Source organism: Gopherus evgoodei, chromosome 15 (assembly GCF_007399415.2).
Source record: "Gopherus evgoodei ecotype Sinaloan lineage chromosome 15, rGopEvg1_v1.p, whole genome shotgun sequence".
In the NCBI taxonomy this organism is placed as follows: domain Eukaryota; kingdom Metazoa; phylum Chordata; order Testudines; family Testudinidae; genus Gopherus; species Gopherus evgoodei.
Window position 1 is genome coordinate 27794261 of NC_044336.1, and position 279194 is coordinate 28073454.

At 51.8% G+C, this 279194-nt stretch overlaps 10 protein-coding genes and 1 long non-coding RNA gene across 32 annotated transcripts; 4 read left to right on the forward strand and 7 right to left on the reverse strand.

The window, feature by feature from the left end:
* Positions 1-345: 345 nt before the first annotated feature.
* Positions 346-15794, reverse strand: SLC26A11 (solute carrier family 26 member 11). 3 transcript variants are annotated; one of them, XM_030534410.1, is made up of 17 exons: positions 15728-15794; positions 14016-14382; positions 12588-12780; positions 12312-12397; positions 11023-11102; positions 9417-9559; positions 8613-8788; positions 8137-8209; positions 7501-7551; positions 7160-7220; positions 6581-6636; positions 6234-6374; positions 5162-5289; positions 4745-4844; positions 4013-4146; positions 3374-3446; positions 346-2966 (listed from the first exon to the last, which is right to left on the reverse strand). In XM_030534410.1, exons 2-17 carry the CDS (start codon positions 14211-14213, stop codon positions 2872-2874), a joined length of 1788 nt encoding a protein of 595 aa, XP_030390270.1. In that variant the 5' UTR covers positions 14214-14382; positions 15728-15794; the 3' UTR covers positions 346-2871. The 3 variants fall into 3 exon arrangements, with proteins under 3 accessions (XP_030390270.1, XP_030390271.1, XP_030390272.1); XM_030534411.1 differs by lacking the exon at positions 12588-12780; XM_030534412.1 differs by lacking the exons at positions 12588-12780; positions 14016-14382; positions 15728-15794 and having other exon boundaries at positions 11023-11598.
* A 90-nt stretch (positions 15795-15884) lies between these two features.
* On the forward strand, positions 15885-22861 carry SGSH (N-sulfoglucosamine sulfohydrolase). The gene is made up of 8 exons (XM_030533897.1): positions 15885-15970; positions 17942-18102; positions 18486-18591; positions 19462-19612; positions 20082-20238; positions 20557-20638; positions 20829-21032; positions 21853-22861. The coding sequence occupies exons 1-8, from the start codon at positions 15892-15894 to the stop codon at positions 22410-22412; spliced, it is 1500 nt and encodes a 499-aa protein (XP_030389757.1). The 5' UTR covers positions 15885-15891; the 3' UTR covers positions 22413-22861.
* Positions 22714-47541, reverse strand: CARD14 (caspase recruitment domain family member 14). 7 transcript variants are annotated; one of them, XM_030533888.1, is made up of 21 exons: positions 46554-47541; positions 39464-39682; positions 38555-38692; positions 37417-37742; positions 35116-35286; positions 34820-34939; positions 34280-34405; positions 33518-33676; positions 32706-32831; positions 32313-32449; positions 31873-31967; positions 31287-31398; positions 30406-30595; positions 28252-28378; positions 27685-27922; positions 26945-27008; positions 26418-26529; positions 25905-26078; positions 25395-25510; positions 24706-24821; positions 22714-23983 (listed from the first exon to the last, which is right to left on the reverse strand). In XM_030533888.1, exons 1-21 carry the CDS (start codon positions 46648-46650, stop codon positions 23776-23778), a joined length of 3171 nt encoding a protein of 1056 aa, XP_030389748.1. In that variant the 5' UTR covers positions 46651-47541; the 3' UTR covers positions 22714-23775. The 7 variants fall into 7 exon arrangements, with proteins under 7 accessions (XP_030389748.1, XP_030389747.1, XP_030389752.1 ...); XM_030533887.1 differs by lacking the exon at positions 46554-47541 and adding an exon at positions 40582-42454 and having other exon boundaries at positions 34820-34933; XM_030533892.1 differs by lacking the exon at positions 46554-47541 and adding an exon at positions 41153-42453.
* A 146-nt stretch (positions 47542-47687) lies between these two features.
* GAA (glucosidase alpha, acid) lies at positions 47688-68860 on the reverse strand. 3 transcript variants are annotated; one of them, XM_030533895.1, is made up of 20 exons: positions 68758-68860; positions 67602-68246; positions 67189-67334; positions 66224-66389; positions 65255-65351; positions 64813-64932; positions 64212-64330; positions 63837-63968; positions 62956-63066; positions 62359-62472; positions 62096-62180; positions 61343-61460; positions 60044-60177; positions 58276-58427; positions 55020-55168; positions 54625-54766; positions 54176-54274; positions 52332-52496; positions 49748-49755; positions 47688-48448 (listed from the first exon to the last, which is right to left on the reverse strand). In XM_030533895.1, exons 2-20 carry the CDS (start codon positions 68187-68189, stop codon positions 48442-48444), a joined length of 2652 nt encoding a protein of 883 aa, XP_030389755.1. In that variant the 5' UTR covers positions 68190-68246; positions 68758-68860; the 3' UTR covers positions 47688-48441. The 3 variants fall into 3 exon arrangements, with proteins under 3 accessions (XP_030389755.1, XP_030389753.1, XP_030389756.1); XM_030533893.1 differs by having other exon boundaries at positions 49748-49900; XM_030533896.1 differs by lacking the exons at positions 47688-48448; positions 49748-49755; positions 54625-54766 and having other exon boundaries at positions 52365-52496.
* Positions 68861-69916: 1056 nt separating this feature from the next.
* Positions 69917-96321, reverse strand: CCDC40 (coiled-coil domain containing 40). 5 transcript variants are annotated; one of them, XM_030534023.1, is made up of 22 exons: positions 95354-96318; positions 92813-92879; positions 91607-91735; positions 89261-89521; positions 89141-89188; positions 88524-88695; positions 87763-87950; positions 87123-87206; positions 86817-87036; positions 85659-85816; positions 83839-83961; positions 81407-81528; positions 78800-79043; positions 78478-78660; positions 76657-76902; positions 75682-75895; positions 73965-74134; positions 73517-73608; positions 72606-72726; positions 71722-71910; positions 70770-70928; positions 69917-70242 (listed from the first exon to the last, which is right to left on the reverse strand). In XM_030534023.1, the coding sequence occupies exons 1-22, from the start codon at positions 95407-95409 to the stop codon at positions 69994-69996; spliced, it is 3495 nt and encodes a 1164-aa protein (XP_030389883.1). In that variant the 5' UTR covers positions 95410-96318; the 3' UTR covers positions 69917-69993. The 5 variants fall into 5 exon arrangements, with proteins under 5 accessions (XP_030389883.1, XP_030389882.1, XP_030389881.1 ...); XM_030534022.1 differs by having other exon boundaries at positions 87763-87914; positions 89141-89521; XM_030534021.1 differs by having other exon boundaries at positions 89141-89521.
* Positions 96322-96384: 63 nt separating this feature from the next.
* Positions 96385-145209, forward strand: TBC1D16 (TBC1 domain family member 16). Of its 8 annotated transcripts, none has more exons than XM_030534031.1 (12): positions 96392-96504; positions 107922-108161; positions 110320-110950; positions 135647-135844; positions 136685-136832; positions 138060-138224; positions 138885-139033; positions 139453-139587; positions 140709-140895; positions 142019-142198; positions 143428-143574; positions 144439-145209. In XM_030534031.1, the coding sequence occupies exons 2-12, from the start codon at positions 107984-107986 to the stop codon at positions 144682-144684; spliced, it is 2364 nt and encodes a 787-aa protein (XP_030389891.1). In that variant the 5' UTR covers positions 96392-96504; positions 107922-107983; the 3' UTR covers positions 144685-145209. The 8 variants fall into 8 exon arrangements, with proteins under 8 accessions (XP_030389892.1, XP_030389893.1, XP_030389891.1 ...); XM_030534026.1 differs by having other exon boundaries at positions 96393-96504; positions 138057-138224; XM_030534027.1 differs by lacking the exon at positions 96392-96504 and adding an exon at positions 96786-96888 and having other exon boundaries at positions 138057-138224.
* Positions 145210-194375: 49166 nt separating this feature from the next.
* Positions 194376-200695, forward strand: CBX4 (chromobox 4). The gene is made up of 5 exons (XM_030534274.1): positions 194376-194535; positions 194645-194688; positions 195529-195594; positions 197369-197435; positions 198421-200695. Exons 1-5 carry the CDS (start codon positions 194467-194469, stop codon positions 199747-199749), a joined length of 1575 nt encoding a protein of 524 aa, XP_030390134.1. The 5' UTR covers positions 194376-194466; the 3' UTR covers positions 199750-200695.
* A 30893-nt stretch (positions 200696-231588) lies between these two features.
* On the forward strand, positions 231589-236235 carry CBX8 (chromobox 8). Its single transcript, XM_030534275.1, has 5 exons — positions 231589-231711; positions 232153-232196; positions 232379-232444; positions 232549-232615; positions 232842-236235. The coding sequence occupies exons 1-5, from the start codon at positions 231643-231645 to the stop codon at positions 233673-233675; spliced, it is 1080 nt and encodes a 359-aa protein (XP_030390135.1). The 5' UTR covers positions 231589-231642; the 3' UTR covers positions 233676-236235.
* Positions 236236-238315: 2080 nt separating this feature from the next.
* On the reverse strand, positions 238316-239262 carry LOC115635561. The gene is made up of 2 exons (XR_003996631.1): positions 239054-239262; positions 238316-238728 (listed from the first exon to the last, which is right to left on the reverse strand). It is a non-coding gene; the product is annotated as an uncharacterized LOC115635561 (long non-coding RNA).
* Positions 239263-241417: 2155 nt separating this feature from the next.
* CBX2 (chromobox 2) lies at positions 241418-250878 on the reverse strand. The gene is made up of 5 exons (XM_030534958.1): positions 250781-250878; positions 250646-250689; positions 249339-249404; positions 247832-247901; positions 241418-247288 (listed from the first exon to the last, which is right to left on the reverse strand). The coding sequence occupies exons 1-5, from the start codon at positions 250850-250852 to the stop codon at positions 245921-245923; spliced, it is 1620 nt and encodes a 539-aa protein (XP_030390818.1). The 5' UTR covers positions 250853-250878; the 3' UTR covers positions 241418-245920.
* Positions 250879-267463: 16585 nt separating this feature from the next.
* Positions 267464-277674, reverse strand: ENPP7 (ectonucleotide pyrophosphatase/phosphodiesterase 7). The gene is made up of 6 exons (XM_030535002.1): positions 277413-277674; positions 275235-275380; positions 272366-272986; positions 271105-271342; positions 268076-268165; positions 267464-267531 (listed from the first exon to the last, which is right to left on the reverse strand). The coding sequence occupies exons 1-5, from the start codon at positions 277651-277653 to the stop codon at positions 268077-268079; spliced, it is 1335 nt and encodes a 444-aa protein (XP_030390862.1). The 5' UTR covers positions 277654-277674; the 3' UTR covers positions 267464-267531; position 268076.
* Between the last annotated feature and the right edge of the window lie 1520 nt (positions 277675-279194).

Here is a 279194-nt window from a genome sequence, read left to right on the forward strand (position 1 = left end):
ACAAATCAAAAGGAGAAGCGATTTCTCAAAGCAGGGGCAGCTCTATGCTTTTTGGCGCCCCAAGCATGGCAGTCAGGCAGCCTTCGGTGGCGTTTCTGCTGGCGGTCCACTGGTCACGTGGATTCAGCGGCGTTTCTGTGGGTGATCTGCCGGTCCCGTGCCTTCGGCGTACCCACCGCCGAATTGCCACCAAAGCCATGGGACCAGCAGACCTCCCGCAGGCATGTCGCCGAAGGCAGCCTGACTGCTGCCCTCTCAGTGACCGGGAGGCCACCCCCCATGGCTTGCTGTGCTGGTGCCTGGACCTGCCCCTGTCTCAAAGGAATGAAAGAGCCACAGACTGAGTCATTGGTAATCACAGTTTTACTGTTCATGGTACAGAGCGTTCCCCTTGGAAACACAGAGCAGAGCTGATGCTAGTTCAGAAAGGTTTCATCCTCTGTAAGCAGTGGGCCTGACTCCCCACTGCTGAGTGTTGTAATTTACACCTGATCCATGGCACAGCACATGCAACACCTGGTTTGAGCGGAGAATTCTGATTCAGCGGCATCACACACCTGCTTTGCACAAGTGCCAATGACAGCACCGGTTGCCAGGTAAGGGGGAATCAGGTGAATGTCCAGAGAAGGGTCAGTATATAACAAAAGCTTTGAATTGCACAGCAGCAAAATAGTCCAGCTGCCCCCTCTCTGGCCACACTCTACGGTAGCCAGAGGCCGAGAGGCCAGTGCCCCTGAGACCGGCACAGGACTAGATCTGCCCATAGCTGGTACAGACCTCCTTGATGGAGACTGGAGTAGAGCACTAGACTTACCCCTGGCTTAATGACTTTTCTTTTGAAATGGGGAGGAGGGGGCATGGCGGGGACGGGGGAGTTCAGCTGAGAGGGAAGGAGGATTGTACCCCCAGCCAGGGTATAACTGTTTTCATTGCATAATGTGTATTTCATGGGTGCAGCTGCACCCAGTCAGGACCTGAGGCAGGAGGAAGCAAGTTCAGCTCTGCAAAACTAAAGCCATCCCATCTCTCCCCTCCCCCATAGCTCCGTTGTCCTTCAGACCTGAGTCAGCAGCACTTGGGCTGGCTGCAGGCTGAGAAAGGGAGGGAAAGCTGCACCCAAATAATAAGCTGCACCCACGTGAGTGGCCAGAACGAGACAGCATGCACAGCAGATTGTGTGAACATTTAAAATGTCAGCTGGGCTCCTCCGGCTTGTACGTGCCCAGAGGCTCCTTGGGCTCAGCTCATTCTGGACTGGGGAAGAACAATAAGAAGTGGCTGACTCTCCCCAATGCACCACAATTCACCCCCAGAGCATTGTGTAGAGCAGCGCCCCTCCACCTCCTTCCTTCCACGGGGACTGGCATAGCTAACAATGGTGACATTTCAATTATCCTCACTGGCCCTCCCAGCTGAGCAGAGCAGTTCCCCTCTCAGAGCTAGTGTTTCAGGCTCTTTGCACTAATTTCACATTTGTGAGGTTTTCCCCCAACCATAGCAGCTAGAGGCTTGCTTCTTTTCAAAGGAAATCAGATTCTGACGCATTAGAGAGCAGCTTCAAAGCCGTGCTAGTGCAGCATACCAGCGTCCCAGCTCAGCCCCAATGCTGGTGGGCGAGACATGTCCTTGGTCACAGAGGACAGCTACTGTATCCTTGAAACGCTGCATTAAGAGGGAAAGGCTAGAAGTCAAAGGTGCGTTGGACATTTATGTGAATAACAAGATGCAGGGTTGTAATAATAAATACTAAAAGCAGAGTCTGGGAAGAGAACCTCCACCAGCCAACCTCCATCAGGAGTCAGGAGATTTTCAAAGGGGGGCAGATTATCCCGTATCTTCCTCCTGCAGGATTTCTCACACCTGCCTCTGAAGCATCTGGTACTGGCCACTGCTGGAGACGGGATGCTCGTCTGGATGGACCTTGGGGCGATCCAGTGTGCAATGCCTGTGGACTCAGGAATGTGTGGAGTTGTGTCTGGAACCAGGGTGGTGTGGGCGTGTGATATCCGGCAGGTGGGGTGAGGAGCACTGCAGAGGGTGCAGTGCATGGGGGTGGGGAGGAGGCAGTTTGTTTCCTATTGCTGGTGACAGCTAACAGCTACCTTTAAACTGAGGCATCTGAGTCCTGGTGCAACCGCCCCAAGCACCTCCTCCAAAGCCCAGATCTCCCACCCCGATGCTGCTGCGCTCTCTCCACCCCTCTGCAGACCACGTCGCCCCCATAATTCCCTTTCTGGACTATCATTCCCTTGTCCATAATGTCACTTAAGTGCTAGAGCCCTCACTAGGCTCCCGAGCTCAGCTCTGGCCAGAGAGCCCAGCCGGACTCGACAGGTCTCAGTCTGGCCCAGCATCCGTAATGCCCGTACTCCCCAGGCAGCCTGCACAGACCAGCGGGGGCTTGGCTGGATTATCCACTGCCCGTCCCTGCTCTGATTGTCCCCTTACGTTCAGACACCCTCCACCCAATCCCGCTGCCACCACCACCTTCCCAAGGCCAGGGCGATTTAGTGGAAACAAACCAAGTGGAGTACAAGGGGCCCTGGAAGGCAATGTCCCCTCCCCCTGCGGGGGCAGTGCTATCCCCAGGAAACACTACGCTTCCCACCACCAGCTAGCAACCGGCTCCCACAATGTCAGATGGCTCAGTGCTCCCCGGGACACAGCAATGGAGAAACAAGCCCAAAGGGGCGAGACCAGGTTTTGTCGCCTCACCAGATAGCATTGCCATGGCTGTATTGCCTTAAAGTGCACTAGGCAGGGGTGAGGGGGTGGCACGTGTCCATTCTCCAGAGCATCCAGGAGGTGCCAGTCTCAGGCAAGGAGACCCTCCGGCACCTGGGCGGGCAAAAGGGCAGAGGCTGCCCACCCTCACTGGATGAGCCCTGACGCTGGCAGCATGTTCTCGCTGGTGCTGTGAAGCAGGACTCGGCGCCTGCCATCCAGCTCTGCTCCATGGCCCTTCTCTGCAGGAGATGCAGGGGTGGGGAAGGAGAGAGGAAGGCAAAACAGGGACATTTAAAGCAAAGGCCTAGGCTCCACTGAGATGCCCTGACAGACTCAGGGATATTTAACTTTCCAGAGGCTGAATTCCTGCTCTGAAGAAATAGAAGGAGTCTCTCTTAGGGCAGCCAGTGCGAGCGCACACACACACACTTCTGGGGGTCTCTAGATCTATCTAACCCCATAAGCGCTTCCTCTGATAACCAGCAGAGGGATTCAATTCAACAGTCTCCCCAGAGCCCCAGTCAGCAGCTCCTAGTCTGAACGCTTGGGGCATTTCTCTGGAGGTTACAGCGTGTTACTGGTCCCATGCCAGAGGCAGATTAGCCTTTCCCAGCCCTACAGAGCGCAGGGCCCTGGCCTCACTTACCCGCCTCCTCCATGCTGGGGAAATGTTGGAATCCCTCCAGATCTGCAGACAGCAAGACTTGGAGAACGTGGTTCTGAGAGAGGAGAGGACAAGGGGACAGGATGAATGTGGCTGTGACATTCCAGCTTCCATTGCTCACAGCATCAGCAAAGACTTCCAGACGTGTCCTGGGAGACTCAGGAAGGGAGGCTGGGCTGAGTCAACCCCTAGGTAGGAGCAGCACAGATGACAGCTGCAGCCCCTCCCCACCACTTGATCCATGTGAGGGAACCCCCGATTCTGCAGCCACTGTAGCAGCAGCCTCCCTCCTCTTGAGTGGCCAGGTGCAGCCCACGAGGACAGCAGGTCTCAACATGCCATGCTCCATCTTGACCTGAGCAGCCAGGCTGCAATGCATGCTGGGCCATGCTTTTGCATTTGAGATTATGGGCACTGACACCAGCTGCATTAGTGGCAAGTTAGGTGCAGGCTTCAGGTTCTTGGCAAATTGCAAGTGTAGCCCCAAGTTATAGTCTGGGGAAGGAAATTTGGTGGAGCTAATCTGGTGACCAGTCCATTGGTTTTGGAAGCAGCTGCAGTGCCCATGTCCCTGGTCCAATGACAGCCAGAGCCTCCCCCACTCCCCCTTTCCAGACACACCTGCAAGCCAGAGAAGGTCAGGGTGACGCCCCTTTTCTGGAACTCCTGCAGCAGGTCTGCCAACCCCATCACCATGGTATAATCCATGCTGCTGACGTGGGTGCAGTCCAGGATGACACAGCGTGGCGGAGACACTGAGGGCGAGAACACCATGTGGTCACCTCACTGGCATTTCCAGCAGAACATTCACCGGCCACCTGGGCAGGAAACTTAAAGCAGAAATCGATCTTTCTGGGCCTGGCAGTTTGAGTGTTGGCATGAGTTTGGCACAAGCTCAGCGAAGCCTCTGTCGGTCCTGCCCCAGCCAGCCAGCCTGCCCTTTACACTGCGAGCATGCTGAAGGCCAGACAAGCCTGAGAGCGAGTGAAGGATAAAGCCTTGATAGCTTCATCAACAGGTCCTGCCCAGGCAGGGTGAATCCCAGTCCAATTCCAACTAAGGCTTTCCCCAAAATCTCTTCCCTACAAGCCGCAGGGAGAGATCTCTCAGGGGCCAGCTGGCTGATCACAGGAGGTTCAGGATCAGCTTCACGGGCATTTGCCTGAGAAGCTGATCTGAATTTGGGGTTGTATTTATCCAGGAGTGCCGAGGCTGACAAAGGTCCCAATGCGGAGCAGCCGTTCTGGCCCCATTTATATTCAAAGGCTGCAGCAGTGAGGCCAGCGCTGTCCACAAGCTACAGCATTGAAACAAGGGTGTGTTTGGCTTGTAACAGGCTAGACTGCAACGTACCTGCCAGAGCCCATCTGTGCATGGCATCTCGGAGGGACTCAACAGCGGGGAAATGCAGACCACTCACAGGCTGCATGAGAAGCACCCCATGCTCTGAAAGCTGCAGAAGAACCAAGAGGGGAAGGATGAGAGGTGGCTGCCCTGGGTAACGTCACATGCTCCAATTCTCAGCCCAGAGCCAGTGTCCCCATCACAGTGGAGGCAGGTGGGTGGGTAACGCAGCCAGCCATTGTCCCTCACACCGAAGGGGCCTTTACCCCGTCTCTCACCACACACGCATGACTCCCCCCTAATCCAACACAGACAGGCGCGCACGTGTGCGTGCTTGTGTGGATGCCTATGGCAATAGTGACATCCTCCCACATCTCCGGGAACCCCACTGAAGCTGAATCCCATGCAAGGAGGTCTGAGCCGCACCTTGATCCGGGGCCTGGCAATGGTGTAGAGCAGGAGAACGCCGGAGACCAGAATGCCGGCCACGATGCCATACTGAACCTCCCAGAAGCAGAGCAGGAACGTCACACACAGCGGCAGAAGGTCCAGCCCTAAGAGTGAGATCCCAGTTATTGCCTCTTCCCATCCGTTCACCCTCCCACTCAGCAGCTGTTCTGCGAAGCCCCTGGAGTCAGCCAGCAGCCCATGGAGCCAGGGGAAGGGGTATGGATGAGGGAAGAGAAGTCCATTCGCATCTGTAGCGGGGGAGCGGAGATGCTTTTGCGCATGGCCCATCACAGGCCGCAGGCTGCTGGTGGTGGGAGAGGGTTCAGATTGGGGGGCAGGAAGCCAGGGTTTGGTGCTAACACAACATCCGGACATCTAGGGGCTGCCTGTGTGCTTCAATCCCAACATCTGGGCAAGCACCACACGAGGGCTACCAGAGATGGAGAAAGGGGAGAGGAGGGGAGGGGATACTCAAAGTCCTCATCTCAGGAAGGGTAGAGTCTGGAGCTGGGTCAGTGAGTGGGACAACACCCGGCCAGAATCCCCAGGCTGGGACACATGGATGTGTTACAGCAGCCTGGAAACGTGAAGTGCTACCTCGGTGCTGAATATTATCATGTAAATTGTCCCCTCTTGGTCCAGGGCACCCCTAGGTGTTGCCTTTCTGTGCACCAGGGCACAGAGCGTTTGGGGAGGGAGGGAACTACGTCACATCCAGGTGTGGTGCACACACAATCAAATGGCACTCTCAGATCCCTGCGTAACTGGCATGATTCCGGCAGAGGAAGCGCCTGTCCGGAGAAGAAGAGCTCCGTGTTGCTCGGAAGCTTGTCTCTCCCCCACAGAAGTTGGTCCAATGACTGATATTACCTCACAGATATTTTAACCAGCTGGAGGTTATACCAAATCCCACCCTTTTCAGAGTATCGCCAATAACGGCCTGCAGGTGGTGCCGGATCCCTTCGAACGTCCCCCTATGCTGAAACCATGCAAAGAGCAGGAATTCGGACCCGGGCAGGTGTGCAAAGCAGGTTGCTGGTGCCCATACGTTTAACCCGCCACAGCGTTCTGAAGATCCTGGCGTCAAACATAGGGGCCACGGCACAAATGATGACAGCAGCCAGAGCTGCTTTGGGAATGTAATAGAAGAGCGAGGTCAGGTAGGCCAGAGAGAGCAGGACCAGGGTCCCTGCGGAGACACAAAGCAGATGGTGAAACACGGCCACCCGACCCCAGCACAGCAGAGTCACCCCAGCCTCCCTCCCACACACTCAGCCCAGCCTCACACTGGTGAGAACAGGATGTAAAACCCTGGGGCGGGCCGGGCGCACAGGTGGCCCTTGGAATGGCAGGGGAAGCACCAATGGAGTCCCTGGGTGAGAGCGGGGCACCTACCTGTTATCAGCCCCCCTGCCGGGGTGCACACGCCTGTCTGAGCATTCACCGCTGTCCTGGAACACAAACCAAATGCACCGTTACAGGCCGTGCGAAGGCTCCAGGCAGAAGGCACGAAGGCCAGCTCCTTCCATGCCCTGAATGTAGAGTTCAATGAGGAGAGCAGAATGGGGGGGAGGGGTCAGTGCTGGCTCCCCAGTGCGATGGGGGAGCTGCTGGATGGATTCGGAGTCCTACGAGGGGACTGGGGACAGGCCCCGCTCTGAGCTGCTGTCTGTCCAGAGACTAGCCCCTCCCCAAGGCATGCAGTACACCGGGGAAGGCCCATCCTCCCCCGCCACTTTATACATCACCCGAATAGGAACAAAAGCAAACCCTGAGGGTCCAGGGGCCACAGGGGACAGGAGGGAAAAGCTACTGCACACATGGCCCACCGACATGGGGCAGAGGGAAAAGGGCCGCTCTCTACTGGCTGGGCTCTGAACCCAGGCTCTGACTGGGCTCACCCAGCCCATTACCAAGGACCCCCCATGCCCTGAAAAGGCAGGCCTGCCAACCAGCCTCCGTGGTGCTACTCACCGCCCAAAGCTGCCGGTGACAGGGTAGGAGGAGACGAAGGAGCCCAGGAGGTTGGTGAGGCCTGTTGGGGGTGAGGGAGAGAGAAGGGATGTTGTGAACAGTGCAGTCATGAGGAGAGTCAAGATGCTGCCTGGGGTGGGGGGCAGAGCGGGCCCTCCGTCCCATCAGCTCAGTGAGGGGCAGCCACTACCACGGCCCCTTGCAATCAGCAGACGAGGGTCCACAGCAGATTCAGTCCCCAGGCTGAACTCCCAACCCCACTCCAGTCGGCTGGAGAGAGGCTCCCCACAACACGTACCCCATGTCCTGGCAATCCCCCATCCCCCTGGCTGAGCTCTTACCCATCGCCAGCAGCTCCTGATTGAGGTCGATTCTGTAATTGTTCTGTGAGGCTGAAAGAAGACGGAGGTGACTGCGCAGAACTCCCCACTCCTTTATCCCAGAGCTTCCTGCGAACCCTGTGCCAGCACCCAGTGGGCGCTGGGGCAGCAGGGCGCATGGAGGGGCGAGTCAGACTTTGTGGGGGAATGACCTGAGTCACAGGCCCACGGGACGCCTGGGGAGTGGCTCATTTCACCACCTTCGCCCTGCAGGTTACGCTCCCCGTACCTGGAGAGCAGTAACAGGCCTTACCAACACTGAGCTCCCGCCTTGGCCATGGGGAACCTCCCTAACCCATTCCCCATTCCCCAGGGGCTGCCTCACCAGGGCAATAAACTACAGGGGGAAATGCCCACTTGTGGGGGAATGTTCCATGTGATCTCCCCGCCCTTGACCCCACTGACCTCGCACTCCAGGGGACAGTCCCCAGGCACTTCCTTCCTGCATCCCCTGTGCTATTCTTTGACATGTGGAAGGTCCCACCCCAGGGTCCTTCCCCACCACCATCCGGTGGCAGCTGACTCGAGACCCTTTCCCATGTGAGGGGCGAAGGCTCTGGGAGCCTGGAATGCAGCACAGCAGACCCAACACCATACCAAAGGCCTTGGCAATAGCGACGGTCTCCAGAAGACCCATGAGCGGCACCACAGCCAGTCCAGCTCCCAGGTCCTGGGGAGAGGATGGAAGAGGCCAGCATGTATATCACGGCACAGAGCGCTGCAGACGCAAGAGATGGTGCCCTCTGCACTGTCCCCCCAACTCTGAGGGCAGCAGGAAGCACGAGTCTCAAGAGGAAATCTCCCATGATGCAGCTCACCCAGGCGAGGGGACAGGACCCCTCGCTCCACTAGCCCTGTGCACATACATGCTGAAGAGCAGATCACCCCAAGGCTCCATGCATTCAGCCCTGACTGCTCCCCAACTGGAGGGAAATGAGCAAAGGGGAGAACCTCCAATTCCCATCGGAATCCCACCTCTCTCGAGCCTGCTCAGCCATTTAAAGGTGCAGTACAGAATTAGAGCACCACCCTGGGAAGCACCCATCTGCTTCCACCACCCCAGCACCACTCACCTGCACCATCTCGCTGAAGGGCACAGTGCTGTTGGCTTCAACCTTGGAGAAAGGCGGCAGCTGGAAGGGAGGGAGCCCTTGGGGCGTCTCCCCAGTGAGGGTGAACGGCTGGGAGCCCATCAACTGGAAGGAGTAGGCGACCAGGCCCGCAAACAGGACCACGAGTGCATTGCGAGCTACATCAGAGAGGAAATTACTGCGGTGAAGGCATTGCTCCGAGTCCACTGGGGATGGGCACAGGGGAGAGACATGCACTGGGGACTCTTTCCAGCCAAGGTGGACGCCTGCTGTCCAGGAGAGCATGGGCAGCAGCAGAACAAACCTCCCACCAGCGGGCCTCAGCCCTGCCCTGGAGAGACCTACCGTACAAGGGGTGTTCAGTCTCCACAGTCTACTCAGTCCTGGCCCTTTCTGTGGGGGGGGGGGCCCAAAAGGGGCCAGGCACTGCCAGTCAGGACAGTGGTTCAGACCGCTGCTCCTCCAGGGACAGACCCATCTCACACAAGGGCCCCCAAGCAGCCATCCTATCAGAATAATTTGTGGGCCCTGCCAACATAGGCCAGATTCTGGCCTAGTGGTGAATGGCCCCACGGCCCAGAACATCCCCCAAGAGCCAGCCTGGGTCAGAGCACTCTCCAAGCAGACATTTGCTGCAGGCACCCAACCCTCCCACTGTTTCTTCCTCTTTGCAGGGTCCTCATTTCTCCTCATCACCCTCTGACCATGGGCTAACTCTGGGACCTTAACGGGTGCTGCCAGGAGGAAGCTGACATCAGTCAGAGCTGGGCAGGGCAGTTAACTAACCTGTTGCTGTGGCCCAGAGGATAAGACGACTGATCCTGACGGACAACAGCTCCACCCGATGGATCCTGGGGATGTGGCCTTTCATCACCCTGAGCCCCACAAGCACTGCCAGGCAGACCAGCCCCAAGAGAGCATCCCCAGCCCTGCAAACAGACCAAATCTGGGACGTGTCGCAACACACAGCAATCACTGCTGCAAAGGTCTTCTGTCGTGGGGCGGGCCCAGCCCAGCCAAGGCTCCAGTTCTGAGCGAGGAGACTCGTCTCTGCCGCAATCAGACCAATTCTCAGGGAACAGGGAGAAGGACCCAGGTCAGAAACCCGACAGGAATCAGTGGAGCAGGATCCACTTCCAACCGGAACCGGCCAGGGCAACCATTCCCTCCCCTCGTTTCAGCCCCTCACTGCACTGCTGCAGAGGGTATGTACTCTGGCCTCCGTGCCCAAAACATATTAGACAGGGCTGTGCCAGGGTGTGGAGTCACAGGGCAAACCCTGTGTGACGGGGCATTCACCTCACATGAGCCCTGGAAGGTTAACAGAAGCAAGAGAGGCCAATTAGTCACTGGCTGCTCCTGGAGAGAAGCTAGGACCCAAGGAGGCTTAATTGCAGCTGACGCTCACACGGGCCACAGAGGCGGGGGCTGCAGCGAGGAAGCCTGCAGCCCTGCTCCCTGATACTGGGGGGAGGAAGCAGCCCAGAAAGGGGCAGTGAGGGCTGAGAGAACAGACCTGAGCTGCTAGGTCGAGGGCCCCCGGATTGGAACCCGGTGCAGAGGGGAGGCCTGGGTTCCCGTACAAAGCACTGTGGGAGCGGTGCAGTCAGCACAATGGATAGGGAGAGGCCCTGGTGAACCCCGGAAGGTGGGCTTGGCTGGAGGACTAAGCCATAAAGGAGAGGCACTGCGGCTCCTGACCAGCAAGATGGGGACCGCAGAGCGAGTGAATGTGTCAAGGTGCTGAGCGACTGCAGGATGGGGTGCAGAGTGGTGAGCTTATTCCCCAGATGAGCCATGAGGAGGCGCTGCTGAGCAGTGGGTAGCATGGGCCCATTACACTCAGTAATTTCCTCACCACGGTGGCAGCTATCAGAGGCAGGGCAGGGCAAGGTGAGGCACAGAGACAACCGGGCTCACAAGCTTGGGCTGCCCGGGATCAGGGAGGCAGCGTGAGGCACAGATGTTCCCAGGACTGGCTTGAACTGGGAGCCATGCAAGGAACTGCTTCATGCTCAGCAATTCCGGACTGGCAGCTCGCTGATGGGCCCAATGCCCTGCTCTAGCGGTGGGACTGGGGAGGGAGAGAAGTCACAGCTCCATCTCCGCTTTCCGGCAACTAGGGAGGCCACGAAGAGTCAGACTGACCCCATATGTCTCCACGCCCCAAAGCAATCCAACATGACAGAGGGCATGGAGTATAGCTTCGTGTTGGCACAGGCCACTGGGCAGTCTGCTTGTGCTTGGTGTATCTGACGGACGATGCAGCAGGCAGCTGCCCCTTATAGTCACATGCCTCTCCCAGCCCTGCCTTCCCCCGACCTCCACACCAGCCACGCCAGGACATTGGTGGAAGGAATGACCTAGGAAGAGCACAGAGATGTCTGCTGACCTGGTCTCCCCGATTCTTTGGAAGGTGTGATACACCTGCAGGAAAAACTGTCGTGGAATGTTGTGCAGCCCCAGGATGTTCTGTGCAAACAAACAAAGGCCTCGTGAAAGCCCAGCACAGCCCCAACTCCCAAATGCACCTGACAGGAACCCCAATGCCAGACCAAACAGCATGGCATTGGCCCCTCCTCTTCCCCATGGCACTGGCCTATGCAGTGTCTTTTGCATCTGCTACCTGGAAGCTTTCATCAGGGACCAGACCACGTAGCTGTGTGCAAACCTCTGGCCAAGGAATTTTCTCCAGATCCTTCCCCCAGCCCTAGGAAATTTTGGAGGCTCAGTGGGGAAGACAGTTCCCATTCTCCCAGATGCCTGGTGCTGTGGCAGCTCCAGCCCCATGGAGACAGAGTCCTGCTTCCCATGCAAGCAGACAGGCTCTCCCAATATGGTATTCAAACTGGGGTGTTTTCCTTGACCCACGACTGTCCAGCTGCCGCCTCTCGAGTTCTCACATGTCACCAGAGGCTGACGGTGAATGTTGCTAAAAGAGCTCAGAGGTTCCTCCCAGAAAGAGCACCTGATGAAACCATAAGAGATTAGCTGATGTTTTCTGTTGTCTGGTGCCTTGCAAAGCATATGCTGACCCACATCCCTCTCTGATTACGGTCAACCACAAAGGAAATGTTGCAATACCTAAAATCACCACAAGGAATGAAGAGGATTGGCCAAGCCATGGACTAGTCAAACCTCACAGCCAATCCCAGCCCCTCCCACCTCCCAGAAGAGAGAAATCACCCAGCACAGCAGTCAGATGGTACAGATTGTCCCCGCAGCACCCCCATAACCCCCGTCGGCAGCAGAGAGAAGGACAGTGTATTTACAAGGGAAGCATACAGCTTGGTTTAGCTTTGTCGACAAAGCATAATTACCAGGAAGCCCAGCCAACGGGCAGAACATCACCTCCACTTGGCCCGCATTGGGCATGCTCTCAGCTCTGGGAGGGAGGGAGCGAGGAACCCATCATGGGTCACCAGCATGGCAGTGCAGGACAATCATACCAACCCTGCAAAATCCTTCCAGTGCATCATCTGAGGCAACACTTTGTTTGCTTGTTTGTCTGAGGAGCAAGCGAAGTATCCTTCATGTTTCCACTGATATCACTGTGCTGAGCTAAGCAGACCGTGCACCTGGGCCGGTGAATTTTTATGACAACTTTGCAAGGCTGCATTAGGCCACTGTGCAAGTTAAACCAAAGAAATGGAAAAGGCCAGATGCAGGAGAAGGTCCTACCTTGACCTGGTTGAAGCTAATGGTGACCGAAGCGGCCGAGGTAAACCCTTTAATGACGGGGCAGGAAACGAAGTCCAGTAGGAAACCTGCAAAGGATGGAAATTGCTATAAGGAAGCTGCTCTCCTAGGTACAGACTGCAGCATGCACACACATGCAGAGTACAAGGTTTTACAAGTCAGAGCTGGACAACAGCAGAGACATTTCTTGCAGGGACAAGTTGCTAGAATGAGAAGCGTCATACAAAGACAAGGCACAACACGGCCGCAGCATCTCACCGAGGTGCAGGAGACCCATGGCTAGCTGGATACAGCCTGACAGGAAGGTCAGCAGAATGGCATAGGCAGGGTCATGGAACACATAGGAAGAGACCAGCAGCGACATAATGGCCGTTGGACCCAGCGTCACATCTTTTGAGGTCCCCAGCAGGCAGTAGACAAAGCAGCCCATGAAGGAGGAATAGAGACCGTACTGCACAGGAACAAACAGAGCCTTCAGCACCAGAATCACAGTAACTTGGGAACCAGCTCTGATCACGCCAGGAACTGGGCATTCAGAAAGGATGGCTGGGATTGGTTAACAAAGGGTCTGGCCATAGAAGTATCCCAGGGGAAAGTATTGGGTAATCTTCAGAAGAAATGTCTGTAGCACATTCGTCACCCTGATATCTGTCCCACACACTTTCTGAAAGAGGAACATGGACGGTCCCAGGAAGCTGCCTGCCTTCAGTCCCCCAATGTGCCCTGTAGGGTGACCAGATGCCCCCATTTTATAGGGACAGTCCTGATATTTGGGACTTTTTCTTATATAGGCACCTATTACCCCCTACCCTGTCCCGATTTTTCACACTTGCTGTCTGGTCACCCTAGTGCCCTGCCACAACCACTCACCTTGCCATGTGGTACTGCCTCTCTAACACCCACCCACTCCCCAACAGTTACAAGCTTCAGCCTTCTGCCAGGATAAGCCTCCCCCCACTGTAATCACCCCCACTGTGAACAGTGCCCCCTTTATAATGCTCAGAACTCTGCATTTTTGCAGTGGCTACCATCAAAAACTTGAGGTTTACTGTGTGGCAGTATTTACAATATCCTCCGGGCTGTGACTGGGAAACTCCTTCAATGCCACAGTACATTCAGCTACTGCAGCTGGGGAACGTCCAGGCTGTAGTGGCATTGGGGGTAAGTGCTATAAGAGGGCACTATGGATTTCTCACTCATGGAAAGAGTGAGCTCTAAGCTTGGGCGTATGTGAGGCCAGGTGAGGGGCCTGCATTGATCAGACCAGCACATGCCTGTGCAAGGGATGTACTTCTCAATGTCCCCAGGACTGAGGCATTGGGGTCCCTGTATGAACAGAGGAGGCTGGGCTGGCTCCAGGCACCAGCCCAGCCAGCAGCTGCTTGGGCCAGCCAATGGAAAGGGGCGGCACGTCTGGGTCTTCAGCAGCAATTCAGCAGCAGGTCCCTCGGTCCCTCTCTTCCTCTATGAGCTGCTGCCGAAGTGCCGCCGATCAGCTTCATCTTTTTTTTTTATTTTATTTTTTTTGCTTTGCCGCTTGGAGCGGCAAAAAAGCTCGAGCCGGCCCTGAGAGGAGGGGAAACAATACTTACTGGTTGCCTCCAGGTGATTCTGCAAAGGAACTCGCAACAGCTGCCTCCACCCACCCCTAGCACAACCCTCCATGGCTAGAATCAAGCAACCCACCTGAACTGGCAGGCCGGCCACCTCGGCATAGGCCAGTGCTTGCGGCACGACAGTCAGGCCCACGGTCACGCCAGCGATGAGATCGAGCTGCAGCCACCCCAGAGAATACTGGGGCAGCCACCTGAGGACAGGGAGCCTCCTCTGCACTGTGTGGTAGGAGCAGCATCTCTGGGGAGCCTCTCGGTCCCGCTCTGCCATAGCAGCTTTCTTGGGGATTCAGGCCAGTGTGTAACACGCTCCAGGCTTAGCTGGGTCTGTCAGGACACCGCTAGAATCCCCTGCAGCGGTCTCAGGGGACATGGTGACCGGAGGAAGACAGTGTCCTCAGCAGCTCTGTTCAGTGGAGTTCTCTGGTTCTCCAACATACCTGTGTGGGAAGAAGGTTCAGAGACTCGGCCTAGGCCAGGGAGGGATGCATGGGGCACTGTCTGCACGAACTGACGGACTCCTCTCCTTCTGGTCTTCTATGAAGGCCCAGACTGAGGGATGCCTCCACCTCCTCCGTTCACCTGGTGAGGTCTCCTAAGGCAGAGCCTTGGCCCCGGGGGCAAGTGCAGAGAACTTGCTGGGTGGAATTTTTCTGCCCCCTAGAACGGGCTCTGGCTCCCTCTCCTGGAACAGTATCCCAGAGGGTCACTGGCCAGCAGCACTCCAGGGCAGGGAGTGGGTCCCAAGGGACTGGCATGGGCAGAGTGCTGTTCAACTAATTTCTCTCTCTCTCTCTCTTGTTAGCAAAGAGACAGAAATAGAGAGTTTTTACACGGGGCTGCAAAGAAAGAAGTTCCCCCCCGGCCATTCCCAGAAATGCCCAGCACATCGATCTGGGCAGTAAGTGGCACAGCAGGGGCTAGTTTGCTCTGATTATATTCCCAAGCCAAGGGCTGAGAACAGAGGAACAACAGTCAGTGCTAACCGGATCCACGGCAGGGACAGGCGGCACACACCTCAATGCAGGGCCAAGGTGACAAAGACCCACGATAAGGAACACAACAAACCTCATTGCACACAGGAACATCAACAAAGTTACATTAGAACCAGAACAGGTACAGAGAAGGGCAACAAAAATGATATGGGGTCTGGAAGAGCACCCACAGGAGGAGCGATCAAAAGGACTAGGGCTGGACAGCTGAGAAAAGAGGTGACTAAGGGGGGATACGATAGAGATCTATAAACTCCTGAACGTTGTGATGGAGAAAGTCAATAGTGAAGTGTTATTTATCCCTTCACATAACACAAGAACCAGGGGTCACCAGATGAAATGAATGGGCAGCAGGTTTAAAACAAAAGGAAATGCTGCTGCTTCACACCACACACCCTCAACCCTGGAACTCTTTGCCAGGGGACGTTGTGAAGGCCAAAAGGTGCTGAGAGCATTGAACTACAAGGTAAAACCCTGCCTAGGATGGAAACCACTTCAAGCCAGGGGAGGGGGGAGCAGCAGCACCCCTAGTTCCAGCACCTGTAGCTGGGAGCCCAGGGCTGCCCAGATGATTCAGGGGCAAAGCAATTGCATAAAAGAGAGTCCCAATACTATATTCTCGTGGGGGCCCCACAGCCCTGCCAGGGGCAGGGGCTCCTCTGCGGGACACAACTGCCTGGGCGGGGCGGTGTGGGGGTCGGGGGCAGGAGAGGCCCTGGAGAGCTCTGGCTGCCGCTGCCCTGCTTGTCCCCCACTCGCTACCCGGCCAAGGGACCCCCGGCCCCGCACTCACCCGCCCCAGCCGCCGCCCCTGGGCGCCCGGACTCCGGCCCGGCTGGTGTGACGCGCCCGGGGCGGAGCCGACGAGGGGGCGGTATCCCCGGCTGGCGGGCGGGGCGGAGCCGACGAGGGGGCGGTATCCCCGGCTGGCGGGCGGGGCCCGGGCTGCAGGTCGCCATGGGCCTGCGCTGGGCGCTGCTGCTGCTGCTGGCGCTGGGCCGGGCCGGCCGAGCCCGCAACGTGCTGCTCCTCGTGGGTGAGTGCGGCCCGGGGGACTGCAGGAGCGGGGTCCGCCCCTGGACCGGGCACCTGGGGAGCGGGGCCAGCTCCCGGACCGGGCACCTGGGGAGCGGGGTCCGCCCCTGGACCGGGCACCTGGGGAGCGGGGCCAGCTCCCGACCGGGCACCTGGGAAACGGGGCCAGCTCCCGGTCCGGGCACCCGGGCACCTGGGGAGCGGGGTCCGCCCCCGACCGGGCACCTGGGGAACAGGGCCAGCTCCCGGTCCGGGCACCCGGGCACCTGGGGAGCGGGGTCCGCCCCCGACCGGGCACCTGGGGAGCGGGGCCAGCTCCCGGACCGGGCACCCTGGCACCTGGGGAGCGGGGTCCGCCCCCGGACCGGGCACCTGGGGAGCGGGGTCCGCCCCCGGACCGGGCACCTGGGGAGCGGGGCCAGCTCCCGGACCGGGCACCCTGGCACCTGGGGAATGGGGTCCGCCCCCAGACCGGGCACCTGGGGAGCGGGGTCCGCCCCCGACCGGGCACCTGGGGAACAGGGCCAGCTCCCGGTCCGGACACCCTGGCACCTGGGGAGCGGGGTCCGCCCCCGACCGGGAACCTGGGGAGCGGGGCCAGCTCCCGGACCGGGCACCCGGGCACCTGGGGAGCGGGGTCCGCCCCCGACCGGGCACCTGGGGAGCGGGGCCAGCTCCCGGACCGGGCACCCGGGCACCTGGGGAGCGGGGTCCGCCCCCGACCGGGCACCTGGGGAGCGGGGACAGCTCCCGGACCGGGCACCCGGGCACCTGGGGAGCGGGGTCCGCCCCCGACCGGGCACCTGGGGAGCGGGGACAGCTCCCGGACCGGGCACCTGGGGAGTGGGGTCCGCTCCCGGTCCGGGCACCCTGGCACCTGGGAAACGGGGTCCGCCTCGGGACCGGGCATCTGGGGAGCGGGGTGTGCTCCCAGTCCGGGCACCCAGGCACCTGGGGAGCAGGGCCAGCTCCCGGTCCGGGCACCCTGGCACCTGCGAAACGGGGTCCGCCTCCGGACCGGGCACCTGGGGAGCAGGGCCAGCTCCCGGACCGGGCACCCTGGCACCTGGGAAACGGGGTCCGCCTCTGGACCGGGCACCTGGGGAGCGGGGTGCGCTCCCAGTCCGGGCACCCAGGCACCTGGGGAGCAGGGCCAGCTCCCGGTCCGGGCACCCTGGCACCTGCAAAACGGGGTCCGCCTCCGGACCGGGCACCTGGGGAGCAGGGCCAGCTCCTGGTCCGGGTACCCTGGCACCTGGGCAGCGGGGCCAGCTCCCGGACCGGGCACCTGGGCCAGCTCCCGGACCGGGCACCTGGGGAGCGGGGCCAGCTCCCGGACCGGGCACCCTGGCACCTGGGAAGCGGGGCCCACCACCAGAGCAGGCACACTGGCACCAGGGATGGCCCCTGGGCTGGGCACAGGGATCTCGCACCCAAAGCTAGACTCTCCTGGTACCCAGACCCTGGGAACAGCAAGCAGCCCCTAGATCAGACTCCTCCAGACCCCTAGAGAAGCTCCTAGTGGCCACGAACTCATTCGCGGTGACTCATCCCCATGGGAGCAGCTGCAGGAAGGGGATCCCAGAGTCACTGCTCTGACTAACTGCGCGTCCCGCTGCAGCCAGCCCCTGGGACAGGAACTGCCTGAGCAGTGCGGGCTCTGCCGCCTGGGTCACCACAACTCCTGCGCTGCTGGGCCTGGGGTGCGTGTAACCAGCACTGCGGGGCCCATGGCAGGGCCTGAGCTCAGGCTTGCAGAACAGATGCATGAGCATCGCCTGTGAGCTAGAGGAGAGTCTCCCCGCTGGCACCTGTAGCAGACTCCTTAATCTCTCCTGTGGACCAGCCTGTGGGGACAAATACCCCCCCCCCCTTCTAGTGCCAGTTACAGGTCCCCACGGAGCCCCTGTAGTTTAGCCTCCCCCCAGGGGCCCTGAGCTCACAATCTGCCCTGCTTCTCCCTGCTGCACAGCGGACGATGGTGGCTTTGAGAGCGGCGTGTACAACAACTCCGCCATCAACACCCCCAACCTGGACGCCTTGGCCGGGCGCAGCCTCGTCTTCCGGAACGCCTTCACCTCCGTCAGCAGCTGCTCCCCCAGCAGGGCCAGCATCCTGACCGGCTTACCCCAGGTAGAGCCGTCCCGAGCCACGCGCTGGGCAGGGGAGTAGGTGTGGTTCTGCTGCCTCAGGTGCTTGCTGGGCCCATCGATAGCACCTGGCTGTCGGTATTTGTAAGGCATCCAGCCCTATAGCTCAGCTAGTCCTTCCCTAGGCCCATCAAGGCTCGTTCCCTACACTCCCTGTTCTGGGGCTTTGTCCATGACTCAAGCGATGGGTCTTCCTCCACTTTCCCTTGATGGCCTGTTGCCCAGTCCCAGTGTCTGGTGCCTCAGTGGTAGCACACGCTCTGCCCGTGGCACCTGAAGACAGCCGTGGTTTGGCTCTGCAGGGCAGCCGGGGCAGGGACGTGCTTTTCTGGCCAATTTGTCTCAGTGTTGGTCTCTGTTTTGCAGCACCAAAATGGGATGTATGGGCTGCACCAGGACGTGCATCATTTCAACTCCTTTGACAAGGTGCAGAGTCTTCCCCTGCTGCTCAGCCAGGCACATATCCGGACAGGTAAACAGCCAGGGTGCTGGGAAGAGAGGGGAGTGGGAGAGTGTGCAAAGCCCTTCCACATCTCACTGAACCCCATCCGCGCTTGTGAGAGGTGGGCAGCTAAACGTGTGCCTAAGATACCGCCCCACTAGACAAGTTTCATTAAGTTCTACACATACACACACACACACACACACACACACACACACACACACACAAAATCAAAGTGATTGATGTCACCGATTTAGACATGATTTAAATCAGCAAGCAGGAAACCTTGATTTAAATCGCAATTTTAACCTTGCTTTGCATTTGTCCTCCTCTCATTTTCCTAAAGAAAGGTTGATTCTCATTGGTTGGTAACCATTCAAACCTGTTGATTTGCAGCTAAATATGCAGCCTTTATACTACATTTGGTGCTTCGTTTTGCTAACCAGAAGGATGCAAACATATATTGCTAAATACTACTTTTTAAACTTAATTTAAATTATTTTAATAGACAGTAAGTTTTGGTCTTAACATAGGTTGTCAATATCAAATTTAATTTTAAATAGGTCTTTTTCAGGATTTAATTTAAATTTTAAAAATCCAATTTTTAATTTAAAAAATTCTTTTTTTTTTATTCGTCAATTTTTTATTGATCCTGCTCCTACCCCCTAGTTGGGGTCTTGACTGCATTTCTGCCTGGACCTGTCACTTTCATTTCTGTATCTAGAGACACCAGTGGCATCTATAGGCCTAATGTGGTTGAGCAAGCCAGTATTTCCCTGCTGCCCCAAGCAACTCCTAACCCCGCCCCAGGGGAGCATGGAAAGACCGAAGCAGCATCCTCTGCTCTAATTACCTGCTCACATGCTTGCTCCTGACGTGCCAGGACTCGTTCCCCTGCAGGGATAATTGGGAAGAAGCATGTTGGGCCGGAGACAGTGTATCCCTTTGATTTCGCGTACACTGAGGAGAACAGCTCTGTGCTGCAGGTGGGCAGAAACATCACCCGGATCAAACTGCTCGTCCGCAAATTTCTGCAGAGCCAGGACGAGAGGTGAGGCCCTGCACACCCTGCTGTAGGATTCTCTCTGGGACTGAGCAACCTTGCCTCCTAGCACCCTGGTCCTGATGCACAGGGTACCCCTGTGCCTGAGTTACAGGGAGATGCAGTGGTCAGCACCTTCCATCAGGTTACCCCTGGCTCCACAGCCCATCTTGGGGACCCTCGGGGGCTCTATGGGAACCAGCTTTGCAGCTCTGAGGGCTTGTCTTCAAGTCCCAATTCATCACAGGTGAAACGAGCTGATGTTTCTCTGTGCAGGTAGCTCCAGGCTTTGGTTGGAGCCAGTTGGTGGCCATAAGCTAGCGTTCTCACTGGGTCTGGATGGTGGCCCAGAGCTAGGGTTAGGATTGGGGTCCGTGGGAGGCCTCGGGCCATGCTTGAGCAGCCCTTTCCTGCTCGACCCGTGCTGTCAGCCTCTCCCGAGCGCTGCAGTCACAAACTCGCCTCTTGGGATTTCCAGGCCGTTCTTCTTGTACGTCGCCTTCCACGATCCCCATCGCTGCGGCCATTCCCAGCCCCAGTACGGGGCCTTCTGTGAGAAGTTCGGCAATGGCGAGAGCGGCATGGGCTGGATCCCCGACTGGAAGCCCCAGCTGTACAGCCCAGAGCACGTGCAGGTAGGACAGGGCCGCTAGGAACCAGCTCCCCACGCTCCAGGCCAGAGCTGGGCGGCAGAGTGGGGAAAGAGGCTCCTGCAGGCAAAGCTGTGGAGTGACTTGGGGTGACCCTGGTCCTTCACACCCCCACCCCCACCTCCAAGGAGTTATGGGGGGATGTGTGGAGTTAGGAGGGGAGCAGCCCTGAGCATGGAGATGGAGCCACAGTCACTGGCAGGGGGTCTGTCCTCAGTTCAGCTCTGCCACCTCCTGTGTCCCCTCCCCACAGCTCTTGGAACCTCCAGCGCTTAGTAGCTGCTGCGTTTCCTCCCCCCACAGCTCCCGTACTTCGTTCCAGACACTCCAGCCGCTCGCGCTGACCTGGCTGCTCAGTACACAACAATCGGGCGCATGGACCAAGGCAAGTACTAGCTGTGGTCGGGCAGCAGGATGTGGGGGCCTGAGCCCCCAGTGTAGGGCCTTGCTGGGTGAGAGGAGAAAATCCACCCTCCACTGGGGTGGGGAGCTAGGATGGAGGCAGCCTTCCTGCTGGGTGAAAGTTCAGGTGCCCCCCAGCAGCCACACAGCTCTGCTCTTCTCTCTGCACGCAGGGATCGGGCTGGTCCTGGAGGAGCTGCGCAGCGCCGGCTTGCACAACACCACGCTGGTGATTTACACCTCCGACAACGGCATCCCATTCCCCAGCGGCAGGACCAACCTGTACTGGTCGGGCACTGCTGAGCCCCTGCTGGTCTCCTCCCCCAAACACACCGAGCGCTGGGGGCAGGTCAGCCAGGCCTATGCCAGCCTGTTGGGTAAGCGCAGTCACGTCTTCTCTGTGGCCTAGGCAGGGGCTGGGGTCATTAGGGGAGTTGGGTGGGGGGGCTTCCATACAGTGCTGTGTAGAGCAATGCCAAATCATGTGTCATCTGCCCCGCCCATGCTCTGACCTCACGGGCATGGCTGAGGTGAAGTCCTGGCTCCACAGCCCAAAAGGCGACTCTCTCCCCGCTGGATGGATTTGCTTGTCTTTCCGAAAGAGAGTGAGCCGTGCAATCCCCAATGCCACGGGAACCAGTCTGGTGCTGGAAGGAGGAGGATGGACTCTGAGAGCATGAAGGTGCCCCGCCCCCGGGGAGAGGGGATTGTGGGATAGGTGGGCAACCCCTGGATGTACAGGGCTGGCCCCAGCTCCAGAGGGCTCACAAACCAACGGGGGACAATGGCTCAGGGCTGCAGCAAGGTGGGCGGATCAGTGTGGGAGGGATGCCTGGAGGAAGTGGGTGTGAAGGAGAAAAGGGCATCGGGGCAGGAAGCAGGAGGCTGTTCCCTGCACAAGGGGAGCCCAGCAAAGGGGTGAGGCTGGAAAGAGAGGAAAGAGGCCGTGAGGAGAGAGGCCCAGGAGCCCTGTCCTCCAGCGGCTCATGCCGGTGACTGACTCTCCCTGGAGGTCCCACGGGAATGGCGGGGAGCACCCATCACTTCCACAGGGCCCAGCTAAGTTCCTGGGACGACCTCCACCCTCCCGCTGGGTTCTGCCCCCTTCTCTCTCAGGAACCGAGTCTCTCTTCAGGGGCTGTTCTGCCCCACTCCTCTTGTCAGTTGCAACCATTGCGCTCTTTTTCCCCTCTCCAGATCTCACGCCCACCATCTTGGACTGGTTTGCCATCCCCTATCCCAGCTACAGCATCTTTGGCACCAAAACAGTGCAGCTCACCGGGAAATCGCTCCTGCCAGCCCTGGTGTCAGAGCAGCCTTGGATCACCGTCTTCAGCAGCCAGAGCCACCACGAGGTCACCATGTACTACCCCATGCGGGCTATCCAGCACCAGCAGTTCCACCTGATCCACAATCTCAACTTCAGAACACCTTTCCCTATTGACCAGGACTTCTACGTCTCGCCAACCTTCCAGGACCTGCTCAACCGGACTAGAGCCAGGCAGCCGACCCATTGGAACAGGACCCTGCACCAGTACTACTACAGGGACCGCTGGGAGCTGTTCGACCGGAGCAGCGATCCCACTGAGAGCCGGAACCTGGCCTCCGACTCCCAGTACGCTGAGGTATTGGAGCTGCTCAAAGCCCACCTGTTGAAGTGGCAGTGGGACACTAATGACCCTTGGGTGTGTGCCCCAGACGGCGTCTTAGAGGAAAAACTGAGCCCCCAGTGCCAGCCACTTTACAATGAACTGTGAGTCACCACCTCACCTTGCTGGAGTCCTGCCTGCATTCCTTACATCAGCCCAGCCCCAGGTCCTGCTTGGCCCTCGGCTCCTCCCCAGATCCTGATACAGCCCCAGAACCCTCACGGGAACAGCTAGCTCGTCTGCCAAATGAGACATCAAGTACCTAAACATGCAGCCTCTGGGGTCCACAGATCGACCCCACAGCCACTCCAGAGCTCCAGCCACCCTCCGTCTAGCACGAGGTGGGGAAGCAACCAGAGATGGGCTGGTCCCACTCCCGCATTCACACAGCTGGCGTGTGCTTTGTGTGTCAAAACAGCATCTGCCCCTGAAGCTCAAAACGGGACATTTTCCTCCTCAGTGGGATGTCATCGCACCCAGCAACAGGCAGCGCTGGACTGCAGCCAACCAGAAAGCTGTCAAATACATGACCTCAGTAAAGTCGCTGGGAGAACGTCCTCGGCTTACTCACAACCTAACCTCTGCGCCGATCTCCTGCTGAAGCCACTTTTCACTGCAGCTCTTCCTGCAGTGGCTCCAACAGCACCTCCTGCAGCTGGAGGTTGGGACTGGTGCTGCTGGGAGCTCCCCACATCGGGGCTTCTGCCCCATTTGCCAGGGAGTCTCCAGCTAGCCATGGAGGAGCTGAGAGCCCCCTCTCCATAGGGCCAGTACATTGGATTTGGTGTCACCACCTCAGGGCGGGCCAGGAGGGGTCTGAACACACAGTAACGACAAGGTTTAATTTAGCAAACTACAGAATTTACAGTCCCTGGAACGAGCACACCTTGTTCAGTCCTGGTTCCCTGCTATCCCCAGGGCTCTGGGAGCAGGGTGCGCAGAGATCCAGGGGAAGCTGGGATACCCAGTACAACGAGGCAGACCCGTGGGGGCAGCTAGGCAGGGGACATGGCAAGGCCTGCGGGAGTTGCTGTTCCCTCCCTGTGCAGGTGGGCTGGTGACTGCACTTCCCAGCAGCTAGAGCCAGGCTAGGAGAACAGGTGGAGGGGCCCAAGCACCAGGCAGGGTGCCCTGCCCAGCCCGGGGACCCGCTCTGGCACCAGGGACACCGTTCAGAGGCAGCCCGGCTCACCCCAGCCAGCTGCCCTTTCACACCATGACAGGGATGGCATTAAAACCGGCCTCTTTCTCTCTGAACTAGAGTTACTGTGTTTCTCTGCTGACGGGGCAGAGGCCAGCTGGGCAGGCAGGGGGCTCACCCAGCGCTGCGAAGTCCATTAACCCTTTAGGTAAGAGGGTCTTTCAAACCTCCCCCTCCCCACACCCCAAACCAAACTCTTGGTTTAAATAGGTGACATTTGCAGAGTTGCCAAGGTGACGGTTCCCCCCCACCCCCCTGTGTCCAGGGAGATCAGTGAAGATCTTGCTCTAGCCACACAATCTTCTTCTGCTCATTGGCGACGGCTGCTCGCACGGCACCGACAAGTGTGTCCAGGTCGCTCCAGGTGTCGGGGGCGACGGTGCCGTACAGGCAGGGCACTTTCTCCAGCTGGGCCTCCTCTCTCCGCACACAGTCCAGAAGCTGCTCCTCTGTCGCTCCGAGGCGCTGCAGTGCCTTCCTGAAACAAAGCCCGCGGGAGACTCCGTGAGGGACGCCCTGAGCCGTGTGACCAGCACAAAGCCAGCTAGGGCGGCAAGAGGAAGTGGTTGAAAAACTCTTGTTGACGTTAGAGCCAGGATTTCACTGTTTGTCCAGGGGCTAGAGAAGGGGATGGAGTCAGGACTCCTGGGTTCCAGGCCTGCCTCTTGCTGGGAAGCGTGGCTTAGTGACTGTCAATACACCTAGTGGGCAGCTGGGAGCCTGGACTCCTGGGTTCCAGTCCCAGCTCTGGCTCTGACGAACCACCTGAGCATGAGCATTTTACCTGCCGTGCACAGGTTGGATGATACCTGCCCTGGGGAAATGCCTTGAGTCCCCCCAAAACACGGGGCTGTAGAGCCCACAGGGTTATTGTTCGAGGCCCCTGGTATGGGCGCGAACATTCCCTCAGCCATGCACTGGGGAAGGGCTCACCCCGGCCAGGCTGCTGGGTGCTATTGGACTGTATTTACATCAATCACTAGTGTAGCCAACCTCGGGGGCACCCTGTGGCTCATTCGCATCCCCTCCACTGGGTACACACAGGCATTCAGCTGCTGCAGCCATGGCACGAGGCACCCAGGGGAGGGCAGGCCCAGGCCCCCATTCCCCAGAGCTCCAGCAGTCTCCGGTGAGCAGGAGACATTTGCCCTGGGCGGGGCCCGGAGCCCGTCTCCGCCCAGAGTAATACGTGGTGCATACTTGAGCTTCTTGGCACTCTTCTCGCTGATGGAAACGAGGAGGAGGATGGGATAGATCCCCGCGGCGTGCAGGGCTCGCACGCACTCCAGTCCCATGTCCAGCAGGCTGTGCACGTCCTAGAGGGAGCCGGGGAGAGAACGAGGGGCTGACACCAAGTGGGTTCACCATGGGAAGGGACAGGCGCAGGCCAGGGCTGGTGCTGCTGGTGACCCAATAGGCCCTGGCAAGAGCCAAAGAGTCTGTGGCCAGGGAGCATCACAGAGCCCATTGCTGTGCTCTGGATACAGATTCACCCTCTGCTCCCCAGCGTGGGAGCTGCAGGCACTGGGCTTAACGGACGCAGATGCACAGTGGGGTAGTGGGGAGGTTTGGCAGGTCTCAATGCAGTGTCTGTAGGTGCCTCTGTCCCATCTGCTCCTAACCCAGGCATGGCAGGTGCCCCTCCTACCTGTGGGCCCTGCAGCTCTCTCTGGGCAGCCTTTGAGGGGATGCAGGTAACAAACATCAACTGACCTGCTGCAGGTTTGAGACCAGAAACCCTTCACTCTTCTCCCATCCTTCCCAACTCCACGCTGCCAGCTGCTGGCTTCCCAGTCAGGGAAGGCTCCAATATCAGAGCCCAAAGCACCCATCTCAGTCCCTCCTGCTGGCCCAGTGTCCCAGCCTGCCTCCAGCCCCACACCTGTTACCTTCTCCAGCAGCAGCTGAAGCACTTGGCGTGTGACACAGCAGTGACTGTCCAGCTCCCTCTTTCCCCGGACCAAAGTTCCTTTCTGGGTTGTGCATTCGGCCTCACACAAGAGTCCTGGGTGAAGGGAAAGTGGGGAAGGTGCCAAGTGAAATAACCTAGTCTGATTCACGGGAGTGGCCTCATGGGGTCTCCCCCCACATCATGCCACCTCAGGCAGCATGGGCCTCTGGGGAGAGACTCACCCAGCAAAGCAGCGTTGGCTCCTGTGACAGTGTGAGGGCACCGGGGATGTGAACTCACAGCACTGACATGCTCTACCCAGATGTGGGGAGATCAGGGGGCTTCAGTGGCAGGGCATAAGGGAGCGGGGTAGCAGGGAGCAAGCCCTGACTGCTGCCAGCCCTGGCACCTGGATCCATGCCCCTGCGTGAGCACAAGGGATGGGAGCCTGCGCGCAGCATGGCCCCGGCAGGATGTCCAACAGTGAGAGGATGCAGCAAGGACGTACCTGACGGGCATTTTTCAAAGCCCTTGGAGAGGCACAGCTTGTCGCTCAGGATCTTCCCCAGCAGCGTGGGCACAAAGAGAACAGGGCACAGCTGGGCCAGCTTGTGGGGTCTCACCAGCGTGTACGGCATCAGCGTGAAGCAGCTCCCTGCCTGCAGGCAGATCTGGGGGCAGGCTGGGCAGGCACAAAGGGACAACAGGATGGGCAGGTGAACCCAGAGCACTAGAACCTCTGTTGCTGCCAGGCAGCTACAGGGCTGGGGTTACGCTGAGGAGGCGGATTCATGGCAGCTGGCAGGGGGCTGGCATCAGCAAAGGGAACGCAGCGGACAGCACTGTGGAGCCCTGATCCCAGCTGAGTGTGACAGCAAGAACAATCTAGCCTGTGCCCTTGTTCATCAGATGCCTGGTGGCTCTAGGCTGGATTTCTAGGGGGGCTAGTGCTGGGATTCACCTGGCCAGCCCCAAGAGGCAGGCTCTGGGCTCTACGACAGCTCTAGCTAACTGAACGCACCGTCCGCCTGGTTGGGATCGTAGACGTTACAGTCGATGGACGACCACAGAGGGTTGATCTTGCTCTTGTCTGTGCTGATGATCCGCACCAGCTTTGGCTGCCCCCCTGAAACCTGCAGGTGAGAGAGGAGAGGCCTTGAGTTAGACCCCAGGGATGCAGGGCAGCCCCCTCCCACCACCGGTGAGATGCCAGCCCTGACACCAGCTCAGCCAACGTTCAGCAACTGTCTGACTTTCTGTAAACTGGTCTGATGGATGCACCAAATGGTTGTTCACCGTATGCCAAGTGGCGGCCCCCTGGATACCACCTAGCCCACCGTGCAGAATTAACCTCCACCCCTGGGCTGCCCCAAGTCCATGACATGGCATTCACTGCTCAGACGACTGTTCCATTCCTCTCTCCCCCATGGCTGCAGCGCCTCTGCAGGGCCCTGCTCAGAGGCCAGGGCACAGAAAGTGAATATTTCCCCAGGGATTCTGGACACACAGGCCTCCAGGCCAGGTCCCCTGAGCCGAAAGTTCTGTTACCTTACGAGCAGATGTGGTCTGCTGGGCCATGTCCTGGATAAGGCCGATGAGCCGTCGCTGAGCCCTAGAGAGCAGGAGAAGCAGAGCATGGTTTGTTAGAGATGGGATTAGCTAGCCCCAGGCAAGGGGGCAGGTATCTCAGCCAGTGAACCCTCCCCATGCAGGCCGGGCTGCTGCAGCCACATGCTCAAGGCCATAAAAGGGCCACTGACTTGGAGCCAAAGAAAAGCATCAAAGAGTCCAGGACACAAGCAGAAAGCTGGCTGGGCTGGAAAGGAGCCTGGCAGAAGATGGGCCTGTCTGTGCCATGCCAGAAAGGGGCACTAAATACCCTGAGGCAGCTGCAAAAGCAGCAGGAATATTAATCTGGGGGACAAGACTGCAGGCATCTTGGAGGTTTCGATGGACTGCAGTCCCCCCCAGTGCTGGGACACGTCTGTCTGATGAGCCCAGGATGCCCCTGCTCTTGGTGGGTGGAGGCTGAGGGGCCGGGGGCAGTATCTGGGGCTGTGCCACACCTTGCAATGCCCAAGAGGAGCTGTGCCCAGCCTTGCCTGAGCTATCAAAAGCTGTGCTAGGCTGGTACCACAGGGGCACATCTGTCACGGTCAGCAGCTGTGCCAGGCCAGGGAAATTCTCTTTGCTGCATGGGACCATGCCACTCCCTGGCAGGACTGTGCTGCATGAAGGGGATTGTGCAGGCAGCAGCTCCCCCCGGCACAGCTGCACAGGCCACTCACTGGTAGTGGTTGGGGACGATGCCTGCATCCATGTCCTTCATGCTGTAGGGATTCACCTGGCAGGCACTCCACTGGCTCTTGCCCTGGAACACGGTGTCTGTGACGTGGAGGATGTCACTGCACTGCACCGGCAGCTCCCCCGCTGCCTTCCCTTCCAGGGCCAGGTTAGCCCGGATGTAGAACGAATCACCCGAGGTCACCACCTTGTTCTCTAGGTCAGTCACCAGCCTCTTGTAACCTGAAGAGCAAGAGAGGAGGGCAGCAGGGCGTGGGAGAGACGAGTATGCAGCAGGGCATGGGCAGGGGAGTGTGCAGCGAGGAGGGGATGCATTGAGTCTGGGAGGCCGTGCGGATACAGCAGGAGAGACTGGGGCAGACTGGAAGGGATTACAGGGTGGACCGTGCAGGGAACTGAAGCAGGGAGATGGGAGAGGGATGTGCCAATGAGCAGCAATTGCCTCCAGGGGTTCCTTGGCAGAAGGCTGCAGCCCTTCCCCACTGCACATGGCTGGAGGAGCCAGCGACGGTGGATAGATGCAGTCTGAGGAGGGCACGAGAGGGACTTACCCTCCACGTTCATTCTGACAGACAGGCAGCAGAAGCCATTCACCCTCTTCAGGACCCAAAGTGCCTCCTCCAGGGTTGCATCTTCCAGGATGGCCTTGAATGCTGGGTCTGTGACTTCATAATCCACCTGCAGAGGGCAGCAGGTGCAGAGAGACAAGGTGGGCTTAGCAAAGAGAACGCTCACCTGGGGGCCCGCAGCCCCGTCCGGGAGAGACGCACATTCGGGGAGAATGAACTATGCCCATCTGCTCCCCAGCTCCCCGAAGGGATGGGGCTGGGACGCAGGGTCACGAGGGGTGGAAGCAGAGACCTGGCTATTCAGGAGTGAATTGGAAGGACAGAATGGGCCAGCAGGACACTTGCATGCAGACGGTGCCATTAGGCACAAAGCAGCCCAGCTGCAAGGCAGGCAGCAGATATACTGGGGCCAATCAGTCTGTTAGCTGGGGTCTGGACACCAGCGCCTCAGGTGCAGGTGAACAGGCGCTTGCGAGCTTCTGGCAACTCACACTCGCTTCCCCCCACCAAAATGCAGCCACCCAAGGAGGCAGGGGCGGCTCTAGGTATTTTGCCGCCCCAAGCACGGCAGGCAGGCGGCCTTCGGCGGCTTGCCTGCGGGAGGTCCCCGGTTCCATGGATTTGGCAGCATGCCTGCAGGAGGTCCGTCAAAGCTGCGGGACCAGTGCACCCTCCGCAGGCATGTCGCCGAAGGCAACCTGCCTGCCACCCCCGCAGTGACCGGCAGAGCACCCCCCGTGGCTTGCCGCCCCAGGCACGCGCTTGGCGTGCTGGGGCCTGGAGCCGCCCTGCCACGAGGGGAACTTGGCGGTTGCCCAGAAGCACGACCCAGCTCCTTAGGGCAAGAGTGGAAAGCCATCTCCTTGCTGCATCGGAACCGATGGGCACATGAGAGAGGACAAATGGGGAGACCTCGGCTGGAGTGCTGGGTCCAGCTCTGGACATCTCGCTTTAAGAAGCATGGACAAACTGGAGAGAGCCCAGAGGAGAGCAACAAAAATGACCAAAGGTTTTGAAAACCTGACCTATGAGGAAAGGTGAAAACCCTGGGCTTGTTTAGTCCTGAGAAAAGAAGCCGGGGGATGGGGGACCTGATACCAGTCTGCAGCTGTGTTAAGGGCTGTGTGGCAGAGAAAGGGATCGATTGCTCTCCTTGGCCACTGAAAGTAGGACACTGAGTAATTCGCTTAATCTGCAGCAAGGGAGAGTTAGGTTAGCTATTGGGAAAGACTCTCCAGCTCTAAGGCCAGCTCAGCACTGGCACCGGCTTCCAAGGGAGGCTGTGGAACTCCTGTCATTGGAGGTTTGTAAGAACAGGTTAGACAGACCCCTGCAGAGATGGGTGAGGTGACCCTGGCCCAGCCTCAGGGCAGGGGGATGAACTACATGGCCTCCTGAGGGTTCTTCCAGCCTTACGTCTTTATGATTCTGTGAACGTAGCCGTCTGAGCTGGAATTCAGCCAGGACACCAGGCACCCGCCGTGGTCTAACGAGATCCCATCAGTCAGGACCTTGGCTGGGCTGCTCATCTCAAGAGCAGCGCTTACAACAACTCAGCACCGGGGAGATGCCAGGCTTGGGCATTTGTTCTGGGCCTTCTTAGTTCAGAGCAATGTGGCTGCTGACAAGTGTGAGGGACTAACGAGAGACAGGCTGAGAGGGAGAGATATGGGGTGGGCGGGTAGGCAGGCGGGCACAGACAGGCTGAGAGGGAGAGATACGGGGTGGGCGGGCACAGGCTGAGAGGGAGAGATATCGGGCAGGAGGGCGGGCACAGACACAGGCTGAGAGGGAGAGATACGGGGTGGCTGGGTGGGCACAGACACAGGCTGAGAGGGAGAGATACAGGGTGGGTGGGCAGGCACAGACAGTCTGAGAGGGAGAGATAAGGGGTGGGCAGGCGGGCACAGACAGGCTGAGAGGGAGAGATATGGGGCAGGCAGGTAGGCACAGACACAGTCTGAGAGAGAGAGATATGGGGCAGGTGGGCACAAACACAGGCTGAGAGGGAGAGATACGGGGCGGGCGAGAAGGCACAGACAGGCTGAGAGGGAGAGATACAGGGTGGGTGGGCAGGCACAGACACAGGCTGAGAGGGAGAGATACGGGGCAGAGAGGCAACATCAAGCCCCTTACCACCATGATCTGACTGCCTGGGGACAGAGACATCTCGTCGGCAACTGAGCCAGGAGTGACCCCGTGAATGAAGATGCCCGTCTGGTTGCCCCCGATGATGCTGATCTGCTCCAGCAGGGCATTGCCATGGAAGGCAATGGTGGTGATGCGGCTCAAGATCCGCCGTGCAGGCCGCCGGCGAATGGGCGTGCTGAGGAGACACTTCATGTGAGGCAGCGGAAACAAAGCCAGTTCCATGCAACCCCTCCTCCACCCTGCACCACCCCACTTCCCCCACGGTTACTACCTTGTAGGGGGTTCACACTAAGGGCCCGGAAGCGAAGCTTCCCCCTGTCTGTGCTAAACACAGGACAAGGTGTAGCAAGGAACCAGCGATAGCTAGAGGCAAAGCTTCATAGGTGCCGAGGTTTGCCGGGGGTCAGCCCCCACCCCTCCTCTGTCAGTGGTGTGTAGCCCCGTGCACACGTGTGGAGGAGAGGTGGGTGTGGCCCGTGGGCTGTGGCCAAGTGACTATGGGATTCCTGCCTTCGACAGTCCTCGCTCAGGAACAATGGGACTGCAGCAAGCTTGGGTGTGAATCTCCCCGCATTAGCCTGCGTGCTTGGTCTGGATGCTCGTGTGCACCCGGCTGACGTGCACTTACAGTTTGTCAGAGCCCCGCGATCTAGTCTGCTTTGAACTGGATGAAAGGCAGCAGCAGACCCTCTGCTGAACAGAGGGAGAGCAGCACTCCTTGAATTTCTACCCCAGAGCTGCTGCATGAGAGCTCAGCGCATAGAGAGCGAATGCGAGAAAACAAAGAGCTCTGCCCAGGGACAGCTGCGTCCTCGGAGCTGGAGGCCTAGGAGTTCTCACCAAGATCCCAGAGATGAGGCTCTTACCCTGCTTTATTCCAGGCTCCGGGAGGGCACTGAGCCCTCCCTAATGGGGGGCAGAAATCCGCGGGCAGCGTGACGTACCTCTCATCTAAGGCGAGCGGCCGGGCATTGCCCTCTGAAATGAAGGACAGTTTGAACCAGTGGAGGCAAAGGGACAAGCAATGGAGGATGAAGAGGCCCCTTCCCTCAGTAGCCCTCCCTCCCCCCGCACCCCTCTGTGGCAGCCTGGGCAGGAGGCAGGGTCCATTGCTAGCACCACACACATTTGGCTGGTGAGCCCAGAGATCAGCTGTCACCCAGTACAGATATGGCCCCCGGAGCCACCTGCATCCATCTGCTGGACTCCTTGTGGTGATGGTACCTGGGCTGGGAGGGCCTGCTTTGCAGCAGAGGATCCCAGACTTCGGGTCATGGTGGCCTATTAGTGCATCAGTGGGGGGGAAGGGCTGGAGTGACAGACAGGGTGAAGTCACGAGACCCTCAGCTGCCCATGGAAACAAGGCTCTTGGGTCATGCCCCTGGGTGATGCAAAGAGACAACAGAGTCTGCTCTCAGCGGCTTGTTGCCAGTAGGGAAAGGAAACACCCACCATCCTTCTCCACCTTCTCATACTCCAAGTCAGATGACTCTGCCCTCTCCCCTGCAATGTGATTGAAATCCACCTCCAGGAACTCCTGGGAGCTGCTGCAGGGGACAGGAGAGAGGGGACGAGGCAGGTCAGCTTGTGCAGAAGAGAGGAACGTGCTCCTCCCACAGCATCCCGCTACCCAGGTGCACAGCTGGAGAGAAGACGGGGAGCCACACGGCCCAAGCAGGCTGGGTTTCAAACAGCCCTGGCTAGTGGTTAACGGAACATATAGTCTGGCACTTGGGGGTAATGCCAAGCAGAAGGCCCTGCAGCATGAGCAACCCTGTGCCCCACACCCCACCCAGCAAGCGATGTGCTGCTAGGAACAGTGCAAACCAGGGCTGCAGCATGTACCAGGCGATCGTGCTGCCCTGCAGAGGCTGGAAGAGATGGGGAAGTACCTCGTGGAGAGGGAGCTCTCTAGGCACTCCTGTGTGGCTCTCCTCTGCAGGGAGAGCTTACAGGGCGGGATGGGGCTGCACGACCGGAAGCTCTCTGGCAGCTCGTGGCTCGTCCTCACGCTGAAATCTGAGCACAGCTGCAAGGGAGGGAGCCATTAGCGTGACTGGCCATTGCTAACCTCGCTGTTCATTCCCATGCCCGGGCCCCGCGTGCCAGGCTCATGCCCACGGAGCTGTGGCCAGAACAAGACGGGTCCTGCCCTCCCCTCAGCAGTAGGGCTTGATGGTCCCTGGCTGTCATCATGCCACGAGGGGAACACCCAGGGGGAAAGGAGCCTCCCCAGGGCTGCGTGGGAAGACACAGGGCTGGGGACGGCAAGAAGGGTCCCGCACCTCGGACACACTGAGGCTGCCCTGGCTCTTGTCCCCGGGGCAGAGGGTGTGCATGCGCACCAGCCGCTGTTTCCTCTTTGGCCACTGCTCCTCAGGCTCCAGGCAAGCGAGACCTTCCCCCTTCACCTGCCGAGCAAGCAAAGAGCACAGAGAAGGGGGTCATAAAGGGCGGCCATGGGCGACTGGTATAATAGGCTTGGGAAGGCTGTGCCTCCCCAAACAGCCCCACATGGCCAAGCCCACGCTCTGCCCCAAGGCCCCCTCCTGCTGCCCAGGCAGGCTGCTCCTCCTCTGGGAAGGGAAGCCTGTGGGGGCTGGAGATAGGGCAGCTGGGACGGGGCTGCCCAGTGCTGGGGGGACCCCCTGTGCTGGGGCCACACAATTGAGTGCTCCCAGGCTGAGGGGGAGGCCACATGCCATCCGCTGGGTGCTCTGGGGCAGAGCTACGTACCGCCTGCCCACCAGTCCAGTGCTCTGGGGCTGGAGGCACCCGGGTGACCCATAGCAGGGGGGGTGCTTGGGGATGGAAGTGGGGCAGGAGGGGGTGAAGCCTCAGGTGGAAGGGGTGAGCCAGGCCAGGGGCTAGCCTCCCCAAGCCTGTTGTTCACCCACCGCCCATGAGGGCCGCTTCCCACGCAGGAAGAGGGTGTAGGACAGGTGTTACCAGACGGGCTGACACGGGGATCCCAGCTTGTGCCCATCTCCTGGGGGGGGGTCTTGGCTGGTGGCCAAAAAGCTGTGATCTGGCCTCTGAGCTGGGCACAGGAGCAGCTGGATTTCACAGGAGCTGTGCCAAGGCCCCAGCCTCTCACCCCGTGCACCCTGCTGCCGAGCTCTGCCTGCTGCTGACTGGCCTGCTTCCTCAGCTCACAGATCTGGTCCGTCAGCTCAAACACTTTCCTGCGGAGGGAATCCTTCTCCAGCAGGTTCTGGGAGATCTCCAGTTGGGCCGTGTCCCTCGCGCCGTATGCCTGGGGGGACAAACACATCAGGGACGGGAGGTTTGGAGCAAAGTGCCGGTGATCCCTGGGCGAGGAACAGCCGGGTGCGGGAGGCAGACACTGATGGTGTAGCCAGGGCAGAGAGCGCAAGAGACCGGCTCAGGGCTGCATGACTTCATGGAGAGATGGGGGAAGGGGAAGGAGGCCATAGCTACAAACAACGAGCACCCCAGCTAGCCAGCTGAAGCACAGCCCCACGGCACATGGTCACTGGGCTCTGAACACAGCCACAAGCCCAGCGAGCGGAAGAATCTCCATTCACTGTGGATCGATCGATCCCAAGGCCAGCAGAGACCACTGGGACCATGTGGTCTGACCCCCTGCATGACACTGGCCAAAGAGCACCCCCAAAATCAGCCTGTGCGCATGCAGCCACTTTGTTCAGCACCAGGGTCTGAACCAGGGACCTGCAGCACCAGCCACAACAACTTGAGCTACGGAGCCCAGCTGTGTAGTGGGCAGGCCCAGAGGGAGACCCCGCCCCCAGCAGGGGCTATACATGCAATCAGCCACGCCCATAACGAGAAAGGCCTCCAACCGCACCCAGCCAGGCAGGCAGGGACCCCTGGGTACCTGATCTCGCTCCTTCTGCAGCTCGGCCACTTGCCCTTGCAAGGCACTGATTTTCTCCTTGTAGATCTCACAATCCACCTTCATTTTGTGACACTCAATCAGAGTGTGCTCCTTCTCCTCCCAATACTGAAGGGAGACACAGAGAGTCAGGTGGGCAGCAGGGAGTCAGCAAAGGGGACAGGTGAAAGCCCCCAAGAACAGTTGTCCCGCCCTGAGGGAGACGGATCCTGGATCTGGTCTTCCAAGGTTACCTGCAGTCCCCAAAGAATCCCTCCTGCATAGGGAAACTTGGCCAGATTTCCATGCTGTGTGGTGAGGCAGGGCTTTCACCCATGTGGCTAGTGGGGCCAGGCATTAAGCTAGGAAGGCCAGCCAGAAGACGACACCCCATGGTATGGGGAAGGAGGTTGTGAGAAGCTACTCTGCTCCATAAACCTCAGGTTTGTCTTTGATCCACTCCTCGTTTTAGGGGTGATTCCTCCCCGCTCCAGCACCTGTTACCAACAAGTAACCCAGTTCCTCAGGCCTGGTAGCTCTGACCTTCTTGCGCTGATTCTCAGCGATCACTGCCTGCTCCCTCAGTGAGTGGATTCGATCAAGGAGCTCCTGTTTGCCCTCCAGAGCCTCATCCAGGTTCTGCTCCAGGATATCCTTCTGCACCTGGCCAAGCAACACCAACTGGTTAGCAGGGCTCCCCCAAGGTCAGGAACGAGGATGCCTTTATGCATCTCAGCTAGAACTAGGGGATCTGCCTCCCCAGCAAACCCTGTTCCCACCAGGCACCCCGTGTTTCCCGGACTGTCCACAGGAGGGAGTTTGGAAGGGGGAGGCTTTACCAGGCTGAAAGTCTCCAGCACCACCAGTGACTGGAGCTTCTCATTTTCCTCCCTCAGTTGCAGCAGCTCATCCGCCTGTGGCTGCAGATCACTGGGCATGCGCAGGGACCTCTCCCTCTCACAGTAGGACTCCACCCTGGCTCGCTGCAGTTCCTGCTTCATCAGATACAGCTGCCAAAGGACAAGGAGAGCACAGGTCCCTAACGTTACACTCAGCTGCGTCATGCCAGCTACACTACGCCCAGGGTTTACTCTAGAACCCAGCATCTACAGTGGGAACGGCTGCCTTGTTGTGTGCACAAAATGTTGCATTTTTGGGAACACAACTGTGGGCCATGTTCTAGAACCCCAACTTGAGTGTTTACACCAAGCTGAGAAGACCACGTTAACTGCTGAAAGGACGAGATTGGTCTGTTTTGCTCTAGAACAGAACCCCCCTGACCATGACTTTGGAACGTGGGACTGTGTTCTAGAATGTGGCACACGGCTTGCTCTAGAACCCAGGATTCTACATTAGCTCTGTAACAGAGATTAGATCATTCACTTTAGAACCAGGGGCGGCTCCAGGCCCCAACACGCCAAGCGCGTGCTTGGGGCGGCAATTCAGTGGGGTGCCCTGCGGGCACCATGAGGGCAGCAGGCAGGCTGCCTTCGGCGGCTTGCCTGCGGAGGGTCTGCTGGTCCTGTGGCTTCGGAGGACTTCCCGCAGGCTTGCTGCGAAAGGTAGCCTGCCTGCCGTGCTTGGGGCGGCAAAATTCCTAGAGCCGCCCCTGTCAAGAACACAGCCCTACCCCACTTCATTTTAGAGCATGTACCCCACTCTTTGTTCTAGACAGCTGTCTTCTCTCTTGGACATGAGACATGTTTATAAAGTGCTGATGCAGGGAGGAAAAACGATTCTCAACTCTGAGCCAGAAATGTCAACATGACTCCTTGGGGGGTTGTCAGCACTTCTGTTACTAAGGTGATTTCAGATTCGATGAGCAAAACAGTGGGGGGATCCCACCTCTCCAGACTGTTTGAAGGGCCCTTGGCACCAGTCTGGGGGAGGTTTGCCAGTTTTGGTTGGATGTGTTCCTGGAGGTTTCATCACATGATACAGTCAGGGCCGGCGCTTCCATTTAGGCGACCGCCACCAGGATTTGGGAGGGCAGCCGGCTGCTCCGGTGGACCTCCCGCAGGCATGCCTGCGGAAGGTCCGCTGGTCCCGCGGCTCCGGTGGAGCATCTGCAGGGACGCCTGCGGCAGGTCCACTGGAGCTGCGGGACCAGCGGACCCTCCGCAGGAACGCCTGCGGGAGGTCCACCGGAGCCGCAGGACCGGCAAGCGGCAGAGCGTCCCCCGCAGCGTGCCACCATGCTTGGGGCGGCGAAATGGCTAGAGCCGGCCCTGTGCCTAGGGTGCCAAAAATCCTGGCATCGCTCCTGGATACAGTCTCTAATTAAAGGTTGTTCTTTAATTCCTGGAGGCTCCAAGACAATCCTGGAGGGTTGTGAACCCTAGTGGGAGAGCGAAAGCCCAGCCTTTTTGCTTTGTTCAATTTTGTATTAATTTCCCAAGGATCAAAGGTGTAACTCATGTGAAAGGTCCAACACGTCCAAGAGCCACCTGTGGAACGCCAGTAAGGAACACACTCCACTCAACCCCCTGGGAGCCAGAGCAGAGTGACCGAACCCCACACTGCAGCCGGGCAAAGAGAAAAGGGAATCCCAGTTCACACCGTCCAGGGGCCTGGGTGGGCAAGTCAGTGTCACCCTCGTATGGTGCGTCCACTGCCCCCAGGCCTTCCTCATACACCACAGAGGTGGGGTAGGGTGCGCATGGCCCCGGGTGCTGGCCCAGCCATCCGCTCTCTCTCAGGCAGCACTCGACAGGCTGGGGGTGGAGATCTAGGATCCCGCCAGCCCTGCCTGCTAGGTGCCTGGGAGACAATGAAGCATACACTGTGCTGTCATGAATGGCTTGGCAGGGGCTCTGGTATGAAGGGGACGAGTTAACAAGGAAGAGCCCTACAGGCCCCAGGGGGTACCCTACCCCAGTGCCCCGGCCCACCAGTCCCACCCCCTTAGGGAAGCCAGCTATTGACTTGCAGGACTGTTGGGGGCAGTCGATGTGCCAGCCCTAGGGGAGGAGGGGCACTGAGGGCCGGATATCAGCAAGGGCTGTAGGGTGAAAAGCAAACCCAGCCAGCGGGGCCAGATGTCCCTGGTGGGACGTCCATGGCAGGCAGCGCTGCCCTGGGCACTGGTGCTGTGACGAGGTCCCCGAGGCCACCTCTGAGCAGCCTGGGGTTGTGCTCACCTCCTCTTGCAGGCCCTGGCTCCGCGTGATGGCCAGGTCTTTCTCCTGCAGGGCGTTGGTGTAGTGCATGGACAGGTTGTACATTTCATCCTTCAGCTTCAGCACCTCGTGGAAATGGGAGCTGACCTCCCTCTTCATGCGGTTATGCTCGGCCTCGATGCCCCGCAGACACTTGTTCTGGGCCTCCAGCTGGGACACGTGGTCTTTCAGCTGGCGGCAGTGGTGCAGCAGAGACACCTTCTGGTGCTTCTCCTGGGTCAGCTCCTCCTGCAAACTGTTCACGGCCTTCGCCAGGCACTCGGTCAGCTTGGACGTCTCGATCAGGCCTGCGGTGAGGGGAGATCAGCTCTGGCCTGCATGAATCAGCCAAGAGACCTCCCTAGCCCATGCTCTATCGTCCTGCATGCCAAGCGCTTCTGAGCAGGCTCTGAGCCCCAGACCCCTGCTCACCCCGGATCAGCAGCAGGGACGGGGCCCCGGCTCACTAGTCGCCGTACACATTTCACAGGAGCTCCCACTTCCTAGAGGCAGCCCAATGCCCTCCCAGGACTTTGCCTGTCCCCTCCCCGGTGCTCCCCAGGGCAGGGAGAGTGGAGGGACGTCCCTTCCCTAGCAGATAAGACGGGTGATTTATGATGGCTGTAGAACACTGTCGTTGATGATTTTTGCTGTGGTAGAGCCTACAGACCTCAGTCAAGGCTTGGTGCCCTGTCGTGCTGGGTGCTGTCTGTGCGTGTAATGAACTGACGGTGCCTGTCTCAGAGACGCCCATAGCTCACCCCTCGGCTCTGCCCTGGTCCGTGGGCTGGGGCCAGTTTGCTCTGCCAGTACCATTGCAATAGTAGCCAAGGCATTTTATGGACACAGGTTACGGTTCCTCCCCTGTATTCCACCTCATGCCCTCCACATGGCAAGATTGTGGCCTGTGTCCAAGCAATGTCGTAATTACGACCGCCATGCGCTGGTGGAACGACCCAGCTCCAGTCCCCGGACCCAGGCAGAACAATAGCGACTAGTGAGTTAAGAAGCAGTCTCCAGCTGTCCTCCCGTGCTGTCCTGCAGTGAGGACTCGCGGCTGGGGGTTCCCCTCACAGCTGGCCTGGCTCAGAGACAGCTCCGGCAGCAGGGGCCGACTTACCACTGAAGTTGCTGAGATCAATGGAGGGTTCCAGGCCAGTTATCAGGGTGTAGGTGTCGGGGTTGTGAAGTTTCAGGCTTTCCAGGAAGGCCAGGGCTCCATTCTTCCCCCGGGTTTTCAGAAGATCCAACATGTGACCTAGAGATGGGTTAGAAAAACACAGGCCCGCTGACCACAGCCTAGCAGGACCAAGAGTGCCCCTGGAGCCAGATGTGGCTCCCCGCAAAGGCCCTGTTTTCGGCTCCGGCTGGTGCCTGGCTGAGCCGATGGCCCTGCAGCTCTCTCCAGGCCTGTATCAAACCCACTCTGTGAGGCCCACATTAATTAGTCACCTGACACTGTGTAAAGAGAAACAGAAGTAAAAGATTGAGGCCAGGTGCACATGGGTGGAGCTGGGAGGGGGGATTCTCATCCCAGGTCTGCCCACAGGCACCAGCTGGGCACGTCTCCATAGCAAGATACAGCAGAGCAAGCTGTGAGCACCCCAGAAACAGTGAATGCATGTAAACATGGACCAAGCCGAGAGCCTTGTCCCCAGCGCTGCCTGCCGGGGCGAGAGGTAACACCCCGGGGCGCCACACCGGGAGCTGCTGGCAACATGTGAGGGCAGCAGGTGCCGTTGTGCACCCAGGCAGACTCTCAGCAAGCCCCGTGCTGCAGGAAGTGCACTGCCAGGCAGCAGCCCCAGGTCCCAGGGCTGGCCCCAGCCTCTTGCTCCCTATGGGAAGATGAAAGAGGCGGCGCATGCAGGAACGGCTGGTCTGAGCTGCGGGCTAAGGGTCAGTGCTTAGCAGCTCTGGAGGGGATCCCAGCCAGCCCTTGTCCATGAGCAGCAGCTCCAGGATGGGGCCCTCAGGCCGCGGCAGTGACAGGGGCCCTCAGGGAAGAACCCTTGTCCCGGACACTCACCCACTCTCATGGCGCTGTTGGTGAACTGGGGGCCATGCAGAACCTCCTCCTCATCCAGCTGGTCCAGGACCTTGGCCTGGCGCAGGTAGGGGGTAAGCCGGTTTGGGCAGGTGCTGCGCACAATCCGGTAGCGATGGCTCTCCAGAATCTCCCAGAGCTGCTCCTCATCCAGGTCCCGGAGCTCCGTGTCTGCCTGGCAAGAGACTGCCATAGCAGGGCCTACCAGGGGCAGAGGAGGGATGGAGGTGAGAGAAAAGCAGGAGGAAGAGAAGAGTGATGCTGGTGAAAGACCAGGCCCAGCCCTGGAGGGCACATTACGGGTTACCTATCAGCGGTCGCTGGGAAGACAAGATTCTTCATGGTGGTTTGGGACAATGTGGAATAACTATAGAACTGGAGAATCAGGGTTAGCGTAAATCTCTGTGTTGCACATGGCAGGAAGCCTTGACGATGGCGAGATCTAAGGCCAGAAGGAATGATGGAGGGAGGACGTCTGGTTCAAAGACTGACTAAAGAGAGAAGGGGAAGGTTCTAAAAGGAAGGCCTCTGGCTGGCAGGGGGGACCACAGATGATTTTAAACAAGACAGAAAGAATCTGTCTTAAAATGAGCCAGAATGGCCCTTCCTCCCCCCCCCGCCACCAGCCTTATCTGACCCGTAAAGCCCATGTTAACCAGGTGTGGTGGAAAGCTGTTGGTCGGCAAGAAGGAGGTGTACAGATAAGGAGCAACGGTCTTGAAAGAAGAAGGATGTAAATCTGGACAGATATTGGAACTGGAGCTGGTTGTTAGCTAATGTGGCAATCGGCTGTGGCAGCATTTGTTAGCTGAAGGGTATAAAAAGCGTTGGGAATCTGAGGGTATTTTGTGCTGGAGCATGCCAGGATGGGACAGTTTTCCCTAGGTCGGCCTGTTTGTCAGCATACTGATCACACGCTTGTGCACATTGTTACTGGGGTTGGGTGTAGGGACTGCTGCTTTTTAGGCTTGTGGGCAGGGTTAGAGCAATTGTATAAAATATCATTTGGCCTTTGAACTTAAAGGCATTTGTGGTTAAATTAGTGTCTGGTGGGTTCCCATGTTAATATTAATCATTTTTAACATTACTAATAATTCCACCTGACAGGAAGTGATGCACTGCTGCTCTGCAGTGTCTAGCAGCTACCATGTTCCACCCCAGAGGCAGCTGCCTGCCAGCAGCAGGTGAAGTGATTCTGACATGCACAGGCTGCACAGCTCTGGATATCCTCCTTGCTATGATCAGAGCCAACTGCATGCTCATCCCTATATATACAAACCAGGGAGGAGGGCACGGTCCCAGTCCCAGCCCCATGGCACCTCCATTCTTAGTCCTGTCAAGATGGGAGGTACCAGATAACCATAAAATACCCAGCAATCCTCATCTGCCCAGGGTTCTGGCTCCTGGTTCACATCTTTCCAACAGTTCTGGCCCAGTTATTTTCAGCAGGGAAAGAACAGTGAAGCAAGAGGAAAGTGAGGCTATTTAAAGGGAGAAAAGCAGCATCCCCAAAGCGCCAGGAAGAGGGGCCCTAAGCCCGTCACCAGAACCCTGCATTCCTGTCCTCACGCCCCATGACCCCATACCCCTGAGCCCTTTCCCAGGGTCCCGACCCACTGGGGCTCTCGTCTCAGATCCTGCAGCAACAACAGTATAAGAACCTGACCTGACCTGTTTCTTCTCTGTCTGGGGGGACCTGGCGTCACAGCCCAGGCCGTGGGTACTTTGCTCTCCCGGGGAAAGGGTCCCTGCCCACCCCTGGGACACAGGAGATGGAACGAACCCACCAGTCTGGTTTCCCTCTTCCCCTCCTGCAGCCAGCAGTGCTGGGCTGGGATTGTGCGGAGCAGGAACACGGCTCTGCAGTGCTAGAGAAGCTGCTGCTCTGGTGTGCGGGTCCCTCGCCCAGGGCATGGCTGGGTCCCAGCTGGTGATTTTCCCCTGGGCTCAGAGGGGCACAAAGTCCAGGGGGAAGGGAAACGCCTCTGCTCAGGAGCAGGGACATGAAAAACTTTAATCACATGAGCCTTGCTGGTATCTGTAGCAGGACAGACAAGGAGCCCTGGGGGCCGGTGCCAGCCAGGGGGATGATAAGCACAGCCCTGCCTTGGCTGCTGGTGCAGAGGCACTTGCCCTGGGCCAGCCTGGGCCCCACTCAAAGGTCTCGGGGGCTGCGTCACATGATGATGGATAGGGTGGAGGAAGCAGAACCTGCTCACCTCCCTCTGAAGCCTGGGAACTGCCCCCTGTGCAGAGCTGGCTCCCTGCCCTGACTGGGAGAGCTGAACCAAGGAGGGGCAGGGGAAGAGACCCAATCAGGGCCTCCTTGGCCCCATGCGGGAGCAGTGCAGGGAAAGCAGCAGGCCTGGGAGAGCAGGCCAAGGGTGGGGTTGTGCCCGGACTGTGAGGGTGCAGGTGGAGCCATAGTGGGGTGGAGCAGGGGCCAGGAGAAGTTAGACCTCACGTCCTGCCTCCCTCCATGGCTCTAGCCAATAGGCCATTTCTCTTCCTGTCCAAAGCTGCTGGGAGCTGGTGAGGGCAGCCACGCTCCGCCGGGCATTTGAGTGAGGAGTTTTTGTAGGCAGGCCCCTGTGTGAAGCACTTGGAGGTAAAGGTGTTACTGGCAGTTGTGCGCATGACTGTGCCTTCGCACCGATACCAGAACTGTCACTGCACGCGCTGGTGACGCCACCTCACCCTCAGTGCCCCAGGAGCATGAGGCTGAAAAGAGACCCCCCCTCCCCGCCTCGCCTCTCCATAACAGCGAGAGCTCACAATACTCATCTCCTGCGGCTCCCAAACAGTCCTCCAGCAGAGCCAGGGCAGGCCAGCCCCGACCTTCCCGCTAGCTCGCCGGGACACACACCCGGCCTTCCCCCTAGCCTGTGCGGGCACCTTTCAAGCTAGCAACGCCCACGCAGGCTGAGCACCAGCACAGTGGTAAGGAGGCAGCCTCCCCTGCTTTCACCCAGGCCTTTAGCTCTTTAAACTCACACTTGGCCTTGGGAGACACCCGTAGGGCAGCAGCAGGGCTCCAAACTTGGCCTCCTCCTGGTTCCTCATTCCAGGAATAACTGCGGGAGTCTCTGCTAGCTCCTGGCAGCAGCTGCCTTGGAGGCTGGGTTCCAGGGCCCAGCAGCTGTTAGGAGGAGTGCCAAGAGGCCCTGGCGTAATCCTTTGTTTTGCTCAGCAACCAGCAGTCTTCAGGCTGGGGGTGTCACGGGGAAAGGAGTACATCAAATGATCTGCGGCTGAGTGTCTCCTTACATTTGGACATGCCGGTACCCGGGCACCTGCCCACACGCTCAGGAGGACGGGGATTGCACACAGGCTTACTGAGCACTTTACAGACATCAATCAACCCCCACCCCTCCCAAGCCAGACCCCTTTAAACATGTTTAGTCAATGACCCGTGTTTCCCAATGACACATTGCAGGAGTCAAATGCTGAAGCTCTGCATGGCAGGAAAGACTCAGCGTCTCCTCAAGGCAACCAGGAAATCAGCGGGCTCCAACTCTCAAACTTGTGAAGGGACCTTTGAGATCATCTAGGCTGACCCCCAGTACAGCGCAGGCCACAGAACCTCAGCCAGCCCTCCGGCAGTAGACCCTAGCCTCTGGCTGAGTTACTGTCGTCCTCAGATCAGAGTTTAAAGACTTCAAGCTCAAGCTCTCCAAGGCAAGATGGGCTTGGAGGTGCTCGAGTTAGAACAGAAGCTGCGGGGAGGGCTGAGAGTCAAAGGAATCGTGGCTCAGCCTGGGTGCTACAGGGATGACACTGGTGCCAAGGGATTCTCCCCTGCGAGCCCTGGGATCTCAGCTCAGTGAGACACCAAGCCGGAGCGGCTAGGTAAGGAGGTTAGTTCCCTGAACACTGGAACACACGAGAACGCCAGGACTGGGAGCCAGGACAGCGAAGCTGTTCTCAGCTCTGCCCCTGAATCACTGACTGATCTTGGGCAAATCAGCCTCTCCGGGGCTTCATTTCACCCCACACCCCCTACAATGGGAGAGCGATGCCCAGTTCCCAGGTCACTGCCAGGGTAAAGTGCTGTGGGGCTGAAGGGGAAGGGGCTCTTCTCCCAGGTGGGATGCTCTGGCCCCAGTGAGGGAGCGTCCCTCAGCTCCTGGATCCATTCCAGCCACTGCAAGCCCTGTGACCTTTGCCCCCAGCCTCCTCTCTCAGAGCAAACTGGCCCTGTTAACCAGCTGCCTTCCCACCTTAGCTCCAAGAGCGCAGACGCAGAAGCCAAGGTGCTGGCAGCCCTACCTGTCCCCCGCTGGGTGTCCGCGCTGAGCCCTGGGTGTTCAGGCTCTGGGGCCGTGGCAGCAAGTGATACTGGAGGAACAATCGGCTGCAAAGCAGGTTTGTCAAGAGGGCTGGGTCCTCCAAGGGAGATGAGACATTTGCCCATTCAGAGGCAGCCAGCAAGCAGAGCCTGTTTCCTCCCAGACAAGCTGACAGAGGTTGGATAAGGAACTAACAGCAGGGATAAACAGTCCCTGTCCAGCATGGCAGAGAGCTAACGGGGGGGTCCCTCCCCCCAAGACTGCTGCTGTTTAATTTATCAGCGAGGGGCAGGGGTGAAATGAGCAGAGGACTTGACTACTTTGGTCAATCAAGAGCAGAGAAGGAACTTGTGCTGGACCTCCCAGCGCTAAGAGAATAGGCAGCACAAGAGGCGTCAGGTGGGGATGATGCACCATGGTGGGAAGACTGGAGCCATTCATATGCCGAGATCCAGCAGCTCAGGCAGAAGGTGTAGCTAAGAGCCGGGGAAACTCTCTCAGTCCCTGTCCCCGTCCTCGCCTGCCAACCAGCTACACATCACAAAGTGAGGAGAGGTGGGGAAGAATATAACCCTTTGAACACCAAGCCTCTGGCTGTTAGCGTGGAAGAGGCAGCACTCCCAGGGTTAAGGACAGGAGCACAGGCTTTGCTGCACCTGTTAGAGATGGCAGGTTTTCTCCCCAGGGATTACAGCAGGCAGATGATGCTGGAGCAGCAGCAAGGCCTGGGCTAGCTGGGATTTTAAAACAGGAAGTTCAGCCAGGTTCCACAATTGTCTTCACCTATCACTGCAGTTCATCTAGCCCCAGCCCCGCAGGCACTGGGCCAGCAGCCACGTACAGGACTCCCAGGGCTACGTTCAGGGTCACAGCTCAACGGAGTTTCAGTTGGGTCCCCACTTCTCCTGTTCTGCTACAGTGCATGTCACACATACTTATGGGCCTGTTCGCCAGCTCAGACTCATTCCTATGGGAAAGGCTTCCCCACCCTCCCCATCCCCCACTTATCCAGCAAGCTCTGAACTTGGCCCGTTCCTCTCTGGCCTTACTGGGACACAGTCAGAAACATCTCATCACACAGCTTTGGGGATGGGACTCTCCCCGTGGCTTTTGTGTTTTTTTTAATTGACTACTTGCAAAAAATTCCTATTTTGGGGCAGAGCTCCCTTGCCGTATGGTCCTAGCATGTCAGCTGTTACCAGCCCCTTCCCCTCCCCACTGCCACGTACAATGCCGGAGAGACCACCACCCAACCTGCTGGCTGGTGCTGATCTGTGCACACCCAGCTCAGCTCTGCCGCTGCCGGAGGTAAACAGCCCAGGTAAGAGCCTGCCCGTGGTGTCGTGCTGCCATGGCATGAGACAGGAAGTGCATCCGACCAGCGACACCACAGTGAAACTGACTGCACCAAGCGCTGCCCAACGCACAGGAAGCAAATAGTTTCCCTCACTCCTGTGCCGTAGGGAATGGGTTTAACCAAAGCAGCCCCCCGAGAAGAACAAGTGAGGGTGAGGACAGCCCATTCCAACTAGACGTGCCACGACACCAAGAATGCCAGGCAGGTGGGGAAATCCCACTTGGCATCATCTGGAACTGCCGAGAGTTGCTCCTCCTCCGTGGCGTGGAAGGGCAGGTCAAGTTATTTACTGGAAATCCAGGGTTGCGACAGACAAAAGAAGAGATGGCACTATGCCAGGGTGGAATCTGTGCCAGCGACCCGAGAATAACTCAGGCACCTAGAGTTGCCTATTGAAACCTGCCAGAAGGGATCCAGAGCAATTGGTTTCTTAGAGGGATCTTCCCATCAAAACAGACCAGAATAGTCCTGCCTGTCCCCATGCTCTGGCAGAGTCATTCAGGATAGGCTGTTACCTGGTGAGCATGGGCTCCCAGGCAGGGTCCTGGGGAATTGCTTCTGGGGAGCAAGGTCTCTTTGCAGCGGATTTTACTCCGGGCCAATAAAAGGTTCACAGGGCTTCACTCCAGCCTCCCTCCCCAGCCTAGTACAGCATTTCCGACAGCTTGGCTGGAGCCATCTTTGCCCTCGCCCTATCGGAGGGATGAAGGTAATAGGGGCATTCTCCTCTCTCCGACCGGGTATGAGAGTACTATGACCCCATCTCTAGGGATTTTGAGTGAAAGAACAGAACTCTGCAGCAGGAATATAATCTCTGAAAATCTAGGGCAGGGAGCCAAGAAGCCCCAGAGAAAGGTGGTCAGTTTTCTTTACATTCTTTAGTGCTTCTGCACAAGGGCAAATGGCAGGAAGTTGACTGGCTGCACAGGAAGGATTTTGGGAACAGACAACACAGGTGGCTGCTGTGGGTTCAGTGACCTCATGTGTATCACCTAGCTACGAAGCATGATGCAAATTCACCTCCGTTATTACACATGCACCTCCAGCACTGTACCTTCACCCTCCCAGCGAAGAACCCCACATCCCAGCAACGTCCATCCTCTGCCACCCAGGGTGTTTGTCTTGTAGACACGAAGGCCCTTGGGGTAGGGCCTGGTTTTTCTCTCCGTCGCACCGTGCTGAGCACAATGTCTCCTCTGACAAATGAGCAGAACCACTGTATGGCTCCCACAGCGCAGGGGACAGCTTAAGGGAACATTTAGCCAAACATTAGGAGCTTAGAGCCTGATCCACATTTGGCTTTGAAATATCAATGCATGGTGCTGCCAGCTGCAACACGAAGTTCAGAGCAGACTCTGGGTGGATGTGGCTCAGGAATGCAGCAAGCTGGGGGGATTTACGTGAGTGATGAATTCCAGCTCCTCACCGTCAGAGCGAAGCATCCTCTGGGCTTTGGATCCTAATATCCCTCTGTGTGTCAGCTCTCTGGACTGGACAAGCGCTGCAGAAACAGCCCATTCCATGAGAAACACTTTACCAGGCAGGAAAGGAACCTGTTAACAAGCCTGGACTACAGATGGCATTTATGTTTATCTTTTACCTGTAATCTTCCGGTGCCAAGCCCTCACACTTGCTTTTATTTAAATCTTTATCCCAAGCTTTGTGAAATGCACTTCTATCTGGCTTTAGCATAACCCCGTCTAAGTGCCTGGTGCGAAGGAGAGTGCTGAACTGAGGCGAAAACAGAAAGCTAAGCTGCACTGCTTCCATGGAGGCAGCACACCAGCGCACACTGTGGGTGTCCCGGAAGATAGGAGCCGGGGCCCGCGAGTGTAACAATGTGGGGTGTGTAACTTGGTACTCTGCAGGGGGAAAGAGCCAGCTCGCGGAGCCCGGAGTGGAAGCCTGTGCTGCCAGCTGCCGGGGGCTGGGAAGCGGTTCTCCTCGTGGGCAGACAGGGCTCTCTCCCGCTGTGAGCATGGGACAGTGATTCACAATAGGCACCTTGGATAGACTGAAAAAAATGTCATATGTAGGGCCAGCTACGAGAGGACAGCCCTGGGGAGAAGCCAAGAGCTTGCCACCAGGGAGCCTGGGGACCAAGTCACCTCCTGGCACCAACCAAACATCTTACGCCACACTCCACGTCCGCATGAGCCAAGGTCAAAAGAACATTCACAGTGATCTTTATTAGCAATAAATCCCCCCAGAAGAGCAGGAAGCTCCACTGCACAGTGACGGGACCACCCACAGCCCATCCCTCTGCGCTTTTCTAGGCCAGGCAGACAACGCCCCACATCCAAGGCATGCCCAACACACAGACAAAACAGGGGAAGGCAAGCCCCTCCCACACCCCAATTCACCCCAGCAGCAGTTCTCAACCTGCAGCCCACTGGGCACACAGCTGCGGCCCACGTGACAGCCTCAGGGCCATACAGGTAGTACTGGATGCAGCCCACAATGGTTAATAGGTTGAGAACCACTGCACCCCAGCAAGCATCCTCACAAGCACATTCTGGGGCAGGCCCTGCAGCTCTCAAGCCTTAAACCAAGGTGTCTCCTTTGCTTTCAGACCAGGAGACAGACTCTCTGCCTGCTCCCAGCAAGCCACAAGCTGCACACCCATTTGGCACAGTGCAAGTCCTGTATTAACAAGGGTCCCAGCTCTGCTATCACCATAGGGGACACAGTCACTGCCAAATGCAGCTGGAGCCTCTGCCTTGCTCCCACAACATGCTCGAGCCTCGGGAAGGTTAATGGCTTTAGACACTGCAACGGATTGTCTTTGTGGACGCTGAGCACTCCGCTTCCTTCCCCTAGTGCCTGTGCCGCCCACTTGGGAAGTGATCTGAAGTTTGGTTCCCCTTCCCCTCTAGGGCCCAGCCCTGCTCCATTGAAATGAATGGGAGTTCGACCGTTGGCTTACACAGTAGCTTGATCAGGTCCCCGGTGCAGAAGCAGCCAATACACCCGTGTGGCACTACTGGGGATGGCTGTGGCATGGAGCTCTTGGCTAGTTCAGCAGATCCACAGCCTTCACCTAAGCACCCAAGAACCACCAACTCTCAACCCCAGAACACCTGAGTTAAGCTAGAAAAACAGCTCGTTCCCCTGACCTCATCCCTCCACCCCCACAGGTCACAGGACACAATCTGCTCCCACAGGGAAGGCAGCATGGAGCAATTGCATTGCATTTACTGACAACTTGTTTCTTTCACCAGAGTGCAGAGGAGCAGAAACAGGCAGGCGTCCCATCGTGGCTCAGGACCAGGTGACCATGAACTGCTCCCCCATTGGGAGAGAGAGCGGGATAATCAGGATCTGAGGAGACAAAGGGCAGCTCAGTGTCAGCGACAACAAACATCACAGCCTCCGGGGACGGGGTGGCTGGAACAGCTCCTTTGGGGACCTGCTCTCCATCCGCAACAATTGCATCAGGGCAATGTGAATACCCTCTGCCCCCATGAGGGCACACCCCAAACACTGCCTTGTGGGAGAATGCTGGAGATGCTCTATCTATGGGATGCAAGGGGTGTAATGGTCCTATAGAGTTCTAGAGAACTCTCCCTGTGGCGCACGTCCAGCCCCGTTAAACGGACACCCTAGAGAAGGCATCCCGTTCGCTGCTGAGATCTTCAAAGTGATTCCCAGAGAACCCTTGATCTCATCCCCACTCAGCTCTCCAGGCCCCCTGTGATGAAGTGGGAATGTTCTTAATGTGTTCTCTGAGTATTGACCTGGGCAGGTTGCAGGGGAGTTTTGCTGGGACTGGCTGCATTGGGGGATGGGAGACTTTCCTTGAGGGAGGACACCTGAGCATGTAACATGAGACCCCAAGAGGGGGGGCTGGAGGCCAGGTTACACCTCTGCCCGGGAAGCTGGGAAAAAGGCAGGGGGAGGAACTGGGGGAAGGCTGAGTGAGAAGGCTGGAGGGAGTTTCAGTTTGGAGCTGGCTGGGAAAATGGAGGGGAGCCCAGAAGGGCTCCCTCCCCCCCACAAGATGGACCTAACTAAAGGGGGTCCTGTTGTCTGTGCCTGCAAGACCTGTCCTGGACTGTGTTCCTGTCGTCTAAATAAACCTTCTGTTTTACTGGCTGGCTGAGAGTCACGGTGAATCGCAGGAAGCCGGGGGTATACCTTGTCTCCCCCGACACTCCTTGACAACCCCCCATGAGGATCCCCACAGCCCACCACTCCCACAGCAAACAGCAGCAGCAAGGGGAGACTCCCAGTAATGACACAGTATCAAGGCCCATTTTGACACATGCTCCCTGGGGTCTCCACATCTCCTCCACCCTTTCCAGGCCCCTTCGCTCCCCCAGAGATTCCAGGAATTCAGAGCTGAAGGGGCCCTGGATTGGTCTATTCTCCAGGTCACTTTTAAACGACTCTCCTCCACTGCACCCTCAGAATCCAGGCTGACTTCTCTCCTTGTCCCTCTCCCCCAGCAGCAGCTTCAGCGCCAGCTGCCCAGGCAGGATGGTCCTCTGTGACTGTTCTCCCTGAGGTCCCTGCCAGAAGAGGCAGCCTCCCCTTTCCAAGGATAGGAATGAGACGTCTATTTTGCAGCCCTCAGAATAAGCATAAAAGCAATGAGGCAGGAAGTGCAGGTGTCTTTACCTTGGTATCTGCGTTGTAGGAGAAATCGGAGACAGGGATGCCATTAGCTAGAACCCTCTGGGGCGGGCTGGGGACACCCAGCACTGTCACCTCCTGCAGCAACAGCCCGTCCACCTGGCTGTTCACCCGCACCAACTCACTCAGCAGCACACCCTGCAACAGTTCCCCCAGGTAAGGTCTCCAAGCCAGCTGACATTCCCCCTCCAGCCAGGCTGGCTTGTACTGGGACTCCCTCCTCAGCCCACCTGCTCCTCCCCTCTGACACTATAGCAAAGTCCTGAGGTGGAGCTGGTGGGTCTCCAGCCCAGGTGACAGCGTGACATCAAACCCAGGCCATTTTCCCTGGAGAGTCAGGCAGGAGGAGCTGATCATGCCCTGATCCGTGCAGGCTCCACTATCTCCTGGGCACAGACCCTCCTGGGGGAGGGAGGCAGGCCCACACCCAGCCCGAGACGGAGGGACAGTCTCAGCAGCTACACCATATGAGATCTCGCACTGGGGTAATGTTGCTCTGTTCCCCTCGTCACACAGTTTGCGGCCAGACATCTCGTACACAAGCAGGGCCGGCTTTAGGCCGATTCAGCCCATTCCTGGGAATTGGGCCCCGCGCCTTAGGCGCCTTAAAAATTTTTTTTTTACTTACACTGGCTGAGGTCTACTCCGGGGTCTTCCAAGGCCCCGCGGCCCTGGCTGGAGCTCTGGACCCTTTAAATAGCCCCCAGAGCCCTGGGATAGTGGGGGGCTCCAGGACTATTTAAAGGGTCGGGGCTCCAGCTGCCTCTGCCACCCCGTCCTTTAAACAGCCGCTGGAGCCCCACTGCCTCCCATGCATTCCCCAGGGCTCCTGCGGCTATTTAAAAGGTCCGGGGCGGGGTAGAAACAGGGGAGCCCTGGACTCTTTAAATAGCCCCCAGAGCCCTGGGATAGTGGGAGGCTTGGGGGCTATTTAAAGGGCCGGGACTCCAGCTGCCTCTGCTGCACCCCTGCTCTGCCTGCACCAGCCCCGCACCCCCCTGCCAGCAGCCAGCTCTGCACCCCGTGCCCACAGCCAGCCCCGGCCAAACCCCCTGCCCTGTCTCTAGCCAATCCCTGCCACACACCTCTGTGGCCCTGCCCAAAGCCAGACAGCCCCCCCCCACACCCCTGCCCGCACCAGCCCTGCACACCCTGCCCTGCCCACACCCAGCCCCGCACCCCCTACCGTCTCCAGCCAACCCCTGCTGCACCCCTCTGCCTGAAGCCAGCCAGTCCCACACTCCTCTGTCTCTAGCCCTCCCAACCCCTGCTGCATCCCCCTGCAGCCCTGCCTGAAGCCAGCCTGCCCCACACCCCCGTCTCCAGCCAGCCCCACACCCCTTGCCCTACCTGCAGCCAGACCCTACCTCCAGTCAGCCCCTGCCCTGACTCCAACCAGCCTCATGTCCACTGCTGCCCTGCAGTTCCCAGGGCAGTAACCCTGCACACCTGCTTCAATGAGGGGGGCAGGGAGCAGCTGGGACCCACAGATGTGCACACCCGCAGGGAGTGGCAGAGACCCACACATGTGAAATGGCGGTCATTAATAACCAATTAACAGCAAATATGATGCAATGTACATAATATATAATTGTATTATTTATATAGTTATGGAAAGTAAATAATACATGGAAGAAATGAAAGGCTTTTTTTTTTTAACACTTTTTTTTTTTTTAAGTCATCCCTGCCAGGACCCTGCTGAAAACATTCAAATTGGGCCCTGCACTTCCTAAAGCCGGCGCTGTACACAAGATACCCTATTTATACAGCTTGCTGAAGGGGGTCTCGTTCTCCAGGACGGGGACATCCCAGGGCACAGGGACAAGCCCAGCAGAAGGAAGCTCTATCACCAGGTATTTTCCAGGCGTCTCACTAACCTATGGTGCTGGCCAGAAACGGAAGCCAAGGTCTAAAGTAGCCATGTCCACAGAGCCTGCCTCCGGCTGTGGGAAAATCCCAGACCTGAGTCCAGCCTCAGCGGCTTCCTTTGATTTTTCTAGCCTCGGGGCACAGACAGCACCACCGGGCACAGACTGTTCTGGGCTCTGCAGCCATTAGGGAGTGGCAGAGTCCTTCATCAGAGTGAGGAGACAGGCAGTGCCAGCGGCCCTGCTGTGCCATTCAGCAGCCACATTGCCAGGACAGCCAGTGAGGCTCAGTACCCGGGTTGGGGAGAGGGGACCAGCAACGGCACTCGCTCTCCAGGAAAACTTGAGAGAAACCACCTTCTGCTTCGCTGTGCTGAGTGCTTCGGATGAGACAGCCCCTGCTGGGAACAGCCCCCTCCCCCACACTCTTTCCAGGTACAGCTGGGAGATTCCAACTGTCCAATCTTGTTTGCCCAGGAGACTAGACTGCAGAAACCCATGTGCAGAAAGCACAGCTACCAGCAGGCAATCCAAGGCTCCGGATCCAGCACTTCAGTCTGGATCCTGCACATCTGCAGTACACCTTAGGAGGCCCTGGAAAACTCCCTGGTTCTCGCTAGCGGCAGGGCACCATCCACACCCTCCAGCACAGGGCAGATGTCACTCTTAGCATCCCTCCCCATCTCCCCCACCAGACTCACGTTCGTGGCCAGGAAGAGAATTTGAGTGTAGTCGCCCTTCTCAAACGTCAGCAGGCTCTCACCATCGTCCCAGAACAGGTCGCCTCTGGCAAGCCCAGCCACTGTCAGGGCCACTACCAGGGTCATGCCCTTCTTCCGGCTCTCTGTGGTGGTGAAGCCAGCCTCCTAGGGAGATGCAGCCAGCAGTTAGAGGGGTTCTATGCAAAATAGTTCCCGGGGGTGGCCTCAGGCAGCTGCCGGCCAGGGCCCTGATGTAAACGTACGTCTCCTGCCAGTCATCTGCTGGGTGCGAGGTCCCTCACTGCCTGACCCCAACACACCTGACTCTCCAGACGGGGCCAGTGTAGCAACAGCCCCAGTTTATAACAGCTAACCCTCTTCCCCTGTACATCACAGCCACTTTGGGACTCTCAGCCTATGAAAGCAGGGCAGGTCCTGAAGATCAGGGCCAATGTGCTTAGCAATCTGGTAGGCAGGAGGTCCTTGGGGCATGACCCAAACTGCATCCCCTCCTACAGAACCCATGGCATTTCCCCTCTGGAGGAGTTCAGAGCTTCAGCCCCAGAAAGGCAGAAACGCTATGGAGGGGGGTGCTGCTCACCAGCAGGATGGGCACCCAGTCCTGAAACCATGACACACTGGCCAGGATGGGTGTCACTCAGAAGCTGAATCCCACAGCGAGGCTGACAGCCCGCAGGTTTGCTCTCGGGCAGACACACCCTGCCCCAGGCAGCAGGCACAGCCCATGCAGCAAGAACCTATCGAATCGCATTCCCGGCCCATTTAGCAACTCACGCTTGTGCAGGTAACTCAAGATCTATGTTTGCGCAGCTTATTCTGCAACCTGCAGCTTGTCACATGGATGACATGAAGCAGCATCTCTACCATAAGCTGGCGCCAGGCTAAGCAGCTAACATGCCCTTTCCTCAGGGTACATTTTAGAAGCTGGCACCGTCATATTGCCAAGTGTGCCAGGTGCCCTGAATAACTCCGATTTCCCCCCCTCTGGTACCAACAAGCAGCGTGATAGCGAATGGACACGAACAGCATTCCCAGGCCAGAGCCCACGGTCCCATCAATTAAAAAAAAAAAAGCCCTGGGGACACTCTGTCCCCACTCTGCAATCTCCTGCAGATGCCCAGCCTTTTGTCATCCATCTTCCATCCCTTCTCTCTTAGCCCCCATTACGCTCAGGCCTCATGCACTCTGCCACCATGGATTCAGCACCAGAACCTAAGCTTTCAATTCAGAGTTAGGTGTTTCTTGCCCTTGTGGTTGCAAAGTGTTTTGGAAATAAGAAACAGAAAGCCTTACTGAAGACTGATTGAAACAACAGCTGAGAGTTGTTAGCTGCCCCATAAAGCTCAACAGGGTGTTGACTCTGAAACCTAAGGATGAATGCCATGCAAAAGCTTAACTATTTCATTACGGTTCATTTTAACACGGAAGCCTTGGCTATCTTCTCCTCACGGCCCTTCATGATACTAAATAATTCCTCCCTTTTCTCCTTTCCATTTCCTGCATGTTGTGATGTATAGCAGGACGCCTCAGATTTAACTCTTAACCTTCTCATAAGAATCCCTCCACCTGTAAGGCCCTTTCTCTGACAACATTCTGCTCCCTCATCTTCTGCAAACATCCCCAGCCCTGCAGTTCATAAGCTGATTGACGCTCAAAGCTGCATGCACCTTCGCCAGAAAACCTCAGGCACGAGGTGCAACCGTGTGATGGAAGTCACGCCACCTGTGACTGTTGCCTCAGCAAAGGGATTGGGGGAACCGGGATTACACTGGAGGGGGAAATGGTTACTTGTGCCACATGGCAATGGTTCAGAAGAGACTCACTTGCAGAGGTAGAATGTGTCCTGCCCGCACATGGACGTTAATGGTGTCCAGTGGAGCTGGTAAGAGGACCCACTGGCCCTTGCTGTGAATGACGGAGCCCTGAAGAGCAACAGATAGAGAGAGGAAGTTATTACACCCCATGGCACAGCTCTTTAGCTAAGCCCAATCAAGCCAAACATCAGAGGCCTTGCAAACGCTATGAACAGGGAGGAACCTGGCATTCATGTGAGGATGGAGGTTCCCGGGAAGCCAGCAGCATGCAGGGAAAGCCAGGCCAACCAGAAACTGCATTAACAGACACCTGCTGGGATGTGACGGGGGAGCTGCGCATTTAGGAATGGAGGGGAGATGAGACCAGACCAGAGTTAGCTTACAGCAACGGCTGTTTGCTGGTGGAAGGCCAAGAACCCACGTTATTCCAAAGAGCACCGGCTGTACCGTGTACTTACTGCCATCAGGTTATACCAAGTCTCTATGGGGAAGTAGCTGCTGACTTTGGTCTTCCCTGCCTCTAGCACTGGCGTGATGAGGAGCCCTGCTCCCCACATGAACTGGCGGTCAACACTCAGGGTGTTCGGGTCCGCGGGAAACCTGCAGAATGGATCCGGGTGAAGCCTGTATTCTAACACCGAGTACACTGCCCCTTCAGAGCCCCTGCACTGCCAGGCACCTCCTGCTTGGGTGGAGACGGGACGCACGACTGTAACAGTGGCAGCTGTGCTACGCCAACCCATGCACTGGACTGAATGCTGGCAGGTGCCAATCCCCGTGCCATGCCCCCAGCCCCCAATCAGACACCCAGACCAACCCATCCTCCCTGCTGCGGGCCTGGTAGGATGCTCACTCCAGGAAGAGGGGTCGTGCTACCGTCTCCCCTGCAGAGTGGGCCTTGTGGAAGAGGGTGTAGAGATACGGCAGCAGCGAGTATCGCAGGAAGAGGGCCTTCCTCATGGCCTCCTGGGCTGCAGGGCTGAAGGCGTACGGTTCCTGGGGCTACGAGAGAGGAGGAGTCTGGCTGAGAAACTAGGAGGGTGCAGGCAGATCCCACTGTAAGGATCAGACCTTTTCCTGTAGCCATATTGTAAAGCCCAAGGCCTTTGTCTGCAGCCATCTTAGGAGAGCAGCAGCCATGAGCTGAGAAGCAGGAAGTCACAACCTCACATCCCACCTAAATTACATTAAAACAATGGAATATCAGGCTGCTAGGAAGGAAATCCTGACCTACCAGCACCCACTATCACCAGATACAGAAACAGATCTTAAGGTGGTTAAAGGAAAAACAGTCTGACAGCATCCTGTCCGGCAAGAAATCACTTCTCAATAGCTGTGGTTGTGAAATCCTCATTTCTTTATTGTTTTGTCCCCACTGTCTATGGTTTGCTTGTATAGTCTGTCTGCTTCTTTGTTTGTTTGTTTGTTACATAATTAATTTTGCTAGGTGTAAATTAATTAAGGTGCTGGGGTAGGACTGTTAGATAATTTTGTTAGGATTGGTTAGTAAAATTGTAGTAAAACGATTGGTTAAGGTACAGCTAAGCCGGACTCAAGTTTCACTATATAAACTGGGGTCCAAAAAGAAGTTATTGGGAACTTCCAAGATCAGGACACAGCCCAGGATCAGAGCTGCCAGACCTCAACACCCTGCTAGCACCACGCAGAAGCTGGAGGCCGCGGACGACGTGATCCTGACGGGCCAGCAGGGCAAAGTTCATCTGCCTTATTGGGAGTGGTGAACATTGTGCAGGTAGCGTGTGCAGCCTGCTTTGGTAATGGTAATAAAGAGAGGGTACATAGAACAACACCGTGTAAGGCTCTTTCACTGGTAAAAGACTTTGCAAACCCACAGAGTGTAAGGTGACACCCTGAGCCCCAGGACCAGGGTGTATGGGGGGGGGGTTCCCTAGAGTGTAAGGTGACACCCTGAGCCCCAGGACCAGGGTGTATGGGGGGGGGGTTCCCTAGAGTGTAAGGTGACACCCTGAGCCCCAGGACCAGGGTATATGGGGGGGGTTCCCTAGAGTGTAAGGTGACACCCTGAGCCCCAGGACCAGGGTGTATGTGTGGGGGTTCCCTAGAGTGTAAGGTGACACCCTGAGCCCCAAGACCAGGGTGTATGTGGGGGGGGTTCCCTAGAGTGTAAGGTGACACCGAGCCCTAGGACCAGGGTGTGTGTTTGTGTGTGGGGGTCCCTAGAGTGTAAGGTGACACCCTGAGCCCTAGGACCAGGGTGTATTGGGGGGGTTCCCTTGAGTGTAAGGTGACACCCTGAGCCCTAGGACCAGGGTGTATTGGGGGGGGTTCCCTAGAGTGTAAGGTGACACCCTGAGCCCTAGGACCAGGGTGTATTGGGGGGGGTTCCCTAGAGTGTAAGGTGACACCCTGAGCCCTAGGACCAGGGTGTATTGGGGGGGGTTTCCCTAGAGTGTAAGGTGACACCCTGAGCCCCAGGACCAGGGTGTATTGGGGGGGGTTTCCCTAGAGTGTAAGGTGACACCCTGAGCCCCAGGACCAGGGTGTATTGGGGGGGGGGTTCCCTAGAGTGTAAGGTGACACCCTGAGCCCTAGGACCAGGGTGTATTGGGGGGGTGGTTTCCTAGAGTGTAAGGTGACATCCTGAGCCCTAGGACCAGGGTATATGTGGGGGGGTGCTCTAGAGTGTAAGGTGACACCCTGAGCCCCAGGACCAGGGTGTATGTGGCGGGCGGTTCCCTAGAGTGTAAGGTGACACCCTGAGCCCCAGGACCAGGGTGTATGTGGGGGGGGTTCCCTAGAGTGTAAGGTGACACCCTGAGCCCCAGGACCAGGGTGTATGGGGGGGGGGTACCCTAGAGTGTAAGGTGACACCCTGAGCCCTAGGACCAGGGTGTATGTGGGGGGGTGCCCTAGAGTGTAAGGTGACACGCTGAGCCCTAGGACCAGGGTGTATGTGGGGGGGTGCCCTAGAGTGTAAGGTGACACCCTGAGCCCTAGGAGCAGGGTGTATGTGGGGGGTGCCCTAGAGTGTAAGGTGACACCCTGAGCCCTAGGACCAGGGTGTATGTGGGGGGGGGTGCCCTAGAGTGTAAGGTGACACCCTGAGCCCCAGGACCAGGGTGTATGGAGGGCGGGTTCCCTAGAGTGTAAGGTGACACCCTGAGCCCTAGGACCAGGGTGTATGTGGGGGGGTGCCCTAGAGTGTAAGGTGACACCCTGAGCCCCAGGACCAGGGTGTATGTGGCGGGCGGTTCCCTAGAGTGTAAGGTGACACCCTGAGCCCCAGGACCAGGCTGTACTGGGGGGGGTTCCCTAGAGTGTAAGGTGACACCCTGAGCCCCAGGACCAGGCTGTACTGGGGGGGGTTCCCTAGAGTGTAAGGTGACACCCTGAGCCCTAGGACCAGGCTGTACTGGGGGGGGGTGCCCTAGAGTGTAAGGTGACACCCTGAGCCCCAGGACCAGGGTGTATGTGGGGGGGGGTTCCCTAGAGTGTAAGGTGACACCCTGAGCCCTAGGACCAGGGTGTATGTGGGGGGGTGCCCTAGAGTGTAAGGTGACACCGAGCCCTAGGAGCAGGGTAAAGGTGGGCACTGCTAGACAGCGCGAGGAACAGAATTGTGTGCAGGTAACGAGGGGTAGAGGCCCGTGCTGCCCTATGGTCCCAGTGCGGAATCAAGGCCCAGGAGAGTGGCAGGGCCTCAAAGGTCACAGCATGTTAGTGACCAGGCCAGCAGCGGGACCCAGATCTCCTGAGTCCCAGTCCTGAGATCAGCATCAGTCCCCATCGGCTTCCCAGCACTTAACATGAGACTAGCATGGAAACACTCCGTGGAGGAGCCCTTCGGGCCCCTTCATCCAGCAAAGCAGCCATGCAGGGCACAGACCTGTGCCCTGTCCCTCCAGGTCTTTAGGCCACACACACCTTGCCAGGACTCTGTTCTGGCCTCCTCCCTGGTCACAACCCTCCAGCTCCCCCCCCCCCCCCCCACACACACACTCCTCCAGCTCCCTGGAATCACCACTGGCTGAGAAGGAAGAACTGGGCTTTGCCAGAGGCGTCCAGCTTGGCCATGAGATTCCCTCCAGCGCTCCCCGCACAGGCACCAGGCTCCTGCCTGCCCTCACCTTGTTGCCATGGTCGTTGTGGTTCCGCATGAAGGGATAGAAGGCGCCCAGCTGAGTCCAGCGTACACACAGCTCCTCAGAGGTGTCACCCAGAAAGCCGCAGACGTCCGCCCCCACCAGTGGCACCCCGTAGAGGTTGAAGAGCAGCACCTCTGGGAAAGGGGGGAACACAGTCTCTGAAGCATGGAAAACACTGTGACCCCGGGCACGCTGGAGAGGACTAGGGCAAATGCCCATCTCTCCCCCTTCCCACAGGGGGACTGGTGCTGACTCGTGCCCGGGGGATAGACCCAGAGACGACACCTGTGGTCGTGGCACATCAGCTATGGGAAGTGGCTGCTCTCAGCCACCATGCAGCTCTCCCAGCTGCCAGTCTATTAACCCAAGGAAGATCAAGAGTGGGAACTGCCCATCTGGCTGGTCTGACGATGGGGCTGCTGGGGAGAGACCTGCAGTCCTAGGAAGGGGCCAGGGGAAGACAGAGGAGGAGATGGAGAAGCTGCAGGCAGGGCCCCAGGCTCACTAGCAGGAGACAACATGCTGGGTCTCCGGGCTGGCTGCCTCTGGCATGAGACACATCATGGGGCAGAGGGAGAGATGAGGATTATTGGGGGGCCCAGAGTAAGGAGAGGAACTGGCAATACCAAATAGTTATTCTCCTCCCTGCAGCCTTAGAGGAAAAACCTTTCATCAGGCAAATTCCCTGCAGCTGGGTTCTCGGCATACAGCCCCAGTTCACCATGCCCAGGGCAAATATCAGGCCCCATGGTAGCCATTATACAAATCCTCTCACTAACCCAGCTCTGGGACACACAGCTCCTTCCACATCCTCCTTCCCTGAACAAGATAGAAGGGATCTGCCATGCTGCAGCGACTCTCCAAAGGGACACATCATGGCCTCGGAGAAGCTGGGATGGCCAGGGCCCCTTTAACCCCATCTCCTCCCTGGCTCTGGGAACACATCCTTCTTGTGAGAGTCCTCAGTGGGCTCCACCATTGCTAGGTTAGTACCAAACCCACAGGGCATGTCCCAGCTGCACCGCGATGTGTCACTGGGGCAGGCTGCCCAGTTCAATGGGAGCAGAATGAATGGAGCAGGGACACCACCTCGGACCGGGGGTGCCAGGGGAAGGAGTAAAGACAGCACATGACCCAATGAAGCAGATCCCGGAGAGGAAGGTTCTCAGGCTCACATCAGTGCTAGGAAATCCTAGTGACCAGTGCAGATTTATGAACCCAGGCAGCCTGGACCCTGTATTCTAGGAGACAGGCTTCCCCTGGGACTTTCCTGTCACAGCAGAGCTAAATTGCAGAGGTGATTTCACCACACTCCCATCCCTGCCTAAACGGAAGGGAGCTGCTCGAAAGATGCCCTCAGCAAGAGGCCTCAGCTTGGCCTCACTGATTCTCTTGGCCTGACACAGCCCCGTCTGCCGAGCCCCAGGGCATGTCACAAGTATCCTCCATTTCGCCCAGCCTTCCTGGAGCAGGCAGGCTGATTGCAGGGGGTGACGCAGGGGGTGGTGAGCCCTGCGGAGGTTTACTGGGCATGGATGACTGCACCTGAAATGCAGCAGGAAGGCACCTAGAGATTGGTGCCAGGCAACATCAAGTTATTAAATTACTGCAGAGCTCACTGCACAGGGCAGGAGGAGCAGGGGCTCCCAGACGCTGTCCAAGGGGGTTAGCTGACATGACGGGGAAGGGAAGGGGCCTAGAGGGATCAGGTCAGGGCTGTGGCACAGGACACGAACAGTGACGGGGATACCTGGGATAGAGTAATACAGCTGCTCCCAGCTGCTCCTGACATCCCCAGTCCAGTGGCCGGCGAAGCGGCCGTGACCAGCAAAGGTTGACCGCGAGATCACGAAAGGGCGCTTCCCTCGCACCCTCACCAGCGCACTTGGGGAAAGGAAACAGATGAGTCAGGCCAGTAGCAGGAGTCTCCCCAGCTCAGCACATGCATCCGTCTCCTCCCAGCACCCAGCGCGGCTCAGCCGGCGGGGGACAGGGATTCAGCCACCTACAGCACAAGCCCCTGCCAATGAAGCAAACTTGAGACACACTGAGGCAGACGCCCTGCATAGGGTGTGCAATGGAATCACCTCTTCTGGGTTCCACGGTCCGTGGGCAGGTTTAGGAGTCTTGCCAACAGCTCTCAGCCTAAGACACTGGAGCCAGCCTTACGCAGGGGCAGGGGATGCTGCCCAGGTGGACCCTGCTCAAGCTGGCCCCTTCTCACTCCCTTCTGTCCATCCCAGGAATTCAGCTGACAGCTCCCCAGCCCTGAGCGCAGAATCACAGCCCTGAAGGAGGGCGCAGCCTGAGCCCGCTGGCTCCAGTAGACACACGTCAGCTCAGAGTCAGCCAACACTCTTCTCCACGGCCCCCAGCTCTGGGACTCAGGAGATCGAGTTGCACAGCACCCAAGAGGCTTGAAGCAGTTAACATGCCCCCCTAGTGTTGGCAACTCAGACTGCACAGTACATTTCTGGGCCTGTCATGCCAGGGGGAGCGGAGGGGTTTGGGCATATCTCAGGGCAGGGCAGGCTGCAGGGGAAGCAGATCAGCAGAAAACCTGCACAGTTAAAATGAGAACTTCAGACACTGGGGGAAACTCTCCCAATAAACAGACCAGGACGCCAGAGGGCTGGGAACAGCTCCTGCCATATCTCTGCCCATCCAGCCTCCTGCCACACAAGGCCAGAGCAATGGGCTACAGTCTGCTTCTGCATCCAGGAGTGGCCGGCAGCTGGCACTGCCATGGAATGGGGAACCACTCATAATGCATCTGGCCACTTGCACAAAGCTGCAGTGAAGCATCTCTCCTGGGCCAGCTGATGGCATATCACGGCTGGCTGCCACAGCCTCCCATCAGCGAAAGGCCACAGCTCGAACCAGTTGCACCTGCAGTCAGCCCTGCAGCAGCAGCCCCTGGAGCCCGCCTCCCCGAGGTTTCTCAAGGGCTGGCCCCCAGCATTGAGCAGATTCCTAGGAGCCAGCCGCCCACCCGCCCGCTTGTTGCGTTGTCCCCTCTTCAGGAGCCTGTGGTCAGTGCCGGACGTACTCGTGGGAAGCGATGGCCTCCGTCAGCCCATACAGACTGTGGAGATTGTAGTGCGAGGACAGGTACTGCTGGCTGGAGGCACAGATGGTCCCAGCCCGCAGGCTGCCCCCCAGGACACCTGCAAGGAAAGAGGAAATGGGTGAGTCCCAGGGCTCCATGCAGCCTGGATGGAGCAGTCCTGTACCTGCAGGGAACACACCCTGGCAGGCTGAGCATGAGTCCTCAGCCCCCATGCCACTTCAGGGGTGCCAGTACTGTACGGCCTCAGGCCCAGGGGGCTCCTGGCAACTCCTGAGGGCAGCTGAAGTTTTCTCTGGCACCCCGTTCTCCTGGAGACGGGCACGTCGCCACTGGGGAAAGGGGAATTGACAATCAGCATACCTAGGGCTACAGCGGGAGCAGAAGCAGGTCTCTGGACTCAGCCTCCAGCTGCCTGAGCAGAGAGAACAGGAACCAGCCTGGACTCCGCAAGTCTCCCAGCTCAGCCTCCCTGAGACCCGAACCAGGTTTGCTTCATCATGCAGCCTCCAGCTGCTTCCCTGCTCTTCTGCAACAGCCGCCCGTGTCTCCTTCACACACAGGCTTGGTGCAGCACCGGAGAGTGGTGGGATGCATGCCTGGATGCCTCCAGGACAGTCATTGGATAGCAAGGCCAGCCGCTGCTGGGGTGCAGGGACTCAGGGCCCTCTTGCCTCACTGGTTCTCTTGCCCCCGCATTTGCTAGCAGAAGGCTCTTTGCCCACAGTTCCTTACCTGGCACATAGGGTGGGTTTTCCAGTTTGTTGTTTGGGCAGCCGTCCAAGGAGCCCGCCACAAAGTTGGATGGCTCATTCATGTCCTGGCAAGAGAAGGGACTTTCGTTTCTGGACCAGGATGCTGGCAGATGTGTAGGGAATCAGAAGTATTGTGGATTCAGCACCACACCCCCCACCCTCCCCCAGGGCTCCAGTTCCAAATCCCCATCCTGCTCCAGGTGCCCTGGGTCCCAGCAGGGCAGAGAGAGGGAAGCCACTCACAATCCACATGCCGTCGAAGGGCACCTGGTCATGGAACTCCTTCACCATGTCGTGCCACCACCGGTGAGTCTCTGGGTTAGTGAAGTCTGGGAAGACGGTCGGGCCAGGCCATACCTGGGAGGCAAAGGAAGAAGCAATTGAGGGGGCTAAATTACTCACCCCCCCCACCTCTATCTCACACCATGTTCCTGGACTCGGACACCACTGGAGCCACACTTGTCAGCATGACTCTGGCCATCTAAACAGTCTCCAGCCCTCTCCCTCTCTGCTCGATGGCTGCTGGCTCCAGTGACCCATGCACATGCTAAGGAGAGTGGAACGGGCGGTGGGGCAGGGTCAAGGGCCTCTGGTGATGGCAGGAGACACTTCCTATGAGTTCGGAGAGAGGGAGACTCCTCCTCCCTGGGGAAAAAGGTCTCTGCTTTGGCTGGGGACACTGGGAGGTGACCAGAGCTCCACTCAACCCAGAACACAGACTGGGAGGTTTGACACCAGTGGGACATGGGCTCTGGGCTTTAACATCTTCATCCACCCCTGGAGACCCCCTGGTTTCAGCTCCGACACTGACTCATCTCCTGCTCCAGGCCCAGGACTCACTTTCCCAACCAGCGGCTTCCCTGTTGCATTCCGGATGAACACCCCTCGCTTCAGCCCATCGTCGTAGGGTTTGTAGCTGCCGGGGGGCCCCAAGCTGCTGATTGCTGGATCCTGATAGGGAAGAAATGTGAGCAACTCACTGATCGGTGAGAAGGAGAAGGAGAGAAACGTCATGCTCTCGGACAGAGACGAATGCGATTCCCCAGAGCCTGTGTGTAGGTCCTCGGGCGGAACCCAACCCTTGGCTACTGCACAGCACCGCCAAAGGGCGAGACAGACACTGGTGACCAGAAGGCCAGGATGGAGCCCGAGGATGTGGTGCAAACTGAACTCAAGGAACTGCTGAGCAGCAGGTTTCAGGGAGGTTACCAAGTTCTTTGCTTTACCAGGGTCACTGCGTGACTCACATGCCGCATTGGCAACTCCTCCGCAAGCGAAGCACAACCCACGTTCCCCCAGTCGGCTTTCCTTGCCTCGGCCTGGTCTTCAGAAACAGGATCAGACCAACAACCAAAGCTAACTCCTGCCAGCTACAGCCAACCCTCCCCGCAGCCAGGGAAACTGACTCTCAACAGGGCATGGGGAGACAAAGGGGTATTTCCAAGCTGGTTTACTCCACGTTCTCAGGTTCCACTGGTCCCCTCTCCAGGGGCATTCAACCATCACCAAAAATCGTTTGGGTTGGTGATGCGCCAGCCTGAGCCCTGGCAGCCAAACCCAAGTCACCACTCGGGCTGCGGCACGTTTGATTCCCAAATTCCCAACACTGAAGGGGAAGGTGGCAAAGGGAGGACACGGGATGACGAGGCAAAATGCAGAGTCCTGGGGCCAACCATCCAGAGGTAAGAGAACAGGAGGCTGGCGTTCAGGGCTTCACTTACCACGATCATGACGTACCTCCGGCCGCTTTGGTGAAACTCCCGCACCATGTCCGGATAGTCCTTGAAGTTGTTCTTGTTGAAGGTGAAGTCTCTCTTGGCATCTGTATAATCTAGGTCGTTCCATTGCACATCCTGCAAAGGCCGAGACCCCAGTGTCAGAGAGGGACTGGGACAACCCCCAGCCACATACAGCCTGGCGACCCACCCACCATGGCCACTCGGCACCGTCACCCTACTCCCCACCCCCTTGCTGTCTGGCTCAGCACCTGCGTTGGTTGCCTTGAGCTGGCTCAGGGTTGGCTCATTTCATGGCTCCATAGCAAGAGGTGCTGCTGCCAGGGGACGCAGCCTGTCCTAAGAGAGAACCAGACCTACCAAGGGGAACTGTGCTGCTGTCATGTTCTTCACAGCCTGCCGGGTCGCAGCGGTGGAGGAGTAGCCCCAGCGGCACAAGTGGAATCCCAGGCCCCAGTAGGGGGGCATGAACGGGTACCCTGGAAGTTAGGAGGAAGCAGATGAGAGAGTAGCCTAGAGATGTGGAAACGGATTAAACCCAATTCACTCGGCAGCCTCCTCTCCGGCTACCCTGAGAGCAGGGTCCTGACTGACGGCCACCCACTGGCACCTGCCTCCACCAACAGCAGGCAGCAGAAGGGACATAGAGATCTTCAGAGCCAACGATGTGGCCCCTTGCTCTCCCCAGCGTGCTCTGGAGAACAGATGTCAGGACCGAGCTGGACTTTGCTTTAGATGCCGAGGCCCCAGCACGGACAGTCCTGATGCACTGGGCAAAGGAGGAAGCAAACTGTTCACCAGCTGTGAAGCCGCTCATGCCCTGTCAAGACTGCCCAGCCCAGCCCAGCCAGGAGACTCACAGCTCTACTGTTTGCTCCCAACAAAAGCCGCATCAGGGCAAGGCCCAGCCTCTCTCCCAGAGGCTAGCGGAGCAGGAAGGCAGCTCCGCCGAACACCCTACCGATGACATCCAGGTACTGCCGGACCACACTCTTGGGGTCAGGGCCCAGGAAGACATAGAAATCCAGAATGCCACCTGTTGTTCTCCAAGTCAGGGCTGGGCTCGGCTGCAGCACCACATCTGCAAGGCAAACAGGAGCAAGCTGGCTGAGAACAGAGCCCGGGAGCATCGCTCTGGCCACGTCCAACAACATGTGCCTTCCCCCTACAACCACAAAGCTACCGAGACCGGCAGCCAACCACACGTGGAGCCACTTCCACAAGTCTCTGCTCATCCGCACTAGCCATGGGCAGGTGTAATGACACCGCCTGTGACACAGGAGGAAATGCAGTCCCTGAATCCAAGCCGCTGACCTCAAACACCTCTGAGGGCTTGTCAGCCGGCCGGCTTCCCCCGAGCCGTTCACAATAAAGGCAGGAGTGGCTGGTAGCAAGGCACGTACCCATCGCGTTGCTGTTCAGCAGGAAGACTCCATGGGCCAAGCCGCCATCCTCCACCACCAGGTAGAACGGGTGAGAGCCATAGAGATTGACGTAAGGCTAAAGTACAGCAGAGCGTGTATTGTCAGTGACACTCGGGCAAGGCACAGTCAACAGGAAGCAATGCAGCAACCAGCCCTCCGGCACATGGCTGGGTACACAGCTGGGTAGCTTCTCATCCCCGATTTTCAGGGCTCACCTGCTGGGCATTCACACAGTCAGGGCACCAGTGCTGGGAGCTCCCATGGCGCCAGCCACACATCCTGCCTCGGATTCTTGCTGCTCTTTAGTAGCAGGCAGCAATGGGGATTTATAGAAACATAAGCAAGCTCTGTGGTGACGTGGCTTGTTCTCCTACAGCCCCAAACTATCCCTGCTGGCTGTAAAACACGCTCTTAGCGCTGGCAGCAGGGTGAGACTCAGGGAGCTTGTGACACGCGGGACAGTCCCCTGGGTCCCTACTGTACACACCTGGGTTGCTGGTAGGTGGCACAGAGAAATGAGCTTGCCCAGGGAGAGATCTCCCAAGGGACTGGAACCAGGGGCCCCCAACCAGCTGTGAGAAGCATTAGGCTGACGGGGCCAAGCTCACCTGCATTTGCAGGAGAAGAGACACTCCTGAGTGTCCGAGAGCTGAACCCAGGTACCCTAAACCCTAACTATGGGAACAAGAGCACCAGCATCCCACTGCCAGGCTGGGTGCCAAGCTCTATCCTAGAGAGCTCGTGAGAGCTCAGGCTTGAGAGAAACCTCAAAAAAAGGTAACGTTCATTTGAGAGCAAGAGCCCTGGAACTGGGGTCAAGAGAAACACATGGAGCTGACAGCCCATATTAACATCGTAGGGACACTCACAATGGGCCTCCGTCCTTCCTGCCAGGCCCTGCATGCAAAGCTGAGTAATTACTAAGCAGGACTTTGTGCTATCCCTTACCGTGGGCGCCATGTCCCGATTCCAAAGGGTGACTTTGGTCCAATTGACATTGAGGGCAAGTGAGGTCAGGTGCTCCCCCAAGCCAGAGATGAAATGGGATGGCAGGGAGGTGGAGATCTGGAGGAACTGGTCAGCAAAGAAGAGGGGAGCAACTGTGGTGTTCAATCTGCCAACGAGAAATGGAGACTCCCTGAAGGCAGACAACAAATTCCACAGGGAGCTAAGCTAGGAAAGCTTGCTTAGAAGCAGCTCTTCCACCCAGACAGACCTTCAAGCCGTCACATGCTAGATACCAGGCAGAGGAAGGAGCCTCTAAGCCAGGGAAATGGCAGCTACTCAGGAAAGGAGAAAACGAAAGCTTCCAGCTGGAATCGTGTGTGATCACAGAAAGTGCAGTCTTTTCCCCAGCTGTGAATTGCACAGGGGGCAGGGCGAGCAGCAAGGGAGTGGGGAGCCAGGGCCCCAAACCCCAGCTGAGGCCTAGAATCACTGCTTCACCCCGAGCAAGGCACTGAGTCACCTGGTGGCTTGGTCAACACAAGCTATGGATTCAGGTACGATGAAAACAGGAAACTCACAGACAGCAACATGCTGCCTCTGCTTCCATCACTTCACACTGGCACCTGGTTCACAAAACCCAGATAACTGCCCTGTGGGCCTGGCCAGTTCCTGATGCCAGTGGAACCACTTCTTCCCAGGGCACCTGTGGCATAAGAGGCAGGTACAGCTGCAGCTGCCTTTCTGTCTCTTGAGGGAGAGTAAGTCAAGTGAGGTAGCGACAACAAAAAACCAAGGATCAGGCGTCCTGAGAGGGGTGCAACGAGAGGTTACTCTGATTATAGCTGGGCAGTAATGGCACTTCCCACTTGTAGCCCATCCCCACCTTTGGCAGTGGCTGGGCCCAGGCTCCGGAAGGGGGTGAGTCAGAAGGGAATATTTTGTTTCAGGAGGATGGAAGCACTTACAGAACCTGCCCGCTGGATTCCCTGAATACCATCAGGCCAAAGGGGTCAGCTGAGAACTGCACACTGTATAGTTTAGAGGTGATTTGGCCTCTTGCTTTTGGAGTTTCAAGTGGCACTTCATAGCGTTTGTTTGCTGGATCCCTGAGCTGTGGGAGAGACCGAGAGAGCTTTACAGGCTGAAGCAAGTGACATTTCGTTACAGTAAACTATGAGGCTGACCCAACGCCTTGTAGGCGACCAGTCACCCTGAAGGGCAGAAAACCCCCCAGCTCCGAGAACTGCTCAGCAAGGGAAGTAATGCCTAAGGGCTGTAGGCAGAAACTCATTGTTCTGCGCACACCCCTCACCCAGCACCACAGCTAGTGACTCCTGCAGCCCAAGCCTCATTGTGGCTGGCTAAAGCACCTACTGACCGTGAAGTGGAGCCTGCCATCCGTCTCAAACACCACATCCAGCCGCAGAACCATTATGTCTTCTGGGAAGAAGGTGGGAACAGTGCGGGTCAGGCTGGCAGTATAACCTGTCTCTGTGGCACTCAGGTTCTCCACCTTGTAACTGGGGTAGCTGGCTGGGAAGAAACACCAGGGCTGCCCAGTCGCAGGGCCCCTAGGGGAAACCGGAACATAGCAGCAGCCGCGAGCCTCACACTCTGCTCTGGAGAGAAGTTTTTCAGGTGCACAGTCAAATCGGCCATCTGGAGAGATGTCACACTGCAAGGGCCCTGATGCAGCAGCGCCTGGGGTCTCCAGTTGCCCTGTCCACCTCCGATACCACGTCCGTCCTTCTCCATTAGCACTACCAGATCTGTGGGTTGTTTCTGGCCCTGGGGGGTCTCGGAGGCTCGCAGCAGCCACAATGACTTCATGGACATTGAATATGGTGTGTAGGGCAACTGTTGCGAGCAGGGCAGCAATACTGATGACAGACAACTGCAGCACGGTGCAGGAAACCTTGTGGCAGATGGGGAAATTCTCTGCCTCCTTCAGTCTCACTGGGGGCATTGCGGGGCTGGTGAGCAAGTGCCCCTACAGCACAGGAGAGCCTGCCCAGGCAGCCAGCTAGACGGGGACAGAGAGAAGCCCGCAGTCAGTTTTCACACATGAAGGTCTAGTGGGGTCCTCGAGTGAACTGATCAAGCCCCACCACATCTTCACACAGCCCACAACCTGTGGAACTCCTTGCCTGAGGAGGTTGTGAAGGCTAGGACTAGAACAGGGTTTAAAAGAGAACTGGATAAATTCATGGAGGACAGGTCCATGAATGGCTATTAGCCGGGATGGTGTCCCTACCCTCTGTTTGCCAGAAGCTGGGAATGGATCACTTGGTGATTCCCTGCTCTGTTCATTCCCTCTGGGGCACCTGGCACTGGCCACTGTCGGCAGGCAGGGCACTGGGCTGGATGGCTCTTTGGCCTGACCCGCTGTGGCCGTTCTCACGATGCCAGGGGCCCCCGCTCCCAGTGCACCAGGGAGGCAACATGGGCACCGCATGCCCGGCAGGACAGGGAAGAGCAGCGGAGGCCCCCGCCCCATCCCCGGCGGGGGGAGGAGACGCCCCCCAACCTCGTACCTGGCTCCGCTCCCAGCTGCAGCGGCGGGATCGGGGCCGGGGCACCCCTGCGATCACGTGAGCAGCCAGTCAGCTGGGCCCCGGCCACGAGTCACGTGAGGGGGTGCCCCCCCCACCCGCCAATGGGGCGGGCTGGCTCCGCCCCGCCGGCCCGGGCGGTCTCACGGCGGGGCGAGGCCGGGGCGTCGCGCTGATTGCACGCAAGTCACTTACACCCGTGACCTCACTGGCGCGGGTAGCCGTTCCCACGCGCGGAGCTCAAAAGGCGGTGGGCATGATCCACGGGGTGCAGTGGGGAAACTGGGGCCCAGAGCGGTAGCGATTTCTCCACAGCCGAGCAGTAAGTCAATAAAACAAACACAACACAGAAGAGATGCCAAGCAACCCACTGAAATGAAATGAAAAGGAAATCTGAAATTGATGAAGATGCAGGGCTCATTTCCTCTTTTTCCTACACAGGATTGTGAAATAAACAGCTGTTAAACACAAGTCCAGGCTGCTTAGAAAAATGTGCATTTCCCCTCTGATGTCCCTCTGCTTATTCTGATCGGCAGAGGCCATACCTCAGGGTTTCACCTTGTATAAGCTTCCTAAGTTAGGGGCACTACCACTAAGCAAAGCCAGGTGGATTTGTTTTTGCAATTGGAGCTCTTAAGTGAGGTGCTCACACTGATGGGAAAGACTTGGCAATTCACTAAAGAACAGTATTCTGTAGAGAAGAGAAGTATGAACAAGATTAGAGGATTTTCCATTTCATTCATGCCCTGTCTGCACACATCTTGCCATTCCAGAGGCATCCATATTCCATCTTCAACTTCGATGCAGCTCAAATCTGCTGAGCTCCCCAGATTTGGCAGAAAGTGCTCTAGGACCTGTCCCTCTGTCCATGGAGAAGACTGTGCGACTTAATCCCTAAAGGTGGACTTGCACCTCCTTCCCATGTTCTAACACAATACACAATTATGAGTGGTTAGAGCTAAACCAGCCTGTTGCTGTTTGAAGCCAGAGATTGAAGCCTCTGTCTGTTGGAGCAGACAGAAAAGCCAGAGATTGGAGCAGGGCACGCATGGCTGGAACCCAACATCTCAGAAGCAGATTCCAACTGCTACTCATTTTTCTGTTATTCAGCCTCCAACATCCAGGAGAGTGACAAGAGCAGTAAAAGCTTATACTGTATTTATTTGTGAAAATATTTGTCATAAGATACTTTATTCAGATCTGGCTCTGTGCTTCTGTCTATTCTGCTTCCTGTGACCCAAGCCTGGAGTCCAGGGCTTGGCTGAGCCAGCACAGCACCCTCTGGTACTGAGGATACTCCTGCTGAATCTGATGGATGATGACATTAATGGTGTGCAGCCGGTCCTGCTGTTTCTGCTGCTCCTTCTGCAGGGCTTGCTGAGTGCGGCAGAGTGGGGTATACTTCCCGTCCTTCACTGCCTGCAGATGCTTCTGACGATTCTGATAGGCCACGATTTCTGAAAGGTTCTTAGAAGAGCAACAATGAAAACTGCATTAAAGACATCTGACAATGAAAGGGAGCTAGGAGAGTAAGGAGGACTTAATTAAATGGGGGAGGAAAAGTGACTATCACATCTTGAAACGAGATTATTAAGAGGGACAGCTCAGTGAAGTCCTGTTGTAACTACTCAAATGGGCATCCCCAATGTTGAGTGTTATATATATAAATGATCACAACATAGTTTAGGGAACCTCCAAATCAGGCACATGCATAGAAGGGAAATCTTGCAAAGACAGAGCAATTCTATGAATTTTAAAAGACAAGGGAGGTCAGTCGAGTCACACAACTCCCAGAGAAAGTTCTGTCTCCCACACAGATGAACTTTGTTCTTATTGTTGAGACTTCCAGTTCTAGAGTGGAACTTGAACATGATGGTGCTCAAATACCCAGCCTGAGCTGGGTACATGTGATTTGGGATGAGGTAGGAAGGCTGTGTGGGCTGGCAGCACAGGACAATAATACATGCAGTGCCTATGTATTAAAGACACCCTACCCAACGTTTCTTGTCCTGAAGCTGCTCTATGTCTGCATCAAGGACATCTGCCTCAGCCTGCAAACTGGAGAGCTGCTGCTGCTTTTCCAGAAGGCTGATGCTGAGAGATTTCTGGGTGTTCTCCAGCTCTGTGATGGTTCTGTTGCAGTCTTGAGCGTTCTAATGAAAGGAAGGGAAGGAACCTTGAGATTCTGCCTCTGCATGCTAACTCCATTGCCAAATTATCACCTGAGAGGTTCCCCCTTTCTTGGACATTTCAAGGCTGTACTTCCTTTAGTAAGTATACTTTGTGGCCTGAAGGCTCAGGCACTCATGCTATTAGATGCCCATTAGGCACACTGGGCGTTCTAATGTTGGGCCAGGAAAGGTGACAGTCCATTGGTGTTTCATTGCATTGCTATGCAGTGAGTGTGTCTCCATGCCTGGGGCACAGTACTGCACTTTTCTTTACACTACCATGAAGAGAGGCAGATGGCACAGAATATGCACCAAGCACTTTCCTTCCAAGCACTTTGTATCCCAATCCCAAGCGATTAAAGAAAATAGGATAACTGGGGAATGAGGAGCAGTGTTGAGGGGTTTGAATAAAAGTCCCCTCAAGTTCTTCTAAGACAGAAAGTTAGTGGGTCTGGCACGTGATCCCCCTTCAGGCAATAGCAAAAAGCAGATGATCATGAGAGCTACATGAGGAAAACCATAGAATCCTGGAGACCAACATGAGTTTCACCATGGCCTATCCCCAGTGTCCTCTTCCCCACTGACACATGTCCACAGCCCTCTCCTTCTCATCTGGGAGAAAGGTTGGCTCAGTGAACCTTGCATGACATCCTCTTTGCATAGTCTGGTAGTAGGTCATAAAGCAAAGCTGATGTCAAGCAGTATCTGACATGTTTCTAATTACAAAGCGAGTGCAGAACAAATCAGTTCTTATGGCCCCTCTCTACCTGCTCACCTTTTGGGTTTCCTTGATCTTCTTCCGCAGCTCCTGTGTCTTGTGGTGGAAGTCGCTCTTGGTGAAATGTTTCTTATCCATCTTGCTCTGACCCTCCCCCCGAATCATGATGGTCTCTCTGCGGGAGACAGCAGCCTCCATATCTCGAATCATCTTCTCCTGCTGCTTTGTCAGCTGGCTGTAGCGGACCTGCCATGTGTGAGGAGAGAGAAACTCTGAAGATCCCCAGCGGGCACTAATTATATCTGATAGAAGACTTTCAGTGTGACAAATTCCAGCTGCCCAGACAGGACACATTTGACACACTGGCCTTGACAGCCCAAATCTTTCAACAAAATCATGAGCCAGGTTTGCACAGCATGGATCTGGGGGGCATCAGACTAATAACTGACTCCCTGTCCGCTTGCCCAACACAATCTTCTAAAGATTCAATGCAATCAATCTAAACGCAATAATAAGGGAAGGAGGGTAGAAGTATCCTGTGGGTGGGAGAGGAGCTTGCCTTCACAGAGAGAGAAACACTTCTCTGAATCAGTGCATTGGTGGATGTAGTATTCCATAAGTGCTGCTTTGGTTACGTACTGGGCCACCATGTAGTAAGATAAACACTATCCTGCAAGTTTCCTTCCCAGTCAGGTCTATCTTTTGCTGAGCTCCCCATTGCTAGGCTAACACAAGGAACCTGTAAAGAGGTGTAACAGCATGCTGAGCTAGTTCAATTGCTGGACAGGTCACAGGAAGACACCTATCCCTGACACTGCCAGGAATCTTAGAGACAATCCTTCCCCACCTTATCTCCTATCTACTGTTTGATGTTTCAGCATCTCCTGCAAGGCTGGGTAATCTCCTTGTGAATCTCCTCTTCCCCTCCCACCTTGGCTCACCTGCATCCTATGGATCTCTGTTCTCATGGCTCGGATCTCGCCTTGCCCTGTCTCTGAGTCCACTGCAGCACGCATCTCCTTGGCCAGCTGGATCTTTTTCTCCCATAGCATGATCTGATGCCTTCAAGGACAGAATGGGAGGGGATGCCTTTGTATGAAAAAGAAGGGGTCACCTGCCACTTGATTCCCTTGTATATATGATGTCACACTATGGACCCCCATTCTGAGTCCAAAGCTCAACAGTCCAGCAGGAAACTAAGAGTTCACTGTATGGAACATGACCCATTGGTGCTCTCAATGTGACAGTCTGTCAGGATTCCACAGGTCAGAAGTGCCATGATAATGGTAGAAGTCGGGGCTGGGATTGCAGCATAGAGGATTAATGCCAACATTTGTTAACTCAGCAGCTCTGAAAAATCAGGCCCTTTATTTAGGGGCCTACTGTGAAGTCCCAAGTTTGAGAATTTTGGATTATGTAGCTACCTTCCTCTGGACAGCCACTGGGCTTACATCACACCACTGCATACTGGGTTTTCCCCTCTCCCCCACACACTCAACACTGGCAGCCTTCTGCTGACTAGAGGCCAAACACTAAGTGAGAGTGGAGACCACATTGCTTCTCATTCATCTACGGAAACAGGCTGCTGGTGCAGCAGGATGGAGCAGTTACCGTGACTGTACCTGGCCTGCAGAAAATAAATGATTGACCCTTAACCTTCTGAGTTACAAAAAGTTACAGAACTCGTCCCACCTTCCCATCCAAGGTAAAGGGGAGCCAGGAAAGGAGCATGTCAATCTGACAGGATAGGACGGAATGCATTTTCCCCTACAGCATTAGGGCAGGAAGGATAATGCAGTTGCATGACAAGAGAGTTCAAACACTGGCAGAAAACAAGGGGTCTGGGTCTCACTCTGCTTCCACCAGGCTGTTTAGGAGTCTCTCTTTCTCCTCATGCAGTCGGTCCAGCTTCTCCTGCATCTCAATTGACTCTCTCTCTGCTGCCTAGAGTCAGGAAGCAGAAATCAACATCACTGTGTCAAACTGAGAGGCGCTGGCAGGCTCACTGCTTGCCTCTGATCTTCCTGCCCCTTTTGGCTGACAACCGTCCCCACAACACGGGTAGAATTTCTAACCCTCCTTGGCTATGTAAAGGGAATCATTGTCTCTGCACAGAAACATAATTGGGACAGCCTTTCTGTGCATAGCTGTACATTGCCATCTGGTTACAGTGTTTTGTGCCATAGGGGCAGCAGTTAGCAATCTCTGACCGTCTCCTGCAACGCAGTGCCAGTGGGAGCTCAGCAAGATTGCTGTGTGTCAGGCTGTGTCTTGGAGACGAGGAGCAACGCCTTCCCTACCTTGAGTGAGCGGACAAACTCATTCTCCATGATGGTGTTGCCATGCTGCAACTCCTCCGAGTTGTGGCTGTTCTTGTTGATTAACATGTTGAGTTTCATCAAGTCATTTGCCATGTTCCTCATGTGGCGTTCAATGTCTTTTTGCTCGTTCTTCTCCTGCTGGATTTCATCTTTCCAGGAAAGAGATGGAAAAGATTTTTAAAAGTGAAAGCAGAGAGTACTCACCAGGGCACTGGGGGGTGGGGGAGTTCTGACAGTGTAGACAAAGCTGCACTTGTTGCTACCCACTCTGAAAGTCTCCATGGACACTGACAAAGCCACAAGCCTTTCCATAAAGCCCAAATCAAATCCTTGTTTTGAAAATGGTTATGATGAAAGGACTGGGATGCTAGAATTGCTATAATCTCAGGGTTGAGCAAGTACCAGCCATCTGTTAGACAAAAGGTAACAAACATGCTGAAGGTCTAACTGATCACCATATGTGGAGTCAGGAAGTAATTTCCCCAGGTCAGATTGGCAGTGATCTTGCAGGTTTTTTGCCTTCCTCTGCAGTGTTTAGATGTGGGTCACTTGCCAGGATTATCTAGCTATATATTGTGACACCCCGACTCCCCAATATTCACCACTATCATGTAATTAGGATATGTTTCGTACAAATTATGTCTTGTGAGGTATCACTCTAAAAGTCTTCATCTTCTAGATAGTAACATCTCACTGGATTGTATGTGCTATTCTTGTGTGTGAAGTTAGGAAATTTGGCTATGTATGTGTTACTGAAACACGTCCTGAGGCTGAAAACACCCCCAAGCAGCCTTTCAGGTACAACAGTGAAAAGGCCAATGTTACTGGCTCACTGAGGAAATGCATACAAGCGCAGGGATTACCCCAGGAACTGTGTGCAATAGAAACCTCTCCGAGATAGCACTGCACAAGGGGAACTGTCTGACCCAGGTCACAGCAAAGGAGCTTTCCACCAAGTGGGGTGATGATATAAAAGGAGGAAAAATGACATAATGGGGGGACCTCACTCTCCCTGCAACAACACACCTGGAAACACCTGAGGGGCCAGGACTCAGCTGTGGGAAATGATGGACCAGGCAGGCTCAGTGGCACCCCAGTACATCAGGTGGCACCCCAGAGTGGGGGTAACCTGTCACATATCTCACTTCTTTGATGTTGTTGGGGCCTAGGGCACTGGTGCACCTCGGTCCCTCCTGTTCTCTGCCTGTGGCACATAATAGTTTAGTCTCCTGGAAGCCACAATACTTTGTTCTAATTCGGTTGCTGGGTCTAGTGTGCAGGTGCTGGGTGGTGCTGGTGGCCTGTGATACATCAGAAGTCAGACTAGATGATCTGGTAGTCCCTTCTGGCCTTTACCTTTATGACTATTTCCTAAGAACAGTAACATATCAAGATGGTCACTTGGGGTGTGATCCTGCAACCCTTCCTCTTACATAAGCAAGAGCTGCAAGATCTGGCCCTTAGCAGGGATACCAGACTGCATGAGTGGCAGAAGGTGCCTGGTTTGTAGCCCCAGAGTGCACCCAGGGATACACTGTATTGCTCATATGTGGCACTATGCTTGCAGATACTGGAAATGTTCTCTGTTGAGGGGTTCTAATATTACAAGTTATTGAACCTTCTCTCCCTTTGTTCTCTGGCAGTGCGTGCCTGCTAGTTGATTAACATTGCCAGGAGGATTGAGGGAAACACTTACTTTCACTGCGCACTTTCTTTTGTTGCATGATGGTGATCCGTTTCTTCAACATATCCAGGGAGGCCAGCTGCTCTTCCCGCTCCTGGGTCAGTTTGACCAGCTCTTTCTGCAGCCTAAGCCAGTACTTCTGCAGTGTCATCACCTCTGAGTTGTATTCATCTATTTGCTTGGTCAGCCTGTTGATCTCAACTTCCAAGGGTCCCAGTTCTTGGCCCTATAAAGGGAAGAAGTTTGGGATTAGTCAGACAGAGAGGCTACGTACAGTGGCATTCCTAGATCTTCTGGAGCTCAGCACAGGGGTGCCTGAAATGCTCATTTTGCATGTTGGTATCCAAACGCTTTTCCAGCTCATGGCTGCATCAGCAGTGCTGCTATTTGAGTTCTGGGATCATGTGAGCAGGTTTGGGTGTTGCTTCTGGTTGTACAGAACTCGTTTCTGTCATGCATAGGCAGAGAGAACTGTGTATGGCTTTCCTCTTCACCCTCCTCCACTCTCTTTCTTGTGTTTAGATTGTATGTGCACACGCTGAATGGAAGTACCTAAATGCACCAAGAAAAATCCTCATCCCATAGATTTGCTCTTAATCAATTGTTGGATTATTTCTTAAAATGACACATCGTGAATCTGGGATTTAATTTTTGCATTAAAACTAGTCATGAGCCTAAACTGGGACTTGCTCACATCATCGGCAGAATTCACCAGCCAGAACTGGAGTTATCTCCATTTACATTTAGTCTGGCCTCCCAGGAGAGGTATTGGCCAGGGCTGCTTCTTTGATAGTTTTTTAGGGATACAGACAGTAATACAAAAATCAGCATGACAGGCATTCTGAGTGCCTTGTACAGGATAGACACCTCCTCTCATTACCTCACCCATGTCTATTACCTCTACTATGCAGTTACCTTTATGAACCAAACTTGTAATCTCATCAAAGAATGAAATCAGGTTTGGGGGATTAAACTTAAGGGACGTACCCCCAACTGGGAAATCATCATCTCCATTTTCTTGTTGAACAGGTTGACGACCCCCTGCTTGCGCTCGATAAGGAGATTGCGCTTGGCGATCTCATTCTCACTGCGGTTGATCAGGTCATTGATATTTTTCATTTCCTTGTCCAGCTCAGAGAATGTCTTTTGGAGCATAGCGAGCCTGCAGTTGGTGTGAGTTGTGTCCAGAATGACCTGGGCTGTGTCATTCTCAACTTTGGAAAAATGCAGCTCCTAATAACATCATCAACAAGAAAAGCATTGTCATTCAGCAGTAATCCACAGGTCTGCAATCCTGGCAACGAAACATGGCTAAGAGAGGAGCATCTCTAGTATGTAAATAGGTCTGGGAGTCAGGAGACCTGAAGTCTATTTCCCGCTCTGTCAAATGTGCTATGGGGCTTTGGACTAGTTACTTAACCTCTCTGCGCCTCTCTTGCTCCATCAGTACAATGGGAATAATGATATTTACCTACTTTCTAGGGATGATGGGAGGCAGTAATCCTGAAGTCCTTTTTGAGGGAAGATGCTAGAGAAGGCAAAGTTTTATCATCACCATCATCACCCCTGAAGTTATTTTCCCAACCTATATGCCTCAGTTACATCTGGCCAGACAGATACAGAGATGCAAATAACTATAGAAGATCCATCTCGGAGTTGCCTGCATGTTTCACAATCAAAGGCTGCATTAACAGCTTGCCAGGAGCCCAAGGATTGCAACCGATTTATAGAAAATGGAGTAGAGTGAAGTCGCCTTAATACTGAACAGAGAAACAGGACCCATAGAAACACAAGTCTGAGCACTTGCTGCTACATTTTTGATGTGACCACTAGGTCACTCAACTCAGGATGGCAGAATTATTGCTGGAACTTTAGTCTCTGTGAGCTGCACCTCTGTATGCTGATAAAGGCAGCCAGATCGTAAAATTTCATGCTCTGTGCTTTGGTCGCCTCTGGTTCACTTCATTTAGAGAGTAGGTCTGCTGTATTCCTGTCCACATATAAGAGCATGCAGCCCTGAGTCTAAACATGCCCAGGATGCATCACTCTGTGCCACTCCCTAAGCCGAACATGAAGCCAGTACCTGCTATACAAGATGGCAGTAATATTTCTTTGGCTAAATTATATTCAGAAACCCTGCAACATGATCCTCAAAAGGCAGCTGGGGAGGGAAGAGCTCTCAGACACATCTGCACCTGGAAGGGAATTCAGAGAAGCTGCATTTTGCTTGGCAGGCCCTTCTACTTTTATGCTTAATAGGAATGTCCCCTGCCCTTTCCACAAGTCCTGAAAACTTGATTAAAGTAACAGAGATATCTCATATTTCTATAGCACCTCTCATCCTGAAGAGTCCTAAAGTATTTTACAAACTCAGCCTACAGTTTACAAGGGAGTTACTTCACTCGCCACTGAAATACAGCCACTTGTAGGGTGAAACAGCAATTTAACAGCACATGGCAACATAATGCAACAGCTTAGGAATGTAAGTAAAGAAGAATCCCAGCCATTTGAAACTGTACGAGAAATTTAATAAGGCAAAGGGAATGACCCAAGATAGAATATGGCTAGAATGCTACAGTCAGGGACAAAGCCGTGTCCTCCTGGCAGTAGCTGGAGCACTAGGAACACAGGGAATGTGATGGAGCTTGCTTTAGATGGGGGTTCCTTTTTTTTTGGCAAGGAAGGCTATCTACTGGTGGCAATGGCCTTTGGGCCATGCTTGTAGTATCCTGGAGGGAATAAACACAGAATGTGTCTCTCTCTCCTGAATGTCAGCTACGATCAGTCACACAGAAGCAGATGCCATACCAGATCCAGCTTTCTCTTATGAAGTTTAGCAGCCAGTTGCGAAAAATATTTTGCTGCTTTGCTGGACATCTGCTGATCCTGAAGCTTTGCCACGATCTGATTCTCCAACTCCTGTCTGGCTTCAGTCTCTTTCTCTATTTCTTTACTGATGGCCTGCAGCTCATTCATCCGAGCAGCTCGGCCCTGAGAGGAAAGACACGGAAACAGGGCTGTTCAAAAGCACGGGCTGTTGGGATTTGGGGAAAGTGGATTGAAATCTACAGGTGACAAAATATCAATGTCTGATTAAAAAAGCCTCTTGTCCATGGGTATCTGGTCTCACCGAGTTGGCCCTGCTGAGGGCTTGCTCTGTCTCATGCAGCGTGCGGGTGTAGGTGCTGTATTCAACTTTCAGGGCATCCTGTTTAGCCGTGCACTGGGCAATCAGCTTCTTGCTCATGTTGCCATCATTCTCCGAGCGGTTCAAGATGCTGGCAAGCAGCTCATTTCTCTCTTCCTCCTTCATGACTGACTTCTTGTAGACTTGGATCTCTGTCTCTAAGGACTTGAGCTGGTGCTTGGACTGCCTGCAAGGGCAAGGAGAAGACAGGAGAGTATCATGGGGATTGATTTATGCACTGGATAGTCAACTCCAAACTCCTGCTTTCAAACAGGCTGCTGCAGATATGGGTAAGTGAAGAGCAAGAAATCAGACAAGTTCATTCAGCACTGGGACTATCCGTGTTCATTAAAATCACCCTACTGGAAATAAAACTAATGCACCTAATTTTTTGGATAATTTTGAATAGCTGCTTGTGCTCTAGATCTCCCAGTCCTGTTATAATGCAGTTCAGGAGATGAGTCCTCAGGGCTTGATCTCAGCCCAAAACTCCCAGGGCCAGTTCAGATGGGAACACACAACTACTGGGGCCTCAGCTCTAGGAGTGAGAGGATAGAGGCTCCCTGCATGGCTCTCTAGCACCATGCTCCAATTGGCCCAGAAGGGACACTGAGGTGAGGAACTGCCTTCAGTCCTGCCTGACCAAAAGGACAGGCATAACCTAGATTCTGTTGGGGAAGGGGTCCTTTCAGGTCCTCAGGTACCCGTTTGTATTGGAACAGGTATGCTCTTTTTCATAGTATTTCACCCCTTCTTTCCGCCAAGCCCATGCTTTGATGACCCAACTGTTATTGGTGGCATCATGTCATTTCTTTGCCAATAGGCTACATTCTAGAGGATGTCCTTATGAGAAGGGTGAAGGAGACCACAGCCTGGATACACTGGGAATGGATGGGTCACCATGCTGGAAAGTTACACTTAGGAGAGAGAAAGCAAAGAAGATGCCAGTATATGCAGAGAAGCAGGCAGCTCTCTCACTTATGGGGAGTTGGAGGAGGTGGGAATCACAGATTGCAGCAGCTGAGAAGCGAGTATTCTTCTTCTCTGCTTAGAGTGAACTACTTCAGCAAAGCTGTATTCTCAGTGTGTGATTGTGAGAAAGACATCATACACATTTACAACAGACGGTACCTAGCTGACTGCATGAAAACTAACCAATTTTGTCACAGTTTAAACATATTTTGTATATCATCAGGAGTATTTTAATATACATTTAGTACATTTTATGAAATACTTTACCACATACTGTGTGAAAAATATATTCTGTTTCTGGGCGGATTCTATCCAGCTGATGAGTGCCTGGAAGTAATTAACTCAGTGACAGTATTTCTCTCATCTGTCCTGATCTTCTGTTGAATTCCTCACTAATTTCTCCCTCCACAGTCATATGGATGCAAGTCATGCATCTCTGCAGTTAAAACAAACTGCTTGCAATCCCAATAGTCACCCACAGGCTTGTGATAAATAAAATAATATTTCACAAAGTTCCTCTCTACCTTCACCTAGCTGCTGAGCACTTAGCTGCTGGATGAACAGCTGGGTTACAGCTGGCTGACCTTTCAATCTTAATGGGATCCAAATACTCAGCAACAAATTCCATTTTATTTCCACTTCCATTCCATGTTTTAACACCGCCTCCTCACGATGGTATCTGAGTACCCTGAGTTGGGGATATAACGTATTCCATTTCAGAAGCCCTCTCTGCTTCCCAAGTTCAGCCAGCCATCACCTGTCCACTGCCATACAATGTCTTCCCACAGGCACATTTCATTACACAGGTACCAAGCTACTGAAACTAGCGGAATAACCAACATCATAGTCATGATGGAGCCTTACAAGTGGCTGGCAGAGGTGGGTGTTTGACAATGGAAACACGTCTCCCAACCCTGATGTAGAGATTGAGGGAAAGCAGACAGTGTCTCCCTTCCTGCAGTGTGAATGTGACAACACAGAGCTCTTGGCAGATGGATGGAGAAACCAAAAGTCAAAAGGAAATGTGTCTATAGAAAATGAATTTATTTCAGTTCTTCTCCCTATTCTCCTCAGGAAATCAGAGTAGAAAAATATTTTGCTGATTCATGCTCCATTGGGCAAGTTTTAGGGCTAAAGAAAGAATGCACATTCCCTTCAGCACCAAAGGTCGAGATTTCCTGAGGAATGGATTCTTGCCGAATGTCACCAAATCATGACTGCAAATTATCTAGGTAAATCTTTCCTGATGCCTCTTCTTTTGTCCTGGGAAGTCCTGCAAGGGATAGAGTGAAATGCAAACCAGAGAACTCTGCCTAGTTATCTATTTCATACCTCTGAAGGAAGATCATACTGTGAAGGGAGAAAACACTAACAAAAAATGATGCTCCTGACCATAATGACCCTTTGCCTTTCTAAGCTCTTCAGAAGAACAGATTTATTCTTCACTGTACATACTGTACATACTGTACATACAATGCTATATTAACAATAACCTTGATAGCACTCTTTTCTCTCTTAGAACAACTCCCATCCAAAGTGTAGCTATTCTTTTTGTTGGCCCACTTTCAGATGCTATACCTTAGTGCCTCCTGCATGGCAGAGTAGGCTTCATCTCGTCGCTTCATCCCAGTCAAACTGCTATCCCACTGATGCATCAGTTGCTTCTTCTCCATATTAATAGTTTGTATCTCCATACAAGCCTGCAGAGAGACACCACTCTGATACTGAATCATCACTGGGCTGGGGTCTTACACCTGCATTCCATCCTCATTGCTCACTTCATTTCACAATACAGCTGGGAAGAAACAGCTCAAAATATTCATGCTTTGTCTTCTTTTGTTTTCCTACATCCCCTGCCCTTTCTTTGGCTCTTTGTACTTTTACCCTTTTAGAGCAAGTGAATTAAACACATTGGCTTACATCATTGGTCCCCAACCTTTTTGTCTGGCGGGCGCCAGACGAAGGACTGTGGCGGCGGTGGAGCATCCGCCGAAATGCCGCTGAATTTCTGCAGCGTTTCGGCGGCGACGCCTTTCAATGATGTCACTTGTCGGCAGCAAGTGGCGTCATCGAGAGGCGTTGCTGCCAAATTTCTGTGGCATTTTGGCAGCGACGCCTCTCAATGACGTCACTTGTCAGCGGCAAGCGGTGTCATCGAGAGGCGTCACTACCGAATTTCTGCAGTGTTTTGGCGGCGACACCTCTCAATGACATCAATTGTCGGCGGCAAATGGCATCATCGAGAGGCGTTGCCACCGAAACACTGCAGAAATTCGGTGGCATTTCGGTGGATTCTTGACCGCCGGCCAGGATGTGGGCACATTTAGATGCCCCCACAGGCGCTATGGCGCCCGCGGGCACCGCATTGGGGACCCCGGCTTATGTCTTGTTTTCAGCAAAAAGAACGAGGAGTACTTGTGTCACCTTAGAGAAAAACAAATTTATTTCAGCATAAGCTTTCATGGGCTAAAACCCACTTCATTAGATGCATGCAGTGGAAAATACAGTAGGAAGATATATATATATATCTATATCTATATCTATATCTATAGATATAGATATAGATATATAGATATACACACAGACACAGAGAACATGAAAAAATGGGGGTTGCCATACCAACTCTAATGAGACTAATCAATTAAGGTGAGCTATTATCAGCAGGAGAAAAAAAACTTTTGTAGTGATAATCAGGATGGCCCGTTTCAAACAGCTGACGAGAAGGTGTGAGTAGCAGTAGGGGAAAAATTAGCATGGGGAAATAGTTTTTAGTTTGTATAATGACCCATCCACTCCCGGTCTTTAATCAAGCCTAATTTAATGGTGTCCAGCCATTACACAAACTAAAAACTATTTCTCCATGCTAATTTTTCGCCTACTGTTACTCACACCTTCTTGTCAGCTGTTTGAAACGGGCCATCCTGATTATCACTACAACAGTTTTTTTTCTCCTGCTGATAACAGCCCACCTTAATTGATTAGTCTTGTTAGAGTTGGTATGGCAACCCCCATTTTTTCATGTTCTCTGTATTTATATATCTTCCGAATGTATTTTCCACTGCATGCATCCAATTAAGTGGGTTTTAGCCCACAAAAGCTTATGCCCAAATAAATTTGTTAGTCTCTAAGGTGCCACAAGTACTCCTGTTCTTTTTGCTGATACAGACTAACATGGCTACCACTCTGAATCTTGTTTCAGTTACTCTAACGACTTCACTGTAACCAAAAGTGCAATTTATATCATTATGTACATGAACATTTTTTGCAACATTAAGGTCACAGACAAAACTTGCAGAAATGAAAGGAAATGCAAAAGTCAAGGCCCCAACAGCAACATTAACTCAGCCTTGTCTCACATCCTGTGTGTCTTATGGGATACAATTTACAATGTACTGTAAATGGTAATATATTAAGCTACAGATTTAACATGAAAATCCAGACTAGAAAAGGTGTATTGTGCTAGCAGAGTTGGATCAGTGCATCTGTGCAGCGTATTGTGATGGTAGCACTATACAGCTATTATTTACACTGCGGTAACACCTAGGTGTAAAGTTAAATATAATTACTATGTAATACTTGGATATTGTGCTACTCTGATGTACTGGAGAAAGACATGTAATTAATATGTAGGAAAATGGATGTCAGAGATTGGACCTGGCATGGAGTTACTCTGCTGAAGACTCATCCTATCAGTCACACCCGATGGGTCTGATTAGCTCCAGTCCAGGAGCACAGAAGGGATGTGTGTCTCTCTCCAAGGTAAAGGAACTAAGGGGGTGAGACAGGAGGTCTTGCATGGGGGAAACCCTATGAACAGCCAACTCAGGATAAGCTTTATTTGTTGTTGTTCTTAAGAACACAGGAAACCCTTTATTCACACAAAGGGCAGGGGTGTGAGATTTTGGACTCAAACCCAGGGTGTGTGTACTGTGTTATGTGCAGGTTGGAGGACGCTGCCCCAACACAAAATGTAATATTAACCACACATGAAAAATATTGTCATCACTTACCTCACTCACTGCTTTTCGTGTTATTTTTGTGTCTTCAGCCTGGGCAATAAATTGAGCTTCATACAGACCGATCTGTTCCTGCAGTTCATTGAACTTCCTTGTTAAGCGGTCTACAAGCAGATCCTACAGAAATCAGACTACAACAGATCAGCATAAATACTGCAAACAATCCCAACCCTGACAACATGAATTCACCCAGAATCCCATGGGGGAAGCAGGGTCAAGTGAGGGTGTTGCGTTAGATGTGATGGCTATCAGATCTTCACCATCCTCACTAGTGGGTGCAGTGCCATGGGACGACAGTCATCTCCCTCTCTGCTGAGAGGTTAAGATTGCTCAGTACATTGCACCACTCTGCAGAGGATTCATTTTCATTTAGTCTATTTATATTAGTCAGTCTCATATCAAGGAAGAGCGTCAGGTCCAAAATGTCACCTAACTTCTATCTATCTAGGTTATTATACTGTGCCCGTCACCATGGCATCTGACTATCTTAAAAGGTAATAATTTAGAAGAAAATGCCCTCTAAATAGCTATCAAAAATCCACACTCCATTGCCACTGTTCACATACTCCTACAATATTTATTCTGCTGCAAGAGGCAGCCATCTAACCAGCAGAGGAAGCATGAGTTAAAATGAACGGGTCAGCTATATTTTGTGTTGCAAAATCACTTTCAGAATAATCCCCCTGGGGCTTGAAAATAAGGTTTCTCCTCACTAAACCTCACCTTCCTTCTTTGCATGTCTGGATACTAGGTTGTTACTATAGAGTTGCTCAAAGAAGTTGTGCTGTGTTTTGTGATTTTTTTTTTGCTGTCAGGAAGGTTTCTGGGATTTTTTTTTTTTAAATTTAGACGGAAAAATAGGCGAACAGAATGTTGGGAATCATTAGGAAAGGGATAGATAATAATAGAGAAAATATCATACTGCCTCTATGTAAATCCATGGTACGCCCACACCTTGAATACTGTGTGCAGATGTGGTCGCCCCATCTCAAAAAAGATATATTGGAATTGAAAAAGGTTCAGAAAAGGGCAAAAAAAATGATTGGGGTATGGAACAGCTGCCATATGAGGAAAGATTAATGAAACTGGGACTTTTCAGCTTGGAAAAGAGACGATTAAGTGAGGGAATATGATAGAGGTCTATACAATCATGACTGGTGTGGAGAAAGTAAATAAGGAAGTGTTATTTACTCCTTCTTATAACACAATAACTAGGGGTCACCACATGAAATTAATAGGCAGCAGGTTTAAAACAAACAAAAGGATGCATTTTTTCACACAGTGCACAGTCAACCTGTGGAACTCCTTGCCAGAGGATGCTGTGAAGGCTAAGGCTATAACAGGGGTCAAAAAAGAACTAGATAAGTTCCTGGAGGATAGGTCTATGAGTGGCTATTAGCCAGGATGGGTAGGGATGGTTTCCCTAGCCTCTGTTTGTCAGAAGCTGGGAATGGGCAACAGGAATGGATCACTTGATGATTCCCTGTTAACTTTATTCCCTCTGGGGCACCTGGCATTGGTCACTGTAGGAAGACAGGATACTGGGCTAGATGGACCTTTGGTCTGACCCAGTGTGGCCATTCTCATGTTCTTATGAATGATTTGATTTAGAAAACACACATCTAAGGAACTACCTGGTATTTGCAAACAAATACCATCTAAGAATGGAAGAGGGCAGACCACATTTTGTACCAATCTTCCTAGAATATGTTCTTTTAGCATTCTGTATGACAAGACAACATTTCCCCAAGGGACTCTGAACTCCAATGACATAATTCACAGCCTCTTTGTCAGACTCGATATTTGCCTTTTACCTGTTTTTTCTTCTCCACTTCAGCCTGGTTCCTGTCTGCCTCAGCCTTCTTCACTGCCCGTTTCATCACAGAGATGTCGTCACGCACATCCTGGTCCATGTTCTGCATATAGAACAGACGCAGGGCCAGGTTTTCCACCTCGGTCTGCATTACAGAAACTGGGGAGATAGGTGGAAAGGTTAGTTACAGAAGAGGATTTCTGCAGCATGTACCATACCAGAGCTAAAAGAGAAAGAAATTAGGATGTGGACAGAGCAAAACCCCTAAAAAATCCACCCAAGTCATATGACCCTCTCTAAGGTGGGCATGGACATCAGTTCCTGGAGCAGAATTCCTGGGGAGAAATTGCCCAAGAGACCTGGTAAGTGCCCTCAATTCCCAGTATATCCTGTATCTCCACAATACTGAAATAGCCCAGCTAAATTCATTTCCTTGACTGTAAGGGGCTGCCATGCAGAAGACCGTCATCTGATGCACCAGGCTGTCTAATCGACTAAGGATCTGCAATCTCCACCAAAGCCACAACAGTCCCAGGCAGAGGCCTCAGACCAGTACAAATAGCCAAATGGTGGGAAATGAGTTGTGTTGAATATTGGAAAGCCATTGGAACAACTTACCAAATGTCCTGATGAATTCTCCCTCACTGGCAATTTTTAAATCAAGAATGGATGTTTTTCTGGGAATAGGAATGATGGAATGGATCACTTGATCAAGTATGGATCACCTGATGATTACCTTTTCTGTTCACTCCCTCTGGGGCACCTGGCATTGGCCACTGTCGAAAGACAGGATACTGGGCAAGATGGATGTGTGGCCGTTCTTATGTTCCAAGAGATCTGCTCTAGGAATTCTTTTGGGGAAGTTCTCTGGCCTGTGCTATACAGGAGATCAGGTTACATGATCACAATGTGGCCTTAGAATCTATGAAAACCTATTTGCTAGGAATGGCCTTTGTTCAAAGGAACCCCTTAAAGGGACAGAAAAGCATTTTTCTTATGACAAAGATGGAGGGTATGCTTGGGTTGATCTTTTCAGTCAGCGAGCTATTCCTGAATGCTTGGGCTGATGTTCTTCAAACCATTGTTTGATTTACGCTCAACCTCGTTCGTCCTTACGTGACTAAAATAAGGAAAGACTATGCAAGAGCACCTCAGTCACCTTTCTTGCGTTCATCCTCAGTGCTCTGACATGTTTTCTTGTACAAATGTCTGATGTCCTGCAGCTCCTCCTCGAGCTGCCGACGCACCATGGCTATCTGAGAATATCGGTCCTGGTTCTTCTCCAGTTCCATCTGTAGCCGGGCCAGCTGCTGCTGGACCCCATAAAGGACCATTCCCAGCTCCTCCCTCTGCACCTTACCCTGTTTTGTGGCCACCGTCTGCAGACACAAGAGGAGATGGGTCAATTCACACCAATTTGGACAGGGCTGGAATGCGGTGGGAAATCGACGGAAGACTACTATACCAGCTCCCGAAGCTCCATGGTCACTTTTAACATCTGTTTACTAAGGTAATTCTTTAGGGCAGCTTGGAATCTTCTCATCAGGGGCTAGAGAGGGAAGGAAGATGATGATAGCATCCTTATAACACCTGCATGAATAAGTTATCAAGGAACATGTGTCAGGTATGTATAACACGACATTTTCACCTCTGGAGACTTGGGTTCCTGTCCTGAGCAGGCTGCAAGTGAAATAGGTTATGCAGACTCAGCCTTGAGCCTAGTGGACATTTGTTCATATCATAAAACTACCACCTAGTTTGGCATCACTAGTCGTTTCTGTTTAGGAGAGGCCCAGAGTCTTTGGAGCTCACAAGTAAAATGAATGACAAAGCTGTGCGAAGGGAAGCTTGCACAGCACTTGCCCACCAGCTATAGGTCCTTCATTTTCATGAGAACTGAAGTTCACCAGATTTTGTCATTGCTCTAACTTGCGACTCTAACTTACTACAGAGGGAGCAGATACCATACAGGAGTCAGAACTTTTGTAAAAAGGATGTATAACATATTTAACCTAGAATGCAGCTAAACCATGGCCCAATTTGCCTCCCAGTTTTCATGGAACTCTCAATACCAGTGACAAGTCTTGAATTTGGACTTTTCTTACATGTTCCGGGTCCAAGACAATGAGCTGTATTTCCTCCTCTGTTTCCTCACTGCCCTCTATTTCAGCTTGCTCATCTGCATAATGTCGACTTTCATTCTCTTCCTCACTGCCAAGCCTGCTGAGGTGCCGGTTAAACTGCTGAAACGCAGAGTCTGAATACGGAGAGGAGATGGCTACTCCAATGTCACCTGAGAATTCAGTGCATTTTAAGGCATTTTAAGATTAGCAGATGTCCTGATGGGGGAAAAAGTACCTAACAGAGCCAGCTTTCTTTGGAATTTTAGATTGCCTCACACTATCACTAGCACACAGAAAATAAATCATAATGAAAATATACAGTAATTCTAACAGTGAGGAGGAAAGTTATTATGGAAAAGATTTAAGAACAGGCTTAGTAGTAGCATCATACAGAGGCTAAACATAAGAATTAAGGCTTGTCTAAATGGAGACACGCAAAAAAATTAATCTGAATTAAAGGTGTGAATTTAAAGTGTGAATTAAAATAAACCAAATTAAGGCCACTTTAATTCTGAATAAGAGTGTCCACATGAGGGCTTAATGTTATTTAATTAATACACTTTAAATTCACACCTTTAGTTAATTCAAATTAATTTTTCTGAGTTCCCTGTGTAGACAAGCCTTTAGATTCGATAGTGTATGTCCAAATAGATTCACATTTATTGGGAGAGGAGAAAAAACTGGATATTGTATTTGAAAGCTGGCTGCAAGGATAGTATGATTAGTAAGACACTGACTGATACCTGACTCAGCATGAATCTCCATGTGCACTGATAATGCAGACCTCTGGGTGCTAGCTTCTGAGGACGTGCGGGACTTGGTCCAGCTGTCTATCACTGGCTGCTCCATGTCAGGCAGTTTGGGAGGAAGATTATCCACTTCCACTTGGTCTGAGGAAACCTCTTCGAATTTTTCCTGGAACATAAAGGCCATCATATAAAATCAGGGCTGTAAAAGGAGCTTCATTTTAACAGTTTGCTACTAAAATTCTGCTTATCTTTGTCATCACAAGAGAGAAACAATGTAGAAAAATAGTTAGCTATAAAAACAGTCTTGCTGCTTCCTGAGGAAGCTGGAAAGCAATTAAAAGGCTCTAAAGCTTTCCGACTGATATACCAGCAAGGCTGTATCACTCATGGTGATGGGCACTTTAGAAATGCATGCAATAATAAACTTGAATTTTGTAAACAGTTTTTTATCCACCATAGCTGGTTACCAATTGTCTCCTTTCCAATTAGTCTCTCTCATGCATGGTGTGTGTTTACAGTATTAGATTTGCTTCGACAATTTGGGAATGTAATGTCACAATGTAGGTTTCGTGAATGAGATGCTCCCCTGGTTTAAATTCATAACTAATCACCTTTCCAAAGGTTACCTCAGAGACCACCTGCTCCATGGCCCCTGCAACCTCCTTCTCCGTGGCCCCTGTGACCTCCTGCTCCATGGCCCCCGAGACCTCCTTCTCTGTGGTTTCTGAGACCTCCTTCTCTGTGGCTCCCGAGACCTCCTGCTCCATGGCCCCTGCAACCTCCTTCTCCATGGCCCCCGCAATCTCCTGCTCCATGGCTCCTGAGACCTCCTGCTCCGTGGCCCCCATGACCTCCTGCTCCATGGCCCCTGAGATCTCCTGCTCCATGGCCCCTGAGACCTCTTGCTCTTTAGGGATGAGTCTCTCTCCTGGGTCCTCTGTAAGCACAGCCTCTCCCTCTTCCTTGTCATCACTGTTCTCTGGCTGCATTCCCTAGCACAGATCAAAACCAGAAAGTAGAACACAACAAAACAATATTATAATGGTCCATGTTCTTTACTAAGGACTATTACTACAGTGCTTTACAGCTGCTTTGCAGTGTCAGTGCACAGGAAATGACTCTAATCTGACCACATTTAGTATAACAGCAGCTCCTGCTAGGACTACAGTGGCTAAGGCCCTGTCAAAATTTCCATGAGAAATTTTTAATTTCCCATAGTTGTAACGCAGAAGTGAAGAATCTCTCTTTAGATTTTACCGAAGAAGGTAGTTGTCAAAGTCACATATACCCGAACAAATCGCTTCGTTTTCTGTCTGTCTCTTTTCAGACTGTTCCTTTTAACTAATGCTGTAAGTCACTAGGTTCTAATATCTTAGGATTCTATTAATGTAATTAGATATTACCATTATGTCTCAGATTGTTGCCCAGGCCTTTGTTATCACAAAACGAGACGATTACAGTGTGCTATATCCGAGGATACACCTTAGAGCCATCCTAGACTGGAGCTGGTGCAGAACACAGTGGCTCACTTACCAAGTGGGGCATCTTACTGGAAGCAAGTGAAGCTCCAGGATTTGCACTGGCTGCCTGTTGATCTCCGAGTGGAATTTCAGGTGTGGATTATGACTTATAAAGCCCTAAATAGCTTGGGACCAGTCTGTCTGAGGGATCGCCTCTTTCCCTGGGCCAAACTTCCACAGCAGCTGTGATCAGCAAGGTGCCCAAGCTGGGTCCCTCTGGTTATGAAGAGGTGGCAGCTGGCAGGGCATTTTCTTTTGAGTGTTCAGGACTATGGAACTTGCTCTCCCCTTGGTCCAAAATAGCCCAAACATGGTGACCATCTGGGCCCACCGAAAAAGACACCTGTCTGACAGGTTGTTTCGGAGAGGACATTCTTCCCAGAACTATGAAGGATTGTTTTGTAGGTGGCTGGCTAGCTGAGTTCCGGTTTGAATGATTATTTTAGCACTGCTGGGATTTTGTTGTACTATTAATTATGTATTAGGGTACTTAGAGCCTTGGATAGATGCAACCTAATTACTCTTACAAATAGATAATCTACTTAAACAGTTAGGGCCTGATTGTCATAACTGCTTAGTGCCTGCAGTTTACATTGACTTTCACTGGCCTCAAAGATACTCAGTACTTCTGAAAATCAGGTCCTTGAAGTGGTTTTGAAAATAAGAGAAAACAAATAGGAGGATTCTTATGTGGACTGAGACAGCCCAGTAAAATGTCTAGGGTGAAATATCGTTTAGTCCAGAACATAAATATGAATAATCTGTACATTCTATCTCCCCCAATAAAATCATATTTAAATTTATTTTGCTGCAGTCAATTTATTATGTATATTTGTAACATTGTAAACTATATATTTGCAATGAGCCTGTTGTACTTCAAATAATCAGTGTCTCCTATTTTGAACATGGATTGTGGACGTAAATTCTTTAATCACTGTATCACAGTAATGAGCACTCAGATTTCCATAATACCAGAATACGACTCTTAGGGCCAAGTCCTGCAAATTCCCAAGCACCAAGATGCTTGAGGTCATCACTTTAATAAGGTTAGCGGCTGCTCAGCACCTCACAGGATGAGGCCCTTACTAAATAAGAAAGCTCCATGCAGAGATTTATCTTTATTTACAATGAGAACTTTGACAATGAAAAAGCAAAACCTATATTCAGTGGGAAACTCAACTTTCACCCAATAGACACAAGCTTCTCTCCAACATCCACTGATCAGACAGGATCAGAGCACGTGAACCAGTTTCCCCATTGATAAATTGGGGATAATGATGTTTATCTTTCCTTTAAAAGTGCTCCAAGATCTACAGATGAAAAGTGCTGTGTCAGAGATGAGTAAGAGCTAAGTTTTACAAGACTCTCCAGGAAACTGGAATGTAGCCAAATTAAGCTTCCCATGACCCCCCTTTTATGTCCCCAATAAGATGGCAATAATTTTCTCAATTTTTTGCTACACTGGAATTGCTTTGTTAATGATCTGTGATGTCAAAGCATTGGACTGATTGTTCTGTAGATACCACGCTTTCCTAGGAAGAATTCATAAACATCCACCTCTACAGTCGGAGGCTTTGGGGACTCAGGTGCATTGTGCTCTGCTGGGCTGAGTTCCATTCCTGGCTCCTTTGCTGAAACACCGTCTGCCTCTTCCTTTCTGTTATGGCTGCTCTCTGGGTGCACCACCTAGCATACAGCAGAAAACAACATTGTAACAACTGACTGTCTCCAATCAAAGTTCCCCATTATGTACTGTATACTACTACACAGCACTTTACATCTAGTGTAAGGAAATGCTCTTAATATTGAAGCATCTGCTAGTGCTGCAGATGTTAGAGATGTGGTAGTAAACCCTTAAATTCCTCCCAGACTCTACAGAGATTTTTAAAAATGGCTTGGTTGTTTTAAAATGTAGCACAAAAAGAAAAACCCTAACCCAAAAGCAACTTGAAATGATTATAAAAATTCAACATCAAAGTCCATAACTCAAACTCCGTGAAGTCCTATTCTGTGTTTTGTCTTGCTTAAGATTATGAATTGACTTGTTTGCAGACACAATATTTCCCAATAAATGTTAGAATTTTCTTTAGGAGAAGACCACTCTGACTATTAAACATATTATACCAATAGATGATCACAATTTCTCAGATGGAGGAAGTTTCTGTATTCACAATTTTTGAAAATTTGGAGGATATTTTTAGTGTCTTTAACTATTTTAATGTTTTTCTGGCTCCAAAGTAAATGTGTTCCCACACATCTTTTGTACATCCTATTAGTAAAGTGATAGGTACAAAAAAAAATCCCAAAAGAATCACAGAAATGTAAGGCTGGAAGGGACTTTAAAAGGTCATCAGTTTAACCCTTGCCCTGCGGCAGGACCTAGACTATCCCTGACAGTTGTTTGTCTAACCTGTTCTTAAAATCCTCCAATGGGGATTCTCCCTCAGTAACGTATTCCGGTACTAAACTATCCTTATAGTTAGAAATTTTTCCAAAATCTGATCTGAATATTCTAGTTAATCCTTTTCAGGACAAAGGCACTCTGATCTCTAACATTTCTTGGGGAAATGTTTCTCTCCGTGTCTTGAAGTTTTTGTTTTTTGAATGTTTTGTTTCAACATTTCTTGGGAAATCCAATATTTCAATATTAGTTGCAGTTCTAGTGAACCCACCCACATAATATCTGGGCACCAAAATATGCACTAATTCCCATGTGATTCTAATTCCAAAGGTGCATAAAGTCCTTCATATTTGCAACTTTACCGCATTGCCTTCTGGATGCAGCTCCTCCTCCTCCTCTTCTGAAATTTGTCCAACATCTGATTCAGGGCTTAATTAAATTGAACAAAATTATTGAACAATTTTAAGCAGAATAACAATGTAGAAAGATGAAAAGCTTGGCTTTAGGTCAAATATTATATTACTGCTACCTCCTGGAGCATTAACAGGGATCAGAACCAAATGCAGGAGTTTGTAAACATACAGAACCTAACGCCATCAGGAACACTTGCATGGTCTGTTTCAGTGTGAATGAAGACAGTTTATTACTTGGATTTGCTGTGTTTGCAACACAGTAACTGCAGGGTTGTGCAAGTGCCTGAGAACCAGAAACGGACATGGACTGAATACAGATGGAATGCTGGTGCAGCTGGAGAAGACAGAGTCTGGAAGAGAGCTAGGATTTGGGGGCTGGGGCTGGGGCTGGTCTGGAAAGGGAAGGGAAGGATCCTCCTTCCTTGTCCCTTTCCCTCACTGGCTCTTTTCCCCATCGGGGGGGAGGATGATGAGGGGCTGGAGGAAGGAGGGAGGAGGATAATGAGGGTTGGGAGGAAGAAGGGGGAGGATGATGAGGGGCTGGAGGGAGCAGGGAGGGAGGAGGGGGAGGGTGATGAGGGTTGGGAGGAAGGGGGGAGGATGATGAGGGGCTGGAGGGGACAGGGAGGAAGGAGGGGGAGGATGATGAGGGTTGGGAGGAAGACGGGGGAGGATGATGAGGGGCTGGAGGGAGCAGGGAGAGAGGAGGAGGGAGGATAATGAGTGTTGGGAGGAAGGGGGGAGGATGATGAGAGTTGGGAGGATGATGTGGGGCTGGAGAAAGGAGGGGGACGAATGATGAGGGTTGGGAGGAAGAAGGGGGAGGATGATGAGGGGCTGGAGGGAGCAGGGAGGGAGGAGGAGGGAGGATAATGAGTGTTGGGAGGAAGGGGGGAGGATGATGAGAGTTGGGAGGATGATGTGGGGCTGGAGAAAGGAGGGGGACGAATGATGAGGGTTGGGAGGAAGAAGGGGGAGGATGATGAGGGGCTGGAGGGAGAAGGGAGGGAGGAGGAGGGAGGATAATGAGTGTTGGGAGGAAGAGGGGAGGATGAGGAAGGGACAGGGAGGAAGGAGGGGGGAGGATGATGAGGGTTGGGAGGAAGGAGGGGGGAGGATGATGAGGGTTGGGAGGAAGGAAGGGGTAGATGATGAGGGGCTGGAGGGGACAGGGAGGAAGGAGGGGGGAGGATGATGAGGAGCTGGAGGCAGGAGTGGTGCCAGGGTTTTTGGCGCCCTAGGCGGGGGTCCTTCCACCCTCCTGGTCTTCAGGGCACTTCGGTGGCGAGTCCCGGAGCGAGTGAAGGACCCGCCGCAGAATTGCTGCCGAAGACCCGAAGCGCGGAAGGACCCCCCCGCCACCGAATTGCCGCCGAGGTTGGCAAAATGCCGCCCCCACAAATCCTGGTGCCCTAGGCGACCGCCTAGGCCGCCTAAATGGAAGCGCCAGCCCTGACTGGAGGAAAGGGGGGAGGATGATGAGGGGCTGGAGGGGGAGGGAGGAAGGAGGAGGGAGGATAATGAGGGTTGGGAGGAAGGGGGGAGGATGATGAGGGGCTGGAGGGAGGAGGGAGGGAGGAGGGGGGAGGATGATGAGGGTTGGGAGGAAGGAGGAAGGACATGGGAGGATGATGAGGGGCTGGAGGGGGAGGGAGGAAGGAGGGGGAGGATGATGAGGGGCTGGAGGAAGGAGGGGGAGGATGATGAGGGTTGGGAGGAAGGAGGGGCGGATGATGAGGGGCTGGAGGGGGAGGGAGGAAGGAGGAGGAGGATGAGGGTTGGGAGGAAGGAGGGGGGAGGATGATGAGGGTTGGGAGGAAGGGGGGAGGATGATGAGGGGCTGGAGGGGGAGGGAGGAAGGAGGGGGGAGGAGGATGATGATGAGGGGCTGGAGGGGGAGGGAGGAAGGAGGAGGAGGATGAGGGTTGGGAGGAAGGAGGGGGGAGGAGGAGGAGGATGAGGGGCTGGAGGGGGAGGGAGGAAGGAGGGGAAGGATGATGAGGGGCTGGAGGAAGGAGGGGGAGGGGGAGGATGATGAGGGTTGGGAGGAAGGAGGATGATGAGGGGCTGGAGGGAGGGGGGAGGGGGAGGATGATGAGGGTTGGGAGGAAGGAGGAAGGAGGGGGAGGATGATGAGGGGCTGGAGGGGGAGGGAGGAAGGAGGGGGAGGATGATGAGGGGCTGGAGGGGGAGGGAGGAAGGAGGGGGGAGGGGGAAGATGATGAGGGGCTGGAGGAAGGAGGGGGGAGGAGGAGGATGAGGGGCTGGAGGGGGGACGGAGAGGATGATGAGGGGCTGGAGGGGGAGGGAGGAAGGAGGGGGGAGGGGGAGGATGATGAGGGTTGGGAGGAAGGACATGGGAGGATGATGAGGGGCTGGAGGGGGAGGGAGGAAGGAGGGGGAGGATGAGGGGCTGGGGAGAGGATCGGGGGCGGGGCCGGCACAGGTCCTCCCGCGCGGGGCCATTTGGGGCTCGTCCCTGTCGCTCACCCGCTGCCCGGCTCCACCGGCTCCATCTTCTCGTTGCCAGGCGACACCATCAACATCCGGGATCCGGGAGGTACCACGGGGGAGGGGGAAGCTGGACTGAACCATCTGTTCCCAGGCGGGAGTCAGTTGCCGCAGAGCAGCGGGGCGGGTCTCCTCCTCCCCCCCACCCCCGCCGTGGCTCCTGCTGGGGAGGGGAGGGCAGAGCCCCGCGGTGCGCGGGCGATGATGGGGGAATTCAATTTGTTACAATTTTAGGGCAAAGTCATCAATGGGCGCAAAGTGCGCCCAGCAGAGCCAGCCCGCTCCCGCTGCCGCTGCCACACCGTCAACATGTGACCCAGCCACCCCGGCGTACACCAGGGGCAGCCGGGCCACGTGCCTTGCGGCCTGGGTCTCTGCTCCTGTACAATGGAGCTCAGGGGAGTCAGCTCAGCCGGTAACTTGGCTCTTCACGGCACCAGCTTCCGCCCGCTGTAGACGAGAGCGGGGACTCCCCGGTCAAGGAGACGCAGGGTCCCTGCAGGAGGAGATGGGGGAAGAGTGCGCACGGTAACGGAGTCTGTGCTGGGTGGGAGCGGACCAGAATCCCCCCCGCACCCGAAATATCGGGCTTGACATCAGTGAAACAGAGTGACCTGTGCCGAAAGAGGCCCGCTCATTCATAGCTGCAGGAACTAGGGGCGCCCCTGCAGCCCCCCCCCCCGCTTGCAGTGCTCTGCGCTGTACTCAGGGTTTGCAGTTTGGGTCAGTGGCTCTCAGCCTCCACGACACACACACTAGCACGTGCTCTGGCACCTCTGCCTGCCTGAGCCGCTGATGGGCAGGGGAAAGCGGGGTCCCTCTTGCCGCGGAAGTGGAACAGACGCCGGAAGTAGGAGGCGTGGCGCGTGTGCTCCAGGTCCCCGGCTCTCGCTGAGCCCTGCGGGACGAAGCCCGGTGACCCCCGAGCGGAGCACGCCCCCTTCCCTCGCGCCGGTCCGGGAGGGGGCGGGGCTGCGTGACTGGGGGCGGGGCTTCCCGTGCCCACGCCCCCGATGTCCCGCCCCCGCCCGGCCTCACATTGCTGAACGCGGCGGCGGAGGCAGCAGGAGCCGCTGGTCCCGGCCCTTGTGCCTAGGGCCGGGGCGGGTCTCCAGCAACCCAGGGCGGGGGTGAGGATGCCCCCCGGGCGCGCATCCTGGAGCGGGGGCTTACGCTGGGGGTGGCTGTGTCTCGGAGGAGGGGGTCGCACTGTGGGGGGGGGGCTGCAAGAGGAGCTGCATCCTGGATGGGGTGGGGGGGCTGCAGCGGGTGGGGCTATATCTTGGAGGTGGGAGGGCTGCGAGAGGAGCTGTATCCTGGATGGGGCGGGGGGGCTGCAGCGGGTGGGGCTGTATCCTGGAGGTGGGAGGGCTGCAAGAGTGGCTGCATCCTGGATCGGGGGTGGGGATGTATCCTGGACGGAGGGCTGCAGGAGGAGGGGGAGCTGGAGAGGGCTGAAGTTTGCACTTTGGGGAATACTGGTGTCTGCACAAAGGGAGTAGTCCTGTCCATAGGTATGCCTGATCCAGATGATCTCAGCTTTTGTCTTTTGCCATTAACGAGCCCAAGGAATGTGTGTTTAACGGGTGCTTAGGCTCTGGGGCTAATGTTCTAATATATGTGTCTTGGGTTTGTCATGTGGTTGCTTCTTAAATCCAACTGAGATTCTTCTTGTGGTTCTTTTAATCCTACTATGTTCCTACCCTAACTTAGTGTGGTCTCTGCCCTGGTTTCTGAACACTTGCTTGTCCTTCTGTCCCATTTTCAGGTGCACATTGTATACTGTACTTATGATTATTTCCTTGTCTGCTTCTCTTTTTGCTATGTATGGATTTTGGCTTTTGTCCCCTTCAGAGTAAGCAATTAAGATTCCTAGAAACAATCTTTGGTACGTACTAGGTACCAAGCAATTTGTAAAATTCCATTTTTTACAAGGTCAGATAATGAGTTAATAATTAAAACAGTTCTATTTGAAAATTAAAAAAAAACTTTGTTCCATCTCTGAGTGGTTAAATGGGAGATTTTGTGCTCCTAAATTAGCTGGCAATATATAGCAGGTGCCTGGGCCTGGAGAGCCAATTTTTCTGAGGATACAATTCTGTTAATTAATTTCTAGTTATTTCTGTGTGTATGAATTTCTCACACATTCTTTTTAAAACTTGTCCTTATTATGTCTACACTAACATGACATGACTGCTGTGAAAGGTTTGATTCTATCAGTAGATGTAAATGATACATTGTAGCTAATAAATTAGCACTTTTTTCTGCCCACTTGTTTTTTTAATATAGCAATGCCATCAGTGCTGAAGGAGGGGATGATGATGATTATTTTATTATTGTAATTTGTATGTGATGAATAATGAATGTTAGCTCCAGAGTCTCTAAAACATTAATCTTGTAACTGTAACATGTAGTGTCAGCATTTTGAGAGCCTTTAAATGTACATTTAGGTCCCTGGGCTCAGAAACCAGATGTTAAAATGCATATTAATTACATGGTTTTTGTTCTCATACCCCCATTTGTTCTTAGTGGAAAAGGCGATGGGAAGGGACAAGAAGTGAGCACTGTGTTCCACCTGGGACCTTGAATGTCCATTTTTATCCTGTTCTTTCTCCTTCCTCTCCCCACTCTGTCCCCTACGCTTCACATTTGCTGTTCTCCCAGTGGCTAGCTGATACATTCCGCTGTGAATCCATCAACACTATTCTGGAGTCAGCCCGAGGGTCTCAGGATAACTTAGCAAGATGCCTTCCTGTCCCTTTTGCTGCCCTCAAAAGATGTGAATGTTACTCCTGGGGGCATTCTGTGCCAAAAATTTAAAAATTCTGTACACAATATTTTAAAATTCTGCAAGTTTTATTTGTCAAAATAACATTACATAATCAAACCAGTCTCAATTATTTTGGTAATTTATTTCAAAATATCTGTTAGCTAGTACGTCTGTAAAAATATAGACATATACAAATTCCCCCAGGAGCAGAGAGTTAAAGAAATCCCTGTGACAACCCAGCTCCTGTTTCTCTGCCCCTTCCTTCCCCCCGCCAGCCCAGCCGAGGGGTCAGACACCTGCCCCCCTCCACCCTAGAGCCCAGGAATGCAGAAGGAGAAACAGCCTGATGTTGGGTCCCAGGCTTGCATGGAGTTTCCTGCGTGCCGCCCTCTCCTTCCCTCAAAGTGCGCTGGGAACTGCAGCTGCCAGGATCCCTCTGGCTCTCCCCCCCCCCCCCCCCCAGCAGTGTCTTCTATATGTGAGCTGGGCTCTGCCGGGTCCAGTGGCCCCTAGTGGTGACTAGCAGCGCTGCAGCCTATTTCTGTGGGGGAAAGGAAATTCTGCGTTGCGCAGTGGTGCAGACTCCCCCCAGGAGTATATTCTGTTCTGCCTGAGGCGACAGAGCCTGCCCCACTCCTGCCTCCTCAGAAGCACCCTGAGGCCCTGCCCCTCCATGCTGAGCGTGCCACAGTAGTGCGTGAGAGGGACTGTCACTTTCTCTCACATGCATGACTTGCCCCCCCCGTCAGCAGCTCACGTTTCTCCCAGCTGCTCCAGGTGCCCAAACTGACCTGTCGGTGCTGCCAGGGAGGGGCACGTGACCATTCTCACGGCTTCCCTTTCAGGTGTCGTTTTTCTGCAGGGAAGCAAAGAAATCTGGAGGGACATGAATTCTGCGCACACAAGTAGAATGTGCTGTACCTGCATTCTTCGCGGAAGCTGAACTGGGAATAGTACTTAGACCCTCTTCCAGGGCAGTTTGAAGTAGTAACTAACCACTGCCCAATCGCTGAAATTCCCTTTTAAGTTAACTTGAACAGTATCGTTTTCCTCTGAATAGTCACAGTACTTGTGACTTGACTTTATTATACTTTTATTACCGTAGTGCCTAGGAGCCCTGGTTGTGGACCAGGACTCTGTTGTGTTAGGCGCTGTACAAACACACAACAAAAAATGGTTTCTGCCCCAAAGAGCTTACAATCTAAGACAAGATAAGATGGATACAGATGAGGGTGTACGAGACAGCACTGGTCAGCGTGATAGGCAGTGATCTCGGCACACTCAGTTGCTGCAATTTTATCGTCCACTAAGATTCAAGGATTGTTTTAAGGAGTAAATATTACAAATTAATATAAGTGCTTCAGTCTAGTATCACGAAAAATCCATGTGGTTTTCAGCTTCTTGGGGCAGGGACTGTGTGTGGATATACTGCTCGTCTTACTGTTGACACTCAGTAAACTAACTCCCCTTCCCCTATCCTCCGCCTACCCATGTGTCTTTTCTCAGATTGTGAGCTCTTCAGGGCAGGGGCCATCCCGCCTTGAATGTCTGGGCAAAATCTAGCTGCTAGCACAAACAAGTAGGTTAAAATAATCGTGGAAGGGAAAGATAACAGTTGTGTTAAACCTGCATTGTTTCAAATGTCACTGGTGTGAATCAGTGAAGTTTATCTAAACTGTTGCTTTTGACTAAGCATTTGTGCTCTACGTGGGAGAATTTCCTTCAGGAAAGAGATGTTTGTAAGGACTAAACCTAGCTCATTCTTATGGTATAATGCTTTATAGTGTCTTTCTTGCAGACTCCATTCCCAAATACTCTATAGCTCTACTTGGAATAGTTATAAAATGAAAAAGTAATAGCCAAGGAAGAGAAATTAAGAGGGGTAAGCAAGGGTATGGGGGTGGGGCAGGGGTAAGAAATGACAGTTGAAAGTGGAGAGTTGATGAGATGGCCAGATCCAGAGAGGTCGATGCAGCAGAGGGGAAGGCTATTGCACCCACTATGCTGAGATAGCCTTACTTCTCTCTTCACACTGTGGAGGGTGGCAGTTTTGACCTGTCTCCCGAAAGGAGAGGACAGCCAGTGGAGTTGCATGAACATCATTCATTACGGCCACTCTTGTTTGTCGGCGTGAGAAAGCATGTAGCAGTGTTCTTTGCCTACTGGAGTCTGGATGTGGAGAGTGTTTAAAAAAAATGAATTGCAATAGCTTAGGCAGGGGAAGATGGAGGCATGGATGAGAATTTCAGCTTGGGTGGAATCAAGTCCACAGTGTGCTCAGGAAACATGGAGAGTAGTATGTAACCATACAAGACACTGTGGTCTGAACATGGGACTAGCAATCAGGAGCTCCTGAGTTTTAATTCTGCTTCTAATACTTCCTTGTGGCCTTGAGTTCATGAGTTAGCCTCTATGCCTCAGTTTCCCTATCTGTAAAATGGGGGTGAAGCTTGCCTCATCCAAGGGAGGTTGTGTAGATTAATGTTTGAGAAATGCTTTGAGCATAAGCGATGTGTATTTTGTAGGTGTGGAAGAAACATTAAGAATCAAGCCAAAGTTACAGACAGTGGGAGGAAGGAAGACAAGTGGGAGGCCTGAATCAGGGAGGAAAACGTTCTCAGGATGCTCATCTTGCCTAAGGAAGGCACTTGTGTCTTTGAGATGTTTAGTTGCAGGAAGTTGAGAGGAAGTGGCAAGTCTGTTTGGTCAAGACGGACTGAAGGTGGCCAGGAAGGTGGCTTCCGAGTTTCTCTCTCCACTTATCAAAAGTGAGTGAATGCACATCTGTCAGCCTCTGTGTAGGGTCCCTCCCCCCGCAGTGAAGTCATTCTGGTAGACCTCCTAGCGTTTGGGTCATGCAATTAATTGGTTTTGCCCTGAGCGCTTGTGCTGCTCTATACGTACAGTGATTAAGACTGATAATGAGAAGAGTCCATCTGTGTATGCGGTTCTCTCCCAGACAGCATTAATGTTTGAGTGCCAGAAGAATGCGTTGCTAGTTGGTTACTCTGCTGATGGTGAATTTCTGTAGCTAGGATGCAGGTTCCCTTACTGTGCTCCAATTTGGGGTGTGAGGAAGATTGTCCTAATAATTAGTTTAGGGTCAGATTCAGATCTAATGTAGTTTTGGGTAACTCCTTCAAAATCAGAGGGCTTAATATAGGGCTGATTTTGACCTCTGGAGGGTTTGACAAAGGTCTTTGATTCCATTCATTCAACATCTCACTGTGTGAACAGTCTAACGTCTGAGAGACAACCTGGGTGGGGAAAACTGCCTTCTCTATTCACTAGGAGAGTAGGATCTTGCTAGGCCTGTCCCTGTCTTCTCTCAGCCTGTCATGTGATAAGAATATGACTTTCAAACAGTTACTCTTGGCTTCTGTCCTCTGGTCTGATGTGCATAGCATTAGGGGAAGAGCTTTGAAATTGGTTTATTCGTCTAGTGATCAGAACACACTGCTGAAATTTTTTAGATGTGAATGGTTAGGACAGAAGACCAGCACTGGAGCAGTTATAAGGATGTGGCTGGCAGACACTTAAAAAAAAGAAGCTGGCAAACATTACAGCACATTGTATGAGTGCTGCAGAGTTCAGTATATGAAATGATGCCCAACCTGGGGCGGAGGGCGTGTGCATGTGTGGAGAGGAGCAGGCGTTACAAATGGTGATTCAGTTACTGTGCTGGTATCAGAAGATTCAGCTCTGATGCAGAAGGAGGGGGGTATTTTAATGTTTGCTTTTTGTGCCAAGGCAGGTGGGGCAGGGAGTGAAGAATGGGCTCTGGTGGTAGCTTCTCCCTGTTCTTTCAGCTGACTCTCAGACATCAGATGCTGGGCCTGTCCAGGTAGGGTGCTGAACCTCTTACCCCTTCTTTGTTCTGGGCTGAAATGCTTTGTCACTTCAGGAGATGTCTTGGCCACACTGAAGTCATTTGGAGCTTTGCTCTTGACATCAGTGAGGCCAGGATTTCACTCTGATGCTAATAACAACTCCTGCCCTTCTACTTAACTGTGTATTTGGCATACTGCTGCTGCTGCCAATAGATAGAAATTAAAGATTTGGGGGGGGGGACTTAGTTGATTCTCCCCACAATCCAGGACTCATTCAGATGGTTTTCTACGGTATAGCTTTCCATAGCGTTGGCTAGTCTAATTTTAAATAGCTCAAGCAAATTGCTAGTAATCTGCTTTTTTCACACACAGATCTCCAAGCACAAGGGGGGGGGGGTAAATGTCAGTGTTATCCCCATTTGACATAAGGGGACCCCGAGGGTCAGAGAATGACAGTGACTTGCTCAAGGTCATACACACAAGCTGGGAATAGGGTGGTGGCAGGATTCCTGTTAGTGGTCGCTGGGTCAGTCTGCATTCTCGGTGTTGCCTTTGTCCGACACAAACTAACACTGCCCTCTCCGTGGGCACTGGAGAGGATAACTCTGCAGTAGCCCTGGGATCTCTCCTGTGGAATAAGGTGTTGTGCTGGCATAGTATTAAAGTCAAATTCAAGTCGATTGGAAGAGAGTCCCTTGATCAGGAAAATGCAAAATTCATTTATAAGTAGATTGATAGGTAGATAATCTGATCCACGTGTGACTCTAGTGCTGGTTTATCCCGTTTAGCCACAGGACAGCCTGGTCTCATTTCCAAAGCCTGTTGTTTGGCTCGTTTTACTTTTAAGTATTGTGGTGTTTTCCTTGATTAACAATCACCCCTTGGATCCAAGAAGATCCATTGCTGCGCACAGAACTTGGCTTTCAAGCTGCTGTCTCCCTGCTCCCAAGTTTGGTCTGAATTTGTCTATCGAGATTGTAAACTCTGTGATAAGGAGCTTTGTCACCTTGTTTGTCAGTAAAGCACTATTGTTATTGCTGTATAATACTGCACAAACCCAAAAATACATGCTGAACCCCCTGCCAGGGCCAGGCAGAAACCCTTCACTTCTCCAAGAGATTGTAGCGATGAGCTGACTCTGCAGAAGTGTTGCAGTAACACATCTATTACAAACTTCCTACTACAAATAATGGGAAATTAATCTAAATACACTTTTTTGAGGCTGGCCTTGTCAGGATATAGCTACAGAACTCTGAATACCTGCTGTCTGGCTCATGTACAGTTGAATATGGCTTTGTTTTTAAAGATGTCTGTATGTACACTGTCTTTGATACATTTGCTGTAACTTATTTTATGACTTGAATTTAATAAAACTTCTCTTCTTGATCAGAACTGAAAGCTTGTGCAAATAGAGCCAGCAGAGGTTGGTCCAGGAATATCTGCCAAGTTGAGGGTGTGATCTGCCAACCCTCAACAGGATCTTGTTCTTTAAGTTTGTGAAAGGGGAAGGGCCTTTCTAAACAAGGCGGCTGGCTGTCAGAGCTATCTGAGAGACTGCTGGCTGCAGCTGTGCTTGGCTTCTGGTGAAGAGGACAACAGAAGTAGGATTCAGGGGGTTAGCAATTGAATGACTGCTGGCTGCATGGTGTTTCTCTGGGGCTCTCTGCTAGCTGGGGAACCCCAGGATTGGCTAAGAAAGGAACCAATGGCTGCATGAATGGCTCCAGCAACTGCAGCAAAGGGATCTGACAGTAGTTGCTGAGCGTAGCAAGCAAATCTTTTCTGTGTGTACTTAATAAAAAATTGGCAGGCAGTGAGGGCTTATCAGCTAACTCAGTTCTCCAGCTTCTAGAGGGCAGGGTGGGTGATCTGGTTCCTGTTGGAGTGTTAGCTGCTGCTATGTTGGAATAATCCCCGCAGTCACAAAAATCACAAGTTTAATCTGAAATGTACCACTTTTTTTTTTTTTAAAGTACAGCTCTAATGTTGACTTGCCAGCCATGGAGGTGGAATTTATCTTTGCGCCCCAGGATTGTGCAAGACAAGGAGCAGCAGTACTGTACAACCCCACCATTGTGGGCAGACCCTCCCAAGGGGAAGAGAGGTCAGTCTGCATGGTGCATTCAGTCCTAGACCTCTTTGCTGAGTGTTAATTTTGGTAATGGCAGCACCTGTCTGCTGGGAATGAGACTGAGACTCCCCAGTCTCATTTCATGTAGGACATGGAACAGCCAGTGGATAATGCTTGATCGTTGCCAGTGTGGACTAGAATCAAGCCAGCAACCTGGAAGTGAAATAATCTCTCTCCCCTTCCCAGTCCCCTGAACCATCCACTCTTGTATCTGAAACGCAGCACTTCTGCAATGCATGCCCAGTGCACCAGCCCAGATTTCCTTGGGAGCCAGTGCTTCATGTTCTCGAGCCTTCCATTCCCAGCAGACTCCTGTGTGCAGAGACAGAGCTGGAGCAATAGCCGCAGCCTAGGATCAAAGCAGCTTTTTTGGTTTTAGATCCTTTTCACTTCCCAGGGAGCAACTTTTCATCTTTGGTTGATGCTTTATTCTTTCTGAGCTAGACAGAAGTGAATGAAATGCAGCTGGTGCTGCTTTTCATTGGGAGAAGGCCTGGGCCTCTTCCACGGTTCCTGGGGGGCACCTTGAGAGCTGCAGTGGTGCTGGATAGGAGCTCCTGCTCTGCACGTGGAGAAGTAACATCTCTGTATCTGTTGCTTCCAGCGGAAGTTTATTTCTCAGATGCTTTCACTGAATCATAGCTGCCTCTGCCTTGATCTCATGTCTCACTCAAACAGGTTCTGAATCTTTCAAATGGTATTTAAGGTTTTGGTGTGATGCAGTAGGGACTGTCTGCACAGTGAGTGGGAGAGCAGGGGGTGACTTTAGGTGAGGGACAGGAGCTCAGCATGTAACCTGAGCTAGGCAGCGGGGAGAGGTGTCAGCACCTTTGCCTGGGAAGCTGGACAAAGGAAGGGGCTGGCTGGAGGGAGTTAGGTCAGTTTTGGTTTTGGGCTGGGTGGTTGGAATTCAGGGAATCTCAAGCTGGGAACTAAGCTTCTTGACCCCCCAGAAGGACTTGTTTGAGGGGTCCTGGCTGTGCCCACAAGCTCTGCTGTAGCCTGCATTCCTGTTGTCCAATAAAGCTTCTGTTTTACTGGCTGGCTGAGAGTCACTGAGAGTCCCAGGAAGAGGGGTGTAGGGCTGGACTCCCCCACACTCCGTGACATTTGGTGAGATGACTGATGCAGCTAAAGTCCATTCTCTGCATAGTACATGCAGTGAGGGGCAGCCTATCTGCCCCCAGACAGGATACAAGCTGTGCAGACTTTACATTACTGTGATGCAGGTTAAGTGTCTCCACTCCGGAGGTGTTGGCGCTTCGGGTCCTGTGATAAACAGGCAGGTTGCTCAGTGTCGCCAATCGCCATTGCTGTGAATTCCCTCAGCATCTTGTGTTGAAATGTTATTTTGTAACTTCCTACAGAGACAGTAGAGGAAATTGCTCCAGACATCCCTCTGCTTCCTATTCTGGGCTGCGGGGGGACTGTTTTTTGTTTACGATTGTTGCCAAAGGCTCTCCCACCTATTCAGAGTCTGAGCCTACAGTGCTGTGTTCTAAGACAGCCTGGAGAAGACTCAGTCCTGAGAGCCCCAGGCTGTGTTGTCTCTTTGAGGCTTGTCCCTGACAGGTGTGTTTCTGAAGGCGTGTGGAGCACTAGGGTCAGGAGTGAGAGGACAAAGTAGAGAAGGACTTGCAAACGGATCCCCTTCAGAGCCACGTGGGCTCAGCACGGAGCAGGGTCGAGCCATCTCGCTCAAGTCCCATTGATGACTGATGGGTACAGACTGCCTTTACCTAGGTGCTGATTCCAGCAAAAACAAGCCAGGAAACTTGCATTTAAGGCTTATGCTTTTCCTGTAAAAAAGGCACTGTCAGCTACTCTTTGGAGCCTTGTTTACTGTTTCTTGTGACGAGCTCTTGGAAGCTGGAAAACAGTATTTCCTTCCCTGCGGCGTTTACCCTCCCGTTTGAGAAATGCTAGTTTTTCTTTTGCCTCTGTTTCCAGTGCAGAGAACAAGCTGCTCCCTTTTGTTCACTTCTTTCAATAAACCAGCTTCTCTGGTGATGCCAGTGTAGCATCCCACTACTCTGCTGCCTTGTCTACCCAGACTGGGAATTGGACATCAGTCTCCTGCGTGGCCAGTAAGACCCCAGTTTTATCTTCGCAGTTCTCCCCGCTCCTGCTGGCCCAGGTGGGATTTGGACTGGAGCCTCCAGCAGGCATGGTCGTTTAAATCATTGTAGACAGGCCAGCGTCTATGCCTTCTTTTTCAGGTAAAGTGCTTTTTAAGGTATTAACCAGTGAAGCTGTGCTCAGAAGGGTGAGGGGTGTTCAGTATTAGGTGCTGTGAACTCTTCAGGCCCCAGTGGTGTTTCTAGTGCACAGTGTGTCTCTGCAAGTAATGGGGGTGGAAGAGTTCTCCCTGACCTGTAACTTTTTCTTCTTTCTGTTCCTGGCTATCTCCTCTGCTTGTTCTGCTGGCACGTGGAATGCACTAGCTGATCTCTCCAGGTCTGCACTTGGGCCCAGGGAAATCTCTGGTGTGTGCTGGGTCAGGCTGGCCTGTCCATTAGGGAATAAAGAGGAGTCAACAGAAAGGAACAGCTTTGTCTCGGAGAGAACTTCAGGTGCTGTTCGGAGCTGCTTTCCCCTGTACTTCAGGTGGAACGGAAGCTGGAGCTCTGCTTTGTGGAGAGCAATTTCTGCTCTGCCTTTGTGTTTCGGGTTGTTCGTGGGATTGCTTTGTGCCTGCTTCGCTCCGTGTTTCAGCACATCCAGCATTCTTCCTGACCTAGCTATTTAATTATGTATAGCCTGAGCATCCCAGCTGCATTCGGGATCTGGCTTCTCATTGACAACGCCGCACAAGAACACGTCTCGTTTTCAGTACAGCGCTTACTTGGTGGTTACAGGGGGATCATATTCCACAGCCAGCTTAAGTTACCTATTGACAGATGAGACACCCCCCATGTGCCCAGGGATGGCGTTCCATATTCTGTTCCAGAATCCATTTGCTTGCTGTGTGTTGAATATTTTCTCCCTCTTCCCACCCCCCAAAAGCCCTGTTTAAGTAATGTCAAGGTTATGCCAAAAGTCAGGAAATCCAGGCGAATGGCCTTTCAAGCTGTACCACCATCAAAGGATCAAGCAGAGGCTCTGACGCCAAGGATGGGGCTTCTGCCTCCACTTTGGTTTCTCTGCCTCATGTTGGTTCACCTCATGCAATAGCTTTTGTTAGCTTTGATTTTGGGTAGACCCTGCAGGATTCCCCGGCCAGCCACATGGCCGACATAGGAGAAACATCAGACAATTTTCTGAGCCCTCCAGATCACGCGTAGTTGGGTTTTTTGAATGACATGAGTTGCTCCTTCACCTCCCCTCCCCCATTATAACAACAGTACTTAGCTCTTCTCACCCCCTCCAGGGAGCAAGAGCCCTGGGCCAGGACTTAAACCTTGGTCTCCAACACTGTAGTGCAGGCCCTGCCTACACCAGGCATGAATCTCTGGTTTCTCACTTGCTAACATCAGTGGAGCTCCACCAGTGTGGGGCAGCCTAGGGTGCATGGCTCACCAGCTGGTGCCGTGGCTTAAGCACCGTGTCAGTCTGACCTGTTGTGGCATGGCCGAGTCTCTTCCCTTCTCTGTGCCTCAGTTTTCCCATCTGTGAAGTGGGGATAAGACTGATTCTGAGTGGTTTGAGATTCATGGATGAGTCGTGGGGATGAGGTAGCAGCTGACGGGAACCTTGCCTCTCTGTGAGGGTAGCAGTGTTGTCCTCGGTTGGTGGTGGTTCTCCGCAGCAGGAAGTTCTTGCTCCTGTCGGTGTCATGTTGCATTTCTCCTAATATTGTTTCTTCCCTCTTGGCAGATCTTTTGTCTGAATTTGGCTCCTGATTGAAGTTGACGGATAATGGAAACATTCCCCTGGCAATGTCTCTGGGGCGACTCCTCCGACGTGCCTCTTCAAAAGCCTCTGACCTCCTGACTTTAAATTCCGGTGGTGGCAGTGGTTCGTCTTCAATACTGGATGGGGAGATTATCTACTCCAAGAATAATGTATGCGTCCACCCTGCTGAGGTGCTGCCAGGTGTCGGGGAGCATCACCCAGGTGATGGGGTGCTGCACTTGCTGCTCACTCTTCTTTCTGTCTCTGGGAGCGTCTGTGTGTCCATGTCTGCACAGGGTTGGCGTGCCTCTGAGTTTGAGCACTTCAGGGGTGTTACTGTGAGGTGTGGGAGCTGAGGGACTGAGGAAAGGCATCCGCTGAGTTGAGCTGCCACTTGTTCTCATCAATGTGTCTATTGTTTTCCAAGGAGTTGTTTGGTGGTTTGAGCAGGGGGTGGAGCAGTGGGATTCCTGGCTCTGCCACTGCCTCCCTTTGTGTCTATGCATTGATCACATCACCTCTTGGGGCTTCAGTGTCCCCAGCTATAAACCAAGGCAAATGATTCTTGCCTTGGTTCCCGGGGCAGTTGGGTAATGAAGGAAGTTATTAAAGTGCTTTGAGATCTCCAGAGAGGGTCAAAGTTGTCATTTAATGTGTAACACTTGGTCCATCCCTCCCTCAGCTGCACTCTGGGATGCCAAGTGCCATCACACCACCCTGATGTAACATGCAGCCCCTTCAAGCGTCCAAGGACAAGGAAAACCCTGATATTGGCTTCACTGGAGTCGATATAGGGCTTTTCTTTAAGACAAATGCTGCTTTCTCCCCATTCTTGTCTGCTAGTGGGACCCTGCGTATCCTTGTAAATGGACACCCACTACTGGCTTAATATTACCAAGTAATTATTTTGCAAATATTGGTTTGCATTAGACTTGTTCGTGTGACAATTTTGGGTTGGCTTTCCAGGAACCTTCTAGCACTCTAGCTCTGCTAGGGCAAATATTCAGGAGTAACCAGTGGTTAGCGCCCACATAGAATGGGTATGTAGGGATGCAGACTCACCCCTGTGGTGCCTCCTGCTAGTTTCTTCCGGGAATTAGCTCTCCAGCCTCCAAAGCGCCCTCTGCAGGCCAATGATCCACCTTACCTCACTCTGGCCCCTGTGTCCCTCCCGGGACCCAGTGCCCTGTTATTTGGGGTGCTGCCCGCTGGCAGTAACCCCACAGTTCTGGGTCTCCCCCTCCCAGGGGAATCCCCACCCGCTATCCCCACTACACCTCAGGGTTAGGCTACTGCCAGTCTCCGTCTAGCCCCCGCTCACTGGGGCGGACTGCAGTGTAAGCCACTCATCGGACCTGCTGCCTCTGTCTACCCATGGGCTGCCCCCTGCAACCTCGTGCCTAATGGGCCTTATCAGGCCTGCAGCCTGGGGCTTTCCTAGGCTGGAGCTCCCCGGCTCCCTTGGTCTTTCCCCAGCCCTGCTCCAATCTAGGTTCCCTTTTTGGCACGTTGCAGCCAGGTCCTTCTCCCTCTACAGACAGAGGGAGTGACTGGGTCCTGGCTCAGTGCCTCTTATAGGGTCCAGCTGGGCCTGATTGGGGCATGGCCACTGCTGAGCCTACTTTCCCCAATCGGCCCAGGCTTTTTGCCTCAGCCACAGCCCTCTCCTGTGCTTTTTTTAAACCCCTCAGGGCAGGAGCGGCTAACCATCCTGCTACAGGGGATAGTTAAACAACAGTGCAAATCTGACATGAAAGTCTGTAATTCAAAATTCACTCGTCCAATCAGGAAGTGTTATTTACTCCTCCTTATAACACAAGAACTAGGGGTCACCAAATGAAATTAGTAGGCAGCAGGTTTAAAACAAACACAAGGAAGTATTTCTTCACACAACGCAGAGTCAACCTGTGGATCTCTGCTAGAGGATGTTGGGAAGGCCAAGACTAAACAGGCTTCAAAAAAGAACTAGATAAGTTCATGGAGGACAGGTCAATCAATGGCTGTGCCAAAAGCTGGGAATGAATGATGGGATGGCTCACTTGATGATTGCCTGTTCTGTTCATTCCCTCTGGGGCATCTGGCATTGGGCACTGTTGGCAGACAGGACACTGGGCTAGATGGACCTTTGGTCTGACCCAGTATGTCCATTCTTATGTTCTTATTCATAAGCCATTTGCAGATTCAAAGGGATTATTTGCAAATAATGAATATTTGAGAATTTCACAGTCTGTTTGCAGAGGGAGGAGAAATCTGCCAAATGACTGGATTGCTTTAGCCCAGCTATATGGGCAATGGAGGGGGGCAGGGGCTAAAAATGGCTGATAAATGTCCTGAGAATACAGTTTAAGTCCTAACTGGTTGGTCCTGTGCTCTCTTGAAGGCTATTTATGCTTGTACATGGAGAAAGATGAGCTACTTGGTACCACGCTTATCCTTGCCTGGGTCCCAAACTCTCGTATTCAGAGGCAGGATGAAGAAGCTCTGCGCTATATCACCCCTGAGAGCTCCCCGGTCCGTAAAGCTCCCCGCAAGCGTGGCCGACACACTCAGGGGTTTGGCACCATCCAGCAGGCTTCCCCAACCGATGAGAAACGAGCAGTAGTTCCGAAAGACGACGAGATCTTGGCTGTGTCTCAGCTTGTCAGAGATGTGGCTCACCTCAGCTCCCCTTCTGAAGAAGGGGAGAAGCTGTCTCAATGTTGCCTGGCAACTGACGGTACCCACAACTCCACACAGCCTGCCCACAGTGACTCAGGAATCTTATCAACAGTCAGTTCTCAGGAGGAACAGAACCAATCAGAGTTGTCAGTGGAGGGGACAGAGGAAGGGCTGGACTGCAGGCTCGAGCAGGGGGAGGATGAGGGCTCCTTGGAGCTGTCTGCTGATGATGTGAGCAGGGATAGTACTTTTGACTCTGATTCTGATGCCTTCTCCTCCCCATTCTGCCTCTCTCCCATCAGCGAAGCCCTTGGGGAAGGCAGCAGCTCTGTGTTTCTGGATAATGAAAGCAGGTGAGTTTGTCACATTTTTACAGCTTCCTGGTAGGTGGGGTGGAGGTGAAAGGAGGCTGACAGCTTAAGAACATAAGGAAGGTAATGTGCTTAAAAGCGGCATTGAGCTCAGTTTAGCTGCTCTGACATTGGGTTCGTTTTAATCCGCCTTCTCATTGTTTTATTCCCTTCCTTGAAATCTAACTTGAAAAGCCTTTGGGGAAATGCCCTGAGTTGGCCAGTCCCCATTCTGCTCATTGGAACCCTTCAGGCTCTACCACCCTTCTGTGCCCATAAACTCATTCTGCAGGCTCACACTGAGTCACCTGGAGCGTGAACCTGCCTGCCTGCCACGGGGTACTTTAGTGGGTGTGTCGCTATGGGAAGGGGATCTCACAGCAAATTTTTTGGTGGCCTCAGAGTGCGGCCAGCAGCTCTCATCGGCGGCTGCACTCACACTTTCCTAAAATATTTCATTAACTGTAGGAAAAGTAATTAAATATGCACAGATTCACATCAAGTCATTGCAATGTGTATTTTAGGTGTTTTTGGCAGATTCTATAACAAAAATAATGCTCTCCCCCCGAGCTTCGTGGGTCCTGGGGCTTGCGAGAAAAGTGATATTTGTATACTTGGTAATATCACAGCACACCTGCTGTACACTGGAAGGCTATGAAAAGTGATATTAACAAACAATCAAGTATCACTTTTCACAGCGGATTTGCTAGCTAAGTGATACTTACATGTTAGTTAATCACTTTTCTCGGCAAGCCCCGGGACCCATTAAGCCCTGGATAGGGGTGCAAAAGGGGAAGCAGAGAGGGCCTGATGGGATGGATGCCGGGCCGGGACAGGCAGCGGGGGCCTGGGGTGATGGGGGTGGGTGATGAGCCCCACTGTGTGATCAGAGCCTGGTGGCTTCTGCCATGCGGCCAGGACTGGGGTTCAGTGCCCACAGCCAGAACCCGGAGCTGGGTGCCAGAGCCCAGGAGTGTGCGGCTGGAGCCAGAGACCGGAGCCACAGCTGGAGAAGTGGGTCAGCGCCCAGGGCTGGTGCCCGCTGCTGCATGGCCAGAACCTGAAGCTGGGTGCTGGAGCCCAGGAGTACGTGGCTGGAGACAGAGCTCACTGCTGTATGGCCAGGGCGAGGGGTCAGCACCCAAGGCCAGTTCCCACCACCATGTGGCCAGAGCTCAGGACCAAAGCTTTGGGTCAGCGCCTGCTGCCCCACAGCTGGGGCAGGGGATCAGTACCAGGGGCTGGGGCCATGTGGCTGGAGTCTGGGGCCAGAGGCCAACTGAAGCTCTGTGGCCGGATCCGGGGTCAGAACCTGCGGCCAGAGCCAGGGGTTGGTGCCCAAAGCCTCATGTTTGGAGCCCGCTGCCATGCAGCTGGGACTGGGGGTCAGCGCCTGTGGCCAGCACCTGCCACTGCGTGGCTGGAGCCTGGGGGTGGAATCAGGGGCCAGAGGCTGAGGCCTCGCAGCCGGAAGCCAGGGTCGTGTGGCCAGAGCCAGGGGTTGGGGGAGGAAGAGGGTCAGTACCCGCTGCCCCTTGGTCAGAACCCACATGGCCAGGCTCCTGAAGTCCCTCTGCTGGAGCCTGCCACCCAAGCCCCCATCTCCAAAGTGGAGAAGAACTCACATTCTCCTGCAGCATTGTGCCCCACCTCTCTCCAGAGGCAGTGCAGGGCGCTGCATCCAGGAGCAACAAGGAGGAAGAGGGAGAGGCCGATGCTTCCCCCCCCATCACTGCCCAGAAGGCTGTCATGGGTGGACGAAAAGCCCCTGGTGGCCTCATGCAGTCACGGTGGTCGCATTTGAGAAATGTTGATGTAGATGGGATCCGGTCCTCCTCGGGAGTGCCTGCAGTAGGCTCTGTTTGGGGATGAGGAGGACACTTTGGCAATGAATTAATGACTTGAATGCCCCTGCATCCTTGCTGTACGTTACACTAGCACTGGACAATATTTCATATCTATCTGGCCTGTATTCTCTGTAGTCACCCCCACCCTTCAGCTGTGGTGGGGCTGTATGTGCCACAGTCTCTAGGCACAACTAGGCTAATGTAAGGATACAGCTGTGATTTAAAACTGCCCTGGAAACTGGGTTCACATCATCCTTTGTGTCTCAAAAATGCCCAGAATTTATGCAAACTTGTAGGTTGGATGGATTTTGCCACTTTCCTTTATGGGATGATCTGAAACCCTGAAAACAGCCAGGGCTTATAAAGGAAGTGCCACGTCAATTGTAAGTCTAGCTCTGCTCCCAGAGCTGCTGCATAAAGATCCAGTGCTCTGAGCAGTTCATGCGCAATCTGCATCTGGTCTGTACCGTAAGTAACTGCAGGTCTCCAAGGTTTTCCGGGATGGAGCTGTAGATTGGATCAATGGAATGTGATTAAATAAAAGCTCCAGAATAGTTCAGCTGTCTGGCATGTGTGTGATCCATCCTGCTGGTGAGGGCACCTTCATGTGGCCATAGAGTTGTACTGCATGCAGGCACATGACATGACTAGAGCAGATTTAGCGCGGTTCTTCAGGTCACATGGAAGAACAGTGTTAATCTGAAAACTTGTGCATCTTAACATGGTATCCTACACTGTCCCTTGCCCCTTTTGACAGTCAGCACATTGTTGGATTTCTTACACTACATACAGTATTTGGGATTAAAGTGAAGTTTAAGCATATTTTGAAAAACACTTCCTCTATTAATAACACACACACCATGTTGGATTATTAAATATCACCATTTTTTAAATAATTTAACTTGGTTCTGTGCATTTACTCCGTGTCCTTCACTCAGCTTGAATGATGAAAATAGATTTGTTGGCTGCACTTGTTATCAGGAGGTTTCCAGTTATTTTCATGTTCTCACACTAGCACAGTGCTGCAATGTCTAGGATTTTACATGCGTTATTGCATTTTCTTCCGCAAGGGGGTAGTGGTGGTGGTTAAAGTTCCATAGTCCTGGTGGATCTTAAAAAATGGAAACACCTCAGTTAGTCTTGGATGTGTAAAAGCTTCTTTTTAAACAAAGCCTACAGCTGTCAGCTGGAGCCATATAGGAACTGGCTCTGCTCCTTTGAAAGAAGTGACGCTACTAAGATGGCATTCCAGTTTCTCTTTTAGAAAGCGGTTTTCTGTCAGGACAATGTCTGCATAAACCTATGAGGAATTTGTATTTATTTTATTGTAATCACTTGATGTTGACATCGCTGCTCCTGGCATTACATAGAACTGTTGCAAAAAAAAAGTCATGTTGTAAGGTTGCCCAGGCCAAATCTCGGGCTGAATTTGGTCTAAAATGTAGGCTTCTTAAAAGCAGGTTCTCACAAAACCTAAGTGCAATGAAAGTGCATCCATTAATACTTCTCAGTTCAGTGGAAAGTTTTTAAAACAAAAAATATTTCTGCAATGTTACCTGTTTAATGTATATGCTCTTCCATAACACTCATCGCTATAGTATGTGTCTTCCAACAATTATTGCCTTAATCCCACAGATTGAAGTGGATGGGGACAGAAGTATAGTGAGATCGTGTTGCACCCAAACTGTGAGCCCACATCTCAGAAATCCCAATCCAGTGCCTTAGCCACAAGACTGTGTTTTCTAAACAGAGCAGCATTTTGCTAGGGCTCTAGAACTGAGAGTGAAATTGGCTAGACAGAGACCACACACAGTTAAAATTTCGCTTCCCAACTGAAATTCAAAAATTAACAAATAGTGAAAAGTCAGTTTTAAAATTCGTTCAGCATTTGTAATCTCAGGCAGAGATAGTGATAAGGAAGGAAACATGATTCATTTTAACTTTGTTTTACCTCTGAATTGCCACAGCATTTCTTACAGGGCCTGTCAGTTAATTTAGCTCACCTGAGTCATCTGGTGGCTAACCCAAAGTACTTCTGCCATTTGTTCAAAAAAGCAAGGGAGACCTTTTAAAGACACTGCTGAAACAGGCATGTTTCCGTATCTGGCACTGATTTAAGAAGCCTTTGGCAGTGCAAGTGGCACTGGCAGATGACTTGCAGCAGATCAATAAAACGTGGATATTTCATTGTTTGGGATGGACAGGCTTCTGTCTAATCCATCAGTTTGTATGGCACCTTGCTCCTCACCATGGCACTGTCTTAAAGCACACTCCCTGAAAACTGCTAACTGAAATTTTCCTTGGGAAACTTTTTGAAAATCTTATTAGGCAGCATTCTCCTGTGTGCTTCCTGCATTTGCTCTCTGTTTTTGTTGCTAGAGTCACATGCATGAAAATAGGCTCCTTGATTCTGAATTTCCTCTGTTTGCTGTTCCCTGTCTGAGTCAGAATGAGAGTGTAGATAAAATTCCCAATGTTGGCAGACTCATTCTTTTCTGAAGAGGAATAAAGGTCTCCCATTATCTTTTTTTTTTTCTTCCCTTGGTTTTAGGTTGTTTTCATGAAGATTCTGTGCCTTTCCTGAGATCACTGCACAAAGCCAAAGGGATGCATTTCACAGGTCCTGTCCAATCAGAGGCCCCCCCACAGCAGCCAGTGACTGAGAGGAATGAGATATTGTTTAGGTGAGGGGTTAGGAATAAGCAGTAGGTGCCCTTAGAACTCCGATGAACTAGGCAAAACACTTGCTCATCCAGAAGTGATGGGTGTGATGCCATAATTATTGGGTAAAAGTCTATGGCCTGTGCAGGAATTACTGGGCGAGGGTCTCTGACCTGTGTTGTACAGGGAATTGGACTGGGAGATCACAGTGATTCATTTGGGTCTTACAGTCAATGAAAACCAGAGAGGGTGGGAGTGAGGGAGTCTGAGCATGTATAACATGCACAGACTGTTCCAGCTGCTGGATGCATTCTGTGCAAGGATAGCTTCAGGAGATTTCATTGAAGTGAAGATTTAACAGAAGAGACAGAATCTCCAAGTCATTGCAGAGGCTGGATAGAACACGTTTGACATAAGGAGTACAGTGCATCTTTCAAATGCAGCAACCTTAAAGCATGCAGCCTGAAGTGTCCCTGTGATAACACACAGCATCATGCTAAAGAAGACCCTACAGTAACATGCTTGTGTGTGCGGAATGGGGGTGGGGAGGGAGGGGAATAGGTTAGAGGCATTTTAGCTTCAGTGTGAACCTTTAAACAGCAAACTGATTTTTTTTAAATGACTGTAAATTAGGCAAAGTGCCCAGTGTTAAATAAACTGTTTGCTTCTCGGTTTGCAGGGCTGTCAGGAATCCCATGTGGTGGTTGAGGCTTTCACCTGAGTTGCAAAATTCCTAAGGCTAATAGTGATGGGGAGAGTGAAATCATTTCTGTACACATTCACAGCTCCCTTTTGGTGGAGCCTGGCATCTACTCTTGTGTGAGGTGCTCTCTGCTCAGACTGCCAGCGCTCTCCGTATTCACATGCCTACAGGGAGATCTTCAGTGCAGGAGCTGCCAAAAATAAGGATAGTTCTTTAAGGGACTTCATTTGATGGTGGCAGCATGGGAAATCATTGTTTTTAACTAGTTCTCTTCCTTTCCTCCCCTGTTCCTCATCCCATGCCACTCTAACATTATTCCTGGGTTAGATGTCAGTGAAAGTTGTCTCATCTTTCAAAGGGAACTGAGTCAGGACTCCTGGGTTCTGATCCGAGCTCTGCCCCCGACTTACTGTGTGGCCATGGGCAAGTTACTTAGCCTCCATTTCCTTGGCAATAAAGGTGGGTTTATTGTACCTCTCTTCATCCTAGGGGGTGAGTCGCATTTGACTTTTCTATGCAATGTGTTTTAGCCAAAGTTCTCAGTGTTGCTTTAACTGATGGTTAGGCCAGATCTGGACTGTTGAGTTGTTACTGGATTTTGTGCTGTGTATTGTAACTAGGATTTTCTGTGCCTTGCCACGATAACTCCCAGTTAACTGCAGTTTCCCCTAGTAATGGGTGGCAGCACTACTAGAAAATTTCCACACTTGTGATCAGCTGCAGTCACTGGAGTTTGCAAGGGAACTTGAAACTGGTTGTGGGGACAGTTGTTGGCCTCAGTTCTCCCACTGACTGAAAGATGGAGTGGACATGCCATGGAATTGTCTCCAGTGGATTGCATAGGTGGAATTAAAGGCAACAATTATCTGTGCTATTAGAACTCAGTTCCCAATTCTGCTGATGCATGACCCGGAATATACTCCTGCTCACACTTCCATAGCTGTGTTTGCTGCGCAGGACTGGCAAAAATGTCTGGTATGTGTTAGCCCCTGAAAGCAGCAGATCTGACTCCAATACACACACACCAGATTACATCTGTAAGACGCTGCCATTTTTACACAGCCGGTTTGCGTAGTAGAACTGTGCTGTAGCTTGGGTTTTGGCGGTCCTAGACAGACATAAGTTCAGAGAGGAAACAAAACTCTTCTCTCAGACAGTCCGGGGGGAACACACAACACAAGAAAAAGGCTCCTCGGGAGTCCTGTTTGATGCAATTTTTACAGATTTGTTGCACATCCTGTTGTTAAGCCTCTTCCCTGGGATTTAATCGATACATTATTTGGGGAGCAAGGGGAGCTGCCTGGTGCCTGAGGACAGCTGCTGGAGCTGGTGGTAACAGAGTGCACAGTGTTGCATCATGTTGTTTTGGCAGCTCACCTGAGAGGCTTATTGCTGTTCAGGCCTCTGCAGAATAAAGCAAAAGCAAAAATTACAGGACAAATGAGCTGAAATGAATGATAATTGGCAGAATCTCTGAAGTCTGCAGGGGGCTGGGCTTTATCTTCCTGGATTAGAGCCCCAACAGCACTGGTACAGCAGAAGTGATTAAATTCTTTCTTACAATTGTGGGAACTGATCTCTGTATTCAAACCCTCTTGCAACCTATTGCAGCATCTTGTGTCATGCTGTCTTCTCTTCTAATGACGTAAGCCTTGGGGATGAGCCTGTGGGGAAGGGCTGCTGGCTGCCAAGCTTCCCCTGCTTTGGGCACTTCTCACTCCACAGCATGTCACCCTGGAACTTGCTGTAGTTTTCAAGTAAAACCTCTGTCTGAAGAAGTAGCTCCATTCCCACTCAGGACCCCTGCAGAAATATCCAGACGCTGTTGCTCCACTGGAATTACAGCCTTTTTGTTTTTCCCGTCCTTTGATTTGGGGGCTTAGGTGTAAGAAACAGCTTGGAGAGGTGTTGAACATCGTCAAGTGCTTGGAAGAGTTTGGCTAATAATAATACTTGCTTTTCTAGCATATTTCCTCCATAGATCTCAGAACCCTTTATAAAGGTCAGTCTCATTATCCCTGTTTTACAGATGGGAAACTGAGGGATAGGGAGGTGACATGACTTGTCACCAGTCACCCAGAAGGTGAGTGGCAGAGCTGGAAGTATAACCCAGATCTCCCAAGTCCCAGCCCAGTGTTCTAGCCACTAGCCCACACTGCCTCCCCACTGGCTAACCTGCAGCAGTTAGCGGGCTTTGTAGTCAGTTGGTTGTGCTCCAGACAGTGACACCGAGAAGGTGGGACAAATCCAAGAGAGTGAAAGGCTAGAAGGCTCCATCTTGCCCTGTATAAATAATTAAACAGCAGGAGAATTAATGTGGGCAGGCCTTTCTTCACTTGGATTTGCTGCTGAATTTCTGTGGAAGAGAATAGATTGACAACATCTAACTGAACATGGAGAGAGGGGGCGGGACTCTTAGCTTGAGACTTTAGTTGAGGAATATGCAGAAAGAGCAGCTGAGCTCCTAAGAAATACAGGTCCTGTGCACATGCCAAAAGCCTTAATAAAGCATCGGGCAAGAAGACGAGAACCCTGAGGAGATGCCAGCGGCCTGCCTGGCATGCCTTCCAAAGCTTTTCCGGAGATGTCAGCAGCTTGTTTAAAAATAGCCCTAACTCTTGCTTTGAAATTAACTTTGTCTCTTCACAATTAATGCATTTGCTTTGAATGAGCAGATTGTATGGTGACCAGGTTTTCAGCCCCTTTGTGTTTTCCCTCTGCCATCTTTGTCCCAAAGACTCCGTTGAGAGGCAGTTCCCAAGGAGACACTTGACTCACTGAGGGCATCTCTGGAAACCAACCAGACTCTGCCCCAGCCCTTGGCTCCAAAGTTCCCTTGGCCTTGGCGGTTAGCCGTGATGGGTGGAGGGAATTCAAAGTGTCCATCACCAGTGCCAGAGGGTCGAATGCACATTTCATGTTGGCGAGGATGCTGGCGAGTTCTTGGGGGGATGTCGATCTGTTGCCCTGCACTATAATGCCTGCCTCCCTGCCCAGAGTTTGGCAGCAAATGCCAGCCTGTGCCTAAAATAATGAAAACTAGCGCTTTATTTTTAATGGCCCTTTTAAAAAACAAATCCTACCGCTGTAGGCTAGCTGTTGAAGTCTGCAAGCAGAGGTCTTTGTGTGACCAGCAGATGGCAGACTGCTCCCAGCACAGCTATGGGTGGCCAAAGCAAGGTGAACCGGCTTCTGCCTGATGAGACTTGCCCCAGAGGATGAGGGTCTGCTCAGCTCCTCCCCACGCCTGCTTTTCTCATACCCGGCAATGTACCCAGTATGATCGTTTGAGAAGCAAGAAAATGATGCATCTCACTAGAGTGGGGCTAAGTAAGTGCCTGTCAGAATTAGGCTCCAAGTTTTAGCTACCTTCCAGCCTGCTGCTTACCTTTGTTCTCAGCAGCTGGAGGAACGTCATGTCACACTGTCTGTGTAATCATCACTGCTGCTCACGTCCACCTTCAAACTAATGCAGAGAGCTGGCCCTGGCTCTCTCAGGAAGATCACCTGCACACGCCATCTCTTGGTGGATCAAAGTAAACCTTGCATAAGGTGTCTAGCATGGTGCTGCTGCTGCAGGACCACATCTTGGGGGACGTGGTCTCTGACCTTTCCCCTTCTGAGAAACCAGGACTGAGAGATCTGGAGCATGTGGCTGCTTTCAGATCAAGGACAAGGGGAAAACATTTACTTCCTTTCTCTCCCATAAGGCACAGTGGGAGGACACACATGACGCATCTAAAGGTCCTGGCTGTTAGGAGTGTTAGATATGCATTTAGGTACCAGGGTGCATTTTGAATATTCTGTACTGGTCTTAAAGTGCAGCTCTTTCTCCTCACGTCTGATGTGCGGCACCTGCTGCTATTCCAGTCCTGAGTAGAAACCGCCACTTTGGCTAGACAACGTTATGTGAACAAATGACCAAATTATTCACTTCCATAGTACAACTGAAATGCTGAGTCCCAGTATTTGTGTTCTAAAGCCCCATGTCCTCTGAGCGACAGGTACCTTTCCCACATGTTTGGCATATCCTAGGAAGTGAGAACCACTTAAGGAGCTTTGCTTGTCCTGCATTGCCTTCTGGCAAAATAACCTTTCCCCGGGGGCAAAAGAGATGGTGGTTTCCCGTAAGCATCTGAACAGGCTGTCACGGAGTGTGGGGGAGTCAAGGCACTGCACCCCTGGCTTCCTGCGATTCACCGTGGCTCTCAGCCAGCCAGTAAAACAGAAAGTTTATTTAGGCAACAGGAACACAGTCCAAAACAATTCTTGCCGGTACAGACAACAGGACCCCCCTTTAGTTAGGTCCATCTGGGGGCCCCAGGGAGGCCACAGCCCCGCTGGGAAGGCCAAGCCCCGTCGAGGGACCCCTCTCCATTTCCCAGCCAGCTCCAAACTGAAACTCCCCCTAGCCTCTCACTCAGCCTCCCCCCAGCTCCTCCCCCAGCCTTTGTGTCCTTTGTCCAGTTTCCCCCAGCAGAGGTGTCACCTGGCCTCCAACCCCTCTCCTGGGTTCTCAGGTTACATGTTCAGGTATCCCCCTTCCCCAAAGGCAGTCCCAGCAAAACTCCCCAGCAACCTTCCCAGGTCAATACTCCCCACTCAGTATTCAAATAACACAGCAAGAACATTCCCACTTCCTCAGGCTCAGGGAGATGTGCAGTTCTTCTTCGAGTGATTGCTCATATCCATTCCAGTTAGGTGTGTGCGCCGCGCGTGCACTTTAGTCGGAAAACTTTTACCCTAGCAACTCAGTGGGCCGGCAGGTCGCCCCCTAGAGTGGCGCCGTCATGGTGCTCGATATATACCCCTGCCGGCCCACCCGCTCCTCAGTTCCTTCTTACCGCCCGTGTCGGTCATTGGAACAGTGGAGCGCGGCTTAGTTGACCTCCACTTCCCTAGCTACTCGTAGTTCTCGTATATAGTTATGCAGTTATAATCCTTTTATATATATGTTTGTATAGTTATACGTTTTTTCTTTGCTAACATAGTTAGTTTAGTAATAGCGGGGTTCAGGAAGTAGCCCCTTCCATGAACCCGGTGCCGGAGCCCATGCACTGCTCACCGGGTTTTAAAATGGGCTCGGCCTGCCAGAAGCCGATGCCGAAGGGAGATCCACACGACTCCTGTTTGAAGTGCCTCAGGGAATCACACTTGACAGCTAAGTGCCCCATTTGCAAGGCTTTTAAGCCGAGAACAAAAAGGAGCGGGACTTTCACTTACCCCTCCACCTTTGGCGCCGAGCGATGATCAAGCAGCTGGCAGAAGCGCCTCCTCGGCACCGGACCCCGCCGGTACTGCCAAGGCCTTTCGGCACCGGCCGTCGCCGGCACCGAAGTCGACTCGGCACCGCTCCCTTCCTCCGAGGTTGAGAGAGCCTACGATTCCTGCTGGTGCCTGACGGCTCCCCGGCACGCGCCGTGGTTGAGCCCCCTGCTCCTGCTGCTTCCGTGCCACCTGCATCGCAGCCAGAGAGCTCGTCTAAGTCGGATCGCCCGGCACCGACACCTGCAGAGGCACCGATGACATCGGCACCGTCGATTCCAGTCCCCCAGGGCCATTGAATCCAGTGCCTGACAGCTCCCCGGCGCGCACCGTGGTTGAGCTTACTGCTCCTGCTGCTTCCGTGCCAACTGCACCGCAGCCAGAGAGCTCGTCTAAGTCGGATCGCCCGGCACCGACACCTACCAAAGCTCTGACGACCTCGGTACCGTCGATCCCGGTCCCACGAGGGCCGTCGAATCCGGTGCCTGACAGCTCCTCAGTATGCACTGTGGTTGAGCCTGCTGTTCCCTCCACGCCGGAGACATTACCAACGGCGAGGGATCTCATTGCCATGACAGAGTCGATGCTGCCTGACCTCGGCACCGCCGGTGCGGGTAATACAGTCTCTTCATATGACCGTCCTCTGTCAGCACAGCAGAGCGGCACCGTTCATGATCACGGTCCTGCAGACACTCCAGGTCCTGTCGGCACACCCGACACCACTTGCATTCCCGGTGCTGTTTTCCTCATCGGTACTGGTCGCACTCACTGCACCGGTCGGTATCCCGTTCGCCGACCCGCTATCGGCACCGTTCCGACTCCCGGCACCGCGACAGGTACCTTGACTCCTGTAGCCTCTCCCCGAGCCTCGAGATCTTGGTCGACCTCCCGGCACCGTTCTGGTTGCAGGTCTGGATCTCGTTCCAGGTACCGGTACGCCTCCCGGTGCCGGTCCCCGGTGCCGAGTTGAGCAAGGTCCGATAGAGTCAGAGACTCTGCCCGTGCCTTTTTTTTAGTACCGCCATGGTCATCCGGACACGCATCCGTGTCATCCCACATGCGCAGATCTTATGCTCAGGACCACGATTCTGATACGCCCCCCGACAGCCTGAGGTGGAGGAGGTCCCAGAGGTAGACGACCCGCTATGGTGCCCTCTAAGGGGTACGACTACTCATCTGTCCGCTCTCCTCTCTGCTCACTAGTCTTTCAGTCTGTTAAGGAGAGGTATTGGTATGGCCAGCGGGCGCCAGCCCCAAAACCGAAGGAGGCTTGGCGAATGAACCTGCTTGGCCGCCAGGTGTACTCTGTAGAGGCCCTGCAGCTCTGGGTAGCAAAGCAACAAGCCTTGCTTAGCTGCTATAATTATAGCACCTGGGTGAAGGTAGTTTAGTTTATGGAGTTTCTCCCTCAAAACTCCCGCCAAGAGTTCGCTGCCGTCTTGGAGGATGGGGGAAAAAGGTACCCAGAGCATCCCTCTAGGCCTCGTTGGACGCAGCAGACTCAGCAGCCAGGACTCTGGCCTTTGGTGTCGCCATGAGGTGCATCTCATGGCTTCAGGTTTCAAACCTCCGTCCGGAGCTGCAGTATGCCATTCAGGATTTACCCTTTGTTGGTAAAGGCCTCTTTGCGGCAAAGACAGCCCCAAGCTGCGAAGCCTGATGGACAATAGGGTCCTAATGCGCTCTCTCAGCATGCATATGCCAGCGACCAAACGCAGGCCTTTCTGTCCCCAGCCGCCATACTCTGTGCCTAGCCAGAGACAGGACTTTGGCAAACGGCGAGGCCAAGGTGGTCGCAGACGAACGTCAGGACCCCTAACGAGCCAAGGTCAAGGTCCCTCGCAATTACCACTGGGACCAAAGACGAACCTTCCAAGGTGCGCCTGAGGGCGGTGTACCAGTCACAGGCCGGGATCCCAATCCCGCTTTCTCCTGGCGTGGCCCCAGTTAATTTCAGATCGCTGGGTCCTGCTCATGGTGGAGCATAGGTACCACCTCTAATTTGTTCCAGCCCTGTCCCCCTTCAGGGACCCCTCTCACGAGCAATTCCTCGTACAAGAGGTGCAGACGCCGACTGACGAAAGGGGCAAGGGGGTTTACTCCCGTTATGCCCTAATCCCCCACTCGAACGGAGGTCTCAGACCTTCCTAGTCCTGCACGGACTCAACCAGTTTAGGATAAGGTTGAAGTTCCGCATGGTATCCCTGGGAACCATTATTCCATCCTTGCCTCCTGGGGGCTACTATGCTGCCCTGGATATGAAGGACGCGTACTTTCGCAACGCCATCTTCCCTCCGCACAGGAGATACCTCCGCTTTCTAGCCAACCGTCAGTACTTCTGGTTTACGGCCATAGTCGCCGCCTACCTTGGCTGATGTCGGATATGCGTTTTTCCGTATCTGGACGATTCGCTTATCCGAGGAGACTCCGAGACACAAACCACTCAGCACGTGGGCATCGTCACAGTCTTATTCACGGGTCTAGGCCTGATGATTACTATAGAGCAATCCACTCTGGTTCCCACGCAGAGGTTGGACTTCCTAGGGGCTATCCTGGTCTCCTACCTAGCCGGAGCCTGCTTATCACAACTGCGGTTTTAGGCGATGGCAACAATCATCCGAGGTCTGCAGGCTTTCCCAACGACCTCGGCTCGTACTTGTCTCAGTCTCCTGGGTCCATGGCTGCCCGCAAGTTTGTAACCAAACACGCCAAGCTCCGCCTCCGTCCTCTCCAAGTCCGGCTCACCTCGGCGTACCACCCGGACAGGGAGCCAATGGTCATGGTAGTCACCGTTCCCTCGAGCACCTTAGGCTCCCTAGAGTGGTGGCTAACTCCCTCCCTGGTGTGGGCAGGGATGTGGTTCCATCCGCCCCAGCCCTCACTGCCCCTGACGACGGACGCGTCATCTCTCTGCTCGAGTGCTCATGGTCACCTCCGAGCTTAAGGCCTTTGGTCTTCTCGGGAGCTGGCATTCCACATCAATGCCCCAAAAATGAGAGTAGTCCGCCTGGTGTGCCAGGGGTTTCAGTGGCAGCTGCGAGGCCGTGGTATCTCGGTGTTTACAGCCAACACAACGGCCATGTGCTTCATAAATAACCAGGGAGGGACATGGTCCTCCCCCCTTTTGTCAGGAGGCCATCCATTTCCGGGACTTTTGCATGGCCCACTCGATGGAGCTGGTGATGTCCTTTCTCCCAGGCGTTCGGAACGTCTTGGCGCTTTGACTCAGCAGGTCTTTCCTGTCTTACGAGTGATCACTCTGCCCCATGTGAGGTGTTCTGCTTTCCAGAAGTGGAGATGTTTCCTCACATAGACCTGTTCGCTCACCGCGAGAGCAGAAAATGCCAGATGTTCTGCTCCTTCCAAGGTCTCTCCTCGGGATCGATCTTGGACGCATTCCTGATGCCGTGGAAAGGCCAACTCCTTTATGCCTTCCCACTGTTCCCACTGGTTCATTAGGTCCTGCTCAAACTCCGCAGGGGCAGAGCGCGCATCATCATGATCACTCCAGAGTGGTCCAGGCAGCACTGATATACCACGTTGCTCGGCCTGTCAATAACCGACCCAATTACCCTGCCACCCCACCGAGACCTCATCACTCAGGGCAACGACAGGCTTCGTCACCCGGACCTGAAGCCTCTTCGCCTCACGGTGTGGCTGCTGCGTAACTGAGCCGGGGTGACAGGAAGCCTTCCACTTGGTCAACGTACCGGGCCGAGTGGAAGCGTTTCTTCTACAGCTGCAATACGCTCGATCTTGCTCCTACTGAGGTCTCGATCCCCTCTATTTGGCCTGCCTCTGGCCTTCAGCGGCAGGACCTGGCGGTATCATCGCTGAGGGTACACTCGGCAGCCATCTCTACCTTCCAGCCAGGCTAAGGTGGACGTTCCATGTTCTCACACTCTATGGGTTCGAGGTCCCTCAAGGGCTTGGAGCGCTTGCACCCTCGGGTGCGCCGCCCAGCCCCAACCTGGGACCTCAACCTAGTTTTAACCAGATTTATGTCTCCCCCATTCGAGCCGTTCGCGACCGGCCCTCTGCTATACCTGTCTTGGACGACAACTTTCCTCGTAGCTGTTACATCGGCCAGACGGGTCTCCGAGCTCAGAGCTCTTACGGTGGTTCCGCCGTACACTAGGTTTCACAAAGACAAGGTGCAGTTATGACCGCACCCGGCTTTCCTCCCTAAGGTGGTTTCGGCCTTTCATGTTACCCACAGCTCAACGCAATGGGCGCAACCATTGCACTCCTTGGACATCTGTGGAGTGCTCGCATTTATATTGCGCTGACAGAACCATTTCGTAAGGTGCCCCAGCTCTGTCACGGTAGCAGACCAAAGGGAGGGCTTGCTTGTTTTCCTCTCAGAGGATCTCATCTTGGGTGATGGCGTACATCCGCACTTGTTATGATTTGGCTCATATTTCCCCAAGCCACATCACCGTGCATTCTACCAGGGCTCAGGCTTCATCTGCCGCCTTGCTGGCTCGTGTTCCTACCCACGAGATCTGTCGCGCAGCTCCATTGGTCCTCGGTCCATACCTTTGCTTCGCAGTATGCCCTGGTTCAACAGTCAAGAGATGCTGTAGCCTCTGGCTCAGCAGTTTTCATTCTGCCACATTTCACTCCGACCCCACCACCTACGTAAGGCTTGGGATTCACCTAACTGGAATGGATATGAGCAATCACTCGAAGAAGAAAAGACGGTTACTCACCTTTGTAACTGCTGTTCTTCGAGATGTGTTGCTCATATCCATTCCACACCCGCCCTCCTTCCCCACTGTCGGAGTAGTCGGCAAGAAGGAACTGAGGAGTGAGTGGGCCGGCAGGGGTATATCGAGCACCATGACGGCGCCACTCTAGGGGGCGACCTGCCGGCCCACTGTGTTGCTAGGGTAAAAGTTTTCCGACGAATGTGCATGCGTGGCGCACACACCTAACTGGAATGGATATGAGCAACACATCTCGAAGAACAACAGTTACAAAGGTGAGTAACCGTCTTTTCTTCTGGACTCCAAGCCATTCACTCCATGAGTGCTTTCTTCAACAAACAGCTAGTCTGTAGGAGTCATAGCTGGTATCCCACTTTAGCTAATGAAACTTCAGGCTTGTCTACATACAGTTTTTGTGCTGCTATAACTATACTGGCTTAGAAACACATTGTCATTATGAGAATAAGTTATAAGCACTTGCATACTGCTATAACTTCATCCACACTAGGGAACTGCACCACTTTAACTATATCTGTTTCTAAACCGATAGAGCAGTACAAAAACCGTGTGTAGAGTACCCCTTAATAAAGCAGATCCATGCTTGACAGCAAAAGGGGCAAAACTGGATCCCCTTGAGGGATCCAGTGGGGCCATGTGCGCAGTTGCCCATAGGAGGAGAGGAAACCATATGGTGCTGTTGGATCCCACAAGGATGTGCTTTGAGAAGCCGAGCCTGCTAGTTGGGATTAGAGGAAAGGACAGCTGTACCAGCTTGTTGTAAGAGGCCTTACAATAAAATGAGTTTTTCCAGGTAATTGGTGGTATTATGATTGTTTGTTAGTTGTGTTATGGTAACACCCAGAAACCCTAATCCAGACTGGAGATAAACTGGTCTTGCAGGTCCTCTGTCTTGTGAGGAAGGATTGCTTTTCCTCAGAACAAGGGTTCTTTCTAAATGTACAGCTGCAGTGGTATGCAAAGGAATCTATGTAGCTATCACCTTGGCTAGTCCTTGCAATAATAACAATATTAAGCACTTACAATAGCCCTCCACAGCAACCTTTTAGTCAGCTGTCCTCTCCCCCCCTCCCTTTTTCTGCCACCTCAGAGAAACTTTTCCCCCTGGGAAGTCTCTAACATAGTTTTGTAATGGCAGTAAGATTCTCTCTAGGTGATGCTAGCTGTGCTAACTTCTGGGTAGCAGCAGCAGCACAGAGCCTAGAGAGTTGGTCTGTCAGTAGAAAGTCCTTCTGAATTCCCATTTCATTGCTTGGAGCCAAGAATATAAGAACAAAGATAATCTTCGGGGCTTTCAAGGGGCTGGGGTTTTGAAGGCTTGTTTGTAATTAGCATAGTTAGTCGACAGTTTTATTTTTGCCTGGATGGAACTGTGGAAAAAAACCAACACCAGAATAATCCATTGATTTAAAAAAATAATAATCCCAAGAACACTCCCCTTTTCCAGGCTGCTGTAGGCTGAAAGGTAAACATTCTTTGGGCTTTGCTGAGAAATCACTGTTTCCATCTCAGGAACTTTGTGTTACATTTTGGTTAATTTATTAATGAGTTAAAGCCCTGGCCTGAGGTGCCTCTGCTCTGTATGAAATGTCTGTATGAATCTGTCATTCAGCTTTTGAAGTACTTCCCTTTAAAACAAAGGTAAAGTTTACATCACTGAATGGCATAAATGATTTGTTATGTTTGGTTTTTCAGGTACTGTATGTTTTTTATTCCTAAGCATCAAACTGTTAGCCCTGCCGCTATTACCCACCATGGAGAAAGTCTTTGGGCTTGTCTACATCAGAAAGTTGCAGCGCTGGTGAGGGAGTTACAGCGCTGCAACTTTGAGAGTGTCCACATCTGCAGGGCATCACCAGCGCTGCAACTCCCTGTTTGCAGCGCTGGCCGTACTCCCGTTTTGTCTCGGGTGTAGAGGATCCAGCGCTGGTGATCCAGCGCTGGTAATGCAATGTAGACACTCACCAGCGCTTTTCTTGACCTCCGTGGAAGGAGGAAGCCTCTGGTAATCAAGCTGGTTTCCTTTCCCGGTTTGCTCTCTCGGTCCCGGAGCCAGCCAGCAAACCGCGGGGAAGGAGACCTGCTTGCTCGGGGTTCCGGGACCGAGAGAGCAAACCGGGAACGCCGCGGTTTGCTCTCTCGGTCCCGGAGCCAGCCAGCAAACCGCGGGGAAGGAGACCTGCTTGCTCGGGGTTCCGGGACCGAGAGAGCAAACCGGGAAAGGAAACCAGCTTCGCCGCGGTTTGCTCTCTCGGTCCCGGAACCCCGAGCAAGCAGGTCTCCTTCCCCGCGGTTTGCTGGCTGGCTCCGGGACCGAGAGAGCAAACCGCGGCGTTCCCGGTTTGCTCTCTCGGTCCCGGAACCCCGAGCAAGCAGGTCTCCTTCCCCGCGGTTTGCTGGCTGGCTCCGGGACCGAGAGAGCAAACCGCGGCGTTCCCGGTTTGCTCTCTCGGTCCCGGAACCCCGAGCAAGCAGGTCTCCTTCCCCGCGGTTTGCTGGCTGGCTCCGGGACCGAGAGAGCAAACCGCGGCGTTCCCGGTTTGCTCTCTCGGTCCCGGAACCCCGAGCAAGCAGGTCTCCTTCCCCGCGGTTTGCTGGCTGGCTCCGGGACCGAGAGAGCAAACCGCGGCGTTCCCGGTTTGCTCTCTCGGTCCCGGAACCCCGAGCAAGCAGGTCTCCTTCCCCGCGGTTTGCTGGCTGGCTCCGGGACCGAGAGAGCAAACCGCGGCGTTCCCGGTTTGCTCTCTCGGTCCCGGAACCCCGAGCAAGCAGGTCTCCTTCCCCGCGGTTTGCTGGCTGGCTCCGGGACCGAGAGAGCAAACCGCGGCGTTCCCGGTTTGCTCTCTCGGTCCCGGAACCCCGAGCAAGCAGGTCTCCTTCCCTGCGGTTTGCTGGCTGGCTCCGGGACCGAGAGAGCAAACCGCGGCGAAGCTGGTTTCCTTTCCCGGTTTGCTCTCTCGGTCCCGGAACCCCCCTTGAAGCCGCCCAACAGCGCTGCAGTGTGGCCACATCTAACACTACTTGCAGCGCTGGTTGCTGTAAGTGTGGCCACTCTGCAGCGCTGGCCCTATACAGCTGTACTAATACAGCTGTAACAACCAGCGCTGCAAAATTTTAGATGTAGACATGGCCTTTGCTTTGGTTTTACCTAAGCAGGCTTCACCTGTTTATCAGTCTGATCTTTGGAAGAGATTACTTGTATTTAAGAGTTTGTATGTGTATATTAAATTCTGCAATTTGATTGGATCCACTAGAGACTCCTGATGGCTTTTCCTTCCCATTTAAATTCAAAACCATTAACTCAAGAATTGTCAGTTTTTTGCCTTCCTTTTGTTTATTGTATAGTAGCTAGGAGCCCTCTTGAAGATCACCCGGCTGGTCTCATAATGCCCTTATTGCCAGCCCAAACTGCTCCGCTTCCCTCCAGGTCACTACTATGTCATCACACTAAGAATTAGTAGGCAACAAAGCCTCCAGTGTAGTTAGCCCTCTTGCTCAACTGTTTCTATTGAGCTCGGGCAGGAAAGGAGCACCCTGTACTGCTGTGGAGGGAGCTGCTTTCTCAGCCTTACAGATTTGCTTTTACATAAAAAGATTCTGGGTGAGAAAGCACTGGCTGCAGTGTGTGTTCTCCCAAGCTCTGGGCATTCTGGGTGTTCAGAGAGGAAAAGCTGCTGGAGAGAAACATGCACTTAGACCAAACCAAATTGTTTGATCTTCGCTCCTCAGGAACAAACATATTGTGCTGATCAGAAGGTAGAGTGGCACAGTCAGGTTTCCTTTAGTCATTTTTGCTGCACTGCACTGCACTGACACGCTGTCATGCTTGCATTCGGGATGTTTAACACTAAGGCCAAACCCCATCCCTGCTCTTACTGCTAGGCTTTGTCTGCACTACACGGCTGTGTCGCTAGAAGTCAGGCAGTGTAGCCGCTGTTTGTCGCCACTTTTGCTGACAAAATACCACCCCCAACGAATGGCGTTTGTGTTGTCGAGAGAAGAGCGCTCCTGCCAACAACGCAGTGTTCACACTGATACTTGCCATTGTCCTTTGGGGATCAGAGAGGGTTTAGCACCTCTGAATGACAAACCATTTGTCATTCAGTTGCCAGTGTAGACCTAGCCTTAGTGTCTCGTGGGCAGAGGAAATGGAAGGGAGACTGTAAAAGCTGCAGCCTTCTCCTGTGGTCTGCAGATGAAGTGATCGCCACTTACACAAGTGCTAGTTGCAAGGCATCATTCTCCATTTCTCTCCCTGTTTAGTGATGAGCTGATGCCAGTGAAGTCAAAATACAAACAGCTCATGCTCTGAACCTGTTTTTAAAAAGCTGTGTTATTATTAGTGTTGTTGAATCCACTCCCTATCACTGGGTTTCAATGGGAAAAATTATTTTTCATAATCATTTATTTTCCCTTTATGCTGTGCTAAGCAAAGCCGGTTTGTCAGTAGTGCAGTGCTCCAACTTGGTCTCTGCTGACCTCTGCAGCTGTGATTGGCAGCCTTTCTTGTCGGGAAAGAACTTACGCTTGTAAGCTAGGCCTGAGCAGAACAAATGCCGTAGGACAGCTTCGGCTCCCTCGAGGACAAAGGCTAAAAAGGTGAAAGAAGTGCAATGACAGGAGGTTTCCAGCACAGAAAGTTAATTAGCTACTAAATAGCATTTAGCGCAGTTCAGTGTGGGGAAATTTATGTTTCGAAAGCAAACAGATCAATGGAAAGCTTATGGAACAAGGTTTCAGAAAATCCACCTTGGCATTTGAGCACTTTGCTGTGATGTCTTATGAAGTCTCTACCAAAGACAATGCGGATTTACCTAGTGAGTGAGAGACTGACAGTCTGCTTTCCCCCACATGCTCACATATGTGTCCTTGTGTGTCTGTATGTTTATTTTGACATAAAGTTAAGAAATTGCAGTAAATAAAGTATTTATTTATTTTAACCATTTGCAGAGATCAGTGTGAACTGAATCTGCACAAGTATTTTAAGATTATGCGAAGCTTTTTGGATCTGTTCCAGATCTTATCAGCCTAAGAGTGACCTTAGTGCAGGTTTTAACCTAGTTACTACTCCCTGCCAACCAGGTCTGAATGAATTTTAAAAAAATTGTGGAGACACCATCTTGTGGCTCTGTTTTAGTGAGAGAGTTTTGTGACAGTTGTTTTAGCATTCCCAGAACAGTGTGCCCATCAGAGTTCTGGAGTCCTTCCTCTGAGTACCACTCCCAACAAGCAAAAGTATGAAGTCAGGTCTGTTTCATTTCTGATTACTAATCTGTCCCCACTGCATATCTTGCATTTATAATTTCATTAACAATTTTCACCAACTTGCCACTGTATCATTCATAAAAGACACGTTTTATCAGAAAAATTGCTCTTGGGTTCCTGATGTCTGAGGCCATTTCACCTGGGCTTGAGAGTTACTACAGCCAGTCTTTGGAAGTTGGTTCAGGATGTCTTGGTGCTATTACTAGTAGTAGGATGATATGCAACTATATGTACCGTAGACACTGCAGCCAATGATCCTGCCACGAGATTCTTCACCTCATTAGAAGGACCCAGAGAGCAGGCTGGGAAGGGAGAGGGGAGCCAGTAGACAGAGCCACCAGACACCTTGGTGGGAATTGGGGCTCTTGGTGGAAGTGGTTTTACTCAGACCTGCCACCAGACACTCATCTGTCATGATACTCCCCTCATGTTTGAAGCTGACACTCTACAAGGAAAGTTTCAGGCTAGAGGGGTGGGGATAGGTTGGACGCCTACAAGAAACCAGCCATCCAGAGACTGGTTGTAACAAGAGAATAGACTGGAATCCAGTGGTGCATTGTGTCAGCCTCTGTAACCACACAATCATATTACTGTAACCAGGGGTGAAAGTAACTTAAAGGTCTTGCTGGTACTCCAGAGTCCTGCGGAGGGGGAGGGGCCTCAACTGGAAGAAGCGTGGCCTCTATCAGAAGAGGTGGGGCCTTTAAATCTCAGGGCTTTTAAATCAGGATTTAAAGGGCTAGGGGATTTGGCTGAAGCTAGGAGCCGGGCGCTTTAAATCACCCCCGGAGCTACCAGCTGCAGAGGCGGCTGGGAGCCCTGGGATTTGGGCAGGGGCGAAAGTAATTTACATTTCTTACCCATATGGTCCAATCACAAGCAACCCACCTCTCCTACGTACTTCATGGATCCCTCCCATTGCATGACATGGATAGAGAAAATAAAGTTACTATTACTACTACCAGTACTGTCTGTAATAAAACTTCACTGTTTGAATAAGCCTGAAAAAGTGAAAACTCACTGTCACATTTTTCTCCGTGTCTCCCTCCTCCTCCAGCCAGGCTGCGGACACTAGGCTCCATGCTTTCTCCCTGCCTGGCACTGAGCAGCAGCTGCAGGGGCCTCCCTCTAGCTTGCAACAGGGAGCAGGGAGACTGGCTGAGGGAGGGAGAAGCTTACCTCCCGCATAAGAACAGTTTAAACTCAGCTGTTCCCTGCGCAGTTCAGTAACATTTCAAAGAGGATCTGAAAGCAGTTTGGACATCACAACCATGATCCTCTGCTGGGGAGGGAATGGGATAGATTTGGAAATGGTTCCTGATTTTGATTGTGTTTTTTATGTATAGGAGATCTCCTCATCCCCGGGGGCAGAACAGAACTGCCCCTGCCATGGTCACACACTGTTCTTATGCAGGCAGCAGCAGCAGGCATCTCAGCCAGTGTCCCTACTGCAAGCTAGAGCCTAGAGGAGAACCCCTGCTGAGGGTGGGCAGGGGAGGGGGGATGCAGAGCCTTGTCTGCAGCCTGGCTGGAGGAGGGGGAGGGAGGAGATGAGAAACCAATGTGACAGTGAGTTTTCCCCTTCCACCTGCTTGTATTAGCTCTGGATTTAAGCTGTGCAGCAAATGCTTGTATTTGTCGTGTATATTAGTATTGGAGACAAGATCCCCTCATCCTGGGGGCAGACAGGGACTGCTCCTGCCATGGTCAAACACACCCTCCCCACTCCCCCCAGCTACTGTGAGTGAAATTAACAAGAATGCCAGAAGCCACTCCTAACCCCAAGGGCTGAACCATTCAGGGAACAGCTGAGTTTAAACTATTTTTATGCAGGGGGCAGGCTTCTCCCTCCCTTAGCCAGTCTCCTTTTCTTACCAGTCCTCCGTACCGGCTTTTTTTCACCTCTGACTGTAACCTCTGTCACCCTTCCCTCTCTGTTACGCTTGTTACATCTTCAAGTTAGCTCCTGCCTCAAAGAGCTTATGAACTGTGTGTTTGTGCAAGGCCTTGCACAGTGGGGCCCTGATCCTGGTTAGGAACTTCGGGTGTTAGCACAACAGAAATAAATCTGTATTTTTATCACACTATGCTGTCGGTGTCTGAGTGCTTTACAGGACGGTGAGTAGTGGTATGTTCTGCTGACATGCCAGAAAATGTGGTGGTGTCAATAGCTATATTTGCAACTAAAGTCTCCAGGTGCTAAGTTTGGGAGCAGTTAATTGGATCTCTGTCACAGCCGGTTTTGAATAGTACAGGTAACTTGCAATCTTTGCAAGGGTTTCAGACCACATGGTTAGCTCTGCTTAATTTTTAAACTGCTTTGTCTCATTTCTTCCTGGAAAAGCCTATGTAATCAGCTGTAGCTTTAACTGAGTTGCTCCATAAACACCAGCTGCTTGTTGCAGGCACTCCAGTGCAGGGTGTCTTACACCAGGACTTCTTTGCATTAATGTGTGGTATGGTATTTCTGGGAAGCAGTCCATGCAACAGATATATAACATAAAATAACACTGGATTTTCACAAAACCAAATACTGTTAAATCAGGGAAAGCTGCTTGCAACAAAGGTAACTGTCTCTACTTTTAGGTAACACTGGAAGGAGCCAGATGCCTTTAAGTAGGAAAGCTCACTTGTCTGGCTAAGATAGAACAGATTTTATTCTGTAGCCTTGTTTAAATACAAGAGGAGCGAAGAAGCTGTGTGGGCACTGAGGTTTCGAGCCATACAGTTGAACCAGGCTGCTCATTAGGACTCTGTTCAAAATTTAACCCACAACTAACTGAGATGTCCAAAGACCTGTGCATTGGATTGCAGCGACCTGAACCGGTGGTTGGTGACAATAAGGCTTGTCTGATGGAGCTGAGCTTGGGAAGCTGACTGATGGGATGTACTGCAGAGGCATGCTGAGTGTGTGATTTTTTCAGCGTTCAGCGCCTACATTGTTAGATAAGCGGATTAGAAAACATTGCATTAAGTGGCATGGCAGGGGGCTTGCTTTATACCTGCCACTTGCCTTGTTTTGCAAACCATGATTTCACAGTGGAACCCATTCAGGGCTCCCTCAAAGACTGTTCAGATGTATTGGCCTTTTTAAGAGCCAAGGGGTCACAGCTTCAGATTCACTTAATTCCCAGAGCCGTGATGTTTTTTGTTGGGGGTGGGGGATAGTTAATCTAAACCCAAGCTATCCTTTAGGCCAAATATATTGTTGCCCCAGCTAGCCTCTTAGCTTGTGAGAAAGCATAGTCTGACTCGCTTTCTCCACTAGGCATTGGGTTAAAAGGCTTCACTAGCCACTTCACTAGCCAAAGAGTCAAGCATGGATGTGGAAACCATTTTCCAAAGTCTGCATACATGAAACTAGGCTTGGGGGGCCCCTTGTAAATCATTGCCCCAGAGTTGTATGCATTCGTTACTTTTATTTTCCTTCATCATTCTGACTACAGAAAAAACATAACAAATGAGGTCTTCAGTCAGTGATGCCTTCTCAGTGTGCCCACAGATCCTGTCCCAGTCAGGGCCCTGAGCAGCTGGACACTGAGGAATTCTCTAGGGCTGTGGGGCAAAATGTCCTTCCCCCTCATCCCTTATCCGCTCTGTGCTAGTGCAGCTGCTGCAGTCACCTGCCAAGCATCTATGCCCCTCTTACCTGGGATGGAAAAACAGGGAAGCCATCAGCCGCCTTGCACAGTGGTATGAGGGGCGCTTGCAGATCTGAGTTCCATGACACATGGTGGGGAGGGGAGAAAAGTGCCCCTGGATTGGCTCTACAAACTGCACCTATCATGCTACGATAGACATCTGCCTCTCCGCAGAGAACAGGCAGGGTTTCCCTCCAAGGGGTTTGAACTGCCTCCATCTCAAAGGGTTAAGCCTCTATCTTAATTTTGCCATTCAATACTGCTGTATTCCTGGAAGACATGGACAGTCTCCACCACCTTCCAAAGCCTACATGCTCTTTGAGCGCTGGCTGCAAGTAGGGTGGCTCTCCTGGGAGTGATCTTCTGGATGATGCATTTTAAAATCCATTCTGTTTGGAGTAACACTTAGTGATTTCTCAGAACTGCATGGTGTTCTCACTTCATAGCTCTGTTAGCAAAAGCAATTTGTGTGCCAGGAGAGACTGAAGTTACTGTCAAGTGATTGTAAAAGCAGCAAAGAATCCTGTGGCACCTTATAGAAAGTGATTGCAGAACCTAGATCTCTGGTTAACATCCTCTCTGTTGTGTAGGGAGACATGTGACAATCACACGACCTGCTCGAACAGCTCCACTTCCAGCCTTGACACCAGTGCCCAATTCCAGGAGAATAACAGGCAAGCTCAGAACACCAGATGGGATGAACAGCAGAAGGTGTTTGCCCTAGAGCAGATCTGTGGGGTCTTCAGAGTGGACCTTGGACAAATGAGGTCCCTTCGCCTTTTCTTTAGGTAAGAAATGTAGTTCTAGATATTCTGTCCTTGTTGTTGCCTCCGCCTGTCACAGTGACGTGTGTGTGTGTGACTTGTCAGGGTAGTGGGAGCTAGGTTGTCTGGAGACCAATTGTTTCAGAAAGTTTCTTCTGGAGTCTTTCTCCAGCAGTGTTCTCCATCTGAATCCAAGTGGCAGCCTGCTGAACTAGCTTCCCTCCATGCAGAATCCTTTCTGGCCCTTTAGGAAATCTTTGAAGGTGCCCAGTGCTGGTCGTACCTGTCTACAGAAGATCAAGAATAGCTTGAGAGTGAGGGAGCAGCTGTCTCTTCAGCACCTCCCCTCCCCCATCTCCTCTGTGCTCTCACTTCCCTTCCCTCTTCTGCATGGCTTTCTTCTCCCCAAGCCCTTTATATTGGACCCTCAGAGGCTGTCATTTGCAAGCATTCCCCCATCCCTAGGAACAGCAGCTCTGTGCATACCGTCTGAGTGTTGCTAGACTGGGTTCTGTCCTCTAGCACCTGGCAGGAATTTAGTTCCTTTATGTAGTCAAAGTGTTTTGAACTGGAACGGGAAGGGTTGGGAGCAATGCTACTGCGTATAGACAGAGTCACTCTTTAAGGGGCGATGGCACAGAACATCCCCTGCTGTCACTGGGGCCATGTGAAACCTCATTCCCTATGCTGCAGAAACATTCTGACTCCGTCAGCAAGAGGCAACTGGGTGTGTGTGCTCTTCTCTCTCATTTCTCTGTGTTGTTTTCTAGTCTAGCCTGCTGTCCACCCTCACCCCAAGTTCTCCATGGGCATAAAACCAGCTCTTAAATGTGCATTTGTTCTCCCCCTTTGATTGCCCTTCAGCGATGAGGCATGCACCAGTGGGCAGTTGGTTGTTGCTAGCAGGGAGAGTCAATACAAGATCTTCCACTTTCACCATGGTGGCCTGGATAAACTGTCTGAGGTGTTTCAGCAATGGAAATACTGCACGGAGACCCATCTCAAAGATCAGGTAACCGAGCAAAGCCTAGTGAGGCAGAGATGTCCCAAAAGATGGAAGGTCTATCTGTGAGACCTCCGTTTTCAGGCAGGGGTGGGCTGAAAGTGGTGTATTAATGTCACAAACCCATTGTTGCTTTCTGGCATACTTGGACAATTTTAGGAAATGAAAGGGGGAGGAATAGCTCAGTGGTTTGAGCATTGGCCTGCTAAACCCAGGGTTGTGAGTTCAATCCTTGAGGGGGCCACTTAGGGATCTGGGGCAAAATCAGTACTTGGTCCTGCTAGTGAAGGCAGGGGGCTGGACTCAATGACCTTTCAGAGTCTCTTCCAGTTCTATGAGATAGGTATATCTCAATTATTATTATTATTATTAAAAAAGTGCAGACCAAATGGCCACTCTCTGATGCACCTGTCTGTTCTCTCACATTTCTGCCACTCCTGTGGAGAGGGGGAATGATTATCCAAAAGGCTTGCTTAGGTGTCTGCTTTGCTAGAGGCCATAGCTAGAGGGGCTGGTGGTGTTAGGCCGCTAGATGGCGGGGAAATTAGCAGTATTCGATCTGCAGTTCTGTGCATTTCCCATCCATTTTGTGAAGCCTGGCACGCTGAATTTGAAAATAATGTTTTGACAAGTCACCTTGCCATATTTTGCTCAATCTACATACAAATGTGATAAGAGCGCTTTAATTATCCATTTAAGATAGTGTATGTGCTTATTAGAAAGTGATTTTTAAATTCCTTCCTTCTCACTGAGCCCCCTGCTGCTTTCCTTATTACAGTAGCATGGGCTCACTTTTGCAGTGAGCAACCTTTGATTTTTAAATTAAATGTCAGCTGCAGTTTCGCACTGGGATCATGAGTGCCCTTAGCGAGAGCCTGGCAGTGCAGTTCTGGCTTGCCTAACAGCAGTCCTTTGTCTGGCCAATCATATGTAATTTATCGCAGCCATTCCTGGCAGAGTGAAGTTTTGCTGTAAGGAGCATTAATTTGGGATACGGTTGGGGGAGGAGTGGAAAGAAACTGGTTTTCTAAGGGAAGCTGTTTTGTGACGCTCTGATTTTTAATGGCTCCAATTACTCTTGCTGTTTTAATGGCTGGTGTTCCACAGAAACCTTTCCCTCCCTCCTGCACGTTGGGCCTTGGCTCTTAATCCTAAGGGAGCTGTGCTAACTGGGTCTCCTGCTTTAAAAGCAGTTGGTTCAGGAACTTTGCTGCTGTTCTGTCTCCCATTCAGCAGCTTACTGATGAAAAGACATGCATGCAGTTCTCAATCCGCCGCCCCAAGCTGCCGTCCTCCGAGACACATCCAGAGGAGAACACGTACAAGCGTCTCGATGTCACTGCCTGGCTCAATCACCTGAATGAATCTGGACAGGTGGAAGAGGAGTACAAGCTGCGCAAGGTGAGGGCTTGCTCTTTTCTTCAAGGAAAAGGCCCCAGGTAGAAGCTGAAGCAGTTTGCTTCGTGCTGTGGCAGGCGCTGGTTGTCTTTATACTATGAGACTATTATTTATGGTGCTTGGTTGGAGATCTCGCTGGGACTACAATCAGGTCAGCTTGAGGCAAAAGAGTGGAACATCTTTCTGAGCAGAGAGGGTTTGCTGTCCTGCCTCTGCCTTCTGCCTGCTGGAATAAGTGGACTAGTGTCCAATCCCAGATGTGCTTGTACAATGCAGAGTGAACAAACCAAAGTCAGCAATCAAGGCTCCTGTGTAAAAAGTTTAGGGGAGTACTGTGTCCAGCTCCTTAGAGAAAAGTGTGCAGAGAAATGCAACGTCTCCAGGATTGGGGATTAAGCCATGACATGAGAGTGACACGTTAATCGTAGAGCTGCTCCGGGGGTGGGGTATTGATATTGAAATGAGCCCGATTTGTGTCTCGTATGGGAATAGAAGGCCAATGCTTTCCCTCTAAACATGTGCAAATTGCAGGAGTTTGAATCAAGGCATCACTAGTCTGGCGGCTTTGGTGCTCTTTCCTCAGTGCAAGGTCTGGTGGTTTCTCGATGCAGTGTTTGGAAATCTAAAAAGTGTATTTGTTGCCACTTTTGCACCTTCCTCCAGGCCATTTTCTTTGGCGGGATTGATGTGTCTATCCGAGGTGAGGTCTGGCCCTTCATGCTGCGGTACTACAGCCACGAGTCCACGTCGGAGGAGAGGGAGGCGCTGAGGGTGCAGAAGAGGAGGGAATACTTTGAGATCCAGCAGAAGAGGTGACCAGGGAGAGGTCCCACCTTACTCTCCTCATCTCATCTCTCTGATCCTGATCAAAAATGTAGCAATACTGAATGACAGCCCTGCCCTGCTAGGGAGGCATGACTAAGAGTGATGGATAAAGGGAACTTCTCTGCCATGGTTCACTTTCTGAGCACATGGAGCTGGTGCCATCTCATTCGTGTCAGGTCATTCGAATTCTTTGACGCAAGCTTGCCCAAAGCGGCAGTTGTAATTGCCTGGGCATTGCTCAGGTGAGCAGCTGCTCCAGGCAGACTTGGCAATGGTGAGAGATGTCTGGAGAGGGAGGGTTTGGTCTCTGCCCCCAGTGTAATGCCCAGAGTCTTTCCAGATTGGGCCCTTTGTTCCTTGTTCATTTGTGGCTGTCTGGTGCACTCAGTTGCTGCTTAATTTTCAGACTTTCGATGACTCCAGATGAACAAAAAGAGTTTTGGCGTAATGTACAGTTCACGGTTGACAAAGACGTGGTGAGGACTGACCGCAGCAACCAGTTCTTCCGTGGCGAGGACAACCCAAATGTGGAAACCATGAGGTGATGCCGCTTTAAGCTGGACAATATCTTTCCCCAGCACCCTAAGCGAGGAATCACTGAATATAGGGAAAACTCTATAAGGAGTTCTTTAGCCTAGGGGGAGCAGCTTCGAAGCACCTGCCTTGGGAGTGCTCAGGGATACCATGCGTAGGGCAGCCTTCCCCCAGTAATGCACATGGGGCCCCATTCGGCCCTGTCCCTGCTTCCCCTCCCCTCCCCACCTCTTTCTGGCTGTGCTGACCCTGCCTAGACCCATTTGGAGAGAGAAACCAAGAGGTGGGAGCTGAACAGTGAAGGCAGGCTGGGAATTGAGTTGCTGCTGCTGGAGTGTGACAGGAGATTGGATTTTTGTGGGTAGCAGGTTGTGTGCAGTGCCCAGCTTCCCACTGACAAGGTGGAAGGCTGAGCACTCTAGTACCTGAGCATGGGCATGTGGCCCTGTGTATGCCACCCCTGAACACAGTGGAACTGAGCATCGCAGATGGGCATGGGGGCACCCTTGCCCCCCGGGTTCCTCTGTTGTTCTGACCTTCTCTCTTTCACATTGTTGCTCCACACGTATGCTCTCATGCTCCCGTTCTCTGTCACCCCGCAGCTGCGTGGGGCAAGGGGTCTCTGTCTGCTGGAGTTTTCTTGGAGCCAGGCCAGGAGCCACTTCATGTTGCTTTCCACATCCTGAATGCGCCTCTCCTCTGTCCCGCCTCTCTAATGTCACCAGCCCCCAGCTTGGGAAATGGGGGTCAATGAGTTCTGCCTAGATTCTGATCTCTGATTACTGTGTACCATTCAGAATCCTGTCCGCTAACCAGAGACCTCTTCTGAACCAGCCCAAGATAACCTAATCCCCTAGATCTGTGCCCTAGACATGGTGCTTTCACTAGAAAAGCACCCCCCAGACACAATTAGATGCATCTGTATGGGATGCCATGTCTTGTAGCACTGCTAAAGTCACTTGTTTTCCAGATTCCAGTTATGGCCTTAAACGGCAAGAGATTCATTGATCTTTTACATCTTTTCTGACTCCATATGTGGGGTGGGGAGTAGAGAGGGGAAGGTGACGGAGGTCAGCTGTGACTGGCACCCCCTGGATCTCACCCTCTCCTATTGAATGTCTCCTCCAGGAGAATCTTGCTGAACTATGCAGTGTATAACCCTACCATTGGCTACTCCCAGGGGATGTCTGACCTGGTTGCCCCCGTTCTGGCAGAGGTCCTGGATGAGTCAGACACTTTCTGGTGCTTCGTGGGTTTGATGCAGAACACTATCTTCATCAGTTCCCCCCGGGATGAAGATATGGAGAAACAACTGGTGAGCTCTGAGCAGTGGGCTCTTTGTTCCCTTTCTGAACGTCCTCTCAGCCTCCTCAAAAAATACCATAAAACAAATACACAAAGCCCATTAGCTAGGCAGCTACTGTGGCTCCCAGCATGCCAAGCTATATTCCAGGGAGAGTAAATGCACAGAGGGTGACTGGTGCCCTGGGGGAACTGAGCTGAGTTTGTGGCAACTATTAACAGGATGTTGTCAGATAAAAAATATTTTTAAAATCCCAGATTCCCTATAAACCATAAATGGTTCTTAATTTATCTTTTACATTCTAACATACTCTGCTCTGGGGGCTACTGGTCGCTTACCCTTTGCACTTCACTCAGCTTGGACAATGGAAAACCACCAGTCAGCTTCACTTCCTGGTTCTGTGATGGTAACATAATTCTGCAGCATTCAGGTTTCAAACATGGCAGAAGAAAGATTCAGTGCAAATTGCAAACTTTCTCACTGGCAACTTGTTTTAAATCTGCCAGGAAAACATTTCTTTTAACTTGAAGGTTGTATAAAAACCTTTTTTTTTTTTTTGATTATTATTATTATTATTATTATTATTATTTTATTTTACAAAAATCTAGGTGTTGGGCCTAATCTGTATAATGGTTCATTTTGAGAACGAGAGCCTCCGGACACCTCTGACTGCAGAGGGAATGCTGAATCCTTTCTGGTTAGTGTCCTGGGCAGTCCCACCATTTCTCTCCCAAACCCAAGGAGTGACATTCTGGTCACCATGGCACCATTCAGCTTCCATCTCACTGTGCCAAACTTCTCTGAAAGTGACTCGGGACATGTGACTTGTTACTGTACAGCTCCAGGGTTCACTGACATGCTGAATGGGTTAATTTTGCAAAGTAACTTTGTCAGCGTTTAGTCTCAGCTAAAAGAAGCTACCAAAACCAGCCCCTCCTTCCTGAGTTTCCAGCTCCAAGCTCCCAGGCTTCCTTTTCATTAGCATCATTAAGATAAAACCTGTCATGGAGATTTTCTTCTCTCTGCTCTTCCTTCCTAAACTTCCACAGTGGCCTCAGGGCCCTGTCTCCACTGATGGCATAAGCAAGTCTGGCCACAGGTGGTGGCTTCGCTGAGTGACGACATGTGTTTTCAGATGTACCTAAGAGAGCTGTTGCGGCTCATGCACCTGCACTTCTATCAGCACCTCGTCTCCCTGGGGGAGGATGGCTTGCAGATGCTTTTCTGTCATCGGTGGATCCTCCTCTGTTTTAAACGCGAGTTTCCGGATGCTGAGGCTTTGCGCATGTGGGAAGCGTGCTGGGCTCACTACCAGGTTAGAGCACAGAGGATGGGGGCAGGACATAATGGACGGGAGTGGTCCCCTTGCTGAGTACTGCTGGCGTGCTAGACGCTGTGCAGAAAAGGAGCCAGTGGAGGTGTGGCTGCAGGTATCCAGCCTCCCTTCCACTCCCCCTCCCCCATCTGACTGTGACACACTTCAAGCATGATTTTCCAGTCCTGACAATCCGTTGGGGTGCGCCCCTGCCGCTTGCCTCAAAAGTAACTTAAATGAAAGCAGACTGCAGCCTGATTGACTCGTTGCTGTGTTCGTGGGCTGGTCCTGCTGCTGTCACAACTGATCAGTTTGAAGGGTCACTGCTTGGCTGACAGTTCGGCTGCAGTCCTGAATTGCGGCTCTGAGGATTTGCAAAGCCTGGTGCCTGGCTTCCTGCAAGACTAGCCAGAGAACCCAGTGGCAGGGAGAGCATGAAACTGAGCTCCCCTCTGTCCCTGTCCTGGGAGCCAGGACACTGACAGCTGGACTGGTTTCTTCAGCAGGCCGCATGACTGTATTTACCTGCCAGGGGGAGGGGCAGGGGCAGGGCATGCATGTGGGATGGGGGGGTTAGGGGAGTATCTGCCCTAGGGGACTGTTCCTCCTGGGCTGTCACCTGCCGTCTGGAAGAGAACTCGCCAGGCAAGAGGTGACAGAGTGGTGACAACTCCACGGGACTCACTCCTAGCATCAGGACTGTGGGGCTTGTTGGGTGCTGGTTGGCTGGTGCAGTCATCTGACTGTCACCCCGTATTACCTCTCAGTGGTCCGTGTTATAGTCTTCCCCCTTCCCTCTGTGCAGAAAATAAGTGAGCTTTAAGGCCCAAACTTGTACAAACGACTAGTGATTTTGGATGCCTGAGCTTCCAAGTGCTTTTCTCGAGACACTGTAATGGGGCCTGACTCATCAGAAGGGGCAGAGAACCCCTCCTCTGATGATCCGGCCCCCAGATGATATGTCCAGCTGGGCACTTCTGAAAAGCGTGGTCCAAACTTTGCCTCTGTCCTTTGAAGGTAGCAGACGTGAGTGACTCAGTTACAGTGCAGGGTCCTCCGACTGCTCCCCCATTTGGATGTGCCCTAGCCGGAACTGGAGCAAGCATGAGAGCAAGCAGTGCTCATTTGGGAAAGAGGAATCTCTCCGTGCGGAGCTGGTGGGAGCTCTAGTCTAGCCAGTCCTCTGCTTTCCTCTCCTGTAATCCCCAACTCCTGCTTTCTCCTTGCAGACGGACTATTTCCACCTCTTTATCTGTGTGGCCATCGTGGTGATTTACGGCGATGATGTCATTGAGCAGCAGCTGGCCACTGACCAGATGCTGCTGCATTTCAGTAACCTGGCCATGCACATGAATGGGGAACTTGTACTCAGGAAGGTAAATGCCAACGTGCTGACATCAGCTGAACCAGCAGCCACAGAGACGCCAGCCTTTCGGGAGCACCATGGGTTGACACTATAGCTCTCTTCCGTTCCCTAATGTCCTTCCACTCGCTTGCCCTGCAGTACTTGCAGATGTTGAAGGTGGGATGGTGGGGTTAGCTTGGAGTCCATCCTTCGGCTGCACTTGTTTGGGAGTCCAGTGATTGTTTCAGGGGGTCTTTGAGTCAACAGCCCTGTACAAGAGAGTGTAATTAACACAAACTCAAGGGTGTAGAAATGGGGGCCCTGCTGCTCATCTTGGTGTTCTGGCTCCCAGTCCAGGAGTGACTGCAGATCACATGACACTGGTGGGGGGGGGCAGGGAGGATGGGGTCAGGGCAGTTCCTAGTGATCAGTAAACAGCAACACAATTGGGACTAATTACCCTTTCCTTCCCCCGGCCCCTGCTGTTGGCAGCTTCAGCAGAAAGGCCGGGGAGTAAATAAGCTGGGGAGTCTGACGTTCCTACTTACCTTAGCATCCTTCCGCGCAGGGCTGAGGCAGGGTGGCAGGCAGTATGAAGGAGTCTTGGCACTGCAGTTCTGTGATTAACAACAATATTTCAGCATCTGGGGCCAGGGGCCTGGTGCTGCTGACAAATCCTGAATTCCCAGGCTGGAAACTCTCCCTAAGCCTCATTTAGTTTTTATGCATGAGCCTAGGATTTGTGTTCCTCTCATGGCCTGGTTATTGTAGATCTTGAAAATACTTAACACTTCCAGTGTAGCTTTATGTGAGTGTTACACAGGATGGGCCATTGGGCAGCCCAAGCTCTGGCTGTATTCCTAACGGGTTATATCCTTCTTCTCTCCCATGCCAGGCTAGGAGTTTGCTTTATCAGTTTCGCCTGTTACCCCGGATCCCCTGTAGCCTGCATGACCTGTGTAAGCTGTGTGGGACTGGCATGTGGGACAGTGGCTACATCCCTGCTGTGGAGTGTTCTGGACACCACCCTGAATCTGAGAGCTGCCCTTACGGGGGGATGGTGGAAGTGCCTTCTCCCAAACCAGGAACTGAAGGCAAGAGGGGACTGAAAACACGGGAGGTCTTCACTTTCCGCAAATAGCTCCCGCTGAAGGTGGGGTGGCAGTGGGAGAAATGGGCTTGGTTGAGTACATTGAAAGAAAAAATGAAGTGGAAGTTGATCAAGACTCCTGAGAAGGCAGATGGGAGGAGAATGGAGATACTTCACAACAGGAAGCAAATTCCGTTTCAGTGAGTCCTGGAACCCGAATGACGCTTAAACCAGGAACAGTGTCTGTGTGTCTCTTTGTTAGGTTTGGTTTTATGTGCAGAATGTGAAGTATTTATAGATTCCCAGGGCTCTGCCCATTGGATCAGAATCGCTAGCAGCCAAGAACTTACTCACTGCTAGGAAACCAGAACGTTAAAGAGAACCGAGTGCAACCAGCAACATTTGTGGGAAGAGTAGCGAGAGCAGAGCCCTGGTGAGACCTCACTCGGACATCCCTCCATCCTGAACATACATACTTTGCTTCAACCAAAACACACAACTGAGTGTCTTCTGTTTAAATCCATGATGATCACTTTGAATATATCTGCCGAAAAATAAAATTGCAAACTTTTGGGTTGTGGGGTAGGCATTTCATTGATCAGTGTTGTGGGACCAGTCACCCAGAGATCTTTCTGTGCAAAGGCAAACTTGTGTGATCTTCCATCTGTCCTGAATCCGCACTGCGGTAGGTCTTGCAAGCACTGTTTGTCCATATTCTGAGTATGTCACAGTCCTCTTTCCAAGGGTTCACTTCCTTGTCCATCACATTCTTCAGCAAAACTTCCTCGTTCTGATAGCTGCAGACAAGAGACATTGTTTTTTAAACATCTGTTTCCAGTGTGTCTGGCCCCAGGTATCTTCAGGTTTCCAGGTGGGCTGATGTGCTTCTGAACCCCCCAAGTGTTTTATGTCCATATCCCGGTCATCACTGTGGGCTGCAACACCCTCTCTAGGTGGGCGTTTTGCACACCAACTGGTGCACGTGAGGTACTCTGTTTCTTCAGAGTGAAAAGTGAAACAAACTGCAGTGCAGCGGCCTGTGCTCAGGTCTGTCTTTGCCATCAGTTTTCAATTCAGTTTTTGAGTGGGGAGCAAGTTTCTCCAGTCTCACTCTCCAAAATCTGTGTGTCAGCTGGAGACACTGGGATGGAGCGGGGCACCTGGGAGGTCCTTAGCAAATCCACTGGATACTTCCAAAAGTACGTACTGGGGGTTACAATGTGGCCTCTGTAGAAATGTGTGCCAAAGAGACAAGGGAGAGTGCCTAACCTGGGAGTGTAAGGAGAGTCCCGGTGTGGGGACAGGTTACATGGGGCTCCCGCCTTCCAAGCACGTCACTACTTGCGTACCTCGGTCTGAAGGCTTTGACTTTTTTCCTAGTTGCTATCTCTTCCCCTCCATTGTAGCACACAGTCTCTGCTGTGTCACTGAGCTGGGCTGGTAAGTGGTCTGGCAGGGTGCGGAACAGGGAGACCATTTTGATTTCTAGGCTTTTCCTGTTGTGTGTGGGGGTTTTCCCTACGTTAATTTATTTTGTGATGCATATTGACACAGGTGTGGCAAACTCCTATCCTCCAGGCTGGGTCCCTGTGGGGCTGCAGCAGTGACACACTCACATGACAAGCAATTCTTTCCATTGTGTTTGCTACAGAGATCCTGTTTGAATCCTGCTTGGGGCAGCGTCAGTTCCCAGGTGTGCTCGCCGAAGTCTGGGGAGCAGGGCAGCAGTTTAGAATCTTACACGTAACCAGTAAATGTCCAGTGTTGGACTGCCTTTGTAAGGGGAGGGAGATGACTAAATCCTAAGCAGGCTGTACGCTGCTGGGAAGGCTTGGCTGTGCTGAAGCAGCTGGGAATATTCAGCCACACTTGTTGCTCACCTGCCTGAACTGCCTCCACTGTTTTTGGGTGAGGTCAGTGCCTTCATTAAAACAGCCACAAAGCCCACGCTAGTGTTATACGCTAGTGATCCCAACTCGGCCGGTTTACGAGGCTTACTGCCCTTATGAACGCAGGAAAGCTGCACAATTACAAGTTTCAGTCTCTGTGTAATATGGAAAAAGCCTGTTGCGTGCTCATGGCTGCTACTCTCATTTGATATATAAGGGCTGTCTCCACAGGCAGAGGCTGGTGGGCTGCTTTGCTGGGAAGTTCTCCAAAACTTCGCAGCAGCTTCAAAGACATAGTAAAGGTTCGACTCTGGCTTCTGTGGATGAGGTGCAGTCAGATCTGATGCTGCACCTTCTCTGAGAGGCACTGCAGAGTCTGCTAGGGCTAGGCAGTTCGCTGTGGTTTGGACTGATCCCCCAACTGCTCAGAAGAGGGACTGGAGTGCAGGGCTAGTGTTAACGGGGGGGGCAGGCTGTGCTAGCCAAGCATTGTGTGTGTTGCCCTTCAGCTGTGACTTCGGTAGACCATGCTGGCGTGTTCATTTAGCTGCAAGTGGTGGTGACTGACTTAACTTCATAAACGCTGTATGCAGACTAGTACCAGGGAGCCATCTGCCAGCCAGCCAGCCAGCTTCCCAGCGCGACCCAGGGGCTGTTTGCTGCTGTTTGCTGTTGAGGGGCTAGGAATAGAGCTCCACCTGCTGTCTGCATTTCCTATTACACCACTTTATGAATAACATGAAGCACCGCTGGGCACTTATGCATGTACAGTTTTAGCCAACGTTCAGAAAGTGTGGGGGCGTCAGCTGGTGTTTTGAGCTGCTGGTGACTAGGTAGCGTGGGCAGGAGCTCTAGATACCTGCCACTTGGCACAACGGAGCAAAAGCCTGATTTACTCACTAACACAGAAACCTGAAGCTATCGCAGGACATACCTACTAAAAGACCCAGAGCAGGTTTTGCTGCAGGAATTGTTTTTCCCAGCCAATAACAGGTAATGGGAAGAGACGAAGTAGATAATATTTTAAAATTATAGTTTCCCCTTTCCACCATTAAAAGGCCATTCAGCAGTGGAAATGATTCAGGGTCGTTTGGTTCACACTCTGGTGGCGTTTTCTAGCACATGCAAAGAGCTGATTTAAAAAAAAAATCACCCCCCCACACACTTAAGTGACATCTGTGTGGAGGAGTGTAATTAAACAAGCAGTGTGTGTTACCTGCCCAAGAGAATTTCCGTGCCTGATGTTACCTGCTGGCCTCATTAACAAATTGAATCTTCAGGTGTCCCTTTGCTGCATGTTGTCCACAACTTGACCATTGCTGATAGAGTTTCACTATTTCAGCATAAGAAGAGAAAAACCTAACAATACTCAGAGTAATAAGGAGACTATTACCGAGATGCTAACTTGGGCTGCTTCCTGTTTGCCAGGTAATAAGCATATCCTGGGTTAACTTGACTCCAAGGTCAGGGTGTTCATTAGCTCTGGCTACCATTATGGGTGAATTCACAGAACACCCATAAACTCTCAGTGCAAGATGTGAACTCTGGAGTGATGGGAAGTGTTGCCCTGGCAGACGTGCTCAGGTTACCCTGTTAGCAGGCAGTATAGGTGGTGGATTGTGAGGGCAGCAGCTAACCAAAGTGCAGGGACTTGCATATTACATAGGCTGAAACTTGTAATTGTGCAGCTCTCCTGCATTCATAATGGTTCCGTCCCATTTCAGTATAATGGTAAACAACACCCAGCTCCAGCGTCTGCAGGTGTGGTGCTCTGGTATGCTGTGCTGCTGGCACTGTCCCTGCTCTTTCACAACGTGTTGTACAGCCTTAGAACTCCACCGTGCAAGCAGCTTGGGAGAATAGAGCGCACCGCAAGTGTATGGGACAAGGCCAATGCAGGTGATAGTAAGGGCTGGCTGAGGCCAGAGGGCAAGCCATGTGAGGAGTCCAAGCTCCTGTCATGTGCTCAGTCAGGATGTGACAGTGAATCCCTCGCTTGTGTTGCGTGGACATTTTAGTCTCTATCCCACAGGCTCCAGCTGAATCTGGCTCTCCTGCTAAATGGAGACTTAAGGGATCTCTTTGTAGCAGCCCTGAGTGTGATGCCAAGTTGCTTACAATTGAGAGGCATGTTATGGAAGGAGCTGGCTTGTTAACCACCCTGGCAGTGGGGGAGCCCTTGGATTACATTGTGCGGGGGAGTTTCCCTATCTTGGTTTACTACAAAGAGGCACATTTCTGTTCTGAAAGTGGCTGATCTAGTTCCTCCTCCTCCTCCCTGCCTCTGGGGGGTGAGGGGGATCCAAAAGCCAAGAAAGCTACAGTCCCCAGAAGCTGCCCTGCAGCAGTACCACACACCTGTTAGGGTTTATATAGTAGAGACTGGCACCACCCCACTCCTGAACTTTCAGGGGAAATATCTGGCATCAACCCAGTCTTGAAGTAGCTTGATCTGCTGGAAATCTCCCATGCTTCTGAACTGGCATGGAACAAGAGATAACAGAGCTGAGCTGAATGGAAACCTTTCAAAGCTGCAATTTAAAGAAGGAAGATTTGGAGCATTGCCGTGATGGGAGGCTGGGGAAAGCAGCAATCTAGAAGCTGCTTAGGCAGCAAGTAGGCTGACCAGATAGCAAGTGTCAAAAATCGGGATGGGGGTGGGGGGATAATAGGAGCCTATATAAGAAAAAGACCCAAAAATCAGGACTGTCCCTATAAAATTGGGACATCTGGTCACCCTAGCAGCAGGTGATGTGCAAGGAGTAGGAAGCAATGCTTGTGTGCATGCTACAGAGTGAAAAAGGAGGCATCCTCAGCTAGTAGATTGGGTGCTGGGCTGGGAATCAGGACTCTTGGGTTCTTCTGGCTCTGCCACTGATTTGCTGTGTGAATCGCCCAAAATCATTTCCCATTCTGTCCAATGAGGATAGTGGTCCCACCCCTCCCTTGTAAAACACTCAGTGCCCTAGCAACAGACATTGCAAAGTATTAAAAGAAACCTTCAATATCTCTATTTAAAAACCAAGCAGTGGCTGGGCGCAGGCCCTTGGGGTTCATTCCCATCCCTGGGATTCTTTGCTCTCCTGCTTGCTGGAATCCAGTTGGTCTATGTGGCTATTTGCCTATTATTTACCATCCCTGGATCACTTCCCTGCTCCAGTGCATTAGCCACAGTTCAGTAGCATGAGCTGCAAGTCAACAACGGGCCCTGGCAAAGGTAAACACTGTAAGCGTCTTTAAACTGTGCCCTGAGCTCACATATCGCCCCCCCCTTGGTGTGGGAGGTGTATGGGAAAGGAAAATGAACCCCCCAGCACTCCTAACAGCAATAACATTATGCTTCATAATCCCGGCAGGGAACATGATCTCCCTGTACCTGGAAAGCTAGGTAGACTAGTGCATACGGCATGCAGACCTGCCAGTGCTGAGAACGTGCTGTGCTTGCCTGTCCCTCCCCAGCAGTGACTGCGCTACTTTTGGGTACTCTGAGGCGAGGGAGAGGCACACCCATGTACTCTGGGGCAGCTGAGGCAGCTCGAACCAGGGCATGATATGAATGATTGGTGAAATGGCTTCTTGTAGCTCTAGTGTGAAGCACGGCCATATTGAACTGAACTGTTGCTGAAGGCTCACAGATTCGAAGTTAGCATTGGAGAGGGGCAGGGAGAGATTTGTTTGATCCCATCACCAGGGCTAGTGGGGGCGTGTGTTAGGACACAGTGTCTCTTTAACAACATAAAACTATCTGTCAAGTGAAAAATTTACAGTTTGAAAGAACAAAGCCTCTCACCTGAGTGATTACCCAGCTCAGAGTTTAAAACTTCACATCCCTTTCACCCTTCTTTAGGCTGGCTGATTAATCTCTGTCTGGGCCGTGATAATAGACTAGCTTTGGTTTATGGGCCCTTTCTGGGTCTCATGCACTACTAGCACATGCTCCGGGGAAGGTGTAAAGATAAACAACCCATTTTTCATTAGAAACTTTTTAAAATTAAATTTTTGCTCCTAGGTGGTAAAAACCTCATCCAAGTAGGGGTTGGGCACAGGGATGGGGGCAGGAGTCCAGTTGAGATCTTGGTGCATGTACCTTAATGAGCTGCTGCCATAAGAAGGAGATGGTGAGTGGTGTAGCGGCTGCTGAAAACCCTCAGGCTGGAGGGTGAGGCCATTCAGAAAATGGCATTTGACTATTGAGTGTGATGTTCTTGTCTGAGAATCATTTTGACTGCTGTTCAGGAGGAATAGTGACAGCAGGATCGACGGGTGGCATACTAGTCCCCAGAGAGCGTAGGGGGATGACTGAGAGCCTGAGGAGGACTGTTCTGTGAGTCCATGTCCATGTGGGCTGAATCCTGCCCTGCACTGGCTGCTCCACTGTGCAGAAAGCTTAGTTACCTGGGAACACACATGCTGGCTGCACACCCAGATTGGCTGGGCTGCTTGTTTTCTGTCTCAGGAATTGCAGACAAGCTGACTGGCTACGTCTTTGGCTATTTCTATATACTTGTTTTATTGCTAGGTAGCAAATCTGCAATAAATTACACTCCAGCAGCTGTTACACCTAATAAGGTGCAGCACAGCAGGATGCTTGCCTTGGTTATAATTAGCCAGGGAATCGCCTCTTTCCAGTGACGCTTCCAAAGGAGTCCATGGGCTGATTTGCCCAAGGGCAAGTGGGCATCACTCCTATTGACATCACTGGGAAGTTGTACCAGTTTATGCCAGGCTGGCTGTAGTCCCAGGGCTGCCTTTCTAGCCTGAAATTCTAGGCAAGTTCCCACCTGAATTGCTGTACAGTGCTACCATATTCCATACCAATGAAGGGGTGGGTTTCAATGTCTCGTACTAAAAGGGTATGTGTCCACTTGTTGGCTTTGGTGCATATTCTCCACCTGAGCTAAAATGGTGCAGAAAAGGGGAACAATCTTATTTTGGGATCTGATAGCTCCAGCATAATGAAAACATCTGAAAATCGCCACCTGTTCTTGTTCAGTTTGTCCTTCTAGTTAGTAGAGGGAGCAAAGCTCTTTCTAGTCACAAACTAAGTTGCTGTTGCTGAGGGTCAGGCTGCCTTTGCTTTCAGGGGTGGCTCCAGGCCCCAGCATGCCAAGCGCGTTCTTGGGGCAGCATGCCGCAGGGGATCCACCAAAGCCACGGGACCAGCAGACCCTCCACAGACATGCCTGCGGGAGGTCCACCAGAGCCGCCTACTGCCCTCCCGGCGACGGGCAGAGTGTCCCCCGAAGCATGCCGCCCTGCTTGGGGCAGCAAAATGTCTAGAGCTGCCCATTTGCTTTGAAATCTGTACAAATCATATGCCTGAGATGCGGGCTCTGGCCTCCACCAGGCCTCAGCTGCTTCTGAGCCTCATTTTCTACAGTGTGCCAGATACATTCCCTTTCGGGGCAAAGGTTGCATTTGGCCTTTCTTTTTCCTGTGGACTGAAATTTTCTAAACAAAATGCAGAGTCCTTTCAGAGTTCCTGTTCTCTGGCCAGATCACTGCTTATTCCTCGTGCCACCATTTCAGGGAGCTGGCAGCCCTCGTGGTTAGATGTTCTTGTGCACTATGTGGGAAGCTGAGGCTGCTGAGACCATTGCTCCCCCAAAGAATTTTGCTTTGCTCTTTGTGCTTCCCGTAGACTGGGGCAATCGAAGAGACAAAAACAGTCTGAACAATGAACATGATTTGAGATATCCATTGAAACGCACACTCTCTCACACACACTTTATTGCACATATGCATTCGTTACATAGCGTCAGTAGGGGAACCGGACTCTTGTGCTCTACATTGCATGGGGTTTCTTTGGTTAAAGTAGTAAGGGTTCCAATACAGATCCAGCTTGTAGCGTAGGTGGGGGAGTGAGTCCAGCTGAGATCTTGCTGCAAACGCCTTAATGTGTAAAATCTTAATGTGTTAAGTCCATAACCAGGTCCCTGACATTACTGCTCACGGATCGGATTCTAGACAGGCCCTATGTGATCGACGTCCATTTTCTTTTTAAAACATTTCTGTTCTCTAGGGCTAGCCTAGCACCATTCGCGTTGCAAGCATATGTAGAGTTCATTATAGCAGCACTCACACCACAGGAGGGTTATTATGAGATTGCTACTCTGTCCGCCTAAAACAAATGTATGAATGGGTTGAATTCATAGGGGAACCAACAGGAGATTCCACATCCAGGTAACTTCCATTCAGATTAGGTGAAAGAGATTTTTAAAAATGAAAAACAAACTATATTTGGGCAGCGGGTGTTTTATCTTTATGCAAAGGATCACCTCACCCCCCTCTTACAGCATGGCAGAAATGTGTTGGGAGCAGCAAGCACCAGTGTGTCTGGTGGTTGGCATTTCTGGAAGTAAACTTATGAAGGGGTGCCAGACTTAAAAAAGGTACATGGGTTAACGTGGCTTGTGTGGGATCTCCACAAGAAAAATGGAACCGGTGTCTGTGTCTGTCTCTGTTCCCTGTATAGGCCTTTAAAAAAGATGATTTTCTATTTTAGGACATATCCAGAGACTTCAGCGGTTCCAAGTGGCTGCATCCAGCCCTATTACCTCAGAGCGTGCCCACCCAGGAGCAGAAGGAGAGAGTTTGCTTGGATGATTGTTTGCTTTTATAAGGAAATATTTGAATAAGGTTGTTATAAAACAAGTCTTACTAATGAAACCAATAGGTTGGTTTGTTTTGATGTGGGATGCTTTAACATGCTAGGAAGTTATCTGGGGCAATTTCTTCTAGGTGACCTGTAAAGCTTTTATGGAGGGCTGGGGTTTCCAATCCAGGAACAAGCTTGATTACAGTTGTAAACAAAATACTGGGAAGCTGGTGTTTCCTTCACTTGCCCGGGAGCATTCAGTGATATAAAAGGAATAAGCTTAAAATGATAGTAGGAAATGTTTTTCTAAACAATATCCAGTGAAACTCCTTGCCACAAGATTTTAAGGACAAAAGCTTAGTAAGTTTAAAAAAGGACTGGATACTTGTATGGAGAATGAGAACGCCCAAGTTACATTAGATGGGGGAGAGGGGTTTGAAATAGAAGAGAAACCCTCCTACTTCAGGGCCTAAACTAGCCTCTAACTAATGGGGTTAGGAAGGAACTTCCTCCATGGGCAGGCTAGTCTGTAATTGCCCAGAGCATGGGGGGCGGTTCTGGCTTCTTGGAAGCATCTGTTTTCTGTTGGAGAGGATCCGCAGCTAGACAGATCCCTACCCTCATCTGATCCAGCAGGGCTGATGGCCCTGTGTAGGGAATGGTTTGTCTCCCCTCGGCTGGATTAGGACATTGCGGATGCCTAAAGCAATGCAAGAAAAGGCATCCTCCAGAGCTACAGGTGCTTGCCATGGCCTCCACTGTTTGCATGGGATCCTGAACCCCTGACTTAGCAGGTAAATTAGGGAGCTGAATGAATTTCCCTTTGTTTCTGCAAGTTGTTGCCAGTATTTAAACACCTGAGTTTTGCCGTTTTCCTTTGAGATAACACATCAATTGGACTCATGGGGAGGGTGTATAAAACAGGCTGTTTCCATTTTCCTCCCACAAACCACTGCATTTTGTTTCTTTGAGGCAGCAGAGTATCTTCTCCAAGAAACTGCTCCACTAATTAGCTTTGTTACAAAACTCCTTGGGTTGAACCAACTGGGGTTGTCACTGGCTGTGTAATGTGTAAGTGACAAAAACCATCAAACTGTGTGTGTTGGGGGGGAACCCTGGAACTCAACCCGTCCAGTTGCTATTTTGGACGCATACCATGTAAACACGTTTTGTTGCACTTGTAGAGCTAGAATTACTCCCCAAAGTACAGTCAACCCCTCCAATAAATATGCATTTTCAAACAGAATTAACCAAGTGACTGTCCTTGCATGAGGCCTTCTTGACAAAGGGAAAATTAGCTTTTGAAACTCCATGTCTGTTCGTGGTTAAACTGAAAAGGTTGAGCTGTCGGCTTTCCCTGGGGCCTGTTACTAATCTAATAATGTCAGGTGTGCTCCAAATAAATATTAATGACCACAATGATAAAGCCAATTTAAGCAAATCTAATAAGAAGGACATAGTGTAAGTTGGCAGCATTTATAAGCAATTTTTCCTGAATGAAATTAAGGGCAAGAGAAATTCACAAAAACCTCCTGGCCTTCTATCGCCACTGTCAGCAGAGGAATTCCACAGAGCTCCACAGAGACAGTGTTTAGTCTAGAGGAGGTGAAGTGCACAGCACAACAATCCTTGGTTCTTCCTGCTTTGTGTTTGTGTACCAGCAAGAATGATGTTGAGAAGGAGGCAGCATAACGAGTGTGCCCAGTTTTGCCTTTTAGGAGCCATAAACTAGTTCCTCTTCTCTTCCTTGTGCCAAGTGCTTTTCTCGGTGTCTCTGGGGAAAGTTTTGGTGATGATGGAAAAGGCCAAAGGAGTTACAGCTGCTGCACAATAGAGCTGATGAGACTCCAAAGGTGGCTATCTTGCACCCAACAAGATGTTCAGCAAGTGAGATTTATTGGGCACTGATAATATTTATTAGGTACTTTAGTGCTTTACAGATATTAACAATCCCTCCCAGGGCGCATGGGAAGTAGGTATTCTTGTTTCCATTCTACAGTGAGAGAAACTGAGGCAGAGAGTCTATGACTTGAGATAGGATTTAGGGATCGCTGGATCCCAGGCCTATGCTGGCCAGGTCCTCCTCATGGAAAAAGTTGCTTCCTGATAAATGAATGTCTCCATTTCATGGCCAGCGCTGCCTCCCTTTGTACATGAAATTCTTGTGTTTCTGCCTTTCAAAGGCCTGCAGGGACCAGGAGGATGGTTTACAAAATAAAATAAAATAAGCTGAGGCCCATAGATCTTGACTGTCAAAGTAACTTGTTCACAAGCTTTGTGTTCTTGGTGGGAGTCGATGGCATTGTTTAGACAAATCTGGTTGAAATAACTAAGTACATGTCTGAGAGCTGATGGGACGGAAGGGGTTGTGCTGAGCTCCCCAGGGCCTCAGCCGAACTAACTGAGCAGGAGCAGCAAGAAGCTGTGAGCATGCGCCCAGAATTACTGCTGGACTGCACTGACACCTGTCCGTGCCTCACCTGGCCTTCAAGAGCAGCCTCCTCCCCTCCCCCAGTGACTGAGGAAATGGGATAGTTACTGCTGTGTGGTGCCTCACTAACTGGCTAAGAATAAAATTGGACTTGTCTGACAGGTGAACCTTTCTCCACTTGCCTTAAGACGTGCTTGTCCTTGCAGAGCCTGAAAGGACAGAAGGAGTAGGCAGAGGTGCCTGCAAATGACTGACTGGACTTTTACTGCCTTTTATGCAAAAATGTCTGTGATAGCACCAGTGCTGGGGTTTCTTCTCCAGGCCCCTTTGGAACCCAGGCAGTGTTTCTCCTTCCTGGCAGCTAGAGAGATGTACTGTTTAACCATGTTGCTTATGCAAACCCAGCTATGGGGCTCAGAGACCATCCTCCTGCTCAGAGAGGGTAAGGTCTGTTCTGACTCTCTCCTCTGCTCTGTACTTGGGTCCGAGTTGCAGTGAGTCTCTTGTGCCCAGTCCTTGCTAACCCTTTGTCAGGGGAACCTGCCATCTGCCCAGCCAGCCGTTTGCTCTGCTTGCCAGTTCACTGAGGCAAAAACATTCTCTTCAAGGGTAAATATGGGTTTTATGAGGGTTCCTTGAATTACACCAAACCTTGGTCAACTCTGCGCACTGTGTCTCCCTCCATTATTGTGTTAATGGTAGAGTTGGAGGATTCTCCTTGTATCAAAACCCTATTCTGATTTTTGCTTCAATGGACTTTTTATCAATTTCATCTTAACTCCAGCGCCCCCATTATGCACAGTAAGAGCTTAATCCAAAACCCACTGAAGTCAATAATCCACAGGGCCTTGTACAAACTGGTCCCTGCCCTCTCTCCCAGTTGGATAGATGTTAATAACAAGTGTTTTCTTTTGGCTCTGAGTTCCTGCGGTTCCGATGGAAATGGATCCAAACTGCCTGCTATCTCCCCTCTTCCTTTTCTTTTCTCCTCCTTTCCCAAGGCTGCCGTCCCTGCATGTGCCCCAGCCCTGAACCCAAAGGGAGGGGAGGGGGAAAACCTCTCAGGTTATGTTTGAAAATATTTTTCCCCAGTGTTTTCCTTTTTCTCTTTATAATGTGGCCAAGCATGTCCATTCCAAGGTGAAACACGTTGGATCAGTTAATGACCTCATGGCTAAATTCAGCCTGGTGTTTTGTTTTAAGGAACAAAGCGAGGACTGGAGCTGCTTTGAAGTCATTAACTGTCCCTCACTTTCTTTTTATGTCTAACAACACTTTGTCCTTTGTGGCAAGCAGAGAATGGGAAACCCCTTGGACTGGGTTTTAACCCTGTCCTGTCCAATGACTGGTGTATTTGGGTGTCAGGCAAGTTGCTACTATGTGTTGGCCGCTGTGTGCCAAAGACAGGCTCTTACGATGGTCTTGTCTTCATTGTGTTTGTTCCATCATTGCTAGTTCCTCAGCGGTGTGTGGAAATAGAAGCACTATGCTCTTCTTCTCTTAAATTTATTCCTTGACCCATAAAGCCTGGGGCCCTGTCAGGCTGCTCCATCCTTCCCCCAGTGCAGGTTAACCCCAGGGCCTGCTTCTTTCTAGCCCAGACCTGGGCATTGCTTTCCTCAGCCCATGCTCATCCTGCTGAAGAAGGGCCTGGGCTGGCTTTTGAGAGATGATGCTGGAACACTTGGGTCCCCAGGGATGAGGGAGGGTGGCTGGTTGGTTGCCAGGGCGAAAACTGCAAGAATTATTTTAGTTCATATGCTCAAAAAACACTGTGGGCCCCAGCATTGTAAATCTTGTTTTCTGACCGTGAAGTGTTAGCTGGGGAGCCAGTAGAGAGAGTGGGAAGTGTCCAGTGAAGTGAGAGGAAAGTACTTGCAAAGGGGAACATATTCATGGCAGGGTCTGGCATGGAAGGGGGACAGATGAGTGTGAGGAAAAACCCTACAATCCTGGAAATCTGTTCATGCCCCTCCACCCCAGCTGAGAACCTGTGCACCATTTGATCCAAACCTGTAAGCAAACTCTGCCGTCCCCACGTTTGGAGGCTACTTGGCATATAGGGGGTGGGTAGCTCTGAGAAGAAAGGGTTCTCAAGGCCCAGCTGATCTCTGCAGTTGGTTCTTTGGGACCTGGTTTTTTTAATCCACCTCTCCTGGGTGCCTAGTACTTGCTGCTGCTGTTGCAATATCTTCCAGCTCTTGATAGGAACAAAGGTAGCAAAGCAGCACTGCTGTGACACTATCCAGAACTGTGTTTCTTTTGGAGAGGTGAATTATGGCTGATCACTCACTGCACAAACCACAGCGTGCAAGTGCAGTCTCAGAAACGGTGGGCTGTCAACAGGTGAGAGCCTGTTCCACCCAATGAGGGCTTATATTCTGAAAGCCAGTAACTTGGTAACTATTCTCCCCTGGATCCTCACCACCCACCAGCCCTGGAGACCCCTAGGCCACTGCTTGGACAATGAAACACACCATGAACTCTGTCCTTAAATGTTCATCCTTGACAAGGAGGCTGTGAGCATAGATGTGCTTGATTGCCCGTGCCCTGTCCCGGCCGATACCTCTAAGGGCTGGGTGGGAAACATTTTACTGTATTAGAGGCTGCTAGTGGAAGTGTTATTTACTCCTTCTCATAGCACAGAACTAGGGATCACTACATGAAATTAACAGGCAGCAGATTTAAAACAAACAAAAGGAAATTTCTTCACACAACACAGAGTCAACCTGTGGAACTCCTTGCCAGAAGATGTTGTGAAGGCCAAGACTATAAGAGGGTTTAAAAAAGAACCAGCCTAGTTCATGGAGGATCGGTCCATCCATAGCTATTAACCGGGATGGGCAGGGATGGTGTTCCTAGCCTCTGTTTGCCAGAAGCTGGGAATGGGCGACAGGGGATGGATCACAGTTCTGTTCATTCCCTCTGGAGCACCTGGCATTGGCCACTGTCAGAAGACAGGACACTGGGCTAGATGGACTATTGGTCTGACCAGTGTGGCTGTTCTTCTGTTCTTAATTCCTCCGAGTTTTGGGGGAGCAGTTGTCATTCTGCTGTTGCTGCCTACATAAGATGTTGTCTTCCTCAGGTTTGAGTGTCTTAATGCTTTGTCTATAAATAGCCCTAAGGTGCCTTTTGCCCCAGTATCTAAATCCCCAAAGCAAGTCTAACACAAAAGGAGGAAAAGCCACAGGGATGTAACTGCTGCCTGCTGCGAGCAAGCAGTGAGCAAAGTTGCTGTCTGCCTTCAAATGTTTCCAGACAGGGCTGTGTGTGTGTGTGTGTGTGACTGCAGTTCACCACAGGGCAGTAAAGACCACTTGGGGGGATGGGCATGAGACACCACAAGCCAAAGGCAGGGGAGGGATAGCTCAGTGCTAAACCCAGGGTTGTGAGTTCAGCCCTTGAGGGGGCCACTTAGGGATCTGGAGCAAAATCAGTACTTGGTCCTGCTAGTGAAGGCAGGGGGCTGGACTCAATGACTCTTTAGGGTCCCTTCCAGTTCTATGAGATAGATCTCTATCTCTCTATATATATATATTAGGGGGAGGAGGGATAGCTCAGTGGTTTGAGCATTGGTCTGCTAAACCCAGGGTTGTGAGCTCAGTCCTTGAGGGGACCATTTGGGGATCAGGGCAAAAATCTGTGTGGGGATTGGCCCTGCTGTGAGCAGAGGGTGGGACTAGATACCTCCTGAGGTCCCTTCCAACCCTGAGATTCTGTGAAAGGGCTCTTATCCAGGCTGAGGAGCAAAAGTAACTCTGCAACATGCTCTGGGCTTCTAGTGCTCATTCAGAAAGGGATTCTCTAAACTGGGCATTTACAGGCTGACACTGACCCTGGCAGCCAGCTCCTGAGCTCTTGCCTCTTTTCAATTTACAGGCCACTTAAAGTTTAATATGCTTCACCCTTTCACTCCCACTGTGACCTCAGCATGTGCTACAAGCCCTGAAGCCATTGCTGACTTACAAAGCTGCTGGCTCAACCCTTTGAGAGGGGCAGGAATGTGCTCACTTTCCCAGGACCGGCACTAGGGGTATGAGCCCCCTAGGCGCACGGCAATTTCGCCATCCCGCGGCTCCAGTGGAGCTGCCGCAGTGGTGCCTGCAAAGGGTCCGGTGCTCCACGGCTCCAGTGGAGCTGCCGCAGTGATGCCTGTAGGCGGTTCACTGGAGCCGCGCGAGCAGCTAACCGTCCGCAGGCATGACTGCGGCAGCTCCACTGGAGCCGCGGAGCACCGGACCCTCCGCAGGCACCACTGCGGCAGCTCCATCGCCTGCCGCCCTCTCCAGCAAAACAGCACCCACCAATTATTCTGGCGCCCTAGGCGATTGCCTAGGCTGCCTAAATGGTAGCGCCGGCCCTGCTGCCAATGCTAGGATGACCTTAAGAGAAAGCTGGTCTTCACATTCCTGCTGTCCCATGTAGACATGGCCTGTGAGTACCCGAGAAGCCTGGCTTTGCCTTAAGCTGCACCAATGCCAGCCAGCTCATCTCGCAGTTGGCTCTGGAGAGAGGGTCACTGATGACAAGGTGAGCATAGCTGTGGTTCATCTAAATGTTAGTTCCCTGGTTAGTTTAAATGGCACTGGGGGGAGGGGGGAAATGAGGCAACAAGTATCCCTATTTGCTTCATGTAACATCCCTCATGTTCCAGTGACCAGCTGCTGCCATAGCTTCTCCTGCCCCCTCCTCCAGGGAGCTGTTGATGCAAGTACAGTTCTCGGAGGGGCCGCAAGCCGGTGTTGGAAGCCCTGGGAGCCTTTGGTTGCTATGTGTGTGGAGGTAGCAGTTTGTACGTGGTGGTGGGAGGGGTGCGCACCTTTGTTCCAGTGCGAGCCAGCCTCTTGCTTGTATTTCAGCTAATAGGACAGTGGGGATGGGGAGGGGTAGCTGGCAAGGAGCCAGGATGGAAGCACTGATGCTGGGTCTCCCAGGGCTCTGAGTGGGGCTTGCTCAATGATGCAATGGCAGCTGTGAGTTATGGGGGCTGTGCTGTTACTGCTGTCTAATTAAATAAGCAATTGGGAGGGTCGATGGGGCACCGACCCTTTCCCCTTTCTGCCCTTCTAGGAAATATGAAAAGCACACACGCCATGACAGGAGGGAGCAGCCTGCCTTGGAGTGTGGGTGCTATGTAGCACCATGTGGACCCAGATCAGGCCCTAGTGTGTGCAGGACCCTATGGGAAGTAAAATATAAGGCTGCATCCAACTTTTTCCCCTTCCAAGGGCAGACCCTGTCCAGCTGCCTGCCTAGGTAGCCCCTCCAACTCCCATTGCCAACCCCTCCCTCTCCTCTTTGTGAGTTCCTGCCCCTTCTGCTGATCTTGCCCCTGGCCTGGGCAGTGAGAGTGCAGGAGCTGCCTCTGCAGGTGCCAGTGGAGGGCAGATAGGGAATTCACTGCTGGTGTCTGAGTCAGACCTAATGTATTGTTTGGGAGATGGAAACTCCTAGGGGGTCTTGGGAAGGACAAGGTTAGTCAATTACTGCAAATGCTTTCTCAGAGCAAATCCCCCAAGTGACAGCAGTTGGTTCAGGGTGGAGCTGGACACCCAGGCTGCAGGCAAGGGTCAGAGCGCTAGGCCCTTACGCTGTGGGGCAGGGCCGTCCTTAGGATTTATGGGGCCCTAGGCAGTATTATTAAACTGGTGCCCCTATGCCGGATGGCAGCCCAAGCTCACAGCCTGGTGGGGGAAGGGGAGGAGGGACTTGACAGCAAAGGATAATGAGATGCCTGGCCTACCTCATGGTGGCGGAGAGTCACAGTTCCCCGCAGAGACTTCCATGCACTCTCCCTCATGCAGAATGGACATGAAGAAAGTACCTAATTAAAAGCACTAAAATTTGGGAATAAAAAATGTCAGTCACAGGTTTTTTGATATGCCCTGAAGTTTGTCAGAGATTTATTTGCAAAAACTTCATAGTAAGGGTGAGTCAGCTGTCCTGCTGAATACAACATTATATATAATGGAATACATGATGCAGCTCTTCTCTGTTTTACATTTTCTTAATCAGTATTTCTAAGATGAATTTATATTTTAAATGTACTCAAATCTTAAGCCAGCGTTCCAGATTACTACATATTTAACTCACTGAAACAAAGACATTCTTTTAAATTAATCAGAGAGGTTTAGTGTGTTCATAACAATGTTCATTGCTTTTAGAAAAAGGGAACAGTAATTTACTTTGTGTGATCTCCATAACAAGAGACATGGTTATGAAATTTCACCAACTTTAAAAAAAAATGTTTCCAAAGATTTTAGGTATAACAAGGATTTTGTCTTACTCAGGTACTGATTTTGCTGGAGGGTTCTTTTAAAACTAGTTCGTCAGATAGTCAGAAGTAAAGAAAGGGAAACTCTTTGTCCAGCTATCTGGAAGGGAAGGACTGTTGTCCCTTTAAGGGCTCTCTTCAGTGGGGAGTAGGGGGAGAGGTGGTGAAGGGATGGACAGAAAGGACACAGGAAGACTTGGAAGCACTTTTTTTTTTAACTATAGTAATTAAAATGTGTATTTTAGATAAGGGAGGTCTTTTGAAGGATTTATTTAAAAAACTGTATGCCTAAAGATCCACACATTTAAGGCTAAAGATGATTGTGCATCTAAAACTCTATGCAAGCATTTTTTAGAAATGTGATTTTATAATCTTCACCAGCTCACTAATGAAATATTTTTAAAGCAAATTTTAAACTAAGGTCCTGTAGACTGATGTGTTCTGTGTAAATATTACATTAATGCACAACTGTTTTTGTCAGTAAAGTCAGAAACTGACAGTATAAACATTTATTTGGGCATAAGCTTTCGTGGACATCTGATGAAATGGGTTCTAGTCCACAAAAGCTTATGCCCAAATAATTTGTTAGTCTTTGAGGTGACACAAGGACTCGTCCTTGTTTTTGCTGATACAGACTAACAGGACTACCACTCTGAAACCTGTCAGTATATACCTTGGGGTTGGCAAATGCCTGTTAAATGGCTTTATTACCCCTTGAATGTCTCTTTAACAGTTTCAATGTTGTGCTAATAGGTCTAGCAGGCTGGAGGGTTTTTCACTTTTAACTACTAGATTCCCTCCCAAGGAAGACTCACCAGGCTAGAGCAGCCATCTGTGGGAGCCTGCAGGAAGGGTCAGAACAGGGATAGGAAAACAAGAGAGTGGATACTAAGACCCAGTGGTGCCCCAAATTTTCAGGTGCCCTACGCAGCTGCCTATGTTGCCTATGCCTAAGGACGGCCCTGCTGTGGGGCATGGCGGAGCTATGGGGAATCTGTGTAATGCTGCACCTGGCCAGCAGGGGAAGTCGGTGGGAAACAAATGCTAGGATGTATTTATGTCTGATTCTTTGGGTGGGCAGGAGGTGTAAGGGTGGGGCCCCCCATAGCCTCTGCAGCTTCTGGACTCTGTGCGCCGCACCTCTGCCCACAGCAACCAGACAGAACACACAGGGTGGGCATGTGCTGCGTCCGTCCTGCAACCTGCGCTGACCAGTCCTCAAGCTGGCTCCACCACCCCAGCCCCCAGGTCAGGAAACCAAGATTCCCAGACTTTGGAGAAGGCTTTGTGTTTGCAAGCATACAGCAGCAACTGGTACCCTGGTAACTGCCCAAACCCAGCCTGGCCTTCAGGCCTTCTGCCAGGGGTAATAAATCTGCCCCCTTTCTAGTCACCTTGCACTCCTGCAGCCTGAGCCACAGAAGGGCATTTAGCAGGCCTGGCATAGCTGTGGTGATGACTTACTGCAGGCTGAGCTGAGGAGGGGCTCCATTCCAGCCAAGAAGTGAAGTACCCAGCTCAGTGCTGGCGCAGACCTGACAGCAGGGCCCTGTGCTGCCAGACAGAACTGCTCCTGCTGGGCCTCAGCTGGCATCTAATCACTAAGCTGCCAGCTCCTTGCACAGAGCAATGCTCAAAGGCCACCGAGGCTCGTCTGAGAGACACTGGGTTGAAGGCAAAGCCCCAGTCTGCCTAGCACTGGTGGCTGATCAGTACGGGGTCCCCATAACTGGATTTCCTGGGGGAGGGATTGATGCTGGTGTCCCAAATGAGTGGGACAAAGGAGTTGCTTCCTCAGGTTGGAAAGATAATTCTCTCCCCCCATTCTCTTTACTCCCCACCCACTCCCACTCTCCTCCTGGGCACCAGCTGCTGCTTGATGAAGTCAAGGAGGCACTGACACATGCTGCAACCCTCACTTCTTTGCCCCCTGTCCCATTCATTCAACGTTGCTCTCTCTGTGTTGTCTACTGTTGAGAGGAAAGGGTTAAAAAGCAGCCCCAGAGCAAGGCCAGGGAATTCAGCCACTGTGGCAGGCAGGCAGATGTGCAGGTGAGCCAGCCCCATAATACACACAAGCTGCAGCACCCGGGCAGGGGAGTGGGAAGGAACTGGGAAGCTTTGTGGAGTATTGGAATCTGGGGACTTGGAGGAGAGTTGGGGCATATGGGCAAGAAGTGGCACTGAACCTCTCCGGCTCATCTGAATAATCAGTTATCCCCACCCCCATGCACCTTATTCTCTGCTCCCTGCTCTCCAGCCATGAGGCTGTGTGGGTGAAGGGTGCATAACAGCAACATAGCTCACACCCTTCCCTGCCCCCCACGGGTGCAGAGATTGAGACCTGGGCTGCAAATTCTGGCCTCGAAGGCTAAAGGAGCCTGTTCCTGTTTAGCACCGATAAGAGGGCCTAACTCAAGAGGGTGGGAATGTGAAGTTCTCTGTGTCCACAATGAGCCCCAGGAAAGCAAGCTTACTCCACACAGGGTCCTGCCAGTGCAGGGCGAGCAGTGAGAAGGTCGGTCTGTCTCTGCCCAACTTTTGCCTCCAATAGGAATGGGACTGAGACAGACTCATTTACTGCTGGCCACCATACCATTGTCAGCTGGCACTGACTTCAGACCCTCCCCTCTTGGGCCAGATGTAAGCCCATAGCCTAGTGAGGAATGACTGCTGAGCATATTCCCAGCCCCCTGGCCTCTTCTGTTCCCACCTTTTTTCCCTGCTACCCCCATCTTCCCCAGCAGTCATCCCAGGGCTGGAGTCTGCCTATCATTTGTTTGGCCAATTTATCCGCCTGAGCCTAGTTATTGTCAAGGAACTAGGTGTGAATGGCTGTCAGTGGGCCATGGCTCAGCCCTCCCTCCACAGATTGCTACCAAGGACACTCTGGGGCACCTAAAATACTCCACTAACGGGGCATCATGAGGGCAATGAAAGCGCTGTGGTGGAGGCCACATTCCCCCAGCCCCTTGCTGTGGGAGCAGAGCAGGAGAAGAATCGATTAGACCTGCACGCCCTGACCTTTTTGTTCTTGAAAAATTGCTCTTCAGCAGCTCAGGCAATAAAATGTAATTGATTCAGAATGAACAAGGATGAAATTTGTATCACAAGGAGGGGTGATGTTGCCACCATGCCAGGGGGAGCTGGGACGGAGCCTGCACAGACCAGCCCGAACCAGGGTCTGCGCCGGGGGGAAATGGCCTAACGTGTCCCAGGTGAGGTGACTTGTCTGCAGGGACGTAGCCTGGTTCAGGAGGGGACAATGCGGTGCCCTGCTCGGGCGCAGTGCGGGGTGGCCACTTTACGAGGAGGCTGCAGGTGGAATGTTGGCACCTGAAGCTTCCGTGACAGTTGGAAGTGGCAGTTGGCCAGAGCGAGGGGGAGGGGAGCCTCAGCCCTGGCCCAGTTTGGGGGGAGGGGCAGCGTCCCCCCCAGGGGCAGAGAGACAAGGGCAGATGCGTGGGGGAAGCCAGGACGAACCAGCTGCCCTTGAGCAGAGCCCCGGCCTCCAGGAAATGGACGTGGGGGAGGGGTCTAGAGCCTGCTGGAGGAAAGAGGGGGTTTCCCCCCTTCGGCCGCTCAGCGCCTACCAAAGCAGAGCTCGGGATTTACCTCCACCCAGCATCTGCCAGAGCTGGGGATTTACCTCCACCCGGCATCTGCCAGAGCTGGAGGGATCTGAGCCTTGCTGGGGCATGAGGCACGATCCAATGTGTGTTAGGGTGACCAGATGTCCAGATTTTATAGGGACAGTCCCAATTTTTGGAACTTTTTCTTACATAGGCTCCTATTACCCCCCACCCCATGTCCCAATTTTTCACACTTGCTATCTGGTCACCCTGGCGCAGACTCACTGGAGCAGCTGCTCACTCGGAGCAAGGGGCTGTCTTGCCAGGGCACCAGGCAGGTCTGACTCAGGAGGCATCGGGGGAGCAGATAGGATCAAGGGGATCTTTTCACTGAGTCACTCTTGTGGCCAGCACTGCTGCCCTTTAAAGACTCATTTAGGAAGTCAGGCCTTATGGAAATATAATGGGATAATCAACATCCTTTGTTGTTGCTGGGCTTAATTTAGCAGGCTGGCCATTCGGGCAGCGACGTAAACAGTGTGACACTGCGTAAGCAGAAGCCCAGGAAAGAGATGAATCAGCCCTGAGCCCTCAGTGGAGGCAGGAAAGGCTGAGTTGGCACAGGCAGAAAGATGAATTCACCTGCTCATCCGGGCCCAGGAGATGTTAGATACTGGCAGGGAGCAGTTTACGAGGACGCAGTTTGCTTGTTTAGGCCCAGATCTAAAACTGCTGTAATTGATTTTAGTGTCTCCTTGAGATATTGAATATTTCCACTGCCAAAAACCAGGGCACTCAAAATGAAGAGTTAGGAGGCCCTGTGGGTATGCAGATTAGTACCCAGTGTTCATTGGATATGTCCAGCGTGTGATGTTCACGCTCGGTCCCAGAGAATAAGGCAAATAGTTTGTAAAAGTAACTAATCATTTTGACTGGGAACTGGTATCAGGTACAGTTCATAGACCCATAGACGCGAGAGATGGGAAATGTCTCTGATTGGGGTCTCTTTCCTTGGGCTAGAGCAGGATCACTTCCTAAAGAACACTTTCTAGTCTTTTGTCAGGCCCATTAAAAATGTCCCAGGCAATGAGTTTCCCACCCTGCTTTTGGGGGAGACAGCCTGATTCACTGCACCAAAAGGAAGCTTTTCCTCATGTTCAGCCTGAATTTTTCTTTCTTAGTTTAATCCCACTGCGCCTACTGGTACTCACCCCTGCACCACCCTAAAGAATTCCCGTTCTTCCCTGCTGTTGTTCTTCCTCACATACTTTTAGACTACTCTCATTTCCCCAATCCCCATCCTTAGTCATCAGCTGGCTAAGCAATAGGAATGTAGCTAGTCAGAGCTTTCCCCATAAATCACATTTATCTACTCATCTCTGTTGCTCTTTTCTGGATTCTCTCCAGTTTGTCAATATCTTTCGGGTCATTGGACACCTGGAAAAGAGCACCACAATCCAGGAGGTTATACCAAAGCCACACACCCAGGGACTATCCCTTCCCTTCTCTTCAGCCCAAAATTGTACTGCCTTTTGGTTTATTTTCTGTCTTTTAGATAAGGCAGGGTGTGTCCATACAGACTGAAGCCCTGACCTAGTCTGGCCCTTTTATTTGTATTACGGCAGCACCTAATTAATATCTGTGATTTGTAAGCACATGCACCATGTTCATCCCCATAGTATCTACATACATATCACCTTCCAAACCCCTGCCTTTATCTTTCACAGCCATTCCATTTCCTGCTCCCTGCATTTCTCCTTCCCAATCAGTTTTTGAATTTGAATTTCAGATTATTCTCCCCACATGGATTAAAAGCATTTTCCCAGACTGCAGCCTATTTTGCTATTTCCTTCCCAGGTTGTCAGGCTGTCTTGAGCTCTTTCTGTTATTTCTATTTTGGTGTTTGCAACAAATGCCAATTGAGTACCAGCAGACAATATCCACAGTGTGCTGTATGAGACCACTCCCATGCCACTGAAGATATTAAATGAGAGCAGGCTTACCTTTTATGGGTCCTGTAGAACATACAAAAAATTAATCCAGTTTCCTTCTTTGGCAATGTAACAGGGTCCTACAGAGTTCAGTAGAGAATGAGATCCTGTCCATTTTTTTTAAACTATTTTGTAGAATTCTATTGAAGGTATGTAATTCTCTAATGCCAGAGGATGGGTAAAAGAACCTATACTAAGGTTTATCATCTTCTGTTATATTGTGTAGGACTTTTCTATAAAGGTAATGCTGATCCATACTGCTTCTCAACAGCCAACTCTCCCAAATCAATACCCATTTCCCTTTGTAACAGCCCTTCCATGACAGGGCCCCTCCTCAAGCCAATCTGAATTACTTTGAGAAATAAGAGTGCTTTAGTGAACTCCAGTTAGATTCCAGTTCTTGTGCTCTGCTGCACGCACACACTAGCAATTTCCTCACAGTAGGTCATGGGTTTGGCATCTTGCTATCACTCTGACCTCACCTATGTAAGCCTGTGATGTGGAAGTGGGACAAGTGCAGGGAACTGAGTCAGGGAAGCTGAGTTCTCCTCCTAGCTTTGTGACTTCCTTTAAGTGTGATTTCTGGGCAAGTCACATAAGTGCCCTGTACCTCTGCTTTCCCCTCTGTAAAATGAAAATAACAGTGCGCACCCCCTCTTGCCTCAGGGACAAGAGAGAGGCTTATATAATACTTGGCAAAGTGTTTGAGATCGTTGGTTTAAAGACACCACACTTGGGCACAGTATCCTTCTGATTTAAGTTTACTCTTTAACAATCAGGTCATTTCCATGATGAACTGCAGCTCTGTGGAGTGCTGGGCATGTATGCAGTGTTGTTGTAGCCATGTCAGTCCCTGGATATTAGAGACACAAGGTGGGTGAGGCAGGCCCTATCTTTTCTTGGACTAATTCCTGGTAGTGAGAGACACCAGCTTTGGTGCTGACAGGTCCCAGGCCCTGAGGAAGAGCTCTGTGCCCCTTGTCTCTCTCACCACCGGAGCTGGTCCAATAAAAGGTATTGCCTCAGCCACCTTGTCTCTCTACACCTGCTCTTGGGCAGACGGATGCAGTTGCTATTAACCCCACTAGATGTCCTCCAGCAGTAACTCCTCGTGTTCTACATCTTGTATCTCAGGGCCTCAGCTGAGCGCCAGTCCCTCCCCCACCTCTTGCCTTTTACGGTCCTAACGCAGCAGTGGCCCGAGCATGGGCCATTGCAGAGGTCTGCTGCTGAGGCATGTTGAAGAGAGACCCTTCCCCCTTCCTGCTTATTCCATCCTGCTCTGCTAGTTCTAATACCGCAATAGGAGACATGCAAAGAGTGATTTCCGGCTGGGGACGGCTCAGGGCAACTTCTTGTGGCTCGGGCAAAGTGAGATGTTTCCTGGCTCTGGCTAATTCAGCAAGGTTCCCACTCTGACAGCCATCTCACCCTTTCTCACCTGGGAGAGCTGCTGTACCACAAGGCACCTAGTTCCGTTCTCATCCGTGGTGACATGCAGGATGTACAGGAAGCATTAGAGAGTCTCTGCATAGCTGCCTTTCTCTCCTTTCCTGCACTTGTTGCTAGTGAGATCATGCTCACAGCACCTGCTAATCAGCTCCATCACAGCGATTTAGTGATTAAAGGCACAGTGCCTCTTCACCCTTCCAACGCTGCAGAGTCCTTGGACAAATCTAATGCCACACTTTGCCTCTGGAGTGACACAGCATAGCCTGAGAGCAGAGGCATGGTGCAGCAAAGGCACAAATGCCCATTTTCTTCACTCACATCAATCCAAACGAACAAGCAGAAAAAGGTCATGCCAGGAGGCACTGGAATAATTGTAATGCAGCACGATTCGTTCATGTTCCCATCAGTTCTCCACACAGTCCAAGAGGCAGAGAAGCTGGGCAGCAAGGGGATGATTGGTTCTGTCTCTAGGACTGGGGATGTGTTAACTACACTATTAGAAACCCCAGTCCCAGGCAACTCCAGGAACAGAATGGCCTTCTGTGGAACAAGATTGTTTCCTTCGTTTTATGCTGTCTGAAAAGAATAGTTGGCAATTTTCAAGTAACAAAAGCACAACTCTAATTGATGCAATGGAGCTACCCTTTCTGAGGCACGGCTGTGTGAATAAGTTGTGTTTATCTGAAATTGTACATTCACCTAGAGCATTTCTTGATAGCCACAGTCAATACATCAAAATAATCAGTTGCAAATCAAAATATTCTGCTCAGTGAGTTTATCTTTGTAAATTATGGAAATTCTGACAAACCTACAAATGCTGTTCCTTTTTACTTGTCTGGCTGTTAGTTGCTAGAAGAAGATTAATATCTCATGGCATCATGGTCATAGGTCAAATATTAGACCTTATCACAGATTCAAGGGTAATTACCTTTCCGATGGCACAGAACACCACCCACAATGCCTAAGACCTCAGAAGGAGTTGAAGCTTGGCTGCCTCTAGCTGGGGAATCCTAAACTATTGGACAATATATGAGACAAGACAGAGTGTTTCCATTTAGTGTGTAGTACAAACTAGTCACTTTGAACATTTAGCAAAACAAAACAAAAAACCCAGGAAACAAATACCTTCTCCAGTGCTAGTTTCTTGAAGTGTGAGGATCAGCACCTGGAAACGCATGGAGGCTAGGTCCATCAATTGCTATTAGCCAGGTTAGCTCTATGTGAACCTAAACCTCTGACTGCCAGAAGCTAGAACTGGCTGACGGGATGGCTCACTTGATAAAGTGCCCTGTTCTATTCATTCCCTCTGAAGCACCTGGCAGCTGTTGGAAACAGGCTTCTAGGCTAGAGGGACCATTGGTCTTACCCAATATGGCCATTCTTATGAAACCGGGAGACCCCCCCACCCCCGGAGGGTTCATTACATGCCACTAGCTGTCTGAGGTTTGGTTATGCTCACCCATCTCAAAGTTAGTGTGGTTTATCACTCATTAGTGAAGGCCAAAGATCACAGCACACAAGTGAAGTCCCCCACTCTTGTAGGGTGGCTTCTTTACAAATCTGCCTGAGGGCTCTCAGCTAATGGGTTGGAGTTGGAGTTATTTTCCACCGACAAGGTTTAACTGAGTCTAACTAGGGGAATATTGATGTTCTACTGAGAAAATTCTTCCCCTGATTGATGCTGCTACAGAAGTGCACCAAAGGCCTCTATTGAAGTCCTAACATTAGTTTTCCTGAGTTCATCTGCCTGCTCTTTCAAATTTTCAGCATGGTGTGGTCCTTGGAGCAGGAGAGGGAGTGAAAAAGAATGGGGAAAAGCCTGGCTTGATTGCCTGCTCCATCTGCTGCAACAAGAGAAGAATCCAACTGAAAACCTCTGTTTTTACATCTGTTTCTAAAGATGGAGCAAACAACGTTGAGCTCTAACACCTTCAGCTCAAGTAATCTGAGGAGACTGTGACCTCTTACTGCTGGCCATAAATCCTCTGAAAATAGAACCTGAGTGACAGGGCTGAATGACTCCCATGTTGCAGTCACTCCTGGCCTTCACTTCCCTTGTTCTCCCTGGGCCTGGGCAGCACTCTCTCCACATGCCGCTAGCATATTATGATTTTGGAGACTGTTTGGAATATTTTATGAAGAAATCATTTCTCTCCCTTTGCCTGACAGGACATATTTCTAGGGCTGACCAGAGAAGGTCTCTCCAGCTGCTGGCTGTGGTGAGGAGGGCAGGTCCAGAACCTCTAGCAATATGCATATTTCCTGCAGCTTTTCCCTGGTTCAGGTGGGAAAGCTGCTTGGGCCAGTTCCTTTCACACTTTTTCCTGAATCTTCCCGAATGCCACAAACATTCACAATGAGCAGACACATCAAGCAGAACAAAACGTCCAGCCAATGCAAGATCAGCTGCCTTCCTGCAAGATGATCTCTAGCTTACCCAGAAGTTATGGGCTGGATACAGGAATCACTTGGTGAAATTCTGTGTTGTGTTCTACAGGAGGTCAGAGAAAATGATCAAAATGGTCCTTTCAGGTCTTAAAATAGCTGAATTTGTGAATCCTGCTGGGGCAGTCAGAGAACATTCCTTGGCCAGGGTGAGTGACCTGCTCTGGGAGAGCAGTGTGTCTCTGAGGGTACGTCTACACTACAGGATAAATTCGAATTAGCTAAAAACGATTTTATGAAACAGATATTATAAAGTCGATTGTGCGCGTCCACACTAGGCACATTAATTCAGTGGTGTGCGTCCGTGGTCCGAGGCTAGCGTCGATTTCTGGAGCGGTGCATTGTGGGTAGCTACTGTAAAAGAATGAGGCCAATAACGTCGATTTGCGTCCACACTAACCCTAAATCGATATAGTAATATCGATTTTAGTGTTAGTCCTCTCGTTTTGTAGAAGTACAGAAATCGATTTAAAGAGCCCTTTAAATCGATATAAAGAGCAGTGTAGTGTGGACGGGTGCAGCGTTAAATCAATTTAACGCTGTTAAAATCGGTTTAACAGCGTAGTGTGGACCAGGCCTGAGCTGCAGCGAGCTGTCCTGAACACTAAATCCTGTGTTCCAAAAGGCATTTCCCAACTCATCTGAGATTTTTGTTAGTGAGGGTGAAAGTCAGAAATGCCTTTGAGGGAGACCCTCTCATTTACACACACAGTGAGCTCACATTTTCAGCATCATGCTCAGTTGGTGTGTCTGGTGAAAACGGGGCTCACCAAACCTGGAAGTGGGGCGGACTGTGCAAAATCTCTCTGGAAAAATATCATCAAATTTGCTAAAATAGGAAAAATATCACAAAACTACCAGGAACGTAGCAAAAATCCCAGCAGTTAACTGAGTTCCTCTTAACCCAAAGTTCCAGGGCTATTTCAGGTTATGTCCTGAAGTCATCTGCTGGAGCAGGGGCAGGCACACCCAGTCTGGGGTCCACATCAGGCCCTCTAACAATGGCATGGCTGGAGAAGTTGGTCTTGCCCATTTCCAGAGCCCTAGTGCTGCAGCAGGAGGGGGAGGTATGGGGAGATTGATTGTTGAGGGGACCTCTGTGATTGCTTTTGGTTCTGGAAGGGGGCAGAATTGGAGTGAGTGTAAAATTAGCAGATGAGGAGACCCCAGGAAATGAGGTATCTCGCTCACTGCCTGAGAGACAGCTGGAGTTCCCAGAACCTGCTCAGCATCCCCTGGGGAAACCAGAACAGCAAACGACAGCCTAAAAATAGCTGACCAGGGCATATGTACTCACAACAAAATGAGAACTGAAAAGAGATGGTCTAGAAGCTTTCCATGGAACAGCCCCCCAGCCCAGCCCTTTGTCACTGAACACTTCAGACTAAGCTTCCATTGAATTGGAGGGACCCTTCCACTCACTCTAGGACAAGCATCTCTTTCCTTTTTAAAACCAAAATCCTTAGGTTTTTGCACAAACTTACCCTGCCTAAAGCTAAATTATCTGCTATGCACAGTCCAGCTTCAGGACTTTTCTCAGGGATCCCTCGCCAGGGTGTTCCCAGGCTTGCAGGGAATTAGGGATGTCTGATCTCTCTATTCCAGGGCACCCATCATGGTGTTTCAAGTGCCAGTGATATCCAGCCATTACAGACTCACTAAACCAGGGGTCGGCAACCTTTCAGAAGTGGTGGGCCGAGTCTTCATTTATTCACTCTAATTTAAGGTTTAGCATGCCAGTAATACATTTTAGCATTTTTAGAAGGTTTCTTTCTATAAGTCTATAATAGATAATTAAACTGTTGTTGTATGTAAAGCAAATAAGGTTTTTTAAATGTTTAAGAAGCTTCATTTAAAATTAAATTAAAATGCAGAGCCCCCCCGACCAGTGGCCAGGACCGAGGCAGTGTGAGTGCCACTGAAAATCGGCTCATGTGCTACCTTCGGCACCCATGCCATAGGTTGCCTACCTCTACACTAAACCCTTTTTACAGCAGGTACCTCATGGAAACCATAACATTGCGCTTTTCTGTGAGAATCATGTTCCTCTCTCCTCTCTTCCACCCGTCCCTCTTCCCTGGTTTGTTCTTCTCTGGGACATTCACATGGAAATAATATCTTTGTTTAGTCAAATTCCCTCTGCTTGTGACATCATCACCAGCGTCAGAGAAACCACTTGTGATGTCAAGCAAAGAGGATTCTGACCTAAGCTGGAGGAGCAAATGAACTCCTAAGAGACACGGTTTCCATACAGATATCCATAGGAATGAAAACCAAGAGAAGAGAAGTTGCAGATCCTGAAGGATACCTAGTCTGATGGATTTCCAGAGAGCCCAAGCAGAGTTTAACAGGCAGTTTTGGCCCAGTTGCTGATCTCCACTGAGGTATCAAAGTTTCCCAGAGCCAATGGTTCATCAGGCTGATGCAATTAAAGCACATGGATTTCCTAGCCAATGGTACGCAAGGGAGTGATGTGGCCAGCATCACATCTGCCCACCTTTGACTGCTGCAACCCAATGGAACAGGTATCCAGTTTGCAGAACTGCAGATGGCCTGTCAGTGTGAGATGCAAACCCACACTCTTCAGAATTGTAGTCAAGCACCTTAACCACTCAGCCACCGCACCACTAGGCTAGGAGCACTCTTTATTTGCGAGGTCTGTCTGGTTTAGTTTTCCCCCTCCCCTTGTGGTTTTTATCTGTTTAAATGGAAGCTTTTTTCTTCCGCAGACTTTCCACCTTAATACTTAATGTGCAAGAACCCTTTGTTTGATTTTGAGGCATCTTATGCAGACTGTCAGCTAGATCACTAGTGTTGTGTGCTGCAGAATCACAAAGCACCTACCTGGATTCCCTTAGCAAATGCTTAACTTTTATATAAACAAAGACTGGTATTTCAAGGAGGGGCTAAGATGAAAGCATCCAGTCTAACCAGCTCAGAGACCAGCATGCTTCTCACTAGTCATTCTCATTCTGGATTTCCGTGCAGCTGGCTCTAGACTAATTAGTTAAACAGGTGTTGTCTAGATCATTAGTTGCAATAATGTAGCATATTTTTGTCTGTTCCTGGGCTCTTCTAGCAGAAGGAGTAGAGCCATATACTGGTAGGCATCATATTTAACCCATAGGTAATAGACTTGGAGATTATTAACTGATTAGTGGATTTAAATGGTGTGCAAATCACACTTCTAACTGCAGATGAGATGCTTCCAGTGCCAGAATGAACTGTCATGGGAGGTGCATCGTGGACAGTCGGCTGTTTACCAGCTTCCTAAAAGAACATGCATCCCCCACGTAGGAGGAAGTGTGGGAAATAAACTGTGACTTCCAGATTCTGGTTTAACCAACCCTTAATGCTGGTTTAGGGGAGGAGTGTTGAGACCAGACTCTCCCATGTTCCACTACAAAAATAGAAACCCACCACCCACTCCCAACACTTACACTGTCTAATAGAGTTAATGGAGCTGTGCTAAGCAGCTTGATAAGAGAGAACTTTCTAGCGACAGTGTAATGCACAGAGGGCCATCAATGCACCCAATGAATCTTTCCAAAACCTTTGAAAACATAAAAACTTGGTGTAATCCACTGAGAGGATAAAGCTTCAGGGCAGTTACTGGGCCGGTGAAGTCATGTTGCAATCAGCCGTGCACAGACACTGGCTGAACCTGTGAATATGATGCTTGAGAGAGCAAAATCAGCGGAAGGAAGCTGGCTGGGCTGCGTCTCAGCAGAATGCTGAAAGGAAAGGCTGGTGGGGAGCTGCATTGCTGACTGATTCAGGTGCAAGGAGGAGAGAAACTGCCTCACCACAAACCAGAGTGCTTGCTTCCTCCCTCTCTGCAAAGAGAAAAGAATGTGCCCATGCAGGGAACTCCCCTGCGCCTACATTTACATTGACTATGAGGTTTGTGCCTCCCTGGCACCCCCTATTGGAAATAGAGGGCATGATCCAAAGAATTCTGAAATTGGGCAGCTGCATTTTTTAATAACACCAAATGTTTCTGTCTTGTGAATGAGGCGACACCCTGTAATTCCATTAGCGAGAACCTTACCATCACTATCGTTCAGGGCAAGTGGAATCCATCCCAGAATCCTCCACTCATGCCCTTTGACATTGTGTGCCTGGATCAAGGGCAGTTCTGGCTCTTAACAGAGTACAGAACTGGAGTCTGAATCTGAGCCCAAGCCTGGAGATCAGCTTTCTTTAGCGTCCCCTCCTACAATCAGACACCATAGAGCAGCTTCGCTTATTGTAGGCCATATGGCTTCCCAGCACCTCACCAGAGACACCGGAGCAGGCCATTCTCTGCAGTTGTGAACTGTCTTACATTTCCTCAGCACCTTTCCTGCAGAAGGATCCTCAGGTGTTTTAGGGACTGGAAAAACTGCTAAAAAACAATGCTCGGGGACCACTTCACCTCTGAGATGGAGTGTGGTACCTCTTTATTAATCATGTAGCCACACAGCTTGACAATGAAGGGAAGAGAGTAAAGAAGAATTGAAACTGCAGGGAGAATACAGAGGCTCTGCACAGAGTTCCCTGAGATACAGCTGGGCCAAGCCACAAGTGCTAATACATCAACTCTTAAAGGACTGGGAATTTCTGATGACCACAAGAGGTGCTCAGGCCCCAGGTTTGCAACTTTTCAAAGAGATGGCAATCCTAGTACAGTCAGTGCCCCAGCCCTATGCTGGGGCATTGGCATTTGTAGGAAGAGCATCACCAACTGACTCAGCCAACCACTTCCTGCAGCACCAATGTGTCCCATGGAGGTTTCCTCCTCCAGAACTGGCTCAGTCCAACTCCATAATAATAATTTGTTTGTGTTTCTGTTAACTCAGCAGTGTGAGGTCCCATCAATGGGAAGATTAGGTCCTGCTCTGGGTGGCAGAATGTTACTAGTGCTGTATCTGATATATGACTTGTCAGCTACAGCCCAAGGACTATTTTCTCCCCTACCTGGCAGTTGCAGCTGTATCTGTTGTGCAGGCCATTTGTGTATTTTATTGTGTATTTATGTTCCCAGGGCCCCAACCATAATCAGTGCCCTGTTTCACAAATGTAACTAGGCATTTTAGCACCTGGAGTGAGCAAGCATATTTGTGCCTCCTTCAAGGTTTTAGATTTTTTGTTATTTTTCTGCCCCCCACGACTACACCACATGCGCTGCCCTAGTTACTGCCCTGCCTATTTCGCTAGATGCTGTACAAGCCCATAGGAAGAGATCATCCCTATCCTGAAGAGCATGCCCACGGCTAGAGGAGGGTGATGGCTGGTGCCCCTAGATGGTGTATGTCCCTGGAGGAAACCCCACTCTTCAGTTCTAGTACTGGGTGAGCCTTGGTGTCCCCCAGCGGGCCCCCACTCCTCCTGCTACTGCCTGTGAATCCTGCTGGGAGTGAATCTCTTATGCTATTGTTGTGCCTCCCTCCCCCCTTCCCAGCCATCTCCTGTTCCCATCCCACTCCCAAGTCTGCTGTGCATCTCCCTGGCTAAGCACAGGCTTTTCCACTTTATTTTTAGTCTTAGTAAAAATAAATAAATAAATCTCTGCACTTCAATAGCTTAATCAACCATCTTGGCTCGCTTACAACTGGGTCAGGCCTGGGATTGACTGAGGACTGAAGTCTAATCCTTCACCTGCCTTTGAGCGAGGATTTGCTTGTGTGGGTGGGAAGCTTTAGAAGTTTGTGCACATGACATGGAGGCACTTCTGCTAAGCTGCATTCCTGTGCGCCCTGCCTGGAGACTCACAGGCACCGAGACCTACCTCACTGGATAACACACTGAGCACCCCATTGTAATTCACCTGCCATGAATTCCTAAAGCATGTTACCTCGAGGAGGAGCCTACAGCAACAACTGTGCTGATTTGCTGGTATTGGAAGACAAGAGGGACTTGCAGGAATGATCTCCCTGGTCATCAGGTCCCTGAGTTTTGATGAGACACTAGATAGACTTAGGCACCAGGTTTCACAGGACTTTCATGTCCCAGGAGAAATGAACGTAGGGGTTTGGCCTACTCCCAAGAAATGTTTGCCTATATAGTAAAACAACTGCAAAATTCAGCAAGATTAACAGTCTCTGCTCAGGAGAGGCACAGGTCTGGAAAAGCAGGGAATGCTGCAAGTTGGGAATGAGCTGCATAGGCAGAGCTGAGTGGGTGTCCGGATCTAGGAGTATTTCAGGAGGATACACTTTAAAAGTGCTTGCTTGAGCAAGAGTGGGGGAGGTCGGTCCAAGTTTCACAGCAGTTGTAACAGCAGCAAACATTATAGGCAAGGTTGAGATGGTGCTTTTGTTCTCTAGACTGTTTCTTGGGGGGGTGTTGAAGTTTCCTATGTTCAGTATCAGCCCAAAGGTGACATTTTAAAAGAAAGTTTGTATAAAATCAGCTTAATCTCTTTTGAGTTATGGGTACCAGAGTGTGAAAGTAACACCTTTCTTCTTTCAAAGGACAAAAGTCACCTTTGGTGTTGTGTATGCACAGTTATTAAGAGCTACAAAACTCTATTTGGAAATATTATTAGCTGTCATTGATACGGATGGATCTTCAGTATATTATAGACCCTGTGCCTGCAATTAGACCTGTGTGGATATGTTTGCAAGATCAAGGCTTTGTTTGTACTAGATGGAATATCTTAGTTTGCCTGCATGGAATATGATAAAGACCTAGGAGGTCTGTGCTTTGACTACCTTTCTTAGGAGTAGTTTGCCAATTTATTTTGGAAAATAGTGTGTGATAAGAAGCAGGACTTTGGTGTTTGATGCTATGGTGAAAGTTTTTGCCTTGCTGCCTTTGACCCTTCCCTTTTGATGAGAAATGTGTTGAGTGTTCTCAGCCTGGCCTCTAAAGGACAAGAAAATTTCTGCCTGCCACTATAACTGATTATGGAGAGGCTGCCAGTGGAAAGTGAACTGGATGAGGGAGAAAGCCCTAGCAAGTGACAAGGAGAGACAAGTGGGATTTTACTTTCTAAGCCTTAAACTGGTGGAGAGAATGAAGCATTTCACAATCCCAAAGGGATTTCATTTCAGTTTCTTTCCCAGATCCCTCAGAGTTAACACAGCAGGCAGCCAAGGGCTGAGCCAGCATATTGGTGCCTGCTCTGCACCTACACAAGGGAATAGGAGAAGGGGAGGATGACTTGAAGGGGAACGAAATCCAATTGCCATCTCCAGCTCCTTTGGGGCCAGATGGGAGCCAACCACCCACCCAGTTGTGTGGCTTTTGTTGCTGATGAGCCTTTGTTGACTATATTTTGCTCAGTGTTTTGTGTCCAAAATTAAATCTGACTCTAGTAGCCCCTTGTCTGATTTTAGAGCATGGCTAGAAAGTGGAGCTTTCTGGGCTTCTAGTAAGTGTTGGCACCATGTTTATTTTTTGATGGAAATCTTTGTGATTCCAGTGGATGGAGATGATTGGAAAACCCTGTGCAAAACACCCCAACCCTTTCACAACTCACTGAGCAGCTGACTGGCTTCATGCTGCTGCTGCCTGTGCAGTGTCTGCAGGAGACATGTGTACAGATGGGTTTCTGTAGAAGAAAATCTCATAATTATACTCAGCTGGCAACAAACTATATCAGCTTAAGTGATAAACAGCATATCAGAGCCCAACACCCACCCCTCTCTCTAAGGCTGCTTTATATCCAGAGAGACATCAAGGAAGGTACAGAAGGGAGAGAGCAGAAGCCGGGAGGCTTTCAGCTCCCACAGACAAGCCAGCTTCCCAGTCCTTATGACATGTAGGGAAAGAGAATTCCCTTAGCTCCTCAGACGTATACTTTCCCTCCCCAACTTCTATAGTAGGGAAAGATTCCCCTTTATGTGAGAGCACTTTTTCATCATTGCTTAGAGTCCCATTGCTCTGCTTTGCTGGAGTGGTCCCCATGTTCCTCCTACAGACCTGTCATTCTGGTAATGGATTGTGGGCCTGCTCTTCCTTTCACATACCCCAGGGTAAGCTGAGAGTGACTCCACTGAAGTCAATGGAGGTAATACTGCAGGATGTGAGGAGAGTCAAAGCCTGAGTCCATAACCAGACCATCATGTGTCCCAGATCTGATTTTCCTGCCCTTTTCCTGATTTCATTGCCAGGTGTCTAAGAAGATTAAAGACAGATCTTCTCTAGGGCCCTTTAATGACCACCCTTCCTCCCTAGTTAGGAATGGAGGGATAGAGAAACATGACCCAGAGCTTTTGGGAATGGGGATTATTCTCACTTGAGTCTCCCAAAGGAAGATACTCTCTCTTCCCCTATCCACATGTGCATGGGTCTCCCAAGATCAGGGCTGGCGCTTCCATTTAGGCAACCTAGGCGGTTGCCTAGGGCGCCAAGATTTGGGAGGGTGGCATTTCGACAGTGGGGGGTCCTTCCACGCTCTGGGTTGTCATCGGCAATTCTGCGGCGGGTCCTTCACTTGCTCTGGGACCCGCCGCTGAAGTGCCCCGAAGACCGGGGGTGTGGAAGGACCCTCCCCGCGCCGCAGAATTGCCGCCAATGACCAGGAGCACGGAAGGACCCCTGCCTAGGGCGCCAAAAACCCTGGCACCGCTCCTGCCCAAGATTAACAGAATTTAAGAACATAAGAACAGCCATACTAGGTCAGACCAATGATCCATCTACTCCAGGATCCTGTCTCCAACAGTGGCTGGTACCAGATGCTTCAGAGGGAGTGAACAGAACAGGGCAATTTTTATCAAATGATCCATCCTCTGGCATACACTGTTAACTTCTGGCAGTTAGAGGTTTAGGGACATCCAGAGCATACGGTTGCATCCATTATCATCTTGGCTAATAGCCATTGATGGGCCGATTCTCTATGAACCTATAATTCTTTTTTGAACTCAGTTATATGTTTGGCCTTCATGCAGAGATGCTGGAACTAGGGGTGCTGGGGTGCTGCCACACCCCCTGGCTTGAAGTGGTTTCCATCATATACAGGCTCTACAGTTTGGTTCAACAGTTTTCAGCACCCCCACTATAAAATTTGTTCCAGCACCCCTGCCTTCATGACATCTCCTGGCAACAAGTTCCACAGGGTGACTGTGCGTGATGTGTAGAAGTACTGCCTTATTTTTTTAAACCTGCTGATTATTAATTTCATTGGGTAACCACAGGTTCTTGTGTTATGTGAATGGGTAAATTACACTTTCTAGTCACTTTCTGCACACTAGTCATGATTGTAGAGGCCACCTTTATCATCTCACCCCTTAGTTGTCTCTTTTCTAAGCTGTATCATCCCACTCTTTTTTTTCTCTCCTCATATGGAAGATGTTCCAGACTCTGAACTTTATGCCCTTCTCTGTACTTTTGTTGATCTTTTTACTTTTTCCAATTCTAATATATCCTTTTTGAGACAGGGCAACCAGAACTGCACTCAGTATTCAAGATGTGGGCGTACCATGAATTTATATAGAGGCATTATGATAGTTCCTGTCTTATTATCCATCCCTTTCCTAATGGTTCTAACATTCTGTTCGCTTTTTAGACTGCTGCTGCACATTGAGTGGATGTTTTCCGAGAACAAGCCACAATGACGCCAAGATCTCTTTCTTGAGTGGTAACAGTGAATTTAGACCCCCATCATTTTGTCTGTATAGTTGTGATTATGTTTTCCAATGTGCATTACTTTGCACTTATCAACACTGAGTTTCATAAGCCATTTTGTTGCCCAGTCATCCAGTTCTGTGAGATTCTTGTGTAACTCATCACAGTCAGTTTGGACTTAACTATCTTGAGTAATTTTATGCCATCTGCAAACTTTGCCATCTCAGTGTTTACTCTTTTTTCCAGATCATTTGTGAATATGTTGAACTGCATTGGTCCCAGTACAGATCCTCTCCACTGTGAAAACTGATCGCCTATCCTTTGTTCCCTATCTTTCAACCAATTATTGATCCAGAAGAGGATCTTCCCTCTTATCCCATGACTGCTTACTTTACTTAAGAGCCTTTGGTGAAACACCTTGTCAAAGGTTTTCTGAAAGTCCAAGTACACTGTATCCACTGGATCACCCTTGTCCATATGCTTGTTGACCCCCTCAGTGAATTCTAATGGATTGGTGAGGCATGATTTCCTGTGCAAAATCTGTGTTGACTCTTCCCGAGCATACCATGTTCATCTATGTATATCAGTGGTCCCCAACGCGGTGCCCCTGGGTGCCATGGCACCCGCCAGAGCATCTATGTGCGCCCGTGTACTGTCCGGCGAAGGAGCATCCGCCGAAATGCAGCTGAGAAGCAGTGTCATCCAGAGGCATCACCGTTGAAATGCTGCTGATTTTTGGCGGCTTTTCGGCGATGACGCCTCTGGATGACGCTGCTTGCCTGCGGCATTTTGGTGGCGACAGCTATTGACGTTGCTGCTTCTCGGCGGCATTTCGGTGGATGCTCATCCGCCGGCCATGGTCCTCAGTGGCTTGTCGTCCAGTGCCCGCCAGACGAAAAAGGTTGGGGACCACTGATATATATGATAAGTCTATTCTTTACTATAGTTTTCAACCAATGTGGCTGGTACTGAAGTTAGGGTTACTGGCCTGTAATTGCCAGGATCACCTCTGGAGCCTCTTTTAAAAATTGTTGTTGCCTTACCATCTGCCAGTCACCTGGTACATAGACTAATTCAAGTGGTAGGTTACAACCACAGTTAGTAGTTCTGCGATTTCATATTTGAGTTCCTTCAGAACTCTTGAGTGAATTCCATCTGGTCCTGTTGACTTATTATTGTTTAATTTATTGATTTGTTTCAATATCTCAATCTGGGTCAGTTCCTCAGATTTGTCAACTAAAAAGAATGGCTTACTTGTGAGGATCTCCCTCACCTCCTCTGCAATGAAAACTGATGCAAATAATTCATTTAACTTCTCTGCAACACCTTGTCTTCCTTGAATGCTCCTTTAGCATCTTAATCGTTCAGAAGTCCCACTGATTGTTTGGCAGCCTTCCTGCTTCTGATGTATTTTTTAAAATGTTGCTGTTTGTTTTCCTGTCTTTTGCTAGTTGCTCTTCAAATTATTTTTTGGCCTGCCCAGTTATACTTTTACACTTGACTTGCCAGAGTTCATGCTCATTTCTGTATTCCTCAGTCGGATTTGACTTCCAAATTTGTCTTTTTGCCTCTAACTGCCTCTTTTACTCTGTTGATTAGCCATGGTGGCATTATTTTTGGTCCTCTTGCCTTTTATCTTTTTTTTTTTTTAATTTGAGGTATGGATATAGTTTGAGCCTCTATTATGGTGTTTTTAAAAACTTGTGTCATAAACAGATAGCTAAGGGTTAATGTCTCTTTCACCTGGAGCACCTGACCAGAGGACCAATCAGGAAACCGGATTTTTTCAACTTTGGGTGGAGGGAATTGTGTGTCTGAGGTCTTTTGTTTTCTGTCTGCCTGCTGTCTCTGAGCTTTGGAGAAGTAGTTCTACTTTCTAGTCTTCTGTTTCTAAGTGTAAGGACAAAGAGATCAGATAGTAAGTTATATGGTTTCTTTTCTTTGGTATTTGCATGAATATAAGTGCTGGAGTGCTTTGATGTGTATTCTTTTTGAATAAGGCTGTTTATTCAATATTCTTTTAAGCAATTGCCCTGTACTGTGTTATCTTAATACAGAGAGACTATTTGTATTTTTTCTTTCTTTTTATATAAAGCTTTCTTTTAAGACCTGTTGGAGTTTTTCTTTACTTCAGGGAAATTGAGTCTGTACTCACCAGGGAATTGGTGGGAGGAAGAAATCAAGGGGAGATCTGTGTGTTGGATTGCTAGCCTGACTTTGCATTCCTGTTTTCAGGATTGGGAACAGAGAGGGGGAGTCTCTCTGTGTAGTTTCACAGAGCTTGTGTCTGTGTATCTCTCCAGGAGCACCTGGAGGGGGGGAGGGAAAAAGGATTATTTCCCTTTGTTGTGAGACTCAAGGGATTTGGGTCTTGGGGTCCCCAGGGAAGGTTTTTCAGTGGGACCAGAGTGCCCCAAAACACTCTAATTTTTTGGGTGGTGGCAGCAGGTACCAGGTCCAAGCTGGTGACTAAGCTTGGAGGTTTTCATGCTAACCCCCATATTTTGGACGCTAAGGTCCAAATCTGGGACTAAGGTTATGATAACTTGCCATGCAGCTTGCAGGCATTTCACTCTTGTAACTGTTCCTTTAATTTCCATTTAACTATCCTCCTTATTTTTGTGTAGTTCCCCTTTTTTAAGTTAAATGCTACTGTGGTGGGTTTCTTTGGTATTTTCCCCCCTGAGAAGGATGTTACATTTAATTACATTATGGTCGTTATCATCTAGCTGTTTAAATTCTCCTCTTGGACCACATCCTGTGTACCACTTAGGACTAACTCAAGAATTGCCTCTCCACTCATGGGTTCCAGGACTAGCTGCTTCAAGAATCAGTCATTAATGGTGTCTAGAAATGTTATTTCTGCATTCTGTCCTGAGGTGACATGTTCCAAGTCAATATAGGGGTAGTTGAAGTCCCCCATTATTATTGGGTTTTCTGGTATTGTAGTCTTTCTAATCGCCCTGAGCCTTTGACAATCACTGGTACCATTCTGGTCAGGCGGTCAGCAGTATATTCCTGCTACTATACTGTTATTATTCAACCACGGAATTTCTATCCATCGAGATTCTATGGTACAGTTTTATTCATTTAAGATTTTTACTATATTTGACTCTATGCTTTCTTTCACATGTAGTGCCACTACCCATCAGTGTGACCTACTCTGTCATTCCTATATATTTTGTGCCCTGTTATTATCGTGTCTCTTGATTGTCATCATTCCACCCAGGTTCTGTGCTGCCTGTTATATCAATATCCTCATTTAATACCAGGCCCTCAAGTTCACCCACTTAGTGTTTAGACTTCTTGCATTTGCATTCAAACATGTACAAAATCTGTCAATTTTATAAGTCTGTCTCTCTCACACTTACTTCCTACCAGGACCCAAGTCTCCTGCATTGACTCCCTGCTTCAGAGAGCTGAGCTGTCATTTATCTGCTCCTCCCAAGTAGCCTGTTGTCTAGTATGAGAATTAACAGGATTAAAGAGATGAAATATAGTCATCTCAAAACAAGGAATAAATCCTTAGAACATCACACCAACTGGGAGGATTTAGGAGCTTTAGCTGGCCAGATTTTGTCCTCCAAACTGCCAACCCCATCTGTAAATTCTGCATTACTCCTCTTGCAAATGGTACCATGTATGTTTTGCCTCCCAGCCTCTTCATCAGCCACATGAAAGCAAGCTCCATTGTGCTTTGTTAATCTGTCTGTAAAAGTTCATTGTATGCATCCTACAAGTGTCTCATTCTTGTGGATTTTACATGCAGCCAGGGTGAGAGTTTTCTCTCCCATGTCACTGAGAAGCCAGTACAAGAAGACAGAATTTATTTTAACTGACTGCAAAAAGACGAAGGCGTACTTGTGGCACCTTAGAGACTAACAAACTTCTTGTTAGAGACTTACAAACTCTAAGATGCTACAAGTACGCCTCATTCTTTTTGCTGATACAGACTAACACGGCTACCACTCTGAAATGTAACTGACTGATAGCTCCCAAAGCCAAAGTGTCTGGCTTACAGCAATTTAAGCTTCAGAATTTCCTTATAGCCTGTGAAGTTGTTTCCGTTTACAAATGATGCTCACACTTGACCCAATTCTCAATGTCTTTGTCTACATTAGCCCTTTCCCCCTATAATTTACCGCTGTTGCTGCCACTGGTGCAACTCCACTGATGGTAACAATGGTGGGAATTCCAGCATGGACATGGTGCTCGTAGCCACCAGCATTGTATCCCTGTGCCCTCTAGATCTGCTGTTTAAGGCCAATGGCTGGTCTACACTAGCGCGCACGCTCCTACTGTTGCACCCACTGGCAGACAGATTCTTGAAGGGGGATGGGCTTTTCATGGGGCCAGAGTGAGGGGAGAAAGATGGCTTTAGCTGCAGAATGTTGGGTAGACTCAAGGGGTGCGGTGGGAGAATCATAAAGCCAGAAAGGAGGAGGTTGCACCAGTCAAGTCAGGGGCTGTAGGGTGTGAATACTGGGTTCAGAAGGAAGAATGGAGAGGAAAAAGCAGCTCTCTTGAGAAAGGAGATATCATTTTACAGTCCATGTTTCTGACCATGACTATGCTTTGGCCTTTCTGTGCCTCAGTTTAATCTCTGTAACAATGGGTATAACAATACTTGTCTACTACATGGGTATGTTGTGGTGAATAGATTATTTTCCAACATGCTTTGTGCCTCCACCAAAAGGTAAAAGCTAAGGGCAAAGTGCTCATGTAAAAGGCCCATTTCATGGGAGATGGGTGGCTGTCACTTTAGCCAAAGGAGCTGTGGTGGGGACATGCCCCTGGTTTATAGACAATGATTTGGGTTCCTATATGGGATTTTGAGTAAATCCCAGCTGTTGTTCCAGCAGGAGCTCTCTCTTTCCTCTCCACTGTGAATAAGCTCTCTCTTGCTGTAGCTGAGCCCAGCAGTGCTAACATTGGGTTTGAACTGTGAGGCATAGGGAAAGGTTGTATTTCGAAAGAGACAATAATTGCAAGTCAGATTTGCTTGTTCAATACTCTATTGACAGATTTGCCTTGGCAACCTGGAGCAGGGTTTCACTGTGAGCGTCTTACATCATGGCATCCTATTGATTGTTTTTTTAAGCCTACCTACTCATCCTTTCCTTGTCTCCCTCTTCAGCCTGGTGTGTGACCCCAGGAAAGGGGATATTATCACCTGCGTTTCAGACTGGCCCAGGCTTCAACAGCAAAGGCAAGCCAGGCCTGACAAAGGCAAAAAGGCACCTACACAGGCCTGACTCCTTGTGGGAATGAATGGGATCTAGTGAGAGCTGGAAACATCCCCTTCCCCAGGCCTCCAAGAACATAGAACAAAGGCTGGTTGCAGAGTCCAAGCCCTGCTGGTTAGGCCCACTGTCCCATGGAGGAATTATTGGAGCTATTTATGAATTACAGTAGAAACTCAGAGTTACGAACACCTTGGGAATGGAGGTTGTTCATAACTCTGAAATGTTCTTAACTCTGAACAAAATGTTATGGTTGTTCTTTCGAAGGCTTACAACTGAACATTGACTTAATATAGCTTTGAAGTTTCACTATGCTGAAGAAAAATGCTGCTTTTAACCATCTTAATGTAAATTAAACAAGCACAGACACCGTTTCCTTACCTTGTCAAATCTTTTTAAAACTTTCCCTTTATTTTTTCAGTAGTTTATGTTTAACATAGCACTGCATGGTATTTGCTTTATTTTCTTTTCTCTATACTGCTGCCTGATTATGTATGGTTATGTATTTCTGGTTCCAAATGAGGTGTGTGGTTGACCAGCCAGTTTGTAACTCTGAGGTTTTACTGTACCTTCCTGTTTTTTTCTTCAACCTGATGTGATACGATGGTTCCCAAGACAACACCAGCCCTTCTGTAGAGGACAAAGAGAAAATCTGAACACCCATACCATAGCCTGGGTGTCTTCTCTGGGGGATTGGAGGATTAGAGTTTTAAAAAGAATCTGTTTGAATTGCTGCTGTTGATATAGTCTAATAAGTGACGTGAAAAATGATTGCATATGAAATCAGTGCTGCTTGATAGCCAGTATATAGCAGGTGTGCAGAAGATATTGGCATGGTAGGTGGAAGGGAAGATGGTACAGCCTTTCTTTCAGAGAGACAAAATTCAACCCAAAATCCATCACTTATGCCCAGGTCTTTTTCAAGATAAATGTTTGTAAATAATAATTCAAATATTAAACACAGATAGCTGCTCAGTGGTAGAAGGAAGGAACATGGCTTGAAAGTATTTGAACAAAGTGGATTTTGGTCTGATTCCTTAACACCTGCAGGAAATCCATCTGTCTCTGGTTACAATTGTATTGCAATATCAGTCAGAGACCCTAATCAGGATCAGAGCCTCACTGTGCTATGCTCTGCAGAAACATAAAATACAAACCAGTCCCTGCCCTAGGAGTTTACAATCTAAATGGGATCCTACAATCAATTTCTCTATCTATTTCTGTCTAGTTGGAGTAGAGTTGAGGGCAGAAGCTTAGCTTCTTAAAATGAGCACACGGGTATATTTACTCTGTTCTACAGATAAATAGTCATCGGAATAGCTCTTTGTGCTGGTGTATTTTAGAGACAAATATATTTTCACATTGTTGCTGTATAGTAAATAATAAATCAAATGTGTTTTATTAAATTACCATTATCCTGGTATTTGAAAGGCAGCAACATCTCTCTCACTTCTTTATATTTGAAAATCTTTTTCTCTCTCACATTTGCAATATTTCCTGCACCTGGCTAAGAGGAGACAGCAGTTAAAAATATTCAGAAGAGCCAGCTCTCTTTATTTGGGATATTTAATGTGGTTCCACTGTCTATGGAATGAAATAAGGCATGATTTTTAGAACCTACAAGGGAAAGGATGTATCAGTTCATGAACCTCCACTATTTGAGTGAGGCAAAAAATACAAAATCGCCACTATTGTAATCATTACTGTCAAATCATGTGCAATCAGCCTCATAACAGAAACCAGATGAGTATCCTGCAGAAATCTATAGTGTCAGATCTGGTAGTGAACTATTTGAATCGTTAGAAATGGAATTATTAAAATGCTTTTAATGCTGGTTCTCACTGTGGTTTTCACCTTTATAGTTTGCCAATAGCTTGCATCTTGCACCTGAGGCAGGTTTCATGAAGATGCAGAATAAAGCTATTAATGTGTTTAGAAAAATAGAGAGAGGCAGCTTTGGACCCTTTTATTGTCTGTTCTCAGTTGTGCCTTAAGAAGAAATACTGATCTGTTCAGAACACATCTAGCCAGTCAAAGTTCTGGGAAATCAGCTTGGGATAAGTGTGGCCAGACTGCTGAGATGCCCCAATTTCTCTGCTGTGTTTCTAACTGCACATGTCTGAACACATTTTCCAGTTCACCCAGATTGGGGGGGTTGCATCACAGTATTCCACTCCCTTGGCACTTAGTTTTATTGCAAACATTTGGTTTTGCTCCACTTGTCTTTTTTGCCAATAGCAGAAGGTTGGCATGTCAAAGGGGGTTAACAAGCTGTAGGGGCATACATGTCAATGAAAATATAGTTTAGGAAAATTGCTTTTTAGTTAAAAAAATAAAAATAAAAAATCCTTCCAGCATGTCCTTTATTTCAGCTGCTCTTCCCAATGGCTAATAATTCTTACATTAAGACCTCCAGGGAAATCAAAATTGTAATATCAGTTTGCTTTTGATTGGCTCGGTTCTGTGATAACACAGATACAGGTGACATTCAGCACTCCCTTTTGTTATACACTTACATTGCCTTTCATTAAAAAGTAGTCCTCCTGTAAGTAACAACCCATTTCTTTGTTCTGTCATTTTCTTTTCTGCTAAATGCTCAATGAAATCTTCCAACTAAACTTCACTTTGTGTTTCATGGTTTCCCCCTTAAATCTATGACGCTGAGTAATCTGTTCACCCACTTAGGAGCAGGACCTCAATCTGCTCTTATTAACACCAGTGTAAGTCTGGAATTTGAAGTCAGTGAGTCTAAGTAGAGAGCCAGCACAAGGCTTTCAGGACCTAAGCCATGTCTATGGCTCCTACACTCCCTCGAGGCAGGGATTCATTTTACTCTAAAGCTGAGGCAAATCAGGCCTGTCTGGGAGTTTGCTGTTCAGGAGAGGGAGTGGGCAGCTGAGGTCCTGTGTTAAGTGACTATTGGAAAGTCTTCTCAAGGTTGCAAGACAAGAGCATTTGAACTTTAGTTAGAGATCATCTCAACTAGGCAGCTGCTTTGGTCGCTGTCCATTTGTTCCCCAGGTAGATTCAGGCAGCCAGGATTTCAGGGAGACCTGGCCTTTGCTAGCTGTAGGGAGAGGGGATACTCCCACTTGTGACCAGGACTGGAGTGAGGGAGAGGAATTCTGTTGAAGTAAGGGATTACAGCCTCCCCTGGCAGCCAGATCAGCCCACTCTGCATGTCCACCTCACAGGTGGCTTTGCTCTGGCCTGGCCACCTGCTCTCAAGCCAGTGCACTCTGGTTGTAACCCTGCTCTTGACCCCCTGTTTGGCCAGGGCTTGGGATGGGAGGATGTTCTCAACAGCAGCCATGGGGACAGGGAGTTTCACATGGAGGCCTGGCATTGGGGAGTCTTCTGGCCAGCTCCAGGTGGAGAAGAAGGGTGACCACAAGTGCCTTGTGCTGCCTAGGAGCAAAGCCTGCTCGCTATACCCCGCTCCACTCATTCCAGCCATGCTCCCTGCAGTCACTCCGCGAACTGCATCTGAATGCGGGGAAAAGTGAGGTGATCAGCTGGATGTGCAGGCTCCTGGCTGGGCGAGCGCCCCCCTGCCCTTGACTCCTCTGTTTCTCCCTCCTCTGTTTGCTGTGGGGCCGCAGCGCCCCTCTTCCGTTTGCGCGGCTTCTTCCGCCCTTGCGCTCTGTGCGCAGCTGCAGCTCCTGCGCCTTTTCCTTCTGCAGAAGGACTCGCCCTGCCCTAAATCGTTACTATTTCCATCCTGGCCTCTTTGGCCGGCTTTTGCTAGCTATCTCCTACTAGCTGCCAAAGCCCTCTTCCTTTGCGCCTCCCTCCCTGTCCTACACGGGAGCGGTAGGGAAGATGGATGGGTGTCAGGCGCAGGAGAGGGTGCTCATCGGTTGTCAGTTGGAAAATGAATGGACATTTGATCGCCTTCCTTCCCCGCTCACTAGCAAAACAAACACACCTCTGTAAGGAAGGAGGCAGGGCTGAAAGCCCCTCTGTGAATTGCAGGCGGAGGCTAGGAGATGGGGCCGCTTTTATATCCTTGCCACGGAGAACCAGGGCAAGTCAAGATCATCCCATTCCGGTGCTTCGCGGCCCCTGCTCACCCGCGGTTCGCGCTGAAGATCCCCCTGCATAAGGGAAGGCTGGAGACAGGAGCAAAGAACTCCTCCTTGACTGCTTCCAGCCCGCTGCATTGCCGCGGCCGGGACTTGCTAATGGGGCAGGCGGGGCTGGGGCGAATGGCCCGTCTCCTAGTATCTTGGAGCTCCGCTGCTCTCCAACCCAGGCACCGCACTTCACATGTGGCCGCCAGCGGCCTGGCTGGCATCACAAACCCTGCGGGGAGCGGGGAGTCCCTGTGCGGGGACGTCCGGAGAGCCCGTCCCATCCCCCTGTGAAAGGGGCCCAGCCCCCGCAGTGCGATGGCCCAGAGACCCTCCCTGCTCTGCTCCCCCAAGTCACTGCGGGCCCTGCGCGCTTGTCACTCACCCTCGGCCCCCAGGAACCCGCCTCCCAATACAGGAGCCGCCTGAGGCTGAGCTGGGCAGAGACCCCTGGGACTGAATAACCCAAGGGAGTCTCCCCGCCTACCCTGGAGCTCCCCTCGCGGTCACTGGCCCCTCGGAACCGGCCCCCGGCACACCCGAGGGGAGCCTCTCTCAGCGTGTCCGGCCTGGGCAGCGGGGGCAGCTCCAGGACCTTCCTGCTCCGGTCACCAGCCACCCCGAGCTCCAGCTTCGGCACCTCTGGGCGGGCTCTGGGGCGCCCTTCTGGGCATGTTCAAGGGGGAGGGTTTTCAGCCTCCTGCTGAATCGTTCACTGATCATTCCCGGGTGCGGTATCTCCACCGGCCCAAAGCGCCTCCACGCGCCGAGAAAACCCGCGTGGGGAGGGTAGTTTAATTAACTGGGGTGGAGAGATCCTGCTTTGTACCGCCCGACCGCCGCTGCACGGCGCTTTCGGGGAAATGTCTCCTCCGACTTGCGGCTGGAGGGAGCCGAGCAGCCGGGCCCCCTGGGTAACCGACCTCCCGGGCCAGTGGCTGGAACGCCGCCCCGAGCGCAGGCAGGCGGCGCAGCTCCCCGCAAGGAACAAAGCCGAGCCCGTGCCAGTTACCTGCAGCTGAGGGCAGGGGCAGGCCGAGAAATGCCTCGAGACACGTCAGAAGCTGCGCAGAGCAAGACTCTGTTGCCAAGTGTAATTTTCCTGGCTGCCTCGCGCTTGCTTCGCTCTGCAGGATTCACCTGCCAGCCCCGTGCTTTGATTTGCTGCTTTCTTCCGAGCCTTCCCTGGCGAGTCCCCGGCCGCAGCTTCGCCGTGGCTTCAGGTAGAGCCACGACGTCCTACATTGTATCCCCAAGGGGGAAACGCGCGACCCCGTGCGTGGAATGGGCAGGGGAAGGTGCCCACGAGCCCAGCTCCCACTGGTGTCAGGGGAAGACTGAAGTCGGCTTTCCCCGGACTTTTGGAGGAATGGTTTGGATCCGCAGAGGCTTCCACCCTGAAGCTAGCGGGGAAATCGCTCCCCTGCCGGAAAGCCCGCGGGACTCCCCGAAAAGAAATCTCTGTGATGGGACTGAGCTAGCGCTGCCTCCACGGCTCCTCGCAAGCCGCACCCTGCCGCCAGCCCAGGGCATGCCACTGCTTGTCGGTATCTGTCCTCCGGGCTCTCCCGCTCACACCTCCGTCTGTCCGGCCACGCACACGCTGCTGGGGGGGTTGTCTTTAAACAGAAACAAGAACCAAAAGTCTCCCCTTGCGATGAAATCTCATGTGATTGTTTCCCCTAGTTATTAGAACCAGCTCTTCTCTGCCTCCGTTTGCTCCAGCCAAGGCTCGGGCTGCGCACCCCTCTCGGGCGGCTCCTGCTCCCGGCCTTCTGCGGGTAGAAGGGCAATGAAAGCCGCGGTCCCCCCGTCCCCATGCACTAGCCCCAGGCCTGGCGTTACACACACCCCGCACGGTGTATTTCAGTCCGGGGGAAGGGGCGGTAGGAAAGGGCTCTCTTGGGACAGAAAAATCCGGCTCCCAGGGTGCTCCCCACGCGGGATCCCCAGCACTCGAGCGGGGATTTCACAGAGGCGCTCTGGAAATTCTCCGTCCCACCCCACCCCGGTTCCCAAACTGCCCCGTGTTGTTCTGCCGCTGGGTGAATCACGTTGTTGCCCATCGCTGGGGGACCTGGCGAGATCCACTGACCAGGCGCCCTCCCCCATGCCAACGCTCCCCAACGACGGTTCCACGCTGGACTCTGGCCAGGTCTCCTCACCTCTAAGTCCCACCCAGGCGCCCGGGGCTCTGCTAATGTCCCAGCCCGACCACCTCTCTAGCAGCCGCGCAGGTGGGTGACACGGAGACGGGAGCGCTCGCCCAGGTCCTACTCTCACAGGGCTGTGCACCCGGGAAGGCACCGCTGCGCTGCGGGGCTGGTTTCTCACGATCCGGCCCCCGCTGGCCCCGCGCAAGCCTTCGCGTGTAGATGGGAAACGAACACGCTGATGCACAGCTCTGCGGGCAGCTCAAAACGGGCGGGTCCTGTGCGGTGCCTGGAGCGCAGGATGCGCCTTCCCTCAGCCCGGCGAGCGGTACAGCCCCTTTCCCCGAGCTTCCCGGGTCAGCTTCCCGTGCTCCGTCCGCACCCCGGTTCCCATGGCAGGGCTAGCAATGGGTCGCTCGGCACTGCCTCAGCCCTGGCACGTTGGCTTCCCTTAGGGCAGAGAGTAAGCTGTGGCTCTAGCTCTGCTCTGAGCGGCGGGGCTAGCGCAGGGCATAGTCAGACCCTGCATCGCACTTTGCAAATGCGCGGCCACGAAATCGTTCAGTCCCTCTGGGGCGTCTTCTGGATCCAAAGCAAACGGGCGGAGCCCCTGCAGCGCTCCGTTGTCTCCAGGCCCCTGGGGCGTGGGGAATTCCCTCCCGCTCGCTCCTCGGTCCCGGGGTCAGCAGGGAGTTGCACCCCGCGGCGTGGGGGCAGCGAGGCGTCTGACGTATGGCCAGGCGGCTGGGGTTGCGATCCCTCAGCACTTGCCAGGAGCTTCGCGGGTTGCATGTGGTGCCCACCAGGCTGGTGCTGAGCGCGGCTCTGCCAGCCTTGCTCGGCTGACGCTGCCTCGGGCTTCGCTGGCAATTTGTTCGATAGGGAGGCTGTGGATTCGGACAGCAACGGGAGCTCGCCAGCCGCGGCCAGGACTGTGCCCATCGCTTCCCTTCGAGGGTTGCCATTAAACCCTCCAAAGAGCAACCCCCACCCCCCGTTTTGTGCAGGAGAGCCCAGGGATCCCGGGATCGCTGCAGGGGAGAGACCAGGACTCCTGGGCCTTCGACTTCCACAGCTCGCCGCCCTCCTCTGCGCTCTGCTTCCCTCCTGCTCCCTCCTTTCTCGGCGGCTCATTCCCGGGCTCCATTTCTCCGAGTCCTATTTTCTCTCTCAGCCCCTCGATCCCCCCCGGCCCCAGTCAGGTTCTCGGTACCACGTGGGACCCTCCTCCCAGCCAAGCTGGTTTAGCTCCCGGCCCTTCCTTTTCGTGTCCCAGCACTTCTGGTTCCTCCTCTCGTCCCCTCCCGCCTTCTCTCTAGCGCCCGTTCGTTCGCATCATTCCTTCCCTCCACCTTCCCGGCTTCTGCAAGTCTCTACCCTGCGATCTCCCTGGGCTGCCCTCCCCTTCCATCTCCCTCCCGGTCCTCCGGTGGCGCCTCGCCCCCCGCCGCGCTGCAGATCTCAAAGCGCTCTGCGCGCAGCCCAGCCGGCCGCAGTGTCCCCGAGCCGCTGTGCCGGAGGACTCGGGGAGGCGGGATCGGACGGAACCCGGGGCTGGGATTATTTCTGCATCGAGTGTTCCCTACAGCGTGTAACATCCCCCCTGCTCCGCCCCCCGCCCCGCCGCTGCTCCCTGCGGGGCTCCAAGCCGACCTGCTCCTCGCCCCGCGTTTGCCCCATTTCTGCGCGCCCCGCCGGTCCTCAGCCCACGCTGGCCGCGGAAGGGGCGGGGGCAGGCACCTGCCCTGGCCGCTCTGCTGCCCGCTGCTGGAAGCGCGGTGCCGAGCCGGCGCGACACGGGGCAGCGCCGAGCTGCGGGAGCCCCCGGCTGCCACCGGCAGGGGCTCTGCAGCCCTGGCTGCGCTGCGCTGCCCCCGCCCGCGGCGCAACAGCCCCCCCGCGGCGCAACAGCCCCCCCGCGCTGCCCCTGACCCCGCCCCTTTCTCCGTCTCCTCCCGCTCGCGCTCCCCGGCAGATCTGCGCCAATCCGCGCGCCCCGTCTCCCCTTGACTGACAGCCCAGCCCAGGGAGGCCCCGCCCGCCTGACGTCTCCGGCCGGGATTTGCATGAGTTGCGGTGCCGCGGCGGCTGGAGCTCAGTGTCTGCGGGCGCGGGAGGCGGCGTGCGGCGAGCCTGGGAGCTCGGACCCTTCCCAGCATGGAGCTGCCCGCGGTAGGGGAGCACGTCTTCGCCGTGGAGAGCATCGAGAAGAAGCGGATCCGAAAGGTGAGGCTGGGCGGGAGGCTGCGAGCGGGGAGTCGGGGGGTGCGGGAGGTCGGGGCTCCGCGGAGGCAGCGGGGCTGCAGCTGACGCCGTCCCTTTTCCCTCCCCCCAGGGCAGAGTCGAGTACCTGGTGAAATGGAGAGGCTGGTCCCCCAAGTAAGTACCCAGGCGCGGAGCTGGGCTGCAGGAGCAGGAGCCCCGGCCCAGCCTGAGCTGCAGAGAGCCCCCCCCCGCCTCCACCCCAGTGCTTTCTGCTCCGGGAAATGCCACCGCCAATGCATGCTCCGAAAGAGGCTGGGGAAAGGCCAGAGGGGACCGGGGAGCCCGGCACAAGCAAGGGGAGGGAGAGAGAGAGAGGCAGACGGTGACTGATGTGCAGCAGAAAATGGCTCCTTCCCCCTTTCCCTCCTCGGGAGCCAGGCTCCATATTGCAGAACCTAACCGGGGGAAAATAATTTAAAACACGAAATAAAACGCCCCGCCGGTCCCAAGCCCCCGATCCTGGCCGAGGAAGAGGCAGGGGGCTGCCACCGGGGCGCTGCCACGGGGCGGGAGGGAGGCAAACCCTGCCTCTGAACACCGAAGAGAAGGAGATTTTTGCGGGTGGCGGAGTATTTGGGATTTGCATGACAGTCTTGCAGGGAGGGGCTGGCATTGGCTCTGGGGTTTGGACTCTGCTGCTTAGACCCCGATCAGCACCACGGGTGTTAGTGGGTCTAGGGCGGGGGCTTTGGGAAATCGCGTCCTGGTATGCTTCGAATTCTTCGGGAATAACAACTGCGCTAAATAAACACCCCCCGCCCCCCCCCCCCCGTAGCTGGAGTTCGAAATGCGCACTCCGCAGTGGGTCCAGGTGCGCGTGGATTCAATGTGCCTAACCTGTAAGATGGCCCCTGGCAGCTCTCCGGCAAGGGGAGACCCCACCCCCGTCTCCCTTTGGGGGGGTGGGGGGAACCCGGGCGGTTGCTCAGTGGATCTTCTTCTCCCCCTTGCAAGATATAACACGTGGGAACCGGAGGAAAACATCCTGGACCCCAGGCTGCTGATCGCGTTCCAGAACAGGTGAGCGCTGCGCTCCTGCGCGGCCCCGGCCTGCAGCAGGAGAGGGAGGCGCAGAACCCAGGCGCTGCTGGGGGGAGGGGAGGGTGGCAGTGGGGCCACTTTCCTGCCTGGCCTGGGTTAGGTGTGGGAGGACTCGGGCGGCCCGGGGCCGGGCCTTGCAGGCGGAATGCCCTGCCCGAGCTGGGCACTGGCGGCCCCGGCCCCCTTGCAGAGCCGAGCAGGAGCGCAGCTCGCAGCTCGCTGGCATTGTGCAATTGTGAATGCGTCACGGAACTTCACTTAACCCCTTCGGGGCCGCAGCTCGGCATGTTCGCGGGCGGGCTCCGGGCATTTCGGCTGCGGGGACAGGGCAGGGTTGTCGCGTGTGCGGTAGCGGGGCGGGGGAGAACCGCCTCTCTCCGGGACGGAGATGGTATCTTCCAAGGGACGAGCTCACGAGCTGCAGGCCCGCCTGCCCGGAGAGCAGCTGGGTGCAGGGTGCGTGACCCTCGGCTAACGGCCCCAGCCTGTCCCCGCAGCTCGCCCCCCTCGCTCGCCTGCCGGGGGGACTGGACGCCCCCGCGTGGAGGCGACGGCGCTGCTGCTCCTCGCTCGCCTTTGGTGCATTATTTCCAGCGGTGTTTTGGCGCAAACTGTAGACTCAAGCCCGTGGCAGGCCGGCGGCTAGCGCTGGGGAAGCGCCTCTCCCAGGCTCCGGAGCGACCCCGGCTGGGCGCGTCCTGCCGGGCCAAGTGCTAGGCGCTGCGGGAGTTCACCACCCCGCGGCCCAGGCACAGCCGGGCTCACTGGCGCGGAGCGGATGCGCTGACTGCAGCCGCGGGCGGGCGAACCTCTCTCGGCCTGGGCTGCCGGCTGGCGGGGCAGTGCCCAGGGCCCGCTCCCACGGGGGTCCAAATACTTCTTCCGCCCCTCCCCCACCAGGCGCACGGGTCGGGGGGGGGGGCTGGTCACCTTGAGGCCCCCGCCCGGGCAGGCAGCCAGCAATGCTGGCAGTGCCCAGGATCCGGCCAGGCCCCGCGGAGCCGGGGAGCCCAGCGCTCTAGGGGGGACGGGCCCTGGCCTCCCCCCCTGCAATTGGCTGGTTCAGCCCCAGCGGCTCCTCCCCCCGCGGAGACATTGGCCTTTAAGGCAGCGATTCTGAGTGACGGCTGGCGGGGCTCGTCCTGTGAATCCTAATGAGATCATTAGCATCGCCGCTGCTGCGCGGATCCCGGCGGGGCATGCAGCGCACACCTCGCCCGGCCTCCCAGGGTCCTGCCGGGGGGGCTGGAGCTCGGGCTCGGGCTCCCTGCCTCTGCCCGGCGTTCAAGTTAGTTGCCAGCTATTGCATAAGATGCCGTGGTCACAGCGTGAGGGCAGCTGGACTCCAGCATTGTCTGGAAATCCCGTTTTCTTTCTCTGTGATCTGCGCTTGGCTGTTGAACCTCGGTGAGCCCCCCCAGGATGTGGATGCACAGCGAGGAATTTGCTGTGTCTTATTTGTTTTTTTCTGGGAGGTCTTTAATGTGTGTGTGAGGGAGACTTGAGTATAAATCCTCGGTGCTGGCTATTCCCAGAACAAACAAGTCCTGCTGGCTCGGGAAAAGTTCCCGTACAAGCCTCAGCAGCTCACCCCTTTGCTTGCCCAAGTATACACGCTATTGGTCCCCTGTTCTTTACTGTAATGTGCCTCTATCCAAGTGATGCGTACGGAGAATTAACGACCCCCCCCCCCAATTCTCCAGTGTGCTGTAGGAAAGTAATTGCATCGCTATTGATTTTTATGTTCCTGCAGGGAGAGGCAGGAGCAGCTGATGGGATACCGCAAACGAGGACCAAAACCGAAGCCGCTGGTTGTTCAGGTGAATTCAATAAGCCACAATGTTCTTTTCCTAAGGAAACCCATTTTTAGCACAGGCTTGAGAATATCCACACTCAGGGAAGTAAATGCAATCTCTAAATGGCAATCTTTTCAAATAGACTGATTAAAGCCACTTAGTTTTGTTTTTAATATAAACTCCCTTGTTTCCTCCCATCCCCAGGGAGGAGAATTTCAGATGGTTTCATCATGCTCAGGATCAGTGTGTACACACAAATCCCTTGTTAATTTTAAATGCCAGATGAAGCCCCTCCCACTCCTTTCCACAACCAACCACGCCCCCATCCCAAATCTGACTTCATCATTCAATCAAACATGCACAATATTTCAGTGTGACAATGAGCATAAATTGGGACAGACCTCAAAAACTGTGAAGAGAAGGAAGGAGCCCACTGCTGCAGGAAGACGCTTCCTGCTGGCTACCTTGCAGGGGAGTTCCTGGGTATTTCTTTCCTGGCAGATCTCATTCCTCATCTCGTCATTGTATTTGTATGTATCTGTCTCTGGTTATAAACTTAGCTTCTGCCCCATGTGACGGAAGGTGCAGTAACATGCCAAGCCTTACTGAAGATTTGCTTTGGCAAGAAGAAGGTGGCTGTACACGCAATGCTTTCTTAAGCTGTGATGATGCTGTTTGCATTTTTAGCTGCCCCTCTCCTCAGCAATCTGGCCTCTTTCCTTGGGTGTATTTCACCTACGATTTACCCTTGACGAATAGGGACAATTGATTGAGGGGCACTTTTTACTTCCTCTAATTAATCTCAAACAACATGGAGCCTTTAGGTCAGGAACAGGCCACAGCTTTTTATGTTCAGGACTATAGTGTCCCTTCCTGCTGGCTGCTGTGACTGCTCCGTTTTACTGTGTGTGCATAAGCTTGTTGCATGGACTCCTGTAGAAGTGCTGATCTCTTGTCTGAAGCAGTCCCTTGATGGGCTCTCACTAAACTTGCTGACTTTGTGTTGCAGCTCCCTTCGTTCGCACGGCGCTCCAATGTCCTCACTGGACTACAGGATCCTGCTGTGGACCACAGGCCGAAGCTGGAGCTGAGCTCCTCTGGCAAGAGCCAGCAGCATCAGTATGAACTCAACAGCAAGAAGCACCACCAGTACCAGCCCAACGGGAAGGAGAGCAGCATGAAGCACCAGCCACACAGCAAAGGGAAGTATTACTACCAGCTGAACAGCAAGAAGCACCACCACTACCAGCCTGACCCCAAGATGTATGAGCCCCACTACCAGCCCAGCAGCAAGGAGCCACAGAGCCAGGCCTGCTTGGACCACAGCAAAAGCCCCTTGGTTGCCCATCCAGACAAGTGGGCTCACAGCCCAGCCAAGAGCCTGCTGAGCCCAGTAAAGAACCTGGCTACAGAGGGAAAGAATGGAGCAGAGAAGAACCTGTCTAGTGGCACTGGGCCACCTTCCCGGGATGGCATGACCAGCAATGGCATTGGGGGCAAAATGAAGATTGTCAAGAATAAGAACAAGAACGGGCGCATTGTGATTGTCATGAGCAAATACATGGAGAATGGCATGCAGGCAGTGAAAATCAAGTCCGGGGAACCGCCCAGGAAGCGCACCACGGAGGAGAGGACTCCCAGGAAGGGTGGGGAGGAAAAGCAGGAGACCTGGCGAAAGCATGGGGAGGAGAGGGTGGCAGGCAGTGACCCCAAGAGCAGAGCTGGACTTGAGGGGGGCCAGCCCCTCACAGAGCTCGGAGGGAGCCCCAGAAAGACTCCCCCTGCCAAGGAAGCACCTCCTCCTCCCCCTGAACAGCCCCTGCAGCTCACCACCAAGCCCAACCTTGTGCCCTGGTCCCTGGATCCCAGCCGGGAGCACAGCCCTGCCCCCATGGGACTGAATCTCTCCAGCCCGGGTGCCAGGAAGCGCTGCCTTTCTGAGCCACATGAGGAGAGAGAGCCAGGCAAGAAGCGCTTCACCTCACGGAGCATCAGCGCCCCCACCTGCCTGAGCCCCCAAGCACCAGAGAGGCCCAAGCACCCCCTTCCAGCCACCTCCCAGCCAGAGGTCATCCTGCTGGATTCGGACCTGGACGAGCCCATAGACTTGCGCTGCGTCAAGCCCCGGGGTGAGTGTGAGCTGGCTGTGGCGCAGGTGAAGCCAGAGGTGCCGCTGGTGCTGACAGAGAAGCCGGCAGTTGAGCCGCAGCAGGCGGCGGATGGGGAGGGAGAGGCAGAGCCCCTGCAGGAGTTCAAGCCCTTCTTTGGAAATATAATTATCACGGATGTGACCGCAAACTGCCTGACCGTGACCTTCAAGGAGTATGTGACAGTGTGAAGGGGCAGAGGCTGCTCCCCCTGGGGAGGGACCCTGACACTATCCTGGAGCTGCCTGCCCCTCAACCCCCTCTAAGGTATTGTCACTGCCCTGACACCCATCTCCTTTCCCCGCCCCACTATGGTGACTGCAGCACTCATGCAGGGAGAATCCCACGAGATGCCTCCCTGCCCAAGAGGAGGGGTGGGCGGGACACAGTGACTCTGCCCCTGCTATGCTGGGGGTATCCTCTACTGCTGCTCCATCCCTGCAGTCCCAGGGTGTGCCCAGGACTTGCAGGTATCAGGACACATGAGGATGGGGCCAGCCAGTTACTCACAGAGTTACATAGTATTATATTTTAACAGTGCTAACTTGTCGAGTGATTCTTGCTCCTGTTTGTACGTGGTGTTATTGAAATGTATTGTTTGAGCTGAAAGCTGGTCCCTCTCTGGCCATGCTAATATATTTATTTGTAGGTATTTATATAATGAAATATAAATCCTAGATTTATGGAGTCCCTAGATCCCCTTATAAACTATATCAAACAAATATTTTCTGTTCTTTTTAACCATTCACCATTTGTTAGTCTCATTCCTTTGACCTGTCTTCATGAGCTGCAGGACCATTCCCTGGTATATATTTTTTGATACTGTACATGTGTTGTTTCTATGTGAAAAATAAGTTCATTATCTAAAGCTAAACAAGCTATTATAGAAACTGCTGCTACTAGAAATGTCTAAACTATAAGCTTCCTATTATTAATTGCTTGAATGTAAATATTAAATGGAGATGTTGAAAGTGCATTTGATGTTCTGCAGCTAGCATAGATCTGATTGCAAAGACCAGCTGTTAGAAGGTGGGGCCTAAGCTGCTAGTGGCACTTCCTGGTTTAAGGACTGTATTGTGGGGGAAGAAAATGTATCATGCAATCATTGCAAAGGACTATAAACCTTTAAAAAAACTACTGGAAGTTGGAGTGCATTTGTTACTGCTTATACAGAGTCCTGAAAAGACCTCTGTGGGTGTGAAATTACATGGCTGGGTTTCCTCAAATAGGTATTGTCAATTTAAAGCAAGAACTGAGGTAGTTTTTTTTTAAATATCTAGGCAAGATTGAAGCCATGTAGAATATTTCTGCTATTAAGAAGGTAGAGTTGAGTCCTTATTGCCTAAGATGTACAATAAGCTCCTACTTTTGTTTTCTTGATCTTTTGAGAAAACAAAACAGCACTAAGGTAATGGAAATTGTCTTCCCTCCATGCTAGCCTTCTGGCTGTGCTTCATGTAAGCCTTACACATGCAGAAGACCACTTTGCTTTTTCCAGCTGTTTAAAACTACGGGCCTCCATTTTCAAAAGCAAATAGTGATGGTTGGTGCCCAACTCAGAGCGCCTTGCAGGGGCCTAGTTTTTGAGAAGGCAGGTGCACCACAGCATCTAAAAACCAGGATTCTATAAGAGGGCTCAGCCAACCTTCTCTTGTAATTGTCAGCTGTGTCCGTAAAGGCAGATCACAATTGGAAGCTGTAACCTAAGTTCTGTCACTTCATTATGCAGAATTGCCCAAATAGTGTGGATCTAAAAAGTTAAACTAAGTTTGCAGAGGTTTTGAACTCACTTCACAATCACTGGATTCTACTGAGTGTTGCAAAGTGGTAACACTTTAAAACAGCTTACGGCACGATGATTCTGAAAATATTTTGACACTTGATATAATTTAATACATCACTAGTCCATGGAGCAGGTAAAGCTTCCATTCCACAAGGCATTAATAGTCCAGAAATAATCTAACAATTTTTCCTTTGAATTTTGTGCTTGTAAAAAGCACCCTGTTGATATCCTCTATATCCACTTAGGTTTTTATTGCTTCAGCTGTTTTGGAGATTTTGTAGGTTAAATTGTCATTTCAGTTTGATTTATATGGACATGTGCCTAGAGCCTGGAAATAGCAGACTTTCTGGTTGATTGCATAAAATGCACCTAAGTTACATGAGAGCTAACTCAGAGCCTCCATAAACTACCCTTGGTCAGTGTTCTTTAGTTTTTACCTGGAGGGACAGAGAGGGTGATTCAATCGGCATGGTAATTTCTCTGCTGAGATTAGCAGGAAGGGTACTGAGATTGAAGTTTTCTGTATCAACACCAGCTGATGGAGTGTAACTGCTTCTTGCCACTACTGATCTGGACTGACTTGGGCCTGTTAACCTAGAGGAGAAAGGTTCTTTATTTTCAGTTACCCATCCTCTGAGACATCCATAATTTATAGATACTAGGAAATAAGAGCAAATATTGACTAGCAAACTGTTTTTTAAGTCCCAGCCATTAATATCCTTCTGAATGATGCTGGAATTTCCCTGTGAGATGCTGTTTAACTAGAAATTAACAAAATAGCTATTCTAGAATGGTTGTTTCAATATAACCCTGTGTGGGTGGTGGTCTTTAATGGAGAGCCTTTTTCAGATTTTAGCTTAATCTTCTTTGAAAGGAGCAATAATTCTGGAATAAAAGCATCTGCACAGGGTTTTACATGGAAAGAACTATTCCAGAATGGCTATTTCTTTAAGTTTCCAAGTATAGCTAGGCCTCGACTCCTGCATGAGATAAAGGAGGACACATGACCTCAGCCTGTTGTTCCTCTAGACATGCAGCATTCTGGATGTTCCCATGCTCAGTGGGTCTGACTTTGTGAAGTCACTGTGTAGAGGAGGAGGGGGGGGAAAAGCATCACATCTTACTCAAATGTCCGGCTGCCTGTGTTTGTTCAGCATCAAAGATGATTTTCACTCCTGCTAGCTGTGCTGACTCCTCAGATCTAACAGGGTTCTAATCAATCTTGCAAGGCAACAGAATTGTTTGAATTGCAATTGGTTACAGCTGCTCAGCCACGAAAGGCAAGGGTTGCACAGGTGTCAGAGGGTAGAATATGAAGCCACTGGGGTTGCACAGATATAATTTGGGAACCAATTTGGCCTGTAAAACTCTCATTAGGGGTGGTTTGGTATGAAGTTTGGCTGTCCAAGCCCCAGGCTGCTGGCAGTTAGAAAATAACCTATTTCACTTATAAAGTGAGCTAATGCTTATCTGCAAAAATAACTTTTTCGCAAACAAATTGGTATGTAAGTAGAAGCACACCTCAAGGGCCATGGAATGTGACCTGGGCAAGAGGAAGTGCAGCTTTGCTGACAAATGCATGAGTGGGTCTGGACGCTCTTGGGGGCTGAAGGCTGGTATTTTCTGTTAGCAAAGCTTGGGCAGAAAATACAAATGTGTTCGTATACCTTTTGGTTTAATGCAGCGGTTCTCAAACTGAGGGTTGGGACTCCAAAGTGGGTCATGACTTTGTGTTAATGGGGTCACCAGGGCTGGCTTAGACTTTCTGGGGCCCAGGGCTGAAGCCCAACTGCCAACACTAGGGCTGAAGCCTGAGCCCCACCACTGGGGTGGAAGCTGAAGCCTTGAGGGCTTTAGCCCTGGGTGTCAGGGCTCAGGTTACAGGCCCCCTGCCTGGAGCTGAAGGCCTTTGGCTTTGGCTTTACTCCCCCTGCGCAGGGTGGTGGAGCTCAGGCTTTGATTACCCCTTACCCCCACCCAGGGCGGCAGGGCTCTGGCTTTGGTCCCTCCTCCTGGGGTCATGAAGTAATTTTTGTTAGAAGGTCACACTGCACTGAAGTTTGAGAACCCTTGGTTTAATGCAAACAACCAGATTCCTGACAGATAGGATGCCCTTTTTGAAATTACTAAGGCTGTAGCCTCTTTTTCAAACTCTGTGTCCTAAACCAGTGGCTCTCAATCAGGGGTACGCACACCCCTGGAAGTACGCACAGGTCTTCCAGGGGGTACATCAACTCCCCTAGATATTTGCCTAGTTTTACAACAGGCTACATAAAAAGCACTAGTAAAGCCAGTACAAACTAAAATTTCATACAGACAATGAATAGTTTATACTGCTCTATATACTATACACTGAAATGTAAGCATAAAATAAATAGGTCTGTCAAGCAATTAAAAAAAATCGCAATTAACGGTGCAATTAAACAAGAATACCATTTATTTAAATATTTTTGGATGTTTTCTACATTTTCAAATATATTGATTTCAGTTACAACACAGAATACAGCATGTATACAGTGCTCACTTTATATTTTTTATTACAAATATTTCACTGTAAAAACCAAGAAATAGTATTTTTCAGGTCACCTAATACAAGTACTGTAGTGCAGTCTCTTTATCGTGAAACTGAACTTACAAATGTAGAATTATGTAGAAAAAAACCCTGCATTCAAAAATAAAACAATGCAAAACTTTAGAGTCTACAAGTCTACTCAGTCCTACTTCACTGAATCAAGCTCAGACAAACAAGTCTGGTTGCAATTTGCAGGAGATAATGCTGCCTGGTGCTGCTTCTTACAATGTCACCTGAAAGTGAGAACAGGTGTTTGCATGTCACGGTTGTAGTAGGCGTCGCAAGATATTTACATGCCAGATGCACTAAAAATTAATATATCCCTTCAAATAAGAAGCAGGCAGCAGGATCTCTTGTAAATGTAAACAAACTTGTTTGTCTTAGCGATTGGCTGAACAAAAAGTAGGACCGAATGGACTTACAGGCTCTCAAGTTTTACATTTTGTTTTTGAGTGCAGTTATGTAACAAAAAAAAAATCTATATTTGTAAATTACACTTGCAGGATAAAGAGATTGCACCACAGTACATATGAGGTGAATTGAAAAATGCTATTTCCTTTATAATTGTTACAGTGCAAATAATTAAAAATAAAGTGAGCACTGTACACTTTGTATTCTGTGTTGTAATAGAAATCAATATATTTGAAAATGTAGAAAAACATCAAAATATTTAATTTTTCAATTGGTATTTTATTTAATGGTGTGATTAATCATGATTAATTTGAGTTAATCATGTGAGTTAACTGTGATTAATTGACAACCTAAAAATAAATCAATTGGAATAGAACTAGTGTAATTAGATGGTAAAAAGGAAAAGGTGATTTGTCAGTAATAATGCATTGACACTTTTTGTGTATTTTTGTAAGGAAGCACTTTTTAAGCGAGGTGAAACTTGGGATACACAAGACAACTCAGACTCCTGGAAGGGGGACAGTAACCTGGAATCTCCATCAAGCACAAGCTGACAGCTTCCTGCTTCTTGAGCAATCTTTTGATATCCTGTTTTAATTTTAACGTTATTAGTGGTTCAGTTATACAACTAGCTGAAGCAATTATTGACTTTTAAAAACTAAATTGCATCTTATTTAAGGCTCTTTCAGAGCCTGGAGCACTCTGTGTTCTCATTCCAGTGACCTCACTACTGCTCCAGTAGAAAGAAGAGACAGAAGCACCCAAAATGTTGTTGTCTTTTTGACAGAGTAGCTGTGGTTCTTTGAGGCACCATTTCCCGGAAACCACATAGCCAGATACTTCTTACATGAAACACAGTCCAACTATTAAAGTAACTCCTGCAGCTTCTTGTGCAGTGAAAGGTGTGATGTGCAGTGCCTGGGTAGAAGATATGCACTCTACTTACTTTATGCCAAGTGGTTAGGAAAGAAATAATTTGCTTAGTATGTGACTTACTTATTTATATCCATGTCTTGCTATATAAAGTGCTTCAAATCTACGTATATATTACTGAGGTGTTTAATTGAGAGAGGTGGTCACCGACACACCAGACTGAACCTCAAATGGGATATTGGACAGGATGTAGTGTTACTGTTCTATTTTCCTTCAGAAAAAGTGACTTATGTTAGATATACAGGTGAAGGGAGGGGGGGATGGTTGGTTGGTAGAATTTTTTGGCAGCCAGCATTACCCGTTTCTTTTAAAGGACAATTTGTGTAGACACATTGGGTCTTTTTAAAAGGTCTATTGTTATGTTTATAATGTAGGCACCACCAGTGACTTGTGCAGCTGAATGCATTTTCACAGTCTGGAGAAGGGAGGAGTTGTAAATCCACTTCCTGGCCCTGGTTTTCAATTCCCCCCCACCCACTCACCCACCTCCTTGAGAACATACTAGTCTTAGATGCCTGCAGTACTTATCTTGCTCCCATGGCCAAATTCTGTCTCTGGTATTTACTTTTTCCCTGGCTAAATCAACCCGCTGTAGTTTTAAGAGGATTTGGTAAACTTCCTGTTTTATACTGTTGCGCATTATTGCTGTTCCTGTTGCAAACCTGCCATGTGCCTTTCCAGAGGTCGCTGCATTTGAGTAGCAGATGAAGTGATCCCCATACAGAGTTTGTCTATTAGTGTAAGTTTGTAGAGTGAGTTGGGATCCTTTGGGCAGATATTAGAGATGTCATATATGCAGAGTAAGGGGAAAAAAACTCGAGTTTTGGGGGAGGCTAAGCATTAAAATAGTAGGGGAGACAGAAAGCAATCTAGACTCCGCAGAAGGAGATGGGGGTGGATGGGTTGTAAAATGCTTTGTGACCCAGCAGGAGAGTGGCAGAGCTCCCAAGGGGAAATTATGGGCAGAACATAGAAGCCTTTTTTGTCCAATGCTGCCACTTTCACGGTGGGATAGGGGATTGGCTGCTTGATCTAGGGAACTGGGACTCTCTCCTCACTTAACTGGAGTGTGGTACATCAGTTTCAACTCTTCCCTTGCTATTCAGAGCAGCCGAGGAGGAAGTAACATGTTCCTGGATGATGCAGAGGGGAAGGATAGTATATTTTCAGGACCTGCCGTTTGTAATCTGTCAGGCACTCAGGAGTTCCTCCATACATAGCAGCAGCCAAACTACATTGTAACGTGAACTGGATTTCAGTAGAATGTAAACGTTCTCCAACTGCAGAGAGAGGCCAGCGTTGTGGGTACCTTCACTCAGTGCATTGGCACTAATAACCACCCTTTGTGGTCTCTCAGGAGATCATCCCAGGCAGAGCCTGGCTCAGTGCACTATTGCAGCCTGGCCACGGTCAGACCGTTAAGTGCCTTTGGTTCCATTTTTGCTCCTGCAGGGCCCAACACCATCCCCAGAAATGGATTAGGTTTCAGGCTGCTCTAGGGTGGACGTAAAGTTGCCAATGGGCCCTATTCCTGAGCCTTCTGGAGACCTTCTGTCTGGAACACACAGTGATAGCTCCTCAATGCCTTCTTACTATGCAGTTTGCCATCTGAATGAGCTCTAGCATATGAAACTGGAAGCAGAGTGGCTAGAGTGCCATGGACCTGGCCAGTGGTGCTGGAGACATTTTTTTTTGAAGGGCTCTGCGTGGGTAATTGCAGCAAAGAAGGTTTCTCTTCCCCACAGCATCCACATCGTCCCAATTCACTCCATGTGGCAGAGCTGTCTGCTTAAATACACAATTGAGAGTTCCTTGCTGAAAGGCATTTTCAATCTATTTCACAGATAAGATCATTTGGATTCAGACCAGCTTCACAGTCTCTCACATAGCAGATCTGTCAGGCAGGGACAAATGCAAGGGCATTGAATTTTGGCTTGCGGGGAGAGAAGGGTCCATAGCGAAGGTCACAGCCTAAACTGCCCCCAGCACCATCATGACCTCAGCAACACTGGCACAGCGAAAGCCACATGCTGGGACTTTGCATGCTCCATCCTGGCAGAGCATTTCACAGATTCTCTCTGCTGCACTTGACTAGGCTTGATACAACATTGCTGGCACTGGAGATCTTTAGTCCCAATCTGCTCTCCCACCATAAGTCCCCAGGCTTCACTGAAGCTAGTCCTGATTTACAATGAGAGGAAGGATGATTTTGTGGCCCAGGCTTTAGACTGGCACTCAGGAAATCTGGGTTCAACTCCTGTTTCCTTGTGACCTGGGCAGTGGTTCTCAACCAGGGGAGACAGCATCCCTCAACTACACAGTTGTCAGGCCCCTGCTTAAGAAACTGTTTCTCAGCATGGACAACTGGAGCACATGGACCCTGGTGTGGGTGGAACAACACTAAGGTTTCTATTTAGCCAAACAAACAGGCAGGGACAACAGTAGGCCTGGGAGCCAGAGGGAGAAACCTTGAATTTCAAGATGTCTTGATTTTAAAGTGCTTTACTTCATGGCTTTAATCCTGCATCTTGCTAGTACCAGGCATTTAATTTCATTGCCTTGATTTTCAAGAGGGTAAAAAGGGGGATGGAGGGAAAAGAAAAGTGCTGCTGAATCACACTGCAGCCTTTGGCCAATTCAGTGCAAACTACAGCTCCTTTCACTCCTGAGGAGGCGGGAACTGAGGCCTTGTCTGCACCCAAAAGGCTACTACAGTAACTAGTGCTGCAGTGTGTCCTAGTATGGACACAGTTATAGCAGTGTAAGCTACAGCTCACTGCTGTACAGGGACAGAATTAACCTATCCTACCATAAGGCACTTTTATACCAGTGTAACTGCTTCTACTGGTATTGCTGTGTAAGTCACCCCTCCCCCCCAATCAACTTAATTATACCAGTACAAAACCTGGCTATAAACAGGCCATAGACCACCTCCATTGAGAGGTCACCATCCTTAATTCTGGGGTTAAAAATACATATTTAAAAGTGTCAAAACATAGAAATTATAAATATGCATGTGTAAAACCCCATCTCATAAGGCCTAATCCTTCTCCCAGGGAATGGGGAAGCTTTGGACCCTAGGGCCCCATAACTTCCAAATCACTGAACACATTTTGATTCTTGTTCAGTGATGGCTTCAAAACCACTCAAAGCCTAGATTCTGCAGCTGGCTCCAAACTGGGAGATCCTTGAACCCTCACGGGGCTGTTTGCAGGGTTGTGGCTGGTGCTTGGGTCTTCCAGCTTCAGCCATTTTGGGGTTATCCCCTCACAACCCTCCACCTGGACAACAGGGCCAGGAATTAACTAGTTCCCCATTTACAAAACTCAAAAATAGAAGAACTAATATGACTCAGTTTAAAAATAAAAGTTCACTTCTCAACTAAGACTAAACATAGCAAAATTCAGCCCACAAGGAACTGGTACAAGAAAGTTATGAGCAACAGAGAAAGGAGGGACTAAAATGGAAAGTGAAACTCAGCATCTCCTTCATGTTGGCTGCTGCTAGTGACTGATAATGAATATATTATGCAGACATGCTATATATAGTAGGGAAAGAGATAGCGATGATATATTGTGATACAAGACTTAATTGTTGCATTCATTCATAAGTGAGGAAATCCCCCAGTGAGCCATATAACTCATCCCAAATAAGTATCAATATACTTTTTCTACCACCACATGTCTTATGGTTATGCCACATATTTTAAAGATAATACAGTCTCTGGATTGTTATTGGTGCCTGTGAGAACATGCCATCTTCTAGGGAAACAAGAGAAGGAAAAACTGAGCAGTAAGGGAGGGCACTTACTAGCTAGAGATGAACATATAGTAAGTAATAACCAGATACAAAATGGCCAGCTTAGGGCTGCAGCTGCTTGGCTCTGCCCTATTTAAGGGGCCAATCCCCCAGAATGCATGCTGGGAAATAAGCTACTATAAGAAGGTAACCATGCAGCTCAGAGAATTAATAGATTGGGGGGGAGGGCATCCTACTTGCTGTTTCTGCATGGTCTATACTACATTAGGTTGTAGGGCTATTTTTCATACTCCTTTACTTGCAAAGTCAGGTTATTGTAGTCCTACGGCAATAGTGTTAGGAAGAACAAAAATAGGTCTTATCAAGCTAAAAAAAAATCTTTAAAATAGCTTGTGTGTATACCAGGATCTCATGAGTTTCGGGTCTAGTATTTCATGACCTCTTAGGGCAGGCAATGAATTTAGTCTTGTTTGTAGTAAGTCTATATTTTCAGCTTTCCAAGGGTGGGAAGCATGTTTTCCATCTCTAACGGGTTACAAGATAACATGCCTTAATGTTCACTGGTTCAGGACTGAATATTGCCTATTCTGTATTTACAGTCAAAGTAACTTGAGAGAAAAACACTGACACATGGGGTGGAGAGAATGAGGTGGCAGGTTCTTTTAATTAAAAAAAGGATAAACCATTTGAAAGCTGCCCAGAAGTTGGGATGTTGGAGGTAATCCTGTCAGAGAGAGATTACGGAGTAAGGACAAGTGAAGCAGTCAAAAGTGCAAAATAAATGCAATTTATCACATGGGTCAGCAGTTTCCCAGAGGTTTAGAAATAAATGACCAAATTCTGCCCTTGAATGCACCCACACATTTCTGTTGAGTGAAGCAAGGTCTGTGCATGCAAATTCAAGGGAATAATTCTGACAGCAGGAATTTTATTCCCTTATTGTCCTTGCTATATGTGTATTATAGTTGCAGCCATGATGGCTTCCCTTCTCTTATCTGTTTCTTTTCATGCATACCAAGCTGCCAGCTGTGGACCAAATAATTAGACTCATTTTGGTTTAAGCAAAGAGAAGACCTGCCAGTTCTGTAGATGCCATAATCTCCCCAAATAGCTGCTGAAAGGCTCTCTTATCATCATGAGTTTAATGGCTCAAAGCGATCCTGAACCATCTGAACCTTAGCCAGATGGGAGGGACCCTCCCTAGGTTTCCTCTTCCATTTACTTTAAAAAGAATTCTTCACTCACCCCATAGTATCTGGTTTCCTCTTGCTGTTCATTTACCTGCCCTGAAACAGACCCCCCTTTCTAGAGGGTTTGATTCTAAGCCTCTGAATTTAGCTACTCTTTAACTCTCAGGGCATGAAAACAACACTTAGCCAGATGCAGTCTAGAGAAAACCAACAAGACACCTAACATGGGACAGTGTCACTGTTCATACTGCAAACGACCATTTGTGGTTCAGCAACAATGGCTCAGAAGGGACTAGCATTGGAATAGGACTGTCTTTTCTTTCTCATCTTTTGGCCTTGCCTTTAGCAAATAAATCTCAGCCATGACATTTTCTTTTCTGATTTCTGACTAGTAATTTAAGCCTGCTTTTTTTTAATTGTGACACAAACAGCTCAGAGTATACACATGATGTGCATATATTCTTTAAGTACATAACCACGTTATTTAAGAAATAGTACAACATCAGACACATTGCCTCGTATAATTCATTGCTGATAGAGTTTACAGATGATCCTAAGATTCAGTAGCATGCTAAATAATGAGGCAGAGAGATTATAAACTATTGAGATTATAACTGAAAAATTGGAATTTAATGAAGAGCTGCAAGAATGACTTTCAGGTCTGGAAAACCCACCTTACAATGAAAAACTATATATCAACCTACGAGGAGAAGGTTAAGAGATTGGGTTGATCAGTCTATAATCATCTACACATGGAGAAGCTGTCAGATACTAAAAGGTTCTTCCGTTTAGCAGCCAAAGGCATACCATGTATTTAGATCAGTGGTTCTCAACCCACAGCATGCAGGCTGCTCCTGGCCCAATCAGCACACAGCTGCGGCTCATGTGACATCCTCAGGGCCATACAGGTAGTACATCTATTGGGGGGATGTGGCCCTGTGCCACAGAGAGAGCTGCATGTGTGGCCCACAGTGGGAAATCACTTGAGAACCACTGGTCTAGATGCTGAGGTGAGCAAAATTTGAACTAGAAATAAGGTGCCATTTGAACAGAGGGAAATCGACGACTGGAACAAATTTCCAAAGGGTGTGGTAATGGCTCCATTGTCTGGAGTCTGTAAATCAGGACTGGATGTCTTGATAAAAGATCTGCAGTAAGTCAACCACATGTTATTGGGCTAGATGAGAAAAATCACTGGGTGAATGGCTTAGGTTATGCAGGGGGTCAGACAAGATGATTGTAATGGTCCCTTCTGGGCTTGAAAGCTATGACTCTTGTAATAATTTTTCCATTCTTTTATGTGCTTATACTATTTTCCCTGTCACTCTGGCTCAGTGCATCTTTACTGATTTAGAGTCTGTTTAGGATAAATTATTTTATCTTCTAATAATTTCAACAGCAGCCATGTACTATATATGTGACTGGAAGCACAGCTTTCATTAGGTGACCTTCAATGACTGAGGCGGGAATATAATTTAGCTGCACATATACAAAGCATATACTTACTTAGGGGCAATTCCAGGAGCAAGGCAGTCAACTACAGCTAACATAGCTGTGAAGTTAGGTGTCCAAAATGTGCAGGTAGATTTTCACTCATATTCAGTTTACTCTATGTAGTAGCTTCTGTAAGAAATGTTCACTATGTATTTTTTCTATCAATTACGTTTGTCTGGCATAGAGAGAGTAGCACTCAGTATCCCTTCAGGCAGGACATGTGTATTTGCTGCTTGGGAAAATTCAACCCACAAGGTGAAAATGTCAGAAAGTTATGAACAACTGAAAACACGGGATTAGAATGAAAACCATTATGCAACTTTAAATATAGCAGCAGCAGAAGCTCACACTATAATATCTATATTGGTAGTATGTACAAATAAAAGAATAAAATACATAATAAACAAAATGTATAGTGCCCATCTCTGCCATAGTGTTCTAGTCATCTCACAATATAACAAACCACCTAGAACTCCAGTTAAAATTCTATCCATGCACAAACTAAATACAAACACTATATTAAACTCCCAGACCAGAATTGTAACTTTTTCTGTGAATTTGGCTAATTTCATAATCCTTCTAAAGATCAGGTATTGGTCATGCCAGCAAGTAAGCAATGGGAAGGCAGATTTATGGCTGATATATCGGGGGATTAGCTTCATAAGGGTGACACCAAAGCTTGGCCCAATTTGCAATGTGAAGCAGAGTTACATTTGGGTTGGGCTTGTTCAACCAGAAATTACCCTGCTAATGAAAACAAAATCCTGTCTCCCTTCTATGAGTGTAACTCCATTAGTGTTAGAGGGATGTTTGTGCAGGTGTCATGAGAAAGAAGGGGAGAACTCTGCCATGATGCTGAGTTTTGTAGGCATGGCCAAACCCATGCCCCAGTGAGTTTACAGTATAAATAAGATAGGAGGTGCCTTTCAGACATGCAGTGCACAGATTATCAGGCGCTGGCCTATCCATTTTAGCAAGTCTTAAGGTGCCAGTCACTATAGAATCTAAGCACTGATCAATAGTTACCAGATGAAAAATCATCCAGGAAGATGGTTCCTGTCTCCTTTCACCAGGAGAGGGAGGTGCAGGGCAGGGCGGTTACATTACATCTTCTCTTTTGGTAGATTAACATTGCAAGAGACGTCTGTTTGAAGGAAGAATTGGAAGGGTAAAACCAGTGTTTGTCTGACACACAAGGTGAGAGGCAGGAGGGTGGTGTGGAGGTAAGAGTGATGGGAGAAAGAGACCAACAAGGCAATATAGAGGCTGGCCTTGGTGAAGCCCAGGCATCAGGTGGGTGAGAAGAAGGAAGCAGAGGGTACTGGGAGTCAGGCATGGTCAGAGTATGCGAGGTGGGTAGGAGACACCTGGACTTGATATGGAAACCAAGAGAGCAGGGATTCAAAGAGGGGAGTGAGTGATGGGATCCAGAGACTGACAGTAGGAAGAGGCTGCTTTCTGCAGCCTTTTGTAGAGACTGGAAGAGGGAGGTTAAGCAAAGAGGCCAGAGGAGGAGGAGATTGCTGTTGCGGGTGGCAATTAATAGACCGTTATATTTATACAACAGCAGAAGGGTCAAGGGAACTCCTCGGTGCCCTTATTGCCTGTAGGACACCCGCAAGTGTGGGAGGCGCTTTACAGGACAAACATTGAGAACCAACTGTCTACTCATACAGTAAGCAACTGGGAAACCCATTCAGAGATGGAGTTAGGAAGGACCAGGGATACAATGGTATGTCACATGTTGCTGTATCTAAATTCCATTATTCCTAGATTGCTCTCCTTGCAGGAGCTATTAGGAAAGTTGTACGAATAACCTGCTGGTGGCTGTATTTCCCACTGGTGCAGGGGGGTCTGTGCGCGTCTGGCTACCCACACAAAACCTTTTACTTAGGAACACAGCCATAGCTACAACCTGTATAGGTACTTCATATCCTTTTGCAAACAATAGGCCTTCACTGCCTTGCATTTTTCCCTGTGCCTGGTGTAATGAGCTGTAACAATACAATGTGTGCAGAACATGATAGCACAAATTCTAACTGGATAATGAATATATGTCAAACATGTGAAAGGAATGTCTGGCGCTGAAGCAAAATGTTTTCAGCGGTCCTCCAATTGACTATATTACCCGAAGGAGAGAGACATTTGTAGAAGATCAAACAGCCTGGAAGGGGATGTACCAAAACACGGCAGATATGGAGAACTGTGGAGCTTAGGTGAGGTGTCTGCAGCAGCTGCTCTCAAAGTGGCATGCCTAGGAGTCAAGCAGCAGGACTGGCCGAATCTCCAAGAAAAGATCATCCTGTTTAAGTGGGAAAAGGAGAGTTCATAAAAATACTGGAAGAAAAAAGAAAGAGAGCAGACGAAGAGTCCATCCGAGGTTCTGACTGGCTCTATTCTGCGCGGCTTAGCCTCGACAGTACCCAGCTCAGCCCTGCAGCATTACAGAGGCTCCTGCTTCTCCACCTCCTTCCACGTGCTCTATTCCCCAACTGCGCTGCAGGGCTTCCCCCGCACTGCCGTGCCCCCTCCGCTCAGACCTGCAATGCAGCATTACAGGACCTCCCCCCATTCCTTTCTTCCTACTTCACCTGTGATTGGTACCCAGATGTTGTTAAGAAAACTCGCAAACGCACCTCTGTCCTGTGTTCGCCGGTTCTGTTCGAGGTGAATCTGGCGCTTCTTGCACCATGCACAAACCTGTCTGTCTCCAGGACGCTCCGTTCACACACAATCTCGCGCACGTTCAGGTGCCATTTACTCCCGCTGCCTCAGTCTCTCTGGCCACGTTTAATGCCAGATTGAAAAGCTGCCTCGCAGCCACTTACTTCCAGCCACGTCTGGCGCGTGTTTGTCCCGACATAGGAGCTGCGCTAAAGCCGAACCTGGGGGAGTGACTCAGGCCCAAGGCTCCCGCGCCCTCGCCCCGTCTCATGCCAACACGCGGCCGGAGGGGGTCACGAGAGAAGCAATGGGCCGGTTTGGAGCCTCAGGGAAAATCACCCCCTGGTTCAAGTCACTCGCCTGGCGGGCTAGGAGCGTAGGAACCTGCGGGGCAGCGGGGCCAGCCTTGCGCGCACTGGGAACCGAAGAGCCCCGCGCACCCCAGACTTGATTTGTAAATAATTGCCAGAGAACACCGAGCCCCACTCGCCGCGGCCCCGGCCTCGCCAAGGCACCTGCGCGCAGAGCCCAGCCCGCTGCGCTGGGCCGGGGGTAGGAGGTCCGCTGGTCACCTGGCTGGCACAGGGATGCCCGGTGCCAAGAGCCTGGGGGGGGGGTGTTATTGCTTCCAGGGAGGTGGCTGCGGCCTCAGCTCCAGGCGCCCGGCCCCCCGCAGCAATGCGCTTCCTTGGAGACCCCGCTGGACCCTTCCCTGCCTGGCCATTCGGGTGGGCGGGAAGGGGTGACTCGCTGCGGGGCAGCCCAGCCTGCGCTGGTCCCAGGTGATGCGGCCAGCAGCGTCCCCTCTCCGAGTAGTGGAACAGAACAACCACGTGTGTTCGTTGGCTCGGGGAGATGGACCCCAGCGCCCGGGGGCTGGAGCTGGGCAGGAGGGTCACGAGCCCCCGAGTGGCTCGAGAACCTGCGGTTCTGGCAGGGCCGGAACAGCTGGGCTGGGTTTGCTGCCAACCCAGCCCGGGAGTCACGGCTGCTCCGAGCAGGAGGCAAGGCCAGGCTGGGCGGCACGAATGGCCCAGGGGCCCGTGTGATTCCCCGGGTGCCAGCACGCCTCGGGCCGGCCCACGGAAGGAAGCTCCACGCAGGCTGCGTTTGTGGCAGAGCCGCGGTGCGGGGCTGGTGGTTGGTGTCTGCTCCCAAGGGCACCTGCCAGCCAGCAAGAGCCCAGCGGCGGGGCTCGAGGAAAGAGCGGCTGGGGGCGCAGCAGCCCCACGCCCAGAGGAGCAGGGGGCGCCTAGGAATGAGCCTGGCTCCTCACACCCGGCCTGGGGCCCGAGGCAGCTCCCAAGTCCCCGACCGGGACACAACCCGGGCAGGGTACCGGCCCCGCTGCAAGAGCAGGCGGGAAGAAGACGCGGCAGCTCCCGGGGAGAGGCTCCCTGCCCCATTGGGGGTGGCAGGCGGGCACCCCCCGCACAAGAGGGGCCCCGTTCCCAAGGCTCCGGCTTTGTCTCCGCTTTGGGGGGACGCCAGCGCAGTACAAAATGGCGGGGAAAGGTGGGATTGCCCCGGCACGCCACGCGGGGCACCCCCTGCTCCCTCTGCCCGGCGGCGAGGGGCCGGCCCCCAAGACAGCAGGGGCCCCCCCGGGGCCGCCTCCCCGCCTCTGCCCTCGCCGCCTCTGCAGGGCTCTGTTCTCGAGGCAGCTGCAGAAAATGGCTGCCTGGCTGATCCAGCTGAATCCTGCCATGTGTGCGAGCAGCAAGAACACAGCCCGGCCCCTGGCCTGCCCCAGCCCCCAGCCCCAGCCCCGCAACGAGCCGGGGGCAGCGGGGAGCCACCGCGGCCCAGCGGGGCCGCTGGAGCCCCGGGCGCGGGCAGAGCTGCTGCAGGGCAGCCCCGAGAGAGCCCGCCCCCGGGAGAGTCACCCCGGTAGCTTTACCCGGTGCCCCTGCCCTGCTTCCCGCTCCTCGATCGGGTCCGCAGGTGGCGGGTGGATGATTCCCGCGCATGGATTGGGACCCTGGGGCCTGGGAGGAGATGCGCTAAACCCCCACGTGCCGGGAGCGCGTCCCCACTAATAAAACCCGTGACAGGAGCCTGTCCCCGCGAGGCTCGGGTGGAGGTGAAGGGCAGGTGCTGCTCCATGGCCCAAGCCCGGATATCTCCTGGGGACCCGGGAGTGTCTGCGCGTCGGGCTGTGCCTGGGTCAGGGGGTCCCCAGCGAGGACCAGGTTTGACACTTCCGAAGAGCTGCCTGGCTTTGGGACAGAGCCGGTCCCCGCCGCGCCCAGCTCCGGCCAGGGCTGACCATTAATCGCTGGTCGTTGCTGTTATTTGCTCAGCTGTGGGGCGATTCGATATCGATTTATTTCAAAATCGGGTGGAAAAGACTACGAGGAACTATGGTAGGCGCTGGAGTAGGGAGGGGGACGCGGACCCATGCCACGGCGTGGGATCGGGGGTTGGGGACCGGGTCAGCTCTCAGAGGAGCTCTCCTGGAAAATGCACAGGAAAGACAACGAAAATTCGGCTCCGCGCCCGCCTCCGGGTTCCCGGGAGCGACCCCAGCCCTGCGGGAGCTCAGAGCAGCCAAGCTGCTGGCTAGGACTCCCAGCCAAGCTTGCCGCTCCGCGGGACGCCGGTCCCCTCCGGGTCCGAACCAGACAGCCCCACCCCCAAGCAAATAATTTGTGCTCCTGGCTCTGGAGAAGGAATCCGCCGGGGTGGTGCTTTATCTGAGCTGGAAAGAACGAATAACCCCTGGGAGCCTCTTCGGGGCTGGTGTTTCACCCGGGACCAGGGGAGCTGGGACAACTTGTATGGGGGGGGGAGCTGAGAGCATGACCCGAACTGTACACCCTGTCTATGCTGGAACCATGTCAAGCCGGGGGGAGGGCGTCAGCCCCCCAGCCCGCCCAGTTCCAGCACCTCTGCCAGGAGGACTAAACAGGTCAAGGGAAGAGATCTCGGAGCCGTGTCAAGGCTTCGCTCGCGGGCTGATGTCAATAGCTAAAAAGAGGACAGCAGGTAATGCTGCCCGTATATGGCAGTGTTAGAAGGGGCTGGAAGGAAGCAGAGGGGGTGTGTGCAAACCTGAATGGTGCGTGTGCACGCGCACACACACACACACACACACACACACACACACGGTATTCTCCTCACTACACGCATGTAGGGCAGGAACACGTGTGCTGTACATGGGGGGGGGTTGAGTACATGTCAGGAACCCGGTGCTCTCGCGCGGGTCCATCTCTGGATACAAACCCTGGGCAGGCGGGTCTATGTGTCTCTTGCGCGTTTACAACCGGGCGCGGGGCGGGATCCAGCCAGAGCCGCAGGATGCTAAAGGAAACAAAACAAAAGGCGGAAACAGGTCGGGGCTGGGGGTTCGAGCCCCGTGTTCGAGGGCCGAGCCCCGTGTTCGAGGGCCGAGCCCCGAGTCCCGGGCCGGCCCTTGCTAGTGCGCCCCAGGCAGGCGAGGGGCTCAGCGCCGCGTGCACAGGGTCCGTTGGCGCCCCTCGCCGCCGGTCCGGGCGGGGCATGCGGGGGTATTTGAAGTAAAGTGGGTCGCGGCTTGGCGCGCAGGCCCCTGCTGCGCCGGACAGAGCGCTGCGCGGCCAGCCGCGGAGAACACCTGGGGGAGCGAGAGAGCCTGAGCGTCCCCACAGCCCCCGCTTGCGGCCAGGAGCCCCTGGCAGCTGTCTGCCCACGGACAGAAAACGGACCCCTTGGCTCACTCCCGCCCCAGGCCGGCGTGGGGGTCGCGCAGTGCCACCAGCGCGGAGCCCGGGGCCTCGGGAGCCAGGCTCTGGGCTGGTCCCAGCCAGGGTCGTTGTGGTTCTGAAGAAGCAAATCTCCTTAGTGACCTACATTGTAACCTGGGGGACGGCGCAAAGCCAGCGCGTAGCCCGCTACACTGGGGGAGGGGGAGCTGCCCCAACTCCCAGCGAGTCTGGGTTGCGCAGGGTCGGGGTGAGTCTGCAAACAGCCCCATCGCCATCCAGGGGCAGAGGCAGCGGGAATCGTGTCCCGCTTTGAAAGCGACCGCAGCGGGCTGCTTCTCCCCGAAGCCTGTTACTGGGTTGCCTTTAGTGGGGCGTTTATGCCTTTCCAAGCCAGGCCGGTCCATCGCGCTCCGTGGCGTGTCTGCGCGCCTCGGTAATTGCCCTAATTACGCTCTCGCAGGCCAGGGAGCGGGGCGAAAAGCGCCGGGGTGGCGCAGGGGAGGGAAGGAGGGGGCGCTCGGGCCGTGTCAGGGTCCAGCGCAGCCGGCTGTCGTGCTGGGAAACCCGGGTCTACACGGTGCGTGTCTCCCGGGCCGGCCCCCTGCGCCCTGCCAGCGCGCCACCATTTTGCTGCCTGCTGAATTTGGGGTGAGGGAGAAGGCGAGGGATGAAATCAGAGCGGGGGGGGGGGGGGGTTTGCTGGCTGTTTTCCACTCGTGAGAGCTGGTTGCTGAGATACCAGCGGACCAATAATCTCTCAACAGCTCACCCGGAGCTCTGGCACCGCTTCCTTATATGGTGCTGCAAGGCTGCGGGGCGCCGCGCTCCGCACCATATAAGGGCATGAACCTAAATACAGTATCTACCTTGTTCTTTTCTTGCCCAGCGCAAGTTGCAAGTGATCGATGCCGAAGCGAGGCAGGCAGCAGCCGCGGCGGCCAGAGGCCGGGCCGGGTGCCCAGGCAGGGGAGGCGCTGGGCTGCTGCAGCTGCTGCCAGGCCGAGCGGCTTCCAGCCACAGATGTTGCGGTCCCCACTCTGCAGCCCTGATGAAGTCTCGGCTGCTTATTAGGTGAAATGCAAATGAACCGTGATTACACCTAATTGCTTTTGTTAAAAGGGAAGTCGCGGGTCTTGGGGCGCCGCCGCAGGCTGAGGCCGAGCAGGGAGGGGCCGAAGGCAGAGGGGATCACAGCAGAGCGGACACATCGGAGCCTGGCGTTTACCTTGTCACTTGGGGAAGAATAACCCGGGGCAGGGCGGGGCTGGCTGCAGGGACGTGGTTAGATGGCACGCGAGACTCCCTCCCCGTGGGGGTGGGAGACAGACACCTCTCAATGGGGCGGCCAGGGGCTACGCCGGCAGCTGTCCCCTCCCGGCTGCAGGGAAATTCACCTGAGTGGCTTTGCAAAAGCAGACGCTGGGCAGAGGCATTTCTGAGAGTCGGATTCGTTTCACCTCCCCGGCGCAGCTGCCTGGACCCCCGGCATGTCTCCGCCGCACAGGGCGTCAGGCTGGGGTGGGGCCTCGGGGGGGGGTCCGCAGCCGAACTGCTGCTGAGGTGGGCCGCGGGGGGCTGGAGCGGGGCGGAGGAAGGGGTGGTCTGTGGAGGCTGAGGGGTTGCCGTCACACCTCATTACAGCTGTCAAGATTCCAATTTATATCTCCCTGACCGTGACGTCAGCTGGCGCCCCAGATATATTGCCGACATGCCACGAGTGGGGCTTTCATTCAGCCTGAGCAGGGACCGGCCCTGCCCCCTCCGGGGAAGCTGTTTTGACGTGTGTCCCTCCCACCCCCTTTTGAAGGCGCGACAGTAATTTCATTGGGAGAATGAATAATTCTGGAACCAACCCAGCCGAGTAACTCGGGCAAGATGGATCCAGATCCCTGAGCCTGGGAGGTGGGAATCGCCTGGGAAGGCAGGATTTCATTGGCCGACGCGGGATTGGCAGATGCCCCTTTCGCCAGCCTTTGCAAGACAGGCACATTCGTAGCTCCAGGGACATAATCAGCAAATTCAGAAACCCCGGAAACAAACGGGCTTTTGTGCGAAATGCCCGCAGTGCCGCGTGCCGCATAAAGGCCCCCGAGGGCCCCCCCCCTACAGTGCGGCAGTTTTATCTCTCAAGCTTTTTCTGTGCGAGCGTGTTTAACAGGACGCCTGAAAAGTTCAGCGTCCTCCCCGGGGAGTGAGATAGCTGGAGACTCTCGTTAGACTTTGGCACACGCTAAAAATGAGCTAATGAAGTACACGGCTCTCTGCAGAGCCCCGGCTGCGCGAGCAGAGCGGCACCGCGCGCGGATTTAACCCGTCCGCGGGCGCAGGCGAGGCTGGCAGCCGGCGGGCACACGTGTGAGCAGCGTGTGTAAGAGAGCGGGACCCTGGAGCATCCTGGTCCCGCTCTCGGATTACACGCACACAACCTGCTCTGCGAAGCCCGCATCCTCAGTCCCTAATCCGAGCCGCGCGGCCCGTGGGTTGCTGCGTGGGTCCGGGCGAAGAAGCAGGAATAGCAGCTGCGCCCTGGGCAGAGGGAGGAGGCAGCCGACAGCACCGCTGTGCAGGGAACCCGGCGAGCTCAGAGCCCCGCGGCTGCTGGGACGCACATGGAGGGCGCCTGTCCCGGCCGGTTCCTCGGCGTGCCGGAGCCGCGAGGAAGTTCAGGGGAAATGGAGTTTGTGCTGCTGATGCAGAGCGCTGCAGCTCCCGGGATGTTTGGCAAGCGCCATTTCCAGTAGCACGGTGCCACCTATAGCAGGTGCCTGGAATTAATCAGGGATATTGGATTCCCCAGGAAAACGGCCTGTTCCCGGTGTGAACTGTAACCGGAGCAGGGCCTGGAGACCGGCAGGTCCGGGCATGGGCCAAAAACACCTTTCTGAGTCCAAATGGCTGCATGAATTTCAACGAGTGTTTCCCCTGGTTTCTCTGTCTATATCTATCTGTCCATCCCCATACACCCCATCCATCCATCCCCATACACCCCATCCATCTATCTAGCTATCTAGCTATTTGTCTGTCTATCCTGCCGGGCAATTCCTATTTAGAAATCGGAGTTCTCTGCAGAAATCTGTTGTCTCGCAGCCCCAGGAGTCCTGCCCCCGACCTGTGCACACCGGTGTCTGAGAAGGCTGTTGCACTTTGGGCGCGCTGCCTTCCCCAGTAAAAGAAGCCACAGCCCAAAGCAAACGCTGCGCGCTTCCCTGGGTTTGGTTGAACACAGGGGCGGCTCTAGACATTCCACCGCCCAAAGCAGGGCGGCATGCCGCGGGGGGCGCTCTGCCGGTCGCCGAGAGGTGCACCGGAGCCGCCTGCGGCCCTCCTGGCGACCGGCAGAGCGCCCCCCCGGCATGCCGCCCCAAGCACGTGCTTGGCGTGCTGGGGCCTGGAGCTGCCCCTGGCTGAACAGCCCGAATATTGAAGGGGGTCGGGGGAATCGCAGCCATGTTGCTTCTGCAGCAGTTTGGAACAGCAGTTTCCACCTGGCTACACGGTCCCTGCCACACTGGAGTGTCTGCTTGTGTTACACGTAAAACCAAACGGGTCTGGCGAGAACCCCAGCTGGGGTCAGTGACAACCAGGAACGGTTCGGCTTAGAGGAGAATATCCCGCATTCCCTAGCACAGCGCAATAGGGGAAGTGAGGACGGAAAGAGGCTATAGAGAAGGAAGCCGCCTTGTCTCCATCTCCAATGGAAAATGCGGCGCAGCTCCGACAGAAATACTGGGGGCGAGCTGTTGCGCCAAATCAAATGAATGTCCCGACATCTCCTCCATTGATCTGCTGGAAAGGCAGAGCCGTTCTCAAAGCTCCGTGCAAACAAACACGTGACCAATAATCCCAGAACCAGGCATCCAGGAGAGTTGCTGGGAAAATCCCCTCAATCCTCGCAGTCGGGGTGCATGGCGGTTTTACACAGATCACCGAGAAACAGACGCTTTTCCCTGGCCGCTAACTAGGAGTGTTGCTGGTTAGCTGTGGGGGGGGGGGGGTCACACTCCAGAAGAAGGGAAATGGGGGGGGGATATTTGAACAAAACTTAATGAAAGTCCCTAAGAGATCAACGTTCAGATAAACCCCTCGGACGTCCCGAAAGGCGCCGTCCAGAAAACAAGCTGGTTCTGCCCCCGCCCTAAGAGCTTGCGCGCTCTCCCGGCCCGAACTGTCTCGGTGGCGACCAGAAAAGCGCCAAGGAGTCCAGGGTCGCGCACCCCCGCCTAACGGGGACCAAGCCCCCGCGCGCTGGCTAGGCGCAGGGGCTACGCGGCTCCAGGAGATGAGGACCGGGTCCTTTGGCTCAGATATGCTGTCGGCTACAAGGCGGGAGTTCCCTGCGGAACCTCCCGGACCCCGACACACGCGGGGCTTGGGAAGGGTGCGGGAAAAACTTGTATGCGCCTGAATTCGATTTTTTTAAAACAACAACCAAATAAAGTTGAAATCAAAACTTCCCGAGATGAGACATTCTCTGCGCGCAGAGGAAGGGGAGGCTGTTCGTTTCCCCTGTATTGCTGTCTGGGAGAGCCGGATCGGGCTTGTTGGAGAGCAGTCCGGTGGAGCCGGCACTACTGCTGCCGTGTGACTTTCGCGTGGAAAGTCCCTTCCCTCTGGCCGATTCCCAGAGGACTCGGGCTATCCCTCTTCGACGCGCCCCGCAGAGGAAGCTGATCTGGCAGGATCTGTTCTGCACACTGTGGCACGGCTCAGGGACCGACTCCTGTTGCCACTTCGCTGCTTGTCCCAGCTGCAAAGCCCAGCCCCCCACCCTTGCCAGGATCCTGGCACGGCGCCACCCCCAGCCCGAGGAATCGCGCTCTCTCGTGGGAAACAGCCGCTGCCGCTCCCTCAGGATGGGTCTGTTAGGGCGTCAGAGGTCTGCCTTAGGGACCCCCGCCGCCGGCGACAGACCTGGGCTGGCTGTGACGGCAAGTGATGGCGGATTGACGGTCAGCACCGTGTGGGGCGGGGAAAGGAGGCGGAGCCCAGCGGGCGCAAACCTGTCCAGAGCCGGTGTGGGATGCAGAGCGGAGCCCAGTGGGCGCCCAGAGCCGGTGTGGGATGCGGAGCAGAGCCTAGAGGGAAGTGGAGTAGAGCCCAGCGGGCGCCCAGAGCCGGTGTGGGCTGCAGAGCAGAGCCCAGAGGGATGTGGAGCAGAGCCCAGCGGGCGCCCAGAACCGGTGTGGGATGCGGAGCAGAGCCCAGAGGGATGTGGAGCAGAGCCCAGCGGGCGCCCAGAACCGGTGTGGGATGCGGAGCAGAGCCCAGAGGGATGTGGAGCAGAGCCCAGGGGGCGCCCAGAGCCAGTGTGGGATGCGGAGCAGAGCCCAGAGGGATGCGGAGCAGAGCCCAGCGGGCGCCCAGAGCCGGTGTGGGATGCGGAGCAGAGCCCAGGGGGCGCCCAGAGCCAGTGTGGGATGCGGAGCAGAGCCCAGCGGGGCCCAGAGCCAGTGTGGGATGCGGAGCAGAGCCCAGAGGGATGTGGAGCAGAGCCCAGCGGGCGCCCAGAGCCGGTGTGGGATGCGGAGCAGAGCCCAGAGGGATGTGGATCAGAGCCCAACGGGCGCCCAGAGCCGGTGTGGGATGCGGAGCAGAGCCCAGGGGGCGCCCAGAGCCAGTGTGGGATGCGGAGCAGAGCCCAGCGGGCTCCCAGAGCCGGTGTGGGACGCGGAACCGAGCCCAGTGGGCGCCCAGAGATGGTGTGGGATGCGGAGCCGAGCCCAGTGGGATGCGGAGCAGAGCCCAGCGGGCGTCCAGAGCCCAGGGGGATGCGGAGCAGGACAGCTTCTGGCGCACTCAGGTTAAAGTCCCGGCTGGTTTCGGATCAGGGACAAGGTGAAACGTGGATAGTTTTGCTCTGTGATTCTTCCACAAGAGGGGAGCTGAGTGCCACCTTAGACGCCCCCGCCAGCCTATGGTGTTGGGCACCTTCCGGCAGGAGGGGGGGCGGTTCTCAGCTGCACCCGGGAGGGACGGTGACTGACGGGCTGCTGAGAGTAAATCGTTGGCGGTCAGCAAATTACTCCCTGCTGGGCAGAAGCCTGGCTAGTGGGAGGGTCCCGTCGGGGTGGCCCGGCCGGGCTCCGAGTAGCTAGTTGTTTATTCCCTTGAAAGGTGCAGCCCGCCAGCTGTCCCGGAGCAGCTTCCCGCCCCCTTCCCACTTCAGGCACAGAGACCGGTGGGGGTCTCCCCTCTAGGGCACCTGTCTCTGCATCCCCGCTGGGCCCCGCCGCCTCCAACGGGGCACCTCGCTCCAGCGGGGGCTGCAGCCTGGGTTCAGAAAGGAAAACTCGGGGTCACGGCGCCTGAGCCCCTGGGGCACGAGGAGGGAGCCAGTGCGCGGCGGGACCCCGGGACACAGCTGGGGTAGTCCCCAGCCCGTTGACTCACCCGCAAGCACCGGTTGCCCAGCTGTATCGAGGGGAATCGCTCCTCGCCCAGCCGGTAGCCGGGTGACCCTGTTCGTGGCCTTGGCCTGGCGGGGGCGGGGGGTCTCCCGGAAGCCAGGACCTTGCTCTAGCCGGACCGAGGGAGGTTTCATTGTCTGTAGGAGGCGGGCGCGGGTGGAAGTGCCGGGTACCCGCGAAGGGGGGGGCTCCAGGCGCTCCTTTAGGGTTTGTTTAGCGGGAATTCCTGGGGGGGTCAGAAAGGGCGAGGCGCGGGGGGGGCTTCTTCCAGGAGCGTCTGGGCAAGCCTCTCCGCGGGGTGCGGGGCTCCCGAGCCCGCCAGCCCCCCGCGAGGGAGAGGAGCTGTCCGCGGCGCCCTCCATACCCACGCGGCCGCTGCCCGGGGGCGCAGGGAGGGTGGGACTGGCCGGGCGGTACTAGGGACTGTTTGCTCCTTCCGCTGCCCCGGCTCTGCCCGATCGATCCTCTCGATCAGTCTATCGGCTGCCTAACGCGGGGGCCTCCTCGGAACCCGGGAGGCCCGGGCCCGGGAAAGTATCCCGGGCCCGGGAAAGTATCCCGGGCCCTTCCTGCAGAGTCGCCCGCCCGCCCCTCCGGGCTCGTGCAGGGAGCTCGCTTGACCCGTTTGGCCTGAATTAGCAACCAAGCGTGTCACTCCTGCGAGCCCGTGACACGCGTGGGCAGCGCTGCCTCGCATGCTCCCCGACACCGTCCTTTCCTGCGGCTCTGGCCGGGTGCTCGGAGCGGATTTATCCAGGAGACAGTCTCCAGGGGCTGAGGGTTAAAGCCTGGGGACCTGCACGTCCCACCCTGCCCAGTCCCCGTACTTTGCCCTGGGCCCCTGCCTATACCTGCAGAAACACCGCATCCGAGGGAAGGTCAGCGGAACCCCACTGAGCAAGCCTGTGCCAGAACTTCCCTCCAGCTGGGGAGAGAGACAACCCCGCCCCCGCCAGAGTCTATCGCTTCTTGCTCTCGGGAGGCGGGTGATTAGGAACAGGGATCAGGATGGAACTCAGGAAGTGTTGGTTTTACTGGCAACCCCACTAACTCCTGTCAGAGTCCCCACCATCGCCCCGTCCCCTGGGGCCAGGGCGAGGTAAGTCCAGTCCGCTGTTGTTGTTTGCCTCTGGAGGTGGGAAGGGAACCCGGGCCCCGGAAAACGAGCTGTCCAGTAAATATGTTTAACGAGGAGTCTAGGAAATTCAAGATGGTCCAAGATTTGCTGCTTTCCGCAGCGCTGGGAGTGGAATGAGCGCTTAATACACTTGGGTGTTAATGCACTTTGACTGGGACATGGGGGTTACAGGTTTCCTGTGCAAATCACACAAAAGAGTTTAAATGAGATGTCCCGAGCAGTCTAGGAGAGTCCACACGGGCACTGATCGAGTGCATTCATTTCAAAGGGATATATAAGTCTAAAGTCCCTTCATTAGAAACCTCAGCCTTTGTCTCATAAAATTTGGGGAGCCTCTGAAGCAGCTTGTCAAGGAGAACATAAGAACGGCCAGACTGGGTCAGACCAAAGGTCCATCTAGCCCAGTGTCCTGCCTGCCAACAGTGGTCAATGCCAGGTGCTCCAGAGGGAGTGAACCTAACAATGATCAAGTGATCCCTCTCCTGCCATCCATCTCCACCCTCTGACAAACAGAGGCTAGGGACACCATTCCTTACCCATCCTGGCTAATAGCCATTAATGGACGTAACCTCCATAAATTGATCTAGTTCTCTTTTAAACCCAGTTCTAGTCCTAGCCTTCACAATCTCCTCAGGCAAGGAGTTCCAGCGGTTGACTGTGCACTGTGTGAAGAAGAACTTCCTTTTATTTGTTTTAAACCTGCTACCCATTAATTTCATTTGGTGCCCCTAGTTCTTATATTATGGGAACAAGTAAATAACTTTTCCTTATTCACTTTCTCCACATCACTCATGATTTTATACACCTCTATCATATCCCCCCCTTAGTGTCCTCTTTTCCAAGCTGAACAGTCCTAGCCTTTTTAATCTCTCCTCATATGGGACCCATTCCAAACCCCTAATCATTTTTGTTGCCCTTTTCTGAACCTTTTCTAATGCCAGTATAGCTTTTTTGAGATGAGGAGACCACATCTGTATGCAGTATTTGAGATGTGGGCATACCATGGATTTATATAAGGGCAATAATATATTCTCAGTCTTATTCTCTATCCCCTTTTTAATGATTCCTAACTTCCTGTTTGTTTTTTTGCCTGCCACTGCACACTGCATGGACATCTTCAGAGAACTATCCACAATGACTCCTAGATTTTTCCCTGATTAGTTGTAGCTAAATTAGCCCCCCATTATATTGTATGTATAGTTGGGGGTATTTTTTCCAATGTGCATTAATTTACATTTATCCACATTAAATTTCATTTGCCATTTTATTGCCCAATCACTTAGTTTTGTGAGATCTTTTTGAAGTTCTTCACAGTCTGCTTTGGTCTTAACTATCTTGAGCAGTTTAGTATCATCTGCAAACTTTGCCACCTCACTTTTTACCCCTTTCTCCAGATCATTTAGGAATAAGTTGAATAGGATTGGTCCTAGGACTGACCCTTGGGGAACACCACTCCTTACCCCTCTACATTCTGAGAATTTACCATTAATTCCTACCCTTTGTTCCCTGTCTTTTAGCCAGTTCTCAATCCATGAAAGGCTCTTCCCTCTTATCCCATGACAGCTTAATTTCTGTAAGAACCTTTGGTGAGAGTCCAAAGAAGATGAGGAGCAAGGGGGGCCAGGAGAGAGAGGTTGGATGTACAGAGGAGACTGATGCAAATTAATTGTCTCCTCTTTGGAGCAAATGGGCAAAGAAAGTAAACGTGGGTAGTCAAGGCTGGCAAACAGCCTGGCGCCAGCACCCTACGAACACCAGCCCCTGGAGGCGCTGTAACAAGGAAAAAATTACCCCCAGTCGAGTTTGCACCCCAAAATGAAAGTGAGCCAGGGGCTCCTGGGAGCCCGGGGACTGGGTTGTTACTGGCTTTAGATGGAAGGCGCTCAGGTGCGGTGGTGACAGGCGGCCCTATAACCCCTGAGCAGACAGGCGCTGATCCCCTAGGGCTGCGGAGGGAGGGCCAGGTCAATGCGCCCTGCAATCTGGATTCCCTGGTCTACGTTTGCCCCCCCCCCCCAAAAAAAAAAACTGTCAGAGCCGGTAAATAACAGCTCTGTCCCCCCCCCCCAGTGCCTGGCCCCTTATCTCCATCTAAACCCGCCGCCTCGGGCTCCTGATCGCCTCGGCTTCTCACGGGGCAGACGGGAGCAAGTGAATGGGTTTCCCCGTCACCCCCCAGCCGGCTCAGCCCTGGGGCACAGCCCGGTGCCAGAGCGTCCCGCGGGAGAGAGACAGTCCAGGGCCCCCACGCCTCGACCCGGCCAGTCTGCTCCTCCGGCTCTTAGGTTCGCTCCCACCTGGCCGCTTGCTATGCCCGGGGCGGAGCAAAGCGTGTCCCCGCACTGGTTCTCGGTCGTGTGGCCGGACACCCCCAGCCTGTCCCTCTGCCCCGCGCCCACTCACACAGGAGACGCAGCCAGAGCCGCCTGCGGCTGTTCGACCGAGTTACCCGAGGGGGCAGCCCCCAGACTGGACCCCCCTGCCCGATAGGGCCGGTTCCGCGGAGCTAACCTGCTGGGAGGAACCGCTCCGCTCGGGACCCGCTGGGGTCTGGCTGTTTCGAAGGGAGGATGGAGCCAACCCGCCAGGCAGCCCACAGGGGAGGCTCAGCAGCAGGGGAGGCGAGAGCAAACAGGTCACTCTCCCCGCCCCACCTCCGCGCTGCTCGGGCACCCCCTCTCCGTCTCCCCCGCCAGGCCTAGGCAGCCACAAGCCCCTTGTGATCTAGTAGCACAAAGCAAAGGAGCCATCGCTGTATCGCTTACTGCACCCGAAGGGGCGTCGAGTGAGTTTATTTATACTGCAAACCCAGAGCACCCCCCACCTTGGGAAACAGGTGTTCCACAGCCGTATTTCATTCAATAAACACGCCAGCAGCTCGTGTATCACATAGGTAACAATCCGAAATGGAACTGCCGGCGGGTTTTTTTCGTAAAATTGCAGCACGAGACCGTTTTATTTCTACCTTCACCCGCCACTCTCTGAGACAGTCAAATCTCAGCCATATGGGAACCTAGGTAATAGGAAGCAGTTACCTTATTTACTGGAGAGGAGACGCACACGAATTCTCCCAGGATCTTTCCCCGCTCGGGGGGGTTCACCGGGGGTTTCCCAGGTGCTCGTTACTAGACGAGCCGTTGAAGCATGAAGTCGGACAGGTGTTGGGTGGGTCTGGGCTCCACTCCAGCATCCACGGTATGGGGTGAAAGGGAGGGACAATGCCACCGAAGAGAGACCCCAAAGCGCCCCAGTGGTGCCAGGCTGGAGGTGGGGGAGTGGGAAGCCAGAAGCCAGTCCAGTCTCTGCTCCCCACAGTGCACGTGGCGGCGCACCCCCTACTTCCGGGGGCGTCTGCACTAGTCCGAAGCCCCCTCGCAGGGGGGCGGTGAGTGAGGGCGCCCAGACCTGTGCGCTGAGCCGAGGCGGGAGGTTGGGACGCTCCAGCCGGAGGAGGGAGACATTCAGATTCGGCCTTTGAGGAGATTTGAGGGGTTTGTTGTTTTATTTATTTTCCCGCTCCAGGCTCCAGCTGGACTAACCCCTCGTTTGTTCACGAGAGATCGGGCACGTTTGCACCTCCCTGCGCCCAAGAAATAGCCTCGCTGAATTTCCCTCTGCACAGAAATGTGCCGTAGGCAGGGAGGTAAAAGAAGCTCACAACTTCAGATCTAAATAAAATCGGAGCGAATCTGTTTCTTCTGTTGCGGTGTAATTTTGCTTTAACGGACGCATGGAAGTGACTTGAGAGAGAAAAATCTTTGACAGGAATCTCCCCAGCTCAGCAGCGTCTGCATTTCTGGCTTTTTCTGAAAGCACCTAAAGCAAACATACTTATGGCAGTAAAATCACTGAGGGATGAAATGCAGAGAAATACTATCTTAAAACAAATAACAAAACTCTTCAACAGCCATTAGTGATTTAAGGGGCTGGGGGAAGGAGAACGAGAGAATTCTGCGGCACATTTCGGTAACCGAGAGCGCTACAGCAATCACCCAGTGATAAACACTGATGGCAGAGAGCAATAATTACCTCGTCTCTCTGTTTACAGATAACCCTACCGCTCCAGGAATCAGTGAAACCCTAGTTACATCCTCACCTCTGTTCTTAGACACCCCATCCCCCACCCCAGATCCCTTTCGCCCGCCTGCTTGAGCAAACTTGGGGAAATTAAGCCCATAGGTTCTTGGAGTAAGGAAACCAGAAACTCCTATTATAGGCTGCTGAAGTTTACTTTATTTTCACTACCCAAACTGTTGGAAAGTATTTAAACTTAAGCAGAAACAGCTGTACTCCTGGCACCACTCTACCAAGCTATTCGTTACTGCGAATGACTTTTTATGATTCTGAACTTTGCTCGTTTGTTGGCTTCCAAACTAACGGCTTTCTTGGCAGATAGTGTCTAATGAGGTGATTTTTACGCAATCTTCGAGTACTTCGTTAATAAGATACAATTTCTCTTTGTTACATTAACCCACAATGGAGTTTTCTCTCTTTCCCCAGCCCTCTGTCTCTGCACCTAACAAATCCATCTGTTTCATGCGTTCTTTGATAGTCCAGTACCTAAGGAGCAGAGAGATCAATACAGATCGGTAATAGGGAACAGGGTCATTTCCCACTACTCTTTGTTACAATCGGCACATTTTGCATGTGCTACTATTTCAAAGACAGCCCTAGATAGAGTGTATGTGGAAATGAAACCATCTCGCGCAGACAATACGCTGAAGTCAAAGTTCGCAGAGTTTTTGTTTGTCTGTTCTAAATAAGCCTCCGGGCGAGAACACGTTAAATCCCAAGTCCTCTTCTAGAGTTTGTGTCCTGTAGTAGTTCCAGATCAAATGAAATCATCGCCCTACGTCGCTTTCCATAGGCACCATCCCGCCCTGCTCAGCGGTAGGTTCTTTTACACCTCGCTAGCAGGGCAGCCTGGACTCGCGGCTGTTACACTTCGACCGGGGCACCGGGAGGGCTGGGACCCGGTGCGCCAGCCAGTGGGGTTACGACAGTCCCCGCAACGCGCGAGTCCAAAGCCACCAGCAAAAAGACCTGAGACGAGACTCTGCTGCTGCTTCAACTCTTTCAGCCCTTTGTGCTTTGAAATTTCCTTTCTCTGCACAAACGCTGCAGAAGCTTTTCAGGAAACGCAGCCGCTGCGCGCACAGCCAGCGTGCCGGGGGCTGTCACCGAGCCCCCATCCCCCCCGCTGGTAACAGGGGTCGCGTTGATTGAGAAGCACGCACCGGCCTGCACAAGCGCGGAGCGCAAATCTGCCCACTGGAAACGAAAATCAATCACAGTCAGAATGCGCAGTCTGGCCCCGGGTTCGACAGACCCACCGACTCCCCAAGAACACGGCGCCACTTCACCCGTAGCAGCAGCATCTGCTGTGCTGGGGGGGGCTGGCTTCTCCCCTAGTCCCCAGCGCTGGGGGCCGTGGAACCCCTTGGGCCGGGGGGGGACTCCGGCCCGGGTGCCCGTGCGCTGCTGCGGCTGGGGCTGACAGTGACTGGGGATGTCACAGAAGTTGGTTTGAATTTTTGCTCGAGCTGGGCCCGGCCGTGGCTGCGGGCTGGGGTCGAGCCTGGGCTGGGCAGGGCCGGCGGTGGCTGCCTGGCCCGGGGGCTGGTGGGGGACAGTGATTTAGAAAGACGGGGCTGGATGGAGACGCTGTGCGGGGGGGGGGGGGGGGGGGTTATGCCGCCCCGCCCCCACAGCCAGACAGCGAAGGCCCAGGGTCCCCCCGCCGCCCGCCGGTCTCTCGTCGCTCCTCTGGCTCCGCCCCCTGCTATTGAAAGGCGGGTCACGTACGGGGAGGGGGGCGGCTGGGGGAGGGGAGAAGGGGCGGAGTCTTCGGGGGGGCAGGAGGAGGAGGGGCCGAGCTCTGGCCAATGAGGTGCAGGCGGAATATTCCACCGGCTCCGCCAGCAACAAGTGCGGGGGGAGGGACGGCGAAGGGGGGGGCGCACGGGAAGGGCTGACGTCAGCGGGCAGAGTATTATGGTCTGGGCTGCGCTGGCTGCTGCTTTTCTGCTGCCAGCGGCCGAGTAAACATGGAGCTTTCAGCCGTCGGGGAGCGGGTGTTCGCGGCCGAGGCCCTGCTCAAGCGCCGCATCCGCAAAGTAGGTGCCTTTTGGGCCCCCCAGCCCCCGTGCATGCAGCCCCCCAGGCCTGCGGGAGGCCGAGATCGGCTCCGAGACAGCCCTGCTCCCTCCCCCAGCTGCTCCCATTTGCAGCAGCAGTTCAGAGCTGCCTCTTCCCCTGGACTTGCACTGCACACATTGCATCTGGGTTTTTTTGTCCTGCATGCCCATTTTTACAAAAATGCTGCAGGCATGCTTTGCTGCATGCATATTTTTTGCCAGATGCATTTTGCTTTATCTCTGGTTGCATGGGTTTGCTGCACGCATATTTTTGTTCCATGCATTTGGCCGTTTGCAGCTATTTGACACATGCCTATGATGCAGGCTTATTTGGTTGCATGCATGTTGCTACATGCATATTTTAATTGCATGCATCTAGATTCCCCCATGCCTATTTATTTTCTCTCTGTGCAACTGCAGGGGCGCATGGAATATCTTGTGAAATGGAAAGGCTGGTCTCAGAAGTAAGTAGGTTATATATACAATTATTCAGCCTAGCAAATACGCAGAAGATGGTGGTTATTATTTATTTTGCATTATAATAGAAAATAAAGTTAGATCCTGTTTTTTTTTAAATTTTATATATCTTGTCCCCCTCCCCCTCACAAGTGACACTGTTTCTCAATCTCTGTTTATGTCCCCATAGGTACAGCACCTGGGAACCTGAGGAAAACATTCTGGATGCCCGGCTGCTTGCAGCCTTTGAGGAAAGGTACAAGCCCTTGGCTGGTCATATACATCACACTTGTAAAAACGTTGCTCTGTTTTGTAGCAATGCAGAATTGAAATTGTTTTGTTTTTTTTAAATACCTCTAGGGAACGAGAAATGGAGCTATATGGCCCCAAAAAGCGAGGCCCCAAACCCAAAACCTTCCTGTTAAAGGTAAGGAGGCAGGAGCCTAGTGTGTGCATTGACATTGTTTAGTTGGTGAGTGGAGGGGGCTGCATTCTGCAATGGAGAGCGTCAGAACCAGCATGCTAATAGCAGGATCTGGCTCCAGCACTGATGGGGAAGGCTTGTGGAAAGGCCATTGCTTATCTGGGAAGTTGTAATTATGGAGCTGAATGGCAGGATAATAAAGTCACCAGTTGATTTATCTTCTTTGCAGGCACAGGCAAAAGCAAAAGCCAAAACCTATGAATTCCGCAGTGACTCTGCCAGGGGGATCCGGGTGCCATATCCTGGTAGATCACCCCAGGAGCTGGGCTCCACTTCCCGGGCAAGGGAAGGACTGAGAAACATAGCTCTGCCTGCCCAGGGCAGTCCCAGCACCTTGAGGGGTGAGAGCATCCGGGACCGGGTTGGGAGAATGGAAGATAAACCTGGAGAGATCCCTAAAAAGAGAGGCCCAAAGCCTAGGAAAGAGCATTACAAGGACTTGCCAGAGGCTCTGGATGTCTCCAAGAGGAAATTATGTGAGCCAGGGGACAAGATGGGGGACTACCTCAAAACCAGGAAAATAGAGGAGACCATTCCTGGGGTAGCGAAGTTTGGCTCAGGACACAGTGTGATCCAGCTGGCCAGGAGGCAGGAGCCTGACCTCTCTGGTGCCATGTCCACCCCCAATAGAGCAGAGGCTGGCATGAAGCTGGGACCCTCAGAGACTTACTCACCTAGGATCACCAAGCACAGGTCAGACTTTTTGGACCCAAAGGGGCAAGATGGATTGGATCCTGGCGGCCCTAAGATCATGCACAGCTCCACAGACCAGGGCTCTGTGGGAAGCTTGTACAGAGACAGTGTGGGGACTCAGTCTGGCAGACCCTCCCTCATTGCCAGAATCCCTGTCTCCAGAATTCTGGGGGACCCGGAAGAGGAGTCCTGGAGCCCATCTCTCAACAACCTGGAGAAAGTGGTGGTGACTGATGTGACATCTAACTTTTTGACGGTTACAATTAAAGAGAGCAGCACGGACCAAGGATTCTTTAAAGAAAAGCGATGAGTGTTTGCAGGATAGATCCAGAAAGATAAAGGCTTGATTAGAGCTTGGTGGGTTTTTTTTCCCAGGACAGGACCTAGAAACTGTCTTAATTCTTTCTGCTTGCGTTTTTTTCTCTAGTTTTCTGTTTCATTGAAAGATTATCTCTAGAGTTATATTTTCTATTAGATGTAAATATGTTATTTAAGAAAAATACCTATATATATATATCTCTCTCTCTATATATATATATATATTTCAACTCCAAGTTGTTTTATTTAAATGGAGACTGAACAGTGACTGCTCAGTTGCTCTTAGGAAGGACAATAAAACAGAACTAACAAGTTAATGTATCTGTTGCAGGAGCCAGTGTATATAGTGAATGATGTTTGTAGCTAATTATGTTTTGGGGTTTTATTAATTATGGTTTTTTCATAAGATGCTCTTGATGATGCGTGGGGAAGTTGTATCTCTTTCAGGGCAAAGTGCCCTGGTTTCTTGATTGTGATATAAGGTGTTGCTTGTACAATCAAGTGTGCTGTATCCAGACCTGTCAGTCTGGACAGCTGAAATAAGCACTTGAATTTACAGTATTGTTTGGGTTTTGTTTCCAATTGGGAAAAAAAAAAAGTTGGTATAAAATCAAAAAAAGCAGAAGTCCATAAAAAGACTGAAAGTTGTTCTAGTGAAGTATTAACTTGAATTACCTCTTCTTGCAAATGAAGAGGAGGTTTGTATGTTTAAGATTCCTAAAAGGAGTGATACTGAAATGCACTTTAATAGAATTGTCATAGCAGTTATGGGAGACAGAACTGAGCTGAGAAGCTGTTTTCATTTTGTCTGTTTGCTTGATTCTTTCCCCCCACCCACTTAAAAAAAAATCTGTTTACATTCCTGAAATGCCAGAAAAGTTTGGGAGGATAAAGTGTCACTGCCCATATTTAGATGCTCATGCTGTTATAGAAAGTGTTGTGTTTTTTCCAGGCCACAGTTCCCTTTGGACTGCGGGGAGACTGCAGATACAGTGTTCTATAATATCCACATCTCCCCCAACAAATTCCAGAGTCACTCTTGGGGGTTAGAGAAAATAAATATTTTCCCTGCCTTATGCCAGTTTCACAATGGCTGAGAGGAGATCTACTACTAGGGACAAAGTAGGTGCTGCTGACACAGGTGGCAGTTAGTTTGATCACACCCTTCTCTTTGAAAGCATATGTGAATGGGTTGGTTTGGTTTTGTTCCAGGCTTAGTGAGATTTAATGACTGAACAAAATGCAGCGGCTTCCATCCGTGAGCGTAAACCAGAAATCTTTTGCTACCTTGCAGAAAGCGAGTGTGGATTCTAGAAGTGTGTTTTTTCTCTCTCTCTCTGAACTTGATATTCCAACTTTACCTAGATATGGGAGAGGCTGTTTTTTTTTTTTTTTTTGAGCCTGTTATGGGAGAAGGGGGTAGGTGTTGGTGTTGTTTTTTAAGGTGTAACAGGTGCTCTCCACTCCTAACATATGTTGGTTTAAGCACCTTTGTTGGTTCAAAAGCACAAAACTGTCCAACAGCCCCGAAGGGCCCCAGAAAAAGGAGTCTGGCCTTTCCCATCTTCTCTGTTTGGCTCAGTAAAGGTCTTAAATGCTTCTTAGTGTGAGGACTGCAGGTAGGATGAAAGCACATGGGGCCTGATGGGAAGAGGAAGGGACAGGAGTACAGGAGTAGCCTTTGCTGCTCTTAGGCCCATTCTGGATAATTTTACCTCCTACCTCTTTAGTCCCCTTTCCCTTCCATCTTTGGGACTTGGGACTGTACAGAGGGAGCTGCTTGTGTGTTTAATATAATATTTTGTAAAACCAAGATTTTAAACTTAGTTTGTACAAAGAACTGAAGCAAGGAATGTAGCAATATTGATGCTGTTTTCAGGTTAAACCTACATGGGACTTGTCTGTTACCATGTGTATGATGATGAGGGTTTATCTACCTATATCCTCCCCCTATATATATGAAAGCTGGAAAATACCTCCCCTTGTTACAGAGATCACAGTGCAGCTCTTGCCTCATTCTAAAAGTCAGGGTGTGATCTTAATTTGGCATTCTTCACTCCAGACCTGTGTAAATATATATGTGTCTCGATCTGCACATATATAAAGCTAGACATACCTGTGTGTATGTACATATATCTACATATATATTGGATGTGTGTGTGTGTTATTTAATTCTAAGACTTGTAAAAAAAACAAATCTGGCTAAATCTCAGTCTCCGAAGTGAAGCTTAAATACGTGTCTTCTGCCAACCGTGAATGTCTACATAATACCTGCTTTTTATGTGAGTTTAAATATATACTTTGTAAATAGAAACGTGTCCTTGTTATGTCCTCCCCGGCAATCTCCACCTTGCTTTGTTTATAGCTGGGACATCTCTCTCCCCGCGATTCCTGGGGGAACGCGGGCTCGGTCCCGTCTGCCTGCCGCTGAGTGTGGTCTTGCTGTCCCTTAGCCCGAAGGCCCCGGTACTGGCTGTTACTGGGCGGCGGGGAGAGGATAGGAACTTGCCCTAATGTGACGTGCTGTTGAACAGCGAGGAGCCTGCCCTGCCCTGCCCTGGCGCCCGCTTCTGCGGGGAAGGTGCCCGGGGCGGACCTCCCACCGCCTGCCTGGGTGCAGGCGATCCCAGGCGCTGGCATCCGAAGGAGCCCCCGTCTCCCTCGCCCTTTGTCTGCAGGGGCCCTGGAGGCCTCTTGCACCCGCCGGACCCGACTTCTCCGCCGAAGGGAGGGCGCGCGTCCCTCCCCCAGCACCAGCGGCTGCTTCTCGGCTTCGCACCCACACGACAAACGGCAGCCCCGCAGCTCTAGGCTCTGGCTGGAAGGGACGGCTCCATCCTGCCCCTGGGGCCGGTTCCCTCCGCACGGGATCCCCGGGCTCTCCTGCCCCAGCAGCGCTTCCATAAGCCGGCTGCAAACAGTCTCTCGGCCGGGCATTAACATGCACGAATCGATTTCGGAAATTAATTTCCAGATTGCTAGGCGGCGCCTGGTGGAGGGGTGAGTGGAGGAGGCTTTCCCGCAGACACTCCGAAGGGGCAGCTGGTTCTGCCTTCGCTCGGTGTGACGGGCGTGAATGAAAGCAGCCCGACACCCCACCAGCCCCAGGAGCGAGCAAAGGGCGGCGCCTGTCCCGGCTGCCCCCGCGGGTGCTGGGGGGCGGGAGGTGTCTCGGTGCGCACCCGGCGCTGAGCCGCGTGTAAATGGCAGCTCGGAGCGGGCCGGACCCAGAACCGGAACAAAACTGCAAGGCGGGGACCGCGTTGGCCTGCCCGCAGCATCCCCGGCTTCCCTCGCCCCGTTCTCCGCAGCAGGCGTGGGGCTGGGCAGGAACGTGGCTGGGCATTTAAACCCGGGATGGTTTGCTGTCCCTTGCCGGTGTCTGCGGCGCTCCCCGGCTGCCGAATCTCGTCCCCAAGGGCGGTTTGGCTTTGCCGCACAGACCGGTGCCTGCCAGTGCAGCTCAGCCCCGTGCTACCGTACCGGAGCCGGCCCAGCCCGGGCCCGGCCAGGCAGCAGCTGTGTGTTCCCAGGGCTGAGCATGAGCAGCCCCTGGGTTTGCCTGATTTGCACTATTGCACGTGTTGATCACAAGGGTGTGAACGGTGCAACCCGGCCCGCCTGCAGATGAGGGCTGTGCTAGCGGCTGGGGTGATGCTTTGTCTTACCAAGCCCACGGTTCGGGCTCTGTTTTAACGGGAAGCGGCTCCCTTTGCCATTGTTCTGGCGTGTCACCAACACGCATAAAAGAGGGGGGCTGCCGGGCTGCCTAATTACTGCGCACCAATTGCCACCACCGCGGAGGCCTGGGGGCCTGCAGGAGATGCTGCATCTCAGCGGTATTTTAAGGCTCCTCCTCCGGATTCTGGCAGCAGGTTCTGCACCCGGCCGCCTTGCAGGGGAGATGGAGGCTCCCCGAGATGGGGGTAGGGGGGGGCTCCATGAGCTCGCTGGTGAGGAGTCTGCCCGTCTAACCAGCACCGCACTAGGCGCCTGGCAGGCACTGATCTGCCTCGCTGGGTACCTGTAACCCCGCCGGGGAAGGCGGCCAAAGGGCCTGGCTGGGTGGGGGCGAGCCCAGGCAAACGCCTTTCCAGGATGGCTTTCGGGGCTCAAAGGGTGTCCTCCCCAGCCCCTCGCAGGCAATCCAGGCACAGGGCAGCGGGGATTCCAGCTCAGTACGGGCTGGGAGCCCGGCCCACAGGGCTCCTGCAGGGCGGAGGACATCAAGCACCTGGCACACGGAAAGCGGACTCTGCAAACAAGCCCATGGACGCCTCCCAGGCCCCTGTGCGAGGATCAGCAGCCCCCCCTTTGCCAGGCACTGATACAGGGCGCAGCCTGCCGATTTGCCCGGTGAAAGACCCGGGGCTCGCTCAAACCCGCTCTGTATCCCAGGCTCCCTTCCCCCTCTCTTTCGCGGGGGGTGGGGCCTGGCTTCGACTGTCGCAAGCCTGGGTCCCGCAACGCACAAGACAGTCTGAAAACCTCCCCCGCGAGCTGCTCGCGGGGCGCCCAGAAATCTGTCCTTTGTATTCAAATCTTCCTGTCCTGCGGAGCCAGAGAAAAGCAGGGGCTGGGCTGGGCTTTTTAGCTGTGTCCTCATTAACCTCCCTTTGCTGCTCCGCCGAGTGAAAGGCGCGAAAACCTTTTATTGTAGCTGTCAGCATCTGCGCGCAGAACAGTGGTGCGGGGCGGGGAGGGCCGCACAATGCGGCTTTTCTCCCGGAGGTCCCAGCAGGAGACTCGCCTTTCAGACCCGTTCACTGGCCTGGGAAGTGGCCGCTGGGCCCTTGGGGAGGGGGGTTAGCTTTGGGCAGGGGAAGCGCCAGGAGGTGCCCGGGGGTAGAGAACGAGAGGGGGGGCCTGGTAGTGCCGGAGTGCTCAGGTCACCTGCAGAGGATTCCAGCCAGGCGGCCTGCAGCCAGCTCGGGCTGGGCCCCGGGTCTTTCCTCGTCCGGAGGCTTGACGCTGCGGGCCAGAGAGTCCAAAACGGGAGCGACTGGGACGGTTTCCTTCCTGCGTTGCCGAGTCAAACCCTGGCCCTGGAAACGTCAAAGGAACAGCAAGAAACCAGCATTACCAACCCCCTTCCCTCGTGGGAGCTCGCTGCGATTCCTAACCCCCTCCCAGCAAAAGAGCGGGGCCGGAGCTGCCCGCGGAGCCCCGCCAGCCTGGGGGGAGAGGACTCCCCGCCTTGCGTTCAGCCTCGGACGCGCAAAGGCTGAAGCGCGGTGGGGAGCGAACTCTGTCCACACTGGCCAGCGAACGGGAGTCCGAGCTGTCTGCCCTGGGGAGGAGAGGTCACACCCCGGGCAGAGACAGCCCCGCCTGACCAGGCTCTCTGCGCAGGCTCTTGTTGCTGCTGACCCGGGCTCCGGCGGTTCCCGGCTGGTTTCATTTTCGCTTGGCTGCTGCGCCCGGCGCAAGGTCGGCTCTGCCCGGGCAGGGTATTTTAAGAGGTGTTCTGGCGCAGCTGGTGCAAGAGAAGGCCGAGTGTGCGGCCCCCGGCTCCCACCAGGGTTACCCCCACTCGGGGGCGCAGCGGGCTTTCTCCGCCCTTGCGCTGCATTAGTAGATCTTCTCCGGCAGCACCGCCCGCCCCCGGGGGCAGCCGGCTGGGCTGAGCTGCCCGGCGCACAGGCTGCAGGAAGGCGCACGCGGGGCGCGCTCCTCCTGCTGCTCCGCAGGTGGGAGATGGGTGGGCCAGGTTCCCCCAAAGCCCCGGAGAGGGAAAGAAACTTGGGGAAGCCGCGACTCCCGCGGTACTGCCGCGGCCCAGGGCTGGGGCAGCGGGGTGTTGCTGGCTCTCCCTGGGCCCCGGAGCACTGTCCAGTGCCGCTCAGCCCCTGGCCTGGGGCCCCAGCCCTTTGAGCCACCAGCGCAGCGTGCGAGCGGCCAGGGGAGGGGGGACTTGAGACCAGCCGCTTCCTCCTGCGTTTGTACGGCTGGGAAAAGGGGCCCGAGCGGTTCCGCCGCCAGCCCCCCCATTGTGCTGCCTAACAGCCGATGAGTAAGGTCAGGGCGCCCCCTGCCCCAGAACGGCGGGAGCAAAGTGCCTGTTTGCTCCAGGAGGGTTCCCCCGCTCAGGTGAGAGACCAGACCCTGCAGGAAGAGCTTAGCAAAGCTTCGCACAGGCTGTCCCGTGAGAGGCAGGGCCCCGTGAGATTAGCACCCCCTGCTCCAGCAAAAACAGGGTTTGATGCTTGTAAGGATAAAACCCCTTCTTGGAAGAGGGAAGCACCTTCCAGCCTCCTTCCTACAGCAGGAACAGCAGCTGTACCTGCTCTCACCTTTCTTCTCAGATCCCCTTTAAGAGCACAGGGGGTCCTGGGAGGCAGTTTGGGGTCTGAGTCTCTCTTGGTCGTCTAAGAAGGCCCAAAGTGCTGCAGCTGCCCTGTGTCAGGGTTGGTAAAAGAGACTGGCAAAGGTGGGTGGTGGTTGGGGTTTAATCAGAGACAAGGGATCAGAACAAGGCTTGGGATGATGGATGGGGGACATGCCAAAATCATGGACAAAGATGCCTCTTCTGGTGCATTCCACACGCTGAATAACTGAGGGGGGACTGGCCTTTCCACTGGAATTCATGGAGTAGCAAAGGCCAAACTCCTGGGGCTAAAAATGCTGACAAAAGGATGTAAAGCTACACATTGGTTAGAGCCTAACTTTCTCCCCTCCTTGGGTTTACAAAGCACGTGTCACTGATACCTTCTATTGTGCAGGGTGCCAAGCCAACCTCTGTGGGCCCCTCCCCTTGAACTCCAGCAAGGGCTGTGCCATCTTAGAGCAGCTTTACAGTTTAAGCCCAGCTGCATTAGGGATGATGCAGCATAAGTGGGAGGGTGGTGGAAGGTGCTTTGGCACATGCGGCTGCAGGTTCCTTTTCTTGCTACAGCCCTTCCCCACAGAACATCACCTCTAGTGCCAGTGACCTAACAGGGATACAGGGACAGCTAAGCTACAGGAAAGCTGATTTTCCCCTTCCCTCTCTTTGCAGAACTCCGTATCTGAGGTAGCTGTCACACTTTCTCCACATCCTAATCAAGGTGGTATGTTCCCCACTCAAGAAAGCTACAGGGTATAATGCTTAGCTAAGTCCAGGGGATTTGCCTGGGAGAAGCTGGAGCAAGGCGACTGAATTCCAGTTCTTGTGTTCTAGTCCTAGTCTGCGACTGACTCCATCTGTAACCTGAACAGGGAAAGGTCCATATAATACGATGTCTCTCAGCTGTGCCCTGAAGCTTAAATGTCTGAAAAAGGTTGTGAGAGAGTCACCTGAAAAGTACAATTACACAGTCCATCACAGGTTGCACAGTAGTTTGAAAAGTTTAGAAAAATATTTATTGATATACTAACATGAATAAAAACATTATACAAAGTTGTCTGACATACCAACTTGTAGTGTTTTCCTGCAAAATAAATTAAAAGCAGCCTAGAGGTCTGGAGTCTACACTAGCATTAGAGTCCAAAAATACTAGAAAATATCACAAAATGCAAGGAAGCCAACTCTAGGTCACCAAAGTTTGGAACCCCAACCACTGATGGGAATACACTGCAAGCTCAATGGGCCGGTCCTGTCTTCAGGTGGGCAGCCCTTATTTAACATGCGGGCTGGGCTGCTGTCTTGTTTCCAACAAAGAACTCGAGCATTCCCCAGGCAATAACACATCCAATGCTTGTTCTCTAAAGAGCAAACTGCTGTAGTTTAAAGCAATCAAAAGTGGCACACAGGAATGATTTGGCATTTTTAATAATAAAAAATAATAAATGCAAACCAGGCAGTAATTGGCACAGTTACAAGAACATTGTTTTCACACACACCTCCTCAGTTTCTTTTAGTAAAACCTCTTCTTTTTAGGTCTAGAGCCCTTCACATCTATATCAGTCTTAGGGCCAAAACAAAAAGAAGCAGCTCCCAAGAACTCCAGTTTTTTGGTACAAAATATATATATAAAAATATACTAAACTCCTAAGGAAGATGACTGAATTGTCCACTTTTTCCAGTCCAATGAAAAACCCCTATACTTCACCAGATTATGCCAGGATAAAATACTGATTCAATATACAAATACTGCAGTACTATTCCCTTGGGAACCCCCTTACGACTAAAAATAGTGACAAGCCTTTAATTGGTTGTTTGACATGCAACTAAAACACAAACTCATAGCAGCAATTTTTTTAAAAAGGTAGACTTTGAAGACTAATTTTAGTGGTAAACACAATTAGCACCAGCTTTTTAAACTTCAGTCCACAAAAGATTAAATTAAAACACACAATTTGCCTTTGAGAGGCTGATTTCAAAGTTAAACTTTCACACACACACATTGTTAAGGGGAGTCAACACATTTAATGCCAGATTAAAGGGGAAGGAAGAATGAGATGAAAGTAAGGTGTTTCCAGATTATCACTTTCACAGTCTTTATAACTTTGGGATTGAAACAGCTGGTTAACAGAAAGGCACAATGTTAGCATTGGCAAAGCAGGTTCCCACCATTACAGGAGGGGTGGGGGGGAACCCAGTTTTATAAGTGGCTGGTGCTGAAAAAAAGCCAGTTTCCATTTGTATTACAAGTTTCCAGGGCAAAAGTCAAGAATCCCAAGAAAACACCAGCCAGACTCTGAAAGGCAAGAATGCCTTTGAGTGGGACCAAGCCACCAAATGTGAAATACAATTTAATTTAGAACTGGAATTATGAACAGGGACATCTTCGGTAGAGCTTGTCTAGGCTGGAGAACTTTGCACCGTAAGTACACAGATAGTGGTTTGCACTGGTTGTAAACAAAGGTAGGCATGTAGCACCTGTGCAAACCAGTACCCACCATGATGAGTCACTCCAGTCCAAGCCCTGTTCTACACCAGTGCAACCCTCTTAATGCCCCAAAGTACAAACACAGGTACTGACACTATAGGAGTAGGGATGGAGAAGCAGTTTTCTATCGTCTTATCAACTGGCCCCTCCCCAGACCAGCATCAAATGCCATTTTTCAATGGCCATCCCAGGAGGCTGTTTACACAGATCCATCACCAGACTTATTCTAAGGATTTATGGGTTCATCCCTTGGAAGCAGCTTCTTCCCTCTCCGTGTTCAGACGCCAGCCTCAGAAAGGAGGGTGCAGTTCCCTTTGGATACACACCAGCTGCTACCATCACCAAAGCAGGTGTCACTGGAGGTCCACATAAATGCTGGGTGCCACCCTGCTGAGAAGGAAGGATCTTCTCTCCTTCCCCTCACCCATGTCCTTGCTTTTCATAGGACCCTGGACTAACCCAGCTTTGCATAAGGGTGAGACTGCTGTCGGTACCTCTATCATGGGCAAGGCGGGGACAGAACATTCCAGAAGGCACATTGTAAGTTACATTAGTTTGGATTTGCAAAGGCCAAGTAATAGATATTTGGTGTGTGGGGAAGACAGCCAGACACAGCTTTTAAGATCTCCAGACCCCCCTTGTTCATTACTGATGTAAAGGAACTTCCAGCATCCCCATGTCTGGGGCTTCAGAACACATGTGGTAAAGGCCACCACAGGGGCAAAGTCTTCTGAATCCACAAGCTAATTTGAAGGTCTCAAAGTCATAGTAGTTAGTTTGGCTGCACTTGAATTATGAGGTCAACTGAATAACAGACGTTACTTTTTGGCACCAGGGAGCTCCAAAGCCAACTCTTCTTACAAACCCTCCTGCAGATTAAACTAGTCTGACCCACATGACCTCTTGTCCCACACACTTGAGGAGACAAATCCACCAGGGTTATGTTCAAGGCAGGAGCCATTGCATAAGATTAAGGGCTTGTCATCTCAAATTGGACTCAAGTTTACGTTTGTTAAAAATGAAACCTAAACCAATTAAGGTTTATGAATTAAATATAAAATCCAGTGGAACCTTCCCTAGCAAGCAACCCAGACACCACAGTACCAACAGCAATAGATTATCAAACCTCCCTGACGTTCACTACCCACCTGAGAGACCAGCATAGCAGCCAGCCCAGGCCCAAAGGAACTAGCATTTTAAATGCCTGACCACATCAGAGCAGTAAAACAGAATTGAAGAAATATGTGTGCGCCTATATTCACCTAGTGGAGCTGCAGCCTTTGGCTCTTTACGAGTTGACAGCATCCCTTTAGTAGCCCAGCCGCTACTGACATTGCAGGTGCTCCAGACTGTGGCTGAGTAAGATGCATGTCACTGGGGCAGGGATGTAGAAGGTGAACCCATCCACTTTGAAGTGGCACCTAAACACACTGATCCGCCAGCCCAGACAGTCATCGGCCACCCTGCTGCATTGATCTTTCAAGGGCTGCCTTTTGCAGGCATGTTCTTATAGCATGTGAAGGTACCAGGCTGCCCCTGCCACACATCCAGGAGAGTTCCAGAACACTACAATCGCAAAGGCTGCATTCAAAGAGTTCAGCAAAAGCCTCCTTGTCTGCCTGAAGGAGGCTCCATCCAGAGCCTGCCAAAGGCTGTCCATAGGGAACTGCTGCTTGAGAGGCTGTGAGGTGAGCACTGTCCTCACCCCAGCCACATTGGGTCCCACCCTAGGAGGTTTTGAGCACCCTCAGTTTCCACTGAAATCATGTGAATTGAAGGCACTTGGCAGCACCCAGCGTGAGCCTTGCATGCACTGCCTCCACAGCGCTCGTAAAGCTTGCTGGCAATGGGAGCTTGGCAGGAATTTGGATCCCACAAACGCTGTGTTTTAACCCTCACTCATTCCTAGTGGTAGCATCAAGACAAGGCTAATGGCAAGTCAGAGCCTCGAGCTGCCTGCTCTCCCATGCCTCATGGCACCTATAAACCTCACACCTAGGAGAAAAGTTTTTTCCATTGTGCTTGAGCTTCACAGCGGGTCTCCAGGCAGCAGGTGGCTTTAGGCCTGGGGCTGCAAAACCTACACACGGGCCTGAAGGACATGTGCAAGCAGCAAGTTAAATCCTGCCACAAGTATTTGCATGTACCATGTGATTTAATGCTCCCAAACATGCGGCGTGGGGGTGTCTGCAGAAGCTCCACCAGGACTAGTGGCTGATGGATGCAAGGTGAAGTGTTAATGATACTGGGAGAAGGAGAAGACCTGGATCTGGAGAGCACTAAATCGTCCAGACTGGTTCTCATCCCTGATTTCTCTTCTTTCATGCACAGAGAAATTTCACAGCAGCAGCTTACACTGCTGATCAGCTGCCAGCTCAAGCTGTGCACCCCAAACGTGCCCCATGTGGTGTGAATGCAGGCTGTGATGCCCATTCCCACCACAGCGGGTCTGAGTTTGCCAGCAGCAGCAACAGTTTTAGTCTGATACCCCCTTGCCCCCCACCTTCCTTCTGAACAAGGGAGGATTTTGTATATAAATGTAAACAATATTTCCATTCATTTGCAAAACAACACAAGAGAACTAGCAGTCACTTCACGTTCATCACTCGGAGCAACCTAGCCCAGGAGGGTAGCTGGGCTTAAACTAATGGCCCCTGAAAACCCCCACATCTACAGGCAACCCCCAACCCTGCAGCATGTGGAACACTGCAGAAGTTGGCTGTCTGATTTGGATTGAGTTTGACTGTCCCAGGAGCTTGTGCTAATGCCTAGAGGGAAAACAAAACAAAACAAAAACAAACAACCCCCCCCCCAAAAACTCACTTTTTCTCAAGGAAAAGCTTTAGCCTGTTACATTGCATGATCCCATAGCCCTCTCCCCAACTGTCCAGGTACTTGCATGTTCTGGTGTTGCAGGTACCTGGTGTTCTGACATTTCAAGTTGTACAGCAAAGAAATCCAACCACAGAGAAACCTGGCTTACCAGTCACTTGCTAAGCACTTTTAAGCAGCCAGCCTTAATCCCCACCAGAGAACCACTGCATTAGCCTTACTCTGGTGCCATCTGCTATAGTGGTCAGAAAAACAGAATGCCCTTTGGTAACTCTTAACAGATTTCATTGTATCCTACTCCTCGCAGCCCTCAGAGAAAATCTCTATTGGCTCCAGGAAACCTCCACAGATACAATGAACCACCAAGAACATTGCTGACCGGCAATGGCAGAACACTTTGTTGGGGGAAGCCAGAGTGCTGTTTGATAGCCAATTGCTTATAGGGGCAGGGACACCTGATTTTTGCCTCCCCAAATCTCATTGCCATCTGGCATTCACTTAAAGAAAAACCCAATGAAACAATCAGGTAAAGCCAATGGGAAAGAGGCATCAGAAGGAGCTATGGAACCCATCCCCCCACCTCGTACCTCCTGGTTCAGTAATGTCTAAGATTGAAAAACCCAACACTGGTGGGAGACTCCTTGACGGTCACTGTAATCAGGTTGGCTGTCACGTCTGTGACAAAGACGTGTTCGATCAGGCTGCGGGTGGGTTTCCAGTCCTGGCTGGTCTGGATGGAGACTGACATGTTCTGGCTCATACCAGGAAACGAGGCAGAATCCCTATCCGAATCGGAGCTGGTCTCCTCTTCGCCGGTGCTCATTTCAGACAGGGCTGCCGGCTTGTGGTTCTCTCTTGTGGGGTGCCCCTCTTGCACACATGAGGCACCACTTTTTGTCACGTCTCTTTCCCCAGCAGCTGCTCTTTGCATTGGTTTCTCATTTTTGCAGGTGTCCACGCCTGGCGGCAGCCCTGTGTCTTGTGCATTCACCACTGTGCCCACCCCGCTGCCCGTGGCAGCGGCTGCCCCCACATTCACAGCTGCGGCGCCAGAACTTTTGGCCACAGTTCCACAGACATGCCGAGGGAGGCTGCTGCCACCTGCTGAATTTGGCCCATTTTTGATACTCTGTAAGTTTAAAGCTTGAAGGTTCAGCTCCTGATTGGAAGTCAGGTGGCTTCCTAGGACAGGCGAATTCACAGGTGCCTTGCTGCCGTTGGGCAGGGTCTGAGCCCCAGCAGTGAAGCCTGATTTCTGATCCCCTCCAGCACCACTGCCAAGTGCCTTGGCTGCTTTGGATCCTTGCACATTCAACCCAGGCTCCCCAGCTCCTTTCTGGTTTCTCATTTTTAAGTCTAGTCCTAGGCTACTCTTGGTGGATGCTTGTGACTTGAGTGCCAGTCTCCCTGGGGCTGGGGCCTCTGCCAAGCTCTGGTTTTGGGACATCCTGTTCATGTAGTGCACGATAGAACTCTGCCAGCTGATCCCATGGCTTGGGCTCCCAGAAGGGCCCTTCAGTATATTGGGCAGGTTCTCAGCGGATAAGCCCCCTGAACCAAGCCCACTCAGTGCACTTTGGGGCTCTTTCACATTAGATTTAAGCACAGCAATACCTGAGGCCTGAGCATTGTGTTGGGGCTGCAATTTCCCCATCAGTTTGGAACCTCCACCCATCTCCTTTCGGGTTGTTTTCAGCACCTTTGCCAGGTTCATGGTCCTTCTGGCTGCCTTCTGCTCCGGAGGCAGAGGTTTCCGCCCACGCTTCTTCCTGACAGGGTCTTTTATTTCCGGCTTTGCAACCAAAATCTGAGCTTTCTTCTGTGGCACTGGGTGAGTCTCTCTGCACCGGGGACCCCTCTTTGCCTCCAGGTCACTCTCATCCTCTTCATCAGAGGAGGAAGAAGATGAAGATGTGGAGGATGAGGAGCTACTTGACTTGATTTTTGGAGGCACCTCTGGTTCCTTTAAAATAAAAATAAAGAGGGAGCAGGAAGAACATCAGCCTGAATTAAGATAGCTGGCAGAACTGAGTGTGGCTAAGTTCTTCAGCAAGATACAAATTTGTTCTCAGTGACCCCACAGATCACTGCATCACATGCATCAGTCCCTGACTGTGCGTAGGCCTTTACTCTGCAAAGGGCCAAAGAGCCCCCACTGCACCCAGGCCAGATCTAATATATCGCCCTCAAATTCCATGTGATTCACGCTTTTCCCTCCCCATCATTGCTGATAAGCAATTACCAAAGGTCTGCATAAAGAGAAGCTCCCCCTATCCCTGCCCCTTATATGTAACCTCAGGACACATTCCTGGATACATTCTGCTCTCAGAACAGTGTCTCCTGGCAGCTCTGTGGCCCCCGATTCTCCAACGGAAACCCAAGACGTATGATCCATTTCAGCAACACTCCACATTATGACACAAGAGGTTGTAAGGGCCTTTCAGGCAAAAAATGTCCCAAGAACTGGCATCACCCCCCCACCCCACACATCACCACTGTTACTCACCACATGTTTCCTGGGCCTGCCTCTGGGTCGTTTGCCCCTCTTCCGATTCTGCACCTCTTTCTCATGTTCCCTGCAAACACACCAATTGAGGACAGTGCTGCACCCAAGAGCCAGCCTAGTTCCTCTCTGATCAGCAGAGCCCTTGTTTGAAATGCTGCACAACCCAGTTCTAATCCAAGCAGCAGTGTTATACTTGTGACAAACATACAGCAGTCTTTCCTGGAGAGCGCCAAGCCTACAGATTTCACTCTGACCCAAGCTGTTTGTTATGGGTTTGGGAAAGCACCCAGGTCATTCTGTAAGTGCTGGGGGAATGGGGCGGGGAGGTGGAGGAATTCTCTCTGGGAGTCACAGAGTAGCTCTCTCAGCACCGGAATATGTAGAATATTTACCCCATAGCAACAGATGCTGGTTACTGGAATAGAAAGTCTGTTACTATAGATTGTGTGTGAAGTTCTTACAGCAATCAAGCTCTGCACTGCCACACAGGAAACAAATATGATGAAGGAAAGAGACCTCTTAGAAACAGGCTCCCAGCAAGGTGTGGTGGCAAAGAGGCATCGCTGTCTTCTACCAGATGATTCCCTGTGACAATAAGAGGCCATAAAAGGGCCCTCTTACTGTGAGGGAAGATGCCATATAGGAATGGCAATTATGGGATGGAGAGGAGGTTAGAATAATAGTGTCTCCAGAGCAAAGTGATGGCTGACTGAACACCAGAGCACCCTACTCACTTTTTTAACTGCTGCACCCTATTCAACAGGTCATTGTGCCACCCACAATAATACCTAGATTTAAAAAAAACAAACCACAAAGTGGATTTAGAAACCAGCTATAATTTAGGCCAATTGGAAAGTTTAGTGTTTTATATTAGTGCAAAGGCAAAACATTTGCCAGCGCTGTGGCTACTGTAGCTAGCGGGCTATATCTGCACCCCAGTGCACAAGGAGTTCTAGTTACCTTAACTAATCATGCAGTAAAATTGCAGAGCTGAGCTCCATATACGAGTACTGAACATTCTAGAGAGCACCGTTTCTCTAGCCCCGCCACGCCACCCAATCATGCCAGGGGATAGGTATCACATTCCTCCAACAAGTATGGTTTCAATGGATTTTCAAAATAAGTTTGTTTCTGTAATTCTAGAAACTGCCTCTACCTGTGCATGCAGCCATACATGAAAATCCAAGCAGTGGCCCAGACCTTTAGATTAGAGGCCAAGCACATTCAGCTCCCAACGCTCATTTCCAAGTTAAATGTCTGTATCACATGCTAGTGTGGTCACACTGCACAATCTATGTAAAATACATTCTGATCTCGGGCCCCAAATTAATCACATTTATAACACTCGGTAGCCGTCTATGAACCTAAACTGTCTGTTTAGAGTATCATCATATTTTAGCCTGATGAGCTCTTCAGTAAGCTGTTTGCAGGACAGCCAAAAACCAAATGATTGATTAGACATTCTTCATCCAACAACAACCACCAAAAGTATTTATAGTTTGCTCACTTCTTTTGGAAGGCAAGGAGCAGCCTTGGATCAAGAATATTCTCTTCAGGTTCCCAGCTGTTGTGTCTGGAAAAGAAGAGTAAACACATAATAGAGAACAGCAACATGAAAGCATTTTGAAAAAGCTTGGACTACTATATGGAATATCATCTGTTCAAAAGCAGCTCACATGACAGCCCATGGGATTGATGTGACTCTGAGAACAGTGCACCCGTCCCATCCAAAGCCACATCTTCGAATAACCCTACAGTAAAGATCTGGCAGGGACAGTGGGAGTTGCTACAATCGCTGCAGAAATGGCAACACTACATAGGATGCAAACCTCCTTCTCATCAGAGTGCACCGCAGAAGATGCTCTGGAGAACAAACGACCAGAAATGACTCTGGAAAGGGAGTCCCGATTTTTTTTTTCTGCCCAAGGGTCAGAAAACAGGGACGGTCTAGAAAAGTGAAGTGCCTTGATTGACGGGGGCAAGTCCTGGATGAGCCGAAGGATTAAGGATAACAATGTGTGTGCTGCCTGGGGGAGGGGGCTTGAAAGGAGAAGCCGGGAGGGAAAAGGGTTTCCAGGAGCAGCTGGCGGGAGGAGTAAACAGACACGGTCCCCTCCGGGCTGCCAGATCCCCCCCCCCCCCCGGGAAAGGCGCAGCCCCACCGGCATCAATGGGAAGCTCAGGTTTCATCCGGCAGGCGAAGCGTGGACACCCAGGCAGCTCCCCCGGCCCATCCCCACCGGAGCGGGGCCCGCTCGGAGCCGCCTGCCCCAGCTTGGGGGCGGCCCGGGAGCCGGGGCAGCAGCACGAAGCGTGCGCCGGACGGACTGAGGAGGGATGGACACACACACGGCCACAGACACAGACACACACGGACTCACACTCACATGGACACGGACTCACACTCAAACACACACTCACACATGGACACGCACACACACACGGACTCACACTCACACACACGGACTCACACACACACACGGACACACACTCACACACGGACACACACTCACACACACGGACACACACATGGACACACAGTCACACACACGGACTCACACTCACACGGACACGGACTCACACTTAAACACACACTCACACATGGACACACACTCACAGACACGGACTCACACTCAAACACACACTCGCACATGGACACACACTCACACACACGGACTCACACACGGACTCACACACGGACTCACACTCCTATTTGTAAACAAAAGGACCCGGGGCCGGGACGCGGCGCCGCCCGAACACCAGCAGCGGGGAAGGGGCCGGGGCCGGGCCGGGGGCCCCCGCGCCCGCACTCACTTGGAGGACCAGCCTCGCCACTTCACCAGATACTCCAGCTTGCCCTGCGGGAGGAGAGAGAGGCGGTTAGCGCCGGGCCGGGGAGGATGCCCCGGGAGCGGGGACGGGCCGGGGGGGCCCGCGCCGGGCGCCCACCTTGCGGAGCCGCTTGCTCAGGATGCACTCGGCCGCGAAGACCTGCTCGCCCACGCTGCTCAGCTCCTCCATGGCGCCGGCCGGCTCCGCTGCGCTCCCCGCCCCGACACACAACGGGACTGGCCGGACGGAGCCCCGAGGCGCGCCCCCGACAGCCGCGGGCACCCGCATCCCTCCCTCCGGCGCGCTCCCGCGGCGGGGCACACAATGCAGCGCGCGTGCCCGGCTCCTCCCCCACCCCGAGCTCGGAGGCTCCCCAAATTCCCAGGGAGCCAATGGGGAGGGGAGGGGAGGGGAGGGGAGAGAGGGAGGGCGGAGACTGGCAGCTGGGGAAGGGGATGGGGTCAGGCTGCTGCAGAAAGGAGAGTTATTGTCTCCGCGCGACCCCTCCCCTTCCTGCCCAGCGCAGGGGCTTTGCTCCCCCTGCCCCGAGTATGGAACTGGGGGGAGGGGCCTTTGGCCCTGGCAATAATCGCAGGCCTAATAATTGAACTGCCCTTAGGTTTCCCCAACGACCTTCATGCAGCACATGCGAAATCCTGCATTAGTGCAGCACAGAGGCTGCAAAACCGACTGTGCAGGGAACAGGGAGGAGATGCTCCAACTCTTACAGCACCTACAGACTGGTCCCTCCCTCGCACGCAGTAGAAACCAGGGGCTCTCAGAGCGAGTGCTCTGTGGCTGGTGGCCGCTCTCAGCGTTGTTCCTAAACTAATTAACTTTAGGGAAAAGAAATAAACATGCACATAAACGTGTCCAAATGCTTGTAATTTATCATCATAGGGTTTTTGGTGCAATAATAACAATAATGTTCGGTGGTCTCTAGTCTTTACTGGACCTAAACAGAATAGAAACACAAATAAGGTGCTTTGAGCATTCTTGTCTTTTTTCTTGTTTCTTTTGGTCTTTTGTTGCTTTTAAAAACGGACCCTCTAGCTACTGTGTGCGCTGTGAAAAGTGATATTAACAAACATACAAATCCCTCTTTCACAGGGCTGCCCAGAGGATTCAGGGGTCCTGGGGCACTTGTACTCACCCAGCGGCGGTCTGGGTCTTCGGTGGCATTTCGGCGGCGGGGGCCCTTCAGTCACTCTGCGTCTTCAGCAGCACTGAAGGCCCCCCCACCATCGAAATGGCGCTGAAGACCCGGACCACCACCAGGCCAGAGGTCGCGGGTCCCCTGTGGGGCCAGGGTTCTGGGACAAATTGCCCCACTCCCCCACCTCCCCGGCGATCCTGCTCTTTCACAGTGGATTTTCTCAGCCCAGGGACAAATTAACCCTGGGTGAGGTGGGTACAGAGGCAATGGGGACCGGGGGTAATGGAGCACTGGAGGAGGCAGCAGGGGGCTGGGGTGAAGGAGGGTAAGCTCAGGGCCAGAGTCTGGCACCACATCCCGGGGATGGAGCCTGAACCCCCTTGGATAGAGCCTGCCACCTGCCACCCCAGGGCTGAAGCCCAATCCCACCACCCCCAGGAAGCTGGGGAACTCACTGGCTGCCTGCTCCTCCGGCTTATGTGTCTTCAGAGGAAGTCAGGGTTCAACCACTATTGGTGGCCCCTGGGGAAGGGCTGCTGCTTTGCCCCCCTCCTTCACCACCCAGGAGGCTGTGGCTGCAAGAACCCCTGGTGACTGCATGCAGTCACGGAGGACACATTTGAGAAACGCTGGTATAAACTGAGTTATACCCTCAGCAGAGCTGACTGGAAAATGCAAAAGAAAAAAAAAAGTCAATTCTGCCAACATTTTTGACATTTTTAAAGTCATTTTTGATTTGCAGGGTTTGAAATGGGCCAAGTTTTCATTTCTCTCTATTTTTTGAAGTATCTTTAATTGAAATTGTTTTCAAAATGGCTATCAAAACTTTTTCAGTTTATCAAACCCGATTTTGATAATCATTTTGATTGTTTTAAAAATATTAAAAATTATGAAAAAACCAAAACACTAGATAATATTAAAAAATGTTTGGCTAGCTCTAAGCATAAACAATGATTTATTATATTATAGAACAAATGAAGAAAGGGGAAATTAATTGATAGTAATGAATATAAATCAGGAATAATGAAAAACTGACAAGAGAACCAAAGGTACATAAGGTGAAATCTATGGCCAGTAGAGTTAAGAACAAGGAATTTTAAAAATATTTTAGGAACAAAAAGAATTCTGACAATGGTACTGATCCACTACTGGATGGACCTGGTAGAATTATCAATAGTAATATGGAAAAGGCAGAAGAGTTCAATAAATATTTCTGTTCTGTACCTGAGGAAAACCAGATGATATAGTTTCATTACATAGTGATGACAACGTTCTTTCTATTCCACAAGAATCCCAGGAGAATATTAAACAGCAGCTACTTAAGTTAGACATTTTAAAATCAGCAGGTCCAGTTAACTTGCATTCCAATAATTTTAAAAGAGCTGGCAGAGGAGCTCGCTGGACCATTAATGTTGATTTTTCAATAAGTCTTGGAGCACTGGGGAAGTTCCAGAAGACTGGAAGAAAGCTAATGCTGTGCCAATTTTTAAAAAGGGTGAACGGGATGATTTGCGTAATTACAGGCCTGTCAATCTGACTTCCACCCTGAGAAAACTAATGGAGGAACTGATAAAGAGACTTAATTCATAAAGAACTAAAGGAGAATAATGTAATTAATGCAAATCAACATGGATTTATGAAATATACATCCTGTCAAACTAACTTGATATCTTTTTTTAATGAGATTATATGTTTGGTTGATAGAGGTAATAGTGTTGATGTAACATACCTAGACTTCTGTAAAGTGTTTGATTTGATACCCTGTGACATTTTGATTAAAAAACTACAACAATAAATGGATTAAAAACTGACTTTCTGATAGGTCTCAAAATGAAATTTTAAATGAGGAATCGTCAATGAGCAGGCATGTTTCTAGTGAGGTTCTTGGCCGTACACTATTTAATATTTTTATCAATGACCTGGAAGAAAACATAAAATCATCACTGACAAAGTCTGCGGATGACACAAAACTAGGGGAGTGGTAAATAATGAAAAGACCAGGTCCTTGTGTTAGAGCAGTCTGGATCACTTGTTAAACTGGGTGCGAGCTAACAATAAGCATTTTAATACATCTAAATATCAATATGTACATCTCGGAACAAAGAATGGCAGCCATACTTACATGATGAAGGACGCTACCCTGGGAAGCTGTGACTCTGAAAAAGATTTGCAAGTTGTGGTGGATAATCAGCTGACCATGAGCTACCAGTGTGATGCTGTGGGCAAAAAAGCTAACGCAATCCTGGGGTATAAACAAAGGAACTCTCTAGGAGGAGTAGAGAGGTTATTTACCTCTGTGTTTGGCACTGGTGCGACCATTGCTGGAATCCTGTGTCCAGATTTGGTGCCCACAATTCAAGAAGGATGTTAATAAATTGGAGGAGTCAGAGATGAGCTACAAGAATGACTAAAATGATTAAAAAACTCTTCTTCAGGTCAGCTCTATGAAAGGTCGAAAGCTTGTCTATCTCACCAACAGAAGCTGGTCCAATAAAAGATATGACCTTAACCCGGTTGTCTCTCTAATGTCCTGGGACCAACACAGCTACAACAGCACTGCATTTAATAGATTATGGACCAGATTCTTATCTCAGTTACACCAATGCAGATGGGTTATTCTGCATTTACAGCAGTGCAGATGAGATCAGACTGACCATGTGTGTACTGTTTTCTCCCAAATACAGAACAGTGCCATATCCGTAAGGCTATTTTACATTTAGTACATTTTTTGTAGCACAGAGAAGTTAGCTTTGAGACTAGAATCTAACATTATTAGGGTCACATTTCTTGGCGAATCCCTGAAAGCAAGAAGAGGAAAACAATCATCTTTATGTATGTGTTGTGGGTAGTGGGAAGATTCCGAAGCTCTCTGTTCTTATAACAATAATATGTAATTCTCCTGCTTTGAATGTTATCACATTTTTTTGGTATTTGCTTTTTACAAATTATTTAATTTGTCAAGGTTAAGCCAGCTCAAAAGAACAACCAGAAGCATTTTTGTATCCAACAGATGATGTATGAATAGCGAGGGGTCCAAAATCTAACAGAGTGCATTTCTTTGTTGTTAGTTTAGTAAAGTAATAAAGTAAGATACATGGGCAATGCATCTTAGTATTTAGCAATATTCAGAGAGAGAGAGCTCATAGCCCTGCATGCAGGGGCTGTGTGTTGGCAGGATGAACTCTTATACATCAGCTCAAGTGACAAGCCAATCTGAATACTCAGGAGTGAGGAACACACAGAAGTGTAACAGCCTCCATCTGGGCGGCAGGCAGTATGGAAAACAGTCCTGGGAATCTGCATGTACTCTTAGCCTTAGGAGGACTTGTTCCCTTTAATCTCAGTTATCTGTCTGGGTATTTGTACTGCACTCACCATTGGAGTTTCTGAGCACTTCACAAGTATGTTCATGTAGAAATAACAATCTTTTCTTTTCTCCTTCCCGGCCTGTCAGAGAAAAGGCATGTTTGCATGCAGGTGTTTTGGTTGCTTATTTTTGTGAGTGTGTTTATCGAGACAAAACGAACTTAAAGAGATGAGTTTTGTGTTTAGTTCTGCACGAGTGGAAGGTCTGTGGTTAATTGTATCTCTTTCTGGGAGCAAAGAAGAGCACCTTGGGCTTGGGTTGACATCCAGATATAATGACCTTTTTGTTCACTATGTCTGCTTTATCCCTCATGTCCAGAATGATGCCATTGCTACGGGAATAACATACATCTCTAGAATGCCTTTCACTCCAAAGTGCTTTACAGATTTAGCCGGCACTCTTGCTCAGTCTGCATCAGGATTATTTTACCCATCTCTGGAGCAAAGTGCTGGATCCTCTGCTGCTCTGTGTTCTTGCCTGAACTGAAGAGTTGTTCTGTGGTTTGGGAGGGGTTGGGTCCAGAATCACTGCTTCCAAAACTCCCTGCAGCCAGGCTGACATCTGTATATTATGGATCTACAGCTGGTTTTCTGCTTTTCCTCTATTAGTTATTTTAGGGACTTGAGAAATCTTTTCTGTGTTAATTTGCACAGTGATTACGCTACACTCACTGTGTCCAGTAACACTGCAGGTCAGTTTGCCTGGCCTGGAAGCCAGAATGGTGATGGCTGAAGCCAGTGGCTATTTTATCAATCTACTTGCTGTACAAGAGGTTGCGTGGAGGCCAGAGGGGTGTGAAGAGAACAGGGGACCCTTCCCTGTGTTTCCAGCTGGAGGCCTTAAAGAATCTCATTGTTGCTAACTCTCATGAGTTTATCATAAGGTTTGTGATATTTGGTGTTTTCTCTTAAAGCCCCAGCTCCTGGAGTCCTATGATCAGAAAATAATCCCAGCTCCCAAAAAAACCATTTCTAGCTCTCATGATTGCAAAGCCTGAAAAGATGATCCATGCCCCCAAAGGCACATCAGAAGAACCCAACATTTATTATTATATTTTAAAACCTCAACTTTGGGGGGGGGGCTGACTCTCAGTTTCTGAATGTTAGGGGCAGTATAACTTGCATGCTGGCAATATAAGTCTCTGCCCTTTCTGGATGCTTGGAGTTTCCATTCAACATTGTAACTGTTTCCCCTTGGAAATTAGCCACTTGAGGTTCAAAACAAGTTTTTTTAACATCAGGAACATCAGAAATTGTCTGAGAGCAGCCTTACCCCAAGCTTTCCCACTGGGCTGTTACCTCCAGCTCCTTCAGGTTTCTGGGGAAAATACATGGAGGACAGAATCAAAGTATAGTCATAAGGCATGTGGATGTTTTTCCAGCTGAACAGAGGAACCACAGAAGAGAATTAAGGTCCATGCACAGTTGAAGGTTGGCTTTCCTGTCCACACAGTCAAAGGGGGCCAACTGCAGTGATAGTGGTGGGTTTTGTGCTGTGGGGAATGGGACAGAGATCACCAAACTCATGTCACACAGGCCACCAATACTAATGCCTTTCAATCTCTGCTGCCCTGGACAGGCCCAGAAATGGAGACCTGCAGGAGAGAGGCTCAGCACCCTGTTGCCAAACTCTGGAACTCCCCAGCCTTGGAACATGGCTTGTAGCTGTGGTTTCAATGCTGCTTTATACATTTGTGAGAAACTTTGAAAAATGTCATTAATGACTGGCCTGTCACATTCCTCAGCTCCAGCAGAGCAAAGTGACAGTAAAGCCAATAAACTCAGCAGTCACTGAGAGAACTTTTGGCATCTTAAAAATGAGATTCAGACTCCTTGACTAATCCAGTGAAACATAATTTTATAGCCCTTTCCAAGTATGTCAGAAATCCCTGGAATGTTGTGTATCATGCCCCATGGCCGTAACGCAGGCCAATTATCTTATGGCTGGGCCAACGTGCATTTAGTGTCAGATGAACTCAATGTCTCTGAAGATCAGAACCTTCCTTGTGGAATTAATGATACTTCTCCTGGAGAGAGAGGAATACAGAGTAGACTTAACAAGCAAGACCTGTTTAAACTAATTAAATAGTCTGAGTGGCAGCTTTGTTGGGAAGATATATTTTACACAGAACAACTTTACTCAGAGTGGAATGGCATTTGGAACATTGTGAAGCAGTAAAACAATGTGGGACTTTTTCTCTGTTTCATTCTATCTCCAGCCCCAATGCTGGATCCTATTGTAGTGCCCACAAATTAAAGCTGCAATTAAGGTTTCAGTATCAAATGTTTAATAAATTAATTTCTCAGCACCGGTACACGTGGCAGACTCTTCTCTCCTTGCACCCTGTTACTTCATCAGGGTGACAAAATATTTTGCAGCTGATGAGTAGAGGGAAGAAAATCAAATTTACTTATATGCAACAGAACCAGCTTTTGGAAAAGGGAAAAGCCTGTGGGAATAGACAGCTCTAAGATGTCTGTTCCTGACAGCCCCCCACAAATATGCTTGACCTTATGCAAATACAAGGGAAGACTCTGTTCCTGCCTAGAGAGCTTACACTGTGGAAAAACCCAGCATGCAGACAGATGAGACAGAGGGGAAAGTGGTACAATGAACAGGTCAGGTTGGCAAGTGTGACGGGTTGTTGGCCCCACACAAGTATAGAAAGAGTTAACCTGAGCAGGGGAGGTGAGTGCTCCAAGTGGCCCAGAGAGGCTGTGTGAGGCACATCCTACCAGAGAGAGGCTGCAAGGAGCAGCCAGTCAGGGCCCAGCAGGCTCACATAACAGGAGCTGCAGAGTAGAAGTCACTTGCTACTGGGAGCTGAAGGAGCCAGGACTGTCCCTTTAGCAGGCTGAGAGCCCTGTGGCACTGTGGACAGAGCAGTTGCTGGCAGAGACTGGGGGAGCGAAAGGAAGCGCCTGGCTGGCTGCTAAGACTGATAGGCTGAGGCCCTGAGATAAGCGTGAAGCAGGTGTTAGGGTCCATGGGAGGTGACCCAGGGACACATACTGAGCCGTTGGAGGGGCTGCAGCCATCTACAGGGTGCCTGGACTGAGACCCAAAGTAGTGGATGGGCCTGAGTGTCTCCCCCTCCGCACAACTCATCACTGGGGAAGTGGCTGGACAGTTGGATTGCAGTATTATCCCCGGGAAGCGGGGAGCACTGATGGTGACATGGCTGGATGGCTGTGTCATGAAGAGGATGCTGTGGCCCTTGGAGTGACATGGGTCTGAGAGCAGATATGACAGTGGGAGAGGCAATATCTGGAGAGGACATACCACCCTGCGGAGCTAATCCCCAAGACAGCCAGCAGGAGCTGCCCCCATGGTGAGTCACGCCTCATGACACAAGAGGCAGTTGGCTATACCCCAATAATAGTGTTTTAATAACACAATGGGTTTTATTTTTATTTTTTATAGAGACAATATCTCCATTATCAGCCACCTCATTCCTTGTATACATCATTGTAGAGATGGGATGTCAGGAGGGAATTGAGTGAGGAGAGGGCAATTTAGTGGGAAAGTTGTGTTGGCACAGTGGAAACATGGGTCTCTGGGAGAAAATATTGAAGAGTCTAGGTAGTGTATAGACTCGATCACTCTTCCTTTAAAGAGTGTGTTAGTCCTTGAGTGGGCCCTTCCCACCTTTCCGTCTCTTATTGCAGAACTTCACAGAGCAGCAACGTCCATAGCTAGGTCGTGTGTGTTTGTATGCAGCTAGTGAACATGCTTATTGAACCCCAGGGTGTCCGGGGGACTTCCTTCTAGCTGTAGTCTTACGGAAAGAACAGAGAATCCACAGGATGCATCTTTTATCCCCTCCCTTGATTCTGTTCCTACCTTCAAGTGTGGACTTCAGTTTATGGCATCTGCCATCCCCCTGGTTTTCACATTGAGATCTACTCTCAGTGGCCCTGGAAGTCGGGGGGCTAGGGTGACTGCCACACCCCCTGGATTGAAGTAGTAATAACACCAAATACATGGCTTCCATCAGCAGCACCCCTCACTATAAAAATTGTTCCAGCCTTCCTGTCTACTCTCCTCTGATCATTATTGTTACTATTACGGTAGTGGCAAGAACAGGCCCCATGGTGCTAGGTGCTGTACAAACAGAGTACTGACTGGTCCCTGCCCCAAACAGCTTTCCAGCTACATAGACCTGGACCGATGCAGAATGGGGGGACAGGGTAGAACATGCACTAGCATAGTGCCAGGAATTTTTTTTCTCCTTTTCACCACAAGCATTTAGTTCCCCTGGGAGTTAATGGATGTGCGAGGAGTGGCAGAGAAAGTGCACACTTCAGCACAGCAAACATGTGCGAGGAACTTGTTGTGATTTCCATGGATCCTGGTCTCCTCTTCTGCCCAGAGGTTTGTCTTCTCCAACATGGTGAGGGGCAAACTGGCATTTGGAACAAACTCCCACTCCATTGTGCTTTGGCCGCCATGGAAGGGGGGAGCATCTACAGCTGCCTCCGGGCTGGGGAGGGTCCATTCTATCCTTTCTGTAATGTCTACTGGGTCAGTATTTTTGAGTAATCATTGGGTTAAAAACAACGGGATCCTGAGTTGCCGAGCACCCACAATACCCTCAACTCAGCCGCTCTCAGGCTCAATCCCTGTGTTCTTTCTGGATGAGGTGAGATGCCATGGCAGCCATGTTGGTTGTGGGCATAAGGTGATTACTGAAAGAATCAGCTAATCAGAATGCAGGGATTTGCACACTGCATTGTCCATGAAAACCACACTGCAGCTGTGACTGTGAAATTTTAGTTTCCATGGAGCCAATGGCCAGAGCTCCTGTCATGTCTCTAACTGTGCAGCACCTTGAGCTCAGACGGGCAGAGACCATGTCTGGGGACCCTCGGGGCACTTGGAGCATGTCCCCAGGCTGGTCACTCTGGCAGGCAGCTTTTCTGTGCAAGGCAGAAGCCTCCCTGCCATGCAGATATTTTTGTTATTACATTTCCGTCTTGAAGTAGATTGGACCCCTGGGCAGCAAACGTCTTCTCAGCACAGGAGAGAGGAAGAAAGCAAATGGAGTGGAAATGCAGAACAAATTGGGATGCAATACACAACAGGCCTCTCCCTGCTGTGACACCCACCCCCCATGAGGTGGGAAGGGCAAGTGGGGAACAAATTCCTCTGTGATAGGAAGGCTGGTGGAAAAACAAGACTCTCCAAAATTCCCAGTTGAATCAGGAATCTCAGCTAAGCCTAGTGTGCTGCTGACCTAGCCAGGGCCTGCTGAGGGCTCTGCACACTAGCCCAATTGAGTTCCACGCTCTCCAGCATGTCCAGTCAGGTTTTTGTGCTTGTCTGTTAAATGCTTTAGCTGAAGTGTCACTTAACAAAACCATAAACTATGTGAGATCCAGAGTGGAGTGAGGGGCCAGGCGAGTTTCCACAGCCCAGGCTGACAGCAGCTCTGGAGAAATGGCCCAGCCTGCAGGAGAGGAGAGAGGTTGTGTTAGAAGCATAAAGAGGCTAAGACAACTTTAACCCCGTCAGCCCCAATCAATGTGGCAGAACCTCAGGCGGGGTAAAGCAGCATTTCTCAAATGTGGCCCTCAGAGGCTTTTCTTGTGGCCACAGCCTCCTGGGTAGTGATTGGAGGGGGAAAGCAGTGGATCCTCTCCAGGGGCCACCAGAAGGGGTTGGGTCCTGTGCCCCTCGGGAGCCAGAAACGCCAGGGGAGCAAGCAGTCGGTGGGCGTTTCTCCACTTCCTTGAGGTGGTGGGGCTCAGGCTTCCACCCTGAAGGCTCCAGCTGTGGGGCTTCATGCTCCAGCTGTGCGGTGGCAGGTTCTGTCCCCCAGCCCTGGCTTACAACTCCCCCCATTGCCCCTGGCCCCTGCTGCTGCCTTCTCTGCTCCCCCATCCATCACCCCTGGCCCCCGCTGCTTCCTTATCAACCTCCTCATTCAGGACTTAATTTGATCCCCAGCTCACCAGGACCAAGTAAATCTGCTGTGAAAAGTGACATTTGTATGTTTGTTAATATCGCTTTTCACTGCCTCCCAGCTAGCTAGCAAGTCTGATTCTGTTGATATCATTTTGCCCAAACATATAAACATCACTTTTCACAGCAGCAGACTTACTAGCTAGCAAGTCTTAAAAAAATACCAAAAAAGCAAAAGAAAACAACAACATAAGACAAGAACATGCAAAGCACCTTTTTTTTTTTGTTTCTATTCTGTTTAGGTCCAGTAAAGAATCGTGACAACTGTATGTTGTTAAGTCAGGGAGGAGGGAACACCCTACATAAATGATGACAATGATTTGGACATGTGTATGTGCATATTTATTTGTTTTTCCTAAAGTGAATTAAGTATTTTAGGAAAGTTTGTCAGAGCGGCCACCAGCAAGAGTTGGTGGCCGTGCTTTGAGGCCACCAAAAAATAGCTGAGAACACCCCCAGGTGTAAAGTGTCACAACGCCATTGACATCAGTGGAGCCATATAGGATACATGCACCAGCTGTGGGTCTGCCCATGTCTTCATCTCTGCTCTGAGAAATATGCTGGGTTTGCAGTGCACTGCTTCTCAAGCATCTGAGCCCTGGGATGTCCTCAGGAGAGCTGCACGCAAGCTCTGACGCTCAGCTTGGATGTGAATATGTCCAGGGCAGTGTGGGTTTGTTGCACGTGCTGGTGCATCCAAAGCCAGACAGTCTGAATCTGGGTCTCAGTTTGGGAGTGGCAGGATTTCAGGTTCTGGTTTAGATCTATTTAAAGCTGCAGCATTTTGTTTGTTACTGACTAGCATTGGGAGCCCAGGGATTCCTTCCAATGGAAACCAGTCATTTCAGTCTGTAACCTGAGAGCAGCCACCCAGCATTACCACCAGAGGGGTAAGAACCCAAGGTAACGCCGAGTTTCATAGCAACCAAACCTACAAGTTGAACATTCAGTGAAAAGTTCCTGGATGTGGTTTTATTAGAAGTTTCTCCCCTGCCATCTGACCCTGCAGCTGCTTCCTGCAGGGGTTGGAACAGTGTCACAGATGTTGACATCAACACAGCTCGGGAGCCATCGCCTGTCTGTAACCAGTACTGCAGCACCACTGAAGGGGGGCAATGCAAGCCGCCCCGGCGAGTCTCTGAGCATGGAACCCCCTGCAGCAGAAACCCTTGGCAATGGCACCTGACACGGCTTTCCCCAACTGGGCCTTGTTTAGCCCTGCGTCTAGCACTCCCCTTCCCAAAGCTGCTGCAGTTTAATGCTTTTCTTTTTCCTCCAATCCCTTTATTCTTCCAGTCTCTTTCCAGAGGGAGCTGTTTTGCTGGAAGGTATTAATGGCAGACACCAATCACAGAGTTGGTAAAAAATTGATGGGTGCACTAAGCAACTTCATTCAGGCTAAATGAGGAGCAGTTAAATGCCCCTTTGTTTAGTGATAGTTAAACAATAAAAGCATCACCCACGGCATGGCAAGGCCTGCATAGACACTTAGCCCTATAACCTGAGGGGTTTTCCTGGAGACTCATTGCAAATGCAGGAGATGGGGCATTTATTTAATTGCATGCAGCTGTATGAAGCCAGAAAGTGGGGAGAAAGCAAGCAGAGAAGCAAGGTGAGGGTGGCCCTGGGAGGAAGCCAACAGGGAAACACGTCATGTCTGAGGCTCTGGGTTCCACTCACTCATCAGCCGTAAGGGTCTCTGCCCTCAAGGTCTGTCTGGTGCACTTGAGGGTTCCCTTGCAAAGACCTGGTCTGCACTACGGAGTTAGGTTGAATTTAGCCGCGTTAGGTCGATTTTAAAAGGAATGTGTCCACACAACCAACCCCGTGCCGTCGACTTAAAGGGCTCTTAAAATCGACTTCTGTACTCCTCCCCTGAGGAGGAGATTAGCACTAAAATCCCACTTGGAACAGGCAAACGGGAAACTTGTTTGAAAAGGTTTTAGAAAATCAGGAAGTTGGTCACTATAAGAAGCTGCCCATATGAGTAGGGCCCTACCGTTTTCATGGCCGTGAAAAACATGTCACAGACCCCAAAGTAAGCCTTGGCCTGTGAAATCTGATCTCCCCAAAATCAGCCAGGCTGGGAAAGACAGGACTTGTCCATCCCCTGCGTGGCTGCTATGGGGAGAGATCAGACCCACCTCCATAGGCAGCGCAGAAGTGAGGGTGGTACAGCAGTGCCAGGGCTGGGCTCTGGACTGCTGATCCACCCCCCCACAGCTCCTGCCAGGGCTCAGGGTGCTCTAGTACCGGGGCTTCTACCCGTGCACAGCTCCTGCCGGGGCTCAGGGCGCTTGAGCTCTTAGCTTTCACACCCTCTCCCCACATAGTTCCTTCCTGGGGGGCTGCTCCCCCCCCCCGCAGCTCCTGCTGGGAGTGGCTGACCGGGATCCAGGCTTAGGGCTCACCCCCCACCCCCTGCAGCTTATGCTAGGGCTCAGGGACTGCCACCCCCCACCCCCCACACACAGCTCCAGGCCCCACAGCTGCCTCCTGCCTGGCTTGGGGCTGCTCTCCCTCCCCCCACCCCCGGCTCCTGCTCGCTACACCTGTGGGGCCACGGCCCATACAAACATCCCCTACTCTGTGCTCCCCTTGTTCCTCCTCTCTCCCACTCCAAACAGCTACATTAGCCATATACACCACTGTGGCCACCTAGCATCAACAAAATTACAGCCTCCCTGAGTGCCATGCATCACTTCTACCCTGGACCCCGGCAGACCAAGGTGCAGGACTCCTGGGTTATAGTCCTGGCTTTGCCACTGACTAACTGTGTGACCGTGAGTCAGTCAAATCACTTTTCTGTGCCTCAGTTTCCCTGTATATGTTAAATGGCGCTGATAATACCGTCCCTTGCAGAACAGGAGAGTGTCATTACTAGAGAAGCTGCTAATCTGTATTATCACCATTTTGCTCCCCAAGGAGGAACCTCTGCATCATTTGCATAACGGGCTATTTCCACTTCACAGTGCAAGCCCGACACCCCCCCACCCCAGCACATTTTTTTCCTGTTGTGTGCGTCTCTGGTTTCATCCTCTTTGTGGGTGAAACCAACAGAGTGAAAGCAGCTCGGCCAGTCACTATGGCAACAGATGTTTATCAAGCCCCTGAACGAGGCACAGGGCTGGGGAGAGGCCGGGTGGCATCTGGGCTGAGGCTCGGCGCAGCTGCTATGAAGCCAGCAGTGCCACAACTGGAGGTGCAGGGAAAGGCTGCAAGGTTTTCAAAATGCAGCAGCAATGTCCGGCTCCCTGTCTCCCGAGTAGGGTGACCAGATGTCCCAATTTTATAGGGACAGTCCTGATATTTGAGGCTTTTTCTTACATAGGCTCCTATTGCCCCCTACTCCCTGTCCCGATTTTTCACACTTGCTGTCTGGTCACCCTACTCCCGAGCCCGGCGAGGCAGCAGAGTGCGTCCTGGTGATGACACAAGGAAGTGCTGTTCCCCATAGGGGCTGTTCATACTGAAGGTACCTCAGCTGCTTGACACTAAGCAGTTGGGCACTGCAGTTGCTAGCAGGAGTGACGGAACATGAGCGCCAGCCGCTGTCTGTCCAGCATGGCCCTGGGCATTCAAACCGCTTTTCTTAAGAGCAGGTAAGTTGGCCAGTTCTCTGGTCTATCCCTGTGTCTCTCAGGCCATTCATTCCTGCCAGAGCCCATGAGAAGACATCATGGTTGGGCATGCCCCATACTGCACCCTTCTGGCCCTGCCACCCCCACTGTACAGTCGCTGGGCCTGACTCTCCTTGGCTGATGCAAAGGGGTGCCAGGACTGGTGTTTGACACTCTTCCCGCTGCTATGAGCACCCCCAGGGCAGTGAGCCCCTACCTTCAAGTGCAGCACTAACCCTCTTCCCCTGCAGCCCCAGGTGCATGGGGCCCACCATGGCAGGGCAGACACGGGCCGCAGCCATTCTCCACTGCTGCAAAGCCCCATAAAAGCCACCAAAGCTGGAGTGCAATTTAGGGGAGCCATAAGGGATGCCCTAACCTGCACTGATTCCTGCAGCCCCTAACTGCAAGGGGCAAACTTCCTCCCTCCGGAGAGCTGTGCTTGGGGTCTGGCCGGTAGTGAATATAGTCAGAGCTCAGTTTCCCTACAAGCCAATGCTGCAAACTATCCTGGAATCACTTCAACTGCTACCAAATGCAGTCACTTCTGGGGTGGAACACAGCAACTGTTTATCAGCAACACCCTCACAATTTTAGGACAGAAAGCAAAGACCAACTGACAAGCTGCCTGGTGATCTACATCAAGGGTTTCACCAGAGTAGCCTCGCTGATGCAGTTGTAATGGTCTGAATTTCCTTAATGATGACAGGATTGTAGAAGAATCCCATTGGAACCAATCTGGCTTGTGGCATGTGCTGGGAGGAACATGGGGCAAAAACATGATATCTGCTCTGAGGGAGAGACAGAAGAAGAGATCTGAGGCTGTGGAAAAGGGAACCAGTGGAGAGTGCAGGGGCAGAGGCTGATGGAGGACACACACCTGTCTGCATTTGCAAAGAGAAGAATCTTGGGGTGCACCATCCAGGTCATCTGCAGCCCCAGGACTTTGTTGTTACCTGCAGATTCATCAGCTCTTTGGAAGTTCTCCCGCCACTGGGAATGGGGAAGGCAGGAGATTCCCCCCACTTCAGTGAACTCCCTTCTCTCCCGTGAAAGGCAGGTCAGACAGAAATCAGGCCTCTGGCCTCGTGCTTATCACTCCTTCATCCGGCTTCTGACTGAGCCAATGCACCAAACGACAAAGCTGAGTCCAGGCATTAAGAATAAACCCCCTCCAGTGCTGGCACAAAAATTACCTTCATTGTTGTCCTTGTTAGCCCAGCAGATGGCCTCAGCCCTGAGGGACCAAGAGTCCAAAGCAATTTCCAGGAGAGAAGGACTCAGCCCGTCATGGGGGAGGTTTGGGGTGGTATCTGCCTGGCACCGAGAAGGAAAGGTGCCAGGAACGTAGCTGCAGGGTAAATATGGTGACTATAGTAGTGTTGACCTCAGGCAGCCGGGAATCAGGCCTCAAAGTCAGGAGACAGTCTCAAACATCATGAGATTTTTAAAAAACATTGTCACAGGCTGGCCAGTAAAAGTCTGGCTCAGCCTTGCCTGTGACCTATCAGTGAGCCCCCAGCTGATGGTGATATGGCTATGATAATTAGCCATCCCAGCTGCTGGGAGTCAGGAAGGACCCTTAAACATGAGCTGGGAGTGCAGAATAGAAGGAAGGACTGCAGAGAAGGTAGGTTTCTCCTGCAGGGTCAGACGCCTGGGAGGGCCACCAAGACTATTTCAGGGGCTGCTGAGAGGGGTGGAAGAATTATTATTTGGAGGTTTAGCTTGTGCCTTCAGTTGCCCCAGTTATTCCCCGGAGGGGGACTGAACTTCATGCGACAAGGCCACAGGGCTGAGCCCAGGAAGGCCAGGTGAGAGGCAGAGGGCCTGAGGGAGGCACCAGAGCCAAGGGCCCCTCGTGGCATCGGCCCCTGATTCAAGGGGGTGCTCTGGGTGACAAGTACCCTATCTGACAAATGCATTCGGGGGCCTTTTTAATAGTGTTTGGGCTTTTGAGCCTCTCAGGGTCCCATTTACACTCCTGCACAGCATCCATGGGCTGTCAGTGTTCAGCATTTACATTTAGCACCAAAGTGCTTCACGTTCATTCACCGTGCGTCATCTGAGTGGGGCCCGATGCTTGTTCCCCCAAGCAGCTGAGGCAGGGAGGTGGAGAGACTTGGCCAGAGCCACACAGCAAGTTGCCGTAGTGATGCCTGTTCAATAAATAGTAAAGTACCATAGCTAGGAAAGGGGCGGCTCGCTCTGTGCTGTGCCACAGTACCTCGGAGCAGATGGTTCTGTCGCTCGGGGGGGGGTCTGAGAGGGCTTGCTCTGGGACCCTGCGCAGGACTATTTTTAAATCCTGCTGTCATCCGGACCTGCAATACCCACCCCACCTACTCCTACATAGCTTCTTGCATTTTTATCCAGCTCCCAGCTGTAAAAACCTTAGATCCTGCAAGAGAGACAGATTTTCTGATGCTACTGAAAAAAACAAAGCCAGTGGGTTATATAAATGGATTTCAGACATAATTTTATCACTAAAAGAATCAAACAAATCTTATTTAAACCATTTAGTGTTTTCCTGCAAATTGCTGCAGTCTGGGGGTTTTTTTTGCCCACCCAATCCCAATAAAGTACATTTTACCCAGTCCATTAGTATTGCGGCAGGCCCTGTGTGATCCCAGTCCTGCCGCAGGTCTCTGACTTGCTCCCCACTCTGCAGTGAAGCCGGGACTGGCTGTCTTCTCAAGATGTTCTTCCCCAGCTCTGTACACAGGGCTTTTCTTCCAGTGCCACAGGGAACTCTCTGTAACTGTCAAAATATGAAAATGCAGCAGCACTTTTACTTATTCCACACCCATGCAGAGACGATGGCAAACAGCTTTGGAGTTGGGGGTACCTGGGCTCCAAGAGTGTGAGATAGAAAACCACCCTTCTGTTGATGTGACCTACAACACACACATTGCCCCCCCCCCACCAGTCCCCTTCCTCCCAGCCCCTCCCTCCGCCCTCGCACACACCCTGGCTATGGAAGAGGAATAATAGCTAGCTGGAGAGAGGCTCAGCCCTAGCTCCCAAACAGCGAATGAGCCCAGCAAGGATCTCTGGATGACGCCACACTGAGCAGGGCAGTAAATATTCCTGGCAGAAAGTAACAACCTACAGCGCAACTCCAGTGAGTGCAGCAACCAGCGCTGGCATCGCCAGAGCACTGTGGCGGGAGGAGAGGCCTGGGGAGCTGTCCCAGTTAGAACCAACTAGTCTATGGCAAACGGGAGAGAGAGCAGGGCACACGAGGGGCTGGCCAGCCAGCCATCCCACAGCCCTTCTTGGCATCATTCGAAGGAGCGACTCACATTAGTATATCCCGAGCCAGAGTCCCAGCACCACCACAATTGCCACCACCAGCTGCAGCTCCTTGGGGCGAGTGGAGAGAGCACCAGATCCTACGATTCCCAAGGAAATTCAGGTTAGTTTGAGTGGCTCCTGCGTGGGGGAGAAGCAGGCCCTCCTGAGCTGTGCTGAGCAGGGCTGTAGTGCTAGGCAGCTAAGGACACGGGGCGTGTGCAGCGAGCAGCTTAGAACCAGAGAGGAGAGCACAGCCATAAGCAGGCCCCAGGGCTGGACCATGCACTCTGCAGGGTGTAGCCTTCTGTTTTTAGTCACTTCTCATTTCCTGAAGATTTTGCTTTAGGAGCAGAATATTTTAGTTCACAAACACATGCCTGCCCATACTTTCCACATTCTAAAAACACGCATGTGACAATATAGTCCATGTATGCAGCACTGAAAGAGCTGGGGGTAGAAAGTGGAAATTTGGCATGAAAGTAGCCTGAAAATTTGGCATGGGGGATAAATGTACCTGGACAGCTCTGCTGAAAATTCAATTTCTTTTGCTCAAGATACGAGCCATGAGATAGCTCCCTCTCCAGTTGCACAGTGTGTTTCACCAAGGTTTCTTTCTACGCTGTTGAAGCATGCACATGTGGCTAACTTAGATGGACAGTGACAAAAACTTTTGTGAAGGTGGGAACGTGAATGGGCAAGGGCTCTGCTAGGACCTTCCATCTTTCGCTTCACATCCTGGGAAGGGAGAGCGGCAGAGTTCTGAAGTTACCCAAGTGAAGGGTTCCCTCTTGTCGACCTTGTGCAGTGCAAGGGACAGTGTGTCCAACAGGTGCATACCCGTTTAAATTCGCATGATGGATCCTTTTCCTTTAAAAAACATAGCCAATTCCATTAACTGTGTTATAAGATCTCCAGAGCTGTTTTGTCAGGAAATCCCAAAGACCGAGTTGCTTGTACCTCAGCTGTACTCCCTTGTGCACAGACATCAGGGCATATTGTAGAGACCCGGCCCTTTTCTGCAGAATTGAGCTCCAGAGTTTCACCTTTCAATTTTTTTGCTTAACCATAGGAGTTAACAACAGAAATGTTGAGACAACTAATGCACTAGCATCTCCCTAAGTCTGCAGCAAGCCAGGTACAATAGCACTGAGGGGTCTAAACTGCCCAGTCCGCTCAGTGGCATCACTCTGTGCCTTGAGTATGGCAGAGTATTTAATTACAAGAGTCCATGTGCTATCTCAGATAACATGATTGAATATCACAGGGTTTTCTGCACCTGTAGTACAATGTGGTACACGCATTTCTATCCTGCTGGTTCACTTCCAGCACTAATTTCATTGTCAGAATGGTCCAGGCTAGCTTTAAAGAGTGATGTAGATGTGTATATGAGAAATTCTCTTCTCTCTCTGGCATATATTTGAATTACCAATCAGCAGCTCATGTGCTACCCAGCTTGCTTGCAGCCCTCAGCACAGCTGTCCTTAGGCGCAGTTCAGGGGCTGCAGTGGCTAACTATGAAACTAACTTAGTTGCAAAATTCGAGGGTCTACATAAGCCTGGCAATGTTCACTACGGCTCTGTTACTCTTGTTCTGTAGGTATCATTGAGCTTTTCACAGGTCAGATTTTAATGAATGTTTCTAGTCGGGGAAAATTCCAGAGTGTTTCTGTACCAGTGCAGCTGTGCTGGGGAGATCGGCAGTGGAAATACGAGTTTCGTAAAGTCTAAGGCCGGAAGGGATTACGAGCTCATCTAGTCTGACCTCCTGTATATCACAGACCATGACACTGAATCTTGTTACCCCAGCATTGAGCTCAATAACTTGTATTTGGCTAAAACGTCTTCCAGAAAGGCATCCAGTTTGGATCTGAAATCTCCAAGAGATGGAGAATCCACCACGTCCCTAGAGTAGACTCGGCATGTGTGTGTTTAACCACTGTGTCGTGTCTAAGGGTATGTCTATACTACCTGCCGGATCGACAGGTAGTGTTCAATGTATTGGGGATCGATTTATCGCGTCTCGTCTGGACGCGATAAATCAATCTGCTAATCGACGCCCGTACTCCACCTCGGCAGGAGGAGTAAGCAGCATCGACGGAGGAGCTGCGGCAGTTGACTCGCCGCTGGGAGGACGGCCAGGTAAGTCGAACTAAGATACTTCGACTTCAGCTACGAGAATAGCGTAGCTGAAATTGTGTATCTTACTTCGACTCCCCCCGCTAGTGTAGCTCAGGCCTTACCCTGCTCAGAGGACCTCTACCCCAAAACCGGTGAATGTTTCTAGTGTAATCAAGGTGTTTGCCTGGCTGGCGCAGAGGAATGCATGCACAGCACTGCAAGATGCCAGCTTTCCAGCGTGCTGCCTGCATACCCATCATTGACGCAAATGGGGGGAGCATGCTCAGGTCCCAGAGGAAGGAATTCTGGTAAGTCCTTCCTGCTGATGAAAGGAATGGCCAGGACAGATTTCTCAGGGAGACACTTCTTGCCTGGGGGAGGAGAGATGCGGGTGGGAACGAGAGAAGGAATAAGAAGTGGCAGTGAAGATGTTTTGCCACTAGGTGTCAATGTTCCAACAAGAATCCGTCCGTAGCTGGTTTCTCCAGCCCGCCAGCCGGGAGGTGCCTTGGAAAGCAGCTGGATAATTTGCCTTTGGAATGGCTTAACCTTAAACAGTGCCTGCCCCTAAACCCGAGAGACAGAGATAGATGCAAGTACGTCTCCCACAGAGACAGGGGCATCCTCTGGTTACCTGGAGAGCCCCAACAGTGGCACTGGAACACTTTAATAGTGGGGTGCTGCCCTGTCTGCCCCCTCCCCCCAAGCAGGGGCCGCGAGCAGGGCTGTGTCTCCGAGAGTGGGGGACCCGGACAGGGGTGAGGGGGCTGAGTCTGGGGCCACAGCTGGGGGTGGGCTCAGGGCCAGCAGCCAGGACCCATGTAAAACCTGGGGCTGCAGCACCCTTGCACCTCTAGTTCCCATGCCTATGACCCCAAGTGCCCAGAGCACCATGCTGAATGCAAGAAGAGTTGGTCACCTGCCCCAGGATCGGAGTGACCAGACAGCATGGGCTGCATGACGCTCAGGGACCCGTCATGTGGCTCAGGTGTGATCCCCAGCAGATTGCAGAGGAGGGCATAGATATTCACGCTCTCAAACGGCTCCACCTCCAGCCCCTTCCTGAAGGCTGGTCCCACGGCCCGGAAGATGGTTTTCATGTTCATATCTTCATTGTCAAAGCCATGCTCCCCCTTGTTAAACTGGACTTTGATTCTCTGCAGGGAAGAGAAGTCTCAGTGAGGACCCAAACCTAGAAGCCCCTTAATTTTTACTTAATCTCCTGGCACCCCAACCAGATTCTGGTGGAGGAAAAACAGAAATGCTGCTAGAGTGTATCCACCTTTGGTACTGGGTATCAGGCAGCCACCGTGTTCTGCCAGATCTAGGGTCCTTTTAGATTCATTAAGTGATAGCGAGGCCTGAGAGCTCCGGCTAGAACCTGTCTTAAGAAGGTCAGCTCTGTGCAAGCTCCCATCATCAAGATCAGTACATCTGACTCGTGGCCTGGAGCTCATCCTCTGCTAGTCCTGCCTGCCCCTTCCCCTCCGGCTCTGCCAGTGCACCTGAGTCCTGACCCGCAGCAACCCCCTGTTTCAAACTGTAGCATGTTGGGTGCTTTGTTCTGCTGTGTGGGCATTTAGGATTTAGGAAGTGGGACTAGGTTTGAAGGAAGTCTTTGTTCAGCCTTGGCAGGAACAGCAATTTGATGTTTTGGACCTTGGTCCCTTTTCCTCAGGGTAGGCCTACACTGCAGATAAAGTGTAATTGTAGCACAGGTAGGCATCCCTGGATTAGCTTTAATCTAGCTAGTGGTGAAGTAACACTAGTAGTGAAGGCATTGTGGCACCGACTTCAGTGGGGGCTAGTGAACTCAGGACCCTCAGCAGGATTGTACTATGGATAGTTGGATTAAAGCTAGTTCAGCTATGCCTATCCACCCTATAGTTACACTTTACTTTGTGGTATACGGGAACCCTGAGTCTAGGCTCCCAAATCAGAAGAGACGTCCCTAAGGGATGCCTTTGGGGTTGGACAGGGAGAGAAGACTCTGCTTTCTGACACGATGGGCAAATTCATTGCACTAGAAGCTGGATTCTACGTCTGTGTTCCCCTTTCTGTTTTCAGGGAGGGGAGCAGACCTGGAGCCACAAACAGGAGACAGATGCCGCTGCACAATAAGGAAAGAGGATGAGAAAGGCAAGTCCAAGTTTAGACAATAGAATGTGTCTGCAGCTTACCCCATGGATCACATATCCTGGGTCACTGTACATCATCAGGGGAGTGAGCCTGGTGTTCTTTGCATAGTGGAATCTCTTGGGGAACTCTTCCTTCTTGTAGACATGGAGCTTCGGGTGGGCGTTTTTCAGGGCCTGGTACACTTGGTCTAGTTTATTTTCTTTTGGCACCAGTAGCCCATTTGGCCCATAATCCAAGAGTTCAAACTGGATGTCTTGGAAGGAGAAGTTCTGCACTGCCTGGAGGTAAATTTCATTCTCCTTTATGACTGTGTCCATCCCGTGGTCGGATGTGATGATCAGATTGAGTGTCGACTCCAGGCCGTTATCCTTGATGCATCTCCTTAGGTAGCCAACAGCTCGATCCACCTGGCCAATCATGTTTTTCCTCTCTTGGGATTCAGGGCCATGCTTATGTCCCGTGGAGTCTGGCTCCCCAAAGTAGAGAGTGACTAAGTCTAAATTGTCTTCCAGGAACCAGTTCATGACAGTGTCAATGTTCTGCATCCACTCAGTTTCATTGCTGTAATTGTGGAAAAGGGACTCCACTTTCCTCACATTCACCTGCTCACCTTGGTAGGTTGCTTTCCCCCCAGGGAAAAAAATGGAGCCCGTCTTTAAGCCCTGTTAGCCAGAATGACATTTCAGGCCAGAAACTTCCCCAGTTACTCACTTCAGTCTATCCAACCACCTGTGTATCCCTTCCTTCCCCCCAGCCACCCACCTCCCCTTGTGCTGCTCCCTGTGTCTCTAGTAAGGTCTTCCTTATTTGCCAGTTAGAAGAGTGATTAGTCTGAAACACACCCATCCCAACATTCCTCTGCCCCCAGTTTTTCCCCACGGATGTTAGTAACACTACGCTGTAACTTGATCATTAGCTGCGTATTCGTGTATCCCTTGGGTTATCTGGCCCCTCTCCAGGTGTATAACCATGAGCATCATGGTTGGACTTGAACAAGGTATAAATAGTCGTACCTCTGCCGGGGCCGAGTGGGGGGATGGACTAAATGGCCCCTTGTGATCCCTTCTAGCCCGGAATGATTGTAGGAGTCTGAAAAGGCTCTTCTGAAGTAGAATCCTTGAGCCCTGCCTTAGCTCTTGATCCCAAGTCCAGTGAAGTCAGTGGGAATCTTTCCATGGATACAAGATCACATCCTAATGCTGCTGCTCAAAAGCAGCTGGACAAGGCTCTGAGGAAATCAGGCCTGGCCTTTAAGCAATGTATTGCAGGCTTAAGGGGCAGTTTCCAATTTTCACAATCCAGCCGCAGCTTCTTGTACAAGATGGGGATAAACTGGAGAGCTCCAGTAATGGGACTGAAATTTCCCTCTTAAACTGATTGACTTTTCTGCTCTGTGTAACAGAATGATCACGGTTGTTGCAGCCACTTTGTTGGGGCGGGAAGTGTGTGGTCTAACTGGCCTGGCAATGGCAGTGTGAGGCGTTAACGTGGCTGTGACCAGTCCCAGATTGCTCTTTGCCTGCTGCACACAACTGCAGCCAGGAAATGGGAAGTCACAGTCTTGGGGTTTGTGTTGTTTGGGTATTTTTAAAATCAGGCTAAACTGTGAGTTTCCCTGTTATGCAATAACCACATGGGGCCCTGAGGGTGAAATGCAGTGGAGCACCACAAGGTTTATGCCCCAATTCAGGGGCATAAACTTAAGTCCCACTTGAGCCCTCAAATGGGATTGAAGTGGCCTCCTAGGGGCTCGAGTGGGATGAAATGGTGCATAGGCCTTGTGGTTTTAAGCAGTGCATAGACTTTGTGCTGTCTCTCTGCCAGTGGTGAATTTCACCCAAGCCATGTGAGCATGCTTCAGATAAGCTGCAAAGGCACACGGTGATGCTAGTAACATTTGGAAAAGCTTTGTTTAGGTGAGTTACTTGGATAATTCAGATGTCCCCCTTGTCTTATTCAATGGATGTCCCTCTACTTTCAACATTCTGGCTTTTTAACCCACATTTACCATAGGATATTTGCCATGTGTTTAAAAAATGCAACATCCATTGCTAAGTGGGGCTAAAGGTGTGGTGAGTAACATCAAGGATTCTGCCTTCCCTTCCCAGAATGTAGCTGCACCAGATCATGTGGAATCTCAAGAGAAAAAATTAGGTTCCCTCTTTGGATGTTGTTGCTGGTCATAGCACCAGCAATAACCATCTTCTGAAAATGGGGCAGCAGAGGGTTCACTGGAGTGAATGAAAATGTTACAGTCCAGGGGAATATTGTGCACGTTGTGGCAAAGTAAGTGGCACAGTACTGGAGTGATGATTTCACTCATCTGGACTGGTGATGAAATTCAAACTTCTAGGGCCACGTTTCCAAAGGGCTGCTGAACTGTGCTTGCAAGATGGCAGATATACCTGTCTGTATGCCGCAGACATCTGTGTGTGTGTGTGTGTATGTGTGTGTACACGTGCGCAAACTGAGTGGAACTGGACAGTTTGGAATCTTTCTCCCTGGTTGCACATGCACAGATTTCAGAGCGTGCAAGCAGGCATGTTGGCACAGTTGCTGGGTTCATTTCTGGAGGCCTTTTCAAAAGATGGCCACTAACATTCCGGAGCTGTCAAGTTCTCAAGGGTTTTAAGTGACAGTTTGGAGTCTCCCACTCCCTTGTGGGTCAGTAAGAGTGTGAGTGTGTGTGTGGATGGTGCACAGGACTGTGAGTCTGGAGTCCTGGGTTCTAGTCCTGTTACTGATTCACCGTGTGCCCCTGTAGGCTGGGGATAATGCTTCCCTCCCTGCAGGCAGCTGTCTGAGGAATGCCTTTTAACCCATGCAAGGGAAGGACAAAAAGTGCTGCTGGTTATTCTCATGAATGCCAGGAAGAACCATGAGCCTGAGAAGGAGGTTGCAGCCACCTACCTGTCTCTGTGCTGTGATCCAGATGGGCAGGCTGCCATTGTCCCACCATATGGAGACCCCTTGTGTGTTGTAATAAGGTAACTTCTGGCCGGTGCTGGTGTTGTACCACATGTTGTGAACCACACCGTGATTCTCTATGTACTTCCCTGCCCGGAGAGAGACAGGGGAGGTGGGGGTGGAGGCAGGTTCAGGGTAATGGCACCTGTATTCGCCTTCACCAGGGACACCCATTTAAAGGTTTCCATCTCCCAGCCTCCACTTCTCTTGGGTAGAGGCCTGAATCTCTTTCCCTCCTGACCGGGGTTTTTAAGGATGTGCAATTACCATGCAATATTCCCAGCAAGCCAGACTGCCTAGCAGCCAGTGCCTGCACTTGGCTGTCTCTCCAAAGGCTATGAAGTGTATTACCAGCAGCTGTGAGTTACCCACAGCTCTAAGCAAGCACATTTATTCCCATGGCAAAAGCATTAGAGAGAACACGTTAAACCCAATAAAAGAACCTAGCATGCTAAAAAGCTGACCAGAGGTCACCCCAAGTCCAACCCTGGCTCTGGTAGGTGTCAGTCCTTCAAAACCCATAGCTGGCTTTTCCCCCTGGTCATTAGTTTATCTCTGTTTCAGACTCAGAAGCAGAACAGCTGCCTGGGTAGTTCATCCATTTCTTGATACAGCTCAGTGCTTTGATCTCTGGGAACAGGTGATTAGCAGACACAGCCCTCTCCTCAGGGTAAAGCTCCAACAGGCAGGTTTTGCATAACCAGAGGTGGGGAATTTGTATTGATCTCCCCCTTGGTCTTCCCCAGGGATCCACTTACCCTATATTGTCCCCAAAGTCCTGTCTGATCTGGCCCATTTTCAACAGAGTCTTTGGAACTGCCATACCTCACGTCACATCTCTCCACCTTGAGAGGTTACATATAATCCCAGCCCACAACTATACATACATCTTGCTTTTAATGCAATGAACCCCAAAGATACTGATATTTAGTTCAATAAGGTTTTTCAGGAATATTGCAGGAAATTGCCACATCTGGCACAGGTGGGAGGCCGTTCACGTAGGAGGCTGCAGATGAACAACTGGTCAATGGCAGGCTGATACCCCACCCCCTTCTCTCTCTCTGTCCTCCCACCCCTCAGCCTAGTGATTCGCCAGCATGAAAGCAAACCTCACGAGGAGCAGAGGGTAGGCAGAGATATGCAGGGGTAGCATCCCACAGGGAATTCCTCCCAGACCCCTCTGCCCTGCTCCAGACCCAGAAGGACAAGCACAGCGCACTGGGCCCACTGCCCTCCACACCCACCATGTAGCAAACAGCAGCAGCCCCAGGGTGGAGCCTTCGGAGCCTCCTGCCATCACCACTCTCAACCCCACAGCTTGTTTAGCATTTGCCGTACTGCTGTTGGGTTTAGTCCCCTTCAACCTACCTCCTGCCTCTGCTCCTCTTGGCTGCCCAGCATCCCCCTCCTCCTCCATCAGGTTCCCTCTCTCTTTACCACTCTGCTCTCCTGTTGCGATAATCCGTTTCTCTCCCTGACCCCAGCTCTGAGCATATCCAACAAAAAAACTACAACTAAGTTTTTGCTATAAAAATAAAGCAAACCTATGGGAGTTGGGAGTAACAAGCCCCATGCCTCCAGCATGCAGGTCCCTTTGCTTGCTCCTTTCCCCTCCCTTCAGCTGGCTTGGTCTTGGACTGGAAGGCCTTGAGAGCACGGGTCAGGTCTCCTGGTATGTTCTGTACAGTCTCCATCCCAATGGGGGCCTTTGGGGATTTCTGCAATCAGATGCCACCCAATGCACTGAAATGGCCACCAAACTGACATGATTGAGACCTCAGTGCCACTGCAGTAGGAGTTGAGCAGCCACCTTGCCTTTAAGTGCAGCGAAATCCATCTTCAATGTCCACCCAAGAGGCCAGCAAAGAAATGTCTGGTGAGTGTAGTTAGGCCCTTTGCTGAAGGCTGAACAAATGGGCAGTAGCGGCCTTGGGGATGCTGTGAAGTGGGTGCGGAGGTCACAACAGGGGTGTCCTTAATGCAAGTTGGGCTGTGTCCTAAGTGCATGAGAAGGACAAACCACAGGAACCCTTCTGTGTTGGGGGCTTTGATCATGTCCCTCACTGGCCCCTCCCCCCAGCCGGCTCCCTTCTCTGCCTAAGGGAATTTACAGGCGCTTACCAGTCAGCAGGGTGAAGTGGCATGGGCTGGTCAAGGTGATGAAGGCGGGAGTCATGTAACGTGCCTTGACCCCATCTCTCGCCATGGCATCCAGATTGGGGGTCTCCACATCCTGGTCGTAGTTCCACCGAAAGCCATCAAAGGAGACCAGCAGGACTTTGCTGTGGTTGCCTCTGTCCTGCAGAGGGGCACAGGCTCCTAGCGAGAGGACAGCAAGCACCAGCCCCAAGGAAGTAAACATCTTCCTGCCCCTGCAGAGAGAGAATAAAACAAATCCCACAGAACCAATGCTAATCAAGAGAAGCAGGGAGCTAAGTTCACGGCCCTATCTTATCCTGCAATTGTTGGGCTGCATTCCTGGTGTTGTCAGATGTCACCGGTGTGGTGCTCTGCTCTGTTCAATATTGATAACAGTCAGCTGCAGGCGTGTTCCCTCTGTGTGCTGCCCCGGCTCTGCGCAGACGGTGGACACAGCTGAGGCTGAAAGAACCCCCAATGTCCACAGACTCTGATAAGGTACGAAGGCACCCAGCCAGGTTTATTGTCAAACAAAGCACAGTAAGAGTTTCTGTTCTGGTACCATCCTGGCACATGTTCATCCTATTCGTACTTCATATTCTTTAGATATGTGTATACGTGCAATTAGCAGCCTTCTCCTTGCCAGCTCCTGTGAGCAGGGCCTGCCTCTGGCCCACAGCTTAACTCTGCTTTATGTTAGCAAAGTCTTGACCATTACTTTAGTTCAGGCCTCAGGCCTCACACCAGGCCTCTGATACAAGGGCTTATGTTTCAGGGCCTCATCTTACATCTGGCTCCAGCTAGGACTTCTTGCTGCATCGAATCGTTTGTCAACTGCTTGGGTTTGACTTATTGAAGAAAACTGGATTATCTGGGCATCTTTACCCAGCAGCCCCCAGCGGCTCTCCTTCGCCTCCAGTGTATTTGGTTAATTGAACATGTTAATGTGGTTGAAGGCTGCCTTGCTGCAGGCATCTGGATGATGAGCGAGCTTCCTCTGCACCACTTGGCTCAGGCACTTTCCTACCAACCAGCAGCCCCCACTGCTCCAGGCTGAGCCTCCCCAGGACTCACTGCTGACCCTCCCCACTGCTGCTTGACTCCCCACACTCTGTCCAGGGGGAAGTGTTGCTTGCAGTCCATGTGATGGGGTTGTGACAGTCTATAACACACTGGCAGGGTGTGCCTGAAACACTCACCCTCCTATCTAGCAAATGGCGATGCTGCAGGGAAAATGAAAGTGGCTCATCACCACAGCCAGATGCAAGGGAGTCACCTGTGTGGAGGAGCTGGGTGTGCTGGGTTGTCACCCCGGGGATGCAGTCTGGGGTCTGTGGGAACTGCAGCACCCCCCTCCAACACACAGCTGTGTTGCGGACACAGCCAGCCTCATCCAGCCCCTGTTATCACCCAACAGGACAGCAGCTGGCGACACTCACTCAGACTGGGCTACCTGAGTGCTAACAGCAGACCCCTACCAGTTTCCCAGCTCCCCAGGCGCACACCCCCTCTTGAGCATGAATCCAAAATTATACCATCTTGCACTGCACAGGGATCTGTACGGTGTAAGCTCATTAATATGTCTGCCCCCCTCCCTCAATGTGGAGAGGAATATGCACAATACGCTTGGATTAAACCAAGCTGAGATTTTCCCCAGACACCTACTTCAGTCAAAGTCACCCTGGTTTAAATTAAAACATAAACAAGTTTAACTGTAAAAAGATAGATTTTAAGTGATTATAAGTGATAGCAAACAGATCAAAG

What these genes read in the sequence shown, in the direction of transcription:
- SLC26A11 (XM_030534410.1), bottom strand. Translation starts at nt 14,213, where the DNA reads ATGGCAGAGCGGGACCGAGAGGCTCCCCAGAGATGCTGCTCCTACCAC. An exon ending in TCAGGAGCTGCTGGCGATGG is followed by an intron (nt 7,221 to 7,500) that starts GTAAGAGCTCAG and finishes CACCCCCAACAG; the next exon opens with GCCTCACCAACCTCCTGGGC. An exon ending in GGCAGGGGGGCTGATAACAG is followed by an intron (nt 6,375 to 6,580) that starts GTAGGTGCCCCG and finishes GTGTCTCCGCAG; the next exon opens with GGACCCTGGTCCTGCTCTCT.
- SGSH (XM_030533897.1), top strand. Translation starts at nt 15,892, where the DNA reads ATGGGCCTGCGCTGGGCGCTGCTGCTGCTGCTGGCGCTGGGCCGGGCC. An exon ending in CAACGTGCTGCTCCTCGTGG is followed by an intron (nt 15,971 to 17,941) that starts GTGAGTGCGGCC and finishes CCTGCTGCACAG; the next exon opens with CGGACGATGGTGGCTTTGAG. An exon ending in TCCTGACCGGCTTACCCCAG is followed by an intron (nt 18,103 to 18,485) that starts GTAGAGCCGTCC and finishes TCTGTTTTGCAG; the next exon opens with CACCAAAATGGGATGTATGG.
- CARD14 (XM_030533886.1), bottom strand. Translation starts at nt 40,795, where the DNA reads ATGGGGCTGGGACTGGGACCGTGCCCTCCTCCCTGGTTTGTATATATA. An exon ending in GGAGCCTGGAATAAAGCAGG is followed by an intron (nt 30,596 to 31,286) that starts GTAAGAGCCTCA and finishes GTGTCTCCTCAG; the next exon opens with CACGCCCATTCGCCGGCGGC. An exon ending in CAGGCAGTCAGATCATGGTG is followed by an intron (nt 28,379 to 30,405) that starts GTAAGGGGCTTG and finishes TGCCCTCTGCAG; the next exon opens with GTGGATTATGAAGTCACAGA.
- GAA (XM_030533893.1), bottom strand. Translation starts at nt 68,189, where the DNA reads ATGCCCCCAGTGAGACTGAAGGAGGCAGAGAATTTCCCCATCTGCCAC. An exon ending in AAACCCACCCTATGTGCCAG is followed by an intron (nt 61,461 to 62,095) that starts GTAAGGAACTGT and finishes CTTTCCTTGCAG; the next exon opens with GTGTCCTGGGGGGCAGCCTG. An exon ending in GAGGCCATCGCTTCCCACGA is followed by an intron (nt 60,178 to 61,342) that starts GTACGTCCGGCA and finishes CCTTTCCCCAAG; the next exon opens with TGCGCTGGTGAGGGTGCGAG.
- CCDC40 (XM_030534021.1), bottom strand. Translation starts at nt 95,409, where the DNA reads ATGTTGATGGTGTCGCCTGGCAACGAGAAGATGGAGCCGGTGGAGCCG. An exon ending in ATAAGAGAAAGCTGGATCTG is followed by an intron (nt 76,903 to 78,477) that starts GTATGGCATCTG and finishes TGATGTTATTAG; the next exon opens with GAGCTGCATTTTTCCAAAGT. An exon ending in AGTTTGTCCGCTCACTCAAG is followed by an intron (nt 73,609 to 73,964) that starts GTAGGGAAGGCG and finishes TCCTGACTCTAG; the next exon opens with GCAGCAGAGAGAGAGTCAAT.
- TBC1D16 (XM_030534026.1), top strand. Translation starts at nt 107,984, where the DNA reads ATGTCTCTGGGGCGACTCCTCCGACGTGCCTCTTCAAAAGCCTCTGAC. An exon ending in AGACCCATCTCAAAGATCAG is followed by an intron (nt 136,833 to 138,056) that starts GTAACCGAGCAA and finishes TCTCCCATTCAG; the next exon opens with CAGCTTACTGATGAAAAGAC. An exon ending in TTTGAGATCCAGCAGAAGAG is followed by an intron (nt 139,034 to 139,452) that starts GTGACCAGGGAG and finishes CTTAATTTTCAG; the next exon opens with ACTTTCGATGACTCCAGATG.
- CBX4 (XM_030534274.1), top strand. Translation starts at nt 194,467, where the DNA reads ATGGAGCTGCCCGCGGTAGGGGAGCACGTCTTCGCCGTGGAGAGCATC. An exon ending in AGAAGAAGCGGATCCGAAAG is followed by an intron (nt 194,536 to 194,644) that starts GTGAGGCTGGGC and finishes CCCTCCCCCCAG; the next exon opens with GGCAGAGTCGAGTACCTGGT. An exon ending in CGAAGCCGCTGGTTGTTCAG is followed by an intron (nt 197,436 to 198,420) that starts GTGAATTCAATA and finishes TTTGTGTTGCAG; the next exon opens with CTCCCTTCGTTCGCACGGCG.
- CBX8 (XM_030534275.1), top strand. Translation starts at nt 231,643, where the DNA reads ATGGAGCTTTCAGCCGTCGGGGAGCGGGTGTTCGCGGCCGAGGCCCTG. An exon ending in TCAAGCGCCGCATCCGCAAA is followed by an intron (nt 231,712 to 232,152) that starts GTAGGTGCCTTT and finishes GTGCAACTGCAG; the next exon opens with GGGCGCATGGAATATCTTGT. An exon ending in CTTGCAGCCTTTGAGGAAAG is followed by an intron (nt 232,445 to 232,548) that starts GTACAAGCCCTT and finishes AAATACCTCTAG; the next exon opens with GGAACGAGAAATGGAGCTAT.
- CBX2 (XM_030534958.1), bottom strand. Translation starts at nt 250,852, where the DNA reads ATGGAGGAGCTGAGCAGCGTGGGCGAGCAGGTCTTCGCGGCCGAGTGC. An exon ending in TGAGCAAGCGGCTCCGCAAG is followed by an intron (nt 250,690 to 250,780) that starts GTGGGCGCCCGG and finishes CTCCTCCCGCAG; the next exon opens with GGCAAGCTGGAGTATCTGGT. An exon ending in CTCCTTGCCTTCCAAAAGAA is followed by an intron (nt 247,902 to 249,338) that starts GTGAGCAAACTA and finishes GTGTGTTTGCAG; the next exon opens with GGAACATGAGAAAGAGGTGC.
- ENPP7 (XM_030535002.1), bottom strand. Translation starts at nt 277,653, where the DNA reads ATGTTTACTTCCTTGGGGCTGGTGCTTGCTGTCCTCTCGCTAGGAGCC. An exon ending in GGATCACAGCACAGAGACAG is followed by an intron (nt 272,987 to 275,234) that starts GTAGGTGGCTGC and finishes TCTGGCTAACAG; the next exon opens with GGCTTAAAGACGGGCTCCAT. An exon ending in TCACTCCGATCCTGGGGCAG is followed by an intron (nt 268,166 to 271,104) that starts GTGACCAACTCT and finishes TGGGAATCGTAG; the next exon opens with GATCTGGTGCTCTCTCCACT.